Consider the following 288,358-nt stretch of genomic DNA (forward strand, 5'->3'; position numbering starts at 1 on the left):
AACAAGATGCATAGGGTAATACTTTCGATGAAATTCCAACTTCAATCTTTTATAGTCCCAGAATCTCATATCATCACATAGCCTATACCATATCAATGTGTCTCCCTTCAAAGATAAAGGGAAGACCTTCTTCTTAGCAACATCATCGGGTATACCTGCAAGCTTAAATAATCCACAAACTTCATCCACATATATTAAGTGCTCATCAGGATGCTTTGTTCCATCTCCTGTAAAAGGGTTAGCTAGCAGTTTTTCCATCATACCCGAAGGAAATTCAAAAGGAGTTTCATTTTCAATAGGTTCAGTAGGTTGAGGAGCAACTCTTTGCTCTACTGGAAGGGGTGAAGATACCCCGAACAAGCCCCTCAGAGAATTACTTTGCATAGTAACAAGTGATAGTAAATTTCAGCACACTATATAAATTTTTCCTTACCAAATTCCACCTACCAAAGGCGCTACACTCCGCGACAACGGCGCCAGAAAAGAGTCTTGATGACCCACAAGTATAGGGGATCTATTTTAGTCCTTTCGATAAGTAAGAGTGTCGAACCCAATGAGGAGCAGAAGGAAATGATAAGCGGTTTTCAGCAAGGTATTCTCTGCAAGTACTGAAATAAGTGCTAACAGATAGTTTTGTGATAGGATAAATTGTAAAGAGCAATGAGTAACAAAAGTAAATAAAGTGCAGCAAGGTAGCCCAATCCTTTTTGTAGCAAAGGACAAGCCGGAACAAACTCTTATAATAGGAAAAGCGCTCCCGAGGACACATGGGAATATCGTCAAGCTAGTTTTCATCATGTTCATATGATTCACAAGCATCCCAATTATGATTAACCTCTATTGCAAGCATCCGCAACTACAACAAAAGTATTAAGGTAAACCTAACCATAGCATGAAACATGTGGATCCAAATCAGCCCCTTACGAAGCAACGCATAAACTAGGGTTTAAGCTTCTGTCACTCTAGCAACCCATCATCTGCTTATTACTTCCCAGTGCCTTCCTCTAGGCCCAAATAATGGTGAAGTGTTATGTAGTCGATGTTCACATAACACCACTAGAGGCTAGACAACATACATCTTATCAAAATATCAAACGAATACCAAATTCACATGACTACTAATAGCAAGACTTCTCCCTTGTCCTCAGGAGCAAACGTAATTACTCACAAAGCATATTCATGTTCATAATCAGAGGGGTAACAATATGCATATAGGATCTGAACATATGATCTTCCTCCAAATAAACCAACTAGCATCAACTACAAGGAGTAATCAACACTACTAGCACCAATCCCGGACTTTGAGACAATAATTGGATACAAGAGATGAACTGGGGTTTGGAGATGAGATGGTGTTGGTGAAGATGTTGATGGATATTGCCCTCTCCCGATGAGAGGAGCGTTGGTGATGACGATGGTGATGATTTACCCCTCCCGGAGGGAAGTACCGCCGGCAGAACAGCTCTAACGGAGCTCTAGATTGGATCTGCCAAGGTTCCGCCTCGTGGCGGCGGAGTCTCGTCCCGAAAAGTTCCTTCCTAGTTTTTTCTCATCGAAATACTTCATATAGGAGAAGATGGATGTCGGAGAGCCACCAGGGGGCCCACGAGGTAGGGGGCGCGCCCCATGGGGGGCGCCCCCCACCCTCATGAGCAGGGTGTGGGCCCCCTGGCCTTCATCTTTGGAGAGGATTTTTCTTTATTTATTTTAAGATGTTCCATGGAGTTTCAGGACTTTTGGAGTTGCGCAGAATAGGTCTCTAATATTTTCTCCTTTTCGAGCCCAGAATTCCAGCAGCCGGCATTCTCCCTCTTTATGTAAACCTTGTAAAATAAGAGAGAATAGCCATAAGTATTCTGACATAAAGTGAAATAACAGTCCATAATGCAATAAATATCGATATAAAAGCATGATGCAAAATGGACGTATCAGCCACCCCGCCGCCTTACTTGGTGATTCCTGATAAAGTTAGGATGCCGCGGTCCCCCACTTCACCCTAAAGCCACAGATCCAGCTTTGGCTGTCAGCTGGCAAGCACAACGGGGAAAAGCTTCTTTACGCTTCATACACTTAGTCAAAGGCTGCTGGATCGATCAACCCGGTCCACCATTCATCAAATGAACAGTCGGCTGCTCGCCAACCGGCTTCTCCGGATTGCCGCCAACCGGCCGAGTGAGTGTTTCGCTCACGCTCAACGTTTCGAGGGACTCAAGTCCTGCACACTCCTCTCAAAGAACCGAGCTCCTTGTCACAGACTGGAGCCTCGGCCGTCTGACTCGCCGGGGGGTGGGGGGGTTGAGAAAGGAAAAGCGCATGAAATCAGTCCAAAAAACGGATGGCAAAAAGCAAAAGCACTCACGACATCCACACAAGTACTTAAATAAAGGCCCACGACCCAAGTTCATTACACCCTAAAACCCCTAGTGGGTGCGTGTACCTGCTATTTAACAAAATTTACAAAGTATCTCAAGCATCTCCAGCGCAGCGTCGCGACGTCGACGACTCTCCCCTGGCGGCCTCCGGGTCCGGCGTGGCGCCAGTGTCCTCCTCAACACCCGCGTCACGGTAGACGCCCGTCTCCTCTGAGCTCCCCTCCGAATTGTGGAGGAGCAAGCCGTAGTCCTCGCCATCCACGACCCTGCCGTCTTCCGTCCGCTCCAGATGGAACTCGTCGTGGAAGGCGAACTCGGCGATGTAGCTGGCCCAGGAGGCGATCCGACCGGCTTGTGCTTGCAAGTGCTGCTCCGAACCGGCCCGCTGGCCCATCAACGCGTCCAGCTACAGGTCTGGATGCCAAGACAGCATGAACCGGAGTGCCATCTCAGCACCAGCACGAGCGGCGGAGACGCGCCACTCGCCAGCCGGTCCGGCCCCATCTCCAACCAACGCGCTAGGCGCGAGAAGCTGCTCGGTTGGACGGAGTCTGGCCATAGGGCCGCAGTCATCACGGTGCCGGCTCGGGACATCCACTCCAGCTGCGTTCCCAGGGCCTCCAGGCGGGCCTCAACAGCGGCGATGATCTCCGGGAAGGTCCAGGTCACCTGCGGATCTGTCCCGAACCCAACAACGCCGGCCAGATCGCGCTGATGGCGGACGACTTCCTCCGCCAGCCGCTGCATCTCCGGGAAGGCCCCTGCCGCAAAGGAAGAAGCAAGTTAGAATGTCACACCCTAGCTAGTTCAAGCATTAGAGTGTGCATCATGTTTAAATTTCTCTTAAATTTGAAATGGGGAAGGCAGAAACCCCAAAACCCCCCTGGAAACAACTAGGGTTTACTAAAATTATTTTCAATGAACCTGAAATGCCCTTCTAAAAAGTTCACCCTCTTTGTCTTGGGTTAAAACCTCTGGCAAAATTGGTGCACAACTTTCTAGGTCAACAGTAGGTCATTGAATTAAATCATAAGTATTTGAATTTGGGCATTTAAATGCTATAAAATAAATTAAATGCTCAAATAATTCTGGAAATAAATGTTTGCTGTTGGAAATATTCTAAACAGAGCCCACAATTATTTTCAGGATTTTTGGAAACGTTTTAGTATTTTTAATAAAGCCCAACAGTAGCAGTTAAATAGAAAAAATAGAAACAAATAAAGAAAAAAGAGAGAGGGAAGCCCACCTGGGCCTTACCTGTGCTGGCCAGCCCACCTGGCTCGGCCCAGCCGACTGGCCATGCCAGTCGTCGTCCTCCTCGCGCCAGAAGGACGCGGAGCGCGTGGCCGGCGCCCGCGGCCACACGCCGGCCACCTCCTGCTTCCGCCGACGCCTGGAGACGCCTAAGGGTGCCACGCGACCCCCACGTCCCCCTCTCATCCTCGCTCACTCTCCCCCTCGTCTCCCTCACTCTCTCCCGCGATGGCCGAGAGGTCCCTCGCCGCCGATCGCCGTAGTTGCCACCAGAGCCACTCCCTCGCCCCTCCGACGAGCCCAATCGCTCCGCCTCGTCACCCTGGACCTCTCCGTCGACCCACGCAAGCTCGGACGACCCCAAGACGACGTGGTGCCCTTCTTCCCCGTCCACGGCCGCCGGACGCCGTCGTTCGATTCGCCGGCCTCAAGTCCTCCCCGAGCTCACTGACCCCCTCTCCGACCCCGCTGTGAGCTCCTCTTCCTTTCTCCCTAGCTTCCGTGCTCGTTCGGCCTCCGTAGCCGCCATTCCCACCGCACCCGAGAGCTCCCCGCCACCGATCATGGCACCGTCGTGGCTAGAGCCACAGTGGCTCGAGGCCAAGCTCGCCGTTGTGCTCAGCGCAGCACCAGGAACCCGTAGCCACCACCATCTCCTTCTCGCGTGCACCGCAGCGTCGAATCCATCCACGCCCGATCTCCGGCGACCGCCAAGGTCGTCGCCGGCGTCGTCTCCGGCGTCCCCGTGTCCAACCACTTGCACCACTGGATGTGGCAGCTCCCCAGCTACGCGTAGCACGTCTCCGCCATCGATTTGGTCACCGGAGGACCAAATCCGAAGCCCTCCGCCGTCTCGGGCCTCGCCGGCGTCGAGTCGCAAGCGAGTTTGACCCAGTTTGACTCCTGGGTGGGCCCAGGTAGACCCCCCTGGGTCTATGACAGGTGGGGCCGGTCTGCTAACTAATTTAGGATTAGTTTAAATTAATTTTAATTTAATCAGTCACTGACATGTGGGCCCAGGCCCCACTGATAGCTAATTAGTGTTAATCTAATCCTGTTAATTAGCTGAGAGGCTGACAGAAGGGGCCCACCAGTCAGGTTTGACCAGGGCTGGCGCCTTTGACCTGCTGAGGTCAGCATGACGCAATGCTGACGCAGTAATGCATTTTCTGGATTTATTTTTATTCAGGAAATTCCAGAAAATGTTTAAAACTTCTAAAAATCATAGAAATTCAACCGTAACTCCAAATGAAATAATTTATATATGAAAAATTATCAGAAAAATTCAATCTATCCATCTGTAATGGTTTCATGCATGACAAAACAAGTTTACCTTGCTGTTTAAGCAGAATAAAGAAATGCACTATTAAGGCCATGTTTAATGAGCTAATATTTGAATCTTTGATTCAAATGAGTTCATTCCTTTCTATTATAACTTGCATTAGGCCAAGACACATTCATATTGCCATGTCATAGCATGCATCATATTGTTGCATATCGTCATGTGTTGATTGTGTTCCGATGTGTTCTTCGTGGTAGGTTCTGCCTCCGAGGATATTCACGAGTATCCAACTGAAGGGCAGTATCCCACTACCACTCCATCAGGCAAGCAACCATTGATCATTCTGATACAACCCATGTTCTCGCTTCTGCTCTTGTTTACTGCATTAAGACAACGCGATTCAAACTGCTGTGTGCTACGGTAGTTGAACCCTTATCCTCTGCATGACCTGTCATTGCCACAGTAACTAGATGAAACCCACTAGCATGTGTAGGAGTTGATTGAGCCATGTATGTGATTCCTACCTTGCTATGCCTGCTATGCTTAGACTTGTGTCAGGTCTGGTTCATCTGGGTGATGGGCCAGAGTGAAATGCTTATGCCGGTAATGTGAGGGATGTGTTGAACATGTTTTGGTAAAGGTATCGATGAGAGGCCATGTAGGAGTACATGGTGGGTTGTTTCATTGAGGCCATCCCTAAGAACTGAGATCTGTATGTGTGATTTAAGATGCAGTTACTACCATACATTGGGCCCGAAACCAATGGACCCTCTCGGCTTCTTAATCACCCTAGTACTCTGTCCAGGAGTTGCAAATAGTTTCTGGTGCTTGTAGGTTATGTGTTGGCGGTCGTGCGTAGCGCTGACCCTAGGGGTGGGCTATGTTGCGGTAGATACACCATGGCACGGTGTACCGAGTCACCCGTTTGGTGTCTCGGGAACCCTGTTCACATCGTTCGGGGCCGTATGTGGAAACCTCGGCCAGACTCCCTGCGGATGGAACCTGGATAGGCGATAAACCTGGACTAGAGACTTAAGTGTTTAGGTAGGCCGTGGCCGACACCCTCGCTGGGCTTCCGCTTGAAGGTTGCCGTGTACATGTCGTGTAAACGGCGGTAAGTGGTGAAAGCGTGTATGAAGAAGTACACCCCTGCAGGGTATAAAACTATTCGAATAGCCGCGTCCGCGGTAAAGGACTACTTGGTTGCCTATACAGTTCATAGACAAGTTAATGGGTACTAATAAAAGACTCAAGATAAGTGTGAGTACCGAGGATGGCCCTCTCATAGGATGACGAGGGAGGATCCCCGGTGGAGTATTGTGTTGGTGAGTAGTGGACTCGTGTGCGAAAACTATTTTACTGGTGGAGTTCCCTAGGATAGCTCAGCCAAGAGTCAAAGCTGGCTTGCTGCATTAACCCCACCACCCTCTTGAGAATAAGCATGTATAGTAGGTTCTAATGTAAGACTTGCTGAGTACCTTTGTACTCAGTTTGCTTAATTACTGTTTTCAGACGACAACACCGCCCCCTCCGATGGGTTCTACGTAGACCTTGACGTCGACGAGTGACTAGCCACCCAGGTGGTGATCCTGGCCATGGAGGGGCCTATGTAGATAGACAGGCTTCGAGAAGCCTTCTTTCTTTCTAGAGTCTGTACTCAGACTAGTTGCTTCCGCATGTGCTTGTACGATTGTATGACTTGAGTGTCGGGTCATGTGACCCCTATCTGTATGAACTTGTTATGTATGGCTCTCGGGAGCCTTTAAATAAAGTACTTGAGTTGTAGAGTTTTGTTGTGATGCCATGTTGTATGTACTCATATCGGGCATATTGTGTGTATGATTGAAATGCCTGGTATGAGTGGGATCTGACAATCTAGTTGTTTATCCTTGGCATCCTTTCTTATGGGGAAATGTAGTCTAGTGTTCCTCGAGCCATAGTAGTCCGCTACAGCCCGGTTCACCGGAGTCCTGTTAGCCCAGCACTACTGCTCAGGACACTTGACTGGCCGGCATGTGTTTCACTTCGTTCCTATGTCTGTCCCTTCGGCGAAATGTCACGCGGTGATATCCGGAGTCCTGCCTAGCCTGCTACAGCCCGGGTTCCCCGGAGTCCTGTTAGCCCAGTGCTACAGCCCGGAATCACTCGCTGATGACCGACATGCTCGATGTGATTCATGTATGCCTGTCTCCATAGGTCTGTGCCGCTTTGGGTTCACGACTAGCCATGTCGGCCCGGGTTCTCTGTCATATAGATGCTAGCGACACTATCATATACGTGAGCCAAAAGGCGCAAACGGTCCCGGGCCATGGTAAGGCGACACCCGTGGGATATCGTGCGTGAGGCCGCAAAGTGATATGATGTGTTACCGGCTAGATCGATGTGACTTGGAATCGGGGTCCTGACAGCGTTGGTATCAGAGCCGGACTGCCTGTAGGTTCATTGAGCCAAACTGGTCGATGTCGAGTCTAGAAATGCTTTAGTTATATGTAGGGGAATTGATTGTGGGAGGGAACGTAGGGCTCTTTTACTCCTTTACCCTATGCCTCTGATCTGAGTCATTCTCTTCTCATTCAGCGTGGGTTAAGGACTAGGCTCTCTCCTTCTATCAGGTTCACGTGTTACTAATCCGTAGTAGCTTATAGGATTGTTGTTACAAGTCCTAGTTCAGTTTCTACTGTTCTTAGTATGTTGCTAATTGGATCGGAACCTTGATATGATGTTGTTGAGTGGTATTGCGAACTGTTGTGGATGTCTCAAATCTTTTTCTGAGCATTTACAACTGTTATGCTGTCCAATTTTTTTCCTAGAAATTCTGATGTCTTTGCATTGTGGTTGTGCTTTCAGATGGCCAACCGTGTTCAAAACCAAGTGGTTCGCCTGACCCGGTGCCTCGACGTGCCCGGTCATACTGTTATGTTAGTCCGGGTAATGATCGAGACGGGCTACCATTGGTATCCTGAATACACCGTCGAAGAGCAGTTCCGCGACTTTAATCAAAGGCAATATCTCTGCACCGTCAGGATATTTCCTTCTTATCCTAGATCTACCGAGCCCCTTCACTGTTCCTATGGACTTGGGGTTACTGTTGAGATGGCTGTGCAGGATGCTGCCTATTCCACGATGACCATCTTGCGAGTCCGGACTGGCCTGCTTCGGAACACCGACTTCCGTTACATGCCAGCTTCACTTTCGGGAGCGCAAGGGTATCTTCAGGCTATCTATGCTGACTCCACTCAGGAGGACTCATTAACTCGTACCACTGCCGAGATGCTCGAAGATAAGGACCGAGAGAATCGGGCCTTGAGGCTGGAGCTTTTCAATACCCGTGCTGATCATTGGGCCACATTGACTCGGTTTGCACCTGCGGTGCAAGCTGGATGTATGGATACAAGGGATCTGTATCCTGTGAGATCAGCTCTGCCAGACATGGAGGATTGGCGTGATGTGGGAGGCATCACCCCACCCCGTGGTCCCCGCAGGCCACCGTTTGTTGGTCCAAGACCTCATCCTAGCCCCTATGGTCCACAGGCTCCTCAGGACCGTCTGTTCCCGAATGGTCACGTTGAACTTCCAAGCTATGGAGGTGACTTCTATGAGGACTACTACGGAGCTGTCTGAGTTAGTAGTAGTGCCACTAGTATTGTAGTAGTTGTATCTCCACTGTCCTACGTGACTTGTGGAATATGACTTTGTGTGTAATCAATTCTGGAGGTGTAGACAAATAATGTATAGGAGCTTGGAATGCCTCTGATGGGATGTAACGTCTTTCATCATAGTTGTACTGTAGCCTGGGCTTGTACTAAACTATGTATGATGTGTATGATCGTTGGTATATATATGGAAGTTTTATATTACCATGACATACGGATGAACATCTCTGCATTCCGTGTTGTCCATTACATACTGCACTTCCTTGCTAAGTTTGAGCCATCATTGTCTAAACTGTTGTCTTGTTTTCTCCTAGGATGGTCAACACCCGCAACAACCCTGCTGCCTTGGAGCAGGGGGAAGCCAGTGCAGCTAGGGGTGAAAATCTGCCTCACCCGCCTTCTCTGGCCGAAGTGATGCTGGAGGCGGAAAGAAATAAGCGTGAGACTAACCGCCTGCTGGAGCGGATTGAGCAGAACACTGCACGCCACCCGCGAAATGACCTGGCATCAATCAATGACTTTATCAAGCTGTACCCACCAAAGTTTAACCATTCCGTCGAGCCCCTCGACGCGGATGACTGGCTTCGCAGCATCACTCACAAGCTACATTCTGCCAACGTAGCCGAAGCCGACAAGGTTACCTATGCTGCCTATCATCTCGAAGGCCCTGCTAGCCTTTAGTGGGAAAACTTCGAAGCTATGCGCCCGGTCGGCCAAGTTACTACTTGGGCTGAGTTCAGTGAGGCTTTCCATGAGCATCACATTCCGGAAGGTCTCATGGATCGCAAGAGGGAGGAGTTCTGCAACTTCACCCAAGGAAGACTGACTGTGGATGCTTATAGTCGCGAATTTGGAAATCTGGCACGCTATGCTCCCGAAGAGGTATCTACTAACGCTAAGAAGCAAGCAAGGTTCCGCAAGGGACTTAGCCCTGAGCTTCGCCGCGATCTTCGTCTGCACGAGTGCACCTCCTTTCAGAAGTTGGTCAATAAAGCTATCAGTGCTGAGACAGGCCAGACTGATTATGACGCTTCACGGAAGCACTCCCGTGACTTTGGCTCTTCATCCGGCTCTGGAGCTCAAAAACGCCGGGTGTGGATCCCAAGCACGGCACTGCCACCCAGGTTCATCCCGAGGCCATCCTTTGAGGCGCCTCGTCCCAACCAGCATTTTGCACCGCCCAAGCCCTATGGTGGCCCCGCTGCTAATGCTGCTCCACGCCCCAATGTGGTGACATGCTTTAAGTGTGGAGAGCCGGGTCACTATAGCCGAGAGTGTCCCCAGAACAACAACCCCAATCAAACTGGAAAGTCCGTTGGCCGTGGTAAGCCCGTGGGAAAAACATTCTACGCCAAGCCGGTCACCACTGCCCATGGCCATGTCAACTATGTTTCAGCCGAGGAGGCTCATGAGGATCCCAACGTCGTCCTTGGTACGCTCCTTGTTAACTGCCATCCGGCATCTGTTCTTTTCGATACTGGAGCATCTCATTCATTCATATCCGAGAACTATGCTCAATTGCATAACACGACATTCTGTGACATGCCCACTTCCATGGTAATTCAAACTCCGGGTTCCAAATGGCAAACTTCTAGAGTAAGCCATGGGAACGAAATTCTTGTCGATAGACTTGTCTTCCTTGCATCCTTAATAGCTCTCAAGTCCTCGAACATAAACATCATCTTGGGTATGGACTGGATGTCAGCTCATTATGCTAAGATTGACTGTGCCACTAGAACCGTTCAACTTACTCACCCATCGGGCAAGACAGTCAATGTCTTAACTCGAGTGGCCAAGCGCCAGCTTTACTCCCTAAATGCCAACCCCCTTCCAGACCTTGAGGACGTTCCGATAGTCCGAGACTTTCTGGATGTCTTCCCAGAAGAACTGTCAGGTGTTCCACCTGACAGGGATGTCGAGTTTGTGATAGACCTTGTTCCAGGAACCGTTCCAATTTCTAGAAGACCCTACAAGATGGCACCCTTAGAACTAGCCGAGCTTAAGAACCAACTCGATGAGTCCTTGAAAAAGGGCTTCATCCGTCCTAGTTCCTCTCCTTGGGCTTGCCCCGTCCTCTTCGTTAAGAAGAAGGATGGAACGGATCAAATGGTTGTGGATTACCGCCCTGTCAACCTGGTCACCATCAAGAACAAATACCCGCTTCCCAGGATTAAAGATCTGTATGATCAGCTCGCTAGATCCTCAGTCTTTCCCAAGATGGATTTGAGGTTGGGCTACCATCAAATCAAAATCAGAAACGGGGACATTCCCAAAACGGCCTTTGTTACTCGTTATGGCCAATACGAGTACACCGTGATGTCCTTCGGTTTAACGAATGCCCCAGCCACCTTCTCCCGGTTAATGAACTCGGTTTTCATGGAGTACTTGGATAAATTCGTCGTAGTATACCTCGATGACATACTCATCTACTAAAAGAATGAAGAGGAACATGCCGAACATCTAAGGATGGTATTGATGAAACTTTGAGAGCATCGTCTTTACGCCAAATTCTCCAAGTGTGAATTTTGGTTGCCAGAAGTGATCTATCTAGGCCATGTAATCTCTGTTAAGGGTATTGCTGTCAATCCCGAGCGAGTTCAAGACGTCCTCGATTGGACTCCACCTGAGACGGTTAAGCAAGTTCGGAGCCTCCTTGGCTTAGCGAGCTATTGCCGCCGCTTCGTCGGGAATTTCTCCAAGGTTGCTAAACCTCTAACTGAACTCCTCAAGAAAGATAAAAAGTTTGAGTGGACTCCACAGTGCGAGTTTAGTTTTCAGGAACTGAAAAGACGCCTGACATCTGCTCCCGTACTGGTACCACCAGATTTCTCCAAGGACTTTATTATCTATTGCGACGCCTCGCGACAGGGACTAGGTTGCATACTCATGCAAGATCGCCAGGTAATTGCCTATGCTTCACGGCAATTACACCCACATGAGGAAAATTATCCCACACATGATCTAGAGCTTGCAGCTGTAGTCCATGCACTTAAAACTTGGCGACATTACCTTCTCGGTAATCTTTGCGAGATCTTCACTGATCACCAAAGTTTGAAATATGTCTTCACCCAACCAGATTTGAATCTCAGGCAAAGACGTTGGGTTGAGTTGATCTCGGATTACGACCTAGGAATAACTTACACCCCGGGCAAAGCCAATGTCATGGTTGATGCACTAAGCCGTAAATCCTATTGTAACAACCTGATGTTACAACAGAGTCAACCATTCCTCCATGAGGAATTTCGTAAGCTCAATCTTCACATTGTTCCTCGAGGATTCCTATCCAACCTGGTGGTGAAACCTACCCTTACGGATCAGATCATCAAGGCACAGAAGGTAGATCCGGGAATCTCCCATATTAAGAGAAACATTAAGAAAGGAGTCGCGAATTGTTTCTCCATTGATGATCAAGGTGTCGTATACTTTGGGAATCGCCTAGTGGTTCCAAAGGCACGAAACCTGAGGTGGCTGATCCTTAAGGAAGCTCATGAATCCCCTCTCACCATTCATCCCGGTAGTACTAAAATGTATCAAGACCTACGCTAGAGGTTTTGGTGGACTAGGATGAAGAGAGAAATCGCTCAATACATTGCTAATTGCGACGTTTGTCGTCGTGTTAAAGCAGAGCATCAACGGCCTGCTGGCCCTTCAACCTTTGGCCATTCCCAAGTGGAAATGGGATAAAATCAGTATGGATTTCATCACTGGGTTTCCCAGGACCAAGAGAGGGAATAATGCCATCTTCGTCGTGATCGACCGTCTTTCCAAAGTAGCCCATTTCCTACCTGTTCGTGAGAGTATCACCGCTAGCCAGCTAGCTGATTTATACATCTCCCGAATAGTGTCACTTCATGGTGTTCCATTGGAAATTAACTCAGACCGTGGAAGTCTCTTCACCTCTCGATTTTGGGAGAGTTTCCAAAATGCTATGAGAACTCGTCTCTTATTTAGCACCGCCTTCCATCCTCAATCAAGTGGTCAAGTAGAACGAGTCAATCAAATTCTGGAAGATATGCTCCGAGCTTCTGTCATCTCGTTCGGAATGAGTTGGGAGAAATGCCTTCCATTCGCGGAGTTTGTTTATAACAATCGTTATCAAGCCAGCTTAGGCAAGGCTCCTTTCGAAGTTCTCTATGGATGAAAATGTCGAACACCTCTTAACTGGTCAGAAACCGGGGAAAGACAACTCTTTGGCCCGGATATGATTCAGGAAGCAGAAGAGCAGGTTTGCGTTATTCGTGAGAAATTGAAAACAGCCCAATCTCGTCAAAAGAGTCAATATGATCGTAAACATATGCCTATGACTTATGAAGTCGACGAGAAGGCTTACCTTCGGGTTACTCCGTTAGAGGGAACCCATCGTTTCGGTATCAAGGGCAAATTGGCCCCTCGTTACATTGGACCTTTTCGCATTCTTGCCAAACGAGGGGAAGTTGCCTACCAATTGGAACTACCTCCGCATCTTTCCAGAGTTCACGATGTCTTCCATGTTTCACAACTCAGGTGTTGCTTCACGGATCCTCTCCGTGGAGTGGACCATGAAACGCTTGATCTACAAGATGACCTCTCCTGTCGGGAATATCCCATTCGTATCCTTGATCAAGCCGAGCGTACCACTTGACGTCAGAATATCAAGTTTCTCAAGGTTCAATGGTCACACCATTCCGAGAAAGAAGCCACTTGGGAAAGGGAGGATCGTCTTCGACTTGAGTACCCCACCTTCTTCCCGGAGGATCCTAAATCTCGGGACGAGATTCTTTTGAGTGGGGGTGAGTTGTCACACCCTAGCTAGTTCAAGCATTAGAGTGTGCATCATGTTTAAATTTCTCTTAAATTTGAAATGGGGAAGGCAGAAACCCCAACACCCCCTGGAAACAACTAGGGTTTACTAAAATTATTTTCAATGAACCTGAAATGCCCTTCTAAAAAGTTCACCCTCTTTGTCTTGGGTTAAAACCTCTGGCAAAATTGGTGCACAACTTTCTAGGTCAACAGAAGGTCATTGAATTAAATCATAAGTATTTGAATTTGGGCATTTAAATGCTATAAAATAAATTAAATGCTCAAATAATTCTGGAAATAAATGTTTGCTATTGGAAATATTCTAAACAGAGCCCACAATTATTTTCAGGATTTTTGGAAACGTTTTAGTATTTTTAATATAGCCCAACAGTAGCAGTTAAATAGAAAAAACATAAACAAATAAAGAAAAAAGAGAGAGGGAAGCCCACCTGGGCCTTACCTGTGCTGGCCAGCCCACCTGGCTCGGCCCAGCCGACTGGCCCTGCCAGTCGTCGTCCTCCTTGCGCCAGAAGGACGCGGAGCGCGTGGCCGGCGCCCGCGGCCACACGCCGGCCACCTCCTGCTTCCGCCGACGCCTGGAGACGCCTAGGGGTGCCACGCGACCCCCACGTGCCCCTCTCATCCTCGCTCACTCTCCCCCTCGTCTCCCTCACTCTCTCCCGCGATGGCCGAGCGCGTCCCTCGCCGCTGATCGCCGTAGTTGCCACCAGAGCCACTCCCTCGCCCCTCCGACGAGCCCAATCGCTCCGCCTCGTCACCCTGGACCTCTCCGTCGACCCACGCAAGCTCGGACGACCCCAAGACGACGTGGTGCCCTTCTTCCCCGTCCACGGCCGCCGGACGCCGTCGTTCGATTCGCCGGCCTCAAGTCCTCCCCGAGCTTGCTGACCCCCTCTCCGACCCCGCTGTGAGCTCCTCTTCCTTTTTTCTCCCTAGCTTCCGTGCTCGTTCGGCCTCCGTAGCCGCCATTCCCACCGCACCCGAGAGCTCCCCGCCGCCGATCATGGCGCCGTCGTGGCTAGAGCCATAGTGGCTCAAGGCCAAGCTCACCGTTGTGCTCAGCGCAGCACCAGGAACCCGTAGCCACCACTAGCTCCTTCTCCCGTGCACCGCAGCGTCGAATCCATCCACGCCCGAACTCCGGCGACCACCAAGGTCGTCGCCGGCATCGTCTCCGGCGTCCCCGTGTCCAACCACTTGCACCACTAGATGCGGCAGCTCCCCAGCTACGCGTAGCACGTCTCCGCCGTCGATTTGGTCACCGGAGGACCAAATCCGAAGCCCTTCGCCGTCTTGGGCCTCGCCGGCGTCGAGTCGCCGGCGAGTTTGACCCAGTTTGACACCTGGGTGGGCCCAGGTAGACCCCCCCCTGAGTCTATGACAGGTGGGGCCGGTCTGCTAACTAATTTAGGATTAGTTTTAATTAATTTTAATTTAATCAGTCACTGACATGTGGGCCCAGGCCCCACTGATAGCTAATTAGTGTTAATCTAATCCTGTTAATTAGCTGAGAGGCTGACAGAAGCGGCCCACCAGTCAGGTTTGACCTGGGCTGGCGCCTTTGACCTGCTGAGGTCAGCATGACGCAATGCTGACGCAGTAATGCATTTTCTGGATTTATTTTTATTCAGGAAATTCCAGAAAATGTTTAAAACTTCTAAAAATCATACAAATTCAACCGTAACTCCAAATGAAATAATTTATATATAAAAATTATCAGAAAAATTCAATCTATCCATCTGTAATGGTTTCATGCATCACAAAACAAGTTTACCTTGCTGTTTAAGCAGAATAAGGAAATGCACTATTAAGGCCATGTTTAATGAGCTAATATTTGAATCTTTCATTCAAATGAGTTCATTCCTTTCTATTATAACTTGCATTAGGCCAAGACACATTCATATTGCCATGTCATAGCATGCATCATATTGTTGCATGTCGTCATGTGTTGATTGTTTTCCGATGTGTTCTTCGTGGTAGGTTCTGCCTCCGAGGATATTCACGAGTATCCAACTGAAGGGCAGTATCCCACTACCACTCCATCAGCCAAGCAACCATTGATCATTCCGATACAACCCATGTTCTCGCTTCTGCTCTTGTTTACTGCATTAAGACAACGCGATTCAAACTGCTGTGTGCTACGGTAGTTGAACCCTTATCCTCTGCATTACCTGTCATTGCCACAGTAACTAGATGAAACCCACTAGCATGTGTAGGAGTTGATTGAGCCATGTATGTGATTCCTACCTTGCTATGCCTGCTATGCTTAGACTTGTGTCAGGTCTGGTTCATCTGGGTGATGGGCCAGAGTGAAATGCTTATGCCGGTAATGTGAGGGATGTGTTGAACATGTTTTGGTAAAGGTATCGATGAGAGGCCATGCAGGAGTACATGGTGGGTTGTTTCATTGAGGCCGTCCCTAAGAACTGAGATATGTATGTGTGATTTAAGATGCAGTTACTACCGTACATTGGGCCTGAAACCAATGGACCCTCTCGGCTTCTTAATCACCCTAGTACTCTGTCCAGGAGTTGCAAATAGTTTCTGGTGCTTGTAGGTTATGTGTTGGCGGTCGTGCGTAGCGCTGACCCTAGGGGTGGGCTATGTTGCGGTAGATACACCGTGGCACGGTGTACCGAGTCACCCGTTTGGTGTCTCGGGAACCTTGTTCACATCGTTCGGGGCCGTATGTGGAAACCTCGGCCGGACTCCCTGCGGATGGAACCTGGATAGGCGATAAACCTGGACTAGAGACTTAAGTGTTTAGGTAGGCCATGGCCGACACCCTCGCTGGGCTTCCGCTTGAAGGTTGCCGAGTACATGTCGTGTAAACGGCGGTAAGTGGTGAAAGCGTGTATGAAGAAGTACACCCCTGCAGGGTATAAAACTATTCGAATAGCTGCGTCCGCGGTAAAGGACTACTTGGTTGCCTATACAGTTCATAGACAAGTTAATGGGTACTAATAAAAGACTCAAGATAAGTGTGAGTACCGAGGATGGCCCTCTCGTAGGATGACGAGGGAGGATCCCCGGTGGAGTATTGTGTTGGTGAGTAGTGGACTCGTGTGCGAAAACTATTTTACTGGTGGAGTTCCCTAGGATAGCTCAGCCAAGAGTCAAAGCTGGCTTGCTGCATTAACCCCACCACCCTCTTGAGAATAAGCATGTACAGTAGGTTCTGATGTAAGACTTGCTGAGTACCTTTGTACTCAGTTTGCTTAATTACTGTTTTCAGTGACAACACCGCCCCCTCCGATGGGTTCTACGTAGACCTTGACGTCGACGAGTGACTAGCCACCCAGGTGGTGATCCTGGCCATGGAGGGGCCTATGTAGATAGACAGGCTTCGAGAAGCCTTCTTTCTTTCTAGAGTCTGTACTCAGACTAGTTGCTTCCGCATGTGCTTGTACGATTGTATGACTTGAGTGTCGGGTCATGTGACCCCTATCTGTATGAACTTGTTATGTATGGCTCTCAGGAGCCTTTAAATAAAGTACTTGAGTTGTAGAGTTTTGTTGTGATGCCATGTTGTATGTACTCATATCGGGCATATTGTGTGTATGATTGAAATGCCTGGTATGAGTGGGATCCGACAATCTAGTTGTTTATCCTTGGCAGCCTTTCTTATGGGGAAATGTAGTCTAGTGTTCCTCGAGCCATAGTAGTCCGCTACAGCCCGGTTCACCGGAGTCCTATTAGCCCAGCACTACTGCTCAGGACACTTGACTGGGCGGCATGTGTTTCACTTCGTTCCTATGTCTGTCCCTTCGGGGAAATGTCACACGGTGATATCCGGAGTCCTGCCTAGCCTGCTACAGCCCGGGTTCCCCGGAGTCCTGTTAGCCCAGTGCTACAGCCCGGAATCACTCGCTGATGACCGACATGCTCGATGTGATTCATGTATGCCTGTCTCCATAGGTCTGTGCCGCTTTGGGTTCACGACTAGCCATGTCGGCCCGGGTTCTCTGTCATATAGATGCTAGCGACACTATCATATACGTGAGCCAAAAGGCGCAAACGGTCCCGGGCCATGGTAAGGCGACACCCGTGGGATACCGTGCGTGAGGCCGCAAAGTGATATGATGTGTTACCGGCTAGATCGATGTGACTTGGAATCGGGGTCCTGACATAGAAGAAGAACAACAAGGAAGAAAGGCTGGATCCCGACCTGGCGGACAACAAGAAAAAGCACTTACTGGAGAAGGACTCTTCCAGGTGCTGCGCTTCAAGCAACGTACCACGCTGCTCCCGTTCAATGGCGCGATCGCGCTCCTTGAGCGCCTTCTCCAGATCGGCCGCCATGGCAAGGGCCGCCTTCAGCTCGGCGTCCTTGTCCTTGGCCGCCTTCTCGGCCACCTCGTGGCGGTGGGCCTCGTCCTGACGGGCCCCTCAACCATGGTGACCTGCCCCCGCAGGCGGTCCACCTCGGCCTGGAGCCGGCCCTTGTCGTCGGCCAGCTGGCCGTGCTGCTGGTCCGCCTCCACCAGGGCCCGCTGCGCCTCTGCCGCCTTGGTGGCCTCCGCCTTGAGGAGCTCCACCTCGGCCTCGAGGCTGCTCTTCTGACCTGCCAGCTGCTCATGTAGCCGGCTGGCCTCGTCGAGAGATCGCTGAGCCACTTCCGCCTCCGCCCTCGCCTGCGCTGCCTCGACGCCAAGACGACCGGTGTTGGCAACGAGCCAGTCGTAGTGATGACCGGCCCGGAGCAGAAGAGCCCACCAGGACAGCACCTCGGTTGCGAAAAAGAAGGACTCAGCAGAAGAAAAAGCAAAACTTAAGATTTGGCCCAACTGTTACACAGTTGGCCCGAATCTCAGGGGCTACACCCAGTGGGTGCGCTAGCGCCCCCCACTAGAAAAGAGCAAGAGAATACCTGCGGCAACGCGGAGCTCCTCCTCCTTGGTGGGAAGCCGCTCCTTGAGCTCCCGGTGCTTGCCCAGGAGACGATTGAAGGCGGCAACCCGAAAAGCGTCGAGATGCTGAAGAAAGTAGAAGTCAGAACAAGGCCATCACTCTAAAGATTCGACCCAACTACTCGGTAGTTGGCTCAAACCTCGGGGGGCTACACCCACTGGGTGCGCTGGAGCGCCCCCTCAAAGAAGAAATTACAAGAAAACTTACCAGAACGGCGCGCTCCAGGTCGCCCGTCTGCTCCACCTCGGCCTGGGCGAAGGCCTCGAGCCGTTCCATCCGGCCTCGCAGGCGGCGACTGACGGCGTCCAGCGCCTCCTCCTCCTGGGTTTGGGGCCCAAAGAAAACAGCGCCCCCGCTCCGTGCCGGCTGCGGCACGGCAGCTCGGCGCCCTCCCTGCCGGGGCACCAAGGCGTACTCCCCGCTGGCCGCTCGCGACGTGGCCAGCACCTCCTCCGACGCCCCTCCCAGTGCCGACGACGACCCGGACGCTGGGACGCCCTGCGTCGCCATCTCCAACTCGGACGCCGGAACGCCCTGCGTCGCCGGCTCCGGCCCAGCTACCGGGGTGGCCTCCGGCACCGCCGCCCACAGCATCTCCTCCAGAATGGCGCCGCCTCCTCCACCATCAGCCCCCGCTCGCCCGACCACGTCGGCCCGTGGCGGGGAGTCGTCCGCCACCTCCACGACCGCCCGGTCAGGGATCGCCACCGCAGCCCGGCCTCCACGACCGCCCGGTCGGGGATCGCCACCGCAGCCCGGCCTCCACGGCCGCGCTCCCTCACCTGTGATGGCTCAAAGACCGTCGCCGCCACCACCGTGCCCTCCGGCATCTCGTGCCAGGCCGGCTCCGCGCCGCCTCGCGCCCATGTCGCCGCCGCCTCGGCCCGGTTCCTGTCCCGCCAGGCCACGGCTTTAGCATCGTTCGGATCCAGGCCGAGGTCCGAGTCGGCCTGTTCCTCCACCTCGGCCTGGTCGGCAAGGTCGGACCGGCTCCTGCGGAACTCGGCCCCTTTGGCGGCCGCGGCTTCCGCCGCCACCCTCGCCAGCGCGATTGGTGACCTAAAGAAGAAGATGGAATAAGCAAAAAAGAAATAAGGCTAGCTCAAGAAAAGAAAAGCCGAGCGCAAACAAGAGATAAGGCTTACCCCACCAAGACCGGGACCGGGGTTGGCCTCCCGTGCCCGCCACCGCGCTTCCTCTTGGCCGGCCTCCCGGCCCCAGCCGAGTCCGCCATGCGCTTCGGGGCCTGGGGTCACGGCGCGACGCTGTCTTTCCCATGCGGGCGGCTCGATGCCTCCCCATGCGAAGACCCGGCTCCGCCCGCGTCGTCGCCTCCCCCGCCCGATGCCGCTACACCAACAACTGGCGTCAGCATCGACCATTCCGAGCCGCGATTAGCAATTCAAGGCACATGAAGAAAAACATGAGACTTACCCACACGACGCCCAGCGTCGGCGTCTGACTCGGCCTCCTCCTCCCCACCTCGAGCCGCGGGCTCCTCTGGCACCACCGGCGCCACCTGCGACGAGGCACATGCATAAGGATGCCGAATAGCGTTCAGAAGTACGACCCGCGTCACGTCAGGATGGACGAGAAGGTGGACGGCGGCAAAGTAAGAAGACCAGACACTCACCTGTTGCGCCGGGTTCGACCGGCTGTACGGTGCCTTGCCGAAGTCCCAGTCCTCCCCAAGGTTGGCCTTGGAGATGTCGTTCACGCCGCACGCGATCTGCGCCGCGGACAGCCGCGTCGACCCCATGCGGTTGGGGTCTTGAAGGCCGACCATCTCGCCAATAAGGCAGGAGCGCCGCTGCAGCGGAAGGACCCATCACTTGATGAACGCGGCGAGGAGGTCTGTGCCGGTGAGCCCCTTCCGCGTCCTCATCACCGTCACCCACTCGCAGAGATTGATGATCTCCTGCGACGGGCGCCGGGGCGAGTAGCCCCAGTTCGTATTCGCCCGCGGCGGCGTGATGGCGAAGGCCGGAAGGTTGATGCGATCCGCGCCAAGGTTACGGACGTAGAAGAAGGAGTTATGCCACTTCTTGGCAGAATCCTCCAGCGGGATCTTGGGGAAGTCCGCCCCCGACCGCTTCGAGATGACGGCGGCGCCGCAGTCGACGAACTCCCCGGCCGACGGGCCCTGCTGCTTCAAGGAGAAGAAGCGCGCCCTGAGGTCGATCGTAGGCTCGACCCCCAGGTACCCCTCGCAGAGGGTGACGAAGCAGGAGAGCTGGACGATGGCGCCAGTGCCGAGATGATGCGGCTGGAGCCCAAAGAACTCCAAGAACGTACGGAAGAAGGTGCTCACCGGCAGCCCAAATCCATGCTCGAAGTGCGTGAGGAATACCACGTGCTCCTGCCACTCGGGCTGAGGCCTCTGCTGTCTCCCGCGACAGGCGCCGCGTCGCCCGGAGTCGGGTGATGTCCTCGGCGGTGACGTTCGAGCCCATCCAGGAGCCCAATGGCAGTGGCATGATCAGAAGAAGAAGAAGAAGAAGAAGAAGAAGAAGAAGAAGGAAGAAGGACGGCGAAGGAGTTCTGCTTGGAGCAGCGGGGGCCGCAGTGTGTCGGTTGCAAAGAGCAGAGCGAGAGCAAGGGGACGGGAGGGCGCGAGCGAGAATAATGTCTGCCGCCCCTCTGCCCCCCAATTTATAACCCTCGGTTTAAACGTGGGGAAGTGGGGAAGTGGGATCGTCTGCACACACCCGTTCCACTACCCCGCAATAAGTGCGCACGTACACGCGCAGTAACTGCCTGAGGAAGAGCAATCGGCCTCCCGACGCCGCAATAAATCCACGCGCTTGGGCCAAGGACGCGGGCGGTGGGCCCCAGCCCATCGCCCGGTCCCGTCACACGCGTGGCCTGTCAGGCCCCTCCAACTTCCGGGCACCATGTGGCGCCCGCGCGAAGCCCAAGGGATTGCCCAAGATTCAGCGGACTCCTCGGTCCCCGCCACGGCCGGGATGCCAGGATCCGGTTTCCAAGAAAACCAGCACGCGGTGGGTGTTGCCGGACCCGGCGCTCACAGAATCCACCTTGCTTAAAGGGAAACTGTGAAGGCCCACACATCCGAAGACGGCGGGCCTTCACAGCTTCGGGGACTACTGTCGGGGGAATGGACCATGGGCAGGCAACGGAACCCGAATCCTCTTCAAAAACAACAGGGTTGGCATTGCCCCTCAATACCGGCACGCGCTTGGCCGGGTCGCTCGACCCGGCCAAGCCCCGCAAGCCGGCCAGACAAGCCGACCCGGCAAGACACGTCGACTCGGCCCCAACAATTAGCGCAAGACAGCCAAACCCGGCACGGCCAAAGCCTCCTCAACAAGCCAGCGCCACCCGTGGCGTGCTACGCAATCCAGCCATGGGTCAGCTCCCGTCCCATCCAGGCCATATGATGGGGACAAGACTTCAATCAATGATGACCGAGGCAACCGTACCCCGCCCATACCTCTGGTCAGCGGGTACGTAGCAACAGTGCCCCTCACCTACCCGCTGACCAGGGCCGGCGTGGCTACGGTGCCCCCGCCTTCACCGCTGACAACAGAAAGCGGCGACTTAACGGAGAGCACTGTACACGACTCGACTCGGCCACGCCCTGACGATCGACAAGACGGCGCACAGTCCCCCTAGGCATGCGGGGCCCACACCTAGGGGAACCCAGCAAACCACAAGCCCTCAGCGGGACCCAGCCCGGACCCCCGGACACCGACAATACGGACCCACCGACTTGTAACATTACCATTTTACCCCTGGGGGGTTGGCCTATAAAACCCCCCAGGAGCCCTCATGCACGAGAGGGAGAGACAGACATGCACACACTCCTAGTTAGCAACACCCAAGGAGAGGGAACTACCTAAGCCCTGGTCAGCTTCCCTCCTCCTCCATACAGCTCCAGGAGCAACATTGTACTATCAATCATACAACAACACTCGGCAGGACTAGGGGTATTATCTCTTCGGAGAGCCCCGACCCTGGGTATGTCTGGCGTCCCACGCCCGCTCATGCCAACCTCGCCTCTGGAGTCCACCAGCGCCCTCGAGCCTCCTCCTCTCTTTAGCCATCCCTTGGTATCTGCTGTGCGCCCACCACAACACTAAGCAGAAGCCATTTCAACAAATAAGAAGCACAAGCTAGACACCGTATGCAACATGCAAGACAATATCACACTACCAAGCTAGAGAAAGCACCTGGGATGCCAGTTTCACCGGAAAACCGCCATCAATCCCTGCCTTATTTTTCCTTCCTATTTCTTAATTGCATTGCCTTGTCAAGTCAAACCCACAAGAAAAATGAATAAAAATTCGCTTTTTAGAACTCATTAATGAAGGATGCTGACGAGCACTACTTTAATGTAAGGCGACCACATGATAGGACGGTTGAATGTGTATGAAAAAAGGACATCATTGCATATTCACAACTATGATGTGTAAACTAAGCAGAAGGCATTTCAACAAATTAGAAGCAATGAAAGCTAGACACCATATGAAAGATGCAACGAATATCACTCTACCAAGTTAAAACGGTCTCGTCATAAGTGCCATTTCAACAAATTAGAAGTGGTACAAGCTAGAAAAGAGTGCGAGATGTAACCTATATCACACTGCCAAGTAAAACGTGTCTTATGATAAGTGATTGTTTCAGGTTACACAATAGTAGTACTTTGATGTAAGAACATGGTGTGGTAGACAGATATTGTATGTTCTAGAAACAGGAACACATGTCTTATTCACAAGTATAATATGTAAAGTAAGCAGATTGAATTCAACAAAATTAGAAGCAATATAAGATAGACATCATACATAACATGCAACCACATGTAACAGTGCCAAGTTAGAGGGAGCAGGTGTGATGGTGCACTAGGGGAGACGTGCTTATCATCAACACAGCTACGTTCAGTGTCTATGTATGTGTTGTCTTGCAAATCTTATTGGGGGTGGCGGAGTAGAATCTGTAGAGGCCCTCTATTTGGAAGGAGCACCTTTATCCACTACCTTGCTAATTTCCTTCCGCTTTATTGCTTTTGAATTGTCAAGTAAAACTGACAAGAAAAAGCAATAAGATTCACTCTTCAGAACTCATTCATGCATGATACTGAGAATCACTAATTTGATCTAAGGCAAACACATGATATCAGGATGGAATATGTACGAAAAATAGGACGGCATGGCATATTCACAACTGTTTGTGTAAACTACGCAGAAGCCATTTCAACAAATAAGAAGCAATGCAAGCTAGACACCACATGAAGGATGCAATCAATATGACTCTGCCAAATTAAAAGCGTCCCATCTTAAATGGCGTTTCAACAAATTAGAAGAAGCGCATGCTATAAATCATATGAAAGATGCAACTAATATCACACTGCATATACTAAAGGTGTCTTGTTATATTGATTGATGCGGGATACAAAAAACAATAGTTTTATGTAAGGACATGCTTAATAGACAGATGTACTATGTACTAAAAATAGGAAGGCATGTCACATTAACAGGTATAATGTATAAACTAAGCAGAATAGCACATGCAATTTAACCAGATTGGAAGAATTACAATCTAGACACCATATGCAACATGCAACCACATATCACGCTGCCAAGTTAGAGCAAGCACCTGCGATGCTGGTGTAGGGGAAATGCGATCATCAACTACAGACCTACGTTCACTATCTTTATCTTGCCTTTCTGTTTTTTGAGAATCATGTGGGGAGGCTGATGCTGCATTCTTTAAAAGAGCGTATTTTGTCACAGCAACCCACTGGGGTGACTGTCTCATCATAAGTGATTGATGAGGGATACACAAGAACATTAGTTCGATGTAAGAACATGGTTAATAGATAGATGTACTAGTATGTACCAAAAAGAGGAAGGCATGTCATATTCAAAGGTATAATGTGTAAGCTAAGCAAATGCAATTTAACCAAATTGGAAGCAATACAAGCTAGACATCCGACTGGAGTGGTGAGCATGATCATCGAGGACCTGAGAGCCTGGTGGGAGGCGGGCTGCTTCGCCACCATCATGGCTTTCTAGTTGGCTTCCAGGTGATACATGTCTGTGTTGGGCTTGTCACTGGCTCGGCCAGTGCCCTGACTAGCTATTTTTCTTCTGGTGCTCCCGGGATGGTGGTTCATGTAAAAAATATATTTCCTTATCTTAATAAAGACCGACTTCGGCCTTTCGAATACAAGCTAGACACCATATGCAACATACAACCACATATGACACCGCAAAATTAAAGCAAGCACCTGGGATGGTGGTTCATGGCGAGAGAGGTCATCAACTCCAGAGCTACGTTTACCATCTCCATCTGCTGAGACTGCACCCTTTATAAGGTTGAAACGTGTCTTGCCTAAGCCCGAAGAAATCTGGAGCTACTTCTCTCTCTTATTTTGTGCTTCTATCAACCGGTTGGTAGAGTCTGAAATACCGATGCACAAAAAACAATAGTGAGAGTATGGGTGAAGAGTGTGCAGAATTAGTGCACTGTAAAAGTAGCAGATAGCAGGTGGCTGAAAAATAAATGATAGGAGACATATGATAGCTCTACAACATTGCATGGCAAACAAAATTAGATTCTACTCCGTATGATTTCGTAATATATGAGCATAGGGATGGCTAGGAAATGCAGGTACTCCTCCAGCACACCACCACATGTGGTCCTATCAAAATAACAGTTGACTGAAAATAAATAGGTCAGTCGATTTTTTTTATGAACCGTCTGATGTATAAGGAACGGGTAGATGGCCTTCGTCTACCTCCCGCCAGTCACTGTTGACAATATTTCTTGAACCGTTAGCGACCACCGACCCAGACCCCTGCCTCCGCCGCCCTGCCCTCCCCTCGACCTCACACCAGCGCCATACTTGGCAGCGCCCCTGACCATCCCTTTAATCTCGGCCGACCTCCAGATCGGGCGCCAACAACTCCTAGGCCCCACACACCCTAAGATAAACACGGAGGCACTTCTTCCCCGGCGTAATAGGCGGACTAGCGCTTGTTGCGCTGGGGAATGCTTCCTTTAATTGGGAATCAACGGACCAGGAATTGAAATCCAGGGGGCCAACGGACCTCTAGATAAGGTGAAATAGTATATCAGGACAAACCTTGTGCATCGCGAGTTACTAGGAATATCTAGTATCAGGAAGAAGCTGTCAACTAGTGTCTTCTGTGGGGTGAATACCGTGCAAGCAGACACATAAGATTTGCATGAATAAGGGAAGAGGAGTACCATTTCCGGTTGCCAGTAATGTGTCCTCCATATGTCGCAGCGATTTTCTTGTTTTTACCGGGGGAATCGATGCTCTGGAGGAGGGTGGAGCCTTGGACAAACCCATGGCCAAATTGTTGATTGTGTTGCGGTGGCCGTCTGTCGGTGGAGGGGAAGAAGATTCGAGGCGGCGAATGACAGCGTAGCGGGAACAACTCCGGTGCGGTGGACATTGGCAAAGTTGGAGCGGTAGTGGTGAGGCGCAGGACAGCGTGGTTAAACTGCCTCAGGTACGGACAGCTCAGCATCGACTTCCACTACTAGACGTGGAGGGTATTGTGGTTGCGGTGGACGATGGCGTCAGGGTATCGGCTCCGGCGTGATAGAGGAGGGCGGCGGTTGATGGGTGGGATGGGGTGGCGGACGGAGGACGCCATGGTTTCGCGGCTGGTGGACAGGTAGTTTTGGCGCCCACGGAGTACGAATGGGGAATCGGACGAGGGGAGCTAAGGGAGAACCATGTTTCAGTCTGGGACGCGCTTGTTTTTGTTTTTTTGAACAGATGGGACGTGCTTGTTTGAAATTTGGGGAAAGTACAAACTTTGCCCCCTCTTAAATTTCGGACCTACTGCGGGTCGGGGGTAGGATGGTAATCCCAGGTGTCCCAAATAGTGGGTGGAAGTGATTTTGGCCGCGCGCATGTGTGCTTAGGCGGCCATTGTGTATGAATGTTTTTCGGAGGCGGTTGTGTGGCGTCTAGATGAAGCTACAAACCTACCCCGGTTTAGACCTTTGGACGTCGGGCCGGTAGGTTTCACGGGTTGGAGTTAGAAAAGTAATTTCCTTCTACCAAACATTGGTCTCACATGGTTTCGGGCGAGTAGAGGCTCTTTTGGCACTTCGTTCAAAATTTTAAAACATAAGCATTCATGTTTAGAGTACTCTTGAACTTTGAGGATTGACCTAAATATACAATGTTAAATTTGACCATGTATGTTTGAAAACCTCATTAAATTATGCGCTTCTTTTTGAAATTTTGACACTTGAAAATCCTATAACTACGATTATTTTGGAATGGAGGAGGTAAATTTGAATCTATTTTGTACTTCATGTTGAATTCAAATTTTTTAAACCACCATAAGTTGAATTCAAATGTATGCTAGTTCGTAGCTAGCTATTTATAATGTTCATTGTGTAACTTTTGTATGTATAATGTGCTTTACACACACAACATGAACTATACTCACGTTTATATTAAATTGCTAAAGCGATGCATTGTCTGGAGTTCAAAATACTAACTATGTGGATCAATTATGTCGAATAATAACATAGACATGCTCAAATTCGATAGAATATAGATGTCTGATGGGTCAATGACCGTTCCTTACGCGAATTGCAAATATCATGGTCCCATCCTAATATTTGGATACAATTATATTTTTAATCAATGTGTACATCAGTCTTTTACATGTAGTTTAACTCTCCATTGGTGGTCTCTCACACATTCTCACACACTCTCTCCTGAGGTGTCTTTCTCACACACATGCTCTTGAAATAACCCTACCTCCCTCTCGTAACCATTTACGACTGTGTTCACTAACCTTTATCAGAAGCACTCTTCCTCTCACAAGCATACACACGCACAATTCCCATTGACCCCTTCTATATACATAGACCTGCCTACGTGTCTCCCGCACGCACATTATCTTTAGGTCTGTCTCTCACGCATTGTCCTCGCCTCTCTTCCTAATTGACGAGTATGATTCTAGCAGAGCATTCTGTAAGATGCCCCTTAAAGTTAGGTTGGATGAATAGTAATATCAGAGATAAGGGGTTACCTTAGTCCGAGGACCTAGCTAGGGTTACAAATCCTAGCCGGCTTTGTCAGTGGACACAGAGTCCTTCACGACTCTACTATCTTTGTCTTGTACGAATATTCCTCCATGGGTCTCCCTAAATGTGTCACGGGCCGACCAATGTGGCGCAGGACGGAACAAAACCAAGGGCCTCACCTCGGCCCACCGGACCTCATGCAGTGACACACCCTCTGCCCCTAGGTCTCGTTATCTTCTCACACCCACACATACCAATACAGACACCACACAAAACAAATCTCCTCATGCCTCTATCCCCTCGCCCCTTGCATATACACACTCATGGTCATCTCTCTCTATGACATCATATTCGTCTCTCTCTAGACCTCTCTCATTTCTTGTGCTATCTCTCCCACGCACCCCCCCCCCCCCCGTCGGCCCCTCTATCCATGCCTCTCTCGAATACGTAATACGCACACATACCTCTCTAGGCCCTGCCAAATACATCAACTACACATTCACACATGTTACATCACATACCCCATTGATCTAAAAATCCCTCTCTTCACGTTTATTTCGCATACGGCATTCCTTTTGAATAAAACCACACAAAGTGTGGCCAAAAAACTTATTTTAGAATTTCTAAGTATATACAACATTACAAAGTTATATGGAGGAGTATGAATGTTAATTTGTAGTGCATGGTGCCCACAATGATATTTATTCCGCACTGTGAATTTTTATATTTTTATACTATATATAAAGTTAGTCATAATAAAGAGAAATGAAGAGCATCTCTCTCTCCATCGCAAACACCCCCTCTACGCCCCTTTCACGTACGCACACAAACTATCTCCAAGTCCTCTAAAAGTACGCCCCCATCACATTCACGCATGTTTCATCTTTATCTTACGATATATACAGTGACGATCATTGTATTTGAAGCGAAAGAACGATACGTACATTGGACTACAGAATCCACTCATTACGGTCACCATTTATGTTTTGTGGTTATTATAGAGTCATGGGCTCACCGTACAGCTCTGTATTTGCTCAAGACACGACTAGTTGACTAGTTAAACGCTCCACGTGGCACCTCTAGTGTTGCATCACATTATCTCACTACCATTGGGCCCACCTGTCGGCGTGTATCTACTCTATTCTTATAAAATCAGAGTTGGTGATGGTGTGCCTGCCATCCTGCAATGTAGGCCGTCCGATTTATATCTGACGGATAGGAAGGAAACTATGGCAATTTTGCAAAAAGGTACCCACACCCCTCTCCACATTTGCAAATAAGGCCTTCCCCCGTTCATCCTTTTCTCTCACAAGATAAATAACTCATACAAATGCATCTTGATGTTACGTGCAACACACGGGCAACTTGCTAGTAAGAATGAAAACAAACGATAAAAGAATATTGGACGGTGGATCGAAGTCATGACCACGGGCACAGCGGACAAGGTGGCCTTGTATTGGCATGCTGAGCTGTCTATTTTAACACATAGGAGTTGGTGTGGTGATTATACATGCATGCACACAAACTGCATGCATGCAACACTCACACGAACACGCGCAGCCACGCACGCACGCAACACTCACATGTACACACACAACCACGCACGCACACAACACTCACATGTACACACACAACCACGCACGCACGCAACACTCACATGCACACAAGCATGCATGCACACACCACACGACCAACACACACTCGCATGCTCAAGTGCTCAACCTACACATGCATGCGCACACATCTGGCCCTGACAGACACATACACAACCAGGTGGTTCCCGCGCACGGGTTGGAGTCTTGTCGCGCATGCGTAAATTTGTGTTTATCTGACCTTTTTCCTATGCGAACTGACAGGTGGGACCCACAAGGAACGTGGTCAATTTAACTAGTCAACATAGTGCCACGCAGACTATTTGGCCGGCCAACAGAGTGCAATCCGATGCTGAACGGTGAGCAAGTGACCGTATAATCACCGCAAAATGTATATAGCGATCGTAATGAGCATATTCTGAAGTCCGGTGACCGTAAGACACTTTTCGCTTGAAATACACTGACCGCCCGTGTATTTATATCTTCTCTCGCTCTCTCTGTGGAGCTGAGTAGGCCAACGTGCCAGTGCCTAAATTGGCACACGCCACCCCATTATTGTTGTACTGGTTTCATAAGAGCGAACAAGCATTCACGTCTACTATACAAAACTATAGATATGAGTTACAAATGCTATGAAGATGAATACAAATATTTGAATCCACTTTATGCCCAATTTCTCTCTGTAGGCCCTCCAAAAGTACATCTCTACACGTTCTCGCATGTTACATCTAACAACTATGCAATTCAACACTACTTCTACACTCTTACACAATACATCATATGTGTTTTTAGTTTTACTAGATCTCATATTGTTACTTAATTATTCAGTTTACATGCATTAAAATTGCCTTTGAAATGTATGGGTAGTATCATCTACTGCGCGGGGAAAATCCCGCCTTTTCTTGTTTAATCGGGTTTGTATCGATGGATCGTGCGAAACAGCAGAACTATAGTAGTACTACAGTACAAGTAACAGTTCACTAGGCCGCCGTGTCGTGTACTCCTCCGTCGTAAGAGTGGAGCGCTCTCTTTCATAAATGTTCTAGTCCCTTTGGCCGACATGTGGGACATCAAATAACCGGGTCCACGTGCCATACCGAAATAACAGTGCAGAGCAGTAGGGGTGAAGCACCCTAGTCATGGCGTCGGCGTAGTAATGAGTAATGAGGCGTCAAATCACAAAGATGCACCTTTCCCGCGGTTAAGTTGGAGGGACGAAGTAATAATGCTAAAAAAAGAAGTTGGAGGGACGAAGCAACCATCATTTCACTCTTTGCTGAATCCGCTTCTCCCTCATCTTCTTCAAGTTAACCATGTGTTTCTTCTGTCATTGTTCTGCCTCATGTGGGACGCAGATCGGCTTGGTAAAGCATTGGCACGTGGGACAGCATGTTAGCAAACCGCCAAGCCAACTTCCACTAAAAATAAGAAACCTCCCCCGCCATTCGCGCGGCAAAATCACCTCCTTTTTAGGCCCCTCCCAATGCTCCACCTTGTACAGGTGCTAAGCCTGCCATGTAGGCGAAAAATCTGATGTGGCAAGACAATTAAGAGGAGAGAGATGGGTTTGGTGACCCCAGGAAGAAGCAATGCCAAACGCGCAAACCTAGGCCAAACATTTAAATGAAGCAAGCTCACTAATGCGTGAAAGTGTTTAGTAGCTAAATCATTAAATGATGGGAGCTTAGCAACAACAACTTAAGCACCAATGCATTGGGGACTATAGTTGCTAAACTATTTAATGTGCTTAGCACCTCATCTAAGCAACTATCCATTGGAAGAGGTCTTACTAATCTTGATACTATAATTTTTTAGATCAATATAATTGAGATTTGTATAGATAGCACACAGGAGCAAAACCAAGTGGTACGGTCAAGGGCATCCACAATGTGTAGCCAAATGTGAAAATAGCTTTTGGCATGAATGAGAACCATTGTGGACGGTGTTGCCAAAGCCAAAAAGATGGAACCGAAGCTCCCTAATTGATTGATTGAAGGAATAGAAAAATGCAACCTCTCTCCTCTTTCTCCCGTGCTTGGACGCTTGTACATTATAGAGCACATAGTCTACTCCCCTGTCCCTTCTATCACAAATCACAAAGCGGTGAGGTGTCAAATCACAAAGCACGGACGAAGCAACCATCATTTCACTCTTCGCTGACTCCGCTTCTCCATCGTCTTCTTCGAGAAACCACCTTACCGCACTAAGTTGGATGGGCGACGCTATTGTGTAGTACTAGTACATTTACGCGTCCTTTGGTTCAACGGACTTCCTGGATGCAAATAAGGCGGTTGTCTCAGCTTGTAGGCGGCACTTGAGAATGAATTACCATGGTCTCCCTCAATGGTGTTCTCCATCGAACGCACTTCGCCAAACCACAACGTTCGAGATATCGTCGACGTTCCGCAATGGGGAAGGAAGTCAAATAGTTACTACCTCCAATTTTTGTACACAAGTCCAGTATATCAAAATTACAATTTGCAGAAGGACACTAACACTAATCGAGGCAAAATTGATGGGGTTTGCATCGTACTAGCAACCAAGGACATTAATATAACCTTGCATGCATGCGGAAGTGAGAAGGTTGGTTTGCATGGTGCTGCATTAATGAAGTGATGAGGAGTGAGATGGTTAGCTCTTTGGGCGTTGGTGAAACAAATACACATTAATTGACACGTCAAACGAGGATTTGTATCGATCAATCTCGCGAAGGAAAACCCCGCCTTTCTTTTTTTAACACAAGTAGTACTCCTACGTACATACTTGTATCCTGTTTGGGTCTAGGCCTTGCATTGCCATACTTTGCCACACATTTTGCCAAGCTTGCCTAAAGTTTTCAAAATGAAAAGGGGGTACACTTGTGCACGGCTGTCGCGGTCGCACCGCACCCTCACACAGTCGCTGGTGCACGCCGCCAACCCAACCAAGGGAACGCACCCTCACTAACACGTGTTACCGCATGTGATCAAACCAAACTCAGCCATCCTACCGCTGACACATAATTTTCATTCATACAGTATGTTTATCCAACTGCATGTTGGGGAAGATCCATACGGCCAATTGGGCAGGTCTATTGGGGAAGAAGAAGAGGTGAGGAAGAAGGGTTAGGAGACGTAGGGTATTCATCCAACCGCCTGAAACGATCGACTGACCCAAATGATGAAAGTCAGGCGGCTTGCATAAATATATGTTTTTACACAACAAAAGATCCCTAAAAACGACAACATAAAGAGAAACTATCACTGCTCGCGTAACGAGACGGCCTCGTCGTCTTTGGCTGCCGGCGCGAACCAACCGTAGCTGCCGACGTGTGTCTCCACACTGTGGTTTTCCTCGGCCTCCAACTACTCATTCACGCGGTTCTGCACGGACGAGAGCACCGCCCGGTTCACGTCCAGGACGTTCGGTTCCACCTATAGGAGGGACTTGATGGCAGCGGCATCCGCATGCTCTGCGTCAAGTTGAGCATCCGCCGCCCGGTTCAAGCCCAGGACGTCCGGTTCCATGTGCAGGAGGGCCTCGATGGCAGCGGCATCCGCGCGCTCCATGTTGAGTTGAGCCTCCGCCGCCCGGTTCAAGTCCAGGACGTCCGGTTCCGCCTGCAGGAAGGCCTCGATGGCAGCGGCATCCGAGCGCTCCATGTCAAATTGCGCCACCACTGCCCGGTTCACATCCACGACATCCGGTTCCGCCTGCAGGAGGGCCTCGATGGCAGCAGCATGCGCGCGCTCCACATTGAGTTGAGCCTCCGCCTCCCAGTCCTCCTTTAGTATCGCCAGGTTAACCGTTTGTCTGCCTACACCGTGGGGGACCCGGGCGCCGGCATGAAGTCGACGTCCATCGTCTTATACGCATCGGGGGCCTTCTATGCCACGACCTACGCCATGAACATTGGATCGGCTTCCTCCTCCTCGGAGCTTGGCTCTAGAGAACTCAGGGATTGGCCCGCCACAAAGCGAGCTTGGGAATGGAGGTGTGTGCCGCCGACCGCTGCTGTGATTTCTGTGCGGCGCTCCGGCATTAGCATCTTGTAGTACGTGATCTTGTGGCGTACCATGGCTTTCCAACAAACCAGGGGACGATTGATGCGGGCTAGGGGATCGAAAGGTGGGGGAATGGGCTGGAGAGGAGGTATGGTTTTGGGGCAGTGGCTAGCGTAGGCCGAGCAGCGAAGGTCCTCATGTGAATAGTGGTTCCGGTGATGACCGGTCAATCGGTTTTGACTATACATCGCTCTTGTTGCGTTCGCATTGCACCCCGGCACGCTGGACCCTCCACGTCGCTCGCCGAATGGAACATGCTTCGTCTTGCGTTTTTGCTCGCTTGGGGGACCGCGGTTGAGAGCAAACCGACGTCCCTCCCCCTCCCCCACCCGCGTCATTTATACTACTACTCCCTTTGTTTTATGCAGAGTAAATAAAAACAGAGAGAGTATAGTACAGATGAGGATCCCCTAACGTGGTCGAACCTGCCATTGAGTAACTGACATGCGGGGCCTAGCAAGCATGGGGCCCGCCAGTATAGTACTATGAGCACTGCATACTCTATTGCAGATGTTGTCAGTACTCCACTAGTACTATTGGACAATAAAAAATTACTATTGTACTGGCTATACGTGGTGAAATTCTAGTAGGAAGAGCATGCGCGAGAACAAACACATTCATGTGTTTGAAATCAAATTGGAAACAATTTCTGTTTGAATACAAATCTAGGAGTATGTATGAATCTAACCCTATTGATTGGGCGTTGTTGAATGTTGATACTTTTTCTGTAAGTTTGATCAAAGTAGAGATACCTTGACTACACATAAAACTTATATGTAAACTAGAAAGGATCGGAGGGGGTATATTGTATGTTCAAAAGCGAAACAAACATTGAATAACCTTTATATATGATTTGATGATGCTATGATCACCGGTTCAAAATTTTGAATCCGCCTTAGGTATCACACATGCACCCACTCCTTCTCTCTTGGTTTCATCTCGGGGTCCGGGGATCTATTGAAAAAGGAATAGGGTGGGTACAGTACGTTTGTCTCGCTTATGAACATATAATATACTCCCTTCGATCCCCACAGACCCCCCCCCCCTCGCGTGGGTCGTTTCTATCATAGAAATAGACCAAACCTTTGTCTCCTTGCACGACACACAATTGATCTCTCAACATCAATTGATCTCGTCAAGATGTGTCGAGGCATGAACCGAATGGGATGTCAAAACTAAGACAGGAAGTGACACGTAGTGGAGGTAAAGTGAAACTTAAACGAACCGTTTGTCTGTATGCATGTCAAACAAATTACAACATTGGAAGTACAAGCATGGTCTAGGCCCACATGTCAATGATACTTGGCGGGATGTTCAAATGAGGCATGCGGGAGGATGGACTCGACCAGAGGGCCGCATGATCGATGGAGAAGAGGGTTGGAGAGGAATGAGAAATAAGCAACGCCACATGATTATACTTGAACGGCTCAAATAAACAACAAGTTGTCTCGTTTTCCCTTCAGTCTTGGTCACGGAGTAAGATACTCCCTCCGTTTTTATTCACTATTCATATTAGGTTTGACTGAAGTCAAACTTCATAAGATTTGACCAAATTTATAGAAAAATATGAACATTTACAATAGCAAATCTATATGATGTGAAAGTATATTCAATAATGAATCTAATGGTATTGATTTGTTATTGTATATGTTATTATTTTTGTCTATAAACTTTGTCAAAGTTTACAAAGTTTGACTTTGAGCAAAGCTAAAATGCGGAGTAAATAAAAGCAGAGGGAGTACGCATGGACTAGTATAGTTACTACTGCCGGAACATGGTAAGTTGGACCCCTAAATGCGGGCACGGATCGGGCACACCTCAATTATTCCTTCAAACAGTCGGACACCTACATTAGCACACCATCCGGCTACTTAATCAAGTGTTACGCTTCACTAGTTGAAAAGGAAAAGGGTGGTACCGTACCCAAAACCACCACACTTGGGGCTAGGGTAACAACTTGGTACTGTACCACATTTGAACCAAGGCACAAAAACCAACTGTTCTGCGCCTAATGCGCAACGCGGAGCACTGACGCTCGAATTTGGCCGACGACTAGTCCAATGGAGGAGCTGGCCCACTACCTCCTCACTACCGACAACTGTTCATGTGGTTCGTGGGGGCCAGCAACGTGGCGCAACTCATGCGCTGCTTGTGGACACGGCGACCGCGGTGAGCGACACGCTCATCATCACTAGACACGGTTGGCTTTAGTGTGCCGAGGGTGGCGTTAGCGCTGTGGCACGACCAGTGGATCAACACCCGGCTCATCGAGAATGCACGGGGAGCCTGTAACACCCTCGATGCGACTATATCTCCCACGTGTCGAGGCACGACTTAGAGGCATAATCGCATTGAAGGCATATGTCGCAAGTTAGGCAATCTTCACAACATCCCATGTAATATAGATAATAAAAGGGGAGAGAACATAGTTGGCTTACACTCGCCACGTCAATCAAGTACATAAATAACATTACATCATCCAAACACTCATGGCCCGACTACGGCGCCAAAATAAAAGATAACCCAACATGCGACACGGTCCCGATCACCCCCAACTGGGCACCACTACTGATCGTCAGGAAAGGAAACATAGTAACGTTGAGAGTCTTAGTCGAACTCCCACTTGAGCTCAAACGTGTCTCCTGGAGCGGAATCATCAGGCCCTGCATCTGGTGTAATAGTAATCTGTGAGCCACAGGGACTCAGCAATCTCGCACCCTCGCGATCAAGACTATTTAAGCTTATAGGTAAGGCAGGGTAAATATAAGTGGAGCTGCAGCAAGCGACTAGCAAGTAAGGTGGCTAACTTATTCGCAAAAGAGAGCGAGAAGAGGAGGCAAAGCGCGAGCGAGAAACTAGAGAGCAGCCTACGCAAACATTACTCCAACACCGTGTCCACTTCCCGGTCTCCGCCGAGAAGAGGCCGTCACGGTAACACACTCAGTTGATTCATTTTAATTAAGTTAAGGTTCAAGTTATCTACAACCGGAAATTAACAAATTTCCCATCTGCCCATAACTGCGGGCACGGCTTTCGAAAGTTCAAAACCCTGCAGGGGAGTCCCAACTTAGCCCATGACAAGCTCTCACGGTCAACGAAGGAATAGACCTCCTCCCAAGACGTTCTGATCAGACTCGGTATCTCGGTTATTCAAGACACTTCGACAGGTTAAAACAAGACCAGCAACACCGCCTGAATGTGCCAACAAATCCCGATAGGAGCTGCACATATCTCTTTCTCAGGGCACACTCAGATTGTCCTAGGTACGGGTAGGCCAGCCCAGAGTTGCCCCTGGTGGCCACCGGTAGCTGACAGGTGGACCAACACTCAGAGGAGCACTGGCCCGGGGGGGTTAAAATAAGATGACCCTCAGGCTCCGCAAACCCAAGGGAAAAAGAGGCTAGGTGGCAAATGGTAAAACCAAGGTTGGGCATTGCTGGAAAAGCTTTAATCAAGGCGAACTATCAAGGGGTTCCCATTATAACGCAACCGCGTAAGGAACGCAAAAATCCGGGAACATAACACCGATATGACGGAAACTAGGGCGGCAAGAGTGGAACAAAACACTAGGCGAGAGGCCGAGCCTTCCACCCTTTACCAAGTATATAGATGCATTAAGATAACAAGATAATATAATGGTATCCCAACAAGTAAAATAAATGTTCCAACAAGGAACGGCCTCCAATCTTCACCTGCAACTAGCAACGCTATAAGAGGGGCTGAGCAAAGCGGTAACATAGCCAATCAACGGTTTGCTAGGACAATGGTGGGTTAGAGGTTTGACATGGCAATTTGGGAGGCTTGAAAGCAAGTGGTAGGCATCGTAGCATTGGCATAGCAAAAGAGCGAGCAGTCTAGCATAGCAAAGATAGTAGTGATTTCGAGGGTATGATCATCTTGCCTGCACAGTTGTCAGAGTTGACTGGATCCTCGAAAGCAAACTCAACGGGCTCCTCGTTAGCGAACTCGTCTCTCGGATCTACCCAAACAAGACAAACAAGCAACAAGGACACAATCAACCACGTGCAAGGAACAAACAAAATGATGCAAAGATGATATGCTATGCGGGATGAGATGCGGGATGCATATGCAAGATGTGACAGGAAATGCAAGAACCTGGCCTCAACTTGGAAATCCAAGTGTGCCACTGGAAAGACGATATAAAGAATGCCGGAATCGGAGTTACGGTTTGGAAATGGCAAGCGATTCAAATATGACACCGGTCTGCGATTTACAGCAAGTAGCCAACTAAATGCAATGAAATGAACATGCTGCAGCACCCAAACATGACAAAAATACATGGCAGGGATGCATTCAAGATGCTTAACAAAAGTCTAGCACTGAGCTACGGCCAAATCATCCATTAACAGGTTCAAACAAGCATGGCAAAAATGCATATGGCAAACAGATCTCAGACTTAGTGAAATTAACACTTGTCTGGAATTTCAGATCAGGTAGCCCTCTTCGGAGCAACAAAACTACATGTTACAGGATCTGAACATGTCAAAGTAAAGCATTTCATGGTGCTACTCAAAGAGCTTAACAAAAGTCCCTTAGTGACCTTGAGCCAAAAGGGATCAGAAAATACAATTGCAAGCATGTGAACATAGCAAAAACATAATCAGATCACAGACTTAGTGAAAACTAGAGCATGCTGAAAACAGATATCAAGTAGGCATGTTTACGAGGTCGATGCACTCAATACGGAGCAAGTCATAATAAACTAAGCATACACCCATCAAGAAGGCACAAAATGCAAGCTAGACATGGCAAGAACAATAGCATAGCATGCACGGATCAACTACAACATCATCGGCAAAATTGCACACAAGTTGACAATCTGCCCAGATTCACAAAGTAGCAAAAGTAGAGCTCGATTGACTCGAGCTAGGGTGATCCATAATTGCAAACAAAGGCATGGATGGATAGAGCACTACAAGATTAACAAAACATCCTTACCGATCATCCTCAAAAGAGGCACGGATCACTAGGAAACAACATGAACATATGGCCATATGAGATAAATAGACCAAGGACTTAGTGGAAATGCTAAGTCCCTGAAAACAGAATTAACAAGTGCACCACTTTGCAAGCTTGTGCTAGTCACCACACACATCACAAAAATACATGGGTTGCACCTCTGGAAAGATGACAAAACCCTTAACAAAACATATGTAGAACTCATGGGCATAGCATGCACACATTAATCATGGCAAAAATGACAAAAAGCTAAATGGAGCAGCAGATCTGACAATTATCTCAAGTAGCCCTCTTCTAACAGCATTTCGGGCATCAAGATGAACTCAAATGAAAATGATGCAATCGAATGAAATGATGTACTCTCTGAGATGAACATTTTGATATACTATATGCATGAATCGGAGCTACGGATGCAAAGTTACGAGGCTATGAACAGGAGCATATGGACTAGAAAATTCCGGGGACTTAGAAGAAAAAAAGAACCACCAGATCTAGGGTTTCGGTGGCACGCAATCCGAGGTCGACCGGATCCCTCGCAGGAGTCGTTGGTCGGGGCGGTGGCCGGAGCGGGAGGAAGAGGCGGCCGAGGGGAGGAAGAGACCGGGGCGGCGGAGAGGAGGCGAGGCCGAGGCGAGGGGCGGCGGAGCCGCGGCGGCCGGCGACGAGGCGAGGTGGCGGCGCACAGTGGCGGCGGAGCGGCGCCGGGCGGCGGCGGCTCGCGGCGAAGGCGGCAGGGCCGGCGAACGGGGCGAGGAGGCAGGCGGCTTCGGGCGGCGGCGCGGGGGAGATGAGCCGCGGGGGCCGGCTCCGGGCTCCCCGGGCCGCGCGGCGGTGGGCGGCGGTACAGGGACACGTGGCGTGACGGTAGAGGCTGGGAGCGGCGGCGGGATTTGTCCGGCGTCGCCCGAACGTGTCCGGCGGCGCGGAGGGAAAAATTAGGGTTTCGGGGGAGAGGAAGATCCGGATTCGAAGGGGTTCTTTAAATAGGCATAGAGGGAGTTAGGAGAGTCCAAATGAGGTGCGGTTTTCGGCCACGCGATCGTGATCGAACGATCTAGATGATGGAGAAGGCTTAGGTGGATTTTGGGCCAAATTGGAGTTGTGTTGGGCTGCAACACACATGAGGCCTTTTCGGTCCCTCGGTTAACCGTTGGAGTATCAAACGAAGTCCAAATGATACGAAACTTGACAGGCGGTCTACCGGTAGTAAACCAAGGCCGCTTGGCAAGTCTCGGTCCAATCCGGAGATGTTTAATCCCCACACACGAAAGAAAGGTACAAAAGACCACCGGAGGAGAACGAAGCACCGGAATGCAAAACGGACAATGGGGAAAATGCTCGAATGCATGAGACGAACACGTATGCAAATGCAATGCACATGATGACATGATATGAGATGCATGACAACGATCACAACACACGGAGGCAAAGACCCGAACCCAAGAAAATAAAATAACTTAGCGCCGGAAATGGCAAGAGTTGGAGTACAAATTGGGAAAGTTACATCCGGGGTGTTACAACACTCCACCACTACGAAAGGATCTCGTCCCGAGATCTAGGACTGAAAGAATGCCGGGTACTCAGAACGGAGGTGATCCTCGCGTTCCCAGGTAGCTTCACGGTCGGAATGGTGTGACCACTTGACTTTGAGAAATTTTATTGACCTGTTGCGAGTCCTGCGTTCAGTCTCTTCAAGAATAGCAACTGGGTGCTCATGATAAGAGAGATCTTCTTGGAGCTCAATATCCTCGAAGTTGACAGTGCGGTCAGGAGTCTTGAAGCACTTTCGAAGCTGAGAGACATGGAACACGTCATGAACATTTGCAAAGTTTGAAGGAAGCTCGAGTTGATAGGCGAGGTCGCCTCTCTTGCTGACAATCTTGAAAGGTCCCACGTATCTGGGGGCAAGCTTCCCTTTGATACCGAAACGATGAGTACCTTTCATAGGAGAGACACGGAGGTAAACATGATCTCCGATCTCGAAAGCCAAATCACAGTGCTTACTATCATAGTAGCTCTTCTGACGGGATTGGGCTGCTTTGAGGTTATCACGAATGACTTTGCACATTTCCTCTGCCTCTGTGATTAAGTCATTTCCAAGAAGCTGACGTTCACCGGTTTCAGACTAGTTGAGAGGGGTACGGCACTTCCTGCCATACAGAATTTCAAATGGGGCCTTGCCCGAACTTGCTTGAAAACTGTTGTTGTAGGAGAATTCAGCATAAGGAAGACAATCCTCCCACTTCATGCCGAAGGAGATCACACAAGCCCTGAGCATATCTTCAAGAATCTGGTTGACACGCTCGACTTGACCGCTAGTTTGAGGATGGAAAGCTGTGCTGAAGCGGATGTTGGTGCCCATGGCCTTCTGAAAAGAATCCCAAAACTTGGAGGCAAAGATGCTGCAACGGTCTGAAGAGATCACTTGTGGAATACCGTGCAGAGAGACAATACGAGAGGTATAGAGTTCCGCCAATTGAGCTGCGGTGATCGACTCTTTGATAGGCAGAAAGTGAGCCACGTTGGTGAGTTTGTCGATGACAACGAATATAGCATCATTGCCACGCTTGGACTTTGGAAACCCAGTCACGAAGTCCATCTCAATGTGGTCAAACTTCCATTCTGGAATGGCAAGAGGTTGGAGGAGACCAGCTGGCCTTTGGTGTTCTGCCTTCACTCTTTTGCAGACATCACATTCATTCACGAATTGAGCAATCTCGCGCTTCATTCGAGTCCACCAATAAGCTTGCTTAAGGTCCTGATACATCTTCGTGCTCCCAGGATGGATGGAGAGGAGAGAATTGTGAGCTTCGTTCAAGATCACTTTACAGAGGTCACCTTTGGGTACAACAATATGATCCTCGAAGAAGAGAGTATCCTTGTCATCAAGGCGGTAGCACTTGTACTTGGGTAGACTCTTGGGAATCCCAATCTTCACCTTTTTCACCATAGTATCAAGAAGCTGGGCTTGGCGAATCTGGTCTTCCAAGGTAGGAGAGACTTGAAGGTTGGCGAGGAAACCTTGAGGAACAACTTGCAGATTAAGTTTGCGGAAAGCTTCACAAAGCTCAGGTTGATAAGGCTTAAGAATCAGACTGTTGCAGTAAGCCTTTCTGCTCAATGCGTCAGCAATCACATTGGCCTTGCCTGGAGTGTACTCAATACTCGGATTATACTCTTGAATCATTTCGACCCATCGAGTTTTCCTGAGGTTGAGATTAGGCTGAGTGAAGATGTACTTGAGACTCTTGTGATCAGTGAAAATGTCCACTTTTCTTCCCAATAGAAGATGTCTCCAAGTCAAAAGAGCATGCACAACTGCCGCCAACTCGAGATCATGAGTGGGGTAGTTCTTCTCATTAGGCTTTAACTGGCGAGATGTATAAGCAACAACTTTCTTCTCTTGCATCAATACTGCGCCAAGACCTTGGAGAGAGGCATCACAAAAGACCTCGTACGGCTTGGATTCATCAGGCGGAGTCAGAACTGGACCAGTGATCAATTTCTCTTAGTGTTGAAAGCAATGTCACACTCCGGAGACCAAACGTACTTGACGTGCTTCTGGAGAAGATTTGAGAGAGGCTTCGCGATCTTAGAAAAGTTTTCAACGAATCTTCGGCGGTAGCTTGCGAGACCGAGGAAACTACGGAGTTGCTTCACGTTCTGAGGAGGTTCCTAATTCACAATTGCAGACACCTTCGCAGGATTCACGGCAATACCTTTGGCAGAGATGATATGACCAAGATAAAGAACCTCATCGAGCCAAAATTCACACTTGGAGAACTTGGCGTAGAACTGATGTTCCCTGAGCTTATCAAGAACCAAACGCAAGTGCTTGGCATGATCTTCCTTGTTCTTGGAGAAAACCAGAATGTTGTCAAGATAGACCAAAACAAAGTCATTGGTGTAGGCGTTGAAGATGAAGTTCATCATGCGAGAGAACGTCGGAGGAGCGTTGACGAGGCCAAAAGACATGACAGTGTATTCATATGAACCAAAACTTGTCCTGAAAGCCGTCTTGGGAATATCTTGCTCACGGATTCGAATCTGATGATAACCCATACGGAGATCAAGCTTGGAGAATACTTGGGCACCTTTGAGTTGTTCGAACAGCTCATTGATGTTGGGAAGTGGGTATTTATTCTTTATGGTCTTCTTGTTCAATGGACGGTAATCAACACAAAGTCGGTCCGCTCCATCCTTCTTCTTTACAAAAAGAACACCACAACCCCATGGAGAAGAACTAGGCCGGATGAGACCCATTTTCTCTTGAATATCGAGTTGCTTCTTCAGCTCCTTCAACTCTTCAGGTCCGAGCTTGTAAGGACGTTTGCACACAGGTTCCGTGCCAGGCTCAAGATCAATAACGAATTCAACTGGCCGGTGCGGAGGCATTCCTGGAAGCTCTTCTGGAAAGACGTCTTGATATTCGCAAACGACTGGAATTTGCGAGATGGCATCCAGTTCACCCTTCTCATTGAGAGAAAACAGACGGATGGTATTATCCCGAGCGGCAAAGACAATTACATCCTCAGACGAATGAGTCAATTGAATCTGCCTGGCTGCACAATCAAGCTGAGCCTTGTGCTTAGAAAGCCAATCCATTCCGAGAATAAGATCAATATCCGAGTCACCAAGAACCGTTGGAGAAGCCAGAAACTTGTAGTCACCCAAAGTGATAGTAACATCCGGAACGATGGAGTTAGCATGCATGCACTTACCGGGAGAGACAACTGCTAAAGGACTAGGCAAAACTTGCGAAACCAATTCATGCCTAGATGTAAACGGTCTCGAGATGAAACAATGTGATGCACCAGTGTCAAAAAGAACTTTAGCTGGAATATCATTAACAGGAAGGTTACCCATGATCACATCTGACGAGTCCTCTGCCTGGGCTGCATTCATCAAATTGAGCTTGGCATGCTTGGGGTTATGCTTGACCACAGCTGTACTTGCCGATCTCACAGGAGGAGGAGGAGGAAGACGCCTCTGGTTGAAACACTTGTTGGCATAGTGACCCTTCTGTTGGCACTTGTTGCACATGACCTCTGAAAGCGGACGGTGATACGGAGCACTCGATCTTGGAGCTTGAGACGAAGTCTTGTTCTGAAAGCCAGGGTTGGGTGGGTGGGAAGATCCACTACCACCTTTGCTCTTCTGCTGATACGGTTGACGGAACGGAGGAGGAGGAAGCCAATACTTCTGCTGCTTGGCCACTTGAGTAGAGGAAGAAGGAGTAGCATCTCTGACTCGCTTCTTGGAAGCATCACACCTCAACTGAGCAGCCTCTTGCTTCAATGCCATGTTGTAGAAGTCATCGTACCTCAAGGGCTCAAAGAGAACAAGAGCTAGCTGAATTTCTTCTCTAAGACCACCCCTGAACTGGTATATCATGCTCTTCTCATCAGGTACGTCCTGCTTGGCAAAGCGAGCGAGAATCTGAAACAACTTGTTGTAGTCATAGACAGACAAAGAGCCTTGCTTCAGGTTGCGGAATTCCTCACGCTTGCTTTCAACCACGCTCTGAGGAATATGATGAGCTCGGAAATCTCGACGGAAATCATCCCAAGTGATAACACGTCCACCCCTAGAATCCTTGTAGTGCTGGAACCATTCTGCAGCTTGATCTTTGAGTTGGAAGGAAATGAACTTGACAAAGTCCTCAGGCCTGACGTTACTGCACTCGAAATGCTTGCACAGATCCACTAGCCAATCGTCAGCATCGGTTGCCTCAACACAATTGCTGAAAGTGTTTGTCCCATTAGCAAGGAACTGGTTGAGTGAAGCAAAGTGATTCTGATTGCTGCCTTGGTTCCCTTGGTTGCCTTGATTGCGCTTTTGAAGAATTTGCATGATTAACTGTGTGTTTGCATTGGTTGCAGCCATCACAGCTTGCCATGCCTCTGGAGGAGGTGGAGGTGGTGGCGGATCAGGATTCGGAGTCGTGCGCGTTGGAGGAGCCATCCTGAAGAGGTTGACCACCATTAGCACATTGATAGACAAATATTGGAGCTGAATCCAACAGAATGAAAATTGCAACATATAGTCTTCACATCCGAACAAAATGAACGAATGCATTCCTCCTGAAATGGTCACATATCCATAAATTCAGAAGCCACGTAGAATTAAGGTACAGAAATAAATCAACAAGGTACGGATCAAGAACGAATAATCGGTAAGAAATCCCCATCTCAAACCAATATCCGTGGAAGAAGAACTAGAGCTACTAGAATTCCCACCTATGAAACTCCCGAACCTTTCCGGTTATGCAATCACGTGTTGGGGATACAGGGGAAGCATAATATCTCACCCAAACTAGCAAATCCTACATCCAGCTGTATCCATCCTTCAACACATAACCAGGAAACCTTCGGAAACCATCTACCTCAACCTTCGAAAAGCATCCGTTATACAAGTTATGGCGATACTCCCAAACTCCCACCCCAGTACTGGGTGGCGTCGATGTTATCTCACCAACGAACTGCATAAAAGAGATTTTCGATGTCGGCGTACTAAACTCAGGTATTCCAGAACTGCAACGATAAAATTATGACGACAACACCTCAGAGCTCAACTCCCCGGGACACTTCCACAAAACCCCTGACAGGAGGCACCAAGACAATGTTCTCATCATAAAACCATCGGAACGATTCCAAGATACCCGCGTGATCCTAAAAAATTTTTTAGTGAAATTTGAGAAGAGAAGAGTCAAAACTCTACGTCAGGATGCCTTACCAGAGCGATGAGGAGACTGGGAAGTAAAAAGAATTCCTAAACTCTCCGATATATAATTCCTAAATGACTCAAAACATTTTTCTAGACACAACTCGGCCGCTAAAAACGATCAAGCAATGGGGCTCCTAAGGTCGGGGAAGGCTCTGATACCAACTTGTAACACCCTCGATGCGACTATATCTCCCACGTGTCGAGGCACGACTTAGAGGCATAATCGCATTGAAGGCATATGTCGCAAGTTAGGCAATCTTCACAACATCCTATGTAATATAGATAATAAAAGGGGAGAGAACATAGTTGGCTTACACTCTCCACGTCAATCAAGTACGTAAATAACATTACATCAGCCAAACACTCATGGCCCGACTACGGCGCCAAAATAAAAGATAACCCAACATGCGACACGGTCCCGATCACCCCCAACTGGGCACCACTACTGATCGTCAGCAAAGGAAACATAGTAACGTTGAGAGTCTTCGTCAAACTCCCACTTGAGCTCAAACGCGTCTCCTGGAGCGGAATCATCAGGCCCTGCATCTGGTGTAATAGTAATCTGTGAGCCACAGGGACTCACCAATCTCGCACCCTCGCGATCAAGACTATTTAAGCTTATAGGTAAGGCAGGGTAAATATAAGTGGAGCTGCAGCAAGCAACTAGCAAATAAGGTGGCTAACTTATTCGCAAAAGAGAGCGAGAAGAGGAGGCAAAGCGCGAGCGAGAAACTAGAGGGCAGCATGCGCAAACATTACTCCAACACCGTGTCCACTTCCCGGTCTCCGCTGAGAAGAGGCCTTCACGGTAACACACTCAGTTGATTCATTTTAATTAAGTTAAGGTTCAAGTTATCTACAACCGGACATTAACAAATTCTCATCTGCCCATAACCGCGGGCACGGCTTTCGAAAGTTCAAAACCCTGCAGGGGAGTCCCAACTTAGCCCATGACAAGCTCTCATGGTCAACGAAGGAATAGACCTCCTCCCAAGACGTTCCGATCAGACTCGGTATCTCGGTTATTCAAGACACTTCGACAGGTTAAAACAAGACCAGCAACACCGCCCGAATGTGCCAACAAATCCCGTTAGGAGCTGCACATATCTCTTTCTCAGGGCACACTTAGATTGTCCTAGGTACGGGTAGGCTAGCCCAGAGTTGCCCCTGGTGGCCACCGGTAGCTGACAGGTGGACCAACACTCAGAGGAGCACTGGCCCGGGGGGTTAAAATAAGATGACCCTCGGGCTCCGGAAACCCAAGGGAAAAAGAGGCTAGGTGGCAAATGGTAAAACCAAGGTTGGGCATTGCTGGAAAAGCTTTAATCAAGGCGAACTATCAAGGGGTTCCCATTATAACCCAACCGCGTAAGGAACGCAAAAATCCGGGAACATAACACCGATATGACGGAAACTAGGGCGGCAAGAGTGGAACAAAACACTAGGCGAGAGGCCGAGCCTTCCACCCTTTACCAAGTATATAGATGCGTTAAGATAACAAGATAATATAATGGTATCCCAACAAGTAAAATAAATGTTTCAACAAGGAACGGCCTCCAATCTTCACCTGCAACTAGCAACGCTATAAGAGGGGCTGAGCAAAGCGGTAACATAGCCAATCAACGGTTTGCTAGGACAATGGTGGGTTAGAGGTTTGACATGGCAATTTGGGAGGCTTGAAAGCAAGTGGTAGGCATCGTAGCATTGGCATAGCAAAAGAGCGAGCAGTCTAGCATAGCAAAGATAGTAGTGATTTCGAGGGTATGATCATCTTGCCTGCACAGTTGTCAGAGTTGACTGGATCCTCGAAAGCAAACTCAACGGGCTCCTCGTTAGCGAACTCGTCTCTCGGATCTACCCAAACAATACAAACAAGCAACAAGGACACAATCAACCACGTGCAAGGAACAAACAAAACGATGCAAAGATGATATGCTATGCGGGATGCGATGCGGGATGCATATGCAAGATGTGACAGGAAATGCAAGAACCTGGCCTCAACATGGAAATCCAAGTGTGCCACTGGAAAGATGAGATGAAATCTCTTGAAAACGATATAAAGAACGCCGGAATCGGAGTTACGGTTTGGAAATGGCAAGCGATTCAAATATGACACCGGTCAACGATTTACAGCAAGTAGCCAACTAAATGCAACGAAATGAACATGTTGAAGCACCCAAACATGACAACAAAATACATGGCAGGGATGCATTCAAGATGCTTAACAAAAGTCTAGCACTGAGCTACGGCCAAATCATCCATTAACAGGTTCAAACAAGCATGGCAAAAATGCATATGGCAAACAGATCTCAGACTTAGTGAAATTAACACTTGTCTGGAATTTCAGATCAGGTAGCCCTCTTCGGAGCAACAAAACTACATGTTACAGGACCTGAACATGTCAAAGTAAAACATAGCATGGAGCTACTCAAAGAGCTTAACAAAAGTCCCTTAGTGACCTTGAGCCAAAAGGGATCAGAAAATACAATTGCAAGCATGTGAACATAGCAAAAACATAATCAGATCACAGACTTAGTGAAAACTAGAGCATGCTGAAAACAGATATCAAGTAGGCATGTTTACGAGGTCGATGCACTCAATACGGAGCAAGTCATAATAAACTAAGCATACACCCATCAAGAAGGCACAAAATGCAAGCTAGACATGGCAAGAACAATAGCATAGCATGCACGGATCAACTACAACATCATCGGCAAAATTGCACACAAGTTGACAATCTGCCCAGATTCACAAAGTAGCAAAAGTAAAGCTCGATTGACTCAAGCTAGGGTGATCCATAATTGCAAACAAAGGCATGGATGGATAGAGCACTACAAGATTAACAAAACATCCTTACCGATCATCCTCAAAAGAGGCACGGATCACTAGGAAACAACATGAACATATGGCCATATGAGATAAATAGACCAAGGACTTAGTGGAAATGCTAAGTCCCTGAAAACAGAATTAACAAGTGCACCACTTTGCAAGCTTGTGCTAGTCACCACACACATCACAAAAATACATGGGTTGCACCTCTGGAAAGATGACAAAACCCTTAACAAAACATATGTAGAACTCATGGGCATAGCATGCACACATTAATCATGGCAAAAATGACAAAAAGCTAAATGGAGCAGCAGATCTGACAATTATCTCAAGTAGCCCTCTTCTAACAGCATTTCGGGCATCAAGATGAACTCAAATGAAAATGATGCAATCGAATGAAATGATGTACTCTCTGAGATGAACATTTTGATATACTATATGCATGAATCGGAGCTACGGATGCAAAGTTACGAGGCTATGAACAGGAGCATATGGACTAGAAAATTCCGGGGACTTAGAAGAAAAAAAGAACCACCAGATCTAGGGTTTCGGTGGCACGCAATCCGAGGTCGACCGGATCCCTCGCAGGAGTCGTTGGTCGGGGCGGTGGCCGGAGCGGGAGGAAGAGGCGGCCGAGGGGAGGAAGAGACCGGGGCGGCGGAGAGGAGGCGAGGCCGAGGCGAGGGGCGGCGGAGCCGCGGCGGCCGGCGACGAGGCGAGGTGGCGGCGCACAGTGGCGGCGGAGCGGCGCCGGGCGGCGGCGGCTCGCGGCGAAGGCGGCAGGGCCGGCGAACGGGGCGAGGAGGCAGGCGGCTTCGGGCGGCGGCGCGGGGGAGATGAGCCGCGGGGGCCGGCTCCGGGCTCCCCGGGCCGCGCGGCGGTGGGCGGCGGTACAGGGACACGTGGCGTGACGGTAGAGGCTGGGAGCGGCGGCGGGATTTGTCCGGCGTCGCCCGAACGTGTCCGGCGGCGCGGAGGGAAAAATTAGGGTTTCGGGGGAGAGGAAGATCCGGATTCGAAGGGGTTCTTTAAATAGGCATAGAGGGAGTTAGGAGAGTCCAAATGAGGTGCGGTTTTCGGCCACGCGATCGTGATCGAACGATCTAGATGATGGAGAAGGCTTAGGTGGATTTTGGGCCAAATTGGAGTTGTGTTGGGCTGCAACACACATGAGGCCTTTTCGGTCCCTCGGTTAACCGTTGGAGTATCAAACGAAGTCCAAATGATACGAAACTTGACAGGCGGTCTACCGGTAGTAAACCAAGGCCGCTTGGCAAGTCTCGGTCCAATCCGGAGATGTTTAATCCCCACACACGAAAGAAAGGTACAAAAGACCACCGGAGGAGAACGAAGCACCGGAATGCAAAACGGACAATGGGGAAAATGCTCGAATGCATGAGACGAACACGTATGCAAATGCAATGCACATGATGACATGATATGAGATGCATGACAACGATCACAACACACGGAGGCAAAGACCCGAACCCAAGAAAATAAAATAACTTAGCGCCGGAAATGGCAAGAGTTGGAGTACAAATTGGGAAAGTTACATCCGGGGTGTTACAGAGCTGAAGTGTGCGCGCGCCGCGACGCGTCCGCGGAGAGTTGTAGCTCGGCCAACTGCATCCCCAGGACCTAAGACCATGCCGGGTCATCTTGCTTTTTCAATGAAAAGTGGGGATCGCATGTGAGCAAAGGGCATCTCCAACATTGCCACGACCACATGTGACTACCCTGGCACACCAAAAACATTCGTCCATCTCGCCATCATGTGGTGCGTTCCCAGCCAGCGCCAGCTGCACACATTCATGCCGCCCGTCCATATGTCGTCATTAAGAGGCTCGGTGCCTGAGGAACCAACTCCGACGACTAAATGATGCACCCGAACGCTTGGCCTCACGGGAATGCGCTACTTAAAGCGGCAATGCCCAGCTAAACTCCACACTATAGCACATCATCCTGCTACCTGGCACCACATCCGCCATGATCGTGAGAGCGAACGCTCTACAGGAGAGCCTGTCTTCGGGGATGAAGCTCAAGGTCGCCTCCTGTCGGTGTCAAAAGCGGCGGATCTCGGGTAGGGGGGTCCCGAACTGTGCGTCTAGGCCGAATGGTAACAGGAGGCAAGGGACACGAAGTTTTACCCAGGTTCGGGCCCTCTTGATGGAGGTAAAACCCTACGTCCTGCTCGATTAATATTGAAGATATGGGTGTTACAAGAGTAGATCTACCACGAGATCAGAGAGGCTAAACCCTAGAAGCTAGCCTATGGTATGATTATATGTTGTGATTGTTTTTCTACGGACTAAAACCCTCCGGTTTATATAGACACCGGAGAGGGTTAGGGTTACACAAGGTCGGTTACAAAGGAGGAGATATCCATATACGTATTGCCTAGCTTGCCTTCCACGCCTAGTAGAGTCCTGTCTGGACACGAGACAAGTCTTCAATCTTGTATCTTCATAGTCTAACAGTCCGGCCAATGGAGATAGTCCGGTTGTCCGGATACCCCCTAATCCAGGACTCCCTCAGTAGCCCCTGAACCAGGCTTCAATGATGATGAGTCCGGCGCAGTTGTCTTCGGCATTGCAAGGCGGGTTCCTTCTCCGAATACATCACAGAAGAATTTGAATACGAGGATAGTGTCCGACCCTGCAAAATAAGTTCCATACTTCGCCATAGAGAATAATGCTTTCGCAAATCTAATCCGCTAGCTTGCTTTGGCAACATGACGTTACATCATGGCCCGGTGATTATTCGAACCGTTTCTTTTAACCAGCCCCGCACATAATGCGAGGCAGTTTTTCGACACGTCTTGCCAAAGCGGAGATCGTGTTCCCCTGATTACGGGATTCCCATTAATGCGGTTTGTGGGTAACCCAAACGTGTCTAGGACTCCTAGATTATAGATAAGTCCAAAACGGCTATGGAGAGGACGCTTCATATTCACCCTCTTTATAAGGGGACAAGGTTTTCGCTCTTTCCCTCTCGTGCTCAACCAAACCCTTCCCCCGCCTCGACTTCTAACACCCAAAGCCCAGGTTAGGTGCTCCGGATCTTCAATCATGTCTGGATCCAGCCTTCAAGGCTGATGGATGCCCTCCTCCGTGACGGAAGAGGACATTAAGAAGTTGAGGGAGGCCAGATACCTGACCGCTGAGGTTTCGCATGGGCTGCCTGCCCGAGGGCAGGTCGTCCCTACTCCCGAACCCAACGAGGATGTTGTGTTCGTCTCCCACTTCCTCTGAGGTCTAGGCCTCACTCTGGATCCCTTCGTCAGGGGCTTGATGTTCTATTACGTGCTAGATTTCCACGACCTAGCTCCAGACTCCTTTCTCCACATCACGACATTTATTGTCGTGTGTGAGGCCTTCCTCCGGGTGAACCCTCACTTCGGCCTGTGGCTCAAGACCTTTGAAGTACAACCGAAGGTGATCGAGGGGCAGCATGCAGTGTGCGGAGGTGCATCAATAGGCAAGATGGCAGGAGCTCCATGGCCGAAAGGTTCCTTTCCAGAGGTATCCGAATTATGGAAACGGGAGTGGTTCTACGTCACGGCTCCCAGAAGTGCCAAGTGGGCGGCTGCCCCCGCTTTCCGCCCGGGCCCCCCACCACAACTGATGTCATGGATTAGCAGGGGCCTGCGCTGGGGTCCAGCCAAGGACGTGCCTATACTGCAAAGCCGCATCAGAGATCTCTTCGGGGGAGATTTTAATTTGGTTATGGTAATAGAAGTTATGTTGGTTCGTCAAGTCCAGCCTTGCAAACGCCGGCCCCTGCGCTTGTGGGAGTTCAACCCAGAGGGACCACGTGCCATTCAAAGTTTCCTCGGCCTGACGCACAAGGAGATGTACAGGTCATTCTTCGGACCGCAAGTGGAGTGTCCGGATATCACCGAGGACGTGGGCCTGAGCAGTAATCGTGTCGCCGAACAAGTAAGAAATCCTCTAGCCGAACACACTGTCTTTTATTCGAAGTTATTTTTGAGAGTTCGCTTTTTGACCAGGACTGGCTAACGAAGGCGAAGATGATTCGGTGTTTGGCCCCCCTCCCTGAGGGTTTGGAAAATCCGGTATTGGAGAAGATGCTCGAGGTCGCACCTTGCCCGGAACCCTTGAAGGAAGATACCGAGGGGGATAATACGGGCGAACGCGGGCCCCCATCGCTACCCGCTCCGACCGAGGGAATGAGTGTTTCCACGAAGGAGGACGACCGAGGGAGGAAAAGGACTGCTTCCGAGGATCCGGAAGCCGAAGCCTCCAAACGGGAGAAGAAGTCTCCCACATAGGGTCCTGCCTCGGGGGGTGCTTTTGCCGCACAAAGTCCGCGAGGGGATCTGCCCTCCAACGAGTCGTAAGTGATCCAAAATATTTTAATAGTAAGAGTATGCTATCTTTTTCCTCTGAGAAAACAACCACCGCATATATCTTGCAGTTCAGGCCTCAGCCCCTCACAAATGAGTTCGTCTTCGGGGGATCTTCTTCCGGAGATGATGGAGAGCGAAACGCCTCCGCCGGACTCCTCCGCTCCAGAAGCGGGCGACCCTGAAGTGTCGTCGCGGAGGGCCTCTCCGGATCCGCTGAGGCCAGAAGATAGTCCCGTAGACACCAGAAGTCCCCAGTGTTCGGCTGCGGAAGAGAGCATACGAAAGAGTCCGGCACCGTCTAGTGTGCGGTCGGACGTTCTGAGGGAGTTGGTGGGGCGAGCGGCCATCTCAGAAGAGCACCGTACGCTGATGGGTACGGTGATGGAGAGAATGTCGTCCGCTGAAAGCGGATTACATGAAGCCTTTATGAGTATATTGACAGGCTTTGAGGTATGTGAGATAATATGTGATAGTACTGCACATGTTATAGTAGCCCCTGAGACTCTGGTTGTCGTCGAGAACGGCGGCGAACAGAGGATCAAATTCCCAGGCAATAACCAATCTGCTTGTATGTGCAGGTGGTGGGAGCTCCGGTGGCTAGCCGGACTAGGGAGTTTGCCCAATTAAAACGGCAACTGGATGCGGGAGACGCCGACATCGAGCTTGTTAAGAAGAGGCTTGACGAGGCACAGGGTAAGTGTTATTATCCGGTGAACGCCACATAATAAGAGCAGCATAATGCCAATATCTTTAATATGTTGTGACTGCAGATGGGGCTGCCACCGTGGAAGCCTTGCGGGCGGAACTTGCCCGAGCCAAGGAACAAGCGAGGAGTAGTAATGCGGCTGCTTTGAAGGCGGCCGAAGAGTTGAAAGCCGAGAAGGCCGCACATTGCGAGAGCCAAGAGAAGATGGCCAAGATGGCCGTAGAATTGAAAGACACTGCCGACCGTTGCCGGGTCCTTGAGAAAGAGAACCAAGCGAAGGCAACCGACCTTGAGAAGGTCGCGGCGACAGACAAAGACACCCGTTCTGCTATGAGAGCGAAGAAGGAGGAGCTGCAGGAAGCCAGGGATATTGCGGCTGAAAAACCCTTCATGTTACGAAGGAAGTTCGGAGATCCACGGTATGCCCCTCTGGATCGGCTGTGGAGCTCGGCAGATGCGTATATGGATTTGGCGGCGAGCGCTGCCGATGCGGCCAAGTATTTCCACGGTCAGACAGATCGTGAAGTGGACAAGCTATTCTGGACGCAATTTCACGTTCCAGAGCGTCCGTTGTCATTGACTGACCAGCTAGCCGAATGGGCCGAACTGAATAGGTTGTCCAGACTCGCCATGAGGTCTGTTGTGGATCAATTATGGCCGGAAGGGCCTAAGCCGAACAGCTATTTCAGCTTAGTGCAGCAGCTCCTTGGTGCGGTGCCGCGCATTAATGCAATGAAGAGGTCGGCGTGCATAGAAGGCTCGCGGATGGCCCTTGCCCGTGTTAAAGCATACTGGGCGGAGATGGACGCTACCACTGTTGCGGCGCAGGGTTCGGCCATAGGCCGTGTGGCTGCCGAACACTATTTCGAGGAAGTTGTCGAGGGTGCTTGTTTGATAGAGGCCCAGTGCTCGAAAAATATTATGTTTGAGTGATATGTATTCTCATTGTAAACATAATGCTTTTATGAAGTTTTTATAGGGCCATGTTTATACTTTTGCCTGAAAGTAGTATGATGCCTCCTGTGCGGCAGTTTATGTATACATGTGTATAACCTGAAAGATTGCAGCCGTCGGCTTCAACCCCCACGCATATAATGCGAAGGTGCTCGCAAAAAACGCGTGTTCACACTTAACCCAACGTCTTGGTCCTGATAAGGAGGTGGTAGCGCAGCGAGCGAGGCAACCGGGCTATAATGCTTTAACACTTTCACTTAGCCATAGGAGTTTGACAGTGGGGCTACTAGATAGCCCCTGGTGGCTCCGCACTCTCCCGATCGCGGGGTGCGCATATGCCTGGCCGGAACATGGCCCTTCGTTAAGGCGGAGGAATTCTAACATTCCGATAGGTCATCAAGTGGTTGACCAGTCTCACGCTATATCATGACAGTCAGTTTTCGGCTTTCTCTACTGAGGCGCTCATCCGGATGAACCAGGGCATAATCGCAGTAGTTCTCCTGGTGCTACCTTAGCCGGCAAAGCGGAACGTAAGGCACCAAAACACAGGAGCCGGGCAAACCCAACATTTGACCAAAGACAATGATTCGGAGCTGATGCATATAAGGCCGAACTCGCGACGCCGAACACTCCCTAAGGTATTCGGTCTTTATGGTATAAACCGTGCCGAAATAGTGCCGCTTGTAAGAAGCCCCTTGTGTCCAGGTACGTGCGTTATTCTGACGTGGCCACATGCCAAGACGTCAGCATCCTTCTCAATTGTGCTGAGAATTCGGTGGATATGTATCAACAAGAGACAGTAAAAAAGGTTTACGCAGGGTCTTAATCTAAAAAGAATCCTTGGAGCGAGTCCCTGCTGCACGTCTGCGCCTGTGTCTCCGTTGTGCCATATCCTGGACGGGTGTAGCACGATGATTATCTGTAAAAGAGAGGAGCTTAGGTAAAAAAGTTATCGTGCAAAAAGATAGTTTTTTAAATAAACCATGTATAATTCAAGGTGAGTAAGAATTGCCACTTGTCTGCGCCCGTTGAGCCCCTTGTATTGTAATAGGGGACCTGCCAATTAGTTGGTGAGGCCGTTTTTAGTGTGCGACTGTTAAGGCAGCCGCACGCTCTTCGGCGCACAGAAATCGCTTAATATTTCCATTTACTGTAATGGTGCCACGTGGACCGGGCATCTTGAGTGTGAGGGAAGCGTAGTGTGGTATTGCATTAAAGCGAGCGAAAGCTTCACGTCCGAGTAGTGCTTGATAGCCACTTTGGAACGGAGAGATGTGGAAGGTTATATGTTCGCTACGGAAGTTATCGGGGGAGCTGAATATAACGTTTAGTAGCAGGGAGCCTGTGCAACGAGCCCCTGGGTCTGGCGTTACTCCTTTAAAGGTAATATTTCTATGGCGAATTTTTGTTGGGTCTATCCCCATTTCGCGGATTGTATCCTGGTATATCAGGTTTAGACTACTGCCACCGTCCATCAGGACTCGTGCGAGGCGGTATCCGTCAATTATTGGGTCTAATACCAGGGCAGCCCATCCTGCACGCCAGATACTTGCTGAGTAATCATGATGGTCGAAAGTGATCGGTTGAGACGACCAGTGGCAGGACTCCGCGGTGATAGGCCTTTGGGCGTATTTTTCTGGGAGTACCGTTTTGTTTATTCCATTGATCACGTGTAGCACGTTTACTGTTTTGACTTCCGGTGGAAATTTCTTTTGTTCCCCCGCATCTCCCTTGAGAGGCTCATTCTCATCTTCGCTTGGTGTATCGTCCCCCTTGTGTACGGCGTTGAGCTTGCCGGACTGCTTGAAGACCCAACATTCTCTGTGGTATGATTGGCTGGTTTGCTAGGGGTGCTATGGACCTGACATATTTGGTCCAGAATTTTATTCAGGCTGGACAGTTCGTCTCTGGCGCCTTTAGAGGGCGGCTTCTGACCTGGCCGAGAGCTTTTGAATCCGGCGTTTCCTGTCGTGCTCTTCGTGTTGTCTCCTTTGTTCCGCCGTTTGTTATTGCTGTTGCGCCATGATTTCCTGTTTCCATCTCTAACTTCGGATGTACTGGGGTCGCTGGTGCTGCATCTGGCTAGCCAGCTGTCCTCACCCGCGCAAAAGCGGGTCATGAGGCTTGTTAATGCTGCCATCGTTCTTGACTTTTCTTGGCCGAGGTGTCTGGCGAGCCATTCGTCACGGACGCTATGTTTGAAAGCTGCCAATGCTTCGGCGTCCGGACAGTCGACAATTTGGTTCTTTTTAGTAAGAAACGTGTTCCAAAGTTTTCGGGCTGACTCTCTGGGCTGTTGAGTTATATGGCTTAAATCATCCGCGTCCGGAGGCCGGACATAAGTTCCTTGGAAGTTTGCCCGAAAAGCGTCTTCAAGCTCTTCCCAACTTCTAATGGAGTTTTCGGGGAGGCCTTTAAGCCAGTGGCGGAATGCCCCTTTGAGCTTGAGGGGTAAGTACTTGATGGCGTGGAGATCATCTCCTCGAGCCATATGGATATGGAGGATATAGCCCTCGATCCAGACCCCAGGGTCTGTTGTTCCGTCGTATGCCTCTATGTTCACGGTTTTGAATCCCTCTGGAAATTCATGGTCCATCACCTCATTGGTGAAACATAGGGGGTGTGCTGCACCCCTGTATCTGGGTGTCCCGCGTTGTTCGGATGTTTGTTGTGTTACATTGTAAGCTGGGGCGCGCTTGCGTGGTCCATAGATGGACCTGGTTGCGCTGTCCTTTTGGTGCGAGCCCTCGCATGGGTCGCGTATTGACTTGTGAGTGGCGTTGTTTGCCGCTTGATGTTGGCCGTGAGGTCGTCTATCCGGCCAGGTGGCCGTTTTGATTTTTGGTTGTGAGGGGTCTGAGGCCTCCTCATCGAATTCAGGTAGCAATTTCCGCTTTGGGTAGCTCTTTGTGGGGCGATTGTCGCCGTACTTCGCTGCTGTGTTGGGTACTTTACTCCATCTGATTTGGAGTGTGTCCTGTGCAGCCTTGAGCCATTGCTTCTGCTTTTTTAGGCTCCTCGCGGTGGCAACAAGCCTTTGACGGGCATTCTGCTGCACCGGGTGCCTGTCTGGCGTTATGTCGTCCGGACTATTATCTTTGACATAATTGGTTTGTTCGGTTTGATTTTCCGTATTGCCATGGTCCGGCAGTGACTCGCCCTGCTCCAATGCTGGGTCTGTGTGGTCGTTATTTCTGGCGAGGCGGGATTTGGGGCGGCGCTTGCGCCGCCGCTTTGACTGCTTCTCGAGGGAACAAGCCTTCGGTGCGTCCTTCCGTTCCTCGTCGTCGTTTTCTTTTGGTGTGTCCACCATGTATACGTCATATGATGAAGTGGACGTCCAGCGCCCTGTGGGCGGTGGTTCATCTTCGCCTCCCGCATCGTTGTCCATACCGTCGATGTCTGTGGAGTCGAAGTCGAGCATGTCGGTTAAATCCTCGACAGTGGCTACAAAGTGGGTGGTGGGTGGGCGCCGAATTTCTTCATCGTCCGCATCCCAATCCTGTTGGCCATAATCCGACCAGGGCTCTCCTGACAAAGAGAGAGAGATCTTAGTGAATTCAGGATGTCGCCGAAGGGCGAGTGCTGAAAGATATCCGCGGCAGAGAATTCCATGATCGGTGCCCAATCGGATTCGATTGGCGGGGGCGCGGATGATTCTGGGTCCGGAAGAGAGTCCAGCACCTTGGAGTCATGGGCCGTGCGGAGGATTATGCTGATGTTTGGCTCGATCGCCATCGAGACTGCAGCCCTTGAGGCGGTGTCTAGCCACCCGTCCTCGATTGGCGCAGTTGGCTCCGAGGTGAGGGTCGGAGCTGGTGTGGGCGCGGCCTCTGGAGTACCGTCCGGTGGCAGAGCTAGATCATGCCCATCGAGACAGTGCGGCGCGCCCGGCTGTGGCTCGAATCCGTCGAAGATCAAGTCTCCGCGGATGTCGGCTGTGTATTTCAAACTTGCAAATCTGACCTGATGGCCAAGGGCGTAGCCTTTAATCTGCTCCAGATGGCCAAGCGAATTAGCCTGCAGTGCAAAGCCGCCAAATACGAAGATCTGTCTGGGGAGAAAAGTCTCACCCTGGACCGCATCGCTACCGATGATAGTAGGATCCATAAAGCCTAACGGCGAGGACACAGAGGAACTCTCAATGAAAGCACCAATGTCGGTGTCAAAACTGGCGGATCTCGGGTAGGGGGTCCCGAACTGTGCGTCTAGGCCGGATGGTAACAGGAGGCAAGGGACACGAAGTTTTACCTAGGTTCGGGCCCTCTTGATGGAGGTAAAACCCTATGTCCTGCTCGATTAATATTGAAGATATGGGTGTTACAAGAGTAGATCTACCACGAGATCAGAGAGGCTAAACCCTAGAAGCTAGCCTATGGTATGATTGTATGTTGTGATTGTTTTTCTATGGACTAAAACCCTCCGGTTTATATAGACACCGGAGAGGGTTAGGGTTACACAAGGTCGGTTACAAAGGAGGAGATATCCATATACGTATTGCCTAGCTTGCCTTCCATGCCAAGTAGAGTCCCATCCGGACATGAGACGAAGTCTTCAATCTTGTATCTTCATAGTCTAACAGTCCGGCCAATGGAGATAGTCCGGCTGTCTGGAGACCCCCTAATCCAGGACTCCCTCACCGCCCTCAGTCAAGTCGCCGCTCGCGACGCAATAGCGGCGTAGCCGGATGCGGAAGCGACCGCACAAGCGGTGGCCACGCTGGCGGCCGACGACGGAGCACCGTCAGCCACGCGTCCTGCTGGCCACCATCCAACGTTCGCTGACGCATGTGGCAGGTGAAGCGACGGACCATCCACATCCATCATCATCAACCACACATCCACCGGCACCGCCGAGGTCAGGGACTCCTCCGAGGATGAGTAGGGCATGAGAGGCGGCAGGGCATGGTGTGCCAACTGGCCAGTCCATCTCTCGTGTTCTACTCTTCCTCGCCAGAGACCACACCTTCACTTCACGGGTCTTGAACCCCACCCCCGTACATGGAGATCGTAGATGGAGGACGTCGGTCGCCGCCGTAGAATAGGTTTAGGGTCGGGTTTCTTTTATTTTTCTGTCCTATAGAAGTTCGAAATGTAATGAAAATCTGCCGTGTTTGCATTAATCTCGTCCAGTGTATATGAACTTTCACAATAATAGTAAGATATATTGTAGGAGTATGAAAATACTACCTCCGTCCCAAAATTCTTGTCTTATATTCATCTAGATATGGATGTATCTAATACTAAAATGTGACTTGATACATTCGTATTTAGACAAATCTAAGACAAGAATTTTCGGACGAAGGGAGCATATGGAATGATGATTCGTTTTTGTGTGTATAAACTTAGAATGTTTGACCCGAGACAAAGCTAACATGCGAAGTAAATAAACACATAGGGTCTACATACACAATTTATCTTAGGCACTCCAATAGTGCGTCCACTTTACATTCACGCATTTCACATATTTCTACATCTATGGGAACCTACGAAAGGGTTAACGTAAATTGCCTCACTCCCCCCCTAATTTTCATGGTGGTGGGACCCTCCTCCCCCCAATCTACAATCAACAACTCACACGTTTCATATTACCTTAATTACGTAACTGGGATTACATAGGTGTAGCATTACTCGTCCTAAAAAAACCAACTAAGCCAACCTCCTAGCATATCGCGTGGGAAAAGACCCGGTCGCACCGTTTTTGTCGGGATTAAGGATTACTAGTAGTAGTATCGATGGATCGCGCGAAGCACCAAGTTTTCTTTAGGGGGCGAAGCACCAAGTTTAAAAGGGAAAAAGGCAATACACTCACAACACGCATGTCGCGGTCGCATTGCACCCCACACATGGTCGGTCCTACACACGTCTCATGCAAACGGAACGCGCTTCGGCTTCCCTCGTCACTGACACGTGGGGCTGCACTTGGAGAAAATAACTGAGGGAATCCTGGATTAGGGGGTATCCGGACAGCCGGACTGTTGGACTATGAAGATAAAAGATTGAACACTTCGTCCCGTGTCCGGATGGGACTCCTTGGCATGGAAGGCACGCTTGGCAGTACGAATATGTAGATTTCCTTCCTTGTAACCGACTCTGTGTAACCCTAGCCCCCTCCGGTGTCTACATAAACCGGAGGGTTTAGTCCGTAGGACGAACAACAACAATCATACCATAGTCTAGCTGCTAGGGTTTAGCCTCTTCGATCTCGTGGTAGATCAACTCTTGTACTACTCATATTATCAAGAACAATCAAGCAGGGCGTAGGGTATTACCTCCATCAAGAGGGCCCGAACCTTGGTAAAACATCGTGTCCCCTGCCTCCTGTTACCATCTGCCTAGACGCACAGTTCGGGACCCCCTACCCGAGATCCGCCGGTTTTGACACCGATATTGGTGCTTTCATTGAGATTTCCTTTGTGTCGTCAGCGTTAGGCTGGATGGCTCCTTCAATCATCGATAGCGATGCAGTCCAGGGTGAGACTTTTCTCCCCGGACAGATCTTTGTATTCGGCGGCTCCGCCCTGCGGGCCAACTCGCTTGGCCATCTGGAGCAGATCGAGAGCTACGCCCCTGGCCACCAGGTCAGGTTTGGAAGCATAAACCACACGACCGACATCCACGGAGACTTGATCTTCGACAGATTCGAGCCCTTGCCAAGTGCGCCGCACGGTCACGATGAGCATGATTTAGCTCTACCATCGGACAGTGTTTGGGAGATCGCACCGGCGACCGCTCCGACCCTCAATTCAGAGCCAGTTGCGCCATCCAAGTATGGGTGGATAGACCCCGCCATGGAGGCCGCACTCTCAGCGGCGATACAGCCAAATACTAACTTCACCTCTAATGAGAGCCGTGTCGCCGAACTACCGGATCCTTCCCCGGCCATGGACTCCGAACCGCATGCGCCTGTGCCTATTGAATCCGACTGGGCGCCGATCATGGAGTTCACCTCCGCGGATATCTTTCAGCACTCGCCCTTCGGCGACATACTGAATTCATCAAAGTCTCTCTCCTTGTCGGGAGAGTCTTGGCTGAACTATGTCCGGCAGGATTGGGATGCGGATGATGAAGAAATTCGCCGCCCACCCACCACCCACTTAGTAGCCACTATTGACGATTTGACCGACATGCTCGACTTCGACTCCGAAGACATCGATGGTATGGACGACGATGCAGGAGACGAACAGGAGCCACTGCCCACAGGGCACTGGACGCCCACTTCATCATATGATGTATACATGGTGGACACGCCCAAAGAAAACGACGACGAGGAACGGAAGGACGCAACGAAGGATCGATCCCACGAGAAGCAGTCAAAGCGGCGGCGTAAGCGCCGCTCCAAATCCCGCCTCGGCAGAAACATCGATCATACAGACCCAACGATAGAGCAGGGTGAGCCAGCGGACGACGAACACGGTATTGAACCACCGTCCAACTACGGCAACACGGAGAATCAAACCGAACAACCCGACTCCGGCGAAGAAAACAGTCCGGATGACATCACACCGGACAGGCACCCGGAGCAACAGAATACCCATCAAAGGCTTGTCGCCACCGCGAGGAGTCTGAAAAAGTAGAAGCAAAGGCTCAGGGCTGCACAAGACACACTCAGAATTAGATGGAGTAAAGTACTCAACACTGTAGCAAAGTACGGCGGTAGTCGCCACACAAAGAGCTACCCAAAGCGAAAGTTGCTACCTGAATTCGATGAGGACGCCTTAGATCCCCCACAATCAAAAAACAAAACAGCCATCCGGTCGGATAGACGACCTCGTGGCCAACATAGAGCGGCAAACGATGCCGCACACAAGCCAGTACGCGATCCACATGAGGGCTCGCATCAAAAGGACGACGCAACTAGATCCATCTACGGGCCAAGCAAGCGCGCTCCAGCACACAATGCAACGCAACAAAAATTCGAACACCACGGTACACCCAAATACAGGGGTGCCGCATACCCCCTATGTTTCACCGATGAGGTGCTGGACCATGAATTTCCAAAGGGATTCAAACCCGTAAACATAGAGGCGCACGACGGAACGACAGACCCTGGGGTCTGGATTGAGGACTACATCCTCCATATCCACATGGCTCGAGGAGATGATCTCCACGCCATCAAGTACGTACCCCTCAAGCTCAAAGGGCCAGCTCGGCACTGGCTTAAAAGCCTCCCCGAAAACTCCATTGGAAGCTGGGAAGAGCTCGAAGACGCTTTTCGGGCAAATTTTCAAGGGACCTATGTCCGACCACCAGATGCAGACGATTTAAGTCATATAACTCAACAGCCCGGAGAGTCAGCCCAAAAGCTTTGGAACAAATTTCTCACTAAAAAGAACCAAATAGTCGACTGTCTGAATGCCGAAGCCTTAGCAGCTTTCAAGCACAGCATTCGAGACAAATGGCTTGCCAGACACCTCGGCCAAGAAAAGCCGAGAACAATGGCAGCATTAACAAGCCTCATGACCCGCTTTTGCGCGGGCGAGGACAGCTGGTTAGCCCGATGCAGCACCAGCAACCCAAGTACATCTGAAGTCAGGGGCGGAAACGGGAAACCACGACGCAGCAAAAACAAGCGCCGGAATAAAGAAGACAGCCTGAAGAGCACAACGGTAAACGCCGGATTCAGAAGCTCTCGACCAGGTCAGCAAAAGCTGCCCTCCAAAGGCAACAGAGACGAACTGTCCAGCCTAAACAAGATTCTGGACAAAATATGCCAGATCCACAGCACCCCCGATAAACCTGCAAATCATACCCATAGAGAATGTTGGGTCTTCAAGCAGTCCGGCAAGCTCAACACCGAACACAAGGGGCAGGATACACCAAGCGAAGACGAGGACGAGCCTCGCAAGCAAAGCACTGGGGAACAAAAGAAATTCCTGCCAGAAATCAAAACAGTAAACGTATTACACGTGAAGAAGGGGAGAAACAAAGCGGCACTCCTAGAGACACATGCCCCAGGGCCCTATCACCGTGGAGTTCTGCCACTGGTCATCCCAACCGATCACCTTTGACCATCGGGATTACTCGGCAAGTATCCAGCATGCAGGATGGGCTGCCTTGGTGTTAGACCCGATAATTGACGGATACCACTACACACGAGTCCTGATGGACGGCGGCAGTAGTTTAAACCTGATATATCAGGACACAGTCCGCAAAATGGGGATAGACCCAACAAAAATCAGCCATAGCAATACTACCTTTAAAGGAGTAACGCCAGGCCCAGAAGCCCATTGCACGGGCTCCCTGCTACTAGAGGTTATATTCGGCTTTCCCGATAACTTCTGCAGCGAAAATTTAACCTTCCACATCGCTCCGTTCCAAAGTGGCTATCAAGCACTACTCGGAAGCGAAGCTTTCGCTCGCTTTAACGCAATACCGCATTACGCTTCTCTCATGCTTAAGATGCCCGGTCCACGTGGCATCATTATAGTAAATGGAAATATTGAGCGCTCCTTGCGCGCGAAAGACCGTGCGGCCGCCTTGGCAGCCGCACAGTAGACGGCCTCACCAACTAGAGCATCTGACAGGTTGTTAAGACCACGGACACGGTTAGACGAGTCCGGTGCGGCTATATATAATTGATATAGGTTTGATGGCTATACCCCTATAACAATACAAGGGGCTCAACGCGTGTAAACAAGTGGCAATTAGGCTCAACCTTACTTATCTTGAACTATACATGGTTTATTTAGTATAACCTACCTTTTTGCATGATAACTTTTCAACTAAGTTCCTCTCTTTTACAGATGACCATCGTGCTACACCCGTCCAGGATACAGCACAACGGAGACACAGGCGCAGACATGCAGCAGGGACCCGTTCCAAGGATTCTTTTTAGATTAAGACCCTGCGTAAACCTTTTTTACTGTCTCTTGTTGATACACATCCCCCGGATTCTCAGTACAACTGAGAAGGATGCTGACGTATTGGCATGTGGCCACGTCAGAATATTGCACATACCTGGACACTAGGGGCTTATTACAAAGGGCACTGTTTAGGCCCGGTTTACATCATAAAGACCGAATACCTTAGGGAGTGTTCGGCGTCGCGAGTTTGGCCTTATATGCATCAGCTCCGAATCATGTCTTTGGTCCAATGTTGGGTTTGCCCGGCTCCTGTGTTTTGCTACCTTACGTTCCGCTCTATCAGCTAAGGCGGCACCAGGAGAACTACTGTGATTGTGCCCTGGTTCATCTGGACGAGCACCTCAGTAGAGAAAGCCAAAAACTGACTGTCATGATATAGCGTGAGACTGGTCAACCACTCGATGACCTAGCGGAATCTTCGGGATTCCTCCGCCTTAACGAAGGGCCGTTTCCCGGCCAGGCATGTATGCGCCCTGAATTCGGATGAGCGCGGAGCCACCAGGGGCTATATAGTAGCCCCACTGTCAAACTCCTCTGGCTAAGTGAAAGTGTTAAAGCATTATAGTCCGATTGCCTAGTTCGCTGCACTATCACCTCCTTAATGGACCAAGACGTTGGATCAAGTGTGAACATGCGTCTTCTGTGAACACCCCCGCATTATATGCGTGGGGGCTAAAGCCGATGACTGCCATCTTTCAGGTTATATATATACATATACATAAATGGCCGCACAGGAGGCATCATAGTACTTTCGGGCAAAAGTATAAATACATCCTTCATAAACTCAATAAAACATTGTTCTTACAATGGGAATACATGTCACTTAAACATAATATTCTTCGAGCCTGAGCCTCTATCAAACGAGCGCCTTCAAGAACTTCTTCAAAGTAGAGCTCGGCAGCCACTCGGCCTATGGCCGAACCCTGTGCCGCAATAGTGGTGGCATCCATCTCTGCCCAGTATGTTTTGACACGGGCAAGGGCCATCCACGAGCCTTCTATGCACGCCGACCACTTTACAGCATCGATGCGTGGCACATCACCAAGGAATTGTTGCACTAAGCTAAAGTAGCTATTCGGCCTTGGCCCTCCTGGCCACAGATGATCCACAACAGACCTGATGGCAAGTCCGGATAATCTATGGAGCTCGGCCCAACCGGTCAATCGCTCATTCAGCAACATCAGACGGACTGGAGCGTGAAACTGTGACCAGAACAGCCTCTCCACTTCAGGACCTTTCTGATCCTTGAAGTACTCGGCCGCATCAGCAGCACTCGCAGCCAAATCCATGTACTCGTCCGTAGGACTCCATAGCCGGTCTAGAGGAGCATATTTCGGATCTCCGAACTTAGTCCGCAACAAGAAGGGCTTCCCAGAAACGATATCCGCAGCTTGATTCAGCTCCTCCTTCGTTGCTCTAATTTTGGAGCGGGCTTCCTTGGCAGCCACCCGGGGCTTCTCCAGGCCTGTCGCCTTCGCCCGGTTTTCTTCTTCAAGAAGCTGGTAACGGTCAGCAGCATCTTTTAACTCCACGGCCATCTTGGCAATCTTTTCTTTGCTCTCGCAATGTGCGGCCTGTTCGGCCCTTAACTCTTCGGCCTCCTTAACATTATTACTCCTTGCTTGTTCCTGGGCTCGGGCAAGCTCCGCCCAAAGGGTCTCCACGGTGGCAGCTCCATCTGCAGTCACAACATATTAAAGATACTGGCATCATGCTGCTCTTACTATGTGACATTCACCAGAAAAATCACCTACCATGTGCCTCGTCAAGCCGCTTGTTAACAAGCACGATGTCGGCATCTGCCGCATCTAGTTGCCGCTTTAGTTCGGCAAATCCATCAGTCCGGCTAGCCACCGGAGCTTAAACCACCTGCACATAAAGGCGGTCTGGTTATTACCTGGGACTATGATCCTCTGTTTGCCGCCGTTTTCGACGACAAACAGAGTCTTAGGGGCTACTATACAATGCACATCTAAAAATGTGCGGTACTGTCAAAAATGTACATCATTTCGTGTACCTCAAAACCCGCCAGTAGACTCATAAAGGCTTCATGCAACCTACTTTCAGCGGACGAAATCCTTTCAATCACCATACCCATCAATGTGCGGTGCTCTTCTGAGATAGCCGCTTGCTCTAGCAGATCCCTCAGTACGTCCGACCGCACACCAGACGATGCTGGACTCTTTTGATTGCTCTCTTCAAGAGCCGGATACTGAGGACTTCGGGTGGCCATAGGATTACCTTCTGGCCTTGCCGGATCAAGAGAAACCCTCCGCGACGACACCTCGGGGTCGCCCACCTCATGAGGCGGTATGGCAGGGGGAGGCGTTTCGCTCTCCATCATCTCTGGAAGAAGATCCCCTAAAGACGAGCTCTGCTGAGAAGGGCTAAGATCCGAACTGCAAGATAAATGCCTCGGTTATTTTCCTCAGAGGTAAAGCGAGATATTTTCATTTAACCTTTTACTTACAGCTCGGTGGAGGGCTGATCCCCTTGAGGGCATAGTATAGCCAGGGTATCCCCCAAGGCAGGACCCTCCGGCGGAGATTTCTTCCCCGTTAGGAGACCGTTGTCTCCGGGTCCTTAGAGGCGGTTCTCTTCCATCCCTGGGGAGAGGAAGTTTCTGTTCCTCCCCCCGGCTAACCTCCTTCGTGGAGGCGCTAGCCTCCTTGTTCCCCCCTTTATCTTCTCCTGAGGGTGCTTGATAAGGCGCGATCTCCAGCATCCGGGTTAGCACAGGATTTGGTGAGGTCTCAAGGAGGGGGGCTGAACACCTGATCAACTTTGCCTTCGCTATCCAATCCTGGGTCAAAGAGTGGCTTTTTTAGGGCAATGTTGCGATAAATAAACGGGCAGTGTGTTCGGATGCGGGGCTACTTACTTGGGTATCCGGGCGATTGCAGCTCAGACCTGCATCCTCAGTGATGTCCGGACACATTATTTGTGGTCCGAAGAACAATTTGTACATCTCTTCGTGCATCATGCCGAGGAAATGTTGAATATCTCGTGGTCCTTCCGGGTTGAATTCCCACATGCGAAGGGGCCGGCATTTGCAAGGCTGGACTTGACGAACTAGCATGACTTGCACTACCATAACCAGACTGAAATCTCTCTCAAAGAGATCTCGGATACGGCTTTGCAGTATTGGCACATCCTTGGCTGGACCCCAGCTCAGCCCCCTGCTAATCCATGACATCAGTTGTGGTGGGGGCCTGAGCGAAAGGTGGGGGCAGCTACCCACTTGGCACTTCGGGGAGCTGTGATGTAGAACCACTCCCGCTGCCACAATCCGGACACCTCTGGGAAGTAACCCCCAGGCCATGGAGCGTCAACAATTTTGCTTATTGAAGCGCCTCCACACGCTGTGTGCTGCCCCTCGATCATCTTCGGCTTCACATCGAAGGTCTTGAGCCACAGGCCGAAGTGAGGGGTAATGCGGAGGAAGGCCTCACATACGACAATAAATGTCGAGATGTGAAGAAGGGAATCCGGGGCCAGATAGTGAAAATCTAGCCCGTAATAGAACATAAGACCTCTAACAAAGGGATCCAGAGCGAGGCCTAGTCCTCGGAGGAAGTGGGAGACGAACACGACGCTCTCGTTGGGTTCGGGAGTAGGGACGACTTGCCCTCGGGCAGGCAGCCGATGCGAAATTTCGGCGATCAGATATCTGGCCTCTCTCAACTTCTTAATGTCCTCCTCCGTGACGGAGGAAGGCATCCACCGACCTTGAAGGTTGGATCCGGACATAGTTGAAGGTCCGAAGTGCCTAAACCTAAGCTTTGGGTGTTGGAACTTGAGGCGGGAGGCGGATTCGATTAAGATCGAGAGGAAAAGGCCTTGTCCCCTTTATAAAGAGGGTGAATATCAAGTGTCCTCCTCGTAGCCGTTTGGGACTTGCCTAAGATATAGGAGTCCTACCAATAGGCACGGTTGGGTTACCCACGTCCGTATTGATGAGAATCCCGTAATAAAGGGGACACGATCTCTGCTTCGACAAGAAGTGCCAAGGAAACCGCCTCGCGAAACACGCTGAGATTGGTTATGAAAAATGATTCGAGTAAAGACTTGGCTGTGGTGTGATGTCACACTACTAAATGAGTCGGCGGATTAAATTTGTGAAAATATTATTCTCCCTACGGTTGTATGTGGAACTTGTTTTGCAAACCGGACACGATCCTCATGTTCAAAATCTTCTATGAAGTATTCGGAGGAGGAACCCGCCTTGCAATGCCGAAGACAATCTGCGCGCCGGACTCATCGTCATTGAAGCCTGGTTGAGGGGCTACTGAGGGAGTCCTGGATTAGGGGGTATCCGGACAGCCGGACTATATCCTTTGGCCGGACTGTTGGACTATGAAGATACAAGATTGAAGACTTTGTCCCGTGTTCGGATGGGACTCTCCTTGGCGTGGAAGGCACGCTTGGCAGTACGGATATGTAGATTTCCTTCCTTGTAACCGACTATGTGTAACCCTAGCCCCCTCCGGTGTCTATATAAACCGGAGGGTTTAGTCCGTAGGACGAACAACAACAATCATACCATAGGCTAGCTTCTAGGGTTTAGCCTCTTCGATCTCGTGGTAGATCAACTCTTGTACTACTCATATTATCAAGAAAAATCAAGCAGGACGTAGGGTATTACCTCCATCAAGAGGGCCCGAACCTGGGTAAAACATCGTGTCCCCTGCCTCCTGTTACCATCCGCCTAGACGCACAGTTCGGGACCCCCTACCCGAGATCCGCCGGTTTTGACACCGACAAGGACCATGCGCCAAACTCCTCCCGCCCACCATGCAAAAATCCCCCCAAATCCCAAATTCAACCACCCTTCGGCCAACTAGCCTATAATATTCCCCAAACCCCCCGGATTCGCTCCGCCAAAGCCGCCCTCCCCGCCGCGCCGATACGTCGGTGCCGCAGTTCATCGAGGGGGCGCACGGTGATCCTCTCGCTCCCACACTACTCTCTCGTATATTGCCGTCCTCGAGCCGCACCGCTACCGCTGGCGACGTTCTTGTGGAGACGCACGGCGGTCAGCTTCTCCCACGGTACGCGCATTCTAAACTGAGGCCCCGTGCATGTCGGTATAGCGTTGAATATTAGCTAATAGACGCCGTTAATCTCACTGTTTGCCGAAGTAGTTTACATCAATATGCTCTGCTTAAGAAGCTTTCTTGCCCTGTTCTACACTCAATCTGCTTAGCTGAGATGGCATGCCAAGCCCGATTATGCTAAAATATCCTTCCATATATTTATTGTGACATAGATTGCCATGGTCCAGTAGCCAATCTGTTAGGTGAAATAGCTCTACACCGTTTTATACTCGATCTTTGTTGCTGAGATGGCCTTCGATGGCTGTGTGCTCGGCCTCATTGACTGCTGAAACAGCCTCCTATAATTTAGCACTCAAATATGTTTGTTGAATTAGCATTACATATATTTCGTTACTTAGATCTGATTGTCCAAATATCTTGCCATAGCTTTAGACATCGACCTAGATTTTTTTCTAGACTTCATAAAAAACCGTATATGTTTTTCCTGTGGCCAGTGCTTGTTATCCCTTACAACATCCCTCCAAATGTTTGCACCAAAGAATCAAACCAAATGATGGCCTTGCTCATCCCAGGTCCAAAAAGTCTTGGAAAGGATTTTGATTTATTCATGGAGCCTCTTGTGGAGGAACTTCAATAGCTATGGAGGGGTGTTCTCACTCGAGACCTATATAGCAGCCCAGGAGCTGATTTCTTTCTATGTGCTATTATAATTTGGTGCATCCATGCTTATCCGGCTTTGGGCACTATGTCAAGGTGAACGACACATGGTTACAATGCATGTGTTCGTTGTGACAGGAATCCGCTCTCATACGCGATACTTAGCAAGATCTGTTACATTGGACACCGTCATTTCCTTGCCAAGGACAAGCCGCGTCCTACAAAATACTAAAGATATGTGTTCAATGCAAAGCATGAAAACCGTGATGCGCCAAAGAGGCTCACCACTGATGAGTTGCAAGTGGAATTAGAGAAGGCCAGGCATATTACACCACGAAACCATCCTGATAATGGTAGAGGGAAAAGGAAGTGTGGCAAGGCAGAAGAGAGATTATTGTTTACCCGCAGGTCCACTTTGTGGGACTTCGAGTATTGGAAAGATTTGGATCTGCGGCATAATCTTGATGTGATGGACATCGAGAAAAATACATGTGACAACATTATCGGCAGACTTCTTAATATTGAAGGCAAGATGAAAGATACCTTAAAATCTAGGATTGATTTGACACACCTGGGTATCAAAAAGGATTTGCAGGTGCAAGATGAAGGTAAACCACGGGATATGGCACCATCTGTGTACGTCTTGGACAAGGTAAAAATAAAGAATTCCACGAGGTCCTGTCACGTCTGAGATTCCCACATGGATTTGATTCCAACCCTGAAAGGAGAGTTAGTGCGGATGGAAGCAAGGTACAAGGGTTGAAAACTCATGACTACCACGTCCCACTTCAAAGGGTTTTACCTATTATCCTTAGAGGATTGGTCCGCCCTAACTTATACATAGCAGTTGCAGAGTTGGGACAATTCTTCAAGGAACTCTACAGTAGAAATATCAGGATAGATGCTTTGGAGCGTCTTAGAGACAAGATACCAACTATCCTATGCGACCATGAGAAGATATATCATCCAGCCTTCTTTGATGTGATGGTGCATTTGGTTGTTCATCTACCTGATGAGGCACTACTTAGAGGTCCAGTACAGTATGGATGGATGTACCCTATTGAAAGGCGGCTAGGCACTTTCAAGGGCTATGTTAGGAATAGAGCTACACCTGAGGGTTCCATTACAGAGGCCTACATTGTTGCAGAAGCGTTGACATTCTGCTCAAAATACATTGAAATAGTTGATCAGCTTAGCAAAGAGGTGGGTGAATACAATCCCGGGCTCAATGTTTTTGATTGTTTTGTTCGAGTTACAGGGAAGAGTCGACAAGATGACAAACCTGAAGATTTGGACAAAATGGTTTGGTATGTGTAGAATAACTGTCCTGAGATACTACCTTATATCAAGTAAGTGCTAAGTACTGCAGCTTATACATCATAATCTAGTAAACTTGCAGCACATTCTTATATATTTAGATGTTTGACACGATCACTATGTTGTGCAGCATCTACAAAAAGGAGTTACTACCGCAAAATCCAAGAAACATTGACAAACTGGTTATGGCAGGATTTGCGAAATGGTTCAAGAGCCATGTAAGCTTTTGAATTGCACTGTCAGTTTTTTTAATATACTGAGTACATAAGATGATCAGCTTGTCTATTTTCTAACCATAGGTTAAGAAGATGCGGGATGATGGGCAGGCAGTTGATGATGCCCTTTACGCACTAGCAATGGGTCCTGATACTTAGGTAAGACATTATGAATCTTGCGTTGTTGGAGATGTGCGCTACAACACCCTTGCACACGATGAAGGCAGGAAGGCACAAAATAGTGCCATCATGAGCACCGATAAGTACGGCGAAGTGATAACTGAAATTTATGCTAACATAACAAACATTGTTCAGTTGCGGTATATCTCCAGTTTCGAGGTTCATCGGTGTGTGGTTCTGTTGTGCTGTCGTTGGTATAACCTGTTTTCCAGGATCGCAGAACCCAGAGCTGATGATTATTTCAAATTCATCAATGTCAAGGCGGCGTACCAGACCAACAAGCCTTTTATTTTGGCAAATCAAGCAACACAGATATTTTTCTTGGAAGACACATTTGCACGTAGCGATGACTAGAGAGTATTGCAAAGGTTTGAGCAGAGGAATTCGTTTAATGAAGTTGCACAACAAGATGATGCTTACACTGCTCCTGATGTACAAAATTCCACAGATGTTCCTAGTATCTTTGAGAACCATCACATCAATGACGTTGGCGAAAAGATTGCCTGTCAGGTTGTGGACATACAAGACTTGATCAATAAGAAGCCAACGTTCGAGGACATTAAGGATGAAGAAGAAGGTGACACTTCGAGGAATTACGATTCAGACTGATACACATGGCGAAGATGTTGACGCTGCTGCTGCAGATGATGATTAGATTGCTTTTGTCATATTTGCCTGTCAGAAGATGTTTTTTATCTACTATGTGAAATTCTGTTTGCTATGACAACTGAAACCTGATGAACTTGTTGTTTAGTATTTTGATGTGAGAACATCACTTGTTATGTATGTTGATTTGTGTTTGGTGATTGTATGACGACTAAAACATGATGACATTGTTGTTTAGTTGTACTCATATTTGGCTATGAAACTTGAATTTGATGACATAGTTTGATGTTGGACTGCAACTTGCTCGACGTCTTCGAATGGGAACAAAGCTGACCCGACAGGGCCTCTGCTAATTTATTTATTTATTAGCAAAAGTGCCTCTGCTATTTATATATTTATGAGAAAAAGGGGATACCCCCTGATTTCCGCTAATAGAAATCATTAGATGTTCACAACACTATGCCTAGCCTGCTAAAGAGGTTTCATTCATTACTAGTTTCAGCAAATTGCTCATGTCATAGCCACTGAATACATCATGAGTGCTACATACACTTCAAATAAAGAGACAATGATCCTACAAAGCACATCGACTTTGCCCATTATCTTCACAATCTCTTTCATCTCCTCATTGCTGTCAAGGCCGTTCAACAGTTGTTGCTTGGCCATGATCAGAGGAACTGCATCTTTAACCTTCTACTCTGCATCTTCCTCTTCCGTCGTTCCTTCGGCTACTTGTCCAACACCCCAACCTGCTGGTATTGGGATTCCTCACCTAACCAAATAATCATCGTAGTTGCATTCCCCCACATCAGCAACTTCCCAGAAATACAAATCACACGAATCTTCCCTTTTCTGCATGAATCAAATTGGAAGATCATCAACCAAACTATTAAAAAAATCAGCAACTGAAAGCGGCAGAACAACGCTTAAACATATTATTACCCCATGATTCGGGCATTCATAGAAGACTTGGCCAGGGTTGAGGATTGTGGTTGAGACATGATGGATTACTCTGCGTGATTTGTAGCAGTGGCACCACACCAACGGCAGCGGGTTGCGATGAGCAACTGGCTGAGGTGAGTGTGCCAGTGGGGGTGTGAAGAGACCCACAGGCAATGGTACGGGTGGTGACTTGGCGCATATCTGGTTGTTGCCTGCTGAAGAGTAGGTGGATGAGCAGCCGACAAACATTGTTGCTGCGGCCAGAGCTTTTGATGCTAGGCAAAGTAAGTAGAGAAGAGGAGAATCGAACGTTGGATATGTCAGTTTCATTACTTACAGAGTAGCATAGCACCATATAATCATAGTCTAGGTTTGGATTGAAACCAGCTACAGGAGCGTGTCTCTCTTTTTCTAAAACTCAACAACGTCTCTTTACTGGTACACTAGCTTGTTCTGTACGCCTTCTCAAGTCTTTGATTTTCTTTCTTTTTTTGCGAGGAAGGAAGGAGGACAAAATTGAGAGTTCCTGGGATTCGAACCCAAGACTTCTCGGTTGAAAACCAAGGGTGCTAATCACTTATGTGGCGAACGTTCCCTGGTAGGAGGACGGCAGACAAACGCATTTTCCTCGCAGTTTCAGTTGCGACGCAAGATCAAACAGTCATAGTTTCGGGGATGTTATCAGGCGAACGAGCCCAGTTTTTCTTTTCTTCCTATATATAAAAAGTATGCTACTTGGTGTCGGCTTAGTCAACAAACGATTGTGCCAACCTTGATCGTTGGATTGACATTCAACGTCTGTCATGTTTCTTCAGTCTCTTCTTCCTCCAGCCGCCAAAGCCAAACTAGCATCGGCAGGACCGCCTGCTCCTGCCTCCCACGGCTGGCTGTGATGCCGCACATGCATCGTGGCCACATCGCACCCTAAAACTCTGTGCATATTCCCCGGCTCCTGTTCATTCCCGTCCGAGGCCTCACCATCGTCCTCCGCCTTGGTTCGCTCGCCACATCGCTGCCCTCCGGTGTTGTTCATAGCCCACAAGTATAGGGGATCTCAATAGTTTTTGAGGGTAGAGTATTCGACCCAAATATATTGATTCGACACAAGGGGAGCCAAAGAATATTCTCAAGTATTAGCAGTTGAATTGTCAATTCAACCACATCTGAAAGACTTAATATCTGCAGCAAAGTATTTAGTAGTAAAGTAGTATGGAAGTAGCGGTAACGGTGGAAAAAGTAATAGTAGTAGTTTTGTAGCAATCGTAATAGTGGCAACGGAAAATTAACTTAGCAAAGATCAATATGAAACGAGCTCGTAGGCAATGGATCAATGATGGATAATTATGTCGGAAGGCAATCATCATGCAACAGTTATATCATAGGGTGACACAGAACTAGCTCCAATTCATCAATATAATGTAGGCATGTACTCCGAATATAGTCATACGTGCTTATGGAAAAGAACTTGCATGACATCTTTTGTCCTACACTCCCGTGGCAGCGGGGTCCTATTCGAAACTAAGGGATATTAAGGCCTCCTTTTAATAGAGTACTGGACCAAAGCATTAGCACTTAGTGAATACATGAAATCCTCAAACTACGGTCATCACCGGGAAGTGTCCCGACTATTGTCACACCAGGGTTGCCGGATCATAACACATAGTAGGTGACTATAACTTGCAATATAGGATCAAGAACACAAATATATTCATGAAAACATTATAGGTTCAGATCTGAAATCATGGCACTCGGGCCCTAGTGACAAGCATTAGGCATAGCAAAGTCATAGCAACATCAATCTTAGAATATAGTGGATACTAGGGACCAAACCCTAACAAAACTAACTCGATTACATGGTAAATCTCTTCCAACCCATCACAGTCCAGCAAGCCTACGATGGGATTACTCGCACACGGTGGTAAGCATCATGAAATTGGTGATGGAGGATGATTGATGATGACGATGGCGATGGATTCCCCTCTCCGGAGCCCAAAACGGACTCCAGATCTGCCCTCTGGAGGAAGAACGGGGCTTGGCGGCGGCTCTGTATCATAAAACGCGATGAATCCTTCTCTCTGATTTTTTTTCTCCCCGAACATGAATATATGGAGTTGGAGTTGAGGTCAGTGGAGGTCCAGGGGCCCACAAGGACGGAGGGCACGCCCCCACCCTTGTGGCCAGGGCGTGGGCCCCCTTCTGTTGATTCTTTCGCCAATATTTTTTATTAATTCCAAAAATGATCTCCATGAATTTTCAGGTCATTCTGAGAACTTTTAGTTCTGCACAATAATAACACCATGGCAATTCTGCTGAAAACAGCGTCAGTCCAGGTTAGTTCCATTCAAATCATGCAAGTTAGAGTCCCAAAACAAGGGCAAAAGTGTAGGGGATCGTAGCAGAAATTTAAAATTTTCTATGCATCACCAAGATCAATCTATGGAGTAATCTAGCAACGAGGGGAAGGAGAGTGCATCTACATACCCTTGTAGATCGCTAAGCGGAAGCGTTGCAAGAACGCGGATGAAGGAGTCGTACTCGCAGCGATTCAGATTGCGGTTGATTCCGATCTAGCGCCGAACGGACGGCGCCTCCGCGTTCAACACACGTACAGCCCGGGGACGTCTCCTCCTTCTTGATCCAGCAAGGGGAGAGGAGAAGTTGAGGGAGAACTCCAGCAGCACAACGGCATGATGGCAATGGAGCTCGTGGTTCTCCAACAGGGCTTCGCCAAGCACTATGGAGGAGGAGGAGGTGTAGGAGGAGGGAGGGCTGCGCCAGGGAAGAGGTGCGGCTGCCCTCCCACCCCTCCACTATATATAGGGTCAAGGGGAGAGGGGGAGGCGCCCTAGGGTTTCCCCTAGGGGCGGCGGCCAGGCAGATTGGATCTCCCTAGGGAAAATCCTAGGGAGACTTGCCCCCCAAGCCAAGCAGGTGGAGGCTTGCCTCCCAAGCTAGGTGGAGGCGCCCCACCTCCCCAAGTAACGTGGGAAAGGGTGTGGGGGGCGCACCACCCCTTAGTGGGCTGGTTTGCCCCTTCCCCTTTGGCCCATGAGGCCCTCCAACACTTGCCAGGGCTCTCGAAACACCTTTCGGTCATACTGGCCATAGCCTGGTACCCCCGGAACACTTCCGGACTCCAATACCCTTCGTCCAATATATCGATCTTCACCGCCGGACCATTCCGGAACTCCTCGTGACATCCGGAATCTCATCCGGGACTCCGAACTACCTTCTGTAACCACATATACTATTTCCCATAACAACTCTAGCGTCACCGAACCTTAAGTGTGTAGACCCTACGGGCTCGGGAGTCATGCAGACATGGTCGAGACAACTCTCCGGTCAATAACCAACAGCGGGATCTGGATACCCATGTTGGCTCCCACATGCTCCATGATGATCTCGTCGGATGAACCACGATGTCAAGGATTCAATCAATCCCGTATACAATTTCCTTTGTCCAGCGGTATTGTACTTGCCCGAGATTCGATCGTCGGTATCCGATACCTTGTTCAATCTCGTTACCGGCAAGTCTCTTTACTCATTCCGTAACACATCATCCCGTGATCAACTCCTTGGTCACATTGTGCACATTATGATGATGTCCTACCGAGTGGGCCCAGAGATACCTCTCCGTCACACGGAGTGACAAATCCCAGTCTCGATTCGTGCCAACCCAACAGACACTTTCGGAGATACCTGTAGTGAACCTTTATAGCCACCCAGTTACGTTGTGACGTTTGGCACACCCAAAGCACTCCTACGGTATCCGGGAGTTGCACAATCTCATGGTCTAAGGAAATGATACTTGACATTAGAAAAGCTTTAGCATACGAACTACATGATCCTTGTGCTAGGCTTAGGATTGGGTCTTGTCCATCACATCATTCTCCTAATGATGTGATCCCGTTATCAACGACATCCAATGTCCATGGTCAGGAAACCGTAACCATCTATTGATCAACGAACTAGTCAACTAGAGGCTTACTAGGGACATGGTGTTGTCTATGTATCCACACATGTATTTGAGTTTCCTATCAATACAATTCTAGCATGGATAATAAACGATTATCATGAACAATGAAATATAATAATAATAACTTAATTTATTATTGCCTCTAGGGCATATTTCCAACAGTCTCCCACTTGCACTAGAGTCAATAATCTAGTTCACATCGCCATGTGATTAACACTCACAGGTCACATCGCCATGTGACCAACATCCAAAGAGTTTACTAGACTCAATAATCTAGTTCACATCACTATGTGATTAACACTCAATGAGTTCTGGGTTTGATCATGTTATGCTTGTGAGAGAGGTTGTAGTCAACGGGTCTTGCCATATTCAGATCCCTATGTATTTTGCAAAACTTTACATCGTAGATGCTGCTAACACATTCCACTTGGAGCTATTCCAAATTATTGCTCCATTATACGTATCCGGTATCTCTACTCAGAGCTATCCGGATAGGTGTTAAGCTTGCATCGACGTAACTCTTTATGTCGAACTCTTTATCACCTCCATAACCGAGAAACATTTCCTTATTCCTCTAAGGATAATTTTGACCGTTATCTGGTGATCTACTCCTAGATCACCTTTGTACCCTCTTGCCAGACATGTGGCAAGGCACACATCTGGTGCGGTACTCAGCATGGCATACCGTATAGAGCCTATGACAAAAGCATAGGGGACGACCTTCGTCCTTCCTCTTTCTTCTGCCGTGGTCAATCTTTGAGTCTTACTCAACTTCACACCTTACAACTCAGGTAAGAACCCCTTCTTTGACTGATCTATCTTGAACTCCTTCAGAAACATGTCAAGGTGTGCGTTCTTTGAAAGTATCATCAGGCATTTTGATCTATCTCTATAGATCTTGATGCCCAATATGAAAGCAGCTTTATCCAGGTCTTCCTTTGAAAATCACTCTTCAAACAACCGTTTATGCTTTCCAGAAATTCTACATTATTTTGGATCAACAATATGTCATCCACATATACTTATCAGAAATGTTGTAGTGCTCCCACTCACTTTCTTGTAAATACAAGTTTCTAACAAACATTGTATAAACCTAAAAACTTTGATCACTCCATCAAAACATATATTCCGATTCCGAGATGCTTGCTCTAGTCCATAGAAGGATTGCTGGAGCCAACATACCTTTTAGCATCCTTAGGATCGACAAAACCTTTTATTGTATCACATACAACTTTTTCTTACGAAAACTGGTAAGAAAACTTGCTTTGACATCCATCTGTTAGATTTCATAATCGAAAAATACAGCTAATGCTAACATGATTCCGACAGACTTAAGCATCGCTACGGGTGAGAAATTCTCATCGTAGTCAACTCCTTGAACTTGTGAAAAAACTCTTTCCCACAAGTCGAGCTTCATATACGGTAACATTACCGCCCACGTCCGTCTTCTTCTTAAAGATCCACTTATCTCAATGGCTTGCTGATCATCGGGCAAGTCCACCAAAGTCCATACTCTATTCTGATACATGGATCCTATCTCGGATTTCATGGCTTCTAACCATTTGTCGGAATACGGGCCCACCATCGCTTCTCCATAGCTCGTAGGTTCATTGTTGTCCAACAACATGATATCTAAGACATGATTACTGTACCACTCAGGAGTAGTACATATCCTTGTCGACCTACGAGGTTTGATAGCAACTTGATCCGAAGCTTCATGATCACTATCATTAACTTCCTATTCAACAGACATAGGCGCCACAGAAAACATCTTTCTATGTTGCATCACTTTCTGGTTGAAATGAAGGTTCGACAACCTCATCAAGTTCTATCTTCCTCCCACTCAATTCTTTCGAAAGAAACTCCTTCTCGAGAAAGGACCCGTTCTTAGCGACAAACAATTTGCCCTCGGATCTGAGATAGAAGGTATACCCAACTGTCACCTTTGGGTATCCTATGAAGATGTGTTTGTCCGCTTTGGGTTCGAGCTTCTCCGGCTGAAGCCTTAAGCATCGCAGCCCCAAACATTAGGAAACGACAACTTTGGTTTCTTGCCAAACCAATGTTCACACGGCGTCGTCTCAACGGACTTATATGGTGTCCTATCTAAAGTGAATGCAGCTGTCTCTTATGCATAACCTCAAAATAATAGCGGTAGATCGGTAAGAGACATCGATCGCACCATATCTCATAAGGTTCGATTACGACGTCCGGACACACCATTACCATGTGGTGTTCCAGGTGGCTTCAACTGTGAAACAATTCCACAATGTCTTAAGTGTTTACCAAATTCATAACTCAGAAATTCTCATTGATCAGATCGTAGGAATTTGATCTTCTTGTTATGATGATTCTTAACTTCACTCTGAAATCGCTTGAACTTTTCAAATGTTTCAGACTTGTGCTTCATTAAGTAAATATACCTATATCTACTCAAATCGTCAGTGAAGATGAGAAAATAGCGATATCCACCGCACACTTCAATTCTCATTGGATCACACGCATCAGCATGCATGATTTCCAACAAGTCACTTGCCTTTTTCATTGTACCTGAAAACGGGGTGTTAGTCATCGTGCCCATGAGGCATGGCTCGCATGTGTCAAGCGATTCAAAATCAAGTGACTCCAAACATCCATCGACATGGAGTTTCTTCATGGATCTTACGCCAATATGACCTAAGCGGCAGTGCCACGAGAAAGTGGTACTATCATTATTAACTCTACATCTTTTGGCGTGAACATGTGTATTACCACGACCGAGATTCAATGAACCATTCACATAGGGTGCATGACCATGAAATTTATCATTCATGTAAACAAAATAACTATTATTCTCTAACTTAAATGAATGACCATATTACAATGAACATGGTCTAATCATATTCATGCTCAACGTAGACACCTGATAACATTTATCTAGGTTCAATACTAATCCCGAAGGCAGATGGAGCGTGCGATGGTGATCTCATCAGCTTTGGAAATACTTCCAACACACATCGTCACCTCGCCCTTAGGCAGTCTCCGTTTAGTCCGTAGCTTTTGCTTCAAGTCACCTACAATAGTAACTGAACCGGTATCCAATACCCAAGTGCTACCAGGAGTACTAGTGAGGTACACATTAATAACACATATATACTTTGAAGTTGCCAGCCTTCTTATCTACCATGCATTTGGGGTAATTCCGCTACCAGTGACCGTTCCCCTTACAATAGAAGCACTTAGTCTCGGGTTTGGGTTCAACCTTGGGTTCCTTTACTGGAGCGGCAACTGGTTTGCCATCCATGAAGTTTCCCTTCTAGCCCTTGCCCTTCTTAAAACCAGTGGTCTTGTTAAACCATCAACACTTGATGCTCCTTCTTGATTTCTACCTTTTGCAGTCTTAAGCACCGCGAACAGCTCCGGGATCAACTCCATCCCTTGCATGTCATAGTTCATCACAAAGATCTAGTAGCTTAGTGATAGTGTCTAGAGAACTCTATCAATCACTATCTTATCTGGAAGTTTAACTCCCACTTGATTTAAGTGATTGTAGCACCCAGACATTCTGAGCACATGCTCACTAGCTGAGCTATTCTCCTCCATCTTGTTGGCAAAAGAACTTGTCAGAGGTCTCACACCTCTCAACACGGGCATGAGCCTGAAATCCCAATTTCAGCTCTTGGAACATCTCATATGTTCTATGGCGTTCAAAATGTCATTGGAATCCCGATTCTAAGCCGTAAAGTATGGTGCACTAAACTATCAAGTAGTCATCAGGACGTGTCTGTCAGGTGTTCACAACATCCACAGACGACATTGTAGGGGTTTGCACATCGAGCGGTGCATCAAAGACGTAAGCCTTCTGTGTAGCAGTGAGGACACTCCTCGGACTATGGACCTAGTCCGCATCATTGCTTGCAATATCTTTCAACTTAATATTTCTCTAGGAACGTATTGAAACAGGGAGCTACAACGTGAGCTATTTATCTACAACATATTTGCAAAGACAATTTAGACTATGTTCATGATAATTGAGTTCATCTAATCAAATTATTTAATGAACTCCCACCTAGATAGACATCCCTCTAGTCATCTAAGTGAAACATGATCCAGATCAACTAGGCCGTGTCCGATCATCACGTGAGACGGACTAGTCATCAACGGTGAACATCTCATGTTGATCGTATCTTCTATACGACTCATGTTCGACCTTTCGGTCTTCTATGTTCCGAGGCCATGTCTGTACATGCTAGGCTCGTAAAGTCAACCTAAATGTTTCGCATGTGTCCCGAGGCCATGTCTGTACATGCTAGGCTCGTCAACACCCGTTGTATTCGAACGTTAGAATCTATCACACCCGATCATCACGTGGTGCTTCGAAACAACGAACCTTCGCAACGGTGCACAGTTAGGGGGAACACTTTTCTTAAAATTTTAGTGAGGGATCATCTTATTTAAGCTACCATCGTTCTAAGCAAATAAGATGTAAAACATGATGAACATCACATGCAATCAAATAGTGACATGATATGGCCAATATCATTTTGCTCCTTTTGATCTCCATCTTTGGGGCTCCATGATCATCGTTGTCACCGGCATGACACCATGATCTCCATCATCATGATCTCCATCATCGTGTCTTCTTGAAGTTGTCTCGTCATCTATTACTTCTACTACTATGGCTAACGCTTTAGCAATAAAGTAAAGTAATTACATGACATTTATGTTGACACGCAGGTCATAAATAAATTAAGACAACTCCTATGGCTCCTGCCGGTTGTCATACTCATCGACATGCAAGTCGTGATTCCTATTACAAGAACATGATCAATCTCATGCATCACATATATCATTCATCACATCCTTTTGGCCATATCACATCACAAGGCATATGCTGCAAAAACAAGTTAGACGTCCTCTAATTGTTGTTGCAAGTTTTTACGTGGCTGCTATAGGTTTCTAGCAAGAACGTTTCTTACCTACGCGAAACCACAACGTGATATGCCAATTTCTATTTACCCTTCATAAGGACCCTTTTCATCGAATCTGATCCGACTAAAGTGGGAGAGACAGACACCCGCTAGCCACCTTATGCAACTAGTGCATGTCAGTCGGTGGAACCAGTCTCACGTAAGCATACGTGTAAGGTCGGTCCGGGCCGCTTCATCCCACGATGCCGCCGAATCAACATAAGACTAGTAACGGCAAGTAAATTCACAAAATCGACGCCCACAAATGCTTTGTGTTCTACTCGTGCATAGAAACTACGCATAGACCTGGCTCTGATACCACTATAGGGGATCGTAGCAGAAATTTAAAATTTTCTACGCATCACCAAGATCAATCTATGGAGTAATCTAGCAACGAGGAGAAGGAGAGTGCATCTACATACCCTTGTAGATCGCTAAGCGAAAGCGTTGCAAGAACGCGGATGAAGGAGTCGTACTCGCAGCGATTCAGATTGCGGTTGATTCCGATCTAGCGCCGAACGGACGGCGCCTCCGCGTTCAACACACGTACAGCCCGGGGACGTCTCCTCCTTCTTGATCCAGCAACGGGAGAGGAGAAGTTGAGGGAGAACTCCAGCAGCACGACGGCATGGTGGCAATGGAGCTCGTGGTTCTCCAGCAGGGCTTCGCCAAGCACTATGGAGGAGGAGGAGGTGTAGGAGGAGGGAGGGCTGCGCCAGGGAAGAGGTGCGGCTGCCCTCCCACCCCTCCACTATATATAGGGTCAAGGGGAGAGGGGGAGGCGCCCTAGGGTTTCCCCTAGGGGCGACGGCCAGGCAGATTGGATCTCCCTAGGGAAAATCCTAGGGAGACTTGCCCCACAAGCCAAGCAGGTTGAGGCTTGCCTCCCAAGCCAGGTGGAGGCACCCCACCACCCCAAGTAACGTGGGAAAGGGTGTGGGGGGCGCAGCACCCCTTAGTGGGCTGGTTTGCCCCTTCCCCTTTGGCCCATGAGGCCCTCCAACACTTGCCGGGGCTCCCGAAACACCTTTCGGTCATGCTGGCCATAGCCTGGTACCCTCGGCACACTTCCGGACTCCAATACCCTTCGTCCAATATATCGATCTTCACCGCCGGACCATTTCGGAACTCCTCGTGACATCCGGAATCTCATCCGGGACTCCGAACTACCTTCGGTAACCACATATAATATTTCCCATAACAACTGTAGCGTCACCGAACCTTAAGTGTGTAGACCCTACGGGCTCGGGAGTCATGCAGACATGGCCGAGACAACTCTCCGGTCAATAACCAACAGCGGGATCTGGATACCCATGTTGGCTCCCACATGCTTCACGATGATCTCATCGGATGAACCACGATGTCAAGGATTCAATCAATCCCGTATACAATTTCCTTTGTCCAGCGGTATTGTACTTGCCCGAGATTCGATCGTCGGTATCCGATACCTTTTTCAATCTCGTTACCGGCAAGTCTCTTTACTCGTTCCGTAACACATCATCCCGTGATCAACTCCTTGGTCACATTGTGCACATTATGATGATGTCCTACCGAGTGGGCCCAGAGATACCTCTCCGTCACACGCAGTGACAAATCCCAGTCTCGATTCGTGCCAACCCAACAGACACTTTCGGAGATACCTGTAGTGAACCTTTATAGCCACCTAGTTATGTTGTGATGTTTGGCACACCCAAAGCACTCCTACGGTATCCGGGAGTTGCACAATCTCATGGTCTAAGGAAATGATACTTGACATTAGAAAAGCTTTAGCATACGAACTACACGATCTTTGTGCTAGGCTTAGGATTGGGTCTTGTCCATCACATCATTCTCCTAATGATGTGATCCCGTTATCAACGACATCCAATGTCCATGGTCAGGAAACCGTAACCATCTATTGATCAACGAACTAGTCAACTAGAGGCTTACTAGGGACATGGTGTTGTCTATGTATCCACACATGTATCTGAGTTTCCTATCAATACAATTCTAGCATGGATAATAAACGATTATCATGAACAATGAAATATAATAATAATAACTTAATTTATTATTGCCTCTAGGGCATATTTCCAACAAAAAGAGTTTGGAAAAGTAGATACGATGGAGACGTATCAACTCCCCCAAGCTAAACCCGTTGCTTGTCCTCAAGCAATTCAGTTGACAAACTGAAAGTGATAAAGAAAAAGTTTTACAAACTCTGTTTGATCTTGTTGTTGCAAATATGTAAAGCCAGCATTCAAGTTTTCAGCAAAGATTATGAACTAACCATATTCACAATAACATTTAGATGTCACATTTACTCACATCAATGGCATAATCAACTAGCGAGCAATAATAATGAATCTTGGATGACAACACTTTTTCAAAACAATCATGATATGATATAACAAGATGGTATCTCACCAGCCCTTTCCGAGACAGAAAAACATAAATGCAGATCACCCCTGAAGATCAAGGACTGACTAGACATTGTAATTCATGGTAAAAGAGGACTAGTCATAGTCATACTCAATATAAAGTAATAACAATGCATACAAATGGCAGTGGTGCTCTCTAACTAGTGCTTTTTATAAGAGGATGATGACTTAGCAATAAAAGTAAATAGATAGGCCCTTCGCAGAGGGATGCAGGGATTTGCAGAGGTGCCAGAGCTCGAGTTTTGAAATAGAGATAAATAATATTTTGAGCGGTATGCTTTCATTGTCAACATAACAACTAAGAGATCTCGGTATCTTCCATGCTACATGCATTATAGGTGGTTCCCAAACAGAATGGTAAAGTTTATACTCCCCCACCACCAACAAGCACATTCCACGGCTGGTCCGAAACAACGGGTACCGTCCAATTACCAACAATCATGGGGAGTTTTGTTTGCAATTATTTTGATTTGATTTGAGCACGGGACTAGGCATCCCGATTACCAGACATTTTCTTGTGAATGATGAGCGGAGTCCACTCATCGTGAGAATAACCCACCTAGCATGGAAGATATTGACAACCCTAGTAGGTACATGAGTGATTCGAGCATACAAAACAGATTATCATTTGAAAGTTTAGAGTTTGGCACATGCAAATTTACTTGGAACGACATGTAAATACCGCATATGGGAAGGCACTGTTTGGGATATCGCTTATTGTTATCGTCTCGGTCGGCTGGAGATTAGTGATTAATCGGAGAACCGGATGATTAATCGATTTTATCCGTGTACTACTAATCGGTCAGTTTTTCATAAGTCATAGGTTTCAAGGACTGATAAAATAAAAATAGAAAAAATCTTCACTTAAACAGTATGCCTTTAAATAGCACAATACTACTGAACACTACATCAATATGTAACAGTACACACATGCCCTTTTTGCATGTTTCAAAACTCAAACAGTGCATATATAATATATATTACATAAGAGATGAGAGATAACACTTATAGTTGAAAATAGTACAGTACAGCAGTGCATATAATACATAGTAGTCTAGCTGCTTTGCAAGCAAATAAGGTGATAACAAGGTCCAGGAATGTTCAAACAAGGTTAAACAAGGTCATAAGAAGGTCCAGAAAACACAAATAACATAGTTCTTGCTACTTTGCTAGCACACAGCCAAACACCAATCAGCACATAGTCCTTTGCTCTCTGAATCTCTCACAACTCACAACCAAAAGTCCAAAATAATGTTCTAGGCTGCTAGCAAACACCAGACATTGCCATTGGCATAGGATTCAAGGTTGCATATGGTCTTCCTCACCATTGTCATCGGCCTCTTCTATCCCAACCACATCATCATCAGACTCAAACTCTATCTCATCCTCATTGATAGGCACAGTGTCAGATTCATCATCAGAAACGAACTCTTCCACTTCATGTAGTTCTCTCACCCTTAGACTTCTACGAGGCTCCATTGCACTGTCATCTTTGGTTGCCCCCATCTCATCATCAATGTAAGCATCTTCACATATCCAATCTTGGGTTGTGGAAGCATCTTCACCAAGGAGGACATCAGAAGATGATGAGTACTTCTTTCTCTTGTCTATCATTCTTCCATTGAATTGAACATAAACTAGATCATCCCTACGACGCACATCTCGTTTATTTCTCCTATTTGCATCAACCTACAAATTGCAAAGTGAAGCTTACTGATGACCCAGCAGTATAGGGGATCTATCGTAGTCCTTTTGATAAGTAAGAGTGTCGAACCCAACGAGGAGCAGAAGGAAATGATAAGCAGTTTTCAGTAAGGTATTCTCTGTAAGCACTGAAATTATCGGTAACGGATAGTTTTGTGATAAGGTAATTCGTAACGGGTAACAAGTAACAAATGTAAATAAGGTGCAGAAAGATGTCCCAATCCTTTTTGTAGCAAAGGACAAGCCTGGACAAACTCTTATATAAAGGAAAGCGCTCCCGAGGACACACGGGAATTATCATGAAGCAAGTTTTCATCACGCTCATATGATTCGCGTTCGGTACTTCGACAATTTTTTGATATGTGGGTGGACCGGTGCTTGGGTACTGCCCTTACTTGTACAAGCATCCCACTTATGATTAACCCCTCTTGCGAGCATCCGCAACTACAAAAGAAGTATTAAGGTAAACCTAACCATAGCATGAAACATATGGATCCAAATCAGCCCCTTACGAAGTAACACATAAACTAGGGTTTAACCTTCTGTCACTCTAGCAACCCATCATCTACTTATTCCCAATGCCTTCCCCTAGGCCCAAACAATGGTGAAGTGTCATGTAGTCAACGTTCACATGACACCACTAGAGGAGAGAGAACATACATCTCATCAAAATATCGAACGAATACCAAATTCACATGACTACTTATAGCAACACTTCTCCCATGTCCTCAGGAACAAACATAACTACTCACAAATCATATTCATGTTCATCATAAGAGGGGTACTAATATGCATAAAGGATCTGAACATATGATCTTCCACCATGTAAACCAACTAGCATCAACTACAAGGAGTAATCAACACTACTAGCAACCCACAGGTACCAATATGAGGTTTTGAGACAAAGATTGGATACAAGAGATGAACTAGGGTTTGAGATGAGATGGTGTTGGTGAAGATGTTGATGGAGATTGACCCCCTCCCGATGAGAGGATCGATGGTGATGACGATGGTGATGATTTCCCCCTCCCGGAGGGATGCTTCCCCGGCAGAACAGCTCCGCCGGAGCCCTAGATTGGTTCCGCCTCGTTGCGGTGGAGTTTCGTCCTGAGAGCTTACTTATGATTTTTTCCAGGGCAAAAGACTTCATATAGCCAAAGATGGGCACCGGAGGCCTGCTAGGGGGGCCACGAGACAGGGGGCGCGCCCAGGGGGTAGGGCGCGCCCGCACCCTCGTGGATGGTGGGTGGCCCCCCTTTGGTGCTTCCTTCGCTCAATATTCTTTATATATTCTAAAAATGACTCCCGTGGAGTTCAGGACTTTTGGAGTTGTGCAGAATAGGTCTCTAATATTTGCTCCTTTTCTAGCCCAGAATTCTAGTTGCCAACATTCTCCCTCTTCGTATAAACCTTGTAAAATAAGAGAGAATAGGCATAAGTATTGTGACATAATGTGTAATAATATCCCATAATGCAATAAATATCGATATAAAAGCATGATGCAAAATGGACGTATCAACTCCCCCAAGCTTTGACCTCGCTTGTCCTCAAGCGGAAGCCGATATCGAAAAACATGTCCACATGTTTAGAGATAGAGGTGTCGATAAAATAAAATATGGACATGAGGGCATCATGATCATTCTTATAACACCAACATAGATATATATTTTCATATGATTTCTTATGCTAAAGTAACAATTCATTCACAATTTCAAGTATGAATCAGAAACTTCATTGAAAACTAACAAACTATAACCTCAGTGATTGAAGCAATTGCAATTTATCATAACGTCGGAAAGAGTCAATATAAGAGCTTTTCAGCAAGTTCACATACATAACTATCATTTAGTCTATCACAATTTCTAACACTCACGCAATATTTATGGGTATGAAGTTTTAATCGGACACAGAGAAAGATAGGGGCTTATAGTTTTGCCTCCCAACCTTTTACCTCAAGGGTAATGTCAACAATAATAGTTCATGAAAACTCACATCCAATTATATAGGAAAAAGCAAACCTATGAAACTTCATTCGTGTGGTTGCAATCACGGGCGGTCATTCATATTAGGATCTGGTCCCTCCTCTTTCCTTCTTTGCATTTTCGTTTTATTAAGGCTTGGATGGTTATTTCCTCTTATAGTGGTTCTAGGACCACACTGCCCTGCGAGAGACAGTAGTACCAGGCACTAGGCTGGCAGCCTGGCACGATGGCATACGGGGGCCCATCATGCCTGAAACCCCAAGTTCGTTTCTCGCATGTGCTTTTTCCTACTGGCACCATCTCGCTTAGAAGGCCGTGTACGTGTCTGCTCATTTCGGACACAGGCGATGCTATGGGATCGGGAGTAAGTCGCTAATTCCAAAGAGAATATGTGAATGACGAAGTAATAGGGAAAGAAAACAAAGAAAGCGGCGTGGTAGCGATTTAAGTCAGCCTTCTACATGAATTAGCGGCTTGTCAGACAAGGACGAAGAGGATAGGCAGCAGCTTCCTTCAGGCGTGCGTCCATGTCGGACAACCACGCGGCGTGCGGACATTGGTGCGATTTCCACCTCACCCTGCACATGGGTCGCTCCACGCTCGACGTCCGGGTCGTCGCTACTAACCTCAGTGGCACGGACTTCGCTGTCGAGCTTCGTCTGAGAGACACCACCATGGCCACGAGAAAGACTCCATCGAGCTGTGCGTCGCCGGCGGCTTCGCTGGTGTCGCCGGCAGTGCCGAGCGAGGCGATGCACTCGTACAAGGAGTGATCGATGCTGTGGAAAGCTAGCACGTCCTTCACGTTAGGCTCCATGAACGGCGAATGAGCATATACGTGTGTCCATGGTGAGCCGCTCATGGTTTTCTCCAACACAATCATTAGCGCTGGCCATGCCACCTCAGTATGCTCGTGAGAGATGATGAAGAGTAGCTACCACATCGCGTAGATAGAGAGAAGAAAAGAGTAGAGGAGATACTGAATTACTGGGTTAGAGCCCGCAGAGCTACCAGCATCGCAGTAGCTGCTTCAACGGACCACGACAAGGATAGTGGCATCCGGCAAGGTCCATCTTGTCGGCAGCACGACTCCGTTGTAGGCGTTGAGCTTGGAGACCTTATGGGTGCGCGCGGTGAAGCCTGGGAAGTGGGAACACGTCCAACTCTGGATGGTCTCGACCACGGCTCTTCTCTGGACATGGTAATAGTACCACCGTCTTCATCGCTCCCAGCGCCTCCTGCGAGACTGCGACCGCGAGTCCTCGCATGCTCCCAACTTAGCTCAGGGCGACACCACAGCCTCGTCTAACTCGTCCGGTTGCTGCGACCACCCTGGGCGTGGACGCCAGCCTCTTCATGGACAGGCCGCCCAGGTGAGCTCGCTCGCCGAGTCCACTATCACCGTGGCCTCGCCGCCGCTGATGCCCACGGTGGCCACGTAGTTGAGCGTCCGGAGCCGGGCTTCGGAGGTGACGGGGACCTGCGCCAGCTTGGACGCTGCCGCCGCGTCCGACGACCTGATCAGCCTGTAGCTGCCGACGAGACCCTGGTGGCGTCGGAGGCCACGCCGTGGGCGTCCTCCACCCTGCTCTTGCCGCCTGAGCCGAAGCTGGCGTGGTGCTGCAGCTCCAGAACCGTGGCACCGCTCTCAACCCCTGACGATCAATGGCATCAGAATTCGTATCACATTATATGCCGGCTAATTAATGTTTCCAATGTACTATATGCATGCTACTGTATACCCGTTCTTTCCTTTTGGTTTTTTGTAATCAGCGTGTGCAATGGCAGCAAAGCCTTCTGCATATGACCTCACCCACGCAAGTCCTCGCCTCCAAAATCAAGAGATATGAACCGGATGGATGCCGGAGGCTCCTCAGCGATTAGCGACTCTCGGCCGTTGGATCTCTCCCTTGATGCGTTTTCGTCCGTTGGATCGATAGGTGGAGGAATCTGCGCCGTCGGATCGAAAAAACTGCTGCTGGTAAAGATCTCGTGCCACCGCGCGTAATTCTCATGCCCCGCCGAGGGCATTTTCGTAATTTCACTATGTTGTATAAAAGTGCAACACCCATAGGGTTTCTCCCCAATCGGCTTCGTCCCCTCTTCCTGTTCACTCGAGGGAGCCGCCGCCGCCCCCTCCCATTCCAAACTCCTCTCTTCCCCGCCTCCCCTCGCCCTGCCGGCCATCCTCCCCGTCCTCCGCCGCCACCGACCAGCCGCAACCGCCGCGCTACCATCCCCTCCCTGTTCCTCTCCCGTGGCAAGTCCTCCGAGAAGCAGCCCAAGGGCAGCCGCCTGCCGCTCGGTGGCCAGACGCCGAGAAGCGCCGCTGCTTTGGCTCCGCCGTCTCCTTCGCCCTGCCTGCCGGATCCACGCCGTCGTCCTCGCGTGCACATGGCAGGTGCTCCGCCTCTTACTCTCGTTCGGCCAGATCCACGGTGCACGGCCTCTCGCGCTCGCTCGCGACCCTGAGCCGTGGCAACGGTTTCAGGCTGGGCATCGGCTTCGTCGCCGGCGCGGCTCCGGTGGATTCAGGCGGCTCCTCTCTCGCCCCCACGCGCGGCTCCGCTTCCCGCTGGCCATGAGGTGCAGCCTTGCATCGTCCTCTTCTCCTTTTCCTTCTCAGGCAAATTTTGTTTTGGTTCACTGCTCAATTTCTTTGGTTAATCTTCGTGCACTGACCACTTGGTGTTGTTGATGGCGCAGATTGTGGCGAGGTTGAGCGTATGGAGCAGAGGGACCAGGGCCGGCCGATGGCTTGTTTCCTCTATACGTACTTGATGGTTAGCCCATGTAGCAGATCGACTGATTCTGAGAAAGGAAAAAAATGGTAACAGATCGACTAATTCTTGGCTTGCTGCATGCGCGTGATCTTCTCTGGTTTCTCTTCCCCAATTGGCAACGAACCAGCCATGCCAAGGTCAACGGCGCCTTGTCCACACCGTCTAATTGCGATTTCCGGCTGTTGGGTGTGATTAGTGCAGGAAGGTAATGGGATTTTCTCGATTCCATGAACCTCCTCGTGAACTCAAATCCCATCTGTTTGTAGTCTTGTTAGATGTTTCGCTTCGTGAAGTTAATCCTCATTACGTATCTCTTTCTTACACTTCAGTTTCTTGTATTGATTGGGCCGGATTAGGAAAGGGAAACTAAATTTTCTGCTCATGACTTGTAAGCTGCAGCAAAAGCTTGCAATTTCTAATTTCCTAGCCAACCAGGAGCATTTGTTTCATGCCTTTCCTAAACTTTTTTTATTTAACTAGCTGTGTTCTTAATTTTTATCATCTTGTATCATATATTTGTGTGCTAATTATCAAGATTGCTATTAATTTGGCAATATTGTATTTGGAAAGTATTCATCTGACTATGAGAAGAAAAAAACATGCATATGAGTTGATTGAGCCTGAGAGAGGAGTTGTTGACATTTATTCAGAGCACATACAAGTAGTATTTCTACTGCTTAGGAATTTTATGGAATTAGTTTTAGTATTTATTGAAGAGCAATTTAGTGAAGGATTATAGGATGTTAAAATTTCACCTAATGAAAAAAAATATAAGTTTCAGACTGACAAGATGATAAGGCAACATAAATTTTAGTGTGATTTATTGGAAGAACTTTGAGTGGTTGGATGATTCAATTTGGTTAGTTGGTTATGCAGTTTATAAGTCACCCATGGGTGTGTTTATTGCAAAACTTGCACAATCATTCTATGGCGCCAACCACCAATACCATGCTCCTCCAGAGTTAAGCCACTTCGTGATGCGTAATTATTATTTTTGATGTTGCTGATACCCTTTCCCGTGGACACCTCTGCCAGATCCGTTGCTGCTACAGAACCCAACTCCTGAGCACGTCGGAGTTGAGCAAGAAGACAGGAGGAGGTGTCGAGGAGGAAGAGGCCCCTCTTCCTTTTTGGTCCACGCCGCTACGAAAGTGATATTAGGGTATTGAAACTTGCTTTATGGAGTAGTACCATCACGATACCTTGCCTTTTTCCTATTCTGTTCGAGTACTTAGTACTTACCCTGTTTCTTTGACAAAGGCATTTGATAGATATGATTAGGCACATATTGAGTGTGCCATTTCAGAAATATTGAGCATACAGTTTCTGTTCCAACTTAAGCATACAATCTGCTCTTTCTTCTTAAGATATAGAGGAGGGCAATGATATATTGTCTGTTTGATATTTGCATGTAGTTATTATTTCATAAAAGGCCTAAGTTTGACCTTCTGTTATATCAGGAAATCTTGGTTCTAAATTTCATTCCAGAGATTTGCTTAATATTTCATTTAGATTGGTTGTTTTAGGAAATGAAAAAAAATGCATTCTATGTTTGTTCGTTCTATCTTTCCCTGTTTTTGTCATCTTCAGTATTTAATGTTTGTTCATACGTGTATTTTTATCTCCACAACCTTCCACTGGCCTGACTAGGGTGTGCCAAGGTGCACATTTAGTTATCAGAAGATGGTTCTGTTTTTATTGGGGCTGCATTTGTAATGGTTCATTATTTCTAAAGGGGTACACTGTTTGTGGGTATTGCACTGAGCTGGAAGAGGATGCTGGCCAGCGCCCCACCTCTCTTTCGACATAATAAACTGATGTAAAAACTTATCTTGGGAACATTCATAAATATGGCCATTCAAATTCCTCAGAGCGACTTTGTTCTAACCATACATAGCAGAACTTAGTTGCCTTCCCAGACTTCTGCAGAAATTTAAGTGCAATGTATCATCAAGGATCATTGAATCTAGTTATTTGATTTCTTTGTATAACAAGAGCTTGAGTTGTCGCCCTATCTGTTGTGGCGGTATCATGGTTTGCTTGACTCAATTTTGACAAGCAGTTCAAAATTAAGTATGGTCGCTTGAAGCATTATTTGTGATACTAACTGCAATCAAGTTTCACATTTTGTTCTACTCAACTCGGCCTTTTCCAGATATCTTAGCTTTGGCTTTATGTGGGCACACTACTGTTACTCTTTTTATATGGCAATACAAAGGAGATTGAAGTATTCGTAACACATGTGTTTTCTGTCGTGCAGTGAACTTGTTATACTCTTTCTGGTTCAATGGAACTTACCTACGCACATTAGGTATGCCTTTTTTGGTACCTTCATCTCAACTTCATTGTTTCTATCTATGTGCTCTTTTCACATTTTCTTACAGATTATATGAAGAAATCGTTCATTGCTAATTAATACTATATGCGATGATGTTTTGAAATTTACCTATACCAAATGTGGTGTTTTGGACAATGTGATATAATTCATAGTTCTTACTCTGGGCTCAGTGAAACATGTTGTTATTTTAATAAATTGAACTTTCTTCACTTCAAGGCAAACAACATATGTTGCATTTCTACCAAAGTGTAATTCTTTGTTTTACTTGCAGATTGTTGCAGCTGTTGTTTTTAGATGTGACATGATTCTACTTCTTGGTACTGTAGGGGTTTTACTTTAGCTGGTGAGTGTTTGTGAGCGAGATGGCTGTCGCTTCCGCATGGATCCACCTCCTAGCCGTTGACCACTTCATTGGAAGGTTAGCAAGGCATTATTTGTTCAGGTGTATGCGGTTGTGAGCTAGATGTTCATGTTTGTGGTTTGTTTGGCTTGTGATGTAGGCACGTGTAACCTTGATGGGCAAATATGGTGAAGACTTGAAGTTGATATACTAATGTGGTATATGAAGCTATGATCAAGGGCGTCACACAGGTTTGGAATCTTCATTCACATCTGCACCTCACTTGTTACCTGTGTTCTTGCTTCAGTCTTTTTTTGTAATCATATTCCTATATACTGGGCATCATTCTGTATTGCCAGTGCTTTCTATTAATCACCATTTTAAGAATCATTCCTATATACTGGTTCTTGCTTCAGTCTGAGATTGAAGTTTCTTGATTTTATCCTATTAGATTCCAAACCTGACTTTGGGCGATTGCTTGAGGGAGTTTCCACTTCTCTTTTTGTGTGTGATTCTTGCTATAATGGCCGAATTGGTCCTGTTGTGTGCATACTGCTGAAGCACCTATTGACTTTAAATCATCTGAAGAATGGGACAGAAGTGATGATAATAAGATAATAGTATTTCTTAAGCCTATATTTAGTTTTCCCTTCCTTTTACACTAAAATGTGTACTAACATTTCTTGAGAACAGAACTAGGGCAGTGCACATATATGATTTATTTATTCTTCTTTCATATTGGAGAGTGGTAGTACCTTGCTGATTACACTAATTTTGTCCTATTAGAGGGTTCTGTATATTCTCTAGCTACTTAATGATTTCTTTCTTGGCTGTGATTTATTTGGTATTTGAGGTGCTAACAAATAGGAGTTGTGACAGAAAAATGTCGTTTTATTTGCTCTCATGTGACAAGCATGCCCAGAGTCTTGCGAGTTATACCCGTGTTGAGATATGCTATGGTTTATTATGTCTTTATTTCATGTTTATTTCAGGCTTGTTTTGTGGCCTCAAATCCAATGTATCCTTGATTCTGTAATTATTGAATAAATGTCTGCATTCTGCGTTCAGTTCTGTAACATAGAAGTGTTGGCGTGCTTCTTTTCATCTCCAGCCAACTGGTCCATCATTTCTCTGGTTTAATAAAAAGGAAAATATTGTTCTTTTTGTAGCTCAGTGGCACTTATTGCCTTATGAAGGCTGATTCTTAAATTGCCTAATTAACAAGCAACACTTAAATGTAGATGGTTATCCTTTGCCACTCTTTAGTAATATATCGGATTTTCCCATATCCTGTTCATGACAAAGATGTGTATGTGTGTGGACATGTGTGTGTGTGTCTGTGTGTGTGTGCGTGCACGCGCGTGTGTGCGTGTGCTATTGTATTAGGATTTAAAGTTTGGGTCTCCTCTGATTTAGTTACTTCCTCCTCCTATTCTAATGCTGATGCTTTGCTTTTGTGATTGCAGATCGGCTTGCAATGTTGAGCAGATCACCATGTTAAAAGATGAGCATTTAGAGAAGTGTGTGCTCGCCAAGGATCCAATGGGTTTCTGAAGAGTTGGCTGCACATCGTTGGTGTCTGATGCACTATCAGGTATACATGAGGTCCGCTCTTGGTTTTACCTTGGTCTTGTAGTTAGCAAATCAATTTTTTTTGGAATGTTCGACTTTAATTACATTTAGATAGTCTTTCACCCATCCATATCTTTGAGATTTGAGACCAGGGTGCACGCCACAAATATGTCAACCATGATGTCAGGAGCCCCTTAATTTCCTCTTCCTTTTGGGTGTGAGCATCGTTGATTGCTAATAGCAAAGAAATTAAAAAAGAAGAAGAATATAAAAGTAACTTCATTTTTTACATGGCTTGATTTAAATTTTTGTGTACATGTTCTTTGATGAGATAGTCTCCTATGTCTGTCAGGTCCAGTACTAGATTTTTTTTGACTCAGAACCAACAACCCCAATTTAAATGAAATATAGATACACACAATATTTGTAAGCTACTACGGGAATTTAGAGGTGGTCATAGATATCTTGGTCAACCCAAATAGATAAAGAACACACATGAATCCAGGCTTGTGCTCTGTTTTGTATTTCTCATGTACGAGCAGAGTCTGTGTGTATATGTTGTAAGCTAGAACAATTTATACACACCAGAACCTATCTGTGTATGAGCAGAGTCAGTGTGTATATGTTGTAAGCTAGAACGGGTTGTATCCACCAAAACCTCTATATGTGTGCCTGTACTCCTGTCATGCATGGATTTTTTATCAGACAAGATTATTTTTTTCAAATGTATAATCCTATTTTTCTCAGATATATATTTCTTCTTGTTCATTCTTTTCGGCTTAAAGCACGGATAATCAGAATATACCTGTAGTGTTTGTACTATATGCATACACTTTAGCTCAAAATAATAATGCACTTCCTATTACTTGCTCTGTTTTGTTAAAATGTACGTACATCAGTTGGTTAATTGGCCAGGAAATTTTGCTCTGGTGATTGCAAAATTATAGTGGCTAGCTGGGACACCTAATTCCGCCTTTGCAATTATAAGCTATTAAGCTGGTGTATTTTCTGTTAGAACTACCGGATATTCATGTAACTTGGTTTCTTTTGTGGTACATGTACCTTAGTTTAAATATTGATTAACTGATACACACTACTTATGGTGGTCTTCTAATCAAATCACAGCTACAGAGATTTCCTTGGCGAAGATCTCGGGACACTCGGGTAATTTATTATTTTCCATATGATCACGATGTAGAGGCTAGGAGAACTATCTCCTTTTCATTATATGCATAAGTAGTGCAGATTATTCTGTAGGGAATTATTTCCTGTTTTATCGCATGTTGCTACTCTGTGTTAGGTGATCATTATAGCCATATAATGCCACTAGATGTAGTGCCAGATATCTCCTTTATTGCTTCAGTTTTAATTAATTAGGAAACTGGAGCAGGGTATTAAGTTGGATCCCCCCTCGTTTCTTTGAGACCTTCTGATCATGTGCTTATTTTAGTGGCTCTGTCCTTGGATGGTCATTTCTGATGAGTGATAACCAGGGCAGTTTCACTTCCAGAAACAAGAGAAGAGGGTCTCACCGAGCCTCCTCAGAGCTCAGCGACTTTCGGCCGTCGGATGCGTTCGCTTGATGGAGTTTGGGTCGTCGGATCAAGCCATCGGACGTACTCTGCCGTCGGATCTGGAGTAGCACTATAGGAATGAATAGTTACTGCCTCCTCGCGCTGTCGCTTACTCTGTCTGTTCGACCGGGACTAGCTGACGTGTGGGGCCCCTCGTGGGTGGGCTGCGTTTGTCAGTGACCGTGGCCGCGGGTGTGGCATGTTCGTCCCGTCGCGCGCACCGACGGGTAAATATCCCGCGCCACTGCACGTAATATCTTGCCCCCACCGAGGGTATTTCGGTCTTTTCGCGTCCAGGCCTCGTGCGTGCTGGGCGGTGGTTGGCCCGTGCGGCTATGGAGTGGGGGAGGGCAGCGGCTTGCCTCTTCGTGCTCCCATTCGCCCCCTTCTCTCTGGGTCTCCTCTCCTCTCGCCGCCGATGCTCGTGTCAGAGGCTATTCTTGCTAGGGCGATGATGATTAACTGTGGCTGAAATAAGTGTGCCTTTGAGCAATCGAGGCACCTGTTGGTATCAAGTTGGATCCTCCCTCTCGTCCCTAAAATCATTTTTGGTCATCTGATACTTATGGTTCTGTCCTTGGATGGTCATTCTTGTTGAGTGATAACCAGGGCAGCTCCACTATGTAAACAGATTGATCTGGTGGTAAGAGATGACGAGGGTAGGTTATATGATCGAGGAAAGGCGAATCTGAGCCCACTATGCAATTAACCCTAAACCCTTTTTCATTTGTATTTAAAGGTGTTGCTTATTTATGCTCCAGTGTTTATAGCCGTTTTAAGTAAAGTTTTCTTCTCTCTCATACCTTTATTGCATATAAGTTGTTCTTGATCCTTTATTGTTTCTTGTTGGTCTTTGATTTAATCTGGTTAAGAGTAAGTTGCACTTTGTTATACTAGAAAGACTCACTCCCAACAAGTTATCGGTTGAATGACTTGTTTTAATTCGCTGTGATACTATTACTTCTATTTTTTTGCAAGTTACCAGTTGTAGCTATTTGTTCATGCTACAGAAAATAATACTATAGGATTTTTTAAGATTTTTCTTGAGATAATGCTGGATTGTTCATGTAAAGAGTGACCGAGGTAGCATGTCCCATTTTGTATCCATAAACATTTTTTTGACTGCTGTGATTAGGTTGCTGGGTTAATCCGAGCCATTGAGCAGACATTTCCTTTCGTTTTCTTTAGTTTGTTCTGAAGCTTTCCCCAATTCTGTAAGTCACCAGTGCATTTGTTTGGATCCTGCAGTTTGAACACTCTTCCAACTATAGAGTTTAAAATATGTTACCTACATAAAGAGGAGTTAAATAAGGATGAACTTACACAGCTTATCCTTATTTTAGCCATAAGAGTATTTTGTCTATAGAGCTGATACCCTGAAACTCTGTTTTTATTACTGTATTATATTATGAAGGTTCAAGTATTTGGGTTCTAGCTCCTGCTTGGATATGGTAGATGCTTATTCATTTTCCTATTAGTCTAGCAGGATTACATCATTGATGTCACTTCCCAACCAATATTAAGCTGGCAGTTGTTTATTTTCTCTTTTGCCTAACACATCAAAATCTAGAGCAACACTTTTTGTTGATTGATATTTCCAACAGATACTGATTACTTCTCTTTATTTTATTGTATTGTTAGCCAATTAAAAAGGTTTTGTTGTAGGTGTATTTTTTTGTATGGTATGTATTATGCGAGTTATTTCTAATGCATCTTGATATTATCTTAGAATCATCTGACTAGAGTCTTGGTCCTTCGAGCTTAGTTAAGTAAAGCATCTTTTATATCAGATATCAAATTATCTATACTTGTACTAAGATATTATGTATCTAACCAGATTTTCATTTCTTTAATGGAGTTTTTAGCACTCAGATTTATTTGAAATAGCTGCTCCTATATTTTTGTCAGTGCTTACTGTACTTAGTTTAAATGTTTCTTCTTGGTAGGATCAGTTCTAAATAGTGGATGTAAGCATGCCTTTTCAAGCTTAAGCATTTGATTTTTGGCGATATGGTGTTCTCTCCTTACAGATGACCTTTTGCTTTCTTATTTTTAAAAATAGACAAGTTGGATGCAATTGCCGCCACTCATGTTGCTACAGGAGTGCGCGCAGGGGGGAGTGGCGGGTCAAGGTGCGCTCATCGGCGCCGCTGCTGACCGGCAGATCCAGGCGCACCCTCGGTGCACGCAGGGGGGTGATCTACGACGACCTCCTGGGCACGACACCGCTAGAGACGGTGAGAAACACGCACTCCGTCCACCATTGGTCACCGGCAGTAGCAGGACGAACCGTCGCCGTAGCCGCCAGGCTGAACCATAAGACGCCTCAACAGCGACTGACGAAGTCGTCGAGGTGAGGCGAGAACCCCCTTCCGACGCCTTGCATCGTCCTCTTCTCCTTTTCGTTTTGAGACATCCTCCACCTAATCCCCTCCCCTCTTAGGCGACGGCCTGGAGGTGAACTCCAGCGACAGCGTGAACTTGGCCGGCGACCGCAAGGACCCATCCACGGGGTCCCTTCCTCTCTGAAAACGGCCTAATTGCTGATATCTTGCCTCCCCTCTCCTTCTCCCTCCTAATTTTCAAACAATTTCGGTATGGTATTACTGTTAGGTAACCCTACAAACTTTGTTGGAACCTAAAAAATAGGTACTCCTGATTAGAGTGGTTCTGCCTGAAACAACTTCCAATGAATTGTTGAATTAGCCAATGTCATAATTAGTAAATCTGTGCCGTTATATTCTGTAATGAGATCACATTATGCCCATGTTTAGATGACACTGACCCAAGTTTACTTTCTGATTCCCTTAATTTCTCTACCTAATTCTTGTGGCGGCATGCTTTCATCAGTTTCAATGCGATGAAGATGACAGATCCAACATGGTATCCTTTACGGATGAACAGGAGTTAAGAGGCATGTGTGTAAGTGTTGCATATACTGTTCGAAGATCTTCCGTGTCATTCCAATATGTACCATGCCATGCTACAGAACGATCAAACATATATTCTGTATTGGTTTATTCCTTCGGTGATTAATTTCAGGCCACACAAAGAAGGCCCACTGGTTTTTTGGACAGGATAAGTGCACTTCAGGCCACTCAGGGTCGGGCTTTCAGCAGAGACACCAGAGGAGATACCTTTGTGCGAGACTGCTCTCGGTTGAAAATATCCAAAGGTTGGTGCCTCAAGCTAAACTTATGACCTGTGATTCTTTCCCTTTGATCCATTTGCTCCATGCAACCCCTTCTCTGGACAAGCGATAGTTATAGTCGTCATGGACTCCGATGAGATTCTCGACGAAGCGATACCCGAGTGGTTGGAATTGGCAATCATATGCTTCCAGCGGTATCACTCGCCATGATGAGCTCCACCATTGGTTCTAACTTTGTGTACTTATCAAGACTGCCATCTAACTGTCACCAGCCTTTGTATAAACGCCTTGCTTTTAGTATTTTGTGATGTTCGGCTGTCCTGTAATGTGCTACTTAGTTTTCGGTCCCTTGCTATGTAACCAACTTACACTAATTATTAATAATGGTAATTCAACTTGTGGGATGCATTCATTTCTATATAAATGACTTGCTGTAATCCTGATCTATCAAGAATTTTGATGGTTTTTATTGAACCATATCTTACTTTGTACTGCACTTATATGATTTGTATTGGTTTACATACTCCCCTGATAAATACCAGGCGCTGGATTATTGGATCACTACTTTAGACATATTTTTGTAATGACAAAATGTGTCATGTTTGTCATACTTTTGGTATATATGTTGTCTTGCCGTTTGGCAATGCCCTGAATTTTATGTAAATTTACTGTATTGGTCTAATCCATTCTGAGCAATTGCTTTAGTTCCCTATGTTAACAAACGCACTGAAATTGATTTTGTCTTAGTCTCATGCCGATGTTTATCATCATTGTGTCTTGCTCCTATCACAACTGAACGTTTCTTCTTCACTATTTTGTTATGTTGTATGAATGCATATACTAAAACTGAATTCATATTAACTTAGCATTACCTGCCTAACCAAATGTTGGGACTGGCACCCTGGCGCCAAGGCGCGATCCCGATCTAGTATCTTTGATGAGAAGGAGTGTGTGCGAATTTACAGCGAGATTGTCTTGTCGATCCGGGCGACGAGAGCATCCAAAGGAACAACAGTAGCACTTTTGTCATTTATTTGACAAAACGGTAGGGGTATCTGCTAAATGTTCAGCGAGGACCGGACAGGGCACACTTGGCCGCCTCTGATTAACTCTGCACTAAATTTGCACATTATGTGTAAGTTTTAGGATTAAAAAGTTCACTTTTTAAGTTATAAGACTAAACCATCACATTTAGGCCAAGTTTTAAGACCTCAGATGCTTTTATCTCATTTTTTTCAAGGATGCGCAAATTACGTACCTTAGCTTTATAGAAGGAGAAAAATAAGACATACAACAACGTCTACCACTCGTTGCGAACAACGAAGGCGACCAACTCCACACCCGGCTCGAACAAGGACAACCCAACACAACAACACAGCTACGACACAAAAGACCTACCCAACACCGAGCCCCTCGCCGCGTCTCGGCCGACATGAAGAACTTCGAAGAACAGCAACTCTAGCTTCCTTGGATTAGCCAGCGACGACCGTACATGGCGCCGAAGGAGAAAGATCCGGGCAGCAGAGAACACCGGAGGAGCACATCAAGGGACCTCGAGTCTCCCAGCACAATGCTCCCAACAGAGTAACAACCTCAAAAACGTTGCCATCATGCCGATCCTAGGAATCAAGGCTTTCGCCCCGGAGACAGCTGCCGATACAAGGTCACGAGGAAGATGGTGTTGCACTCGGCGAAGCCTCCAGGAAGGTGAATGGCACCCGCAGGTGCCATCAACGCAGGTCCGGCCACAACCTAACAGGATTTTCATCCGTAGCGCTACACACCTCCACGTCTCCAAGATCCCGACCAATCCCGATCAGATGCCTCGCACCGCCGTCCCCGCAACCACTTGCCATCGAAGGCCCCCTCACTGCAGAGGGAACACGCCTAAAGCCATCACCTTCAACATCGACTAGGAGCCGCAGAAACCACCGAGCGGTGCAAGGCCAGTTCCGCCATGGTGGCCTTCACCCGTGGCACACTAGTAGAAAAAGGGTCAATCGTGAAGCACATTAGTGCCGGTTTGTATTTGAGCCGGCACTAATGTATACATTAGTGCCGGTTCCAACGGCTAGCCGGGCCGCTTTCATTAGTACCGGTTCGTGGCGAACCTTTAGCACCAGTTCGTGCCACGAACCGGTACTAATGAGAGTGGTGGCAGGATGTTGTCAGACAGGCGCCCCTCCATCCCCTTTAGTACCGGTTCTTGGCACGAACCGGTACTAAAGGTCGTCCTACATAAACCCTTCGTCCACCCGAGCTCGCTCTGTTCTTCCCCGTTCCCCTCTCCTCTCTGTTCTTCCCCTCTTCCTCTCGAGCTCATCACACATTTTGCCCAAAATTTGTCAAGATTTGAAGGCCCTCATCCATTCAAATGATCACAAAGGTTAGCAACTTTGTCCTTCATCTCTCATTGCTAGATTAGCTCTTGCATTGGTTTATATAGTGATTAATTTGTGAGTTTAGTAATTTGGGAGGATATATATATATATGTGCTAGTATTTGATTTATATGCAATTTGAGGTCAAAAATAACACTTAGTTTGCATATGTAGGTGTGGTTTACTTAGTGCCTTCTAAATCTTCATCGTAGCCACCGTCGATCGCCCGCACCGTCCCGTCGCCGGCACCACCTTGTGGTGAGCCTCTTGTTCATGAAATTTTATATAAAAATTGATGTTTGTGATTTGGATATATAGTTACTCGTATAATTATCTTACCCGTACGTTGTTTGTTATACATATAGTGCCATGGTTTTGATATCCGTCCCCGTCGGCCCTAGTCCTTGTTATGATTCGGATGTGGTATGTATATTCTCTTTTAAAACTAGTTGCATTTCGTGTTTATGACAAATTATGCCCATCAAGTTGACATAGAAATTTTTTCTAGGAGGTATCTGAACCTGAAATTCCAACCGACCCTATTGCCGAGAGGTTAAATTTAGTTGAAAGAGAAAACGAGTACTTGAAAGAAAAATTGAAAAGAATTGAGGGGGAGAAGATGGAATTGGAGTTGCATGTTGCCGATGTCGTCGATGATCACAAGATCAAGATGGAGAAAATGCGCTTGAAGATTAGAAAGATTAGAAAATATGCCATCGATAGTGAGGCTTGGTATCATTATGCTGTTGGATCCATTGTTACCTTAGTTGCGATCTTGATCGTATTTGTTGTTGCATTTAAATGCTTTAGCTAGAGAGTTATTTGTTTGTTGCATTTAAGTGTTGTATGAACTTTATGTATGAACTTGTATTAATTTGGTCTATTCGGTGTTGTGTAATGAAGATGAGCCGGCAATGGATGTACGATGACCGATGCTCTCCCCAGTTCGTTGAGGGCGTGCGTACTTTTCTGCTTGCGGCTGAGGCAAACAAGCGGGCGGATGGTTTTATGCCTTGTCCATGTGCTCGCTGTAAGAATGGTCACAATTACTCTACGTCAAGAACCATTCACGTCCACCTGTTTAAGACCGGTTTCATGCCCCATTATAATGTTTGGACCAAGCACGGAGAAAGAGGGGTTATGATGGAAGACAATGAAGAAGAAGAGGACGACGACAGCTATCCTGGCCATGGGTTCCCTGAATACGATGATACAACAATGGGGGAAGAAGTTGAGCCGGTAATGCGGGAAGAAGCTGAGCCGGCAATGCGGGAAGAAGCTGAAGAAGAGGCATTAGATGAGCCCGTTGATGATCTAGGTCGGGCCATTGCCGATGCAAAGAGAAACTGCGCAAGTGATTTGGAGAAGAAGAAGTTGCAGCGCATGTTAGAGGATCACAAAAAATTGTTGTACCCGAATTGCGTAGGTGACAAGAAAAAGCTGGGCACCACACTGGAATTGCTGCAATGGAAGGCAGAGAATGGTGTATCTGACAAGGGATTTGGAAAGTTGCTGGTAATGATAAAGGATATGCTTCCAGAGGACAATGAATTGCCCGAGAGTACGTACGAAGCAAAGAAGGTTGTCTGCCCTCTAGGGTTAGAGGTGTAGAAGATACATGCATGCCCTAATGATTGCATCCTCTACCGCGGTGAGTACGAGGATTTGAACGCTTGCCCGGTATGTGGTGCATTGCGCTATAAGATCTGCCGCGATGACCCTGGTGATGTCGAGGGCCGGCGCCCCAGGAAGAAGATTCCTGCCAAGGTGATGTGGTATGCTCCTATAATACCACGGTTGAAACGTTTGTTCCAAAACAAAGAGCATGCCAAGGCGATGCGATGGCACAGAGAAGACCGTAAGAAAGACGGAAAGTTGAGAGTACCCGCTGACGGGTCGCAGTGGAGAAAAATCGAAAGAAAGAAGGGGAGGGAGTTTGCAGATGACGCAAGGAGCGTATGGTTTGGTCTAAGCGCAGATGGCATTAATCCTTTTGGGGAGCAGAGCAGCAACCATAGCACCTGGCCTGTGACTCTATGTTTGTATAACCTTCCTCCTTGGTTGTGCATGAAGCGGAAGTTCATTATGATGCCAGTGCTCATCCAAGGCCCTAAGCAACCCGGCAACGACATTGATGTGTACCTAAGGCCATTAGTTGAAGAACTCTTACAACTGTGGAATGGAACAGGTGTACGTGCATGGGATGAGCACATGGGGGAAGAATTTGACCTAAAGGCGTTGTTGTTCGTGACCATCAATGATTGGCCTGCTCTCAGTAACCTTTCAGGACAGACAAACAAGGGATACCGCGCATGCACGCACTGTTTGGACGATACCGACAGTATATATTTGGCTAATTGTAAGAAGAATGTGTACCTGGGACATCGTCGATTTCTTCCGAGCAGGCATCCCGTAAGAAAGAAAGGCAAGCATTTCAAAGGTGAGGTAGATCACCGGACGAAGCCTCGCCACCGTACTGGTGCTGATGTACATGATATGGCCAAGGATTTGAAGGTGGTCTTTGGAAAGGGTCCTGGTGGACAACCTGTTCCGAATGACGCTGACGGACGCGCACCCATGTGGAAGAAGAAATCTATATTTTGGGACCTGCCCTATTGGAAAGACCTCGAGGTCCGCTCCGCAATCGACGTGATGCACGTGACGAAGAATCTTTGTGTGACCCTGCTTGGCTTCTTGGGCGTGTATGGGAAGACAAAAGATACACCTGAGGCACGGGAGGACCAGCAACGTATGCACGGAAAAGACGGCATACATCAGGGTCATGCAAGCTACGCTCTTACCAAAGAAGAGAAGGAAATCTTCTTTGAATGCCTGCTCAGTATTAAGGTACTGTCTGGCTTCTCGTCGAATATAAAGGGAATAATAAACATGGTAGAGAAAAAGTTTCAGAACCTAAAGTCTCATGACTGCCACGTGATTATGATGCAACTGCTTCCGGTTGCATTGAGGGGGCTTCTACCGGAAAACGTTCGATTAGCCATTGTGAAGCTATGTGCATTTCTCAATGCAATCTCTCAGAAGGTAATCGATCCAGAAATCATACCAAGGTTACAGAATGATTTGGTGCAATGTCTTGTCAGTTTCGAGTTGGTGTTCCCACCATCCTTCTTCAACATCATGACGCACGTCCTAGTTCACCTATGCGAAGAGATTAACGTTTTGGGTCCTGTATTTCTACACAATATGTTCCCCTTTGAGAGGTTCATGGGAGTCTTAAAGAAATATGTTCATAACCGTGCTAGGCCAGAAGGAAGCATCTCCAAGGGCCGTCAAAATGAGGAGGTCATTGAGTTTTTTATTGACTTTATTCCTGACCTTAAGCCGATTGGTGTTCCTGAATCGCGGCATAAGGGCAGACTGGATGGAAAATGCACGCTAGGAGGGGAACAAATAATATGTATGGACGGACATTCTCTCACTGAAGCACACTACACAGTTCTACAGAATTCCGCCTTGGTGGCTCCGTATATGGATGAACACAAGAATTTGCTACGCTCCAAACACCCGGAGCGGTCTGATGACTGGATTACACGTGAACAAACCAGGAGTTTCGCCAGCTGGTTGCAAGCACGTACCATGCATGACACCTCTATTGAAGATGACCTGTACTTGTTGTCCCAGTTACCATCTTCGAATATAATGACTTTCAAAGGGTACGAGATAAATGGTAATACATTTTATACGATCGCCCAAGATAAGAAGAGCACCAACCAAAACAGTGGTGTCCGCTTTGATGCAGAAACCAAGACGGGAAAGGAAACATATTATGGTTATATACAGGACATATGGGAAGTTGACTATCGACGTGGTTTGAAGGTCCCTTTGTTTCGGTGCAAATGGGTCAATATGACACGAGGCGGGGTAACGGAAGACCCGCAGTACGGAATGACAATAGTGGATCTCAACAATCTTGCGTATGCAGACGAACCATTCGTCCTAGCCAATGATGTGGCACAGGTTTTCTATGTGAAGGACATGTCTACCAAGCCAAGAAAAAGAAAAGATAAGGAAGCGAATGCATCGTACGATGAGTCAAAGCGGCACATAGTTCTTTCTGGGAAGAGAAACATCGTGGGAGTGGATGACAAGATAGACAAGTCAGAAGATTATGAAAAGTTTGATGAAATTGCTCCATTCACAATGAATATTGACCCGAGCATCCCGTTAAATGATGAAGATTTTCCATGGCTACGATGCAAAGGGACACACGCGAAGAAAAAGTTTCACATCCAAAGATCTGGGATGTGATCGGCTTAGCTATCATCACTTTCTTCTGTGTTTCACACCCAGGAGGGAATCTCTGTAATAGTTAGGGTAGCTAGTTATGTGTTTTGGCATTTGAAACGCGAAGAAATTTTATGTGCAAGCATATTCTTTCATGCATTTATTGATTTTTTCAGCTAAATGACCCTGAAATTGAAAAGCATTTCAAATGAACTCAGAAAAGGATGAAAGTTGGCATGGTATCATAATTTCACCCACATAGCATGTGCAAAAAAGTAGAGAGGGTTACCGCAAAAACTGGATACACTTCGTGTACAAAATGGACAATCTGTTTCGAAGTATCAGGGTTTCGGACGAAAACTCAACCGTTACAAAGGCATTTCATTTTTAAATAACTTAAGCATTACCAAATTGAATATAATGATAAAACACACTAATATTAAACATAATAAAAAAGAATCACTGGAAAATGTATTTTTAAAGTTAAGTTATTCACAAACTAGTGATTCACACAAATTTCAAATAATTCAAAATTTAAACTATTCAAATTTAAAAACTACCGACACTAACTGAAAGTTTCTAAAAACTATCAAAAATATTCACAAAGAAACTCTAAATACAGCAAAAAACAAATAAAAATAAATAAAACAAAATAAATAAAGCAGAAAAGAAAAAACTAAATGAAAAAAGCCCACCTACCGGGCCACAACGGTCTGCATACGACTAGAAACCCAACCTGTTGTTGGGCCAGGATGCAGGCCCGCAAGCCCAATAGGCCCCACAGGGCAGAGTAGCAGAGGTAGGCCCAGAAGGCCTGCATTAGAGAGGAGCTCGAGACAGCAGCGGCGGCGGGGCTTATAAGCAGGTGTGAGCGCCCTTCGGCTAGCGAGGTGGGACTAAACTTCTGCGCCCCTCGCCTGGCAGCGCACCCCCCTTTAGTACCGGTTCCTGGCTCCAACCGGTACTAAAGGCCCCCCTTTAGTACCGGTTGGAGCCAGGAACGGGTACTAAAGGGGGGTGCTCCCCCCCCGCTTGGCCTGGCCAAAACAGGCCTTTAGTACCGGTTGGTGGCTCCAACCGGTACTAAAGGTGTCCCCTATATAAGAAGCACTTCGAAAATTTTCAGTTTCTCATCTCCCACTTCTCTCTGCCGCCGCCCCGTCCCGCACCGTCGCCGCCCCCGTCGCGCCGTCCCCGTCGACTCCGCGACGCCCCCGTCCTCGTCGCGTCGTCCCCGTCGACTCCGCGGCACCCCCGTCGCCGTCCCGGTCGCCGATCCCCTCGCTTCGCCGTCGCCGTCGCCTTTGGATCGACCTCGCCCTCGCCATCGCCCTCGCCTCGACCTTGCCCCCGCGCGCTGTGAGCCCCTCCCCCGGCCCCTCTCCTCGTCTCCAATCGATCGTAGCGCACACCGACGCCGGCGCCGGCGCCGACCGTGCGCACACACACGCGCGTGCGCACACACACACTACATGCACACACACACGCGCGCGCACACACACACTACATGCACACACACACACTACACACACACTAGACGCGCACACACACACAATTTTTCTGTTTTTAGCTTTTAGTTTTTTCTGTTTTTCTGTTTTTCATACAAAGTTTTAGATGAATTAATTAATTAGATTAGATTAATGTCAAATAGTATGTAGAAATGTTAGTTATAATATATATAATGTCAAATGTTATAGAAATGTTAGTTATATAGAAATGTTAGAAATTTTGGAAATATTAGTTTTAGCTAGCTAGATGAATTAGATTAATTTCAAATTGTTAGACGATGATCGATGTTTTTTTAGTTTCTTATATTTTTAGTTATAAAATTTAGAATTTGCATATATGAAATCATCACAATCCATCATTTAAAAAATGTTACTTTACTTTTGCGGCATATAGTATTTTGTTGTCGACGATGCCCGGCCCGCATCCTCGCCGTCGACACGTCCGCGACGACGTCCTGCTTCAGAGGACCCATGTCCGGGACTGGGCTCCGCCGGGCTGGCACTGGGAGGTGCTACCTTCAGGGGCGCGACGCTTGGTGAGGAACCCGGCCCCGGGTCCCGTCGTCGACCCTCATCTCCTTTGGTGGCATTCACGTGGGCCACTTTCAGTGCGGAGGGAGCCGGCCCCGCCGGAGGTGGTACGTCGCCGTGTCAGGGAGGAGGACGAGCACGTCCATCGCTACATGGCTGCTATGGACGTCAGGTTCTCCAATACCTGGCAGGTTCTTTGGGGAGATCACCTGAGCTATGATCCAGTGATGGTTCCTTCTCTTTGGGTGTCCACCGCCCGCACCTCAGGAACCGCGAGTGGCCTAGATTACTCTGTACTATTCGATCTTTATTAGCTTGCTAGCTAGCTAGCTAGTGATGTATTCAATATTATATCTATTATTCGAGATGATGTATTCGAGATTATATCTATTATTCAAGACGATGTATTCGAGATTATATCTATTATTCGAGATTATACTAAATTGTTTTATATTTCTTTTGGCATAGTTAAATAAAAGCTATGGCGGACAATACCGACAGAGATAGAGAACAGACCATGCTCGATATCATACACGGGCCAGATGATGATCAGAATGAAGAAGATTTTGACGGCTCCGAATTTCTAAACAACACCGGAGAGGGTGATATGATATTCGATCGCGACGACCGAGAAGATGAAGTCATGAACTACGACGAAGAACATGTTGATCCTGAAACAACAAACACCGGCGAGGTATATATATTTATATAAGCAGGAATCTGGTGATCATCGCATGTTTTAAATGAGTTGAAGATATATTAACGAATCGATCTTTCTTCTTTCAGCCATCCGGATCGAGCAAAAGGACGAAACGAGGCCCGAACAAAAAGTTGAAGGAGGGCGTAAAGTACAATATCGAGGCAATCAGACCTAATGGCGAACCATTAGCGCCTAAGGAGATTGCGGACAAGTTCGTTCGTCAGTGCAGAGTTATTGTGAAGGACCAACTTCCCATCTCCCTTCAAGAATGGAGAAAGCCAGCAAATCCACGTCCAGATGTTACTTTTGTCGACGAGAAGCAAAAAAATCTGCTTTGGGATACTCTCATGGAACATTTCACCTTACCAGATAATTTCACAGAAGCAGACGTGCGGAAAGTCAAGGACGCTGCTTTTAGGAAGATGGCGGTTGCATTCAAGAACCACAAGAGAATGACGTGGGAGAAGTACGTCAAGGGAGGAAGGAAGACTCCAGTATTCAAGGGGATACTAGAGAATCAAAGTGCTCATTGGGACGATTTCGTGAAATTCAAGGATTCAGAATTAGCTAAGGAACGGTCGAGAATAAACAAGGCCAATGCCGAAAAAAAGGATAAGTTCCATAAGCTGGGGCCAGGTGGCTACGCGGTGGCAATGCCTAAGTGGGATAAGTCTGAGAAAGAGATGGAGGATGCAGGTGTCACTCCGGTTAGTAAGAGCTGGCCCCCCAGGTGTAGGACTTGGTTCTATGCGCATGGGGGGGAGTTGGACCCGAAGACAGGCAATGTTTCGACGAAGGCATGTCTGAACGGAGCCGATGATGCGCTACTTGTTGCAATAGAAGAGGCTCGATCGGGGTGTTCCAGCCTAACAGAGAGAACGATGAGCTTACGCGTGCCCTGGGAAATCCTGAACACCCGGGAAGAATACGAGGCAAGGGCGCTATTCCGTGGTATGAGGGGTTTTCGGACTGGAACGCCGACTACAGAACCCGTGCGAGAAAGAAGATTGCGGAGGAGAAGAAGAGGAAGATGGAGGAGGAGCAAAGGAAGCTCGACTATGAATGCCTTCAAGGCCTAGAAGCAAATCAAGCGGAATTGGCAGCTAAATTCCAGTGGCAGCAGGAGCAGATCGACTCACTTAGCCAGCAAAGGGGGTCTCAGCAGCTGCAGCAGCTAGCGGATGATCCAGCATTGGATACCACCGCCCCATCCATGCCGAGAAGCAGCGTGGGTTCCGCCTCGGGCGACGCAGTAGTGCTGGATAGATACCCCGTGGATGACATCACGGAGAACACTAACTGCGAGCTACACTTCAAAATGAAGAACATATCCATGAAGGTGGCGGACGCCGTTGCTTTTTCAAATTCCCCCGAGGCAACCTTCCATTGCAACCTGATTCCAGCGGGCTATACTCGTGTCTTGGTTGATGAGGTGGTGGACCAATATTTGGGGCTAGAGCTTGACATTCCCGGAGGTGATGAGGAGCACACACTCGGAGATGCCAAACATCGTATCATCCTATGGAGAAAGGATTGCATCATTTTTTGAAGGCCACCGACACCGCGTCACCCGACTCCTCGTCGAAGTCCGCCACCGAGTCAGCAGACTCCCGCTCCTCCAAGTCCACCAACGCGTGAGGCCACTCCTCCTCCAAGTCCGGCAAAGTGTCAAGCCACTCCTCCTCCAAGTCCGGCACAGCTTCAGGCCACTCCTCCTCGTCCAACTCAGCCCCGTCAGCCGTCTCCGCCGCCTCAGCAATCGCAGAAGAGACAGCCCGCAGCTATGGTGCGTAGCGGTACCAGTCGAGGTCATAGTACAGGAAGTACAGGCGGAGGCAAGCAATATAAATATGGTCCAAACCTCACTACTCCTCTTCCTGTGAGGGCTTACAACAGGACCGAGGAGCAAACCAATGCCATAGTGCGGGCAGAAGTCGACGCCCATTTTGGACCGAAACCGCCACCGCCGCCAAGGGAGAAAGTGCCTGTGGAAGTAGTTGACCACTTCATTCGTATGGCTCAACCACCAGCTCCTAAGCCTGTTGACACAGACTATGAGCGCCACATCAGGAAGTTACATCGACAACGTCTACAGAAGGAGGCGATCTCGAGCTCGAGCAAACAACAAGCAGCTGTTGAAAAATGCGGGAAAACCGTTGCCCAGCTGGGAGAACAGGCGGCGCAATCGACCCCCCCCCCCGCTTGTTGTGCCGACAACACGTGACAGTACGCGCGCCCAATATTATTGTGGCCAAACAGTTTACGTTCCCGAGGTGGGCGATGTGGTAATAACCCAGGAGCATATAATGCAGGCTGAAGAACTCAAGATCACTGTTGGACAACTCCTCGAGATCGAGGACATGCCTGTGATTACAGAGGAGGAAATAAAACGGAAATATGTCTGGGGCCAACCTTTGGTCAAGCCAGAAGATGTCAAGAAGCTCCCAACGAGAATGTATGAATTGCATCAATGGTACATGGACATTACCAAGAGATCCAATCGAGAGTCCCTCATGGTGTATGTCAAGAAGGATCATTACTATCATGAGAAAGCTTTGGCCGTTGAGTATTCTGAACTGTTTCAGTTATACAATCAAGACGCACTCGACAAATCTATCGTCAGTTGCTATTGTCTGTAAGTGATTTCTTTCTGTAATTAATTTAAGTCTCAAGCTAGCTGTAGTGATCCTTTTGATCAATCATTACCTGTAATTATCCTCACTATATTCTTTTCTGTGGTATTATGCAGGATGAAGATGTATGAAATGAGAAAAGGTGGACGCTATGGCATTGGGTTCATTGACCCAAACACCGTTAATCAATACACATGGAAAATGAACAAGTATTATGAAAAGCGCGTAGAGGACAGCATGCTAGAGTTCTTGAAGGGCCTCAAATACAATGAAGATATACTACTTCCTTACAACTTCGAGTGAGTCACACTTTCTTGTACTACAAATTCTCTGTTTTTGCCTACTAGCTAGCTACATGTTTTTGCTTACATAGGCCCGCTTAATTAAGACATGCAAACGTGTGTGCATGCAGATTTCACTGGATCTTGTGTATCATTAAAGTTGACGTCGGAACAGTTGAAATACTGGACTCGCTACTCAAAGCAAATAGTGACTACAACATCTTGTATGGGATAGTCAACAGGTAATTTCAATCATTATTAACTATATATCTCGGCCTATTTAGTTCGTCATTTCATGATATGAACTATTTAATAACCCCTTTATTCATTTTCTTTGTCGGCGGGCAGGGCTTGGGCAAGGTTCATCAGTGTCACGGAAGGCGAATGGAAACCACAGCTGAAATGGTTTCGATCCAAGGTAAGTAATTAAGTAGTACTAGCTAGCTAGCTAGCTGCCATCTCTTTAATTATCATGCTTGATTAATTATTATCTGATCAAATTAAATTCCATTCTCGTAATAAAGGCCCTGAAGCAGGCGCAGGGGACTAATCTGTGTGCATACTGCGTTTGCGAGAACATTCGCATGATGGCGTCCGAAAGGAGCAGATCTCAAAGACAGGAATGGGTACGCTTGTCAGAACACTATTCACAATTTTTACACCATTATCGATATCTAGTCACACAACTAATACACATGCATATTGATCTCCTTCTTAACAGTTCAAAGAGGTGCGGGACAAGCTCCTAGAAACGGAGCGCGTAGAAGCACTTCAAGAGGAAATAGCGGGATTTTTGCTCGACCAGGTCATAAATCCGAAGGGAGAATACTATTACCCGCTACCGCCCCCATCGAACATGTCATGAACCACTTCCAATTGTCATCGTGCTCCGAAGGCACCAATTAGGCTAATGCCACTGGCTCCGAAGGCAACATGCATATGTAGGAGAAATTGTATAGAGCTATACATGTGTGTATGTGTAAATTAATATGGTGGTTTGTGAGACATTGATGATATATATATATATATGATTGGTTCTACTAGAAATTCTATATATATATATATATATATATATATATATGCATAACATGTACAATGTGTAGTACCGTAAAATACCAGCAAACGAAAAAGAATTAAAATGGAAAACACAAAATTAAATGAAAAAGAAATCATAAAACCAAAAATCCCCCAAACATTTTAGTACCGGTTGGTGTTACCAACCGGTACTAAAGGGCTCCCGGCCCCCGGAGCTGGCTCGTGCCACGTGGTTGCCCTTTAGCACCGGTTCGTGCTGAACCGGTACTAAAGGGGGGGGGCTTTAGTGCCGAAATGTTAGTGCCGGTTCCGAAACCGGCACTAAAGGGCCTTACGAACCGGGGCTAATGGCCCGTTTTCTACTAGTGGCAGGGGACTGCCACCGGAATGGATCCGCCCCAGACCTCCGACCACACTCCGACACCCACACCGCCGAGGCATCGCCGCACGCCTCACACGGCAGCAGCCGAACGCTCGCTGCCCTCCAAGACCCTTCCTGGCAAGGCCTCGTAGCGCCGCCACCGCCATGGCTGCGCTCGCACCGCTGCCACCACCAATGCCGGTGCACCACCTACACCCTCCATCCTGCTGTGCTCCGCGCAAGTATCCAGAGACAACCTCCGCACTCCCTGCCGTGAGCACCCCAAGGACGCCGGCCAGCGCAGAAGACGCACCAGATCCGGGCCGAAACCCCGGAACCGCGCTCCGGGCGCCGCCAGCCAGCACCACCGACCCGCCTGGAGCGAGTCACCGCGGCGCCACCAGCGCCTGCACCGCCAACTCCCGGAGGATACGACCGCAGCCCGTCGGCCCGCGCCAGGCCATGCATCCCCCGAGCAGCAACACGTCCGGGCGCCGCCGGCCGTGGGCGCCAGATCCGGCCGGACCACGCCAAGCCGCGCCACCCCAAGGCAGCGCCCCGCTCCATCCAGCACCGCCGGGACGCCGCCGAGCCGCCTGACACCAAGAGAAAGAGCGTCTCGCTCCACCTGCGTGCCTCGAGGGTAAGGGGACCCCGCCGCCGCTGACGCGCGCACGGGCTTTGCCCGGCGGTGTCCGTTGGCGGCGGCGAGGGAGGGGTGGGGGGTGGCGGCGGCGGTGATTAGGGTTCCGTCCGGGCCGCTCACGGGAGCGGCACGGGGGACGGGGACGGCTAACTGAGCGCTCGTCGGTGAAGCCAAGCTGCAATTGGTCGGGAACCGGCTAGCTGAGTGCTGGTCTGATTTATCTCATATTTTATTAACACAGGGCGACCGCGCATCCTAGCATACAAACTGCACTAACACGGCGACAACCGTCGCCATCGGCAGAGCTTTTTTTTAACTGTGCAGAGCTATTATTGGCTCTACACCTGTTGCATCGCCACGTCTCTCCGCTGACGTCTGGACATGGATCATGCTGCGTATCTCCTCGCCTTTCAGCGATCATTAGCATGCACTGCCAACGGATGGAATCATTAAGGTCCTGTTTGGTTTCAAATAAGTCACCAACTTATAAGTCGAAAAATGCAAAAAGTGACTTATTTTGCCAAACGGACCCAACTTATAAGCCCCCCCAACTTATAAGTCATAAGTTGCTCCACCCCAACTTAAAATTTATAAGTCAGCCCCTTTTGCATGGGTCCCATCACTTTTACATAAAAAAAACAAGGTAGAAAGATGTGCTCAGATGACTTATAAGTCAGGTGGTAACCAAACAGAAGTCACTGATTTTAAGTCACCTGACTTATAAGTCAGGTGACTTAGTGGAACCAAACAGGCCGTAACATGCATTAACTTGCAATTCATGCCTGACATCAACTTGCGCTTGCATGTGTCAAGGCCACAACTGCACTCAATTCGAGGAGGATCGTAGCCGAGGTGGTCGTTGCCGCCGTCGGCGACGGTGGCGGTAGATGTAAGATGGCGTTCCATTGTCGTTTTACCACGCAGCATTGTTCATGAAGCAGCCGATCCAGTACACTGGATGATGCCGGCCACAGGCACGAGTCAAAGTCATAACCGATGTGCGAGCAATCAGTGACAATAGTATGCAGCGGGACTGCACCTGCTTCAACTTTCCAGTCCGCAGCAGTTTCCAGTCCGTGAGCATTGGTCTGGTCACAAAACATTAGAGAGAGAGAGGGGGGATTTGTTTGTGAGTGAGAGAGTAGTATAGTTTCACCACATCGCTTAGATTGCACAGGAACCTACATTTTGCATTGCCGGAATGATGAATACTCGCAGGGAGCACCCTCTTGTGTGTAACGGGAACCTTTCTACATGGTGGACATTACAAAGTGACTAACATATTTGAAAAAAATACAGACTATAAATGATAAGATGACATATTTGGCAAATAGATAGATAGATAGATAGATAGATAGATAGAGAGAGAGGATTGTTGGCGAGTGGAAGAGCGGTACAAAGTATCACCATATAGTTAGATTACATGTGAAGCTACATTTTAGATCGTTAAAACCATCCATACTAGCATATGGGCACCCTATTTTTTGTCTACAAGAAGCCTCATATAGGGTGGACGCTGCGTCCACCGACACCCTTCTACGCCCTGCAAGGTTTTCCAGGTGTTGATATTTGTTTTGTAATTACATGACATCTTCTAATTGCTTCCATAACCATGCATCTTCTTATAGAGTAATGTGGACCATGCAGGTTGCACTAGCATAGAGCGCAGCATTAGCTGGCGCGACGCAGGCCGACAGACAGGAGGCCCACACTGCATGCGGCTCGGAACGGTTCCAGGATCCAAAGGCTTGAACCTTTTCATAGTTTTTTTTCTTGGGAGTTTTAGTGTTGTGGGTGGCATCTCGTTTAATCCATGGGCGCATTGTTGCGCGCCAGCATGTTAGCAAATTCAAGTGTTTGCCCGCCTGGGATTAATTTATCTGTAGGCCGAGGTCTAGGCCGAATCATCACAATAGACGATGTGAAGAAGAATGGAAAGAAATACAAAAAAAGAAAGCGGTGCAAACTAGCTCGTCAACCATGCCCGCGTTCTCTGTACACAGAGCTACGCACATGTAAGTGTAAGACAGAGAACCACAGGAATGATTGAACTCACATGTATTGATCAATCAAGTGTGTACACATATACATGCCAATGCACACGCAGGTGCGATCACCACTCCAACTAATGCCGCAACAAGCTCCACTACACTAGTACATGCAATGAGACTAGGTGGGGTAGTTAGAGATACGTGAGAGATAATCACGTAGGTGCAGCCGGCTGAATAGGAGTGCTCCAACAGTAAGCTCGGGTGTCAACACATAGCGCCGCTCCTCACTAGTAACGCTTCCCATGCCGTGCATGGCGTTTTGTCGACCAGAAAACACGTCGAGTAATACTCTACGAACACGATCCTGATGAATGCCCTCTGGTCGTACCTCCATGGGCGCGTACGGAGTACGGGGTGATGCATGTTTCATTTAACGTGCATACGGCCGAACAGGTGAGCCCGTGTAGAATTCACGTGATGCTTCAAGTCAAAAGTTGCAAACGCGCTGCTCGCGCCCATGCCCCTTGGGCCTCCCACTGCAGGCGCCTCCCTGCTCGCAACAGACTAGATTTTCGAGCTCCTCACCATGCCATTTCTAGACATGAAGCACGGAGAGTCAAAGCACCACACCCTTCTCTTTCACCACACACACGCATGCGCCCTTGCGAAGCAGACATGACCGCCATCACGCCACAGACCACAAATGATGGCAAGGAATCCATGAATCAGTAAGGCATGACTAAAGTGGCAAAATTGATAAATTTGACCTTATTGTGAAAGTATTTCACAAACTAAACTGTTTTTAAAACTATTTTACACCACTAGACTTTTTGTGCAGCGCCCGACAGCAAGGCGCTACACTTTACTGTGCAACTCCTAATAGCTAGGCGCTGCACAGTGTAGTGCAGCGCCTAACTGTTAGGAGTTGCACAGGTGTGGCACCTGAGGGTTAGGCGTTGCACAGTAGAATACAACGCCTTATTGATAGGCGCTGCACATTAGAGGTCAGCTGGGTCAAATATTTTTCAAAGACAGTTTAGTTTATGAAATAGTTTTGCCCTGAGGTCAAATTTGTGCCTTTTGCCGACTAAAGTCCTTCGCCTAGGCGAGCTTCTAGAGCAGGTGCCTCTCCGTCGATTGACTCCCCCTTATCCTCACCCGCACGTATCCTCGATCCGAAATTTCCGGATCCCTCCCTCGTCGCGCCCGCAAGGCGACTGTCTCCCCTCCTCCTTCCTCGTCACCGCCACGGGGCGCGGCCAGGCAAAGCTCGTCCGGCCCGGCGGCGGCGGGGCCTTGGCGTCCTCGCGAGTGTGTGGGGGCTACACAGGCAGGCCTCTTCATGGTCAGGCGCGGTGTTGGTGTTGGGCGTGGCGGCGCTCGGGTCTGGCGGATAAGCCTTGCGGCGGTGGCGGCAGCGGCGGACAGGGGGATTGCGCGTGACGGACGGCACGACGACGGAGCGTGCCTTGGCGCGACGGCCAGCTCTGGTCGATTGGCAACACAGGCAGCGGTAGCAAGGTCCGGTGGCTGCTGTTGTGCCTCCCGGCGGTGGTGGCTATCGGCAACGGGAGAGACTAGGTGTAATTGATATCTACTTGATATTAATATATTCCCCTTTTCAAAGAAAGGTGCCTCTCCGTCTTGATGGCTTGAAGAGCCTTCCCCGGTCTAGTGCCGTGTGGAGGGAGTATAGCTATGCCTTGCTGCAAGGAAGGAGTTCCGTCAACAGTTCATGGCAAACCATGAACCTCAGGTGTCAACACAGCTGGTGAACTCTTGACATGAAGAACTCCAACGAGTATACATTGGTGAGACTAGACTTGGTGATTCTTTTCTATTGGAGCGAGGTGTATTTCTGCATCTTAGCGTGTTCTTTGGGAATGGCTGAGCTGCTGGGGAAGAATAGTGGCATCGTTAGGACTCATTAAGAAAATGAACATGGGGGGAGAGAGAGAGAGAGACGGATGCCCGACCTCACCTGCGAGCCGTTCCCGGGAACTCATGGTTGCTGCTGCGAGGTGACAGAGAGCTACCGGAACTTGGTGTAGGAACATATGACATGTTGTTGGCAGCCAGGGGGTGTTGGGGAACGTAGCATAAATTCAAAAGTTTCCTACGTGTCACCAAGATCTATCTATGGAGTCATCTAGCAACGAGGGAGGAGTGGATCTACATACCCTTGTAGATCACGCGCGGAAGCGTTCAAGAGAACGGGGTTGATGGAGTCGTACTCGTCGTGATCCAAATCACCGATGATCCTAGCGCCGAACGGACGGCACCTCCGCGTTCAACACACGTACGGAGCAGCGACGTCTCCTCCTTCTTGATCCAGCAAGGGGGGAGGAGAGGTTGATTGAGATCCAGCAGCACGACGGCGTGGTGGTGGAAGTAGCGGGATTCCAACAGGGCTTCGCCAAGCGCTGCGGGAGGAGGGAGATGTGTCATGGGAGGGAGAGGGAGGCGCCAGGGCTTAGGTGTTGCTGCCCTCCCTTTCCCCCACTATATATAGGGCCAAGGGAGAGGGGGGGGGGCGCAGCCTTTGGCCCTTCCTCCAAGGAAGGGTGCGGCCAGGGAGGAGTCCCTCCTCCCCAAGGCACCTAGGAGGTGCCTTCCCCCTTTAGGACTCTTTCTTTCCCTCATCTCTTGGCGCATGGGCCTCTTGGGGCTGGTGCCCTTGGCCCATATAGGCCAAGGCGCACCCCCTACAGCCCATGTGCCCCCCGGGGCAGGTGGACCCCCTTGGTGGACCCCCGGGACCCTCCCGGTGGTCCCGGTACATTACCGATAAAACCCGAAACTTTTCCGGTGACCAAAATAGGACTTCCCATATATAAATCTTTACCTCCGGACCATTCCGGAACTCCTCGTGACGTCCGGGATCTCATCCGGGACTCCGAACAACTTTCGGGTTATCGCATACTAATATCTCTATAACCCTAGCGTCACCGAACCTTAAGTGTGTAGACCCTATGGGTTCGGGAGACATGCAGACATGACCGAGATGACTCTTCGATCAATAACCAACAGCGGGATCTGGATACCCATGTTGGCTCCCACATGTTCCACGATGATCTCATCGGATGAACCATGATATCAAGGACTTAATCAATCCCGTATACAATTCCCTTTGTCTAGCGGTATGATACTTGCCCGAGATTCGATCGTCGGTATCCCGATACCTTGTTCAATCTCGTTACCAGCAAGTATCTTTACTCGTTTCGTAACACATCATCCCGTGATCAACTCTTTGATCACATTGTACACATTATGATGATGTCCTACCGAGTGGGCCCAGAGATACCTCTCCGTTTACACGGAGTGACAAACCCCAGTCTCGATTCGTGCCAACCCAACAGACACTTTCGGAGATACCTGTAGTGTACCTTTATAGCCACCCAGTTACGTTGTGACGTTTGGCACACCCAAAGCACTCCTACGGTATCCGGGAGTTGCACAATCTCATGGTCTAAGGAAATGATACTTGACATTAGAAAAGCTTTAGCATACGAACTACATGATCTTGTGCTAGGCTTAGGATTGGGTCTTTGTCCATCACATCATTCTCCTAATGATGTGATCCCGTTATCAATGACATCCAATGTCCATGGTCAGGAAACCGTAACCATCTATTGATCAACGAGCTAGTCAACTAGAGGCTTACTAGGGACATGGTGTTGTCTATGTATCCACACATGTATCTGAGTTTCCTATCAATACAATTCTAGCATGGATAATAAACGATTATCATGAACAAGGAAATATAATAATAACTAATTTATTATTGCCTCTAGGGCATATTTCCAACAGTCTCCCACTTGCACTAGAGTCAATAATCCAGTTCACATCGATATGTGATTAACACTCAAGGTCACATCCCCATGTGACTAACACCCAAAGAGTTTACTAGAGTCAATAATCTAGTTCACATTACCATGTGATTAACACTCGATGAGTTCTGGGTTTGAACATGTTATACTTGTGAGAGATGTTATAGTCAACGGGTCTGAATCTTTCAGATCCGTATGTACTTCGCAAATCTCTATGCCATCTTGTAGATGCAGCTACTACGCTATATTTGGAGCCATTTCAAATAACTGTTCTACTTGGAGCTATTCTAAATTGTTGCTCCATTATACATATCCGGTATCTCTACTCAGAGCTATCCGGATAGGTGTTAAGCTTGCATCAACGTAACTCTTTACGTCAAACTCTTTATCACCTCCATAACCGAGAAACATATCCTTATTCCTCTAAGGATAATTTAGACCACTATCTGGTGATCTACTCCTAGATTACCTTTGTACCCTCTTGCCAGATATGTGGCAAGGCACATTTCAGGTGCGGTACATAGCATGGCATACCGTATAGAGCCTATGACAAAAGCATAGGGGACGACCTTCGTCCTTCCTCTTTCTTCTGCCGTGGTCGAGCTTTAAGTCTTAACTTCATACCTTACAACTCAGGCAAGAACTCCTTCTTTGACTGGTCCATCTTGAACACCTTCAAGATCATGTCAAGGTATGTGCTCATTTGAAAGTACCATTAAGCGTTTTGATCTATCCTTATAGATCTTGATGCTCAATGTTCAAGTAGCTTAATCCAGGCTTTCCATTGAAAAACACTTTCCAAATAACCCTATATGCTTTCCAGAAATTCTACGTCATTTCTGATCAACAATATGTCAACATATATTTATCAGAAATTCTATAGTGCTCCCACTCACTTCTTTGGAAATACAAGTTTCTCATAAACTTTGTATAAACCCAAAATCTTTGATCATCATCAAAGCATACATTCCAAATCCGAGATGCTTACTCCAGTCCCTAGAAGGATTGCTGGAGCTTTGCATACTTATTAACATCTTTCAGGATTAACAAAACCTTCCGGTTGTATCACATACAACCTTTCCTCAAAAATCGTCGAGGAAACAATGGTTTTTGGCATCCTATCTGCAAGATTTCACAAATAATGCAGTAATTGCTAATATAATTCCAACAGACTCTTAGCATCGCTACGAGTGAGAAAGTCTCATCGCAGTCAACTCCTTGAACTTGTCGGAAAACATCTTAACGACAAGTCGAGCTTTCTTAATGGTGACACCTACCATCATTGTCCGTCTTCCTTTTAAAATCCATCTGTACTCAATAGCATTACGACCATCGAGCCGTTCTGCCAAAGTCTACACTTTGTTTTCATACATGGATCCTCTCTCGGATTTTATGGCCTCGAGCCATTTATCGGAATCCGGGCCCACCATCGCTTCTCCATAGCTCGTAGGTTCATTGTTGTCTAGCAACATGACTTCCAAGACAGGATTACGTACCACTCTGAAGTAGTACACACCCTTGTCATCCTACGAGGTTTGGTAGTGACTTGATCTGAAGTTTCATGATCACTATCATAAGCTTCCACTTCAATTGGTGTAGGTGCCACAGGAACAACTCCCTGTGCTCTACCACACACTAGTTGAAGAGACGGTTCAATAACCTCATCAAGTCTCCACCATCCTCCCACTCAATTCTTTCGAGAGAAACTTTTCCTTGAGAAAGGATCCGATTCTAGAAACAATCCCTTATTGCTTTCGGATCTGAGACAGGAGGTATACCCAACTGTTTTGGGTGTCCTATGAAGATGCATTTATCCGCTTTGGGTTCGAGCTTATCAGCCTGAAACTTTTTCACATAAGCGTCGCAGCCTCAAACTTTTAAGAAATGACAGCTTAGGTTTCTCTAAACCATAGTGTCATCTCATCGGAATTACATGGTGCCCTATTTAAAGTGAATGTGGTTGTCTCTAATGCCTAACCCATAAACTATCGTGGTAATTTGATAAGAGACATCATGGTATGCATCATATCCAATAGGGTGCAGTTATGATGTTCGGACACACCATCACACTATGGTGTTCCAGGCTGTATTAGCTGTGAAACAATTTCCACAATGTCTTAATTCTGTGCCAAACTCGTAATTCAGATATTCATCTCTATGATCATATCATAGATATTTTATCCTCTTGTCACGACGATCTTTCAACTTCACCCTGAAATTACTTGAACCTTTCAATAATTCAGACTCGTGATTCATCAAGTAAATATAATCAACATCTACTCAAATCATCTGTGAAGTAAGAACATAACGATATCCACTACATGCCTCAGCACTCATTGGATTGCACACATCAAAATGTATTACTTCCAACAAGTTGCTTTCTAGTTCCATTTTACTGAAAACGAGGCTTTCAGTCATCTTGCCCATGTGGTATGATTTGCATGTCTCAAGTGATTCAAAATCAAGTGAGTCCAAACGGTCCATTTGCATGGAGTTTCTTCATGCATATACACCAATAGACATGGTTCGCATGTCTCAAACCTTTCAAAACAAGTGAGCCCAAAGATCCATCAACATGGAGCTTCTTCATGCGTTTTATACCGATATGACTTACGTGGCAGTGCCACAAGTAGGTGGTACTATCATTACTATCTTTTGGCATGAACATGTGTATCACTACGATCGAGATTCAATAAATCATTCATTTCAGGTGTAAGACCATTGAAGGTATTATTCAAATAAACAGAGTAACCATTATTCTCTTTGAATGAATAACCGTATTGCGATAGACATAATCCAATCATGTCTATGCTCAACGCAAACACCAATCTCGATGGTAGAGGGAGCGTACGATATTTGATCAACCTTGGAAATACTTCCAACACATATCGTCATCTCACCTTTAGCTAGTCTCCGTTTATTCCGTAACTTTTATTTCGAGTTACTAACACTTAGTAACCGAACCGGTATCTAATACCCTGGTGCTACTAGGAGTACTAGTAAAGTACACATTAACACAATGTATATCCAATATGCTTCTATCGACCTTGCCAGCCTTCTCATCTACCAAGTATCTAGGGTAATTCTGCTCCAGTGTCTGTTCCCTTTATTACAGAAGCACTTAGTCTCGGGTTTGGGTTCAACCTTGGGTTTCTTCATTAGAGCAGCAGCTGAATTGCCGTTTCATGAAGTATCCCTTCTTGCCCTTGCCCTTCTTGAAACTAGTGGTTTCACTAACCATCAACAATTGATGCTCCTTCTTGATTTCTACTTTTGTGGTGTCAAACATCGCGAATATCTCAAGTATCATCATATATGTCCCTGATATATTATAGTTCATCACGAAGCTCTAGTACCTTGGTGGTAATGACTTCGGAGAAACATCACTATCTCATCTGGAAGATCAACTCCCACTCGATTCAAATGATTGTTGTACTCAGACAATCTGAGCATAAGCTCAACAATTGAGCTTTTCTCCCTTAGTTTGCAGGCTAAGAAAATCGTCGGAGGTCTTATACCTCTTGACGTGGGCACGAACCTGAAATCCCAATTTCAGCCCTCGAAACATCTCATATGTTTCGCGACGTTTTAAAACGTCTTCGGTGCCTCAACTCTAAACCGTTTAACTGAACTATCACGTAGTTATCAAAATGTGTATGTCAGATGTTCGCAACATCCACAGACAACGTTCGAGGTTCAGCACACTGAGCGGTGCATTAAGGACATAAGCCTTCTATGAAGCAATGAGGACAATCCTCAGTTTATGGACCTAGTCCGCATAATTGCTACTATCAACTTTCAACTAAATTTTCTCTAGGAACATAACTAAACAGTAGAACTGAAGCGCTAGCTACGACATAATTTGCGAAGACCTTTTGACTATGTTCAGGATAATTAAGTTCATCTTGTGAACTCCCACTCAGATAGACATCCCTCTAGTCATCTAAGTGATTACATGATCCGAGTCAACTAGGCCGTGTCCGATCATCACGTGAGACGGACTAGTCACCATCGGTGAACATCTTCATGTTGATCGTATCTACCATACGACTCATGCTCGACCTTTCGGTCTCTTGTGTTCCGAGGCCATGTCTGTACATGCTAGGCTCGTCAAGTCAACCTAAGTGTTTTGCGTGTGTAAATCTGTCTTACACCCGTTGTATGTGAACGTTAGAATCTATCACACCCGATCATCACGTGGTGCTTCGAAACAACGAACTGTCGCAACGGTGCACAGTTAGGGGGAACACTTTCTTGAAATTATTATGAGGGATCATCTAATTTACTACTGTCGTTCTAAGTAAACAAGATGCAAAAACATGATAAACATCACATGCAATCAAATAATAGTGACATGATATGGCCAATATCATATAGCTCCTTTGATCTCCATCTTGGGGCTCCATGATCATCTTGTCACCGGCATGACACCATGATCTCCATCATCATGATCTCTATCATCGTGTCTTCATGAAGTTGTCTCGTCAACTATTACTTCTACTACTACAGCTAACGGTTAGTAATAAAGTAAAGTAATTACATGACGTTTATGTTGACACGCAGGTCATAAATAAATTAAGACAACTCCTATGGCTCCTGCCGGTTGTCATACTCATCGACATGCAAGTCGTGATTCCTATTACAAGAACATGATCAATCTCATACATCACATATATCATTCATCACATCCTTTTGGCCATATCACATCACATAGCATATCCTGCAAAAACAAGTTAGACGTCCTCTAATTGTTGTTTGCATGTTTTACGTGGCTGCTATGGGTTTCTAGCAAGAACGTTTCTTACCTACGCAAAACCACAACGTGATATGCCAATTGCTATTTACCCTTCATAAGGACCCTTTTCATCGAATCCGATCCGACTAAAGTGGGAGGGAGAGACACCCGCTAGCCACCTTATGCAACTAGTGCATGCCAGTCGGTGGAACCAGTCTCACGTAAGAGTACGTGTAAGGTCGGTCCGGGCCGCTTCATCCCACAATGCCACCGAATCAAGATTGGACTAGTAACGGTAAGCATATTGAACAAAATCAACGCCCACAACTACTTTGTGTTCTACTCGTGCATAGAAACTACGCATAGACCTAGCTCATGATGCCACTGTTGGGGAACGTAGCATAAATTCAAAATTTTCCTACGTGTCACCAAGATCTATCTATGGAGTCATCTAGCAACGAGGGAGGAGTGGATATACATACCCTTGTAGATCGCGCGCGGAAGCGTTCAAGAGAACGGGGTTGATGGAGCCGTACTCGTCATGATCCAAATCACCGATGATCCTAGCGCCGAACGGACGGCACCTCCGTGTTCAACACATGTACGGAGCAGCGACGTCTCCTCCTTCTTGATCCAGCAAGGGGGGAGGAGAGGTTGATGGATATCCAGCAGCACGACGGCGTGGTGGTGGAAGTAGCGGGATTCCAACAGGGCTTCGCCAAGCGCTGCGGGAGGAGGGAGATGTGTCATGGGAGGGAGAGGGAGGCGCCAGGGCTTAGGTGTTGCTGCCCTCCCTTCCCCCCACTATATATAGGGCCAAGGGAGAGGGGGGGGGCACAGCCTTTGGCCCTTCCTCCAAGGAAGGGTGCGGCCAGGGAGGAGTCCCTCCTCCCCAAGGCACCTAGGAGGTGCCTTCCCCCTTTAGGATTCTTCCTTTCCCTCATCTCTTGGCGCATGGGCCTCTTGGGGCTGGTGCCCTTGGCCCATATAGGCCAAGGCGCACCCCCTACAGCCCATGTGGCCCCCCGGGGCAGGTGGACCCCCTTGGTGGACCCCCGGGACCCTCCCGGTGGTCCCGGTACATTACCGATAAAACCCGAAACTTTTTTGGTGACCAAAATAGGACTTCCCATATATAAATCTTTACCTCCGGACCATTCCGGAACTCCTCGTGACGTCCGGGATCTCATCCGGGACTCCGAACAACTTTCGGGTTACCGCATACTAATATCTCTATAACCCTAGCGTCACCGAACCTTAAGTGTGTAGACCCTATGGGTTCGGGAGACATGCAGACATGACCGAGATGACTCTCTGGTCAATAACCAACAACGGGATCTGGATACCCATGTTGGCTCCCACATGTTCCACGATGATCTCATCGGATGAACCACGATGTCAAGGACTTAATCAATCCCGTATACAATTCCCTTTGTCTAGCGGTATGATACTTGCCCAAGATTCGATTGTCGGTATCTCGATACCTTGTTCAATCTCGTTACCGGCAAGTCTCTTTACTCGTTTCGTAACACATCATCCCGTGATCAACTCTTTGATCACATTGTGCACATTATGATGATGTCCTACCGAGTGGGCCCAGAGATACCTCTCCGTTTACACGGAGTGACAAATCCCAGTCTCGATTCATGCCAACCCAACAGACACTTTCGGAGATACCTGTAGTGTACCTTTATAGCCACCCAGTTACATTGTGACGTTTGGCACACCCAAAGCACTCCTACGGTATCCGGGAGTTGCACAATCTCATGGTCTAAGGAAATGATACTTGACATTAGAAAAGCTTTAGCATACGAACTACATGATCTTGTGCTAGGCTTAGGATTGGGTCTTTGTCCATCACATCATTCTCCTAATGATGTGATCCCGTTATCAATGACATCCAATGTCCATGGTCAGGAAACCGTAACCATCTATTGATCAACGAGCTAGTCAACTAGAGGCTTACTAGGGACATGGTGTTGTCTATGTATCCACACATGTATCTGAGTTTCCTATCAATACAATTCTAGCATGGATAATAAACGATTATCATGAACAAGGAAATATAATAATAACTAATTTATTATTGCCTCTAGGGCATATTTCCAACAGGGGGTGCCGCGTAGGATGCGGTAAACTCAAAGCCTCGGACAGGTACTTCGATTTAGTGGTAAGGGATTGCATAGTCTTCTTACTGGTTTTTCTTCCGACGCATTTTTGCTGGCCGTGACAGCACAGTTAAGTCCTACCGCCAAGGATAATGACGGTAGCCTGTGTTACCCTACCGCCAGACACTACGATGGTAGGAAAAAGGGTCAGACCCTTAATTTTTTTCGAACTAGGGTCAGATCCGGCTGAACTTTATCAAAAGGGTCAAAACACGAAAATCGGCCTCCCGTGACACAAGTCAAAAGAACCACCAGTATCATGAGTTTCGCCCCACACAACAATTTGTCCATTCGCAACACCCATGGCCGCCATCACACCACACACCACAAGCGACGGCGAGGGATCCATATCTGAGGTCCTTCACTTAAGCAAGCTTCTAGAGCAAGTTCTCCTGGTGCATGAAAAAAATGCAATTGTGTTAAGCAATTTCTCCTAGAGGCCACATCTTTACGGGTGAACGGACCCCCTTCGACTACATTAACAGATCACACGGGAACCTCCGATATGCACTGCCAGAACCACCAATCCTTTTTTGTGAATAGAGAACCACCAATCCACATACAATAGGAACCTTTTCATAAGGAACGAGAACCCTTTCCATATATAATAGATCGTGAGCATATCGATGCCCCTTTCCATGTGAGAGCAAACTGACCATTATTTTTCATTTTTGACACACATTTTTCGGGTGGGGGCAAATCTTTATGGGTGAACGAGCCCCCCCCCCTTCGACTGCATCGACAAACCACACGGGAACCTTTGTTATGCACTGCGAGAACCACCCACACACGTACAATATGAACCCTTTCTTAAGTAACCGGAACCCTTTTCATATATATAATCGACCATGAGCATGTAGATGACCCTTTCCACATGAGATCAATCAATCTTCGTTTTCAATTTTTTGTTAGAACGTCACATAAGGCATGGGGGTTGGGGGGCACATGCAGAAGCTCTGTATAATGTAGACCGTGAACACATCAACTGCTCCTACTTCTTGAACGGTTGACAAAGCAAGCATGCATTCACACATCACATGGAATTGCCGTATTTTGCATTATATGATGTGGTAGGTGGAGGGAGAGACTGATAGATATTCATCTATGTTTTTGGTGAACAAAATGCACAACGCACATGGCCTTTGGGGTGGAGGCCACATCTTTTACGGGTGAACGGGACGACTGCATCGGATCACGCGAAACCTCCGATATGCACTGCGAGAACCACCAATCCACATACAATAGAAACCCTTTATTAATGAACAAGCACCATTTCTATATATAGTATATCGTGAGCATATCGACGCCCCTTTCCATGTGAGAGCAAAACCGACCATATTTTTTCATTTTTTGACACATGGTTTTTTGGGTGGGGGCACATCTTTCTGGATGAACGAGCCCCCCCCCCCCCAAGACCGCATCGACAAACCACACGTGAACCTTTATTATGCACTGCGAGAACCACCCACACACATACAATATGAACCATTTCTTAAGGAACGTGAGTCCTTTCCATATATAGTCGACCGTGAGCATATAGACGACTCTTTCCACATGAGATCAATTGACCTTCGTCTTGAATTTTTTGATAAAACATCACAGAAGGCATTGTGGCTGGGGGGCACACGCAGAAGCTCCGTATAATTTAGGTCATGAGCACATCGACTACTCTTACTTCACGAACGGTTGAAAAAGCACACATGCATTCACACATCACATGGAACTTCCATTTTTTTGCATTATATCCGATGTGGGAGGTGGAGGGAGAGACTGATAGATACTCATCTATATTTTTGGTGAACAAAATGAACAATGCACACGGTCTTTGGGGTGGAGGCCACACTTTACAGGTGAACGGGACCCCCCTTCGACCGCATCGACAGATCACGCGGGAACCTCCGGTATGCACTACGAGAACCACCAATCCACACACAATAGGAACCCTTTCCATATATAGTATATCATGAGCATATCGACGCCCCTTTCCATGTGAGAGCAAAACCGACCACAATTTTTCATTTTATGATGCACGGTTTTCGTGTGGGGGCACATCTTTATGGATGAACGAGCGCCCCCCCCCCCCCCCCGCCCCGAAATGCCGCATTGACAAACCACGTGGGAACCTTTGTTATGCACCGCGAGAAACACCCACACACATACAATATGAACCATTTCTTAAGGAACGGGAACCTTTTCCATATATAGTCGACCGTGAGCATGTGGACGACCCATTCCTGTAAGCATATCGATGGCTCCCACTCATCGCTTAGCATCTTTATATTTGGTCCAAACGTCGCATAGTGCACACGGGGTGGCAATCCTCTTACAGTTGAACGAGAAACCGACGTCGCATTTCTATCCTTGGTTTCATGAATGGTTGACAAAGCACACATGCATTCAAAGATCACAGGGAACTCCTATTTTTTTGCATATATCCGATGTGGGTGGTGGAGGGGGAGACTATCTATATTTTAATGTGAACAAATGCACAGTGCACAAGGTCTTTGGGGGTGGAGGCCACGTCTTTACGGGTGAACGGGACCCCCCTTCGACCGCATTGGCAGATCACGCTGGAACCCCGTTATGCACTTTCAGAACCATGAGTCCACATACAACAGGAACCCTTTCTTTAAGAACGGGATCCCTTTCCATTTATAGTAGTTCGTGAGCATATCGACGCCCCTTTACATGTGAGAGCACACCGACTGTTCTTTTCGTTTTTTGCACAAGGTTTTCGGGTGGGGCGCATCTTTATGGGTGAACAAGCCCCCTCCCCCCTCCGACCGCATCAACAGACCACATGGGTAAAACCTGTGATTTGTGGTAGTACGCAAAGCATACACGGATTGAGTCGGACAAACGCTAGAGAAATTCTAACATGGTAGCGCAAGGGCTCGTCCCTTTGGATGTGTATCCCCCCGAACTCGAACTTGAGATTGTCTATAGGCCGGGCTACGAAGAAGGAAATCTCTCCGTTCACGACAATGAAATACCCAAACATGTTATCGCTAGCAGGCGTGATATCCTGCTCGGAAGGCGTAATCACACAGACTTCCGCTTGCTGCTGGCTTCAGATCGACGTAACCGGTAGCTAGGATTCACTCTCTCCTGACAAGCCGAGATTGGATAGTGTCGAGAACAACGAAAATTCTTTCCGGGCTACCGAATGCTGCAGCCAACAGGCCAGCTTCTAGAACATAGCCACTCTCGATGCCGAGGCAAACAACGAACTTCAAGTTCTTCCAACCGAAATCCTAAAAAACGACCACGTAACCTAACAGGAGGGGGCGAGCCTTTTGCGGAACTCGTCGGGGAAGGTAGGCAGCTTGGCGGTTGGGCACCATGACAGAGGGACCGCTGACGCGCGCACCAAATCGGCGCAGCCGCCCAACCGCCGAGTATGTGATGAAGCAAGTTGGGGGAGCCAAGCACCTTGTCCACGGAGGAGCTTCCGTCCATTTCAGTGTTTTCTTTCGAGGAGTGGAAAATGTCGATAGACAATGGATGGAGTGCGCAAGGCGCAGGGTGAGGGAAATGGCAACACATGGGATGGACACGAACAGACAAGCCGAGGGTGTGGCCGACCAGCAAGGACGAAAATAACGCGACAAACAAGGTGGTGTGGGGGTTTCACGCGTTCCATGAGAGCATTTCAATAAGTTGACGAATTTTTCAAAGGCGAGGGCCCCGAGATTCTAATCCAAGAAAGAGAGATCAGCGTAGTAACCTAACCTTATACTACTTCCGTCCTAATTTATTGGTCATCTTTGTATTTTATGCTATACTTTGTCTATATATATAACTAACAAAATATAAATGCATGTCACTGAAAAATATATCGTTGGATTTGTATTTGAACATAGTTTCCATTAATATTATTTCAGTGATACGCATTAGCATTTTGTTGATTTAATCGTCAAACTTTGACATCAAATACAAAAAAGGACCAATAAACCAGTACAAAGACAGTAGATACAACAAACTTCAAGGCCTCACGAGTTTTTACGGCGGCAAGTCAGTAGAAAAAATCAACCTTTTTACAGTGGCAAAAGTCAAATGCTCGCCCACGAAACAGAAAAGGCGCCTCTCGTGAGTTGTGGAATCTGTGTTTAGGTCTCCTGGACTTTTTTTATCGCCTCTCCACAGTTGCGCAGACAGAGCAGGGCGACCCGTGATCGGATTCACGCGCCGGCTGAAGAGTGAAGACCAGCGCGGCAACTCCTTCGTACACCAGGCTGACCATTGGTGTTCCACCAAAAAGCCTGATAGCGGGTGAAGATTGACGAACTTCGTCTGTTCGTGGGACGGCGGCTCACAGCAGATTTAGTATTCAGCGGATAGGTTTTACTTCCCAAATCAAAAACTGCCTGACACACAGAGAAAAAACATGGTGCCCACTGCTTTCAATCGCTCCAACGCCGACGAGGTCGACATCAGCGGTAGCAGGAATGATGGCTCCCGCAAACACGTCTTCCATCGCAGCAACGGGGACAGGGCTAATAATCAACTTGTATGTTCGCTAAAGATTGAATGGTGTTAAGTGTTAAACTAATCAAGAACCGGCATGCCCATGTCACGGCACTCCGACCAAGGCGGGTAGTAGCTCCCAGCAAGGCTTCATGTGCAAAAGAACTAGGGAAAAGACAAAGGGGCCAGGCAGAATTTAGCAAGCGCCAGATGCTTTCCATCCTCTTTGGTGGAGTGGAGGTGTGGGTGTATATATGTACGTATGGAGTGGCGAAACTTTCCAGTGTATGTGTGAACGTCTTCATTCTAGCTAGCTAGGTGCCTAAGCTAATTAACTCAATGTCACGCCTGGATCATGGCGGCACAGGAGAGCAGCTGGAGTGCAGCCTCGGGCACCGCCACGATGGAAGTGTGCCGTGGGCGCCGCTTCCTTGGAGTCCGGTGGAGGCCGTCGGGCCGGTGGATTGCCGAGATCAAGGACTCGGTGCAGTGCGTACGCATGTGGCTGGGCACTTTCGACACCGCCGAGGACGTGGCGTGCACCTACGATGAGGTGGCACGGGCGCTGCGCGGGGATAACACGCGCACCAACTTCGCCGCACGGCACGGCGCCACGGTGGCTGCCCCGGCGAGAGCCAGGCTGAGTAAGAACCTGCAGCATGTCATGGTGAATGTTAGCAGTTGCCTGGCTGTGTACGTGCATGCCCATGTCCCATCCATGCATGCCCGCTTCTCCTCCCACGTTATCCTGTACTGTGCTCTCTCTTGACAGCGCCATTGCGCACCCGTGTACATGTACATGTATAATATATACCCGTAAATAGAGGATGGCACCCAATGTGCTCTGCATTCTCCCTTTCTCATGTTCACGGCGAGGGCGGCCGCAGGTAGGTCGTCGGCGGCGTGCGGTGCCGGGGTGGGCAACCAGTTTGCGCTCGCCGCCGTGTTCCGGGACTGGCAGCAGCCTGTGCCGAGGCGGACGGAGGAGGGTCGGGCTCACAGTTGTGCACATCGTGTGGCCTGCACAGGGCCCACGAATTTTGGGGGCCCCAATTTTTTCTATAGGCCTGGTTAAGCCAGCAGGTTGAAAGACCCGGATACTGATGGCTTGAGAGAATACCAATCATTTGCACGATATACAGCCATGAGCAAAGGAGTAGGACCCCGATTTACGATACTAACCCTAAGGGCGCAGTAGCCAGATCACAGCTGCAGGCTAACGACGCAGGACCGGCGGCAAGGCCCGCAACGACAGGAGGCACGGCAACAACAATAGCAGGTGAGTAGGACAGGCACATGACTGTTTTCCGGCGACGCGCGCGCTAAATTAGCTTAACCAAATCAATCTTTAAATTAAATATTGAGGAGCACTGACTACATCCTTCATGATAGATGCTGGATCGCTCGCTGCCACTTTTATCGGATTTCGGATTCCGATAGACCCTTGAGGTTCGAACACTGGGGTGCGCGCAGAGATTTTACCTCCTACCTACCTGCACCCCTCCGCCTCGCTAAGATCTAAGCAATGGAAAGAGCAACACAAAAGACACAGGGTTTATACTGGTTCGGGCCATCGTTGTGGTGTAATACCCTACTCCAGTGTGTGGTGTGGTGGATTGCCTCTTGGGCTGACGATGATGAACAATATAAAAAAGAACAGCCTCGCGAGGGTCTGCTCTTGGCTGGGGTGATGAACTGCTGGGAGGAGTTCAGTCACCCTTTTCTCTCTCTTTCTCTCTCTACTTGCTTGCTTGCTCTCCCCTTTCTCTACCTGCTCGATCTCCTCTGTCTTCCCTCTGGGGATGGCTAGTCCTATTTATAGAGGCCCTGGTCCTCTTCCTAAATATTGAGCGGGAAGGGAGCCAACAATGGCGGGCTAATTTGAAGGGGGACAGCTAGTACTAACTATCCTGACAAAAGTAGTCTTCGCCTGCACAAAGCTCTGGTGGTGACGCCGTCTTGGGCTCCACAATGACCTCCGTCTTGCAGTCCTCCTGGTCTTGGTCTTGTTGCACCGAAATGGCAACCTTTGCCTGATGCCTCGGTACCCCGTGGCTGCGCTCGCTCCCTTTGCACCAAAGAGGAAATGAGGACGCTGCGCGGGCTGGCACCCGCCTGGCGCCTTTGGTCGTCATGGCTTGCGTCACGGGCACCTCGTGAGGTACCCCGCCCTGATCTCTCCGCCTCCTCGCGAGCCAGCCTGATGAGGTCGTGCCTGAGGAAGCTCCGCGTCGTCCGCCCCGCGAGGCTTGGCCCCTCGCGAGGGTCTTGGGTCTGTGTTGGTGAAGATGGGCCGTGCTGGGCCCCCCTTTGAGCCACGCTGCAGGCCGCAGGCAGGCAAGTCTGAGGACCCCCGTTCTCAGTACGCCGACAGTAGCCCCCGGGCCCAAGGCGCGCCCGGACTCGGCCGTGCTGGGAGGCGGAAGGGCGAGGGCGAAGCGCCGCGGGCCCTAACAGCCTGCGGCCTTGGGCGCCGCGTGGCGGTTGATTGGACGTGAGCGCCTTAGCAACCGTGCGAGTTGATAAAGGAGCGGCGTCTGCCTAGGCTTTGCTTTTTTGCTTTCTTCGGTTGTTGCTCAGATCCCCTTTCTTGCGGCTCTCCTTCCTTCCTCCAGAGTTTCCAGATCCACTCCGACCGCATGACCTAGGAAGCCATGGCGCCTCGTCAGTCCCCGGCCATAGCCAGGTACTCGCCCGCCCTGGACTCGCCGAACGTGTCGGAGGCGAGCCTTGCCCGGTTGCGCCGGATGGCGGCGGCGCGGGGCATCGATGGGGCGAAGGTGTTTAAGGCAGGCTCCGCCACCCCTGAGGATCAAGGGAGCACCTTCTATCCGTTCTTCGTAAGTGCCATTGCTGCTGGCCTGGTGCCTCCCTTCTCCGAGTTCTTCTTCTCTATCCTCCGCCATTACAAGCTACAGGCTCTGCATCTCCACCCCAACTCTGTCCTTCTCATGGCGATCTTCACCTACTACTGCGAGGCTCACGTAGGGATGCGGCCCTCAGTGGCCTTGCTGCGCCACTACTTCTACCTCCGGACTTCTCGCAGTCCTGCCTCCGCGTGCGCGAGCTTCATCGCGTACGGCGGCGCCATTGCCATCTCAAACCCCGGGAAAAGGATTGAGGGCTTCAGGAGCAAGTGGGTCTTGGTGGATGCTGGGCGCATTCACCCTCGGTTGATCTTGCCCACGAAGCAGCCCACGAGCTCCAGCGATTGGGGTCGAGCGGAGCTCGCGGACCCCCGCGCGAAGCTGGTGTTGGAGAAGATGGACGCGGATCTGAGGCCGGCCAACATGGCGGTAGCGAAGCTGACCGGCGCGTCGCTGCCGAGGGAATTCCTGGAGCACCAGCTGGCTCCGCTTCGGCTGTACTCACTCCCGATGTGGAGGCCCCATCTGAGCCCCGCGGCCTTGGCCGATGGAGATCTGGCTGCGGTCCTCCAATCTCTGGTTGGGGGCGATGTGGCGAGGTTGGAGGGTGCTCCTACACCCTTGTTCCTCCACGACGACTGGGAGCGGGTAGTGGAGTCCATGCCCGCCTTCAACGGGGATGGGCTCGTGCCCACGGAAACTCCCGAGGAACCGGTGGACGTGCCCTCCGACGACTCCAGCGAAGAGGAGGAAGGAGGGGAGTGGGAAAGAGGGCCTGACTCCGAGGAGACTGACGGAGAGTCGAGGGCTCCCCTCCCCCGGCGCAGGTCCCGCGTTCTCCGCCTCTCTCCGAGCGATGACGACGAGGATGACGATGAGCAGGACAGCGGGAGCTTGCCCCCGATCCCGAAGAAGGACAGGACCGGGCTGATCTCCCGCGGGCCTGCCCCGGCCCCGGGGCGGACCGCACCTTCCGCTTCCAAGCTTCCTGAGGTTGACCCTTCCAGCCGGCTTTCGGGCTTCAAATTTGGCCAGAGGCCGCTCGAGCTCACTAGCGACGACCTGTAAGCGTTTGATTCTTGTCTTTACTTCTTATTCTGCTTCTGAGGCTTGACGTCCGCATCTCTTGGACAGGCTGGCGCCCGCAGCAAAGAAGTCGAGGGGAGCTCCTGAGGTTCCATCCGTGGCAGCGCCTCTGTCCGCGAAGGAAGGTGACCACGACGCACGGGCTTCTCCTGCCCGGTCGTCCTCGCGAGGCCTGGCTGAGCCGGCTGGGGCGAGCTTGGCCCCCACGGCCCAAGTGACCCCCGAGGTGTCCTTGCCTGCCGCCGCCACTACAGCCGTTGCGGCGCAGTAGACTCCGCCTCAGGATGCTGTGGTCGCGCAGCCGCCTTCTCCTCCTACTCCACCGGCGGCTGTCTCTCCGACTCCTTCTGCCGTTCTGGATCGTGATGTCGCTGAGCTGGACCGACTGCGGCAGGATCTTCTTGGCGCCGACCCTCGCTTGGTGGCCGGGCGCTTGGAGCTGGCTTCCGGATGGGTTTGCTCCGACGCTTCGATTCGGGCGGCGCTGGTCCAGGCCTCGACGGCTTGCGATGAGGAGAAGCGGGCCGTCCTTGAGGTGAAGGCTTCTCGTGACGCAGCCCTGGGGGAGGTGGTCGTCGTCCGTGGTCGCTGCAAGGCGCTGGAGGACGAGCTGCAGGGCCTGCGGGACCAGCTCTCGAAAGAGGTCCGCCTTCGCCAAGAGCAGGAAGAAGGTGTGAAGGCTCGCGAGGCGGCCGTCACGGAGAGGGAGGTCAAGCTCAGGAAGCGCCGCGGCCGCCTAGGCGCGCTGGAGCAGGAGTTGAGGGCGAGGAAGGCCGAGCTGGACGACAAGGCCCTGGTTCTTGCCGAGGACCGCGTGGCCTTCACGAAGATGGAGGCGAAGGCTCGCTCCTCACTAAGGACGCTTTACGACAGCGGCCTGGAGAGCCCGCTGGCTGGCGCCAAGGACGGCCCCGCCAAGCTGCTTCCCTTCCTGGTTCGCGCTCTTGAAGATGTCTCCCTTGGCCTTGGCCCCACGACGGAGGCCAAGGCGCGTGTCCTGTCTTCTGCAGCACTGACGCGGGTGCTCACCCACATCTACCTTCGCGATCCCGACGTCGACCTCGACGGCCTACTGGAGCCAATAAGCGGCGAGCGTGCCGCTGCCGCTGCCGAGGCCGTGAAGGGTCGCGCGGAGGTTCTGCTGGGGAAGTTCCGGGCCTTCAGCACCAAGCCGAAGCAAGGCGCTGCCGACCCCGCTGCTCCATGAGGCGAAGCCACTCCGCGCTGCTCCACCACCGACAAGTGGCTCCGCTGTGACTCCTGTCCTGCTTTTAATTCCTGCAAATGTATCATGCCTCAAGGAGGCGTTTAAACTTGCGTTTGGTATCGAGATAACAGTGTGGACTGTAATATTTGCTTTTGAATTCCTTGAATTTATGCTTTTCCTTCCTACTGGCTTATGTTCTACGCCGGCAGAGCCCGGCCCCGCGCATACCTCACCCAGCATTAGCCCTGACCGGAAACCAGGACGGGACCAAAGGAGTGAGGGCTACGTGACAAGTTAGGCTCCTGAGTCGGGATGCTCAGGAGTCCCCCTTGGCGCACGAACAGCAAGTAGGGAGGTGTGATGTAGGTGGATCTACCATTCTACGTCTGCAGAGCCCGGCCCCGCGCGTACCTCACCCAGCATTAGCCCCGACCAGAAACCAGGACGGGACCAAAGGAGTGAGGGGCTACGTGACAAGTTAAGCTCCTGAGTCGCGATGCTCAGGAGTCCCCCTTGGCGCACGAACAGCAAGTAGGGAGGTGTGATGTAGGTGGATATATCGTTCTACGTCTGCAGAGCCCGGCCCCGCGCATACCTCACCCAGGATTAGCCCCGACCGGAAACCAGGACGGGACCAAAGGAGTGAGGGGCTACGTGACAAGTTAAGCTCCTGAGTCGCGATGCTCAGGAGTCCCCCTTGGCGCACGAACAACAAGTAGGGAGGTGTGATGTAGGTGGATCTATCGTTCTACGTCTGCAGAGCCCGGCCCAGAGCATACCTCACCCAGGATTAACCCCGACCGGAAATCAGGACAGGACCAAAGGAGTGAGGGGCTACGTGACCAGTTAGGCTCCTGAGTCGCGATGCTCAGGAGTCTCCCTTGACGCTTAAACGGCCTTCGTACCTTGGCTCCGCTCGGGGAGAGACGCGCGACGAACCAGGCCCGGGGGGCCTGGCTGGATGGCATGCGTCTGGGCGTGACCCAGGCGCAGCCCCCGTGCCCAGCTTCCTCGCGCGGCACTCCCGAGGGGAGGCATTGCGATGAGGCTAGACACTGAGCTCTGGGCTCCCTGAGGTTGATGCGGCCCGGGGGCCACCCTCAGTTGTTTATCACCAGCGCGGAGCATAGCGCTTCCGTATGTGTACGGGCATAGCCGCTCCTCGGCAGTGTCGTCAGTCAGCGCGGAGCATGGTGCTTCCACTGGTACGTGGGAGGGGGCTCCCCTCCGGGAGGAGCCCCCGGGGCGTGTACAGCCCCGCCCTGACACGTGGCTGGCACGGTAGGGCCTGGTGAGGTGTATCTGGGCACCCGTGAGCCAGCGCGGGACTCACGGGGCCCTACCTCTAGGCGGGTTGCGCCTGGCACTGGGCCTTATCTTGTGATATGTTCCTGCAAATTTGGTTAGATGCCGGCACTCTACGTCCTCGGGTCCCGGCCCTTGAGCTGGTCTCAGCCGTCGCTGGTATGCCAGGTCGCGATGCCGTAGACAAAGCCAGAGGGTGAGGGCTGGAGAGCCAGTAAGAGCCCTGAGTCACGATGCTCAGGTACCCCCCTTTAATGTGCAAGTGGTCGACATGGAGAAGAAGAGGTGCCGTGGACCGGCAACGAATAATCAAGCATGGTGGGTATGACGCATAACCGGAAATAACTGCAAATAAGATACACGCCGCTGGGTCTGGCCCGAGCGACTTGGGGATCATGCAGCCCGAGGGGCGCCCCCAACAAGGTAAGCTAACAATATGAAATAAAAGGGATACATGCCGCAAGGACGGACCCACGCGGCCTGGGAATAATGCAGCCCTGGGGGGGCGCTCCCAGCTGGAAGTGAAACTTGAAAGATGTCACCTGATGATGTTGAGGATGAAGGAGTGTGGGTGTAGCAGACTCGGTGGGCTGCGAAAGCCGATCCTCATGAGCCCCCAGGCCCAGGGGCCTCAGGAGGCTCCGAAGGCGCTGGTGGCTCCCTGCGGGCCATCTCCATCTCCGCCAGGGCTGCGGAACTCCTGGACTCTTGTGCCTTCATGATGCCCCTCATGAGGCGCTGGTACGTGACAGCCGCGTTCGGCAAGCCGTAAGGCATGCGAACGCAGCTGTGGGGTGGACCTCCGTAGCGCCCCACTCGCGAGGGCCAGAGGCGCCCCAGAGAGGCGACTCGGTTGAGCCCCGGTATGTCGATGCAGACGCGCAGCCCACCATCCTCGCCTGGTGGGGAGCCACTGCTGGTAGACGGCGGCCGTCTTTCATGACCCTTGACTCCTGTAGCTCCTGAATGGCCTTGCTGACGAACTCCTGAGGGTCTGGCCTTCCTTGCCTTAGTCCTTCTTGAGGGAAACGTGTTTTGAAACACGCCTCCACGTGGTGCCCAAGCGCCTCCCTCGTGACCCTAGCCAGGTCGGTGGCCCTCCAGGGGAGAGCCCCCGAGCCCTGCCTGAGGAGGGCACCAGGCACGCTTTCCTATGCGACGGAAGGAGGTTTCCCCTGGGCAGGCACGGGCCCAGAGGGGCCTGCCTCCTGAGGGGCTGGGCCGGACAATGTCTTCTTATTCTTGGGGGCGGTCTCGGGAAGCCTCCTGCTTCCGCGGTCCGGGTCTTCCAGTGACGCGGCCTGAAAGGCTCATTCCAGGGAACACACCGCGTCCTTCTCTTCATAGGGCACCGTGATGACTCCGCCACTTCCTGGCATCTTGAGGACGTTGTAGCCATGGTGAGTTACGGCCATGAACTTGGCCAGCGCCGGGTACCCAAGGATGGCATTGTACGGCAGGCGTATGTGGGCGACGTCGAAGTCGATGTGCTCGGTGCGGTAGTTGTCGCGTGCCCCGAAGGTGACAGGGAGGCGGACCTGCCCAATCGGGACCGTGGAGCCGTCGGTGATTCCGGAGAAGGGCTTGGTTGGCTGAAGCTGGCTGTAGGACACTTGGAGATTGTTGAATGTTTCCTCGGACAGGACGTCGAGCCCTGCCCCACCGTCGATGAGGGTCTTGGTGACCACCACGCTGCTGATGATTGGGGAACAAAGCATCGGGAGGACTCCGGCTGTAGCCGCACACTTGAGCTGATCTGCTGAGCTGAACGTGATGGCGCACGCTGACCACCTGAGAGGGCGCGTGGCTTCAAGCCCGGGGAGGACTGCATTCACTTCGCGGGCGAACTGCTTGAAAATGCGTTGAGAGGCTGGGTCCTGAGCCCCATCCAGGATGCAGGCGATCGCGCGTGGCTCCTGGAAGCCCCCAGCCCCCTCGTCTTGGTGGCGGTCCTCGTTCCTCCTTGGCGGCGGCGGCGGCGGAGGGAGGCCTGCATTGCCATGCAGGTGATCCTCGCGAGGCTGATCCCTCCAGTCTCCCTCGCGAGGCGGGTCTTGCCAACGATCCTCGCGAGGTTGATCGCGCCACCCTTGGCGCGGACCACGGTCTTCCCAGCGTCCTGCGTTCCTTCATCCTCCTCGACCATAGCCCCGGTCACCGCGGTCGGGGCGACGGTCGATCCTTCCTTCTCGCACGGCTCGGAGCTCTTGACATTCGTCAGTGTTGTGGGTGTGGAGGTCGTGGTACACACAGTACCGGCTGCCCTTGAAAAGTTCGGGCTGATCTCTTCCCCGCTTGGTGTCTGGTTCTGCCGCGAGCACGGCAGCCCCCTTACGCTTCATGTCCTTGGCCTTGGGCTTCTTCTCTTTTGGGTCTGCGGCAGGCAGCTCAAGGAGGGAGAGACGCCCTTCCTCAGCCCTCGCGCACTTGGTCGCCAAGTTGAACAGCTCCAAGAAAGTGCACAGGTCTTCATGCATCGCCAGCTCCTCCTTCATCTTGACATCGCGCACGCCGTCGGAGAAGGCTGAGATGATGGCCTCCTCAGTCACCTTGAGAATCTTAAGGCGTGCGTTGTTGAAGCACTAGATGTACTTCTGCAGGGTCTTCCCGGGTTGTTGCTTGATGCGGCGCATGTCGCTCACGAGGGTGGCCGGTCGCGGGTACCTTGGAAGTTGGCGATGAAGCGGGTGCGCATCTCGTCCCAGGAGGAGATCGTGCCTGGAGTCAGGTTCAGGGGCCAGGTGCGGGCCCCGTCCTTGAGCGCCATGGGAAACCAGTTCGCCATGACCTTCTCGTCTCCGTTGGCAGCTTCGATGCCAGCTCGTAGAGCTGGAGGAACTCCGCAGGGTCAGCCGTGCCGTCGTAACGAGGAGGCAGGTTCGGCTTGAACTTGCCGGGCCACGCGACACTGCGTAGCTCGGTGGTGAAGGCACGGCAGCTTGTTGTGGCCACGGGAGGCCTTGGGTGACGGAGAGCTTGGTCTTGCATGTCCCCACGCGCTGCAGCTGGGTCTTGACGTGCGGAAGCAGGGGCATGGTCGCGACGTGCTGGAGCAGGGAGCGCCCGGGCAGCTTCTTGCGGGCGAGGGACTTCTTGGCAGTTCTGCTCTTGCCGCGCTGGTACCTGACGGAGCGGGTTCCGCCCAGGGGCCACGCGCCTTGGAGCCATGGCGCCTTCTTGTGGAGGAGGCGGCCGGGGCACCGCCGGAGCTTCGTCGCCCGCGCGGGGCGGGGTGCGGTGCAGCGGAGCGGACGACGTAGGAGAGCCCCCTGCGACGCGGACGAGCTCGGCGACGCGGTCAAGCCATTCTTCGTAGACGTCGTCGACGAGACGGTAGCGCAGGAGCTCGTTTGCCGCGATGAGCGCAGCTCGAGCCTCCATGGGTGCGCGGAGCGCGCGGGACAAAGAAATAGCTGGGGTGAGCGAGGGAGTAGCGGTGCGGCCGTCTTGCCGCACGAACGGATACTGAGACAATGCTTGCTGCTCGTCCCCCGCCGGGCCGGTGGCGGCGTTGACGGCAGGTGACGGGGAATGGCGAGGACGCCCGCCGGCAGGGGCCATCTGGGCGAAGCGGGAAGCGAGAGCGGCCCGGCGCTCGGCGCGGGCCCGACGAGCGTCAGATATGGGCGCGATGGTCGGAGAGAACAGGGCGGTGGAAGACGAATTCCGGCGCACTCCTACCTGGCGCGCCAAATGTCGGTTTTCGGGTTCCGGCAGACCCTTGAGATTCGAACACTCGGGTGCGCGCAGAGATTTTACCTCCTGCCTACCTGCACCCATCCGCCTCGCTAAGATCTAAGCAATGGAAAGAGCAACACAAAAGACACAGGGTTTATACTGGTTCGGGCCATCGTTGTGGTGTAATACCCTACTCCAGTGTGTGGTGTGGTGGATTGCCTCTTGGGCTGACGATGATGAATAATATAAGAAAGAACAGCCTCGCGAGGGTCTGCTCTTGGCTGGGGTGATGAACTGCTGGGAGGAGTTCAGTCACCCTTTTCTCTCTCTTTCTCTCTCTACTTGCTTGCTTGCTCTCCCCTTTCTCTACCTGCTCGATCTCCTCTGTCTTCCCTCTGGGGTGGCTAGTCCTATTTATAGAGGCCCTGGTCCTTTTCCCAAATATTGAGCGGGAAGGGAGCCAACAATGGCGGGCTAATTTGAAGGGGGACAGCTAGTACTAGCTATCCTGACAAAAGTAGTCTTCGCCTGCACAAAGCTCTGGTGGTGACGCCGTCTTGGGCTCCACAATGACCTCCGTCTTGCAGTCCTCCTGGTCTTGGTCTTGTTGCACCGAAATGGCAACCTTTGCCTGATGCCTCGGTACCCCGTGGCTGCGCTCGCTCCCTTTGCACCAAAGAGAAAATGAGGACGCTGCGCGGGCTGGCACCCGCCTGGCGCCTTTGGTCGTCATGGCTTGCGTCACGGGCACCTCGTGAGGTACCCCGCCCTGATCTCTCCGCCTCCTCGCGAGCCAGCCTGATGAGGTCGTGCCTGAAGAAGCTCCGCGTCGTCCGCCCCGCGAGGCTTGGCCCCTCGCGAGGGTCTTGGGTCTGTGTTGGTGAAGATGGGCTGTGCTGGGCCCCCATTTGAGCCACGCCGCAGGCCGCAGGCAGGTAAGTCTAGGGACCCCCGTTCCCAATACGCCGACAACTTTACCTCTTTTTTCAATCATAGTACTACTAAATACTAATCAAGGTGCATCGTCTTCGTCAATCAATCTTGGTGTGATGGCGTTTCGCCTCCAGGCTGCTCGCCACTCTTTCAGTCCCTCTTGCCTCATCCAGGAACAATTCAACCATGCAAGTTACACGTCTGTGAACTCTGTTGTCTCAGTTCAACAAATAGTTTGCTGCTAGATCTCAAAAAAATAGTTTGTTGCTAACTATATGATGTGTATCCTTTTAATTTTTCCCATCATTTAGATAGTTTTATATTAATTGGTCTAGTCATCTTGCGTTTCAAAAGCCAAGTTACATCCTCTAAAAATCTATCTAGGGAATATGAATCTGGTTACCAGAAACATAAGAAAAGAAAAAAAGAATTAGGCTGGTCATAGTGGCGAGTAACTTATACTAGTGTCATGCATATGACACTAGTCTAAGTTACTATCTCCATAGTGCAAAGTAACATAGTAGTAGTGTCATAGATGACTTCATTTATTAACTTATAGACTCATTCTTTTTCGGAAAGCGCTATATTACAGTAAACATATTATGTTACTCTAAACATCTTTCTCCTTATTAAATATATGCCACATAAGCAAAAAATTCTTGAATTGCGCTATGTTATTACCTAAGTTACTCCCACTATGACTAGCCTTAGAGGATTTAATTCAATATCATAAAGGAGTTGTAGATAAATTGATTATAGTTTTGTTTTTCTAAGAAAGTAGGCCCCATTTTAGAGTTTGGCACAGGGCCTAGAATTTTGCCGGCCCGGCCCTGCGGAGGCGCCCCCGCCGTCGGTAACCGTCCGAGAAGCTGGAGACGATGTTTGGGCAGCAGACGTTTTGGAGTTGGACGACAGCAGGGAGACGACCGCAAAGAAGGTGTTCAAGGTGCCTCGTCTGTGATGGTGCCGTCCAAGTGGTGCACCACCGGAGTCGTTTGGCCTCGACGGTTTCTAGCAAGAATGTCCGGGCGGTTCGTTTGCATGCATGGTGTACTCCGGCTCCCTTTGCTTGCACGGCCATCTCCTAAACCCTCCATTTTCTTTGTTAACTTTTTTTGAGCTTATTTTCTTTGTTAACTTTGTATTGTAGCGCATGGGCAAAGAAAAGGAAGGACTTTTTTTTTTGAAAAACAAGAAAAGGAAGGATCTTGTTATATGCAAAGCCATAGCTGAGCAGCGGCTTTAGTTATTGCATGCATCTAGCCGCAGCTGGACGGGCGCCGGGCCAGCACCTTGACATTTAACACTGACTTTTCTTCTGCAACAAATTAAAGAACCCATCCAAGCGTCTTTGATTTGCTAGCGCGAACGGTGCCGGACGGGGTGCGCAGCTCAGAACCTTTTAGTAATTGGCCTCCACCGGCCACTGTAACTTTTTGCTTGAAACAGCTCCTGTCCTGCACAAACAAAGAGCGCATGAAGCGACAACGAGCAAGATGCACAAACAAACAAGGAAGCGGGGTAATTAGAAGGCATGACATGCTGGACGGTGCTGTCAATATAATTAGAAGCCCATATGGTTAGTAGTTGCGAAACAAAGAGCTGAACGAAGCGTCATTTACTCTGATGTCCTGTTGTGGATGCATGCCAAGGTCTCTTTCCTCTGCAAATTATAGTTAATCATTCGGCAGGTCATTACTACAGGACGGTGTGTATTGAATTCACCTAGGCTAAAATATGGCAAGTCTTACACCCCGTTCCAGCGCGGCACAGGCCCATCTTGCTACTCTCAAACGGTGCCAACAGTGCACAGCGTGGTAGACGAAAATGGCAGCTTCAACACTACCAGCCAAGCAAACCGCGCCGTGGAACTTTTAATCAATAGCCAGAATCAGCGGATGCATTTGCTAGCCCAAAAGAGCTACTAGCGGAACCTGCTGCTTGAAAAAGGGCCATCGTCACTTTGCCCCGAGTACAACTGCAAAGCCAGGCAGTAGGCTTCCTTTCCCGGCGCCTGACACCAAAAAGGTTCGGCCCAGCCTTCCTCCCTCGGCGTGGCGAAATTCAACAATGATTAAATCAGAACTTTATCCACTCAAAGGTCCGGATCTCAAAGTGAACAAAGGGTTCTGATAACAACCAACCGTGGCTTCCCCCGCGAATTATTCCGGTCGGTAGTGTTGTGTGGGATGTGACTGTAATCCAGATACTCATACCTGCATCTAAATGCTCATTTTGATTCGTAATTTTGCATTTTGGCGGATTCACACTCAGGGCGGATGAACTCGTGTCTGTTTATAAGTTTAATGCATTCAGTGGATGTTTTGGAACCTCTAACATGATGGTAATTTGGTTTAAGTATGAGTTTTGTGGGCAGTTTGTCGTTGATTTCAACGGATTTGATTTGAGGCTTTGTGTTCTTCGTCCGCAGGAGTGGTTCCGCCGCTTCTGTAGATTTGTTATTTTTATTTGAGTATAGAGGGCGGATTTGATTGCAGTAGTGAGATTGGACCGTTCATGCGTTGTTAATTCCATCGGGAAGGCGAATACACCGCTGAAATCGGGCGATTGGATCTCGTGTCCGCCCATGCTGGTTTTCGGTTCTTCAATGAGACAGCTTGGTTGATTTATCGTTTTGATGTCAGGACGCAATAGGATATCGTTCGAGGTCGCGGCCTGAGAAGGTGTAGTCACCCAAGTGATTAAATCTGAAAAGCAAATTCGATAATGCGTTTTTTTTCAGTGATTCTACTGTCTGTGTTACAGAGTTGGACTTCTGCACCTTTTGTGCTTGAACTTCCCTCGTTTTAATGCATGTTTTTGGTTGATGCTGCAATACGATCTGTTCGGTTGGTGTTGTTATAAAAAATTTGTGTATGTTTTTTTTGTTTTTCAGATTACTCATATACGTAAATGTGGAGGTGGTCCATAGATACACAAATCATCCTTTTTATATTTATTCTGTCTTCGGGGCTAGTTTTTTGGATCATCCACATTCTGTGGTAGTAATTGGACTCCTATGCTACCAGTGATTGAACTTCCCGATTTCCATATTGCAAGGTGGTGCAACATCGCGCTCTATTTTTTGTTTTTTTTTGTTTTTTTGTAATTTTAAAATTTCTAATTTGGGTTTTAGTTTGTTCCGTGGCAACTATGGGATTATTCCCAAATACGCATGCATACCTTACTTATTTTTTCTTGTAACACGTTTGCATACTTCAAACAGTGGTAGAACTTCAGTTTGTGTTTAACGTGAACTTACAAGATTTTTTCTTCTGTGTAATTTGTCTTTTCTACATGTTCATTTGATGTTTTTTCCAAACGCCGAACTTCTGTGTTTTTACAACTTCGACTTACCTTTATTTAGAACATTTTATTAGTTAACTTACGCCTTGTGCATTTTGTTTCTTCGACACTAAACATTATTATTCCTCAGGTGCTTCTTTCTTGGTTTTTTATGTCACAGCAAAAATATTCTTGAATGCAGGTTCATCTTTTTGACATTGATATTCCAGGACAGATTACATTCCAGAAATCAAAAACCCTTAGTAGATTTCTTCTGCAATTTGTTGTAACTAGTGTGTAAGTGTGGAGCTGGATCACAAGCACTATCTTCAGTAGGATCTGGACTTTTTTTTATTAATGGTTGAACTTCTAGTTTTGGAGATTTGCACTCCACATTGGAAGGCGAAGGTGCATGATGCTCTATATTTTGTTTGTTTGCTTTTCTTTGTAATTTTTAATTCTCCAGATGTTCTTTTTAGACTTTTGTCTTGTGAGAAATCATGGGATTAGCCCAAGTATGGGCCGAGACAGGAACGAGCCAGAGCAGGCGACGACGCGGCATGCCGCGTCGTCTCATGCGGAGGCGAGTCCGTCACATCCGTGACCCCACTATCTATCTTAGGGTTTTTAGGGTTTAGGGTGCGTGCGGTGGGGGTGGAAACAGAATAACCGCATTGCATCCTGTCAAATCCTAGCGCGCAGCAATGCGCTAGCGCGAGGCCGAGCAGGGGGGAGGGGGGTCTGGACCCCCCTCCCCTCCCCCTGCGAGGCCGAGACAGGAACAAGCCGGAGCAGGCGACGACGCGGCGTGCCGCGTCGTTGCATGCGGAGGTGAGTCCGTCACATCCGTGGCCCCACTATCTATCTTAGAGTTTTTAGGATTTAGGGTGCGTGCGGTGGGGGTGGAAATAGAATAACCGCATTGCGTCCTGTCAAATCCTAGCGCGCAGCAATGCGGTAGTGCGAGGCCGAGCAGGGGGGAGGAGGGGTCGGGACCCCCCTCCCCTCCCCCTGCGAGGCCAAGACAGGAACGAGCCGGAGCAGGCGACGACGCGGCGTGCCGCGTCGTCGCATGCGGAGGCGAGTCCGTCACATCCGTGACCCCACTATATATCTTAGGTTTTTTAGGGTTTAGGGTGCGTGCGGTGGGGGTGAAAACAGAATAACCGCATTGCGTCCTGTCAAATCCTAGCGTGCAATAATGCGGTAGCGCGCGGCCGAGCAGGGGGAGGGGGGTCGGGACCCCCCTCCCCTCCCCCTGCGAGGCCGAGACAGGAACGAGCCGGAGCAGGCGACGACGCAGCGTGCCGCGTCGTCGCATGCGGAGGCGAGTCCGTCACATCCGTGACCCCACTATCTATCTTAGGGTTTTTAGGGTTTAGGGTGAACTTCATCTGTTTTTGTAGTTGAACTTCTTGTTTTTGTTTCTTTATGGTTTATTTATTCTTATTCCTTTACTTCTTTTATTAGGGTACTTGAACTTCTGTTCTTTATTTTTTGAACTTCTTTTCTCTTGTTTTTTAGGGGCATATTTATGTTTGTATGTTTCTTCCTTTAGTACTGTATTTGCCATCTTTTTTTGGTTTTGAGGATATCAGTTGTGCTGTTTTGTGATCTTATCTCATTATAATAGATGCATTCAAATGGTGCATTTATTTATCTACACATGTATTTACTATTTTAGTTGTTGGGGGTAAAAGTGTAAATTCAGTGGCGCTGCAAGTCCCACGACAGATAGGCATTAAGTGACCATCTCCCTCGCGACCACCTGTCAGAAAACTCCCCCCCCTTGTCGCTTGCTCTCTCCCCCCCCTCCGTCGCTCCGCTGCCTTCCTCTCCTCCAACTCCCCCTGATTTCTCTGCTCCTGTCCCCTGCCCTCGTGCTGGAGTAACCGGCGCACGCCCCCGCTCCTATTTCTCCCCCACGCCCCGCTCTCTCTTGCCCAGCCCGCTCTCTTCTGCTCTGAAGCGAGGGCGGCAACTGCCTGCGCGGTTGCAAGGTGCACGTGGCGTCGTGGGGAGTGGAAGAACCGATGCGGATTCGTGCGTGCGGGAGTCGTCTGGAGAGGTACAAGTGCTACCCCCCTCCTAATGCTTGCTTCTTGTTTCGCCAGATCTGTCGAGGCCTGCCTGTTTCTTCTGTGTGCTCTCGCGTCCGCCTCCCTCCCCCTTCTTCTGATGGTTTCGTGGTAGATTAGGTAGGGTTCTTGTGCGTGTGGTGGTTGGATTTCAATTCCCCGTGGTCAGATTTGTTTGTGAGATGCTTGTGTGTGCTATTTGTCCCTTCATACTTGTGTGGATTTCATTTCCCCTTTGTTGATTTTAGCAGTCAGATGAATGTAAGAGAGGGTGTGGTGTGATGGATGGTTGATGCTGGATCTGATGTATTTAATTGCATTAGTGCTGTGGATTTCGAAGTCTAGATTATGGCTGTGACATTGTATTTTGTTTATGGATACATTTTTTTGTTGTGCTTGCCTAGATGTGCTACTGTTCATCCTTTGTTGGTATGTTGTAGTTGTTTCATCCTAGGGTTTGATTCAGTTTCTTTTTGTATTTTGTTGTATGATTTTGTACTTGCTAACTATATGCAATCAATCCCCTGTTTTTAGCAGGTTGTTCTAGTGTTTGGAGTTGCATTCATCAAGGCGGTTGTGTTGTCATGGCTTCAAAACCTTCTCCAGGTATCTTAATGTAATTGTATCTTGTATTTTAAATAGCATTATTCTCATATATGTCTGCCCATATCTTCACTTAGTATTCATGTTGGACTGCCATTCTTAATAGTGTGAACTTCTAGTAATGGTTATGTGTATGCTTTTTACCATTAGTTTGAGTTAGTAGAGTGTTTTCTTACTTTGTAGTTGATGATTTTGCAGGTGAAACTTTGTCACCAAGTGTTATTGGACTTCCCAGATGTTTCATTTTTGTAGTTTATATCTTTTTTTGTTATCATGTTGATGGCATTGATATTTAGTTTGCCTGTGAAATACTGTTTGTGGTCATGCTACATCTTTTTTATGTGCTACTTGCTTGGGTCACATAGTTGAACTTATGGTTTTAATTATTGTTTGATTGTAATGAAATTTGGTTGAACTTCTGTTATGCACATTTTGTTTTACTGCTTTGTTATGTATTGTTGAACTTCTGGACATTCATGATATATGTAGTAGCCCCTCTGGTGTAGATTGTTTTTATATTTAGTTTGTAGATTTTTAGTTTGTTTTTTGTGTTTACTGCTTTGTTAGGTATTGTTGAACTTCTGGGTATTGGACATTGTTGTAAAAGTAGAAGTCCCTTTGGTGTAGGATTGTGGATTAGAACTCAGCTACCTTTTTACTTGCATTTTTTGTAGTTGGTGATGAGTTGAATAGTTCTAAAAAAATGCCTGCGATCAAGATGTAGCTTCAGAGGTTAATACTGATGCTCCAATATCTGATGCGGCTAAATCACCCATTATCCCTTTGGCTGTGATTGTCGAGGTTGCTTCGAGCCTTGAGAATTTTTCAAGCCTTGAGGATCTTGCTTCTGCAGCTCTTGCTTCACCTAGTATGTGAAACCCCTTTTCTTTTCATTTTAAAGTTTTGAGCCATGTTTTTAGCTTGTTCTTGTCGTTTGTTTTTGTTTTTGTTCCTGGCTTTTTTTATTTTTTGCTTCGATTTTTTGTGTTCTTTGCAGATGTGTCCACAGAGGAGGAAGCTGTGAACACCATCAATGATGTTTTATCTGAGTTGGGTTTATCAGAAACCCCTGTTGCTGCTGAGGAGGTGGCTCCATCAGTCAAAGGTTGTGATTCTATTCTGGATCCTTTGTGCTCTCTTCAGATGTCAGAGACGCAGTCGCAGTTTGTTGATGGCACTAAACCTGTCACGCAACCCGAGAATGTGCCTCTTCAGCTTCTCCTGGAGGACCAACATAAGAGGAAGAAGCAAGAAGATTTTGACAAGAAGAGGGCGGCCCGCCTTGAGAAAGGTTCTGATGTTCCTGGATCTGTTCATGCGGCTGTGCTCACTGTTGAGGAAGACGTGTCGTGTGGTAGTGATGGCAAGGTTGTCCCTGTTAAGAAGAAAATCAAGAAGACTGTTGCGAGGAAGCTAGTAGTTGGTGAAGTTACTCCTCGAAGGAGCCCGCGTGTTTCAAGGCCTGTAGAAGTTGTTGAAGATGAAGGGTTAGGCCTTGGTGGTACGCCACGCCGTAGTCCTTGTGTGCTTGCCACTGCCGCGCCTACACCTTCTCCGCTTGGTGCTGGTGCATCTGGTAAGGGTAAGAAATGCGGCGTGAAGCGCAAGGTTCCACCTGCAAAGGTCAACAAGGGTGTGAAGACGCGTTCTCGTGTTAATCCAGAGGACAAGGATGATGCTGATTTCAATGCTGATGATGAGGACGACGTCGATGATGATGCTGCCGCTAATCAGGTATGAATGTCTCATGTTTACTGTTTTTTAGAGCATTTGTCGCTATTGCTGTAGTTTTATTCTTTTTAGCACTACCTTGGCATAGATAGCTGACCTTCTGCTCCATCTCAATATAGACGAATAAATTAGCCGACGTGCTTTGATTTTATGGTATTACTGCCTTTGTGTACATAGTTGGACTTCTGGGTATATACATGAAGAAATTAGCTCAACTTGTTTGTATACATGTTTGATTACTGCCTTAGTGTATATGGTTGAACTTCTGCTTTTTAAATTTCCAACATTTTTGAAAGCATCTTAACTAGTGTTCATACATGGTTGTACTACCTATGTAGACATAGTTGGACTTCTGAGATGTGGTGCGTATGTAGGCACTAGTGGAATTTTGGTGAAGCTTGTCTGTCTCATTGTTCTGCCTTTTTTCCTTGTCAATGTATTTTTTTTCAGTATCAGCTTGTGCTGCGGCCTGAGAGGAGGAAGAGAGGAGGCAAAGCGCCCGAAGAAGGTGGCCAAGGAGGAGGTGAGGCGAAACGTTTTAACAAGACTCGCTGCTCACTGAAAGAGGTCAAGACGTGTGCGGAAATGCTACAACTTAGGCACAAGACAAGGGTTATCAATGCTGGTTTTGGTTGTGTGTTTGACTTGAAGGTTGATTCCGACATTTCTCGTCCTTTGATGGGCAACATCTACACGAGGATTGACCCTTCAACCATGATTTTGGACATGGGTGAGGCGAACAAGGTTATACGTATTACAAGTGATGCTATTCACCATCTCTTTGGGTTCCCTCAAGGTAATCGTACCCCCCTAGGCCCTCGAATGATGGTTTCGATGATGCTGTTATGAGGTTGAAGGGCAAGCTTGGGTATGCTAGGAGTTACGACATCAAGACAAAGGATTTGCGGAATATCCTCGCTGAACTTGTGAAGTATGAGACGAAGGATGATCTTGCTTTGCATGTGTTTTACCTTATTGTTTTCATGAAGGTGGTTATCCCTAGAACGTCTACACGAGTGTCCAGGGAGGTAGCAATGGCCGAGAACCTTGTGTTTGAGGACATGGCAGACATGGACTACTGCCAGTTGGTTGTTGACGATATTCGGAGTGCTATTGTTAGGTATCAGCAAGGTACTAGCAGAGGAAAAGCTGTCACGGGCTGTGCCATCGCGCCGCTGCTTATGTATCTGGACTGCCTTATCATTGGCAAGACGCCTAATATTGACTTGAGGACCCCTCGCATCAATTTCATGGATCAGGCCAAGCTTCTTGAGCTTGCTGTGGCTGACTTGGTCACGAAGGGTGATGATGACCCAGCCAACTGGGTGTTTGGGAGAATGCATGTGAGTGTTTCTATGCATTATTATTTCCTGTGTAGTTTAACTTGAACTTCTGGTATTGTCTTGTATATTTTTTGTTCCCATGTTCCTTCATTTGTTTTTCTGACGCGTTGACTTTTGTTTTTGTATGCAATGGAAGACACAGGCTGAGGTTGTGTTCTTTAGGGTTATTGAACGTCCTGTTCTAACTATGCCTCGTTCTGCCGGCCTAGGGAGTGGAACTTCCCCAAGATTTGAATTCTCCCGGGATGTTAATACCGGTGCCCCCTGTAGATCTAGGAGGTTCTTCTGCTCGTGTGAGTGCTACAGGTGGCGTTTCTTTCGAGAATTTGTTTGAAGTTTCCAATGTTTCTCTGGTTAGGATTGACAGTCTTCCTGAAACTGTTTGTGGGGAGTTGGCTCGTGTTCCTTCAACTGCTGAGCGTCTTAGTCGCATTGATGGGATTCTTCCTCCCAGACACGGGTTTGATGCCGAGTCTTCGAAGAGGGTCTTATCTATTGAAGCTAAATTTCTTGAAGAGCTTCGTCAGAGCACTTCCCACCTCCGGACTAGCATTGGGCTGTTCAAGGAAATGCAGGATGCTCATTGCAAGCCTTTTGAAGATGAGGCAACTGTTGTTGTGAGACAAATTCAAAGGCAGGATTCTGTTCGTTCGGGTCATGAAGGAGGCCATGTGGAGCATACCAAAGAGGTTTGTTTATGTTGGCTTTTGATATTTCTTTGCAATAATGTTCAATGTTAGCTTTCAGTTATTACTGTTTGTAGTCATAGGCGCCCGTTATTGATTTCATGTGTCGTAAACCATTTTTTTTAGCACAAGTGTTCCTATGTGACCTTCTCTATTTATAGAACCTGAACTTCAACTGCTACAACACCCGAACTTCCATGACTGGCCCTTTTTTGTTTCCTTTTGTATCTTAGAGTAGTTTGATATCTGACCTGCTATGTTTACTGTGTTTGGACTTCCATTATATGTCAGTTGTGATAGCTGACCTTCACTGATTATGCAATCTGAACTTCTACTGATTAGGTATTTTGTTTTCTACATAATTTCTTTTTGTAGGCTGTTGATGATGATGCTAGGGTTGAGGAGGATGTTTTACCTGCGCATGAAGCTGCTCCTGTGCATGAGGCTGCCCCTGTGCATGAACCTGCTCCCGCTAGTGGCGTAATAGTTGATGAGGTTCATGGCAGTGAAAATAAGGTACCATTTTTTCTTGTCCATTTGTCTTGTTTGCCCCTGAGACGGACTTGCTGCCCCTGTGCATGAGGTTCAGTCAGCCCTTTGTAATGACTTTTTGTTTCTTTTTTGCAGCAACAGAATGATGATGTTAGTGTTGCTCCAGAGAAGGTTGTAGACATGTCCGTCTCAGGCACCGGCTGCTCCGACGGGGTGGTCCTGACTGAACCTTTTTCGTCCATTGGCGCTGAGGTTTCTGATGCTGAGCAGGGCAAGACAAATGGAGACATCATTTTGCAGAAAGATCATGTTGAGTCTGCTGTACAAATTGGTGGTAGTGCTGCTGCAAGCCCGGAGAAGTCTCCTACAGCAGAGCCATCAGTTGATGTTGATGCTGTACAGGCACAACCAAATGTTTTTCTTGTTTCAAATTCTCCAGTTGCTCCAGCTGCTGCTGGTGTCCTTCCCGACGACACTGCAACGTCTACTGGAGACGATGATGAAGATACCGAAAGCGATAGTTATGGACGGGAGGTTGATCATTCCAGTGCTGCCACTGGTCTAGGCAAGGATCCATGAAGAGCGGAGCATGCTTCTCTCTTCTTTCCCCATCCCCTTCCCTCTTTATTGTTTGGTTTAGTCCATGATATCCCCTGTGAACTGCCTGTGTGGTCTAAATTGAACTTCTAGTTTTGTTGTTTGTCATGTGGGTTGTAAAGAATGTTAAGTGAACCTATTTTCTATGTGGGTGGAGGTTTGTAATGCATCGGTTGTGATGTCTATGATGTTGTGGTTTTATCTTTTCTGATGTAGCAACTGAGATGTGCTTATGTTTTCAATGTTTGTGCTTGAATGTTGGTCTTAATTGAAACTGTCATGAATCTATGTGCTTTGAGTGTTGTTGTTAATTGCTATTTTCTTTTTGGTGAGCAGATAGCGACCTTGCTATCGTCCGAAAGAAGGTTGATGACTTTTATTACAGTGTAACTAGGCTTAGGAATGATCGTTCCAAGAGGTGAGTGCAGCTGCTCAATATTTACATCATCCATGTACCCCCTATGAACTGCATGTGGTTTCTTACCTAAACTTCCCAGCTCTATGTACCTGAACTTCTTGTTTTTTTTGCTTCTCTAGTGCTGAACTTCTGGCCTCTTTTGCACTGTACTGCCTGTTGTGATATAGCTGAACTTCTGTGCTAACATGTGTTATGAACTTCCTGAGTTCCTGCTGCTGAACTTGTTTTACTTTCTATTCGCTTGTTTTAGAGAAATGATTATGTTCCGAAACAAGGAGTGTGAAGCTTATGTTCAAGAAGTCACAATATCTTTTGGTCCTTGCGGAAGGCTTACATCTAATGTGGCTGAGTGTGCACTCTACTGTCTACGTGCGAAGTACCAGGGATCGGATAAACTCATCCTGCCGTATTGGGTTTGTGTAAGTCAACCATATAGTGATTTCTTTTCTGTTTTGTTCCTTACCATTTTAGTTAAAACTTGTTCATCTCATTTTTGCATTTTTTCATATGTTGGTGTTGTCTGCATTATTTTAGGACAAGATTTTCAGAGGTCAATTTGATTCGCGTGTAAGGAAGTACTTCTTGGCGAGTGGTCCAGATAGCATGGATGCACATGATTCGGTATGCAATATCTTGTTCTTTGCCTCTGTATTAGTTTTGCAGTGCGATCCACTGTGTTAATATTTGTTTTATTTTTCTTTTGTACCGTTCTGATATTAATTCTCATTTTTTAATGATTTGTGTGTTTATGATGCTTTAGGTTGTTTTCCCTACTTTTGACCCGCCTGAGATTCTTGCTTCCATGGGTGGTGTCGGTCATTGGGTGTCGATATTCCTTGACCTGAAAAATTCAAGGTTCCAGCTTCTCGATTCCTACTATGGACCAAAAGATGAATGTGTGGTACGCCTGTTTCGACGGATGACCGACAACATCAAGAGGCTTTGGAAGGATGCCAGCAACGACAGGGAGACACCCTTCAGTCCTCTTACCATAGACAATTTCCATCTGGATTGGATTGATGTCCCCCAGAAGCAAAACAAGTATGAGTTCCACCTTTTCTCTTTATCACATCTGTTTAACTATAGTTGTACTTAAGCTACGACGTGTTTAATTCGTTGGCTTTCTTTTTCTGTCCTAACACTATTTCTTTTACTTCGTTTGATGGCAGTATCGACTGCGGATTCTTCATGCTTACGAATGTTAATTCGTATCATGACAGGGTTCTTGCAAATTATTCCCATGAGAATATCGGGGATATCAGGAAGACGTGGTTGTACTCAATCGCTTCTTCTAACCTGTTTGAGACAGACTTCCAAGCTCTGTTTGGCTACTACACATGTAAGTATTTTTGGAACTTGTACTGCTTACCTGCACTGCATCTTTTATTCTACCTGAACTTCATATTTTTCTCTGAACTTGGACTTTTGCTTGAGGTCTGGCTGGGCTGCTGGTTTCGGAAGGAGAGGAGCATTTTCTTTGTACATGAACGTCATTTCTATCTTTTTTAATTTTGCTTGCGTGTTTTGTTTCAGTAATTTCTGTCCTTCCATTGCATAAATGGACATGAGCATTTTCTTTTCTAATTAAACTTCAGAGATGATGATTTCCAGTTCATCGGTTTATCTTGAACTGTGCCTCTGGTTGTGCCTTAACTTCATTTAGTTTTTTACTACAACTAATTTTTTTAGGTCAGCTTGAGTAGTAACCATGTCATCTTTATTAGTTGGACTGCACATTGTGATGTTCCTGAACTTCAGTTGTATTTTAATGGTGATGTTTTCTCTTCCTTTTTTCTTTGACAGTGGATCCGTTGGAGTTGACCGATTACCACTACTCATTCCTCGGGTCACAGGAATACCATCCTAGGGAGGAACCGATGAGTACAGCTCCGATAGAATATGATAGACCTTGGACCCTCATTCCTTCCAAGTTATGGAAGCAGGCTGGTGGTATTCGTGGTACTCCAAAAACCCCTTGCTACAGGAAGGCTGATGCAGTCGAAGCAGCCAAAGCAGAAGTGATTTCGTACGATGATGATTTTGAGAAAATTGCTTACCCGAAGAATGTTAAATGTGCTGCTGGTACTGTTGCTGGTAGAGGTGGAAAGAATGTTGTGATTACCAGGAGGAAACCGACAGTTGAGTCTGGGAACATAACTTCCTCCAAGAGAGCATCAAGATTTCATTTGAAGTGTCGTTCTCCTGTCGCTCCCCTGAAAAAAATACAGTTACCCTCATCTATCCGAGGCCCGGAAGTTGAAACAGTATGTGCTGAGTAAAGACAGTCTGGAGAAGTATTCTGAGTGAGTTTTCTTCTTCTTTAACTTTGTTGCTACCAGAGATGCTACTCTGTGTCTGAAACTTCTGTTGTTGTAGTATGTGGGCTTCTGTTCATTTCTCCCTTGCCTTGGAGTTATAGTGTCTGAACTTCTGTTTGTTGTATTGTCTGAACTGCCGTTGTTGTAGTATCTGAACTTCTGTTTTATGTCTCCTCTTGCCTTTTGAGTTATTGTCGTGGTTCCGACTCTGACAGTGATGTAGGGGGGTGAGTATGGAGAGGCTAGATCCTAGCTATTGGGAAGTTGTTACACGCGAGGTTTACGAGTTCAGGCCCTTCTCGGAGGAAGTAATAGCCCTACGTCTCGGAGCCCGGAGGCGGTCGACTGGATTATGCGTGTATGGATTACAGGGGTGCGAACCCTTCATACTGAGGAGGGGGTGGCTTATATAGAGTTCGCCGGACCCCTCCTGCCCTCAGTAATGCAGGGTTTAAGATACATTTAAGATTGGGCGTTTCTGGTAACGTCCCTAATAAAGTGCTATAATGATCATAAAGACTACTTAACAGCCGACCGTTTGCCTGCGGAGTGACTTTAGGTCTCCTGGCCGTCGAGTGGTTGGCTTCATGGTCGAGTGATAGCTTCTTGGTCGAGTGCTTTGAACCCGTCGAGTGGGATACCTTCAAGTCGATTGAAAGGTGACTTCTCCTAGGGGTGTCCTAGGGTAGGACTCTTTGGTCAGGTCCGTGTCCCTACCCTAGGTACATGTCTTCATCATTAGCCCCCGAATGGATCGAGGTTAGAGTGGGGAAAGAGTTGGAGATCTTTCTGACTGGTTCTTCGGGCTATGTGAGCGCCTCGTTTTGGGTCAATCGTCACGGATGACGTTGCCAACCTTTTTCAGTCGCCTTGATCCATTCCAGGCCTTTCGTCGAGTGAATTTCTTTGTTTGTGACATACCGAGCGCCGGCGCGATCGGGGTCTTCTGTTTTGACAAGTTGTTCTGCGGCCCGCGGATGCCGCGGGATTCGGATTTTGGGAAGCGCGCGGGACGGGAGCAGCCGCAGTAATCGGAAGCGATAAAGCGGAAGTTCCTCGATGTCCGCATCGCCTTTTTCGCCACGTACTGCACGCGCGTCTGCTGCGGGATTTGACTGGATAGCCTGGGCCTACCAGCCAGCCACTCGGGAGCGGCCCCTTATAAGTTGCCGGCTCGAGGTTTCCAAGCCGTGCGCTCTCTTCTCCTTCCTTCTTCCTCTCTCTCTTCGCCAGTCCTCCCGCTACCTCCGCTCTCACCCTAGCGCCGCGAGCCCGTGTGAGATCTCGCCGGCGACGATGGTGAAGGGCAAGACCACTGCTTTGGAGCGCGCGAAGAAGGCGGCGGCGGCGGGGAAAGGGAAGAGGTCCGCTCGGGGCGGATCCTCCTCCAGGACCGCTCTGCCCAAAGGTTGGATCCAGGGCGACTGGATGCCATCGGTGCTCCGGCAAGAGGATCTTGACGACATGGTCGAGGAGGGAGTCATTCCCCACGAAGCTGCGCGTCTCCCGGGGGGAGAGATCGAACCTCAACCCCGCGACGGTGAGTGCGTGCTCCTAGCCACCCACATCGACCGAGGGTTTTCTCTGCCGCCCCATCCTTTCTTCCGGAGTTTCCTGAATTTCTTCAGAGCGCAGCTCCACCACTTCACTCCCAATTCCATTATCTACCTTGCTGCTTTCATCTCCATGTGTGAGGCTTTCTTGGGTTGTCGACCCCATTGGGGACTCTTCAAACACATCTTTACCTGCCGTTCTCAGTCGGTCAAGAAGGCTAAGTCGAGTGACGAGAGGACGCAGGTGATCCAGCTGTGCGGGGGCCTGGCGATCCAGACGAGGGGGAAGAGTTGTTTTCCATCTATCACCTTCCCGGAGTCGGTCCGTGGCTGGCAGTCGACCTGGTTCTACTGCAAGGACGAGGCGACCCCAGGACAGTCGACTGGTCTTCCTCTTTTTTCCCTCGACCGAGCCGAGAAGCCTGCCTCTCTGAAAGTCGCGCCGGAGGAAAAGGCCCAAGTCAAGGTGCTGGCAGGTCGAGTGGTTGAGCTCGTCCGCGAGGGCGTGACTGGTATGGACCTGCTGGAGGTCTTCCTTCAAAGGCGCATCCAACCGCTCTAGGCCCGCGACCACCCGATGTGGCTGTATTCGGGTCTTGACGACACCACTCGGGTCCACCCGGAGGAGGTCACCGACGAGATGGTGGAGGGGTGGCTTTCGAGCATCACGGGGAACAAAGACAACCCCCGAGGAGCCAGGAGGGTAACCCCACTCGACAACTCGTATGAGGTGGACCAGGTATGTCTTTGTGCTCCCGACTGATATCTTGTCTTCTGCATTGGTCTTCTTTGAATAAGTCGATTGACTTTCGTCTTGCCTGTTGTTTTCCAGGCGACCACCGAGATGTACTCGACGCCCAACGGGGCACAGGGGTCGACTGAGGAAGGGGAGGCGAGCGGAGGCGAGAGCGGGGACGACCAAGGCGAGTGGGAGTCCGACGGTGAGGGAGAGGGAGGCGACGACATCTTCTCCAGCGAAGGGGAGGAGGAGGAGGTTGAACCCCCCCGCCCGGAGGGGCGATCCAAGCTCACCCACGATCCAGCGCGGGAACGTGGCAAGGCGACTGCTCCTGTTGGGCAGTCGTCGAAACGCCCTCGGACCTCTTCTCCTCCGCCGACTGGGAAGGCTCCCAAGCATCCACGAGCGACGCCATCCAAGCCGCCCAAGGCTCTGCCCAAGATGAAGATAGCTGTTCCTACCATTTCTGGGTAATAATAAGACTTGCTTTCCTTTGTCGACCGTGGACGGATCCTTGGTCGATTCACTGAACCAACTGATTGACTTTCGAGATTTGCAGCGGTGCTACTTCTGAGGTCTCCGCCAGGAACGACGACCAAGAGATGGAGGACGCTGTTACCTCCAACCCTGGTATGATTGCTGACGTCCTGCCTTTGAGTCGACTGAACCTTTATTGCTACTCTGGTCGATTGAATGTTTTCCTTGTAGCTCCTCCTCATGTTATCGACCTCCCGGATGACGACGACGACGGTCTGTTGAGAGTGAGGAGGCACAAGAGGGCGTCGGCTGACAAGACCCCCCAATCCGCTCCGGCGTCCGAGGCCGTGGCTCGGGATGGTGGTGACACCACTCGGGCTTCTGTGACCTTCGCCGTTCCTCTGGCGAGTGCGCGGCCCTCGGCGTCGACTGCGGATCCACCTTCGCTTTTTGCTGCGTACCCCATCCCTGAGGACCAAGCGGCTGCTGCAAAGGAGGCTATACGCCAGGCGGGGATCATGATGGAGCAAGTGAAGATGGCTCGGGAGGCCAGCCAAGCAGCCTATGACGCGAGTTCGGCTCTTCAGAGCAACGTCCAGGTCGGTCGACTCGACACTTGGTCTGTTATGATATGCTGTTTGAAGAGTCTCTTCTCCGAAGATCTTTTGTATCTGTATCTGTACACCCACTGGGTGTGTCTGCCAATCCTTTGGACGAGTGGGGGCACGCTAAGTGCACCCACTGGGTGTAGTCCCCGAGACTACGGTGGACTGCTGGCAGTCGACTGTAGTCTTTACATTGTGTTGCTGTAGCTGTATTTCTTCACTCGGTTTGGTCGGGCCAGGTCGAGTGGAATTGTATCCGGTCGACTGCGGGCAGTCGACTTTTTTTTGGTCGAACCAGTGGGGGCACGCTGAGTGCACCCACTGGGTGTAGTCCCCGAGACTACTGTCGAATGTTTTTGATTCGGCTGTGGTCTTAGAAACGTCATCATTTTCTCTTAGTTACTCGGAAGCAACTTATCTTGGACGTCTGTCGACTGATTTTACTTTTACAGAAATCTTGCGAACTCGTAGCTCGCTATACTGAGTTGGAGAAGCAGAAGATTCAACTGAACCTTGATCTGGAGCTGGCCAGAACAGAGCTACAGAAGGTCAGAGACGGCGCCGCAGGTAAGGCGACTTTGTCGATTGGTTAGTCTTTAGGCTTGAGTACCCTTTTGTTATTTCCGATTCAATCATCAATTCTTCGCAGAAAAACTGAACGAAGCTCTGGCGAAGAAGGATCAGGACTTGGCTGCTGCCCGTAAGGAGGCTGATGACAAGACCGCTCTGGCCGCACAGAAGCTGGCTTCGGTCGACCACTTAGAAGAAGAGAATACCAAGCTGAAGACCGCTCTGAATGAAGCCAACAGGGAGTGTTCACGTTGGAAGAAGGAGAACCCCACCCTGAGCGAGAAGCTGGAAGGCATCGCTCGCGGGAGGGACGACCTGGAGAGCTACTTGGGGAGCCTCGCCAAGAAGTTGTACCTTAAGCTTGAAGGTGCACATTCAGTTCCGACTGGTTTTTGTGTCGACTCAGTCTATGAAAATTGTCTTATCCTTGAATCGTGTATGCAGAGCTTTGCCAGAATTTTGAAGAGGAGACTAGTCGAGTGGAGCCAAGCTTGGACCCTGTTAACTCTCTTGTGAAGGACGAGGCTGCAATGAACGTGCTCCGTCTGGAGTCTCGTACTGCCAGCGTCGTTGACTATCTGGCTCGGCTGAAAGTGGCGATGTCGCGGATCGACACATCACTCTGGCCTGGGACGACGCTTCAGAACGACCTCGAGTCTCTGATGGCTCGACTTAATGAAGTCCCAGGTCGAGTGGCGGAATGGAAGAAATCTTCTGCTAGATGTGGTGCTGATGTCGCTCTGTCTCTGGTCCGCGTCCATTGCAAGGAGGCGCGAGAAGAAAAGCTGGCGGCCATCCAAGTTGCCAATACCAGGAAGCGCAGCTTTCAAGACTTCATGGAGACCTTCATCGCTGCTGCCACCCGTATTGCCGACGGGATTGACTTGGATGAGTTCGTCGCCCCTTCCAGTCCTCCTCCCGAGGAGTGAAAAACTTTGAATTTACCTCTAGATGCCGAGTGGATTTGTAACCGTTTAAACTCCGCCGAGCCGAGGGCTCGAGTGCTTTGAGGTCTGGGACCTTTTGGGCTTTTTCTGAACTTGATTTCTCGTTGGATATCTTCATGGTTTGATTCGTCGAGTGGAACTTGATCTTCACTCGGAATAATCTTGTATTTGCGACGTAGCTCCGAGGGAGAAGGTAGCGGTCGACTCGCGGATTGGGTCGAGTCTTGTACTTAGGCGAGCACTGGGCTGTAGCTAAGCCTCTGAGTGAGAGGTTTACTCTCCACTCGGTAGGATTTTTAAACACTTAGGCGAGCACTGGGCTGCAGCTAAGCCCCCGAGTGGGAGGTTTGCTCTCCACTCGGTAGGATTTTTTCAAACTTAGGCGAGTGCTGGACTGCAGCTAAGTCTCTAGGCGAGAGAACTTAGGCGAGTGCTGGACTGCAGCTAAGCCCCCGAGTGGGAGGATCGCTCTCCACTTGGTAGGATTTTTTCAAACTTAGGCGAGTGCCGGACCACAGCTAAGTCTCTAGGCGAGAGAACTTAGGCGAGTGCTGGACTGCAGCTAAGCCCCCGAGTGGGAGGATCGCTCTCCACTTGGTAGGATTTTTTCAAACTTACGCGAGTGCCGGACTGCAGCTAAGTCTCTAAGTGAGAGAACTTAGGCGGGTGCTGGACTGCAGCTAAGCCCCCGAGTGGGAGGATCGCTCTCCACTCGGTAGGATTTTTTCAAACTTAGGCGAGTGCCGGACTGCAGCTAAGTCTCTAGGCGAGAGAACTTAGACGAGTGCTGGACTGCAGCTAAGCCCCCGAGTGGGAGGATCGCTCTCCACTTGGTAGGATTTTTTCAAACTTAGGCGAGTGCCGGACTGCAGCTAAGTCTCTAAGTGAGAGAACTTAGGCGGGTGCTGGACTGCAGCTAAGCCCCCGAGTGGGAGGATCGCTCTCCACTCGGTAGGATTTTTTCAAACTTAAGCGAGTGCCGGACTGCAGCTAAGTCTCTAGGCGAGAGAACTTAGGCGAGTGCTGGACTACAGCTAAGCCCCCGAGTGGGAGGATCGCTCTCCACTTGGTAGGATTTTTTCAAACTTAGGCGAGTGCCGGACTGCAGCTAAGTCTCTAAGTGAGAGAACTTAGGCGAGTGCTGGACTGTAGCTAAGCCCCCGAGTGGGAGGATCGCTCTCCACTCGGTAGGATTTTTTCAAACTTAGGCGAGTGCCGGACTGCAGCTAAGTCTCTAGGTGAGAGAACTTAGGCGAGTGCTGGACTGCAGCTAAGCCCCCGAGTGGGAGGATCGCTCTCCACTCGGTAGGATTTTTTCAAACACTTAGGCGAGCACTGGGCTACAGCTAAGCCCCCGAGTGGGAGGTTTGCTCTCCACTCGGTAGGATTTTTTTTTTCAATACTTAGGCGAGCACTGGGCTGCAGCTAAGCCCCCGAGTGGGAGGTTTGCTCTCCACTCGGTAGGATTTTTTCAAACTTAGGCGAAACGGATTCACAGCTAAGCCCCCGAGTGGGAGGATCTCTCTCCACTCGGTAGGATTTTTTCAAAATTAGGCGAGTGCCCGACTGCAGCTAAGTCTCTAGGCGAGAGAACTTAGGCGAGTGCTGGACTGCAGCTAAGCCCCCGAGTGGGAGGATCGCTCTCCACTTGGTAGGATTTTTTCAAACTTAGGCGAGTGCCGGACTGCAGCTAAGTCTCTAAGTGAGAGAACTTAGGCGAGTGCTGGACTGCAGCTAAGCCCCCGAGTGGGAGGATCGCTCTCCACTCGGTAGGATTTTTTCAAACTTAGGCGAGTGCCGGACTACAGCTAAGTCTCTAGGTGAGAGAACTTAGGCGAGTGCTAGACTGCAGCTAAGCCCCCGAGTGGGAGGATTGCTCTCCACTCGGTAGGATTTTTTCAAACTTAGGCGAAACGGATTCGCAGCTAAGTCACCCACTGGGGGATTTCGTATGTAAACAAAAGTGACAACAATTAATGGAACACTCTTGCCTTTGATAAAAATGAACTGCAGGAATTTTTCTTATTACATCTCGTCCAAGGGAGAGCTCAAGTGTAAAAGGGGCGGAGCAGTTCCACATTCCAAGCTCGAGGCTCGTCGATCTGGCGATCAACATTGAAGAGGTGATACGCTCCATTGTGGAGGACTCTGGTGATGATGAAGGGGCCTTCCCAAGTAGGAGCAAGCTTGTGTGGTTTCTGTTGATCCACTCGGAGGACCAAATCTCCTTCTTGGAAGGCTCGACTCTTCACATGCCGGGCATGGAATCGACGCAAGTCTTGCTGATAAATGGTCGATCTGATCATGGCCATCTCCCTCTCTTCTTCTAGGAGGTCGACTGCGTCTTGCCGGGCCTGTTCTGCTTCATCTTCGGTGTAAAGCTCGACTCGGGGCGCGTTGTGAAGAAGATCACTTGGCAGAACCGCTTTGGCTCCATAAACCAGAAAGAATGGAGTTCTTCCAGTCGACCGGTTAGGGGTGGTCCTCAATCCCCATAGAACTGACGGAAGCTCGTCGACCCAAGCACCTGCCGCGTGCTTGAGATCACGCATCAGCCGAGGCTTCAGTCCTTTGAGAATCAAACCATTTGCTCTTTCAGCTTGTCCATTCGACTGAGGATGCGCGACCGACGCGTAGTCGACTCGTGTGCCTTGAGAGGCGCAAAAGGCTCTGAACTGGTCCGAATCGAAGTTTGACCCATTGTCAGTGATGATGCTATGAGGGACTCCATATCTGAATGTTAGTCCTCTGACGAAACTGATAGCAGTGCCAGCATCGAGGTTCTTGATAGGCTTGGCTTCAATCCATTTGGTGAACTTGTCGACTGCCACAAGCACATGCGTGAATCCTCTCCTGCCTGTTCTCAGTGGACCAACCATGTCCAGTCCCCAGACAGCAAATGGCCAGATGAGTGGAATGGTCTTCAGGGCTGATGCAGACTTGTGTGACATGTTGGAGTAGAACTGGCAGCCTCCACACTTGTCGACTATCTCTTTTGCCATCTCATTTGCTCTAGGCCAGTAAAATCCCGCTCGGTATGCTTTAGCCACAATGGTTCGAGAGGACGCATGGTGGCCACAGGTCCCCGAGTGGATATCATCAAGGATTATCCGACCTTCTTCTGGTGTTATGCAGTTCTGACCGATTCCAGTCGCGCTTTCTCTATACAACTACCCCTTTATGACTGTGAAGGCCTTGGATCGGCGGACGATCTGTCGAGCCTCTTCCTCATCTTCTGGGAGCTCTTTCCTTAGGATATACGCGATGTACGGTATCGTCCAGTCGGGAGTGATTGCCAAGACTTCCATGATTAGGTCGACCACAGCAGGAACTTCAACTTCAGTCGGATCTGTGGCACTTTTCAGTTGTGGGGCTTCTTTTGTGAAAGGATCCTCCTGGACTGACGGCGAGCGGATGTGCTCCAAAAACACATTGCTGGGAATGGCTTCTCTCTTGGAGCCTATCTTTGCCAGATCATCAGCTGCTTGATTTTTCAGTCGGGGGATGTGATGAAGCTCTAACCCCTCGAATTTCTTTTCTAGATTTCTCACTGCATTGCAATAACCAGTCATAGCTGGACTTTTGACGTCCCACTCCTTCATCACCTGATTAACCACCAAATCTGAGTCGCCATAGACCATGAGGCGACGGACACCGAGTGAAATGGCCATGCGCAACCCATACAAAAGTGCTTCATACTCTGCTTCATTATTGGAGGAATCGAAGTGAATCTGGAGAACATATCTGAGCTTATCTCCTCGGGGGGAGACTAGAACTACCCCAGCACCGGAACCGTTCAACATCTTAGATCCATCGAAGAACATGGTCCAGTGCTCCGAGTGAACTTGAGTTGGAAGTTGCTATTCAATCCACTTGGCGATGAAATCTGCGATTGCTTGGGACTTGATAGCCTTCTTTGCTTCAAACTTGATATCTAAGGGAAGGAGTTCAATCGCCCACTTGACCACTCGACCAGTTGCATCTCTGTTATGCAGAATCTCTGACAGTGGGGCGTTGCTGACGACTGTAATGGAGTGGTCAGGGAAGTAATGTGCAACCTTCTTCGTGGTCATGTAAATCCCATATACAAGCTTCTGGTAGTGAGGGTATCTTTGTTTTGAAGGGGTTAAAACTTCGGACAGATAATAGACTGGGCGCTGAACTCTGAAGGCCTTTCCTTCTTCTTCCCGCTCGACCGTAAGTACTGTGCTGACAACTTGTCCTATGGCTGGAATGTAAAGCAGCAGAGGCTCTTTGCTGATTGGGGTAGCAAGCACCGGCTGGGTGGAGAGCAGAGCTTTGAGATCTGCAAACGCTGCATCAGCTTCTGGAGTCCACTCGAATTTGTCAGACTTCTTCATCAGTCGGTAAAGAGGCAACGCCTTTTCACCGAGACGAGAAATGAATCGACTTAAAGCGGCCAAGCAGCCTATAAGCTTTTGGACATCGTGCACGCGTACAGGACGCTTCATCCGGAGTATGGTGCCAATTTTCTCAGGATTGGCGTCGATCCCTCGTTCGGAAACGAGAAAACCGAGTAACTTTCCACCTGGAACTCGGAATGTGCACTTTGATGGATTGAGCTTGATATCATACCTCCTGAGATTGGCAAAGGTTTCAGCAAGGTCAGTCCGCAGGTCGGAACCTTTTCGGGACTTGACCACGATATCGTCCATGTATGCTTCCACATTCCGACTGATTTGAGTAAACACTTCTGAATCATTCTCATGAACGTGGCTCCGGCGTTCTTGAGGCCGAACGGCATGGTGACATAACAGAAGCATCCGAATGGGGTGATGAAAGCTGTTTTGATTCTGTCGGGTCCATACAGACGGATCTGATGGTACCCGGAATAAGCATCTAGAAAAGACAATCTCTCGCACCCCGCAGTTGAGTCGACTATTTGGTCGATGCGAGGGAGAGGAAAATGATCTTTCGGGCAGGCCCGATTGATATGTTTGAAATCAATGCACATGCGAAGTGACTTGTCCTTCTTGGGGACCATGACGACATTGGCGAGCCACTCGGAGTGGTAAATCTCTCGGATAAACTCCGCTGCTAAGAGCCGAGCCACCTCCTCGCCAATGTCTTTCCTCTTCTGGATGGCGGACCGTCGAAGATGTTCTTTCACAGGCTTGAACTTCGGGTCGACTCGTAGACGGTGCTCAGCCAGCCCTCTGGGAACTCCAGGCATGTCAGAGGGTTTCCATGCGAAGATGTCCCAGTTCTCACGGAGGAGCTGGATGAGCGCTTCTTCCTATTTGGAGTCAAGCGTCGTTGAGATGTGAGTCGGGGCAGCATCGGGGTCGGTCGGGTGAATGTGGACTGTCTTTGTTTCACCGGACGACTGAAAAGCTGATTCTGAAGCAGGCTTCTTGGCTCGTAGCAACTCGCTTGGATCGGCAGTCTTTTGGTACTCTTGCAGCTCGACCACTGCCATCTGAGCATCTGCAATCTTTGAGCCCTTCTGAAAGCACTCTTCCGCCTTCTTCCGATTGCCCGTAATAGTGATCACACCTTTGGGGCCAGGCATCTTCAGTTTGAGATACACGTAACATGGCCGGGCCATGAAGCGTGCGTAAGCTGGCCTGCCCAAAATGGCGTGATAAGCACTTTGGAAGTCCACAACCTCGAATGTCAACTTTTCCTTGCGGTAATTATTTGAATCACCGAAAACCACATCAAGAGCGTTCTGGCCGAGTGATTGGGCTTTCTTCCTAGGAATGACTCCGTGGAAACTCATGTTACTGGTGCTGAGCCTGGACATCGGAATGCCCATTCCTTTCAATGTTTCAGCATACAGTATGTTCAGGCCACTGCCACCATCCATCAGGACTTTAGTCAGTCGAGTGCCTTCAACAATTGGGTCGACCACCAAAGCTTGCCTCCCAGGGGTGGCAATGTGCGTCGGGTGATCAGACTGGTCGAATGTGATGGCAGTCTGAGACCCCTTCAGGTAACTGGGTGTTGCCGGGGCAACCATGTTCACCTCTCGGTTAATGACTTTCAATCGACTTTTGCTTTCGACATCGGAAAAAATCATCAGGGTGGAATTGACTTGGGGGTATCCATCGTCACTGTCTTCCTTGTCCTCAACTCTGTCCGACTCTTTTTCCTTGTCCTTGGACTGCTTGCCTTGAAACTGCTGGATTAGGAGCCGGCACTGTCGAGTGGTATGTTTTGGGTAAATAAAATTACCCTCTTCATCTTTCTTGGTGTGGATGTGACACGGCAGGTCCAAAACATCGTTTCCATCCTGATCCTTGACTTTTTTGGGCTTCCAGGTGCCCTTGGGTTTTCCCTTGAAGTTTCCCTGGGCTACGGCCAGGGCCTCCCCGGGAGCGGCTGGCTCGGCCTTCCGCTTCTGTTTCCGACTGGAATTTCCTCTGGTTTCTTGGGCGACTGCCTTGTGCTTGCCACTCCGGAGTCGGTCCTCGTCTTCTACGTTAGCGTACTTGGTGGCAATCTCCATCATCCGATTCAGAGACATCTCTCCAGTTCGACCGAACTTCAGATTCAACTCTCTGTATTTAACACCTTCCTTGAAGGCACAAACTGCTTGATGGTCTGGCACATTCTCAACCGAGTGATGCAGCGTGATCCACCTCTGGATGTATTCCCTCAGAGTTTCATTCGGCTTCTACACGCAAGACCGCAACTCTGTAAGGCCTGCAGGTCGCTTGCATGTTCCTTCAAAGGTTGTGATAAACACTCAGGAGAGGTCCTCCCAAGTGTAAATGCTGCTGGGTGCCAACTGATTTAGCCACGCTCTGGCCGAGCCCTCTAACATGAGAGGCAAATGCTTCATGGCCACCTCATCATTGCCACCGCCAATCTGTACAGCCACTCGGTAATCTTCGAGCCAGGTGTCAGGCTTAGATTCACCGGTGAACTTGCTGATTCCAGTCGCCAGCTTGAAATTGGGAGGAATCACTACGGCTCTGATGGCTCGACTGAAACACTCTGGCCCTGAAGCACGTACTCTGCTGCTGGCAGGCGCATCTCTGTTGTGGCCTTCTCGATGAGCTCTGTTCCTGTCAACCAAACCTTGAACGAGGATGGATCTCGCATCAAAGCCTGGGTCTCTGGGGTCGACTGGAATCCTCTGCCCAACACTATGAGGGCGTCTGTCATCTTGCCGTCGAGGCGCATACGACCCACTCCTCGGGGGAGGGGTTGGCACTCGACGTCGATCATCACGGTCGAATCGGTGATCATACTGCTCATTCCTCCTGTACTGATCATGCCGGTCACCACGTCCCTCACGCCTCGGGGGCGATCTCGGGCTGTGAGCCGACTTGACTGTATCTGTTGCGATAGATTGACTGTGGATCCTATTCCGCGACTGAGAGACAGCAGAATTCTGGTTTCCCGCCGCCCGGAGCAATGCTCTGATCTGTAACAGGCCCCTGCCAGCCTCCGACTGGGAGGGCTGAATCGATTCTGCTATACGGGCCGCGGCGGCCAAATTCTGAACTGGGGTTCGATATACCTGCGTCGGCGGGAAGAGCTGGTGTCGACTAGACTCGGGAGCTCGCTGACGCGCTTGCTCGTCCAGTGCTCGTTGGAGATTCTCCAGTCGCGTGCGCTCGACCAAGTTGGCCAAACGCGCGTCCTCCAAGGCCCGGGCCTCGGGGGTCTCTCCGACGATAGGAGTGTGGAGCGCGTCCATGTTCCGGCGGCGAAGCTCCTCTCGCTGTAATGACGTGAGAGGTTCGGGGAGATACTCGTCGTGGGGACGCGACGGGTCGCCCCCACCCGCGCCTCCGTCAGTGCCAGGGAAACCGGGGGGACTGTGTGTTCCATCGACCGCCAGAACCTCAGCCGCTGGGTCGCTGCTGTCGCACTCGGATGCAGTCTCCACAGAGCCAGTCGACAGGTCGAACAGGCCGTAGAGGGATTCGACGGGCTCGATTGCCGCGACTTGTGGGGCTGCCGACTGGCGGGCCACGGCATGCCTCACCCACCGCTGAAGTCTTGACCGACCGGAGCGCTTGCGCTGGTGGGAGACAGGGCGGGGAGACGACGCAGGGGCCGACCGATACTGGGTCGATGGCTGCCGCAGGAGGACGCCACGAATGCATGCGCGGAAGTGCGTCGCACCGCGGACGGGGAGCGCGTCGATGTCAAGTGGTGCCTCCTGAAGCCAGGCGGAGTCATCGACGATGAAGGTGAGCGCGCCGAGACGAATCTCGCGGTCCTCCACCAAAACTCCGCAAGAAAACATGATCAAAGGGATCGAAAAAGATCGCAAATTCTCCAACTAAGCGCTAAGATTCCTGCCCCACGGTGGGCGCCAACTGTCGTGGTTCCGACTCTGACAGTGATGTAGGGGGGTGAGTATGGAGAGGCTAGACCCTAGCTATTGGGAAGTTGTTACACGCGAGGTTTACGAGTTCAGGCCCTTCTCGGAGGAAGTAATAGCCCTACGTCTCGGAGCCCGGAGGCGGTCGACTGGATTATGCGTGTATGGATTACAGGGGTGCGAACCCTTCATACTGAGGAGGGGGTGGCTTATATAGAGTTCGCCGGACCCCTCCTGCCCTCAGTAATGCAGGGTTTAAGATACATTTAAGATTGGGCGTTTCTGGTAACGTCCCTAATAAAGTGCTATAATGATCATAAAGACTACTTAACAGCCGACCGTTTGCCTGCGGAGTGACTGTAGGTCTCCTGGCCGTCGAGTGGTTGGCTTCATGGTCGAGTGATAGCTTCTTGGTCGAGTGCTTTGAACCCGTCGAGTGGGATACCTTCAAGTCGATTGAAAGGTGACTTCTCCTAGGGGTGTCCTAGGGTAGGACTCTTTGGTCAGGTCCGTGTCCCTACCCTAGGTACATGTCTTCATCAGTTATAGTGTCTGAACTTATGTTTGTTGTTGTATCTGAACTTCTATTATATTTTTTACCATCCTTTTGTATTCTGCAGGACAAGCTACTGAATGTTTACCATCCCTGGGAATGTGATTGACCTCACGGGACGTGTCCTTTATACGCTTTTCGGTGAAGGGCAGCAGATGGAAGGAGACATAATGGATTATCTCATAAATTTGTGGAAGGATAAGCCGGAGACCTCTGAGATTTTCACTAGTGCTGACAGGGTTGTACTTAGTCCCTACTTCATACAGGTTTTAGTTCTTTGCACCCCTATCTCCTTTTTTTGCCTTAGTTTTGTTGTAGTGGCATGTGGGAGGTGTTTTAATTGTGTTTTGGTGAATGCTCAGTACTGCCTGGAGTATGATTTCTACGCCGCAACAGTTCCAAAGTTTGATGCAGAAAAATCTGCTGGTCTCCTCCCAATGTTTGTTCGCAAGGAAGAAGACCTTCTTAATGCAAAGCTGGTTAGTTTTTCATAACTCTTGCTTTTTTTAATTTCATGTGCATCCTTTTGCTGAGTTTGTCAAGAAGTTTTTGTTCATGCCGGTTCTTGAGTACATATGCTTTATAGTTTGTGTTCACCCGTCCTTTCATTCTTTGCATGTTTTCTTGATTCTATTCAAGCCAATTGGCACAATGGCGCACTACATTGTGTACGTGGTGAATAGATATCATGGGAGCATTGACATCCTTGATTCACTTTCTTACGATAATATGGAAACGTCGCGAACGAGTTTCCACAGGGACTGCCAAAGTATTGTGAGTGTTTCTTAGCCTGAACCTCCTTTCACATTCTGTTGTTTGACACGAAGTTTATTATGCCTTGTGTTGACAAAATATGTTGTTGTCTCTGTTTTGGTAATACTGCTTGAACTGACTGTCATTTAGAAGTTGAACTTCTACTATTTTGTTTAGGTGGATCTTATGCAAGTGTCGCTTTTTTATGTACCGGAACTTAACTATTTTGGTTAACATGTTTTTGACTTCATCTAATTTTGTTATTTCCGGCAGATGAAGAGATTTGTTGGGTTGCTCGAGGAGGTGTACGGCAAGGCTGCATACAAGGCGAGCAAGCAGCCTAACTGGGTGACTATTGCAAAGAGGCCGACTTTCATCGATGTTCTGAAGCAGAGGAGTAATGATTGTGGTTTCTTTGCCGTGAAGTTCTGCTCTTCATATGACGGCGACAAGTTTTTTGAAGATTTTGGTGATGTGGAAGTATGTTCTGTCTTTGTTCTTGTCTCATCATCCTTTGATTATTCTTGTGTGTTTTTGCTGAGACGCTCGTGCTGTGGTTTTAGATATCCGTTACTAAACCATCATTTTCACCTTTCTTTGTTTGCAGGCTGCTGCAGATGACTGGAAGGCTGAGTTCATGCACACTCTGATTTTTAGCGAGAAGAATGAAGTCGTGCGTTCAGAGCTCCCTAAAGAGATCCAGTCCTTTGGCCCATGAATTCGAAGCATTAGTTTCATTGTAGATTTGATTTCGTACAGATTTTTAGGTTTGATAATGATTGGAACAATTCCGTAAAGATTTGATTGTAAGAATGTTTTTAGTGATTTGTGTATCTATAGGTGCAACACTATTACTTATGATATTATGGACAAATGCATTTGGTGTGAAGAATGATTTGGCTTTGTGAATTTCAATGTATTGCGTCGTTTTTTAGTATCCATGTGTTGAATGTTTTTGCCCCAACAGATGTACCTGAACTTCTGCCTCGGTTTTGGTTGAACTGTTTGATTTTTCTTGTGTTGTTTATTTTTGGGCTCCCAACATATGATCGTAGACTTGAACTTCTGCTTTGAGATGTGGCTGGCTGCTGGTTTCAGATGGAGAGGATATTTTGTGTTGTGTAATGTATTGGTAATGTTCAACCCAACCAATATGTATGCTTTTGCGTAGAATCTATATTTGTTTTTTTGTGTTTTTTCAAGTGTGAACGTATTTCATATGTAAATATGTGCAGAAATATTGTTGACGTTTCTTTATCTTTGTTGCATTGTACATAAACTTCTGCACGTATCCAAGCAGAACTTCACATTTGAACGCGTTGTCTTAGCCTTGCTAACCTTAGTTTATGCGGCGAAACTTTATTTTTTAAGCATATTCTTTTCCTACATCGATTTTACATACCAGAACTTCTTCTGTAAGCTGACATGAACTTCAAAACTGTATGATTATTTTGCTGGTTGCTCTTTCATGCAATACAACACCAGCACATCACTTCCTGCCATAACATACCAGGACTTCTGCAGTAATATTACTTGAACTTCATAGTGTATGTTTTTCAATTTATTACTGCTTGCTCTTTCATGCAATACAACACCAGCACATCACTTCCTGCCATAACATACCAGGACTTCTGCAGTAATATTACTTGAACTTCACAGTGTACATTACCAGGGGATGACATAATGTTCTGCACATTGACATGACACAAGTTTGCATTGTGTTAATTGACCTATTCTAACTGTTCATGAGCCTTGCGCTCCTCCTAGGCTTTGGTGGTAGAGGTTTTTGCTTGACATGTACCTCTTCCTCTTCATCGTCCTCTTCCTCTTCATCGTCGTCTTCCTCTTCATCGTTGCATTCCACTTCCTCTTCGTCTTCGTCTTCCTAATCTTCGACGATGTCTTCATCTTCGTCTTCCTCTTCATCTTCCACCACTTTTCTTGTTGTTGGCTCTAGGTCTTGCTTTCTGTTTCTTCTCTGGCATTTTTCTTGTCTTTTCAGCATCTGCGCGCTTCGGGCATGTTCTTGCATTATGTGGTTCATACTCATTGCATATGCTACAAAGTCTGTTGCTTGCTTTCTTTGGGTGTGGTCCCTTCTTTTGTTCCATAACTTTGGGCTGCTGTTTTTGAGATTTGGTTTGCTTGATCTCCTCAGCATTGTTTCTTTTCAATAGTGTTGGACAGGTTAGCTTGTTGTGTCCCGCAACCTGGTTGCACACACTGCATTTCCTGTGTCCAAGTGGCACTCCGTTCTCATCGTGCACAACGACTCTTCCTGCAGGTGGTGCCTTCATTTGAGCTCTCTTGTCACTTTTCTTTGCTGCAGTAATTTTCTTCCTATCCTTTGTTTTAGAATACAACGGCAATTTCATCGTCTCTTGCCGTCGCTGCTCCATTGATTGGCCATCACCCTACTTGCATTGGTTGGCTTGAGCGGCGGCGTTGAGCATTTCAGCTGCATAATAATGAAGGTCATCTTCAATTTCAGCGTCCTCTTCAGCCATCCTTTCCTCAACATCCGCTTGATTTGCTGAATGTATTGCATCAAGCTCTTCCACAAGCCTCTTGAGAACATAGTAGGCTCTATCATATTGCTGGTCACATCTCATCGCTTTCTTGTTAACCATCAAATTCAGCTGCAGCAAGATGTCTTGCTTCGATAGCCTTGAGCTGCCATCCGATGCGGTTGTGTTGTAGTCCCTTGTATCAAAGGTTGGTTGTGATCTTGCAGTCTTTGTGTACCGTTTGAGGATATAATTGTTTGGAAATTTGCCAGGCTTGATGTAGTCTAGTATGTTCATGATGTGAAGGCAGAACAGGCCTGCATTTTTGTGATGAATGCAGAATACATAGTTTGTGAGCCAGCAATGAGTTTCATAAATTTTGATATGATACTGCTAGTCTAGCTATTTAATGATCTTGTTTTTTCGCTCACCTGTGTGTGTCCAGAGCTTTCATTCACACTCGTATATTTCCTTCTCTGGGTCAGCTACAACCTGGAATTCATGCTTTGACCAGGAAAATCTTTCTTCATCATCATGGCCAGGCTTGTTGTGGTAGTACACAAGGTACTTAGTGGGCTCTGCTGTATGCTTTGCGCGAAATAGCGTGGCCTTTCTCATCCTATTCCTCATCTCAGTGTACACGGCTCTCGTGTACTTGATAGACATGTCTTCCTCGTAGCCGTAAGTTGTTTTTGTCACATGATTGGTCTGCACATGTCAAAAAGTGAGATATTAGTCGAACCAGAGTCATGGGTTTCATTTTTTAAATTCAAAGTGCACATGTTGAAGGTAAAACAGAACATGATGGGGGTGTTTTGTACTTGTCATCATACCATGCTGGTCATTGTTTGCTCATTCTCCTTCTGCATCCGAGTTTGTATGCAAGCATTGACCCGCCTAGCAAACTTGTGTAGGTTCTGGGTCCCCTTGATAAACCCTTTATTTAGCACGTGGTTCATGCTCTCGCTTCGTTGTGTGGAAGTCATTCTAGCACAGAAAATGTTCTTGTAATATGCTGAAATCCACATCTTCCTATCACTCCAGAGCTGCATCATCATCTGGTCGTTCTCCAGGTTGTAGTTGTGCACGAGTTTAGCCCAGGCATCTTCAAACTCCGTTGGCATCAGTGGCCAGTTTAATATAGCTGTGAACTCCTCTTTGAATGTTTTATACTTTTTGTACAGCAACGCGAGGTATTCCCTGTACTTCTTCATGATGTGCCAATGGCATAGCTTGTGGACGGTGTTTGGAAATGATTGTGGTATAGCTTTCGCCATCGATGGGCATTGGTCTGCATGAATTAAAAAAATGAAACTTGATTCTTTTTTTGTAGTGATGGTGAACTTATGTTGTACAAGTACTTGAACTACACATCTTGGCAGTATGGTATCTAAGAATGTCACATGTATTTTTTCTTTACAACAGTGTTGCTGAACTTCTTTGGTATCAGTGCTTGAACTTCACAGTTAGTAGTAGGACAAACTAGTAGTGTCGCAATCAAAATTTTTCTTAAAGCATTGTTGTTGAACTTCTGTGGTGGCAGTGCTTGAACTTCACGTAAATAACTATATTTTTCTGAACATGCTACATATATTTATCTTACAGATTTGTCCTTGAACTCCTATGATTCATGTATTTGAACTTCACATTCATAACTAATTTTTTTCTAAACATGTGACATATAATTTTGCTTTCTTGTACTGCTAGTTGGACTTCTGTGCTTACAGTGGTTGAACTGCATTCTTTACATTATTTTCAGACAAAACCAATGTACCCAACCAACACAGACCCATAGACTGAAAAGATGATGAAACTTGAGGAGTTTTTTTTTGAACTCACCTGTTAGAATGCAAGTTGGGTGCTTGTTGTTCATGCACCGTAGAAATGTATCGAACAGCCACTTGAATGACTTTGCATCTTCGTCTCTTATCAGGGCAACAGCAAATATCGTTGACTGCAAGTGATGGTTTGTTCCAACAAACACTCCCAGGGGCATATGAAATCTGTTGGTCTTGTAAGTTGTGTCGAATGTTACGCAATCGCCGAAGTCTTGATAGGCTCCTCGGCAGCTTGCATTGGACCAAAAAATGTTTTTAATTGACTTGTCCTTGTCCACTTGGATGTCATAGAAAAACTCATCACTTATTGCCTTCATGTCTTTGAAGAATGAAACAAGTTTCAATACATCATCCAAATCATCTTTCCTTGCATTCATGGATTTCCTGCAAATCACATGCAAACATGCATTTGTTTATTTTTTGCTAGCAAAGGGTTGTGTCGTGGTTTTGTCACGGCAGATGTCCTAGAGAAAGGACTTAGTCGTGGAGCAATCGCAACGGGTTAGCTTGAAGGGGTTAAAGCGGACACAGGGATGCAAGAGAGTTTATACTAGTTCGGCCCCTTTGATGGAGGTAAAAGCCTACGTCTAGTTGTGATGGAATTGATGGGGTTTCGATAACTAGGGAGCAAACAAGCTTTGCCTAGGTCTCGAGTTGTTGTCTGTTCTCCTTGAACCGCCACCGGGTCGTCCCCTTATATACATGGGTGACGCCCGCCGGTTTACAGAGTCCTACCACCGGCTCATATACGTGTTCGGTTTGGTCTCTACTTATCCCTAACTTACAATACAAGTTTATATACCAACGCCGGTTTACGGCTACAGGCCTTAAACCGATCATGGGCTTTAAGCCCTCATCTACCTTCATGGGCTTTAACATACTTAACTACTGATGAAGTTAATCCGGTCCAGATAGGCCGGTTTACGCCCAGTAGTAATATCCCCAACAGGTTGTGAGCTAGGATGCAATTTTACATTGCAGTATGTGGGTGTTTGAATACTTATTGGTTTAGCAGGTCTCGTCTGGTCATGCTTAGGAAGTAGCTTCCATCTTCATTTTTAGATAGCATGGACATGATTGTTGTGTGCTTGACATCATGGTACTGTAGGAGCTTTACGTACTCCAAAATAGTGGGGTCATAATTCTTGTGTGAGTGCAAAAATACCAGTATGTCATCAGTTTGCATGAGCTCGTGATTATGATTGTACTCAATGTCCACTGCACGCATGTGCCATCCTCCTGCACCTTCACCCTCATTCTTGCATTGCAGCCCGTCCTCTATGATGTTTTGTTTCGCTTCCTGTTGGCCTCTGAAACAGAAGATGTGTGTATCCCTTGGAAGGTGCAAACAAAATACTTGTGGTTGTCATTTCCACCCATCTTCCTGATTCCAAAACCAGCGTGTCTGGCGTATCTGTTATAAAATTCCCTTGCTTTCTCTACATCTTTGAATCGCATCTTTAGTCTTGGTATTAGATAATCCGGTAGATCTGGCGTCTGCAGAAAAAGAAAAAAAAAAATCCAAACAGCACCTTAAAATGCAGTTTATGAACTTATTATCCTGGAGGGAGCAGAAAATGTGCAGATAATACAAGATGCGTATATAAATATTTTTTGTTTCACTTACGTGCGTGTATGATCGCAACTCCGCCGGTGTCGGCTGCTGTCCCTCTGGGATGGGGCATGGCGGAGTAATCATAGCAGGATGCAGCAGTGGATCACGAGGAGGAAGGAGGGCTGAAGGTGACCTCTCTCTTATTTGCGTCCTTTTTGCTTGAGGTGGTTGTGGAGGTATTGCGATCCTGGTCTTGGTTTGCTCTTTTGTCTTGTGAAGCAATCCATCTACCTTATGCCCCGTAGAATTCTGACTTGTAGCAGCAGGAGGAGGATCAAACGGTGGTAGTGTGCAGATCACTCTCCTCCGTGTGTGTGTGTGTTGTTGTTGGATTTGTCCTGAGATCCGGTTTAGTTGCTTTGCTTTGGCATTGATGAGGCACACCAGGATAACCTCCAGAGTTACACGCAGGACTTGAGCTAACCCCCTCCTCCATCGGCGTGCTTGGGAGTCTGCTGGTGGATACAAAGAATCCGCGGGGGATTTCCGGCGTCACCCAATTAGGTGGAGGCGCAAACCCGTGCGGATAGGGCTGTGACGCAGCATCTTGGAAGTATCCGTGTGTTTCGGGTGTCATCCATTTTTGGTCTGGAGCAGGTTGATAATGTTGTTGGTGCGTTTGAGGTGTGACCCATTGAGGGGGTGGTGCAACGCATACAGGCTTTGGATTGTGTACTTGCTGCTGGGAACTTCTAAGCTTCTTCATGCGTCTCTCGTCTTGCTGACATAAAAGAAAAAAAATGTCTATTAGCACACAAGTTATATCTGCATATACCTTTGTAACTGAACTTAGCATTATTCACAGCCTGAACTTCTCATATAAAAGTGGTGAGAGCCATCACACTATGCACTGAGCTGAGCATCTGCCAATGCCTTTGTACCTGAACTGAGCACCCTTCACAGAATGAACATCACATCATGTTTTTTAATTCTACAATATTTGATTACTTATATGTACCTGAACTGAGCACTCTCCACAACCTGAACTTCTTGTTTTGCAAAGGGGAAATACTGTCTACAGTTAAAAAACCTGAAACCTTCATGAGTTTTTGAATGGTTGGACTGCTAGTGCATACTAACCTGACCTTCATGTCATATCACATGCATGTTCTATTTTCCTTTTATTTTTTTTGCACAGAACCAGACACATACCAACCTGAACTCTAGCACACTTACTAGTTGAACTTCACATGGCTTTGGACATGTGAATGTGAATGCAGGCAGATTTTATAGTGTTTGTAGCCTGGACTGAGGCTCACATACTACCTGAACTTCATATGCCTGTAATGTTGGGAAACGTAGTAATTTTAAAAAAATCCTACGCACACGCAAGATCATGGTGATGCATAGCAACGAGAGGGGAGAGTGTGATCTACGTACCCTTGTAGATCGCAAGCGGAAGCGTTATGACAACGCGGTTGATGTAGTCGTACGTCTTCACGGCCCGACCGATCAAGCACCGAAACTACGGCACCTCCGAGTTTTAGCACACGTTCAACTCGATGACGATCCCCGGACTCCGATCCAGCAAAGTGTCGGGGAAGAGTTCCGTCAGCACGACGGCGTGGTGATGATCTTGATGTTCTACCGTCGCAGGGCTTCGCCTAAGCACCGCTACAATATTATCGAGGATTATGGTGGAAGGGGGCACCGCACACGGCTAAGAAATCGATCACGTGGATAAACTTGTGTGTCTAGGGGTGCCCCCTGCCCCCGTATATAAAGGAGCAAGGGGAGGAGGCCGGCCGACCCTATTGGCGCACCAAGGAGGAGTCCTCCTCCTAGTAGGAGTAGGACTCCTACTAGGAGGGGGAAAGGAAGTGGGGAGGGAGAAGGAAAGGGGGGCGCCGCCCCCCCTCTCCTTGTCCAATTCGGACCAAGGGGGGAGGAGGCGCGCGGCCCACCCTGGCTGCCCTTCTCTCTCTCCACTAAGGCCCATATGGCCCATTACTTCTCCGGGGGGGGGGGGGGGGTTCCGGTAACCCTCCAGTACTCCGGTTTTCTCCGAAATCACCCGGAACACTTCCGGTGTCCGAATATAGCCGTCCAATATATCAATCTTTATGTCTCGACCATTTCGAGACTCCTCGTTATGTCCGTGATCACATCCGGGACTTCGAACTAACTTCGTTACATCAAAACTCATAAACTCATAATATAACTATCATCGAAACCTTAATCGTGCGGACCCTACGGGTTCGAGAACAATGTAGACATGACCGAGACATGTCTCCGGTCAATAACCAATAGCGGAACCTGGATGCTCATATTGGCTCCCACATATTCTACGAAGATCTTTTATCGGTCAGACCGCATAACAACATACGTTGTTCCCTTTGTCATCGGTATGTTACTTGCCCGAGATTCGATCGTCGGTATCTCAATACCTAGTTCAATATCGTTACCGGCGAGTCTCTTTACTCGTTTCGTAATACATCATCTCGCAACCAACTCATTAGTTGCAATGCTTGCAAGGCTTATGTGATGTGCATTACCGAGAGGGCCCAGAGATACCTCTCCGACAATCGGAGTGACAAATCCTAATCTTGAAATACGCCAACCCAACATTTACCTTTGGAGACACATGTAGAGCTCCTTTATAATCACCCAGTTATGTTGTGACGTTTGGTAGCACACAAAGTGTTCCTCCGGCAAACGGGAGTTGCATAATCTCATAGTCATAGGAACATGTATAAGTCATGAAGAAAGCAATAGCAACATACTAAATGATCGAGTGCTAAGCTAATGGAATGGGTCATGTCAATCACATCATTCTCCTAATAATGTGATCCCGTTAATCAAATGACAACACATGTCTATGGTTAGGAAACATAACCATCTTTGATTAACGAGCTAGTCAAGTAGAGGCATACTAGTGACGTTTAGTTTGTCTATGTAATCACACAAGTATTATGTTTCCGGATAATACAATTCTAGCATGAATAATAAACATTTATCATGATATAAGGAAATAATATAATAACATTATTATTGCCTATAGGGCATATTTACTTCAGTCTCCCACTTGCACTAGAGTCAATAATCTAGATTACACAGTAATGATTCTAACACCCATGGAGCTTTGGTGCTGATCATGTTTTGCTCGTGGAAGAGGCTTAGTCAACGGGTCTGCAACATTCAGATCCGTATGTATCTTGCAAATCTCTATGTCTCCCACCTGGACTAGATCCCGGATGGAATTGAAGCATCTTTTGATGTGTTTGGTTCTCTTGTGAAATCTGGATTCCTTTGCCAAGGCAATTGCACCAATATTGTCACAAAAGATTTTCATTGGACCCGATGCACTAGGTATGACACCTAGATCGGATATGAACTCCTTCATCCAGACTCCTTCGTTTGCTGCTTCCGAAGCAGCTATGTACTTTGCTTCACATGTAGATCCCGCCACAACACTTTGTTTAGAACCGCACCAACTGACAACTCCACCGTTTAATGTAAACACGTATCTGGTTTGCGATTTAGAATCGTCCGGATCAGTGTCAAAGCTTGCATCAACGTAACCATTTACGATGAGCTCTTTGTCACCTCCATATATGAGAAACATATCCTTAGTCCTTTTTAGGTATTTCAGGATGTTCTTGACCGCTGTCTAGTGATCCACTCCTGGATTACTTTGGTACCTCCCTGCTAGACTTATAGCAAGACACACATCAGGTCTGGTACACAGCATTGCATACATGATAGAGCCTATGGCTGAAGCATAGGGAATATATTTCATTTTCTCTCTATCTTCTGCATTGGTCGGGCATTGAGTCTTACTCAATTTCACACCTTGTAACACAGGCAAGAATCCTTTCTTTGCTTGATCCATTTTGAACTTCTTCAAAATTTTGTCAAGGTATGTGCTTTGTGAAAGTACAATTAAGCGTCTTGATCTATCTCTATAGATCTTAATGCCCAATATGTAAGCAGCTTCACTGAGGTCTTTCATTGAAAAACTCTTATTCAAGTATCCCTTTATGCTATTCAGAAATTCTATATAATTTCCAATTAGTAATATGTCATCTACATATAATATCAGAAATGCTACAGAGCTCCCACTCACTTTCTTGTAAATACAGGCTTCTCCAAAAGTCTGTACAAAACCAAATGCTTTGATCACACTATCAAAGCGTTTATTCCAACTCCGAGAAGCTTGCACCAGTCCATAAATGGATCACTGGAGCTTGCACACTTTGTTAGCTCCCTTTGGATCGACAAAACCTTCCGGTTGCATCATATACAACTCTTCTTCCAGAAATCCTTTCAGGAATGCAGTTTTGACATCCATTTGCCAAATTTCATAATTATAAAATGCGGCAATTGCTAACATGATTCGGACAGACTTAAGCATCGCTACGGGTGAGAAGGTCTCATCGTAGTCAATCCCTTGAACTTGTCGAAAACCTTTTGCGACAACTCGAGCTTTGTAGACAGTAATATTACCGTCAGCGTCAATCTTCTTCTTGAAGATCCATTTATTCTCAATTGCTTGCCTATCATTGGGCAAGTCAACCAAAGTCCATACTTTGTTCTCATACATGGATCCCATCTCAGATTTCATGGCTTCAAGCCATTTTGCGGAATTTGGGCTCACCATCGCTTCTCCATAGTTCGTAGGTTCATCATGATCTAGTAGCATGACTTCCAGAACAGGATTACCATACCACTCTGGTGCGGATCTTACTCTGGTTGATCTACGAGGTTCAGTAGTATCTTGTTCTGAAGTTTCATGATCATCATCATTAGCTTCCTCACTAATTGGTGTAGGTGTCACAGAAACTGGTTTCTGTGATGTACTACTTTCCAATAAGGGAGCAAGTACAGTTACCTCGTCAAGTTCTACTTTCCTCCCACTCACTTCTTTCGAGAGAAACTCCTTCTCTAGAAAGTTTCTGAATTTAGCAACAAAAGTCTTGCCTTTGGATCTGTGATAGAAGGTGTATCCAATAGTTTCCTTTGGATATCCTATGAAGACACATTTCTCCGATTTGGGTTCGAGCTTATCAGGTTGAAGTTTTTTCACATAAGCATCGCAACCCCAAACTTTCAGAAACGACAACTTTGGTTTCTTGCCAAACCACAGTTCATAAGGCGTCGTCTCAACGGATTTTGATGGTGCCCTATTTAACGCGAATGCGGCCGTCTCTAGAGCATATCCCCAAAACGATAGCAGTAAATCAGTAAGAGACATCATAGATCGCACCATATCTAAAAGTATGATTACGATGTTCGGACACACCATTACACTGTGGTGTTCCGGGTGGCATGAGTTGCGAAACTATTCCGCATTGCTTCAAATGTACACCAAACTCGTAACTCAAATATTCTCCTCCACGATCAGATCGTAGGAATTTTTTTTGTTACGATGATTTTCAACTTCACTCTGAAATTCTTTGAACTTTTCAAACGTTTCAGACTTATGTTTCATTAAGTAGATATACCCATATCTGCTTAAGTCATCTGTGAAGGTGAGAAAATAACGATATCCGCCATGAGCGTCAACATTCATCGGACCACATACATCTATATGTATGATTTCCAACAAATCTGTTGCTCTCTCCATAGTACTGGAGAACGGTGTTTTTGTCATCTTACCCATAAGGCACGGTTTGCAAGTACCAAGTGATTCATAATCAAGTGGTTCCAAAAGTCCATCAGTATGGAGTTTCTTCATGCATTTTACACCGATATGACCCAAACGGCAGTGCCACAAATAAGTTGCACTATCATTATCAACTCTGCATCTTTTGGCTTCAACATTATGAATATGTGTGTCACTACTATCGAGATTTAATAAGAATAGACCACTCTTTAAGGGTGCATGACCATAAAAGATATTACTCATATAAATAGAACAACCATTATTCTCTGATTTAAATGAATAATTGTCTCGCATCAAACAAGATCCAGATATAATGTTCATGCTTAACGCTGGCACCAAATAACAATTATTTAGGTCTAATACTAATCCCGAAGGTAGATGTAGAGGTAGCGTGCCGACCGCGATCACATCGACTTTGGAACCATTTCCCACGCGCATCGTCACCTTGTCCTTAGCCAGTCTTCGATTAATCTGTAGTCCCTGTTTTGAGTTGCAAATGTTAGCAACAAAACTAGTATCAAATACCCAGGTGCTACTGCGAGCATTAGTAAGGTACACATCAATAACATGTATATCACATATACCTTTGTTCACCTTGCCATCCTTCTTATCCGCCAAATACTTGGGGCAGTTCCGCTTCCAGTGACCAGTCTGCTTGCAGTAGAAGCACTCAGTTTCAGGCTTAGGTCCAGGTTTGGGTTTCTTCTCTTGAGCAGCGACTTGCTTGCTATTCTTTTTGAAGTTCCCCTTCTTCTTTCCTTTGCCCTTTTTCTTGAAACTAGTGGTCTTGTTCACCATCAACACTTGATGCTCCTTCTTGATTTCTACCTCCGCAGCTTTCAGCATTGCGAAGAGCTCGGGAATAGTCGTATTCATCCCTTGCATATTATAGTTCATCATGAAGCTCTTGTAGCTTGGTGGCACTGATTGGAGAATTCTGTCAATGACGCAATCATCTGGAAGATTAACTCCCAATTGAATCAAGTGATTATTATACCCAGACATTTTGAGTATATGCTCACTGACAGAACTATTCTCCTCCATCTTGCAGCTATAGAACTTATTGGAGACTTCATATCTCTCAATCCGGGCATTTGCTTGAAATATTAACTTCAACTCCTGGAACATCTCATATGCTCCATGACGTTCAAAACGTCGTTGAAGTCCCGATTCTAAGCCGTAAAGCATGGCACACTGAACTATCGAGTAGTCATCAGCTTTGCTCTGCCATACATTCATAACATCTGGTGTTGCTCCAGCAGCAGGCCTGGCACCCAGCGGTGCTTCCAGGACGTAATTCTTCTGTGCAGCAATGAGGATAATCCTCAAGTTACGAACCCAGTCCGTGTAATTGCTACCATCATCTTTCAACTTTGCTTTCTCAAGGAACGCATTAAAATTCAACGGAACAAAAGCACGAGCCATCTATCTACAATCAAACATAAACAAGCAAGATACTATCAGGTACTAAGTTCATGATAAATTTAGGTTCAATTAATCATATTACTAAAGAACTCCCACTTAGATAGACATCCCTCTAATCCTCTAAGTGATTACGTGATCCAAATCAACTAAACCATGTCTGATCATCACGTGAGATGGAGTAGTTTCATTGGTGAACATTACTATGTTGATCATATCTACTATATGATTCACGCTCGACCTTTCGGTCTCCGTGTTCCGAGGCCATATCTATATATGCTTGGCTCGTCAAGTATGACCTGAGTATTCCGCGTGTGCAACTGTTTTGCACCCGTTGTATTTGAACGTAGAGCCTATCACACCCGATCATCACGTGGTGTCTCAGCACGAAGAACTTTCGCAACGGTGCATACTCAGGGAGAACACTTCTTGATAATTAATGAGAGATCATCTTAAAATGCTACCGTCAAACAAAGCAAGATAAGATGCATAAAAGATAAACATCACATGCAATCAATATAAGTGATATGATATGGCCATCATCATCTTGTGCTTGTGATCTCCATCTTCGAAGCAACTTCATGATCACCATCGTCACCGGTGTGACACCTTGATCATCATCGTAGCATCGTTGTTGTCTCGCCAATCTTATGCTTCCACGACTATCGCTACCGCTTAGTGATAAAGTAAAGCATTACAACGCAATTGCATTGCATACAATAAAGTGACAACCATATGGCTCCTGCCAGTTGCCGATAACTTGGTTACAAAACATGATCATCTCATACAATAAAATCTAGCATCATGTCTTGACCATATCACATCACAACATGCCCTGCAAAAACAAGTTAGACGTCCTCTACTTTGTTGTTGCAAGTTTTACGTGGCTGCTACGAGCTTAAGTAAGAACCAATCTTACCTACGCATCAAAACCACAACGATAGTTTGTCAAGTTGGTGATATTTTAACCTTCGCAAGGACCGGGCGTAGCCACACTCGGTTCAACTAAAGTTGGAGAAACTTTCACCCGCTAGCCACCTTTGTGCAAAGCACGTCGCGAGAACCGGTCTCGCCTAAGCGTACGCGTAATGTTGGTCCGGGCCGCTTCGTCCAACAATACCGCCGAACCAAAGTATGACATGCTGGTAAGCAGTATGACTTATATCGCCCACAACTCACTTGTGTGCTACTCGTGCATATAACATCAACACATAAAACCTAGGCTCTGATACCACTGTTGGGAAACGTAGTAATTTCAAAAAAAATTCCTATGCACACGCAAGATCATGGTGATGCATAGCAACGAGAGGGGAGAGTGTGATCTACGTACCCTTGTAGATCGCAAGCGGAAGCGTTATGACAACGTGGTTGATGTAGTCGTACGTCTTCACGGCCCGACCGATCAAGCACCGAAACTAAGGCACCTCCGAGTTTTAGCACACGTTCAGCTCGATGACGATCCCCGGACTCCGATCCAACAAAGTGTCGGGGAAGAGTTCCGTCAGCACGACGGCGTGATGATGATCTTGATGTTCTACCGTCGCAGGGCTTCGCCTAAGCACCGCTATAATATTATCGAGGATTATGGTGGAAGGGGGCACCGCACACGGCTAAGAAAACGATCACGTGGATCAACTTGTGTGTCTAGGGGTGCCCCCTGCCCCCGTATATAAAGGAGCAAGGGGAGGAGTCCGGCCGGCCCTATTGGCGCGCCAAGGAGGAGTCCTCCTCCTAGTAGGAGTAGGACTCCTACTAGGAGGGGGAAAGGAAGTGGGGAGGGAGAAGGAAAGGGGGGCGCCGCCCCCCCTCTCCTAGTCCAATTCGGACCAAGGGGGAAGGAGGTGCGTGGCCCACCCTGGCTGCCCTTCTCTCTCTCCACTAAGGCCCATATGGCCCATTACTTCTCCCGGGGGGGGGGGGTTCCGGTAACCCTCCGGTACTCCGGTTTTCTCCGAAATCACCCGGAACATTTCCGGTGTCCGAATATAGTCGTCCAATATATCAATCTTTATGTCTCGACCATTTCGAGACTCCTCGTTATGTCCGTGATCACATCCGGGACTCCGAACTAACTTCGTTACATCAAAACTCATAAACTCATAATATAACTATCATCGAAACCTTAAGCGTGCGGACCCTACGGGTTCGAGAACAATGTAGACATGACCGATACATGTCTCCGGTCAATAACCAATAGCGGAACCTGGATGCTCATATTGGCTCCCACATATTCTACGAAGATCTTTTATTGGTCAGACCGCATAACAACATACGTTGTTCCCTTTGTCATCGGTATGTTACTTGCCCGAGATTTGATCGTCGGTATCTCAATACCTAGTTCAATCTCGTTACCGGCAAGTCTCTTTACTCGTTTCATAATACATCATATCGCAACCAACTCATTAGTTGCAATGCTTTCAAGGCTTATGTGATGTGCATTACCGAGAGGGCCCAGAGATACCTCTCCAACAATCGGAGTGACAAATCCTAATCTCGAAATACGCCAACCCAACATTTACCTTTGGAGACACCTGTAGAGCTCCTTTATAATCACCCAGTTATGTTGTGACGTTTGGTAGCACACAAAGTGTTCCTCCGGCAAACGGGAGTTGCATAATCTCATAGTCATAGGAACATGTATAAGTCATGAAGAAAGCAATAGCAACATACTAAACGATCGGGTGCTAAGCTAATGGAATGGGTCATGTCAATCACATCATTCTCCTAATAATGTGATCCCATTAATCAAATGACAACACATGTCTATGGTTAGGAAACATAACCATCTTTGATTAACGAGCTAGTCAAGTAGAGGCATACTAGTGGCATTTAGTTTGTCTATGTAATCACACAAGTATTATGTTTCCGGATAATACAATTCTAGCATGAATAATAAACATTTATCATGATATAAGGAAATAATATAATACCATTATTATTGCCTCTAGGGCATATTTCCTTCATGTAAGCAGGCAGGCAGATTTGACAATGCTGTTTTGTAGCCTGGACTGAGGCTCATACACTACCAGAACTTCACATGGTTGTAAGCAGGCAAGCCGATTTAAAAAAAGATTTTGTAGCCTGGACTGATGCTCACACACCACCTGAACTTCACATAGCCGTAAGCAAATAAAAAACTGAAGGAAGGAATACGTTCAACCATACCATGGCTAGAAGGTCGGCCAACCTTTTTCCAGTAGCTGATAGGCCACCTTGAGAACAATTCGTCGTGGAGGTATGAGAGGAATTCGATGGCAATCCATGTCTTGCAGAGGGCACGAAGTTCATCTGCACGAAGCAAGAAGGTCATAGAAGGCAAGATTGAAGAAGAAGGCAAAATTGGGAGGAAGTTCATGTACTGTTGCCGCTGAATTTGAGGTCGCAGCAAATGCCGCCTCTGCGGAGGAGTTGCTTCGTTGGTCGCGCCGCTCGCTGTAGCTTGCGTCGGGCCGGTCATCTGGTCTGCCAAGGCTTCGGGCGGTGGTGATGGGACGAGGATGCAGCTTCCTGAAGTACATGGTGGCTTCGCCGCGTCCAGGCGACGCGGGCTCCCTCGCGCCGGCGTCCGCCATCGCTCGCTCGCCCGCGCCGGTGGCCGACCAGGAGCTGGATACGGAGGGGAGGCGGTGGACCCGGCCGGCCAGGAGCTGGGGAAGGAGGGGAGGCGGCGGATCCGGCCGGCCAGGAGCTGGGGAAGGAGGGGAGGCGGCGGATCCGACGAAGATCGACGGCCAGGAGGGGAGGAGCGGCGAGGAGGGGGGCTGAGGCGGCTCGGGATCGAGGGGATCAGGTGGATCCTGTCGAAGCGTCTCGGATCGAGTGGGATCCTGTCGGGGTGACTCGGGTCGGGCCAGGCAGTTCAGGGAAGTTCGGGAGGGCCCTGTCGGGCCCTATATAGGGGCTGCTGTGATCCAAATAACTATTCTAATCCTGGGATTAGAATAGTGATGTCCTATATATATACCGTAAAAAGGAAAGGTGAAGATCACCGTGACTCTTGTATGAAGTATAAGACAAGAATAAAAGATAGGCTCTTCGCAGAGGGAAGCAGAGGTTGTCATGTGTTTTTAAGGTTGGATGCATGAAATCTTAATGCAAAAGAACGTCACTTTATATTGCCACTTGTGATATGGACCTTTATTATGCAGTATGTCGCTTTTATTTCTTCCACATCACAAGATCGTATAAAGCTTATTTTCTCCACACTAATAAATCATACATATTTAGCGAGCAATTTTTATTGCTTGCAACAATGACAACTTCCTTGAAGGATCTTACTCAATCCATAGGTAGATATGGTGGACTCTCATGGCAAAACTGGGTTTAAGGATATTTGGAAGCACAAGTAGTATCTCTACTTGGTGCAAGGAATTTGGCTAGCATGAGGGGGAAAGGCAAGCTCAACATGTTGGATGATCCATACAATATAATTTATTTCGGATGTAAGAAAGCATAACCCATTACGTTGTCTTCCTTGTCCAACATCAACTTTTTAGTATGTCATATTTTAATGAGTGCTCACAATCATAAAAGATGTCCAAGATAGTATATTTATATGTGAAAACCTTTCTTTCTTTATTACTTCCTATTAATTGCAACGATGACCAAAACTATGTTTGTCAACTCTCAACAACTTTTATTCATCATACTCTTTATCTGTGAAGTCATTACTCTCCATAAGATCCATATGATCTCTTTATTTCTTTTTATTCTTACTTTTAATCCCTCAAGAACATAGCAAGATAACCAAGTCCTTGACTCAAAGCTAATCTTTATTATATATAGCTCACAAACTCGATTACATAGAAGGATCATAAAGCAAAACTCAAAACTAAATCATACTAAAACTTTATTCTACTAGATCAAGATATTACCAAAAGGATCGAACTAAGAAAAATGGTAAAGATAAAAGTGTGATGGTGATACGATACCGGGGCACTCCCCCAAGCTTGGCAGTTGCCAAGGGGAGTGCCCATACCTGTGTATTTATGTCTCTTTTGGTGGTAGTGATGATGGAGTTGTTGATGATGTAGGCTTGTCATCCATCTTCCAAGGCATAGGCTCACCATCATAGAAGGATGATCGAGTCTCCGGGATCCTTGAATCTGCAACCAAACTCATCCTCTTGAATCTATATTCATACTCACCGTTTTAGTTTTGCAGGTCATAGATCTGGGCTTGGAGGTGCTCGATTTTCTCGTGAAGCTTAAAGATGGTCTCCCCAATGTCCTTGGCATCCAACTTGTGCTGGTTGGTGAACTCCGAGATCATCATGTGGTTGGCGTCGAGTCCATGTTCCACTAGCCCCTCGCACCTGAAAACTTGTTGCTCCATTGCTTCGAGTCTTGTCTCCACGCTTCCGGCCCTCCTTGGTCCCTGAACATCACGGATGTGCAGCACCCCCTCACGCAACTCAATGGTTTGAGGGTGTTGCAGCACCTCCGCAAGGTAGGGGTTGATGACTGAGGGAGTCCTGGACTAAGGGGTCCTCGGGCGTCCGACCTATTAGCCATGGGCCGGACTGATGGGCTGTGAAGATACGAAGACCGAAGACAACACCCGTGTCCAGATGGGACTCTCCTTGGCGTGGAAGGCAAGCTTGGCGACCGGATATGTAGATTCCCTTCTTTGTAACCGACCTTGTGTAACCCTAGATCCTCCCGGTGTCTATATAAACTGGAGGACTTAGTACAGATAGGACACTCATTATCATAGCCATACAAGCTAGACCGCTAGGGTTTAGCCACTACGATCTCGAGGTAGATCAACTCTTGTAATACTCATATTCATCAATATCAATCAAGCAGGACGTAGGGTATTACCTCCATAGGGAGGGCCCGAACCTGGGTAAACATCGTGTCCCTTGTCTCCTATTACCATCGACCTTAGACGCACAGTTCGGGACCCCCTACCCGAGATCCGCCAGTTTTGACATTGACATTGGTGCTTTCATTGAGAGTTCCACTGTGCCGTCGACAACAAGATTGATGTCTCGCCTTGTTCTCAAGGATAGTATCACCACCGTAGGAACCCTGGATCCAGGCCAAAACCCTCCGGCTGGGCGGCTTTACCATGACCGCCTGTTCGGTCATTAAGCCGACGATGACCTCTTGGGTCATCGATAACCCCCTTTGTATCAACTCTGAACACTCCAAGCAGATGGATCCGGCAGAGCTTTCGTCTTTAAACGAGCTCCTAGATCACATCGCCGCCCTGGGGATCGCTACAGACTACAATCGGATTGGGTTTAAACCCGATCAGAGAGAAATCAAATCTCTGCTGACCACCCACCAGATAGCGGTAGTCGAGGAGTGAGTCGATAACTCTTCCTCCATATTGAGGACAGACTATGTCCGGATCTCCTGCCTCGAAGAGCCAGACACCTACCCGCGAGGTGAAGCATCCTGCCCTCCGAACATAGAATCGGACAACGGGCCTAAGAAAATAGTGGACATCCTGGAGCCCGAACTGTTAAGTTCGGAAAACCTTCAGACTCCGGATCCAAAACTGGGGCAGGGTTCAGATTTAAATCCACCCACCCACCCGAATACAAGCGCTCTCATGAGCATAAAACAGCTGTCTCAGGAAACAGTCCATCACTTCTGGGCCAGATTCCTTCTTGTCAAAAACAAGATTAAAGATTGCCGCGACGAGGAAGCGATCTTTGTGCTCCGCAACAATTGCAGGGACGAAGGAATCCTCAACGCTATCAACTGCCGTCGCATCCTGCACTTTGCTGACTTGGCAACCATCGTACAGAAGTACAGTGCAATGGGAAGCGCCTCGAAAACTCAAGCAGATCATTGGGAATCATTGGTCCCCACTCAACCCTTCATTCAGGCAAAAAGGGCGCACCCTTGCAACACGCCCGGTTCAATAGTAAAGAAATACAAGTCCAGTATGGGGCGCGGAACCGTTCTGGAAGGATGGCTCGATGGGCCATGCAAAATACACGCAACACTGGATAACATACCAAACACATAGCCTTAGATAATGTTGGATACTCCGGCAAGTGGCCAAGAGCGGCGAGGATATCCTCACCAAGAGTAACCTAGAACAACACCCCCAGAGGACAACGACCCCAAAGTACTGAAGGTCTTCGAGACATTCGCCTCCAACAATAGGCGCAAGAGAGCACTACGCGGACTCACCGAAGTTTGTCAAATAGAAGCAATAAACCCTTGGAACAACATGGCTATAACTTTTAATGCCGACGACAAACCAAAATACAGGACAGTCCGAGCACCAGACGCCTTGGTCCTCAGTCCAATTGTGGACGGCTTTCGACTTACCAAGGTCCTTATGGACGACGGTAGCGGACTAAACCTCATCTACGAAGATACACTCCACAAAATGGAAATAGACAGGAGCCGCATTGAGCAAAGCAGCACGACCTCCTCAGTCGGGAGGCGCGGTGTGCGGGAAAAATAACACTCGACGTGGTATTCGTCACGCCGGAGAATTATCGGTCTGAAAAAATAACCTTCCAAGTGGCCCCTTTCAACAGCGGGTATCACGCCCTCCTAGGGCGAGATGCATTTATGCGCTTCCAAGCGGTACCCCATTACGGATACATGAAGCTTAAGATGCCTGGGCCCAACGGTATAATCACTCTAGCTAGTGATCCGGACATAGCACTCTGCGCCGAGAATAAAACCGCATCCTTGGCCCTCGAGGCAATATCTGAAGCCCTTCGGCCGAAGAATTAGCCGCGCTGCGCTCTACCATGGACAGGGATGATGTTGTCCTAGACAAACGACCCAAATCCACCTCTTTCAAACCAGCAGAAGAAATAGTCAAATTCCAAGTCCATCCAACGGACCCCAAAAAGACAGCATCCATCGGAGCACTATTAGAGCCAACGGTTGACGCCGCGCTACGAGAGTTCTGCGCGAAAATCGGGATATATTCGCGTGGCACCCTTCTGATATGCCAGGGATCCCACGCGAACTGGACGAGCACAGTCTCCAATATATTAAAAGGATATAAACCGGTCAAGCAAACAATGCGGCGCTTTTCTGAACCCAAACGGGAATCTATGGGGGAGGAGCTAGCCAAGTTAATTGAGGCCGGATTCATCAAAGAAATAAAACATCCGGACTAGCTGGCAAACCTAGTGATGGTACCAAAGAAGGACAAATCCTGGCGGTTGTGTGTCGATTTCAAAGACCTCAATAAGGCCTGCCCTAAGGATCCCTTGCCCCTCCCCCGCATTGATCAAATCATTGATGCTACCGCAGGGCATGGCTCATTGTGTTTCCTGGATGCATATTCCGGATACCATCAAATCAAAATGAAGGAGTCCGATCAAGCTGCAATAGCATTCATTACCCCATATGGGCCATTTTGCTTCAACACCATGCCCTTCGGGCTCAAGAACGCCAACGCCACATACCAACGCATGATTCAAACATGCCTGGAGAAGCAGATCGGCAAGACAGTTGAAGCTTACGTGGACGACGTCGTCATCAAAACCTGGCGCGTCGAAACATTAATAGACGATTTACATCTCACATTCGACAACCTTCGCGCATATGACATCAAGCTCAATCCTGAAATGTGTGTTTTCGGCGTCCCCGCTGGAAAATTGCTGGGCTTCATCGTTTCCAACAGAGGAATTGAAGCAAATCCACCCAAAATCCGAGCTCTGTCACAATTGGCTATGCCGACAGACCTTAAACAAGTCCAAAATCTCACGGGTTGCGTGGCAGCTCTAAGCCGCTTTATCTCCGGATTGGGAGAAAAGGCACCGCCACTCTATCGTCTTCTACGGCGAACCGATCACTTCGAGTGGACGGACGTGGCAACAGCCGGACTGGAGGAAATAAAAACTATTCTTGTGAGCAACCCAATCCTGGCCGCGCCAAACGTCGGTGAACCGATGATGTTATACATATCGGCAACACATCAGGTGGTGAGCGCCGTGCTCGTCGTCGAACGAGAAAAGGACGGACACAAATTCCCGCTTCAGAGGCCAGTATACTGTGTATCCACTGTCCTTACACCATGCAAATCCCGGTACCCCCATTATCAAAAGATAGCATACGCGGTCTTCATGGCATCCTGAAAGCTCCGTCACTACTTCCACGGGTGTTCGATCACGGTGGCTTCTGAAGTACCACTCAATGACATTATAAACAACTGTGATGCCACGGGCCGGATTGCCAAATGGGCCATTGAGCTCATTCCATTCGATATTACATACAGACCACGTCGAGCTATTAAATCCCAAGTACTGGCTGACTTCGTCGCCGAATGGACAGAGGTCGAACTCCCTAAAGAGTACGACACATATTCCAATTGGATTATATATTTCGATGGCTCCAAAATGCTGGCAGGGCTAGGAGCGGGCTTCATTTTAACGTCCCCTACTAGAGACGTTGTTCAGTACGTACTCCAAATACTATACATAGACTCTAATAACGTAGCCGAATATGAGGCCTTATTGCATGGTCTCCGGATGGCTGTCTCCATGGGCATACACCGCCTAGAAGTGCGCGGGGACTCAAACCTCACAATATCTCAAATAAATGGAGACTTCGATGCCAAAGATCCGAAGATGGCAGCTTATCATAACGCAGTCATAAAAATGTCAGCCCAGTTCGAGGGGCTCGAGTTCCATCATGTGGCTCGAGAAAGTAATCAAGCGACGGACGTTCTTGCTCGTATCAGTGCTAAGCACGACCCCGTCCCACCTAATATCTTTCTGGAAAGTCTTTTTAAGCCATCCGTGGTGTGGCAAGGGGAAAACGGCAACACTAGTCCGGATCCGAACATAACCCCAGATTCCGAAAACACCAACATCATCGGAGGCTCAGTCACCGAAATAACACCGTCGGCGCATCTCATCGTGGCAGTCATTGCCCCATGGACCGAACCCTTCCTGGCCTACCTTAACAGGAAGGAGCTTCCCGAGGACCCGAATGAGGCCCGCTACATTGTCCGGCGTTCGGAGGCCTACAAGGTTCATGACGGAGAGCTCTATAAGAAAAGCGCTACCGAAGTTCTTCAAAGATATATCTCCGAGGAAGAGGGACAGAAGCTCTTGGACGAGATTCACGCCGGGCTCGGCGGTCACCATGCTGCAGCTCGGGCCCTTGTTAGCAAGGCCTTCCGTACAGGGTTTTATTGGCCGACGGCCCGAGCAGATGCACAGGACCTTGTCCAACATTGTGTCGGATGCCAACTCTTCGCCAACCAAAGCCATATGCCCCCACTGCCTTACAAACAATCCCCATCACTTGGCCTTTTGTGGTCTGGGGACTCGATATGGTCGGACCCCTTAAAGGAGGAAGCCATAAGAGAAAGTACCTGCTGGTCATGGTGGATAAATTCACTAAGTGGATAGAGGCCAAACCAGTCAAAACGGCCGATGCGGGGCCGGTAATAGATTTCATATCCGGTGTGGTACACCGTTATGGTGTCCCACACAGCATAATAACCGATAATGGCTCTAATTTCACAGTCGATGAAGTGAAAACTTGGTGTGCTAATCTAAGTATTAAACTCGATTATGCCTCGGTCTATCACCCATAGACAAACGGTCAAGACGAATGGGCTAATGGTCTTATTATGAGCGGCATCAAACCTAGACTAGTGCGGTCTTTGAAAGAATCAGACAAGCACTGGGTGGAGGAACTTGACTCCGTACTCTGGGGGTTGTGGACCACGCCCAACCGCACTACTGGATATACACCTTTCTTCATGGGGTACGGTGCAGAATTAAGTGTTACCCTGCGATATTATTCATGACTCACCTCGAGTGCGCATGTACAAAGAGAGAGAAGCCGAGTTTGATCGGCAGGACAGCCTAGATGCCTTGGAGGAGGAGCGCGACGTCGCAAAAGCCCGTTCCGCATTTTATCAACAGCATGCTCGCAGATATCAAAGCAGAGAAGTGCGGGCCAAGACTTATAATGTTGGTAAACTCGTTCTATGCCTACCGGAGAAGAAAAAGGACAAACTCAAGCCCAGGTGGGAGGGTCCCTTCATCATTGACGAAGTTCTCACCGGTGGAGCGTATCACCTGCGTGATGCGTCAGACAATCACCTGGAGCCGAACCCCTGGAATGCGGCCAGACTACCACGATTTATGCCTAGCGCTGAACTTTGTGTTCGTCTCCTCCCTCCTGATATTAACGTTATTTTTTCTCTCTTTTCATTTTTTATCTCTTTCTTTCGTTTTGCTATTTAGCCTTACGGTTTCAGTAGGCTGGACTGTCCTTACCTGATGCGTACATCTCTGCATATGTACGTTCATTATACCTAGGGGCTTCTCATACAGAAGTTTGCTATTATCCTTTGAGCATCAAGCTCACCACATATGCGTTTCTCCATACATATCTTTTCTTCGCCATTATATGCATCGATATGACTTAAGTTTTGGCCAAGCTGGGTTGCCTGGCTCCTGTGCTTATGCCCTACGTTCCCGTTAGTTCGGCTAGGGCATAAGGGGAGCACCTCTGCGATTGTTACTGCCGGATCATCCGGATGTGTACCTCAGACTGGGTGAAGTCGAAAGCTAGCGTTCTTAAGGGAATATTCGGTTAGTGAATTAAAGATGCCCCCGCATTCATTCCATTATGAAACCCCAGAAGTTACTTACTCTGCGATTTTTTCAACCACAGTTCGGACATGCACATTAAACGTATGCACGCCCAGGGAAAGGAACCCTTAACGGAACTATTCTCTCTAGAAGATGTTTCTTACATAATGTAATATAACATAACTAGCCGGATACACATTGTCTGTTCAAGCAACTATGACCCCTATGCTTGGTTCACATGCATGCCCCGGTATATTCTACCGTTAGGGTATTCGGAAACACTCCGCACCTTCGGGTCCATAGGTCGAAGCGAAAAGGTCGGCCATGACAATTGTTTTTATTATCCAGCTAGAAGGAAAGTACATAGTCACTTAGGACTCAAAAACTTCCTCCTCTATACCATCCAAGAGGCGGTCTAACTTACAATCATGTTGTGAGTATCTAGCAGCCACCTCAACTTAGCCATATACTAAACTAAGGGGAATTTCTTCCCCATTTGACCCTAGCGGTCCGACCCGGGCCATGTGATTCGGATCCAGCTTGGTATACCATGTTTTTATCATGGCCTAGGCTTCTCGTGCACCCTCTCGGCAGGCTGATATCTTCCACAGTCGGATACGCCGCCACGCTCCGTTGAACAGCTCTATGAGCTTCTCCATACTCCCCGGAGGGGAGTCGGATAGCCATAAGGCCTTGGCTACACTCCACATTGCCTGCCGAGCTTGCTCGTGCAACTACGACAACTCTTGCAGTAGATCACTTGAGGATCCGGACACCTCCTCTTCAGGGCGGCCCGTCAATACACCTGCAATCACAGCTATATCAGCTATGGTTACTTCCAAACTGTTATAAGATAAATGCGGCTACATATTGAATATGCCGCTTCGTAGTTTTTTGTTCTCCTTCACGGAGCCAGCTAGCTGAGCTCGCACGTCTTTCAGTTCTTCACCTAGTTTGGTGTTCGAATCCTGGAGCTTCTTTTTCTCCTGAACAACTTTTGTTAACACACGCTCGCCCGCTGCTAGCAGTTTTTTGGCTCCGTGTTCTTCGCCTCGAGCGGCGTCCAGCTGCTCCTGCAGTTGGTCTAACGAACCAATACAACGATAAGCAACCAGATTAGCATTGTTAGTGTACAATTATGATTTCTCGATGGAGGGAAACATTACCGGGGGATGCCTTCTTGGATTTCTCCAGTTCGGCATTGGCAGCAGACAGCTGGCGCTGACACTTTTCTAGTTCCTGAGTTAACATGGTGTTCTTCTCCATAAGCACCTAGTTGTACATTGATCCTTAAATCAGTTGTTTCAACTACTTTAAGTCTTGGGGGATACTGGCATATGGTTATCATAGACAGACAAAACAAAATTACATGCACATCTTTTAAATGTTGTTTGGTGGCTCTATTAAGCCCATCTCGAGCAGCTCGGATATATGCATCGACCGAGCTGAAGGCATTAAATGACTCTTCTGAAAAGCCAGGGTCTCGTAAAACAGCCCTGCAGCGCCGATGATTCATGGAGCTCTCCACTTCCGAGTTGGTGATGGATACATCATCCGAATCCTCGGCTGCAGACAGTCCGGCGTCACCCCCGCATCAGCAACCGTCTTCACGGCGGGATTTGAATCCTGGCTGCGGGAAGTATGACCGGCCGGACCCCCGGGTATAGTCCGGCACATCTTTTTCCTGATACAGGGTAAACGGAATGGTCATAGTTGGATGTGACTGCAAAAGTGCATACTTGCAAATTCATACCTCTTTGATGAAGGCTTAGCCGTATCTTCGTTTGCCTTCCTCTTAGGAGATGCTCCCGGGGCAGCATGGCGCGCCGAACGCTTCCCCTTCTAAAGCACATGACAGTGCGGTGGGTAAGGAGGAATGAGAAAACTCTTTTGGATAAGGTGTCTTCAGATTACTTACACGTGAAGCAGGAAGGAGGCCGGGGTAATCGGCGATAATGGGTACATATGTACCGTCGTAGCTCATTTGATAGAATATTCCCTCCTCAAGCTCCACAAATATGTCCGGATCTTCCTCATATCCGGGGTCGAGATCCCGGTTGCGATTCTCCGGCTGAGGGGCAGGGTCATAGATCCCCTCGACAGCATTTCGACATTCCTCTGATGAGCAAGATAAGATGCTGCCTGTCAAGAATGACTCAAGGACAAGAATAAAATAGTGGAGCTGAGCCTTACCCAGCTGGGAGGATTATACATGGAAAACCTGTCTCAAATTTGGAGATGGGTGAACTCCTCCTTCTCCCCTTTATACAGCTCGGCCAGTATTTTGGCTAGGGCGGCAGGAGTCTTCGGGCCCTTTCGGCCATAGCGTGAGGCGTCGTCTTCTCCGTTATAATGCCACATGGGCAGCCCTCTGTATTGAAGTGGCTGGACCCCCCACGTTATCGAAATCTCCATCACCTCGGCTATTGACAACCAGGACTGGGCAAGCGTCTTAATCTTGCCCAGCAGCAGGCTGATCTCTGCACTATCCTCTTCCTCGAGGCTCCGAGGATGCTAGCTATGGCGTTTCTTCAGCAGAGCATTCGGAAACTCAGGGAGGCCCATGCGGACGGGGTTAGGTAGAGCGATGTCGTCGATGTAGAACCATTTAGAAGGCCACTCTTCGGTAACTTTCTTCGGCGTGCCGGACAGGTATCCGGTCCCGGGGATGCGCCACACTTCGTCCCCTCCCACTTCAAAAATTGACCCGCCTTGATTGCGAGGGACGAGGCAGAACAGTCTTCTCCACAAATCAAAATGGGCCTCGTAACCCAGGAATAGTTCGCATAAAGCGACATAACCCGCGATGTGCCGAACGGAGGCCAGGGTAAAATTATGCAGCTGGAGGCCGTAGTACTTGTAACACCCACAATGCGGCTATATCTCCCACGTGTCGGGGCACGACTTAGAGGCATAGCCGCATGGTAGGTCTGTCGCAAGAGGGGTAATCTTTACACATCCCATGTACTGAATAAGAAAGGGATAAAGAGTCGGCTTACAATCGCCACTTCACACAATACATAAATAATCCATACATCATCCAAGGTACAAGCAAAGGTCCGACTATGGAACCAAAATAAAGATAGACAACCCCAAATGCTAGATCCCCGATCGTCCCAACTGGGCTCCACTACTGATCATCAGGAAAGGAAACATAATAGCGACCCAAGTCTTTGTCGAATTCCCACTTGAGCTCGGTATGATCCCCTGCACTGGCATCATCGGCACCTGCGTCTGTTTGGAAGTAACTGTGAGTCACGGGGACTCAATAATCTCACACCCGCGAGATCAAGACTATTTAAGCTTAAGGGTAGGAAAGGCTATTGAGGTGGAGCCGCAGCAAAGCACTAAGCATATATGGTGGCTAACTTACGCAAAAGAGAGAGAGAAGAGAAGCAACGCATGGTCGAGAAGCTAATGTGATCAAGAAGTGATCCTGAAGCTACTTACGCTCAAGCATAACACAAGGCCGTGTTCACTTCCCGGACTCCGCCGAAAAGGGACCATCACGGCTACAGACATGGTTGATTCATTTTAATTAAGTTAAGTGTCAAGTTCTCTACAGTCGGATATTAACAAATTCCCATCTGCCCATAACTGCGGGCACGGCTTTCGAAAGTTCAAAACCCTGCAGTGGTGTCCCAACTTAGCCCATCACAAGCTATCACGGTCAACAAAGGATATTGCTTCTCCTAGGAAGACCCAATCAGTCTCGGAATCCCGGTCACAAGACATTTCGACAATGGTAAAACAAGACCAGCAAAGCCTCCCGATGTGCCGACAAATCCCGATAGGAGCCGCACGTATCTCATTCTCAGGGCACACCGGATGGGCCAGACGTCGGGTTGGCATAGACCCTGGTTGCCCAGGGGGCGCTGGACATCGCCCAGTTTGGACCAACACTCAGAGGAGCACTGGCCCGGGGGTTTAAAATAAAGATGACCCTTGAGTCCACGGAACCCAAGGCAAAAGGGCTTAGGTGAAAAATGGTAAAACCAAGGTTGGGCCTTGCTAGAGGAGTTTTATTCAAATCGAACCGTCAAGGGGTTCCCATAACACCCAACCGCGTAAGGAATGCAAAATCAAGGAACATAACACCAGTATGACAGAAACTAAGGCAGCAAGAGTGGAACAAAACACCAGGCATAAGGCCGAGCCTTCCACCCTTTACCAAGTATATAGATGCATTAAAGTAAATAGGAGATAATAATGATATCCTAAAAATATCCATGTTCCAACATGGAACAAACTTCATCTTCACCTGCAAGTAGCAACGCTATAAGAGGGGCTGAGCAAAAGAGGTAACATAGCCAAACAACGGTTTGCTAGGAAAGGTGGGTTAGAGGCTTGACATGGAAATAGGGGAGGCATGATATAACAAGTGGTAGGTAGCGCGGCATAGCAATAGAGCGAACAACTAGCAAGCAAAGATAGAAGTGATTTCGAGGGTATGGACATCTTGCCTACAAAGTTCTCAGAGTTGTCGAAAGCTTGATCCTCGTTAGCGTACTCCACCAGTTCCTCGATCACGTACTCGTCTCCCGGATCTACCCAAAGCAAGAACACAAGCAAAGGAACAACAATCAACCACGGTGCAATGCACAAGCAACATGATGCAAAACATGGCATGATATGCAAGACATGATATGCAATGCATATGCGTGCTTCGAAATAGAAAGAATGATCAAGGCATCAACTTGGTGAACCAAGTGTGCCGCTGGAAAGATGATATGATTTCAGTCGAACTCGATATAAAGATCACCGGAAACGGATGCACGGTTTGCAAATGGCAAGCAAAACAAGAATGGCACAATTCTGCGATTAACAGCACGATGCCATCTAGAATGCAACCAGAAACTAAGCTACTGCACTCCAACATAGGAACAAAGCGCATGGAAGTGATGTACTCAAGATGCTTGATAAAACATGAACACTGAGCTACGGCTAAATCACACCAGAGCAGGTTCAAACAAGCATGGCAAAAGTGCAAAAGATATCAGCTTCACAGACTTAGTGAAAATACTAACATGCGAGAAATAACATCAGGAAGCCATGTTTAGAGCAAGCAAACAACATGCTACATGAACATATCATAGCAAACCAAGGCATTGTATGAATCTACTAAATGCATAGATCAGAAGTCCCTTACTGAACATAAGCCAAAAAGGCTCAGAAGATATGATGGCACCCATGTAAACATAGCAAGTTTTATTAACAGTTTCAGACTTAGCAGAAAACAAAGCATGGCATAAACAGATTATGAAGGCAACTTTGCGAGCTCAAACCACTCACCAAAAAGCCTTGCATGACAAAAAAGCATACCAACAGCAAGATGACATGTTCATGAAGCTAACCATGGCAAGATCAAGTTCATAGCATGCATGGATCACTAGTAACAACCATGGAAAAATTGATTAACATGTAAACAATCTGCCAGGAACATTTTATAGCAAAAGTAGAGCAAGAACAAGACATGCTAGGGCACTCCATAATTGTAAACAGGGGCATGGATGGATAGAGCATAACCATATGTTCAAAACATCCTTACTGAAGCATCTCAAAATAGACATGGATATCACTATAGCATCAAGTTAACATGGCATAAAAATAACAGCAGACACAAGAATTAGCAAAATCCCAAGTCCCTGAAAACAGCAATATCACGAAGCCTAGTTTGCATGCTTGTGCTAGTCTACACATTGATCACAAAAATGCAAGACAAGAACCTCTGTAAAGATGGCATGGCATAGTCCAAAACACATGTAGAACTCATGCCCATAAGATGCACACATCAAATGTGACAAAAATGACAAATCAGCATAAACTGATAAGTAACAGCAGTAAACATTTTATAACACTCTTGAATCAATGATTAGGGCATCAAGATGAACTAAAACAAGAATGCCACAATAGAATTAAATGAAGAGCATCTCCCAATGAACATTTTGATATATCATGCACATGAAACGGAGCTACAGTCACGGATATATGAGGCAATGAACAGAGCATGAAAAAGTTACAGAGATAAGGACTTAGACGAAAATCACCTCCCGAAACGGATCTAGGGTTTCGGGCACGCGGTACGAAGTTGGACGGAATCCTCGTCGGAGTTGCGTCGGAGAGGAGGGAGAACAGCGGAGAGGGCTCGGGGAGGCCGGGATCCGGCCGGACCTCGCCGGATCCGGCGCCGGCGGAGGTGGCGCGACAACAAGGGGCAGAGGAGCAGGTGGCGACCGGAGCTTCCCGGGCGGCGGCGGGCGCAGGCACCAGGCGGCGGCGAAGCTTCCCGGGCGACGGGGCGAGCGGGGCGCGGCGGCGGCGATGGGCCGGGCGGGCCCGATCCGGGCTTGCCGGGCCGCGGCGGCGGAGGGTAAAGGAGATGCCATGTGTCAGGCGGAAATTGGCGCGGAGCGGCGGTGGTAGCTCTGTCCGTCGGGTTCGGACATGTCCGGCGACGCAGAGGGGGAGATAGCTAGGGTTTGGACCCGAATTTCGGGGGAGTGCACATATTTATAGCAAGGAGGAGGTAGGAGTGTCCAAATGAGGTGTAGTTTTCGCCCACACGATCGTGATCCGACGACGGAGGACATGGAAGAGGTTTTGGATGGGTTATTGGGCTGTTTTGGAGGGGTGTTGGGCTGCAACACACAGGAGGCCTTAGCGGTTACCCGGTAAACCAGTGGAGTATCAAACGAACTCTAAATGGCACGAAATTTGACAGGCGGTCTACCGGTGGTGTACCAAGGCCACTTGGCAAATCTCAGTCCATTTCGAGAACGTTTAACACCCGCTCACGAAAAGAGGCAAGAGGGGTGCGCCGGTGCATGTAGGAGTGTCTATTGCAAAACGGACAACGGGGAAAAAGCTTGGATGCATGAGACGAACACGTATGCAAATGAGATGCACATGATGACATGATATGACATGCATGACATGAACAAAATGCAAAACGAAGACAAAACCCAACTACGGAGGGAATCTCATAACTTAAAGCCAGAAATGGCAAGAGTCGGAGTTACAAATATGGCAAGTTACATCCGGGGTGTTACAGTACTCCAGAAGCCCTCGGAGGAATGGGTGAATTGGAAATACCACGCCCCTTAGTAGATAGGGGACGAAGCACACTCGTTCTCCCGCAGACGGATTAGGGAAATCCTCTGCATGTGCTTTGCCGTTGAAGGAGGCCAGTCCTGCTCGAATAGGGACCAGATCTGTAGGAGGGAGAAATCCCTGTGTTTGTAGCTTCACCAGTTGGCTGTGGGGCACGGAGCACCTCTTCCACTCGCCTCTCTCTAGGTTGGAAGGGGAAGAGGAGCTGGGAATGTTGGCCATGTTGGAATGGTTTTGCCTGGCAGCATCTGAGGATTTTCTCCGCATGATGCCGAAAAGATATGAGATCCAATCCCTTTAAATAGACATTCTTTCTTGCAGGGCTAGAGTGTTATTTGCAAAAATACACTGACCACCCACATTTGCCCGACACGTGGAGGATGAAGTCATAAATGCACAGAAGCCGAGGGGTGCGGCATTGAATTGAAAGCCGAACACATTGCTTGGAAGACGTTGGAGGAGGAACCCGCCTTGCAATGCCGAAGACAGTCCGCCCCCGAACACCTCGTCATTGAAGCCTGGTTCGGGGGCTACTGAGGGAGTCCTGGACTAAGGGGTCCTCGGGCGTCCGGCCTGTTAGCCATTGGCCGGACTGATGGGCTGTGAAGATATGAAGACCGAAGACTGCACCTGTGTCCAGATGGGACTCTCCTTGGCGTGGAAGGCAAGCTTGGCGACCGGATATGTAGATTCCCTTCTTTGTAACCGACCTTGTGTAACCCTAGATCCTCCTGGTGTCTATATAAACCGGAGGACTTAGTCCGAATAGGACACGCATTCTCATAGCCATACAAGCTAGACCTCTAGGGTTTAGCCACTACGATATCGAGGTAGATCAACTCTTGTAATACACATATTCATCAATATCAATCAAGCAGGACGTAGGGTATTACCTCCATAGGGAGGGCCCGAACCTGGGTAAACATCGTGTCCCTTGTCTCTTGTTACCACCAACCATAGACACACAGTTCGGGACCTGCTACCCAAGATCCGCCGGTTTTGACACCGACAATGACCCTCTTGAAAAACTTGTCCTTGGGGGCGCTTGAAGACGTCATGGTGATCTAGATCTGTCAGAAAAACAGCTCGAAACAAAAACAAGAGATATTTGTGTGGTACGGTGGTCAAAACCTTCGGGAGATTATATAATGAATTTTTACCGACCAAAAGAAGTGTCGTGCAAGAAAACAGAGCCAGGAGGGCACACGAGGTGCCCACGAGGTAGGGGGCGCGCCCTCCACCCTCGTGGACGCCTCGTGTCCTTTCCGGACTGCTTCTTATTTTCCTATTTTCTTAAATATTCCAAAACGGAGAAAAATTGCTATTAGAACTGTTTTGGAGTCGGTTTACTTACCGTACCACAGACCTCTTCCTTTTCGGAGGCTGAAACGTTCTAGAAGGTGTCCCTTATATACTCCTCTGGGGTCACGGTTTCAATTACATTAGTTTCAACATTTATAGGATTACCTGAGATATAATGTTTGATTCTTTGACCGTTCACCACCCTCGGATTTGTGCCTTCGAAGATGTTGATTTTTATGGCACCGGAACGATAGACCCCCTCGATAACGTAAGGACCTACTCATTTAGAGAGGAGTTTTCCTGCAAAAAATCTTAAACGAGAGTTGTATAACAATACATAATCACCTACATTAAACTCATGTTTTTGTATCCTTTTGTCATGCCCTCTTTTAACATTTTCTTTAAACAGTTTGACATTCTCATAGGTATGGTTCTCCACTCATCAAGTGAGCTAATGTCAAATAGTCTCTTCTCACCGGCAAGTTTGAAATCATAACTGAGCTCTTTAATGGCCCAATATGCCTTATTTCTAGTTCGAGAGGTAAGTGACATGCTTTTCCATATACCATTTTATAAGGAGACATACCCATAGGATTTTTATATGCAGTTCTATAGGCTCATAATGCATCATCAAGTTTCTTGGACCAATTCTTTCTAGATCTATTAACAATCTCTTGCAAAATTAATTTAATCTCTCTATTTCTTAGTTCTACTTGACCACTAGACTGTGGATGATATGGAGATGCAATTCTATGATTAACATCATACTTAGCAAGCATTTTACGAAAAGCACCATGAATAAAATGTGAACCACCATCAGTCATTAAGTATCTAGGGACTCCAAACCTCGGAAAAATAACTTCTTTAAGCATCTTAATAGAGGTGTTATGATCATCACTACTACTTGGAATAGCTTCTACCCACTTAGTAACGTAATCGGCAGCAACTAAAATATGTGTATACCCATTAGAGGAAGGAAACGGTCCCATATAATCAAAGCCCCAAACATCAAATGGTTCAATAACAAGTGAATAATTCATAGGCATTTCTGGACATCTACTAATATTACCAATTCTTTGACATTCATCACAAGACAAGACAAACTTACGGGCATCTTTGAAGAGAGTAGGCCAATAAAAACCAGATTGCAATACCTTATGTGAAGTTATATCTCCAACATGTTGTCCTCCATAAGCCTCAGAGTGACACTTGCGTAGGATCTATTCTTGTTCATGCTCAGGTACACAACGTCTAATAACACCATCTACTCCTTCTTTATAAAGGTGTGAGTCATCCTAGAAGTAATGTCTTAAATCATAGAAAAACATTTTCTTTTGCTGGTATGTGAAACTAGGTGGTATAAATTTAGCAACGATGTAATTATCATAATCAGCATAGCGTGGAGCAGTACGAGAAGCATTTATGATAGATAATTGTTCATCAGGAAAGCTATCATCAGTAGGTAGTGGGTCATCAAGAACATTCTCTAACCTAGACAAGTTGTCCGCAACGGGGTTCTCAGCTCATTTTCTATCAGTAATATGCAAATCAAATTCTTTTAGTAGGATAACCCATCCAATAAGTCTAGGTTTATCATCTTTCTTTTCCATAAGATATTTAATAGCAGCATGATCAGTGTGAACAGTTACTTTAGAATCAACAATATAAGGTCTGAACTTATCACAAGCCAGTACAACTGCTAAAAATTCTTTTTCAGTAGTAGCATAATTTCTCTGGGCACTGTCTAGAGTTTTACTAGCATATTGGATGACATTTAATTTCTTATCAACTCTTTGTCCTAAAACAACACCTACAACATAATCACTAGAATCACACATAATTTCAAAGGGTAAATTCCAATCAGGTGGCTGAACAATGGGTGCAGAAATCAAAGCTTTCTTAAGTATTTCAAATGCTTCTACACAATCATCATCAAAGACAAAAGGAACATCTTTTTGTAAGAGATTAGTCATAGGCCTGGAAATTTTTGAGAAGTCTTTAATGAACCTCCTATAAAAACCGACATGACGAAGGAAACTTCTTATACCTTTAATGTCCTTAGGACAAGACATCTTTTCAATAGCATCAACTTTAGATTTATCGACTTCAATACCTCTTTCAGAAATTTTATGCCCCAAGACAATGCCTTCATTAACCATAAAGTGGCAATTCTCCCAATTCAAGACAAGATTAGTTTCTTCACATCTCTGCAAAACTCGACCAAGGTTGATTAAGCAATCATCAAAAGAAGTTCCATATATGGAGAAATCATCCATGAAAACCTTAACAATATTTTCACAAAAGTCGAAGAATATAGCAGTCATACATCTTTGAAAGGTAGTAGGTGCATTACATAAACCAAAAGGCATGCGTCTATAAGCAAAGGTACTGCAAGGACAAGTAAAAGTGGTCTTTTCCGGATCCTCTTTCGACATAGGTATTTGAGAGAAACCAAATAACCATCTAGAAAGCAAAAATGTGTATGTTTAGATAATATTTCTAGCATTTGATCAATAAAAGGTAAAGGGTAATGATCCTTTTTAGTAGCTTTATTTAATTTGTGGAAATCAATTACCATTCTATAACATGTAACAATTCTTTGTGGGACCAATTCATCTTTATCATTAGGAACAACAGTAATACCTCCCTTCTTAGGGACACAATGGACAGGACTTACCCACTGACTATCAACAACGGGATAAATTATACCTGCCTCCAGAAGCTTTAGTATTTCTTTTCTTACCACGTCTTTCATCTTAGGATTTAACCATCGTTGGTGATCAACAACCGGTTTAGCATCTTTTTTCAATTTTATTTTGTGGTGGCATAGAGTGGGACTAAGGCCCTTAAGATCATCAAGAGTATACCCAATAGCAGCACGGTGCTTCTTCAGAGTTTTCAACAATTTCTCTTCTTCCTGCTCTAAAAGGTTAGCACTAATAGTAACAGGATATATCTTCTTTTCATCAAGGTAAGCATATTTGAGAGTATCAGGTAATGGTTTAAGCTCAAACACAGGATCACCCTTGGGTGGAGGAGGATCCCCTAGGATTTCGACAGGCAAGTTATGTTTCAAAATAGGTCCCTGTTTTAAGAATACTTCATCTATTTCTCTTCTTTCATTCATAAACATATCATTTCATGGTCTAGCAAATATTTTTCTAAAGAATCACAAGGAGGCACGGCAATAGAAGAAAGACCAACAATTTCATCTTTACTAGGCAATTCTTTATCATGGGGTTGTCTATGAAATTTAGCAAAATTAAAATCATGAGACATATCCCCTAAACCAACAGAAACAATATCCTTTTTGCAGTCTATCTTAGCATTAACAGTATTCAAGAAGGGTCTACCAAATATAATGAGACAAAAGTCATCTTGTGGGGAACCAAGAACAAGAAAATCAGCAAGATATTTAAGTTTCCCACACAAGACTTCAACATCTGTAACAATCCCAACCGGTGAAATAGTATCTCTATTGGCAAGCTTAATTATAACATCAATACTCTCTAACTTAGCAGGTGCAATATCATGCATAATTTCTTAATATAAAGAATGAGGTATTGCACTAGCACTAGCACCCATATCACATAAGCCATGATAGCAAAGATCTCCTATTTTAACAGAAATAACAGGCATGCCTACAATAGGTCTATGTTTATTTTTAGTATCGGGTCTAGCAATTCTAGCAGCTTCATCACAAAAGTAAATAATGCCCATCAATATTATCGGCCAAGAGATCTTTAACCATAGCAATACTAGGTTCAACTTTAATTTTCTCAAAGGGTATAGGTGTTCTAGTATTACTCTTACTAACCACAGTTGAAGCTTTAGCATGATCCTTTATTCTAGTAGGGAAAGGTGGTTTCTCAATATAAGCGGTAGGAACAATAGGATCAACATTATAGGTGATAGTCTTTTCTTCAACTTTAATAGGTTCAACTACTTTTACTTCAATGGGAGGATGATATTTAATCCACTTCTCCTTAGGGAGATCAACATGACTAGCAAATGATTCACAGAAAGAAGCTACTATCTCAGAGTCAAGTCCATATTTAGTGCTAAATTCACGAAAAGCATCGGTATCCATAAAAGATTTAACACAATCAAACTTAGATGTTATACCTGACTCCTTACCTTCGCCGAGTTCCCAATCTTCAGAGTTGCGTTTAATTCTTTCCAATAAATCCCATCTGAATTTAATAGTCTTCATCATAGAAGAACCAGTACAAGAAGTACCGAGCATGGAGCGATTATTGAGAGAAAGCCGAGCATAAAATTTTTGAATAATAATTTCTCTTGAGAGCTCATGATTGGGGCATGAATATAACATTGACTTAAGCCTCCCCCAAGCTTGGGTGATGCTTTCTCCTTCGCGAGGCCAGAAATTATATATATAATTACGATCACGATGAACCAAAAGCATAGGACAAAACTTCTGATTAAATTCCAATTTCAATCGGTTGTAGTTCCATGATCCAATATCATCAGATAGCCTAACCATGTCAATGCCTTTCCCTTCAAAGATAAAGGGAAGACCTTCTTCTTGATAACATCCTCGGGCATACCTGCAAGCTTAAATAATCCACAAACTTCATCCACATAGATTAGGTGCAAATCGGGATGCAATGTTCCATCGCCTGTAAAAGGATTAGCTAGCAGTTTCTCTATCATACTCGAAGGAATTTCAAGGTAAACATTTACAGTAGGTTCAGTAGGTTGAGGAGCAACTCTTTATTCTACTGGTCGGGGTGAAGATACCCCGAACAAACCCCTCAAAGGATTACTTTCCATAGTAACAAGTGACAGTAAATTTCAGCACACTATATAAATTTTTCCTTACCAAATTCCACCTACCAAAGGCGCTTCACTCCCCGGCAACTGCGCTAGAAAAGAGTCTTGATGACCCACAAGTATAGGGGATCTATTGTAGTCCTTTCGATAAGTAAGAGTGTCGAACCCAACGAGGAGCAGAAGGAAATGATAAGCAGTTTTTAGTAAGGTATTCTCTGTAAGCACTGAAATTATCTGTAACAGATAGTTTTGTGATAATGTAATTCGTAATGGGTAACAAGTCAAAAATGTAAATAAGGTGCAGCAAGATGTCCCAATCCTTTTTGTAGCAAAGCACAAGCCTGGACAAACTCTTATATAAAGGAAAGCGCTCCCGAGGACACATGAGAATTATCGTCAAGCTAGTTTTCATCACGCTCATATGGTTCACGTTCGGTACTTTGATAATTTGATATGTGGGTGGACCAGTGCTTGGGTACTGCCCTTACATGGACAAGCATCCCACTTATTATTAACCCCTCTTTCAAGCATCTGCAACTGCAAAAGAAGTATTAAGGTAAACCTAACCATAGCATGAAACATATGGATCCAAATCAGCCCCTTACGAAGCAATGCATAAACTAGGGTTTAAGCTTTTGTCACTCTAGCAACCCATCATCTACTTATTACTTCCCAATGCCTTCCCCTAGGCCCAAACAATGGTGAAGTGTCATGTAGTCGACGTTCACATGACACCACTAGAGGAGAGACAACATACATCTCATCAAAATATAGAATGAATACCAAATTCACATGACTACTTATAGCAAGACTTCTCCCATGTCCTCAGGAACAAACATAACTACTCACAAATCATATTCATGTTCATAATCAGAGGGGTATTAATATGCATAAAGGTCTGAACATATGATCTTCCACCAAGTAAACCAACTAGCATTAACTACAAGGAGTAATCAACACTACTAGCAACCCATAGGTACCAATCTGAGGTTTTGAGACAAAGAATGGATACAAGAGATGAACTAGGGTTTGAGATGGGATGGTGTTGGTGAAGATGTTGATGGAGATTGACCCCCTCCCGATGAGAGGATCCATGGTGATGATGATGGTGGTGATTTCCCCCTCCCGGAGGGATGCTTCCTCGGTAGAACAGCTCCGACGGAGCCCTAGATTGGTTCTGCCAAGGTTCCGCCTCGTGCTGGCGGAGTTTCGTCCCGAGAGCTTGGTTATGATTTTTTTCTAGGGCAAAAGACTTCATATAGCCAAAGATGGGCACCGGAGGCTTGTCAGGGGGCCCACAAGACAGGGGGCGCGCCCAGGGAGGTAGGGCGCGCCCCCCACCCTCGTGGATGGTGGGTGGCCCCCCTCTGGTTCTTCCTTCGCCCAATATTTTTTATATATTCTAAAAATGACTCCCGTGGAGTTTCAGGACTTTTGGAGTTGTGTAGAATAGGTCTCTAATATTTGCTCTTTTTCCAGCCCAGAATTCCAGCTGCTGGCATTCTCCCTCTTCGTGTAGACCTTGTAAAATAAGAGAGAATGGGCATGAGTATTGTGACATAATGTGTAATAACAGCCCATAATTCAATAAATATCGATATAAAAGCATGATGCAAAATGGACGTATCACTTACAGATTCACATCTTATCAAAAACATAGTAAGGATCAGATTTGAGTATTTGCAAGTTGAGAATTACTAGTTCAAAAACGCTCCAATTTCTTTCACATCCTGATGAACTTATGGTCAAGTTGAGTATCCTCAAAGCAATGTGCATCAATGTAGGAGTTTGTAGTCCATAAGTTGCCCACCACTCCCCTGCATTTATAGAAAACTGAAATTATAATGCACCAGTCCAAAACTTTCAGAAATGCAATATGGCAAAATTATCATTGAGAACAAGCTTACCGGCATTGTAATTTTCATTGGTAATGGCTTTTGTGGCTGCCACCTTTCCAAACATGCCTTCCTTCTTCTTAAACTTGGGCAAGTCTGTGTTAAGCGCTTTATTCTTCTTGTCATCATCATCATGATAAAATTGTTCAATAACTTCCATCAACCCGGACATGACTTCAACATCAGTAAAGATGCTTGTAGTAGCATAGCTATAATAAGGATTCAAGACATATGCTGCAATGTGCAATGTGGTATCTAGCCTCCCATTCATCTTGCTCTCCATGGCTGTTGTGATCAACTTGTAATCCTTCTCCAAACTTTCAACCGCAAGCATTATTGCCTTCTTTGTTTCTATTATTTGTCCATACATAGAGGCCATGGACAGTCCATCACTATCAGCCAACCGAAGTAACTTCACCAAAGGCTCAAAAACCATGCATTCAACCATAAAACATAGGCAAGCACAACATTAGTATTTAACTATTGTGGTATCATGAAAAAAGACCGAATTTGTAGTTCATCTACCCATACCTTGATGCAAAGGGAGAAATTTTTTCCAAAATGCCCTACTCATTATTGTGGCATGAGCCACCTTCCCTTTCTTTGTTCTTGTGTGCTTGCAATTTTCCCAAGTCTCACTACAACACATATCTGCTAGTTGCTTCCTCTTAGAAGCAAGACTTTGCAAGTTAAGAAATGCCGAAGCAAATCTAGTTACTCCCGGCCTAACAATGTCTCTATTTTTTGTATGATGTCTCATCAATGCCAATGTGGTATGATGTCCATAGAGGAAACATGTCATCTCCTTGGCTTTGGTTATTGCAGGAGCAAACTGCTTCAACTTCGCAATTGCTTCTACCATCAAGTTGATCATGTGAGTTGCACATGAGGTCCAAAATATCTTGGGCCTTTTAATTTTCAACACTGTCTTTGCTCCCATGTTGTTTGATGCTTTATCGGTGACTATTTGCACCACATTATCAGCCCCTACCAAACATCATCGCAAAACACAATAATCAGCATACAACCACTGAACCACATGATGAAAACTTGAAAAGCAATGAATGAGAGAAATTAAAAGGTTGAGATTAGTACCAATTTTCTCAATGCACTCATCCACATAATTGAAGATGTATAGACTTGTGTGTGCATCTGCCGATGCCTCCTTTGATCCCAGAAAAATTGTTCCCAACTTGCAATGCACGCACAAGTTCATGATGCTCCTCTTTTTCTTGTCTGTCCAAGCATCGGTTATGATAGAGCACCCGGTATCCAGCCTCTCAACTTCATGTGGCTTCAACAAATCCTTAGTCCTTTCCACCTCTTGCAACAACATCTTCTCTCTAATCATATATTGTGAAGGTTGCTTCCAGTTAGGACCATAACAACCAAGGGCCTCACAAAACTGTTTGAAATCATCATCATTTATAGCATTAAAGGGAACATTTTTCTTGTACAACCATCTAGCCAGATATTGTCCTACTCGGTAGCTTCTCTCCTTATCAACACTATCATTAATATTCCACTAAAATTTTATCATGTTCAACAGGATCGAAGGGTCGATTGGAGCAAGATATTGATCCATAGGCCCCTTCTTCGGATCACCGTTGCCAACTTCATTGAGCTCTTGTTGATCATCCTCACTGTCATTGGCCTCTATTGTCACCAAAGCTCTTACTTCTTCTTCTTGTTTTTGCTTTTCCCTCTTCCTCTTCTTTGGTGCCTCATGTGTAGCCTTACATCTAGCTTTTTGTTCTGGTGTGGCTTGCATACAACTTGTTACTGCCCCTTTGATACCAGCTATGTGTTGCTTCATCCTAGTCACCCCACCTGACATCTCCTTTCTACAAAGAATGCACTTGACTCTTTGCAGATCATCTAGATCAATCAGCACAACAAATTCCCAAGCCATGTCATGTGATTTTCTCTTAAGTTTGGAACTTGCAACCTCTGAAGTACCAGAAGCAGACATCTACAAAAATCACAAGGGCAGCATCATGTATTACAGTATTAGTATTAGACGTTTAGAAATTTAGAGTACAAATTTATTTTAGCAATCTAGATTTCTAGACAATGCCAACAACATTTATTTTAGCAAATTATCAAAGGGTAGCGACATGTATACCTTGCAGGCTGTAGCATATATTCATCTACAATCTAAATTAGCATCTACTCATCTACAAAACTAAAAAACAGTAAAAAGAAAAAAATGCCCTGCTACTTGAGAGGGAGTCCAGTCTTGCATCACACTAGAAGTGGAAGTGGCAGCAGGGAGTGGTGGCGGGATGGCAGCAGGTCCAATCTCTGGCTTGCTTGCTGCCGGAGGAGGAAGTGGCGAGGATGGTGTGCTACTGCAGGAAGTGGTGGCGGCGGCGAGATCCTCTAGTAGTCGTCCGTTTACAGGAAGTGGTGGCGTTGATGTAGCGCTCTTGGAGGGACGGTGGCGTTGATCTCTGCCGCTGCTTGTGAGTCGAGGAAGGGGTCACGGTGCTCTATTGCTGCTGGAGGACGGGCGGGAGTGGTGGTGGTGGCGAGATGCTCCGGCCGTCGGGCGTCTTACTCCTGGAGAAGCTCTATGGAAAGATGGCGAGGGAGCATGTGACTGTGTTGTTGAGGAAGAGCAGGAGAAGATCCAGAGGACGGGCAGCTCCGACGGTGCTAGCTCCGGCCGCTGGAGGCAAGCAAGGTGGCGGCGGAAGTGTGGACCGAAAATATGGAGGAAGTAGTGCGGATGGGGAGCATTGTGGCGGCGGTGTGGACTGGTCGACTGGATCCCAAACCCTATCGAGCGGCAATATTTGGTGCTTTGCGAGGGAAAGGAGGCCCATTTTGAGGTTTCTGTACACGGGGGCCCTTACCAATTAATCGGAATATTCATGATAAATCGGTTGTCAGACCGATAAATCGGCCCAGAAGATTAATGCTGAAGATCCTTATCTTAGTGGGCACACACCGAGTAGCGATTAATCGGCCGATTTCTTGAACAATTAAGGAAGGTATGGTGGACTCATATGGAACAACTTTGGGGTTTATGGAAGGGGATGCACGAGTAGTATTCCCGCTTAGTACAAGTGAAGGCTAGAAAAAGACTATGAAGCGACCAACTAGAGAGCGATAACAGTCATGAACATGCATTGAGATTAACCAACATTGAATGCAAGCATGAGTAGGATATAAATCACCATGAACATAAATATTGTAGAGGCTATGTTGATTTTCAACTACATGCGCGAACATGTGCCAAGTGAAGCCACTTGAATCATTCAAAGGAGGATAACATCCTATCATACTACATCACAATCATTTTAATTTTCATGTTGGCACGCAAGGTAAACCATTATAAACTCCTAGCTAATTAACCATGTCATGAGTAACTATAATCTCTAATTGTCATTGCAAACATATTTCATTCATAATATGCTAAATTATAAACGATGAACTAATCATATTTACAGAGCAAGATAGGTCGAGATCATACCAGCTTTTCCTCATCTCAATCATTTCATCATATATCGTCATTATTGTCTTTCACTTGCTGTAGCGACCCGACCCAAATGGATCGAAGTCTGTGTGTTTAAGTGTCATCCCTGGATCGATATGCTGACACACACGATACTCGAGGATTTATAACAGAGGTAAATCACATGTATAAAGTAACGTAAACACCATTACCTCAATCCATAGAGCGGAAGTAACAACAGAGTTGTGGAGTTCCCAACAACACCAATGACAAAGTTGAGTGCAGACATCATAACCCTAATGTATCGCTTACTCGTTGTAAGAATCCTGCAACATGGGACGTTGTAGCCATGTTGGCTAGTACATTGAATGACTGGCAATTTCACACCATAGAATAATAATGAGAATTGTCCATCTCTATATGCATATTTGGCTGGTGGAAGCTCTAAGTTTAATTTTGCATAAAGCTAATTTTTCCCTACAACAAAGGAATACATTTTATTCAACTACCAAGTTTATGCCATTATTGAGAAGGTTCTCCCAACTCAATCCCAAATTACCATGTAATAAAATTAATACCCAACAAATTCATTAAGTAAAGTGATGAGATCAATCAATAATTCAAATACTAGATACTCAAGATGTCCATAACCGGGGACACGGCTAACCATGATTACTTTATACACTCTGCAGAGATTTGCTCACTTTTCCCCACAAGACTCGACCACACCCATGATCGGATAATCGAGACATAGTGTTTCTGAAGCATTAACTCTTTACTCTGGGTAGACAGTACCATCCTACTTTCCCCTACATCTGCTAGCCTACCATTGAAAGAGGTCACAAAACTTACTCAACTATGCCAAAGCCCATAATGGCTTGTGGCTGCACACGGAAGATTCTGAGCATGAATAATATTATGATCCCTTTGAGCATGTGTGGCATTCCATAGGATGATCACACGGGTACTCCAGGATATCCTAGGACAACACTGGATTCTCCAGGTGTCGCAACCAATCCACCTAGATGTGTATTAAAGTAGCCACCTTAAGTTTGCCTTAGTTGTAAACTCTCACAACTTGCATGAATCTCACATACCAATCTCGTCTACGAGCATGGCTAAGCAATATGTAACAAACGTATAATCCCGGGGTTGATAAAAGGATAATAGGTTCCCACCTCATCAACTACTTTACCATAACCACATGTTCACAATTCTACTCATGCAATGTTTGAGGTTTGAAACTAATGCATAAAAACTGGGTAATGAAGGGATATGATCAACGTGTAACTTGCCATGTACTGTTGATGAAGACTCTTCGCAGTCAAAATTCCTGATAGTTCTACTCGTCACACTTCGTTCAATCTATCGTGAGCAAGCAATTATAACCACACATAAGCAATCACTCAAAGATCCAAAAGAAAGGCAAAGAAACATTGCAAAAACTCCAAATGAACCAAATCAAATTATTTTACAAGATCAGGTCCTAATTTCGTTGAAAAAGTGTGGTGATGGCTCAAGATGATAGATTCGTCTAGGGATTCAATTGCAAAAGGAATCAATTGAAATTGCACTACAGTTTACAAGATATAATCAAAGGAAGATTCGAATAGTTTGATAGGTTCAAAATTTGAAACTAAGGATGTTGTAGAAGAATTACTAGATTGGAAATAACGGATCAAAAGATACAAGTAATTCAACATAACATTGAATCTGCTTAGAATTTTGTGTGATAACACTTTGTGGACTAGTAGAGTAATCTGACTATGATCAAAATTATATGTTGGAAAGATGACACTAATTGTCTGAACGGAAAGATTTCTTCGATATGAATCCAACACAATTGGATTCATCGCAAACAGAGTTACGGATAAAAAGATATGATCAAAATAAGTTTGAATATGAATCTGAACAAATATTTGAAACTTGAAAGTTTCAAAAGGTTGATGGGATAGGTTCACTGGATAGGTGGAATCAAGACGAAACTATAGGCGTTGGTTTTATTTAATTTGGATGAACGAGTAAAAAGTTATGGCTATTTGAAAAATCAGGGTCAAGCTGTTTTACGGAAGAAAAATAGTTACAACTAAAAGAATTCTAGGTCTAATATATAAATACAGAGACTAATTGATAATCTAATTATTCTACTGTACATCATTCTAAAAATAATAAGCTATGGAACTATAAAAAAATATGAAGAAAAATACCTTTATAAGGTAGTGAAAAGACGACTTCACACAGAGGAGACAACTTTTAGAAATCCCACCGGAGAAGAAATATATTTTTCTTTAGTGAATTTAGTCAAACCAAAATATTGATTTAACCCGAGTCGAATGATTTTTTTTAGGCTTTATGGGTCTATATTTATATATGGAAGAGAGGCTTAGGTGTTAAAGGCTAGGCAATGTGAGACTAAGCATAGACGAAATATAGAAAAGAGAGAAAAAGCGCGCAATGGGCCAAAAGGTCGGCCGGCCACGCGCACGCACCACCGCTGGTGCGGTTTTTTTATTCGGTTAACTGAATAAAGAAAACATTTGTGAAAAAAATCTGGGAAAAGAATATGGCCGGTTGGGCCTGGCCCTTATAGGAGAGAAGAAAATAAAAATGATAGGGTGCCTGATGCCACTGTGCTGCGCACGTGGGCGACAGTTAGTTCCAAGCACACGCACAATTTTTTTCTAAAAAGAAACAAAAAAGGAAAACTGAATAACAAAAATAAAAAAATTGTACATAGGCATATTATATAAAAGATTCAGAAAAATATTTCCTTAAACATGAACATATTTTCAGCGGCAAGTAAATTCCGCAAAAATTTAAATAAAGCAAGCAGTACTGATGATTCTTTTTTATCCAATTTTCTACTGTAGGGAATCATTTTACCCTATTTTCCATATATTTTATTTTTGGAGAAAAATAATTTGAATAATAACCAAATATCTCCATATTGAAAATTGAGTTTTGGAATAACTTCAAAGGACTTTAAATTTGATTCTTTGGAAATTCCAACTCTCTTTCTTAGCATTTGAAGAAGTCATTTTATCTTCTCTCATGAAACTCATTGAGCTGCATAAAGTTTCCGAATTTGAAATAGTTCCAAATGGAATTCAAATCTTTTCAAACCCTTTTCATTTATTTAAATGGAAGAAGTCATATCATCTTCACTCCAGGGTTTTGTGATGAAATGAATTTGAATTCATGGAGATCATAAATGCAAGGTGAAAGTTTTTGGGAAAGTCATTTTATTCCCTCTCATTCAACTTTCACAAGTTTCATATTTCCACTCAATTTCAGACCACAAATCACACAAGCAATCAATATTACTTAATTAATATAAAATTCCAAAATTTAGAATTTTGGGATGTTACACTTGCGCGACCGAACGGTGTGGATATTAATAATAGTGCACGTGCATCGGACTAATCTAAAATCTGCAAACATTTATTCGAAGGAAAAGACAAGGTAATATGGGCTCTTTGTTATATCAACAATAATGCATATGAGAGCCACTCAACATTTTCAACGTGGTCTTCTCCTCTCGACCCCCAAAGAAAAGAAAAGAATTTCAAAGAAACACACTGAAATGTTTTTAGAGTTTTTGTTTTTTCTGAAGGAAGTAAAACAAGAATAAGAAAAATATTTACACAGGAAAGCTCCCAACAAGAAAAAGAAGGATGATAAATCTTTTTGGGTTTTCTATTAATACCACTACTAAGCATGCATCGAAAGTAAACTAACTACAACTATTTTTTTGGTTTTTATTAAGTTTTTTCAAACACATGAGAAGAAAGAAAGAAAAAGAAATAAACTAACATGGATAATACAATGAAAAAGTATGAACATTGACAACAGAAATGAATATGTGAACGTGAATGTAATTTCGGTGAGAAATACGTACTCCCCCAAGCTTAGGCGTTTGGCCTAAGTTGGTCTAGGGCCACGACTGGCCTTGCGGATATCCAAAGTTGTAGTCGGGGTTGTGCTGAGATGCATCGGCCACTGCCTGAAGGGTTGCAGCATAGAGGCGAGCAGCCTCCGCTGTTCTCTCATACTCATTTGCTTCCTCTCTAGTTATAAAATTCTAAAAAATTAGGACAACCTAAGCAATTTTCTTATTAATCTACTGCAAAAAGAATCAAAAGCACCCTTCTGTAAAAAATTATAATTATTTTCCTTGGCGCAAAAGTTTCTGTTTTTCAGCAAGATCAAATCAACTATCACCATAAGCTATCCCAAAGGTCTTACTTGGCACAAATACTAATTAAAACACAAAACCACATCTAACCAGAGGCTAGATGAATTATTTAATGCAAAACAGAACCTAAAAAGCAAAAAAAAATTGGGTTGCCTCCCAGCAAGCGCTATTGTTTACCGCCCTTAGCTAGGCACAAAATACGAATAGATCTAAGTATCATCATCTTTGGTATGCAATCCATAAGTGGCTCTCATAATAGATTCATAAGGCAATTTAATTTTCTTTCTTGGAAAGTGTTCCATGCCTTTCCTTAATGGAAATTGAAATCTAATGTTTCCTTCTTTTGTATCAATAACTGCACCAATCGTTCTAAGGAAAGGTCTGCCAAGAACAATAGGACATGTAGGATTGCAATCTATATCAAGAACAATGAAATCTACGGGCACATAATTCCTATTTGAAACAATAAGAACATCATTAATCCTTCCCATAGGTTTCTTAATAGTGGAATCCGCAAGATGCGAATTTAAAGAACAATCATCAAATTCACGAAAACCTAAGACATCACATAAAGTTTTTGGAATCGTGGAAACACTATCACCCAAATCACACAAAGCATGGCACTCATAATCTTTAATCTTAATCTTAATAGTAGGTTCCCACTCCTCATAAAGTTTTCTAGGGATAGAAACCTCCAATTCAAGCTTTTCTTCAAAATATTGCATCATAGAATCAATGATATGTTTAATAAAAGCTTTGTTTTGATTATAGGCATGAGGAGAATTTAACATGGATTGCAACAAGGAAATACAATCTATTAAAGAAAAATTATCATAATTAAATTCCTTGAAATCCAAAAGAGTGGGTTCACTGCTACTTAAAGTTTTGACCTCTCCAATCCCACTTTTATCAATTTTTGCATCAAGATCTAAAAACTCTGAATCATTGGGACGCCTTTTAAATAAAGTTGACTCATCTCCAATACCATATTTATTAAAATTTATATTGTAAAACAAAGATTCAATAGGAGTCACATCAAACACTTTAAGATGTTCATCATTATTCTCACGGAAACTAGAAGAACACACTTTTATAAACTAATCTTTTTTAGCATGCATCTTAGCGGTTCTTTCTTTGCACTCATCAATGGAAATTCTCATGCCTTTGAGAGACTCATCGATGTCATGATTGGGTGGAATATATCTAAGTTTCAAAGAATCAACATCAAGAGAAATTATATCCACGTTCCTAGCCAAATCATCAATCTTAAGCATTTTTTTCTTCAATCAAAGCTTTGAAATTCTTTTGCGAACTCATAAATTCTTTAACACTATTTACAAAATCAGAGGGAATAATATTATAATTTCCATAAGAATTGTTGTAGGAATTACCATAATTATTAGAGGAATTACTAGGAAATAGCCTAGGATTAAAATTACCTATATACGCGTTATTACCAAAATTGTTCCTACCAACAAAATTCACATCCAAAGATTCATTATTATTTTCAATCAAAGTAGACAAAGGCATATCATTAGGATCAATAGGAGCACTCTTGCTAGCAAATAATTTCATAAGATGATCCATCTTTCCACTCAAAACATTAATATCTTCAATCAGATGCACGTTTTTACTAGTGGAAGATCTTTCAGTATGCCATTGAGAACAATTAACCATAATATTATCTAGGAGTTTGATAGCTTCACCTAAAGCAATTTCCATAAAAGTACCTCCCGTGGCAGAATCTAAAAGATTTCTACAAGCAAAATTCAATTTGGCATAAAATTTTTGTATAATCATCCACAAATTCAAACCATGAGTAGGGCAATTTCGTATCATCAAATTCATCCTCTCCCAAGATTGTGCAACATGTTCATGATCAAGTTGCTTAAAATTCATAATATCGTTCCATGAATCAATGCTATTTTTAGGCAAAGATGAAACCAAGTTTTAGCACGATCTCGAAGCGAGAACGAAAATAGCTTCAATTTGACAATATCATTATCCACATCTTTTTTCTTTTGCATATCACACAAATCAACAAAATTATTAAGATGGGATAGGGCATCTTCATTGGGAAGGCCAGAAAATTGATCTTTCATAACAAGATTCAACAAAGCGGTGTTGATTTCACAAGATTCCGCATTAGTAGCGGGAGGAATCGGAGTACTAATAAAATCATTATTATTGGTGTTGGAGAAGTCACACAAATTCATATTCTCTTGAGTCATCATGACAAATCAAGCAATCCAACACACAAGCACACAAAAATCAAGCGAAGAAGGCAAACGGAAGAGGGGCAAAGAAAAGGCAAATCTTTTTGAAAATCGTTTAGAAGTGGGGGAGAGGAAAACGAGAGGCGAATGGCAAATAATGTAATGCAAGAGATGAGAGTTTATGATGGGTACTTGGTATGTCTTGACTTGGCGTAGATCTCCCCGACAACGGCACCAAAAATTGGCAAGTTGACGAGAGACAAATCTGGACTTGACTTGGCGTAAATGGCTATGTCAAGTAGACCGAGTCCTACCTGCATCTACTACTATTACTCCACACATCGACCGACTCCTACCTGCATGTAGAGTATTAAGTTCATAGAACAGAGTAATGCATTAAGTAAGATGACATGATGTAGCGGGATAAACTCAAGCAATATGATGAAAACCATGTCTTATTATCCTCGATGGTAACAATTCAATATGTGTCGGTTCCCCTTCTATCATTGGGATCAAGCACCACAAGATTGAACACAAAGCTAAGTACTTCTCCCATTGCAAGAAAAACCAATCTAGTTGGCCAAAGCAAATTGATAGTTCAAAGAGACTTTTAAAGATATCAAATCATGCATATAAGAATTCAGAGAAGATTCAAATAATATTCATAGATAAGCTAATCATAAATCCACAATTCATCGGATCTCGGCAAACACACCGCAAAAAGGTATTGCATCGAAAAGATCTCCAAGAACATCGAGGAGAACATGGTATTGAGAATCAAAGAGAGAGAAGAAGCCATCTAGATACTAGCTATGGACCCGTAGGTCTGAGGTAAACTACCCACGCTTCATCGGAGAGGCAATGGTGTTGATGTTGAAGCCCTCCGTGATCGAATCCCCCTTCGGCAGGATGCCGGAAAAAGCCCCTAGATGGGATCTCACAGGTACAGAAGGTTGCGGTGGTGGAAACGTGTTTTCGTGGCTCTCCTCATTGGTTTTGGAATATTTGAGAATATATAGGCGGAAGAAATAGGTCGGTGGAGTCACGAGGGGCCCACAAGGGTGGGGGCACGCCCTACCCCCTGGGCACGCCCTCCGTCCTTGTGGCCGCCTCGTGGCTTCCCTGACTTGCACCCCATGTCCTCTAGATGTCTTCTGGTCCAAGAAAAACCACCGTGAAAGTTTCATTCCGTTTGGACTCCGTTTGGTATTCCTTTTCTGCGAAACTCTAAAACAAGGAAAAAACAGAAACTGGCACTGGGCTCTCGGTTAATAGGTTAGTCAATATGAATGATTCTAGCTCTAGTGACCGTACGATGTCCATCCAACGACCGTAGTGCTTCTTCAACCTCTGGTCTTCTTGCTCCAGCCGCCCAAACCAGCGCCGGTCGTGCCGCCTCCTCCTGCCTCCCGTGGCCGGCTATAGGTTAATATGTTAGTCCCAAAAATAATATAAAATAGCATATTAATGCATATAAAACATCCAAAACAGATAATATAATAGCATAGAACAATCAAAAATTATAGATATGTTGGAGACGTATCAAGCATCCCCAAGCTTAATTCATGCTCGTCCTCGAGTAGGTAAATGATAAAAGCAGAATTTTTGATGTGGAATGCTACCTAACATATTTATCCATGTAATTTATTTATTGTGGCATGAATGTTCAGATCCGTATGATTCAAAACAAAAGTTTAATATCGACATAAAAACAATAATACTTCAAGCATACTAACAAGGCAATTATGTCTTCCCAAAATAACATGGCCAAAGAAAGCTTATCTGTACAAAATCATATACTCTGGCTATGCTCCATCTTCATCACACAAAATATTAAAATCATGCACAACCCCGATGACAAGACAATCAACTGTTTCATACTTTTGATGTTCTCAAACTTTTTCAACTTTCACACAATACATGAGCGTGAGTCATGGATATAACACTATTGATGGAATAGACGGTGGTTGTGAACAAGACAAAAAGAAGGAGATAGTCTCACATCAACTAGGCGTATCAATGGGCTATGGAGATGCCCATTAATAGATATCAATGTGAGTGAGTAGGGATTGCCATGCAACGGATGCACTAGAGCTATTAGTTAATGAAAGCTCAAAAAGAAACTAAGTGGGTGTGCCTCCAACTTGCTTGCTCGCGAAGACACGGGGCAATTTTAGGAAGGCCGTCATTGGAATATACAAGCCAAGTTCTAAAATGAAAAATTCTCACTAGTATATAAAACTGAGAATATACGAGACTCTCTATCATGAATATCATGGTGCTACTTTGAAGCACAAGTGTGGTAAAAGGATAGTAGCATTGCCCCTTCTCTCTTTTCTCTCATTTTTTTATTTGGGCCTTCTCTCATTTTTTTGGCCTCTTTTTTTATTCATCCAGAGTCTCATCCCGACTTGTGGGGGAATCATAGTCTCCATCATCCTTTCCTCACATGGGACAATGCTCTAATAATGAAGATCATCACACTTTTATTTACTTACGACTCAAGAATTACAACTCGATACTTAGAACATAATATGACTATGTGAATGCCTCCGGTGGTGTACCGGCATGTGCAATGAACCAAGAGTGACATGTATGAAAGAATTATGAATGGTGGCTTTGCCACAAATACGATGTCAACTACATGATCATGCATAGCAATATGATAATGATGGAGCGTGTCATAATAAATGGGGCGGTGGAAAGTTGCATGGCAATATATCTCGGAATGGCTATGGAAATGCCATAATAGGTAGGTATGGTGGCTGTTTTGAGGAAGGTATATGCTGGGTTTATGGTACCGGCAAAATTTGCGCGGCACAAGAGGGGCTAGCAATGGTGCAAGGGTGAGAGTGTGTATAATCCATGGACTCAACATTAGTCATAAATAACTCATATACTTATTGCAAAAATCTATTTCTTATCGAAACGAAGAACTACACGCATGCTACTAGGGGGATAGATTGGTAGGAAAAGGCCATCGCTCATCCCCGACCGCCACTCATAAGGAAGACAATCAATAAATAAATCATGCTCCGACTTCATCACATAACTGTTCACCATACGTGGATGCTACGGGAATCACAAACTTTAAAACAAGCATTTCTCAAATTCACAATTGCCCATTAGCATGAATCTAATATCACCATCTTCATATCTCAAAACGATCATAAGGAATCAAAATTCTCATAGTATTCAATGCACTTTATATGAAAGTTTTTATTATATCCCTCTTGAATGCCTATCATTTAGGACTAAATTTATAACCAAAGAAAATTACCATGATGTTTAGAGACTCTCAAAATAATATAATTGAAGCATGAGATTTCATAAATTTCTATAAAATAAAACCACCACCATGCTCTAAAAAGATATAAGTGAAGCACTAGAGCAATATTTCCTAGCTCAAAAGATATAAGTGAAGTACATCGAGTATTCTAGTAAATCACGATTCATGCATATCTCTCTCAAAAGGTGTGGACAGTAAGGATGATTGTGGCAAACTAAAAAGCACAGACTCAAATCATACAAGGCACTCCAAGCAAAACACATATCATGTGGTGAATAAAAATATAGCCTCAAGTAAAGTTACCGATAGACGAAGACGAAAGAGGGGATGCCTTCCGAGGCATCCCCAATCTTAGGCTATTGGTTATCCTTGAATATTACCTTAGGGTGCCTTGGTAATCCCCAAGCTTAGGATCTTCCCACTCCTTATTCCATAGTCCATCAAATCCTTACCCAAAACTTCACAACACAAAACTCAACAGAAAATCCCATAAGCTCCGTTAGTATAAGAACATAAATCACCACTTTTGGTACTGTTGTGAACTCATTCTTTATTTATATTGGTGTAATATCTACTTTATTCCAACTTTTCCATGGTTCATACCCCCCCCCCCGATACTAGCCATAGATTCATCAAAATAAGCAAACAACACAAAGAAAATAGAATCTGTCAAAAACAGAGCAGTCTATAGAAATCTGGATATTTTGAATACTTCTGTAACTTCAAAGATTCTGAAAAATTAGGACGACCTAAGAAATTGTTTATTTATCTTCTGCAAAAATAATCAACTCAAAAGCACGATTCTGTAAAAAATGATAATTGTTTTTTCCCTGGCGCAAAAGTTTCTGTTTTTCAGCAAGATCAAATCAACTATCACCGTAAGCTATCCCAAAGGTCTTACTTGGCACAAACACTAATTAAAACACAAAACCACATCTAACCAGAGGCTGGATGAACAATTTAATGCAAAACAGAACCTAAAAAGAAAAAAGAAAATAAAATAAAATTGGGGTGCCTCCCAACAAGCGCTATTGTTTAACGCCCTTAGCTAAGTATTATCATCTTTGGTATGCAATCCATAAGTGGCTCTCGTAATAGATTCATAAGGCAATTTAATTTTATTTCTTGGAAACTGTTCCATGCCTTTCCTTAACGGAAATTGAAATCTAATGTTTCCTTCTTTCATATCAACAATTGCACCAATCGTTCTAAGGAAAGGTCTACCAAGAATAATAGGACATGTAGGATTGCAATCTATATCAAGAACAATGAAATCTACGGGCACATAATTCCTATTAGCAACAATGAGAACATCATTAATCCTTCCCATAGGTTTCTTAATTCCTATTTGTCAATCCCTTCATGGTTATTTGCAAAAGTGAGATCTGATAGAGATAGATAAATGGTAAAGTAAATATTTTTGGTATTTTTGGTTTATAGATCGAAAAGTAAAATATTGCAAAGGAAGTAAATCGGAAACTAATATGATGGAAAATAGAAGATTATATGATGGAAAATAGACCCGGGGCCATAGGTTTCACTAGAGGCTTCTCTCAAGATAGAAAATATTACGGTGGGTGAACAAATTACTGCCAAGCAGTCGATAGAAAAGTGCAAAGTTATAACGATATCTAAGGCAATGATCATGAATATAGGCATCACGTCCGTGTCAAGTAGACCGACTCCTGCCTGCATCTACTACTATTACTCCACACATCGACCAACTCCTGCCTGCATCTAGAGTATTAAGTTCATAGAACAAAGTAACACATTAAGTAAGATGACATGATGTAGCGGGATAAACTCAAGCAATATGATGAAAACCCCATCTTGTTATCCTCGATGGCAACAATTCAATACGTGTCGGTTTCCCTTCTGTCACTAGGATTAAGCACCCCAAGATTGAAACCAAAGCTAAGTACTTCTCCCATTGCAAGAAAAACCAATCTAGTTGGCCAAACCATATCGATAGTTCGAAGAGACTTGCAAAGATATCAAATCATGCATATAAGAATTCAGAGAAGATTCAAATAATATTCATAGATAAGCTAATCATAAATCCATAATTCATCAGATATCGGCAAACACAACGCAAAAAGGTATTACATCGAATAGATCTCCAAGAACATCAAGGAGAACATGGTATTGAGAATCAAAGAGAGAGAAGAAGCCATCTAGATACTAGCTATGGACCCGTAGGTCTGAGGTAAACTGCTCACGCTTCATCGGAGAGGCGATAGTGTTGATGTAGAAGCCCTCCGTGACCGATGAGGGAGTCTTGGACTAAGGGGTCCTCGGGTGTCCGGCCTGTTGGACATGGGCCGGACTAAGGGGCTGAGAAGATACAAGACCGAAGACTCTCTCTCGTGTTCGGATGGGACTCTCCTTGGCATGAAGAGCAAGCTTGGCGGTCAAATATGAAGATTCCTTTCTCCATAACAGACCTTGTACAACCCTAGTCCCCTCCGGTGCTTATATAAACCGGAGGGCTTAGTCCGGATAGAGGAGGAGATTCTCATAATCATAGTCAGACAGGCTAGACTTTTAGGGTTTAGCCATTACGATCTCATGGTAGATGATACGTCTTCGTCTTATCTATAATTATTGATTGTTCCATGCCAATATTCTACAACTTTCATATACTTTTGGCAACTTCTATACTATTTTTGGGACTAACATATTGATCCAGTGCCCAGTGCCAGTTCCTGTTTGTTGCATGTTTTTTTGTTTTGCAGAATATCCATATCAAATGGAGTCCAAACGGGATAAAAACTGACTGAGGTTTTTTTTTGGAATATATATGATTTTTGGGAAGAAAAATCCATGCGAGACGATGCCCAAGGGGGCCACGAGGCAGGGGGGCGCCCCTAGGGGGGCAGGCGCGCCCTGGGCCCTCGTGGCCACCCCGTAAGGCGGTTGATGCCCTTCTTTCGCCACAAGAAAGCTAATATCCGGATAGAGATCGTGTTAAAATGTCAGCCCAATCAGAGTTACGGATCTCCGGGAATATAAGAAACAGTGAAATGGCAGAATCTGAGAATGCATAAATAGAGAGAGACAGAGAGACAGATCCAATCTCGAAGGGGCTCTCGCCCCTCCCACGCCATGGAGACCATGGACCATAGGGGAAACCCTTCTCCCATCTAGGGAGGAGGTCAAGGAAGAAGAATAAGAAGAAGAAGAAGAAGAAGAAGAAGAAGAAGAAGAAGAAGAAGAAGAAGGAGGAGGAGGGGGCTCTCTCCCCCTCGCTTCCGGTGGCCCCGGAGTGCCACCGGGGGCCATCATCATCACCGCAATCTTCACCAACAACTTCACCGCCATCATCACCAACTCTTCCCCCCTCTATGCAGCGGTGTAACCTCTCTTTTACCCGCTGTAATCTCTACTTAAACATGGTGCTCAACGCTATATATTATTTCCCAATGATTTATGGCTATCCTATGATGTTTGAGTAGATCCGTTTTATCCTATGGGTTATTTGATGATCGTGATTGGTTTGAGTTGCTTGTTTTATTATTGGTGCTGTCCTATGGTGCTCTCCGTGTCAAGAAAGCGTGGGGGATTCCCGCTGTAGGGTTTGCAATATGTTCATGATTTGCTTATGGTGGGTGGCGTGAGTGACAGAAGCACAGACCCGAGTAAGTAGGTTGTTTACATATGGGATAAAGAGGACTTGATACTTTAATGCTATGGTTGGGTTTTACCTTAATGACCTTTAGTTGTTGCGGATGCTTGCTAGAGTTACAATCATAAGTGCATATGATCCAAGTAGTGAAAGTATGTTAGCTTATGCCTCTCCCTCATATAAAATTGCAATAATGAATACCGGTCTAGTTATCAATTGCCTAGGGACAAATAACTTTCTCGTAACAAAAAGCTCTCTACTAAAACTAACTTAGTTGTGTCTTTATCTAAACAGCCCCTACTTTTTATTTACATGCTCTTTATTATCTTGCAAACCTATCCAACAACACCTACAAAGTACTTCTAGTTTCATACTTGTTCTAGGTAAAGTGAACATCAAGCGTGCGTAGAGTTGTATCGGTGGTCGATAGAACTTGAGGAAATATTTGTTTTGCCTTTAGCTCCTCGTTGGGTTCGACACTCTTACTTATCAAAAATTGTTGTGTTCCCCTATACTTGTGGGTTATCAAGAGTAGATCAACTCTTGTAATACTCATATTCATCAAGATCAATCAAGCAGGAAGTAGGGTATTACCTCCATAGAGAGGGCCCGAACCTGGGTAAACATTGTGTCCCCCGTGTCCTGTTACCATCGACCTTAGAAGCACAGTTCAGGACCTCCTATCCGAGATCCGCCGGTTTTGACACCGACATTGGTGCTTTCATTGAGAGTTCCACCGTGTCGTCGTTAGGAGGTTTGATGGATCCTTTAATCATCTACAACGACACTGTCCAAGGGGAAGTCTTCCTCCCCGGACAGATCTTCATGTTCGGCGGCTTCGCACTGTGGGCCAACTTGCTTGGCCATGTGGAGCAGATCGAAAGCTACGCCCCTGGCCACCAGGTCAGATTTGGAAGCTTGAACTACGTCGTGGATATCCATGGAGACTTGATCTTCGGAGAATTCGAGACCACGGCAGCCGCTCCCTGCCACCATGATGAATATGATGCGCATCTGTCATCGGTCCATACGTAGGAGATAGCACCTGTAGCTGCTCATGCCCTAGATCCGGAGCAGCTCGCGCCATTCGAAGACGGGAAGCTCAACCCCGTCGTGGAAGCCGCAGACTCAGCGGCATTGGAGCAGCATACAGACTTAACTTCAAGTGCCATCTATGTCACCGGAACCACGGACTTGTCTCCGGCTACAGGTTCCAAACCTTATGCGTCCGCGAACGTCGAGCTTGATCGGTCATCGATCGTCGAATTCAGCTCCGCGGACATCTTCCGACACTCGCCTTTGGGCAAGGCGCTAAGCTCGTTAAGAGCACTATCTTTAGCGGGGGGGGGGCTCACAACCGAATTGTATCTGGTTTGAACCGGAGGCTGATGACAGAGAATTTTGCTTCCCACCCACCGCCCACTTCATAGCCATTGTCGAAGACTTAACTGAAATGCTCGATTATGGCTCCGACGACATCGACGGTATGGACGATGATGCTGGACAGGAAGAGGCCCGGAACCCGCCATTTACCGGATGCTGGACGGCCACTTCCTCGTATGATGTATACATGGTGGATGCACCAAAAGGGAATAGCGGCGATGACAAAGAAGAAATAGTTGAGGATAAACCTCTTGAGATACAATCAAAGTGCCGACATCAGCAGTGCCGCCCAAGTCACGCCACAACAAAGACAGCAACACTGGCACAGGAGAAGATAACACTCCAGAAGGCGCCCAAGACAACGAACACCCCATTGATGCAACTGCCGAACAGGATGAACGGGAAGATAGGCAAGTTAGCCCTGGTAAACAGACCACGCATGAAGACTCGGAGGACAGTAATTATCTTCCACTCTCCAAGGATGAGGCGAGCCTCGGCATTGAGGATTTTATCGTGCCCGAGGAACCTCTTGAGCAGGAGCGCTTCAAGCGCCAGCTAATAGCCACTGCAAGGAGCCTGAAAAAGAAGCAGCAGCAGCTTCAAGCTGACCAAGACCTGCTCAACGATAAATGGACCGATGTCCTAGCAGCCGAAGAATACGGCCTTAAGCGCCAAGCCAAAAGCTACCCGAAGCGCAAATTGCTACCTCAGTTCGACGACGAGGCACCGGAGCACATACCCCCATCGCGCAATGCGGCTGACCGACCACCACGTGGTCGGGATAAAACGGCAACTCAAGTCGAACACCATCCCGCCCCGCCTCATCGCAAAGGCATAGGTACAACAGCTCATGGTCATACATATGACCTTCGGCAGGACCTGAACAATAGAGCAGGACATACCAGATCGATCTACGGATCGCGAGGACGTGCCTCGACACATGACGACGGCCATCTATTCGAACGTGACAAACCTAGTCATGCGCGGGCCGAAAGCCGCAGACGGACTCCATCAGAGCTACGTCGTGATGCGGCCCGATATAGATGCGCCGCACACCCTCTTTGCTTCACTGACGAAGTCATGGAACATGAATTCCCAGAAGGGTTCAAACCCGTAAATATAGAATCATACGATGGAACCACAGACCCCGCGGTATGGATTGAAGACTTCATTCTCCATATTCATATGGCCCATGACGATGACCTTCACGCCATTAAATACCTCCCCCTAAAACTTAAAGGGCCAGCCCGGCACTGGCTGAACAGCCTGCCCGAAAATTCCGTCGGCAGCTGGGAGGACTTGGAAGAAGCCTTCCTTGACAACTTCCAAGGTACATATGTTTGACCTCCGGACGCTGATGACTTAAGCCATATAGTTCAACAGCCCGGAGAGTCTGCTAGGAAATTCTGGACTAGGTTCTTAACTAAAATCAACCAGATAGTCGCCTGTCCGGATGCCGAAGGCCTAGCGGCCTTTAAACACAACATACGGAATGAATGGCTCACCTGCCACCTCGGCCAAGAGAATCCAAAGTCCATGGCAGCCCTCACGGCACTCATGACCCGCATTTGTGCGGGCGAGGATAGTTGGTTGGCCCGTAGCAAAAACAATGCAAGCGACGCCGGCACCCCATAAGCCAAAAATAGCAACGACAAGTCCCGACACAACAGATACAAGCGTCAAAACAACAATGACAACACCGATGATATGGCGGTCAATGCCGGTTTCAGTGGATCTAAGTCCGGTCAGCAGAAGAAGCCGTTCAAAAAGAACAATTTGGGCTCATCTAGCTTGGACCGCATACTTGATCGTCCGTGCTAGATTCACGGCACCCCAGAAAAACCACCCAATCATACCAACAGAGATTGTTGGGTTTTTAAACAGGTCGGCAAGTTAAATGCTGAAAGCAAGGAGAAGGGATCGCAAAGTGAGGACGGCGACGAGGAGTCCTGGCCATCGAACACAAGGGGGCAGAACAAGTTTCCCCCTGAGGTCAAAACGGTGAACATGATATATGCTACCCACATCCCCAAGAGGGAGCGCAAGCGCATGCTCAGGGACGTCTACGCGATAGAGCTAGTCGCCCCAAAATTTAATCCATGGTCGTCATGCTCGATCACTTTCGATCGTCGGGATCATCCGACCAGTATCCGTCAGGGCGGTTCAGCCGCACTGGTCTTGGACCCAATAATTGATGGGTTCCACTTGACGCGAGTCCTGATGGACGGTGGTAGCAGCCCCAAGTTGCTCTATCACGATACAGTGCGCAAAATGGGCATCAATTCATCACGGATCAAGCCTACAAAGACTACCCTTAAAGGAGTCATACCAGGCGTAGAGGCCTGCTGTACGGGCTCAATCACACTAGAGGTTGTCTTTGGATCTCCGAACAACTTCTGAAGCGAGGAGTTAATCTTCGATATCGTCCCCTTTCGTAGTGGCTACCATGCACTGCTCGGACGAACCGCATTTGCTCGATTCAATGCGGTGCCACACTACGCTTATCTTAAGCTCAAGATGCCCGGACCACGAGGCGTCATAATAGTTAATGGAAACACAGAACGCTCCATCCACACCGAGGAGCACACCGCTGCCTTAGCGACAGAGGTGCAGAGCGGCCTTTTCAAGCAGAACCTTAATTCGGCGGCCGATCCCCCAGATGCTGTCAAGAGAGTCCGGACCATTCTGCAGCAGGACAGCTCGGCTCGTCAAGAGCTTGACTAGCAATTCGGCCTCCGTCTCAGTCCCGACCAAGTGGCGGCAATTGTACCACGCGTACATAACTACGCACTAAAAATACCATGGGCACGGATGGAGGCATAACCAGCTTGCGATCCATAATTCGGCTCGACCGCCCCGGACACACATACTTTCACTGTTTCCTTTTTTCCCTTTTTTCAGGTTTCTTTTTCACAGGCCTTTCCTGATGGTTTGACCATCGATTCTTTTCGAAGGATAAAAACACCAAGACGACAAGAAGCATGGACGTACTGGGGAATTTTTAGGTGGTTTCTTTAACGATCCCTTTACCTGTTTTCAGGACCCACACGCAGCTCTCCCTTGGTTAAGGCATAGTACATAGCCGTCTGCTTATTGCACTACTTGTATAAATGCACTTCAATGCACCAATAAATTTATAATGGAAACAATTTGCGGCCCAAATTTTACGGCTCTAGCTTACTACCTTTTCTTCTTTTTCTTTTGTGATAACTTTATCAAATAGCACCCGTACACTCTGCTACGTTTCAATTTGCTAGGGGCTTCATAGCACCTCACAACATGGCAACAAAAGTCCGAACACTTCTACAGTATAGTTCGGCACCCCGAATTTAGCACTATATGCATTGGCTCTGAATCATGTCTTTTGTCAATAGTTGGGTTACCCGGCTCCTGTGCTTACTACCTTACGTTCCGTTGTATCGGCTAGGGTAGTAAAGGGAGAACTACTGCGATTGTGCCCCGGTTTACCCGGATGAGCACCTCAGTAGAGAAAGCCAAAAACTGACTGTCATGATGCGGCAAGAGCCGGTCAGCTCTTCGGAGGTCTCAAATCCTTAAAGATTTTTTCCGCATTACGCGAGGGATTGGTACTTACCAGATCAAGTGTTTACAGCATCCTAGTTCGGATACAAGGGGCTGCGCCTATATTTCTATTGTCAAACTCCTATCGCTAAGTGAGGGTGCTAAAGCCGCATAGTCCGATTGCCTGGTTCATTGCGCTAAACACCTCCTTCAATTACATCCCGGACACCCCCGTATTTCCTACGTGGGGGCAGAAGCCGACGACTGGCCAACTCTCAGATTTCACATAACACGGCCGCACAGGAGGAGAAATTCTTTAAATAACAAAACATTATTTTACATAACAATTTTGTTTCATCATCCAAGGCAAAGACAACATGAATGTATTCATTCGAAAATAATGTCTTGTGCACATTGCATTGCCACAATGCGAGACCACTCCAGGACATCTGCAAAATACCGCTCGGGCGTGCGGTGCTCCTTGCCCTCTGGCGGCCCCTCGGTCGTCAGCTTGATGACTTCCATCTTCGCCCACCAAACCTTGACGCGGGCGAAGGCCATGCGCGCACCTTCAATGCAGGCCGATCGCTTGACGGCGTCCAGCCGAGGACAGGCGTTCACCAGCCGCTTCACGAGCCCGAAGTAGCTGCCGGGCATAGCTTCAGCAGGCCACAACTGGATTATCAAATCCTTCATGGCCAGTTCGGCCACCCTATGCAGCTCGATCAGCTGTTTTAGCTGATCGGTGAAGGGCACTAGATGCTCTGGCGCAAGGTATTGCGACCAGAACAGCTTCTTCGTTGAGCTCCCTTCTTCGGCTCAGAAGAACTCCATAGCGTCAGACACACTGCGCGGCAGATCTGCAAACGCCCCTGCAGAACTCCGAATCCGAGTTAGTAAGAAATACTTCTTCTTCACATACTTGCTTTGCATACTAAACGCCTTACCCGCCGCGATCTTCTTGGTCTCCTGGATCTCCTGGAGGGCACCCTGGGCTTCAACCTGGGTCGCTTCCGCGCTTTGATGAGCCTTGGCGAGTTCGGTCTCCCGAGTCGAAACATCACCCTCCAAGGTCTCATACTTCTTCACAGCATCCTGGAGCTCTTGTTGGACCTCGTTCAGCCTGGCCTTAAGCTTGTTACAAGCGGCCCGCTCCTTGACAGCTTTCCCCTCGGCATTGGCCAGGGCCTTTTTAAGGGCCTCGACCTCGATCGTCACTCGTACACATGTCATGACACTACGGTCAATATGCATCATTTATTCTTTCCGAATATATAGCGAGTCATTACATACCTTGCTGGTCTTCCAGCTGCTTCCTTGCTTGGCCGAGCTCCTCCTCGGCCCGCTCCAGTCTCTGCTTTAGTCAGGAGACATCGGCAGTGTGTGAGGTCGCGGCCAGCAACGGCGCTTGCTTATTCACATCAGACACATTTAAGTTAGTTTCCTGCGAAATTTAATTGATCCTCTGTCCTACTTTTCTTTCCGAACACCGGACAGTGTCTCAGGGGCTACTTTCTATATTGGGATTTTCCATGTTATGCCGCTTACCTCAAAACCTGTCAGCTGGCCACTGCAGGCTTCGGTCAGTCCGCTTTTGACGGACCGAACCTTCTCAATCACCGTACCCATAAGGATACAGTGTTCTTCCACAATGGAAGCACCTCGTAGCGCTTCCAGCAGATTATCCAGTGCCTCTGGTTGGACAGAGGTCACCGGTGGAATAGGCACACCCCCTTCTTTCGAAGGAGGTTGCTCGCTGGATTCCGGAGCCGTATAGGTCCCTGGGCGCCGAATTGAGCAAGGCCCCGTCCCTAGTCGCAATGGGGATCTGCCCCCCCCATGTGTTCGGAAGCCGAGGTCTTGCCTCCTGGCGCCACCCCGGCGGCCTCCTGAACCTCTCCCTGTCCTGGGAAGGTTCTTTGGGACAACACCTCGTCGTCGCCCTTGGCCGCGGGAGAGTGAGCGGCCGCCGGTGACTCACTAGCCATCGCCTTTGAATCCAACGAACCTCTTGATGAGGATCGCTGGGAGATGTCGTGGGCCGGACGGCAATGGCATAAATTAATATATTATATTATGAAGCAAGAGAGGACCAACGCATGGACATACGTGGGTCTAGGTACTTACGACGCGGCCGGAGGCTTGTTTCGGGGGCTTCGCTCTGGGTTGCTGTCGACATCCCATGCGGAGTTATCCGCGAGAGGGCCTTTCCCCCGCTTGGGCGCCTCTGCCTCCAGATTTGTGGAGGCCGCCCTCTTCTTCCTCCCCCCATCAAGGGGAGAGTCGCTCTCCTCCTCCTCCTCCTCCTCGTCTTAGGCGGCGGAGGAGCGGGTCTTCTCTTCGGACGTCACGTCCGAAGCGCCCTTGTGGTGGGGGCCACTCCGAACCCCCTTGGCCTGCTTCTCCGGCGCCTTATAGGGCGCCGGTACCAGCATCTTCGCCAGGCGCAGGATGACTGGTTCCTCGGGTAGCGGAGCCGGACACCGAATCCGCTCCGCTCTCTTCGTCCATACCTGAAATAATAAAATTTTAGATATCCTCCTTGAAACAAGCAAGTAGAGGATGCGTTAAAGGCTTACCTCATTGGCGGGGTGGGTAATGTCGTGCCCGCGGTCCGAATCTATGGCTAACGGCGTCTCGTTGCCTTTGAAAAGCAACTTCTAGGCGTCTTCGTGAGTGGTTCCGAAGAGCCTTTCCAGAGTTTGGTGCTTCTTCAGATTGAATTCCCATAAAGGGCGCCTTCGGCTTTGGCATGGGAGAATCCGGCAAACTAGCATCACCTGGATTACGTCGACGAGCATAACGTTTTTATCCACCATGCTTTGAATGCGCGTTTGCAGCACTATCAGCTCGTCTGACGAAGAACAATTTGGGCCCTTCTCAATCCAGGAGGTGAGACGCCTTGGATCTCCAGAGTTGAATTCGGCAGCCGCGGCCCAGGTGGCGCTACGGGGCTTTGTGATGTAGAACCACAGTTTCTGCCACTCCTTGACGGTCTCCACGAAAGTACCTTTTGGCCAGGAGACATTGGACAGCTTGCTCACCATGGCGCCTCCGCACTCCGCGTGCTGGCCATCCACCGCCTTCGGCTTCACGTTGAAGACCTTGAGCCATAGCCTGAAGTGGGGTTGGATGCAGAGGAAGGCCTCACAAACGACAATGAATGTCGAGATGTTGAGGAAAGAGTTCGGGGCTAGATCATGGAAGTCTAGCCCATAATAGAACATCAACCCGCAGACGAAAGGGTGGAGTGGAAACCCTAGCCCACGGATGAAATGGGGGATGAATACCACCCTCTCGTTGGGCTTCGATGTAGGGACGACTTGCCCCTTGGTTGGAAGATGGTGGGTTATTTCCTTCGCCAGATACCCGACCGCCCGAAGCTCGGTAATGTCCTTCTCCTTGACGGAGGAGGCCATCCACTTGCCTTGACCTCCGGATCAGGACATGGTTGAGTGCCCGCTCGAGTGGGGAAAGATGAGAACTTGGGAGCTGGAGCTCAACAATGGAAGGGCAGAGGAAGAGAGAAGGCGTGGGTGAAGAAAGGGTGTCCTTATCTCCTTATAAAGGCAGTAAATATTAAGCGCCTCCCCACTCGCCTTAAAACTCGCCTGTTCCCATGGGCTGTGTAAACGGCATGGTTATATTACCCATGCCCGTATTGATGAGAATCCCGCAATAAGGGGACACGATCTCTGCTTTGACAAGACGTGCCAACGGAAACCGCATCTCGAAACGCGGAACGACAGACAAAAACGGTTCAATATGATGACCGGACAGACATGATGTCATCTTGCAAAAAGTTGTCAGCTGATGGGACTCGTGAAATATTATACTCTCTACAGCTATGTGTGTGATACTTGTGTTGCAGATCCGGACACGTTCGTTTCATCCAAAGACTATCTTGGAGTATTCGGAAAGGGGAACCCGCCTTGCAATGCCGAAGACAATCCGCGCGCCGGACACCTCGTCATTCAAGCCTGGTTCAGGGGCTACTAGGGGAGTCCTGGACTATGGGTTCCTCGGGCGTCCGGCTTGTTGGACATGGGCCGGACTAAGGGGCTGAGAAGATACAAGACCAAAGAATCTCTCCCGTGTCTGGATGGGACTCTCCTTGGCGTGAAGGGCAAGCTTGGCGATCAAATATGAAGATTCCTTTCTCTGTAACCGACCTTGTACAACCCTAGTCCCCTTTGATGTCTATATAAACCAGAGGGCTTAGTCCGGATAAAGGAGGAGATTCTCATAATCATAGTCAGACAGGCTATACTTTTAGGGTTTAGCCATTACGATCTTGTGGTAGATCAACCAAGCAGGAAGCAGGGTATTACCTCCATAGAGAGGTCCCGAACCTAGGTAAACATTGTGTCCCCCATCTCTTGTTACCATCGACCTTAGACGCACAGTTCGGGACCCCTACCCGAGATCCGCCGGTGTTGACACCGACAACCGAGTCCCCCTCCGGTAGGACGCCGAAAAAGGCCCCTAGATGGGATCTCACGGGTACAGAAGGTTGCGGCGGCGGAAATGTGTTTTTGTGGCTCTCCTCATTGGTTTTGGAATATTTGAGAATATATAGGTAGAACAAATAGGTCAGTGGAGTCACGAGGGGCCCACAAGGGTGGGGGTGCCCTCCGTCCTTGTGGCCTCCTCGTGGCTTCCCTGACTTGCACTCCAAGTCCTCTGGATGTCTTCTGGTCCAAGAAAAATGCAAAAGTTTCATTCCGTTTTGTATTCCTTTTCTGCGAAACTCTAAAACAAGGAAAAACAGAAACTAGCACTGGGATCTCGGTTAATAGGTTAGTCAATACGAACGATTCTAGCTCCAGTGACCGTACGATGTCCATCCAACGGCCGTAGTGCTTCTTCAACCTCTGGTCTTCTTACTCCAGCCACCCAAACCAGCGCCGGTCGTCCCGCCTACTCCTGCCTCCCGTGGTCTGCTATGCTGCCGCGGAGGCCTCACCACTCCACCCTACTCCAACCTCTAGCCAGGCCATCCCTCTACTCACCCACAACCTGTGTTATTCTGCGGTGACGGCAGCCTCACACCGCAGCCGAACCAGTGAACCCTCGTACTCCTCCCCGTGTGGGCATCCACTACTGCGTCTTCCCCGGCTCCGCGTCGTCCCCTTCCTAGGCCTCGCATTCGTCCACCGCCTTGGTGCTCTCGGTGCGGCATGGTCAATGTGGTCAAGGAACGACTTCCATCGGAAGAGTATTGTACGTGGAGAGGCTGACAGCTGGGTCCACGGCCATTGCAAGGAAGTGCCTCCTTATTACGCGCAAAATAATGATTCGTCCACCTGACAGCAGGGACCCACCGGACGGGCCACCGAATTTCGCGAAAAAACATTTCCTCCCTGCCTGGTGGGACCCACCAGCTACATCTTCGCACGCAAGGAAGTGCCTCCTTATCCTCCCTGACAGTCAGGACTCACCTGGTCGAAGCGTACGTAGCGTCGTCATTCTAGTCGCTAACGTCTACGTACATACTGGTTGATCAGTCTGTCTGCAGGCTGCAGCGATGAACCGTGGCCGAGTAAGGAAGGGCGTGTGTCGTAGTAGAGGTGCGCACGTAGCATGTCACGCGATCCCATCAATATCGTGTACACGTACGTACAACCAAGGTGCAAGAAAGTAAATACGGCTACATACGTACATACATGCCGGGTCTCGAACGCCTACTCGCGCATACGTACGGCTAGGGCTCGTGTACATGGAGAGGGCAGCGGAGAGTAGCGATGGCGTCCTGTTCATTGGGAGGCAATGGAATGCGCAGTGTTCATCGGGAGCCAACCGGCTTGGACGGAATAGTCAAAACGAGGCATGGCGTACCGCGGAACGGAGGAAACGGCCCTGTGTTCGACCGCCTACGGTCGAAACGGGATCCTGTTCACCGGGAGGGGTGTGGCATACCGCAAAATGGAGGAAACGGACTTCTCTTCGACCTCCTGTGGCCGAAACGGGGTCATGTTGATCGGGAGGGGTGTGGCGTACCGGAAAACGGAGTTAACAGACTTGTGTTGGAGCGCTACGGTCAAAACGGTGGTCCTGTTCATCGGGAGGGGTGTGGCGTACCGCAAAACGGGACTCCACGGGCTACTGTTCAGCCACCGTCTATTGCCTTGCTCCAGCCTCCACGGGCTACTGTTCATCCACCGTCGACCTCCTCCAGCCTCCACCTATGACTGTTCATCCACGGCGTCTCCCTCCTGCCTCCACCAACTACTGTTCATCCATGAGCTCCTGTTCATCCAGCCTCCACCGGCTACTGTTCAACCAGCCCTCTCCACGGGGTCCTGTTCAACCACCCATCCACGGGCTACTGTTCATCCATCCCTCCACCGGCTACTGTTCAACCAGCCCTCCATGGGGTCCTGTTCATCCAGCCCTCCCAGGGTCCTGTTCATCCAGCGGCAACAGCCTCTACTACCACAGGGTCGTGTTCATCCAACCCCCACTAGGAACTATTCATCCAATCCCCAACAACGCTCACTGTTCATCAAGAGGAAGCAGGTTCGGTCGGCTTCAGTTAGCAGCAGTAGCGAAGGAATCACTCGATCGGGTTTAGTTAACAGCCAGGGATCGATCGCTTGGGTTCAGTAAAACGTAGCCTGCAGTGCAATCGCTCGGGTTCAGTAGGCGAACGCCTCGCTCGGGTTCAATTAGAGCCCAACGCCTCGCACCCATGCACGTACGTGTACGAGAGAAACGCGCATCGCTCGGCCCTGACCACCCACCGTAACCGGGAACTCCTCGATATTTTCCTCGTCCTCGCTTCAACCATGGTTTTTTCGTCATGGGCGGCCCAAATAATGTCATGCAACTGCGTCTCCGGCCCGCCCAGGACAAAAAGCCCATTTTCTGTCATGATTTTTGTCATAGAAGTAGGAGCCCACCACATCTATGGTGATACTGGGTTTTGTCACAATTATCGTCATACAAGTGTCATAAGCATGACAGAAAAAAAAATCGTTCGGCCCAAAATGTCACGGATGTGTCTATTTTTGTAGTGAGTAGCTTGGTGATAGTGACTAGAGAACTCTGTCAATCACTATCTTATTTGGAATATTAACTCCCACTTGATTCAAGTGATTGTAGTACCCAGACATTCTAAGCACATGCTCACTGGCTGAGCTATTCTCCACCATCTTATAGGCAAATTACTTGTCAGAGGTCTCATACCTCTCGACACGGGCATTGAGGGAGTCCTGGATTAGGGGGTGTTCGGGTAGCCGGACTATACCTTCAACCGGACTCCTGGACTATGAAGATACAAGATTGAAGACTTCGTCCCGTGTCCGGATGGGACTTTCCTTGGCGTGGAAGGCAAGCTTGGCGATGCGGATATTCAAGATCTCCTACCATTGTAACTGACTCTATGTAACCCTAACCCTATCCGGTGTCTATATAAACCGTAGGGATGTAGTCCATAGGCAATCAACTCCATATACAACAATCATACCATAGGCTAGCTTCTAGGGTTTAGCCTCCTTGATCTCGTGGTAGATCTACTCTTGTACTACCCATATCATCAATATTAATCAAGCAGGAGTAGGGTATTACCTCCATCGAGAGGGCCCGAACCTGGGTAAAAACATCGTGTCCCTTGTCTCCTGTTACCATCCGGCCTTGACGCACAGTTCGGGACCCCCTACCCGAGATCCGCCGGTTTTGACACCGACATTGGTGCTTTCATTGAGAGTTCCTCTGTGTCGTCGCCTTTAGGCCCGATGGCTCCTTTGATCATCAACAACAATGCGGTCCAGGGTGAGGCTTTGCTCCCCGGACAGATCTTCGTCTTCGGCGGCTTCGCTCTGCGGGCCAATTCGCTCGGCCACCTGGAGCAGATCGAAAGCTACGCCCCTGGCCATCAAGTCAGGTTTGGAAGCTTAAACTATACGGCTGACATCCGCGGAGACTTGATCTTCGACGGGCTCAAGCCACGGCCAAGCGCGTCGCACTATCTCGAGGGGCATGATCTAGCTCTGCCCCCGGACAGTGTCCTGGAGGCCGCACACGCATCGGTTCCGACCCCTAACTCGGAGCCTATTGCGCCAATCGAGGATGAGCGGTTGGACGTCACCTCGGGGGCTGCGATCCCGAAAGCAATCGAGCCGAATGCTAGCCCCGCACTCTGCACGACCCGTAACTCCGAGGATCCGGACTCCTCCCCGGACTCCGAACCCCCCGAGCCCCTGCCAATCGAATCCGATTGGGCGCCAATAATGGAGTTCACTGCCGCAGACATCTTTCAGCATTCGCCTTTTGGCGACATCCTAAATTCTCTTAAGTCTCTCTCTTTATCAGGAGAGCCCTGGCTGGACTACGGTCAGCGAGGGTGGGATACGGACGATGAGGAAATTCAAAGCCCACCCACCACCCACTTTGTAGCCACTGTCGACGATCTAACCGACATGCTTGACTTCAGCTCTGAAGACATCGACGGCATGGACGACGATGTAGGAGACGAACAGGAACCAGCACCTGTAGGGCACTGGAAGGCCACCTTGTCATATGACATATGTATGGTGGATACTCCAAAAGATGGAGATGGCGATGGAACAGTGGGGGATGACGCCCCCAAGAAACAGCCAAAGCGCCGGCGTCAGCGGCCCCGCTCTAAATCCCGCCAAAGCAAAAACAGTGATTCCGGCACGGGAGATAATACTACCCCGGATAGCGCCGAAGAACACCCACCTCAGCAAGATTCAGCACAGGAAGATGGAGAAGCCAGCCCTCATGAGAGAGCGGCAGACCGAGAGGTCGAGGATGATAACTATACGCCTCCCTCCGAAGACGAGGCAAGCCTCGATGACGACGAATTCGTCATACCATCAGACCCCGCCAAACAAGAGCGTTTTAAACGCAGGCTTTTAGCCACGGCAAGCAGCCTCAAGAAAAAGCAGCAACAGCTTAGAGCTGCCCAAGATTTGCTAGCTGACAGATGGACTGAAGTCCTTGCGGCCGAAGAGTATAAACTCGAACGCCCCTCCAAGAGTTACCCGAAGCGCAGGCCGCTACCCCGATCAGAGGAGGAAGCACCTACATCACCAGTGCATGACATGGCAGACCGGCCACCTCGCGGCCGCGACAGAGAGGCCTCTCAGCCCTCCACCCAAGCCATGCCCCAACACCGCTCAACTAAGGCACGGGAAAATGCGCCTGACCTGCGAGACATACTGGAGGATAAGGCAAGACAAACAAGATCGATCTACGGATCGCGCAGGCGCCCTACGGCATGTGACAATGATCTTCACTCTGGATACAACAAATCCGGTCGGGCCGAACACAACAGACATAGCTCTTCCGAGCTGCGTCATGATATAGCCCAGTACAGAGGCGCCGCACACCCGCTATGCTTCACGAATGAAGTAATGGATCATAAAATCCCAGAGGGTTTCAAACCCGTAAACATCGAATCATACGATGGCACAACAGATCCGGCGGTATGGATCGAGGATTATCTCCTTCACATCCACATGGCACGCGGCGACGATCTACACGCCATCAAATACCTCCCGCTCAAACTTAAAGGACCGGCCCGGCATTGGCTTAACAGCTTGCCAGCAGACTCAATCGGTTCTTGGGAGGACCTGGAAGCCGCATTCCTCGACAACTTCCAGGGCACTTACGTGCGACCGCCGGATGCCGACGACTTAAGCCACATAATTCAGCAGCCAGAGGAATCGGCCAGACAATTCTGGACACGGTTCCTAACAAAGAAAAACCAGATAGTCGACTGTCCGGACGCAGAGGCCCTAGCAGCCTTCAAGCATAACATCCGCGACGAGTGGCTTACCCGGCACCTGGGACAGGAAAAGCCGAAATCCATGGCAGCCCTCACAACACTCATGACCCGCTTTTTCACGGGAGAAGATAGCTGGCTAGCTCGCAGTAACAACTTATCAAAGAACCCTGGTAATTCGGATACCAAGGACAAACGTGGCAGGACATGCCGGAATAAGCAAAAACGCCGCATTAACAGCGACAGCAATGAAGACATGGCAGTCAATGCCGGATTCAAAGGCTATAAATCCGGTCAACGGAAAAAGCCATTCAAAAAGAATACTCAGGGCCCGTCCAGTTTGGACCGAATACTCGATCGCTTGTGCCAGATACATGGCACCCCCGAAAGGCCAGCCAATCACACTAACAGGGATTGTCGGGTGTTCAAGCAGGCGGGCAAGTTAAGGGACGAAAACAGAGACAAGGGGCTGCACAGCGACGACGAGGAGCCCAAGCCGCCGAACAACAATGGACAGAAGGGCTTTCCCCCACAAGTGCGAACGGTGAACATGATATACGCAACCCACATTCCCAAGCGGGAGCGGAAGCGTGCGCTACGGGACGTATACGCGATAGAGCCAGTCGCCCCAAAATTCAACCCATGGTCCTCCTGCCCGATCACTTTTGATCGAAGGGACCATCCCACTAGCATCCGTCACGGCGGCTTCGCCGCATTGGTTCTCGACCCAATCATCGACGGACTTCATCTCACAAGAGTCCTCATGGGCGGCGGCAGTAGCCTGAACCTGCTTTATCAGGATACAGTGCGGAAAATGGGCATAGATCCCTCAAGGATTAAGCCCACAAGAATGACCTTTAAAGGCGTTATACCAGGTGTAGAAGCCAATTGTACAGGCTCATTAACACTTGACGTGGTCTTCAGATCCCTGGACAATTTCCGAAGCGAAGAGTTAATCTTCGATATAGTCCCGTTTCGCAGTGGCTATCACGCCTTGCTCGGACGAACCGCATTCGCAAAGTTCAATGAGGTGCCGCACTACGCATATCTCAAGCTCAAGATGCCAGGCCCTCGAGGAGTAATTACGATCAACGGAAACACCGAACGCTCCCTCCATATGGAGGAGCATACGGCGGCTCTCGCAGCGGAGGTACAAAGTAGCCTTCTCAGGCAATTCTCCAGTCCGGCCATTAAAAAGCCAGACACTGCCAAGCGCGCCCGGAGTAACCCACAGCAGGACCGCCTGGCACACTCTGAGCAAGCGTAGCAATGCGGCCCCAACCCCAGCTTTCACGACATAGCGGAACCAGTACCTCACGTACATAACTACGCCCTTGAAATACCATGGGCACAGGGGAAGGGGCACAATAACGGCACGCCCAAAATACGGCTTAAAACGTACTAGGGGCTGCCGGATTCTTTTTTTAATTTTTTCTTACTTTCAGGACTCCACACTTCGGACGACCTGTTCGGCAATTCGACTGCCGTACAAACGATGCAAGATCCAGGGAGGCAGACAAGCCATGCCGCGTTATGGAACTCCCAGGTGGTCTCTGTTACGAGCGGTATACCTGTTTTAAATACAATTCCGCGGCCTGCCCCTGGTCAGGACATACTGAATAGTCCAATATATTTTGCTTACCGCACTATTTGTATCGTTCGGCTGTGATAAATAGCCTCTCTATAAACAATGCTTAGCTTCTTGTCTATTTTTTGCATTATCTTCTTTTCACATTTATGTTTATTAAATGACATGATTGCACCCGTACACCATGGTACGGCAAACACGCCAGGGGCTTCAGTACCCCTCATAATGGTGTGAGAAGTCCGTACACTTTCACAAGTGCGGCACCCCGAACTTATAGCACTATATGCATCGGCTTCGAATCATGATTTGGGTAAATAGTTGGGTTTGCCCGGCTCCTATGTTTTGGTGCCTTACATTCTGCTCTATCGGCTAAGGTAGCACTAGGAGAACCACTGCGATTGTGCCCCGGTTCAGCTGGGTTAAGCACCTTAGTGGAGAAAGCTAAAACTGACTATCATGATGAGGCGAGAGACCGGTCGCTGTTCGAGAGATTTTTTGAGTCCCTAAAGGCTTATGCCGCCTCGAGCGAGGAGCTGGCTTTGTCCGGCCAAGGCGTGGATAGCGCCCCGAACTCGGTCTTCCGAACTAGGGGCTTCGCCGAAATTTAAAATTATAGAGTTCTATGGCTAAGTGAGAGTGTTCAAGCATTATAGTCCGATTGCCTGGTTCGTTGTGCTGAGCGCCTCCCTCGAAGGACCCAACTATGGGAAAAAGAGCGCTCAGGTTTATCCCGAACACCCCAGCACTAGTGGCATGGGGGCAGAAGCCGACGACTGGCCATGTCTCAATTTTTTGATAAACAGCCGCACAGAAAGTAATATTTTAAATTCAACAAGCATTGCTTAGCGCATATGAACAAGTTTTCAGCGCACAGGATAAACACGAGCGAGTTCATTCAAAAATTACATCCTTGGTACATTCATCCGCCACAAGGCGGGCACCCGCAAGAACATCCTTATAGTAGTTCTCGGGCTTGCGATGCTCCTTCCCCGGCGGCGGCCCGTCCCTCACAAGATTTTCGCCGTCTAGCTTACCCCAGTGCACCTTTGCACGGGCAAGGGCCCTACGGGCACCTTCGATGCAGACGGAGCGCTTGATGACCTCGAGCCTTGGACAGGCCTCCACCAGCCGCCGCACCAGCCCGAAGTAGCTCCCAGGCAGGGCCTCTCCGGGCCACAACCGAACTATGAAGCCCTTCATGGCCTGTTCGGCCGCCTTGTGGAGCTCGACCAGCTGTTTCAGCAGGTCGCTCAAGGGCACAGGGTGTCCGGCCTCAGCATACTGACACCAGAACACCTTCTCCGTCGAGCTGCCCTCTTCAGCTCGGTAGAATGCGACGGCGGCGGATACGCTGCGGGGAAGATCTGCGAATGCCCCTGGAGAGCTCCGGATTCGGGTAAGTAACAAGTAGTTTACTTTTATATTTCTACTTTGCATAAAGAATGCCTTACCCGCTGCAATCTTCTTCATCTCCTCCAACTCTTGGAGGGCCTTTTGGGCTTCGGCCTTGGCAGACTTGGCAGTCTCCAGGGACGCCGCGAGCTCGGATGCTTGCGTCTTTGACTCAAGCTCCAAACTCTCATGTTTTTTCATGAGAGCCTGAAGCTCTTGCTGCACCTCGCCGACCTGGGCCTCAAGTTTCTCTCGCTCGGTGCGCTCCGTGGCCGCTTTCTTTTCGACCTCGGACAGCGCCTGCTTGAGGGTCGCCACCTCAGTCGTGGCCCCTACAATAAGCAGTACAATCCTGTTATTTTTTGCAATCACGTCTTTTTATAGGCACCTTTTCTGTAAGGTATTTTCTTACCTTCTTTGTCCTCGAGCTACCGCTTGGCAAGGCCGAGCTCTTGCTCGGTCCGCTCGAGGCCCTGTTTCAGGGCACCCACCTCTGCAGTCAGTGCGGCGGTGGCTAGCAGCGAAGCCTGCATACGCATATTGACTCTTTGTTGTTAGACTCCTGCGAAATTTAATAGATCCTCTATTCGGCTTTTCTTTCCGAACGCCAAACAGAGCATCAGGGGCTACTGTCTATGCGGTTATATTTTTACATATTTTTTACTTACTTCGAAGCCTGTTAGGAGGCTAGCGCAAGCTTCACTCAGTCCGCTCTTGGCGGACTGAACCTTCTGGATCACCGTACTCATAATAGTATAGTGCTCCTCGTCGATGGAGGCGCCGTCAAGCACCTCAAGCAGATTGTCCGGCACCTCCGGTTGGACGGAGGCCGCCGGCTCAGAAGGCTTGCTCCTCTTGGAAGGAGTTCGCCTACCGCGGTCCGGAACTGTTGAAGATTCCGGCGCGGTGTCCGGCACAAAGCCGGACTTGGAGCCCTGGGGGGTCTTGTCCCCTTTACTCCTGGGGTCCGGGAGGTCGCCTTGCGGCTCCTCCAGGACCACCTCCTCCTGCCCCGGAGCTCATTGCGATGCCACTTCGGCGTCATCCGCAGTGCGGGGGGAGACAGCGGGCGAAACTGAGTTCACGTCCGATGAATCCAGGGAGCCGCTCGACGACTCGTTGAGTTCGGCCCGGGGCGGGCTGCATAATTATGTTCGACATTAGGGAAAGCTGTGAGACAAAGGAACGTCATGAGTTACTCTAATATCCGAATACTTACGATTTTGCTGGACGCTTGGCCCTGTCTGGCCACTCCTCTTCGTCATCTTCGGCGTCGGGGGAGTAGTTCGGCGGAGGGGTCTTCCTCTTCCTGGACCCTTCGGCCTCCCCCGTTGGGGCGGCCTTCCTTTTCTTTCCTCCCCCCGCTGGAGGGGGAGAGTTTTCTTCTTCCTCCTCGTTCTCACGGGAGGAGAGCGTCTCAGACTCGTCGGATGACGAGTCCGACACCACCACATTATGGGCACACTTTCGAGTCCCCGTGGCCTTCTTCTTCTTGGCCTTCTTCTCCGGCACCACATAAGGCGCCGGAACCAGCAGCTTCACTAGGAGAGCAGGGGCTGGGTCTTCGGGCAAGGGAGCCGGACAGTTAATCGATGCGGACTGCGCCTGCCAAGCCTGTCAAAGGTGAGGGAGTTTAGATCCCGCATAGAGTCAAACTATGAAAAAACTTAACATCCTGTAAAAGGTGAAAATAACTTACCTCGCTAGCGTGACGCTGCGAGCTGTATCGCGGTCCTCGGAAGCGGATGTGGGAGCCTCGGCGCCTTTGGTTAGCACCTTCCAGACGTCTTCATACATCGTGTCGAAGAGCCTGTTAAGGGTTTGGTGCTGCGCCGGGTCGAACTCCCATAGATTAAAGTCCCGTTGTTGACTCAGGAGGATCCGGCGGACGAGCATAACCTGGACTACATTGACGAGCTTGATCGGCTTGCTCACCAGGGACTGGATGCATGTCTGCAGTCCGGTCACCTCTTTTTCGTCGCCCCACGAGAGGCCCGTCTCTTTCCAAGACATAAGCCGCGTGGGAGGTCCGGATCGGAACTCGGGGGCTGCGATCCATTTCGGATCGTGTGGCTCGGTGATGTAAAACCACCTCGATTGCCACCCCTTCAGGGTCTCCATGAAGGAGCCCTCGAGCCATAGGACGTTGGCCATCTTGCCCGCCATGGCGCCTCCGCACTCCGCCTGGCTGGCGCGCACCACCTTGGGCTTGACGTTGAAGGTCTTGAGCCAGAGGCCGAAATGGGGGCGGATGTGGAGGAAAGCCTCGCACACGACGATAAACGCCGAGATGTTGAGGACGAAGTTCGGGGCCAGATCGTGGAAATCCAGGCCATAGTAAAACATGAGCCCCCGGACAAATGGGTGGAGTGGAAAACCCAGTCCGTGGAGGAAGTGGGGAAGGAATACTACCCTCTCATGGGGCCCTGGGGTGGGGAGAAGCTGCCCCTCCTCGGGAAGCCGGTGCGCGATGTCTTTGGACAAGTATTCGTCCTTCCTTAGCTTTTTGACATGGCCCTCCGTGACGGAGGAGACCATCCACTTGCCTCCCGCTCCGGACATCGCTGGAGAAGGTTGAGGTGGGAAGTGCGGGCTTGGGCACTGGAGCTCGAGTGCGTAGGAGATGTATAGGCAAAGGAGGAAGAAGGCGTAGGTAAAAAGGTGGATCCTTATCCCCTTATATGGGCGGATGCGGTTGTGCGTCCCCACCAGCCTAGTAAAACTCGCTTGTCTCCCAAGCGTCGTGATAAATGGCGCGGTTGGGTTACCCACGTCCGTATTGATGAGAATCCCGTAAAAGGGGTACACGATCTCTGCTTTGACAAGACGTGCCAAGGAAACCGCCTCGCGAAACGTGCTGAGGTGGAAAAGTAAAAACGATTCGAGTAAAGGACTTGGCCGTAGTGTGATGACGCACTGCAGAATACGTCGGTAGATTTGATTTGTGTCAATATTATTCTCTCTATGGCAATATGTTGAAACTTATTTTGCAGAGCCGGACACTACTCTTGGTGTTTACAATCTTCTACGAAGGACTTGGAGGAGGAACCCGGCTTGCAATGCCGAAGACAATTTGCCCGCCGGACTCGTCGTCATTGAAGCTTGGTTCAGGGGCTACTGAGGGAGTCCTGGATTAGGGTGTGTTCGGGTAGCTGGACTATACCTTCAACCGGACTCCTGGACTATGAAGATACAAGATTGAAGACTTCATCCCGTGTCCATATGGGACTTTCCTTGGCGTGGAAGGCAAGCTTGGCGATGCGTTTATTCAAGATCTCCTACCATTGTAACCGACTCTATGTAACCCTAACCCTATCCGGTGTCTATATAAACCGGAGGGTTGTAGTCCGTAGGCAATCAACTCCATATACAACAATCATACCATAGGCTAGCTTCTAGGGTTTAGCCTCCTTGATCTCGGGGTAGATATACTCTTGTACTACCCATATCATCAATATTAATCAAGCAGGAGTAGGGTATTACCTCCATCGAGAGGGCCCGAACCTGGGTAAAAACATCGCGTCCCTTGTCTCCTGTTATCATCCGGCCTTGACGCACAGTTCGGGACCCCCTACCCGAGATCCGCCGGTTTTGACACCGATAGGCATGAATCTGAAATACTAATTTTAGCTCTTGGAACATCTCATATGCTCTGTGGCGTTCAAAACGTTTTTGAAGTCCCGGTTCTAAGCCATAGAGCATGGCGCACCAAACTATCAAGTAGTCGTCATACTTAGCTTGTCAAACGTTCATAACCTTTGCTTCTGCTCCTGCAATAGGTCTGTCACCTAGCGGTACATCAAGGACATAACTCTTCTGTGCAGCAATGAGGATAATCCTCAGATCATGGACCAAGTACGCATCATTGCTCCTATCATCTTTCAACTTATTTTTCTCTAGCAACATATCAAAAAAGGGAGCTATATCACGAGCTATTGATCTACAACATAGATCTGTAAATACTATCAGGACTAAGTTCATGATAAATTATGTTCAATTAAGCAAATTACTTAAGAACTCCCACTTAAGTAAACATCCCTCAAGTCATCTAAGTGCTGCGTGATCCAAATCAAGTAACCCATGTCCGATCATCACGTGAGATGGGGTAGTCATCAATGGTGAACATCTCTATGTTGATCATATCTACTATATGATTCATGTTCAACCTTTCGGTCTCCAGTGTTCCAAGGCCATGTCTGTACATGCTAGGCTCGTCAAGTTTAACCCAAGTATTCTGCATGTGTAAAACTGTCTTACACCCATTGTATGTGAACATAGAGTCTATCACACCCGATCATCATGTGGTGTCTCGAAACGACGAACTTTCACGACAGTGCACACTCAGGGAGAAAATTTTTACCTTGAAATGGGATCATCTTATAAGGCTACCGTCATTCTAAGCAAAATGAGATGCATATAAGATAAACATCACATGCGGTCAAAATATGTGACATGAGATGGCCATCATCATCTTGTGCTTTTGATCTCCATCTCCAAAGCATCATCATGATTTCAATTGTCACCGGCTCGACACCTTGATCTCCATTGTTGCGTCGTGGTTGTCTCGCCAACTATTGCTTCTACAACTATTGCCAACTCATAGCGATAAAGTAAAGCAATTACATGGCGTTTGCATTTCATACAATAAAGGGACAACCATAAGGCTCCTGCCGGTTGCCGATAACTTACAAAACATGATCATCTTATACAATAATGTTTATCACATCATGTCTTGACCATATCACATCACAACATGCCCTGCAAAAACAAGTTAGACGTCCTCTACTTTGTTGTTGCAAGTTTTATGTGGTTGCTACGGGCTTCTAGCAAGAACCATTCTTACCTACGCATAAAACCACAACGGTGTTTCGTCAAGTTTGTTGTTTTAACCTTCTTCAAGGACCAGCCGCAGTCAAATTCGATTCAACTAAAGTAGGAGAAACAGACACCCGCCAGCCACCTTTATGCAAAAGTAGTTGCATGTATGTAGATGGAACCGGTCTCATGTGTGTGGACATGTAAGGTTGGTCCGGGCCGCTTCATCTCAAAACACCACCGAATCAAAATAAGACGTTGGTGGTAAGCGGTATGACTATCACTGCCCACAACTCTTTGTGTTCTACTCGTGCATATCATCTATGCATAGACCTGGCTCGGATGCCACTGTTGGGAATCATTGCATGGAAAACAAAAAATATACGCACACGCAATGATCTATCCATGGAGATGCATAGCAACGAGGGAGAGAGTGTGTCTACGTACCCTCGTAGACCATAAGCGGAAGCGTTTAACAACACGGTTGATGTAGTCAAACTTCTCCACGCTCCAACCGATCAAGTACTGAATCCACGACACCTCCGCGTTCTGCACACGTTCAGCTCGATGACATCCTCCGCCTTCTTGATCCAGCAAGATAGCGAGGTAGTAGATGAGTTTCGTCAGCACGATGGTATGGTGACAGTGATGGTGAAGTGATCTCTGCAGGGCTTCGCCTAAGCACTACGAAAATATGACCGAGGGAATAAACTATGGACGGGGGCACCGCACACGGCTAAGAAAATGTTCTCTCCTTGTGTGGCGCCCCCTCCCCACATATATATAGGTGGGAGGGAGGGAGAAGCAGCCAAAGCAGGCACCCAAGTAAGAAGAATCCTACTTGGGGTCCCTCCCAAGCCGTGCCCCCCTTTCCTTATTTGGAGTGTGAGGAAAGGCATGGGTGGGTGCCTCCCCCCCCTTTCCTTTCTCCCATGAGAGGAAAAGGTAGGAAGGGCTAGCCTCCACTTCGGTCAAGGAGTTGGAAAGGGGCTACCTATAGGCAGTCGGCTCTGATACCAACTTGAGATGCCCACGATTCAATCGTACACTAATCATACATGCAAATGATCAGGATCAGGGACTCACGGGAAGATATCACAAAATAACTGTAGACACAAAGTGAAATAATACAAGCTTTATAATACAAGCCAGGGTCCTCGAGGGCTCGAATACATAAGGTCAAATACACAAGAGTCAGCGGAAGCAACAATATCTGAGTACAGACATAAGTTAAACAAGTTTGCCTTAAGAAGGCTAGCACAAAAGCAACATCGATCGAAAAGGCAAGGCCTCCGGCCTGGGAGCCTCCTAACTACTCCTGGTTGTCGGCGGCCTCCACGCAATAGTAGGCACCATTGGTGTAGTAGTAGTCGTCATCGTCGAAGGTGGCGTCTAGCACCTGGGCTCCACCATCTGGGTGCAGCATCCGAAAAGAATGGAAAGGGGTGGAAAAAGGGGAGCAAAGGAACCGTGAGTACTCATCCAAAGTACTCGCAAGCAAGGATCTACACTACATATGCATCAGTATCAATGAAATGGGTAGTATATGTGGACTGAACTGCAGAATTCCAGAAGATAAAGGGAAAGCCTAGCCTATCGAAGACGAGCATCATCAAGCAGCTCCAAGCATCTTGTAGCATCAGAAGAGATAAGAGTGGCATATTATAATATTATTAAGTATGTTGTAACATGCCCAGAGATCACTTCCTCAACTTCCTGCGAGAAAACAATCCCAGAACCATCATTTCCATTACATGCCTCAGCATCAAGTCCTAGTTGTATCGATCGGGATACAATTCCGAGTGTCCGTTACCATAGGACGGGATACCGATAGATGTTTTCTTCCCTGCAGGGGTGCACAAACTTAACCAACATGCTCGATCAACTCCGGTCGGACACACCATCATGTCATGACCGGCCTCGGCCGATCAACACACTGCAGTCCTACCTAGGATCAACAAAGAGGCCAGCACGCCGGTCTACATCGTAAGCGCGCAGGGGTCTTGGGCACATCGCCCTCTGCACTCCTGCATGTTGCATACACGGCCAGTGAGCAGACCTAGCCCCCCTTATACAAGGCGAGGCATTCCAGTCCAACCCGGTGCGCGCCACTCCATCGCTGACGTCCATTGAGCTTTCATCTAATACATACGACACAGAGTGCCCATACTTATTCCCGGGTGGTGGTTAGTGTTATCAGGCCAGAGGCCCCTTGGATCAAATATCCAAATCATAGTGGATTAGGAGCACACGGTAACGAGCAAAGACTCATGATCGATGTGACCCCATCGCCCCATCTCGAGGACTTGCGGCAAGGGCTAAGAATGACCAGCCACGCCTCGCAAGTATCTCACGGGCACCTTCTAGGTCAACCCGACTCCACATCACTCACAATCAAGCTCGCGCGGGTACCCCTCAGGGCCGACCCGTCTTTAGTAACATGGTTCAGTGTTAAGTCATAGTAACGATAGTAACTGTGTGTCTAACACCAAGGGGAACCCTAAGCAATCACCCTCGATGGAATTCCACCTGATGTTATCGTCAAGGTGAACGAAGGAGGAATCACTCTCGAGGTCCACTCTTGAGGAGTTGCACGACAGTATCATTATCAGGAGTGGAGAAGGAGGAATCACCCTCGATGACCATAACCGACGAACTAACCTACAAGGTTAACATCAGCAGTGCTGATGAGGTATCACCCTCGGCACTCGATAGTAACCCAGTAGTGTCGAGCAACTAAGGGGAAAGTGATGTGCGGTGCCAGGGCCTAGTCTCCGATCGCGTTGATCAAGTCACCAAACATAAAGCAGGGGCAACTGGGACAAGGTGGGGGTCACTGATGGATCTCTAACCAGCCTATACTAAGCAATTTAGAGAAGCAGGTAAGGTATGAAAATAGGTAGCAAAAATAGGCTACGAATCATAATAGGAGCAAACAATAACAGTAGCAAAATCTAATGCAAGCATGAGAGAGAATAGAATGGGCGATATCAGAGTGATCAAGGGGGGGCTTGCCTGGAAGCTCTGCTGAAAAGGAAGAAGTGTCGTCGGTGACGTAGTCGATCACAGGGGCATCATCGGTCTCGGGGTCTACCGGAGAGAAGAGGGGGAAGAAACAGTAAATACAGTGCAAACAGAGGTATCACTAAGCATGACATGACGATATGCGGAGCTAGGGGTGTTCTAACGTAGTACTACACATTGCAGACGGAGAGGGAAAACATCCGGAGAGGTTTTCCCGGTGTTTGGCTTTTTTCGGACAGACGAAAGAGAGGGGACAATTCCATGTTCAGCAAGCTAGGGGCATGTGACAAATGAATAGACCGCATATTTGGGTTCGTTGGATTTTTCTGAGCAACTTCCATATATAAAACGTTTTCATTGGAGTAACCGATTATTTTCTATGAATTTTCTAAGTTTTAGACAATTTTTTAAAAGTCATGGAATTATTTTAAATCTCAGAAATCTCCAGAAAAGTCTGGGTGCACCTAGTGCACTGCATCCAGAGTGCACCAGAGGGGCTGACGGTGGGGCCAGTCAACTGTTGACTCAAAAGTTGACTGGTCAAAGGCTGACTGGTCAGTGGGTCAAGTGGGACCCGCATGTCATTGACTCAGGGCCAGTTAACATTTTTTTAAACAAAACTTAGCTGATTAGTTAGTGTCCTTGGGCCCATTATCATAGACTATTAGAGGGGGGTAGCACTAATCATGGTTAGTCCAAATCAAAAAAAGGGGAGGTCGAACCCAAGCACACACGCACGTACAAAACGCACGGGCGCCGCCGGCCATACCCGAGGCAATGGGCGCCGCCAGCCGACTGGAGCTTGCTACCTCTTGAGAAGTGCGTTGGATTTCCTCGAAGAGGAGAGGATGATGCCGCAAAGTAGCGTAAGTATTTCCCTCAGTTTTTGAGAACCAAGGTATCAATCCAGTAGGAGGCTACGCGCGAGTCCCTTGTACCTACAGAAAAACAATAGCTCAACACAACCAACGCGCTTAGGGGTTGTCAATCCCTTCATGGTCACTTACGAAAGTGAGATCTGAAAGAGATGATAAATAATATTTTTGGTATTTTTGGTATGGAGATGCAAAGTAAAAAGTAAAAGCAAAGTAAAAGCAAAGCAATAATAAAGTGATGGAGATTGATATGATGAGAAAGAGACCTAGGGGCCATAGGTTTCACTAGTGGCTTCCCTCAAGAGCATAAGTATTCTACGGTGGGTGAACAAATTACTGTTGAGCAATTGACAGAATTGAGCATAGTTATGAGAATATCTAGGTATGATCATGTATATAGGCATCACGTCTGAGACAAGTAGACCGACTCCTGCCTGCATCTACTACTATTACTCCACTCATCGATCGCTATCCAGCATGCATCTAGAGTATTAAGTTAAAATAGAGTAACGCCTTAAGCAAGATGACATGATGTAGAGGGATAGTTTCATGCAATATGATAAAAAAAACCCATCTTGTTATCCTCGATGGCAACAATACAATACGTGCCTTGCTGCCCCTTCTGTCAATGGGAAAGGACACAGCAAGATCGAACCCAAAGCTAAGCACTTCTCCCATGGCAAGAACAACCAGTCTAGTAGGCCAAACCAAACTGATAATTCGAAGAGGCTTGCAAAGATAACCAATCATACATAAAAGAATTCAGAGAAGATTCAAATATTATTCATAGATAGACTAGATAATAAACCCACAATTCATCGGTCTCAACAAACACACCGCAAAAAGAAGATTACATCGAATAGATCTCCACGGGAGAGGGGGAGAACATTGTATTGAGATCCAAAAAGAGAGAAGAAGCCATCTAGCTACTAACTATGGACCCGTAGGTCTGAAGTAAACTACTCACACTTCATCGAAGAGGCTTGGATGATGATGTAGAAGCCCTCCGTGATCGATGCCCCCTCCGGCGGAGCTCCGGGACAGGCCCCAAGATGGGATCTTGTGGATACAGAAAGTTGCGGCGGTGGAATTAGGTTTTGGCTCCGTATCTGATCGTTTCGGGGTACGTAGGTATATATAGGAGGAAGAAGTACGTTGGTGGAGCTTCGAGGGGCCCATGATGCAGGGGGCGCGCCCTCCACCCTCTGACCACCTCGTGGCTTTCTTGACGGAGGGTCCAAGTCTCCTGGGTCTTATCTGATGAGAAAATCGTGTTCCCGAAGGTTTCATTCCGTTTGGACTCCGTTTGATATTCTGTTTCTCCGAAACACTGAAATAGGCAAAAAACAGCAATTCTGGGCTGGGCCTCCGGTTAATAGGTTAGTCCCAAAAATAAAATAGAAGTGGAAAATAAAGCCCAATATAGTCCAAAACAGTAGGTAATATAGCATGGAGCAATCAAAAATTATAGATATGTTGGAGACGTATCAAGCATCCCCAAGCTTAATTCATGCTCGTCCTCGAGTAGGTAAATGATAAAAAGAGAATTTTTGATGCGGAGTGCTACTTGGCATAATTTCAATGTAAATCTTCTTAATTGTGGTATGAATATTCAGATTCAAAAGATTCAAGACAAAAGTTCATGTTGACATAAAAATAATAATACTTCAAGCATACTAACAAAGCAATTATGTCTTCTCAAAATAACATGGCCAAAGAAAGTTATCCCTAAAAAATCATATAGTCTGGCTATGCTCTATCTTCACCACACAAAGTATTTAAATCATGCACAACCCCGATGACAAGCCAAGCAATTGTTTCATACATTTGACATTTTCAAAACTTTTTCGATCTTCACGCAATACATGAGCGTGAGCCATGGATATAGCACTATATGTGGAATAGAATGGTGGTTGTGGAGAAGACAAAAAGAGGGGAAGATAGTCTCACATCAACTAGGCGTATCAACGAGCTATGGAGATGCCCATCAATAGATATCAATGTGAGTGAGTAGGGATTGCCATGCAACTGATGCACTAGAGCTATAAATATATGAAAGCTCAACAAAAGAAACTAAGTGGGTGTGCATCCAACTCTCTTGCTCACGAAGACCTAGGGCATGTTGAGGAAGCCCTTCATTGGGATATACAAGCCAAGTTCTATAATGAAAAATTCCCACTAGTATATGAAAGTGACAGAATGAGAGACTCTCTATCATGAAGATCATGGTGCTAGTTTGAAGCACAAGTGTGGCAAAGGATAGTAGCATTGTCCCTTCTCTCTTTTCCTCTAATTTTTTTGTTTGGGCCTTCTCTTTTTTATGGCCTCTTTTTTTCGTCTGGAGTCTCATCCCGACTTGTGGGGGAATCATAGTCTCCATCATCCTTTCCTCACTTGGGACAATGCTCTAAAAATGATGATCATCACACTTTTTATTTTTCTTACAACTCAACAATTACAACTCAATACTTAGAACAAAATATGACTCTATATGAATGCCTCTGGCTGTGTACCGGGATATGCAATGAATCAAGAGTGACATGTATGAAAGAATTATGAATGGTGGATTTGCCACAAATACATGTCAACTACATGATCATGCTAGCAATATGACAATGATGGAGCATGTCATAATGAACGGAACGGTGGAAAGTTGCATGGCAATATATCTCGAAATGGCTATGGAAATGCCATGATAGGTAGGTATGGTGGCTTTTTTGAGGAAGGTATTTGGTGGGTGTATGATACTGGCGATAAGTGTGCGGTATTAGAGAGGCTAGCAATGGTGGAAGGAAGGAAAGTGTGTATAATCCATGGACTCAACATTAGTCAAAAAGAACTCATATACTTATTGCAAAAATCTAGAAGTTATCAAAGCAAAGTATTATGCGCATGCTCCTAGGGGGATAGATTGGTAGGAAAAGACCATCGCAAGTCCCCGACCGCCACTCATAAGGAAGACAATCAATGAATAAATCATGCTCCGACTTCATCACATAACGGTTCACCATACGTGCATGCTACGGGAATCACAAACTTTAACACAAGCATTTCTCAAATTCACAACTACTCAACTAGCATGATTCTAATATCACCATCCTCATATCTCAAAACAATTATCAAGCATCAATTTTTGTTCTTAGTATTCAACGCACTCAAAAGAAAGTTTTACAAATCTTGAATACCAAGCATATTATTATTAAGCAAATTACCATGCTATTAAGACTCTCAAAATAATATAAGTGAAGCATGAGAGATCAATAGTTTCTATAAAACAAATCCACCACTGTGCTCTAAAAGATATAAGTGAAGCACTAGAGCAAAGCTATAAAACTCAAAAGATATAAGTGAAGCACTAGAGTAAAACTATGGAGTTCAAACATATAAGTGAAGCACATAGAGTATTCTATCAAATTCAAAATTATGTATGGCTCTCTCAAAATGTGTGTACAGCAAGGATGATTGTGGTAAACTAACAAGCAAAGACTCAAATCATAAAAGACGCTCCAAGCAAAACACATATCATGTGGTGAATAAAAATATAGCTCCAAGTAAAGTTACCGATAGTAGTAGATGAAAGAGGGGATGCCTTCCGGGGCATCCCCAAGCTTTGGCTTTTAGGTGTCCTTAGATTATCTTGGGGGTGACATGGGCATCCCCAAGCTTAGGCTCTTGCCACTCCTTGTTCCATAATCCATCAAATCTTTACCCAAAACTTGAAAACTTCACAACACAAAACTTAAAGTAGAAAACTCGTGAGCTCCGTTAGCGAAAGAAAACAAAATACCACTTCAAGGTACTGTAATGAACTCATTCTTTATTTATATTGGTGTTAAACCTACTGTATTCCAACTTCTCTATGGTTTATAAACTATTTTACTATCCATAGATTCATCAAAATAAGCAAACAACACACGAAAAACAGAATCTGTCAAAAACAGAACAGTCTGTAGTAATCTGTAGCTAGCGCAAGATATGGAACCCCAAAAATTCTAGAATAAATTTCTGGACGTGAGTAATTTATCTATTAATCAGCTGCAAAAAGAATTAACCAAATAGCACTCTCCAAATAAAAATTACAGCAGTTCTCGTGAGCGCTAAAGTTTCTGTTTTTTACAGCAAGTTCAACAAGACTTTCCCCAAGTCTTCCCTACGGTTCTACTTGGCACAAACACTAATTAAACACAAAAAACACAACCAAAACAGAGGCTAAATAATTTATTTATTACTAAACAGGAGCAAAAATCAAGGAATAAAAATAAAATTGGGTTGCCTCCCAACAAGCGCTATCGTTTAACGCCCCTAGCTAGGCATAACAAGCAAGAATAGATCTAGGTATTGCCATCTTTGGCATTAGGAAAGAAAAGAGCAAACTTGCTATCTATAGAACTAATACTTCTATTTTGATAAAGCGCATGGCTATTAATGGTAGAAGAAAGATTAAGTATGTTACGGAAATTTGTATCTAGACTAGCCTTTATCTCTTTAATAGATTCATTTTGGTAAGAGAGCAAAAGAGATGTAGATACAATTTTTTCATTCATGGGATGACCAAATATGGTTTTCATTTTTTCATAAGTGTCTACGGCATCCCCTTCAAGAAAACCTTCTTCAAATATAGAATCTAAGACATGCTTAAAAGAGGAAGGAAGGGCAATATAAAGACTTTTTAAGTAGATTTCAATTTGATATTGAGGCACATAACTAGCCCTTATTCTTAATAGTCTATACCAAGCATCTTTCAAAGATTCATCAAGTAAATAACGAAAAATTCCAGAATCATCTTCATCAAAATTATTAGGATTCTCATTGATAACTCTGGTTGGTTTTTCTACAGTATTTTTATTTATGAGCTTAGCGAGAACGGAAGGATTGTCCAAAGTACTAAAACTCCGGAGAGAACTCCCGACCCTTTTGGATTCAGACATAGCGGAAGAAAGGCGAGAGGAAAGAGAAGGAGGATAGAGAGAGAGGGCGAATAAAATGGCAAGGGTGAAGTGGGGGAGAGGAAAACGAGAGGCAAATGGCAAATAATGTAATGCGGGAGATGGGGATTGTGATGGGTACTTGGTATGTTGACTTTTGCGCAGACTCCCCGGCAACGGCGCCAGAAATTCTTCTTACTACCTCTTGAGCACTGTGTTGGATTTCCCCGAAGAGGAGAGGATGATGCAGCAAAGTAGTGTAAGTATTTCCCTCAGTTTTTGTGAACCAAGGTATCAATCCAGTAGGAGGCTACGAGCGAGTCCCTTGTACCTACACAAAAAAAATAGCTCAACGCAACCAACACGCCTAGGGGTTGTCAATCCCTTCATGGTCACTTACGAAAGTGAGATCTAATAGAGATGATAAATAATATTTTTGGTATTTTTGGTATAGAGATGCAAAGTAAAAAGTAAAGCCAAAGTAAAAGCAAAGCAATAATAAAGTGATGGAGATTGATATGATGAGAAAGAGACCCGGGGGCCATAGGTTTCACTAGTGGCTTCTCTCAAGAGCATAAGTATTCTACGGTGGGTGAACAAATTACTGTTGAGCAATTGACAGAATTGAGCATAGTTATGAGAATATCTAGGCATGATCATGTATATAGGCATCACGTCCGAGACAAGTAGACCGACTCCTGCCTACATCTACTACTATTACTCCACTCATCGACCGCTATCCAGCATGGATCTAGAGTATTAAGTTAAAAACAGAGTAACGCCTTAAGCAAGATGACATGATGTAGAGGGATAGTTTCATGCAATATGACAAAAACCCCATCTTGTTATCCTCGATGGAAACAATACAATACGTGCCTTGCTGCCCCTTCCGTCACTGGGAAAGGACACCGCAAGATCGAACCCAAAGCTAAGCACTTCTCCCATGGCAAGAACAACCAAACTAGTAGGGCAAACCAAACTAATAATTCAAAGAGACTTGCAAAGATAACCAATCATACATAAAAGAATTCAGAGAAGATTCAAATATTATTCATAGATAGACCGGATCATAAACCCACAATTCATCAGTCTCAACAAACACACCGCAATAAGAAGATTACATCGAATAGATCTCCATGAGAGAGGGGGAGAACATTGTATTCAGATCCAAAAAGAGAGAAGAAGCCATCTAGCTACTAACTATGGACCCGTAGGTCTAAAGTAAACTGCTCACACTTCATCGGAGAGGCTTGGATGATGATGTAGAAGCCATCCGTGATCGATGCCCCCTCCGGCGGAGCTCCGGAACAGGCTCCAAGATGGGATCTCGTGGATACAGAAAGTTGCGGCGGTGGAATTAGGTTTTTGGCTCCGTATCTGATCGTTTGGGGTACGTAGGTATATATAGGAGGAAGGAGTACGTCAGTGGAGCTTCGAGGGGCCCACGAGGCAGGGGGCACGCCCTTGGGGGGCGCGCCCTCCACCCTCGTGACCGCCTCGTGGCTTTCTTGACGGAGGGTCCAAGTCTCCTGGGTCTTATCTGATGAGAAAATCGTGTTCCCGAAGGTTTCATTCCGTTTGTACTCCGTTTGATATTTTGTTTCTCCGAAACACTGAAATAGGAAAAAAATAGCAATTCTGGGTTGGGCCTCCGGTTAATAGGTTAGTCCAAAAAATGAAATAAAAGTGGAAAATAAAGCCCAATATAGTCCAAAACACTAGGTAATATAGCATGGAGCAATCAAAAATTATAGATACATTGGAGACGTATCAGAGCTCGGCTTGCGGGGCTCACAGGGGGGCGGCCCCGGCTCGGCCAGGCGCGGCCTCCAGCGCAGCGAGGAGAGCGGCGCAGGCAGCGGCTGGAGGCGGGCGTTGTAGGGCACAGCGGGGACGAGTAGCACCAGGAGCAAGCGGGCGCGTGGGCTAGGCACGGGGCCGGCGCACGGCAAGGCGGGCGAGGGTGGACGGAGTGGGCGTACACGCGAGAGGGGGGCGCATGCGGCATAGGAAGTAGGCAGCAGCGGCAGCAGCAGGTGACCGACACGCGGGGAGCGATGGAAGCTCGCGCGGCTCATAGGGTGGGGGCATGCGTGCGGTGCATGGCCGGGGATGCGCGGTCAGCGTAGAGCGCGGCAGGGCATGGTCCAGAGGTACGATAGGGACGGTGAGCACGTGCGAGCGCGAAGCTTTGGCCATGGCGACCGAGCTCGTGGGGACGATCTTTTAGCGGTGAATCGAAGCCAAGGAGAGCGGGGTTCGGGATATCGCTCAATTACATAGGAATGTTCAATTACAAAGATCTCAAGCCAACGGAAGTCATTGGAAGAATTGTTGCTCATGAGATGTCACTCAAGGATAAGGAAGAGCTTCACAACAAGTCAAGTGGTGCTTACAAAGCCTCATGTGATGCTCCCACATCATCAAGCGAGAAACAAACCTTCAATGAAGAATTGAGCCTAATGGTAAAGAACTTCAACAAGTTCTACAAGAGTAGAAGCAAAGAAAGAAGTTCCAAGTCAAGGTCCTACAATGACAAAAAATATTCTAGTCGTGAGCGTAATTGCTACAATTGTGGAAGACCCGGACACTACTCCAATGAGTGTATGGCTTCCTACAAAAGAAGAAAAGATTCTCCCAAAAGAAGAAGTAGAAGAGAAGAATCACCACCAAGAGAAATGAGGAGTAGAGATGATCGTTATGAACGAAAACCCTCTCGGAGAAGAAAGGATTCGGAAAGGAAAGAAAAGTCATCAAGGAGCTACACAAAAAGAAGACATCAAGCTCATGTTGGTGAATGGGTATCCGACTCCGACTCCGACAATCACTCCGAAAGAAGTTATCACTTCAACTCTGAATATTCTCAAGATGAAGGTGTTGCCGGTCTAGCACTTGTGTCAACCAACTCCTACGACATATTTGACTCACCAAATGAAGGAATTGGAAGGTGCTTCATGGCCAAAGGTCCAAAGGTAACACATCCCGAGTATGTTGATTTCAATAGTGATGAAGATGATTTGCTAGGTGATGATGATTTACTTGTTGACAACTCTAGTGATGAATACTATGATGAAACATCAATTAATCATGATAATCAAGATAAAATGAATGATGATGATAAGAAGGAGATTGAGCGTCTAACTCAAGAACTAAACACTCTTAAGTTAGCTCATGAAACTATCTTGAAAAATCATCGAGAACTTTTAAAGACTCATGATAAGCTACGCTTTGAAAAGCTCAACCTTGAGCAAGAGCATGAGTTTTTAAAGGCAATCAATGATGATCTTCGCAAGAAAAGTTCTTCTTACATTGCCAAGCGTTTACTCTTGTCTACTTACATGCCACAAGTTAAATCTAGCAACAAGAGCAAGAAAGATTCTTCATCTAGTAGTAACAACAATCATGCTAAATCCAATATTGTTGCTTCTAGTAGTTCTCTTGATTCCACTAATGATTCTCTTAGCCAAGCTTATTGAAGGGAATTATAGAGAAAGATGTTTACAAGAGCCTTGCCGGGAGTAAGCAATTTGAGGAAATTGTACGCAAGAAAGGAAGACACCGGAAGAATCAAGGTGTTGGTTTTGAACGAAAGTTCAATGCCAATGGAGTTGAGTGGGAAGAAGATCAATACCCCAAGACGAAGTTTGTTCCTCAACAAGAGAAGTATGATCCTACTTCTTTCAAGGGGACACAAGCTCAAGATGATCTTTCACCACAGGACCACAAGCAAAAAAGGCAAGGACAAGCTTCAAGATGAAATTGATGCATTTGAAGAAGCACCCATAGCCTTGGTCAAGTGGGTTCCCAAGACCACATCAAGTTCTACTTCATCAAGTACAACTACAACTCCAAGGGTTCCCATCAAGATAGTGTGGATCCATAAGAAGAAGAACTAGAGAGTTCTTGAGGGTGACTCCGCCAACATACTTCACTCTTATCATTTTGGCGAGGACAAGTGCAAACAACTTCCATATCTTGCACTAGTTCAAGGAGTCACAAACCCTCTTGTTGGTAAGACAAGGGACAAGGTAACCAAATGCTTTCATGGACATCATCTTGTGTATGCATCACTCTATGTCTATGGATATCCTTGTTTGTTCCTTGTGGGACTAACCCGTGTAGGTATTGAAAGTGCAACTCACTCAAAAGGATTGCTCCAAATGATCTATATCAACATTGAGCATCTACATCTTCAACACCTACATGAAGTAATCATCGACAAAACCCAAGGTTAGTTCATCCCTCTTAGGGGGGGATATCACATCTAGGGGGAGCTTTGCTCTAACCAATTGAGCTAAAGCAACTCTAATGGTGTGAACACAACAATGCTTTATGTAAAAGTGGTAACCCCACTTGTGCTTAAACGATGAGTATGACCTACGATCAAATGTTCTCATTTGACTCCTAAGTCAATATACTCATATATAGATGACCTAGTCATCGCCAAATTGCTTGATAGATGCTAGATTGTTTGTGCATGCTTTGTCACATATTTCATTTGCCATTTTATTGTGTGAGCATGTTGGTTGCATATTTTACTCATTCGAGGACATCCATTTGTTGTTTTGATTGTTTGGATCTTTCTCTTTTGCCAAATGTATGGACAAGAATGCCTAAGAACTCCCTCTAGCTATCTATGCTTTTCTCGTCTCAAACTCTATTCATGCTACATCACAAAGTTTGATCAAGTCAGAGTCGAACCACTCTGTGTGAGGAGCACTCGGAGTTCCTGATTCGTCATAGACTTAAACCTCCAAAACCTCTTTGTGCATCTCGGTCTGACTGATTCATCCTTTTCGGTCCTACTGAGTCACTAAGTTGATCTAGGGTTTTTCAATCTCGATGCAACCGATTAGAACCTTTCGGTCACACCGAGTTGCAGTAACTGCCTGCAGTTTTGCATCTCGGTGCCACCGAGTCGTTCCACTTGGTCACACCGACAGGGTCAGGTTATATATACCGACGGGCCAAAATTTGGAAAATTTTCCGAACCTCCTCGCCCGCGCATAACCTACAATGCCTCCTCGGGTCTCCGGATCGTCCTCTCGTCGCCAGCGACCTCCCGCCGCTGGTCTCCACCGCCGTCAACAGAAATCTTCACCGCCCTTGCCGCCGTAGCAAGTTCGTCGCCGAACTAGGGTACGAAATTGATCATTGTGCTAATCCTTAACTCTGATTCTTAGCACATTGCTTTGCCATGATTCTTGCCAGGAATGAAATCATCCTGTCCAGTGAAAACATCCCGTAGATTAGTTTTGATTTCAAAATTTACGGTTAGGTCTCCGTCGAATTCATCTCGGACCGACCGAGTTGTAGAAATCGGTCTCACCGATTTTGGCTTAGGCCAAAGCACACGTGTTTTCGGTCTGACCGAAAATTGCAAATCGGTGTGACCGAGTTCAATTCTCTATGAAACCCTAGCAGTCTCGGTGCCACCAAACTGTGACTCGGTCTGACCGAGTTCACTTATTTAGGTTCCAAAAACTGCTTCCATATCACCGAGTTTACAAATCGGTAGATCCGAAATGCTTTCTGTGAAGAACTAAAACTAAGTTTTTGAGTCAATTGTTTTGCAAAACTCCTGTGCTTTGTGATTCTCATCTACTCTACCTCATCTATAATCTATTCACAGGGTCTGCTGACAGTTTACCTGCATGATGTCTGACCAAAGTGATAGCCAGAACAAGTCTGAGGAGCAAGTTCAACTGAGTGAGAGCACTAGTCCCTCTAGTTCATCTGATGATGGCAGCAGGAGCACACCAAGTAACTTGTCAAAGGCAGCCACCAAAACAAGAAAGAAGAAGACCTCAGATTCAGAGGATGAGGACTATGTGGCTGTTGAGGAAGAAGTCAGCTCCAAGAAAAAGGTTCTGAAAAAGGAGTATGGCTCAGCTGCTACAGTCAAGCCAGGGATGCATAAGAAGGCACCAGCAAAGAGAGTCCCCATGTCTAAGGCCCGAGCATCCACTGTTGAAACCTCCAAGCCATCTGAAGAGGCAGTTGGAGAAGGCAAGAAAAGGAAGGAAAAGGTCAAGAAGACCACTGCCAGAGTGCTTGGTAGATCATCAATTATGAGAGATGATGATGATGAAGAGGAAGAGGATGCTGCACCAGCACCCAAAGCTCAAAAGCTCATGGGAGATGCAATCAGATCAGGGGCTGCTCCATCTAAGCCCAAAGCTGCTCCCAAGGCAGCTGCTCCAGCTTAGAAGCCCAAGAGAAGCACTAGAAACATTTCTGGTAAGGAGAAGAACAAGGCCCCAGTACTTGAAGCTGCTGAAGAAGATGAAACTCATGTGCTAAGGAAGCCGAAACCCAAGATCCCTGACCATAATGATGCACATCCAGTTGCAGAAAACATGAAAATCAGGAAGGATGCATGATTGAGAATATGAAGAGAGTCAGATCCATATGCTACCAGGAGAAGAACTGTTGTGGACTACATGTTTCACATTAAGGAACAGTAGGACTTCTTGAGACAGTGTTGCTTGACAAGAAGCCCATTGTGTGTGACATGAAATGGGTAGACTGGGAGTACATCCAGAAGAATGAAGATCACTATCCTAGAGTGTATGACAGCTTTAAGGCATGTGGAGTTGATGAATTCGTTGCACAAAAGCTCACCAAGTGGAATGATGAGCTGATCATGCAGTTCTACTCCACTGCACACTTCTATCTAGATGGGAAGATTGTATGGATGTCTGAGGGTACTAAGTACCAATCCATAGTTGATGAGTGTGCCAAGCTTATAAATGCTCCCGAGGAACATGCGGATGACTTGGATGTTTATGCAGAGAAGAAGAAAGACCACAACACTATGGCCAACATGTACAAGGAGATCCCAGATGTTGCCTTGGATACACACAAGTTTGGATCTGTCCGCTACCTGTTGTCTGGTCTGCCTACCATAAACTGGATATTAAGGCACACGCTGCTACCCAAGTCAGGTGATCACAGGATGATCAAAGGACATGCTATAAACTTGCTGCACATATTTGATGTCCCACAGAAGTTCAAAGTCATGAGCCTGATTGTTGAGACAATCAAGAGGACTGCTGCTGATCAGAAGAGGAGTTGTGGGTATGCTCCACAAATTCAGGAGCTCATTGACTCAAAGATGGGCACCGGCACATATCTTTTGGACAAGGAGCACTTGCCCATCTATCCTGAATTTGAAGACAACACTGTGGTGATGGATGAAAATGAACCATCTTCACCTCAAGCACATGAGAAGAGAGAGAAGGCAAAGGCAGAGAAAGCTGCAAAGATGCCAAATATTGAAGGGGCATCTCAAGTGTTCTTGAAATCCAAAAAAGATCAACTTGGATATCTGATCCAATCCACCCTGAGGATTGAGAAGGGCTTGGCCACCCTGACAAAGAACCAGGAGAGTTTGGAGAGGATCGTTGAGCAGAAGTTCTATGATCTAGATGTCAAGGTAATTGAGATCCAAACTGCAGTTGAGCAGCTACAGGAGGAAGCAGAGGAGAGAAAGGGCAAGTCTACTACTTATGCTTTCAAGCGAGTGCCACAAGGTCCAAGGTCTGCTGCAGTGCATGTGTCAGATACTCGAGCTTCGGTGTCAGCACCAGCAGCCACAGCTCCAGTTCCACCTCCAGCACCCACTCCATCAGCTCCAACTACTTCGTTGGTTATGATCACGACAAATTTTGTTCAACTACAGTTCCACCTCCAACTGCAGTTCCAACTCCAGTTCCACCTCCAGCACCCACTCCATCAGCTCCAATCTAGGTGATCACGACAAATTTTGTTGAGAGGCTCTATGAAGATGCAATTGATCAATGACTGCATCAAGCAAAAGGACTGATGCAACGAAAGATTATTGGAACCATGGATACGACACAAACTCGGAATCAAGCTTACTGTTCGAGGTGAAACGATGTGACGAGGAAGATAGACGTAAGCTTAGCTCATCATTGAAAGCTGTGCTACGGGAATAGGGACCAGGTAGCATGGTTAAAAATCGGTACAACAATGATATAGCCGAGCAGGCTAGGAATGATGTGATGGAGTATGATTCCAAGAAAAAGAATTCACAAGAGGTAGTACAATGACGCAATATCCTCGATATAACACGAGGCAATTCTTGAAGGTAGATCGGAATAGGGGTTGGATAGGTGAAATGATCTATAGAAGACAAGTACTTTTCACTTGTCTGGGAAAAGGATTCAAGGAGAAAATATGATCGGAACCACAATTGTAAAGTATCAATTTACAGATACAAGATGAACTTATACCAAGGGGAAATTATTTTTACGAGCAGCTTCCATGATAAGTTCTACATCATGTCCATGGGCATGAACACAAAGTTCAAGGTCGACTCCCACTTCTCCAATGCATATCATTTCATTTACTTCTCGCTTTCGATGAAGTTGTAGTGTTGAAATGTTATCTAGCAAAACACCAGAAGAGTAGACTCGTTAAAACTCTCGGGTTTGAACAGATTTGGGAAGGCATAGGTTCAACCCATAGGGGCATCTTAGGAACCTATTCCACAAACTTCAGGAGTAAATAACTCAAGCTCGAAACTAGAGCATGGCTAGCAAAAGGCACATGATACAATTTATCAAAGGCATTATGTATCAAGGGAAGAACTCAAGAATTTGAGAATAGGCAGGAACGGTCAGATAATAATCCACCAAAGGATATGGCGGACCACAAAGAATCTGATGTGAGTATCGATGCTCAACTAGAAGAAGAAATAGTGCAAAGGCATCAGATTATAGAAATATCTGGATAATTACAAAGATTAAATACAATGGAATTATGATTTCCAAATCGAGGGGTCAGAAGCAAGGGATCTGATCAAAAGATAATTGAGTTGAATCGACATAGATCGATAATCAATCAAGGTTTGATTTGCCGAGAACCAGCTCATGTTTGAAGTGATGCCCGAGTCGAAAGGACGAATTTCATAAGGATCAACTGATGATTGTGTGCATTCACACACATGTCGAATCAAAAGGATCAGAAAGTCAACCACAACGGATTTCAATGGATATTGCTAGACATATGGAATTAACCATAATGCAAGCAGGTAGTGAAGAACAAGAGCAATAAGCTACAGAGGATTTCGAGAGGTCGAATAGTATTTTGAAGAATTTTGTGAAACACAAGAACAACTAGGGATTATCGAATCCTCGATAAGTGCGAGGAATTACTCGTAGGTGTATTCATGTGAAAAAGAGCTGCAAGGCAGTAGCTCAAAGGATTCTTAAGAAGTCGGAGAATAATTTGATGTATCTTGTAATAACAAGAGCAACTGGGAATGATTGTATGAACGGCAAGTGTATGCAGTTATCCATAGGGGTTTATCGATGGAAGTGAATTGCAAAAGCAATGAGCACAGGAGTCTCGGAAAAACAACGTGAAAGTGCAACTATCCCTGGGTGGTTTTGGTAATTCCTAACAACATATAGCTCATTGAGCTAATGCTATTCCAAGATGAAAATTTCAGGAAAGCTCAATGGTTGGCATGGCATGGATTAGAAAGTGGACCCTTCAAAATGCTAAGGATAAAAGATTGGCTCAAGCTCAAAGTACAAGACTCTACATTTTCTATTTTAGTGATCCAAGATCACATTGAGTCTATAGGAAAAGCCAATACTATTAAGATGGGATGAGGTGTTGCTTAATGAGGTGCTTGCTCAAAATGCTTAGTGATATGCTCCAAAACCCTCCACTACTTTCTCATATCCACATACGTCCCACACCAAAAGTCAAACTCGGCCCCACCGATTCTTTCTATCCGGCGCCACCGAGTTCAGTTGACATAGCCACTGCCAAAAACCCTAATCTTTTCGGTCTCACCGATAGGGAACTCGGTCTCACCGAGATGGGATTGTAATCTCTCTGTTTCCCTTCGTAACGTTTCAGTCAAACCAAGATGAGCGATCGGTCCCACCGAGATTGCAATATAAACTCTCTGTTTCCCTTTCGTAACATTTCGGTCCAACCAAGATGAGCGAATCGGTCCCACCGAGTTTGCCTGACCAACTCTCTGTTAGTCCATTACCAAAATCGGTCTCACCGAGTTTGTGTATTCGGTCTCACCGAGATTACGTTATGCCCTAACCCTAACGATATCGGTCCCACCGAGTTGCCATGTCAGTCCCACCGAGAACCCTAACGTTCACATTTTGAACTAAATCGGTCTGACCAAGTTTCATGATTCGGTCCCACCGAGTTTGGTGATTTGTGTGTAACGGTTAGATTTTTTGTGGAGGCTATAAATACCCCTCCACCCACTCTTCATTCATGGAGAGAGCCATCAGAACATGCCTACACTTCAAATACATATTTTCTGGGAGAGAACCACCTACACTTGTGTTGAGGTCAAGATATTCCATTCCGACCACATAAATCTTGATATCTAGCCTTCCCAAGTTGCTTTCCACTCAAATGTTCTTTCTACCAAATCCAATCCTATGAGAGAGAGTTGAGTGTTGGGGAGACTATCATTTGAAGCACAAGAGCAAGGAGTTCATCATCAACACACTGTCTGTTACTTCTTGGAGAGTGGTGTCTCCTAGATTGGCTAGGTCTCACTTGGGAGCCTCTGACAAGATTGTGGAGTTGAACCAAGGAGTTTTTAAGGGCAAGGACATCGGCTACTTTGTGAAGATCTACCCTAGTGAGGCAAGTCATTTGTGGGCGACGGCCATGGTGGGATAGACAAGGTTGCTTCTTCATGGACCCTTTGTGGGTGGAGCCCTCCGTGGACTCACGCAACCGTTACCCTTCGTGGGTTGAAGTCTCTATCAACGTGGATGTACGATAGCACCACCTATCAGAACCACGCCAAAAATCTCCATGTCAACATTGCGTTTGCTCCATCAAACTCCTCCCTTTACCCTCATATGCAATTGTTTTACATTCCGTTGCTATACTCTTAGAATTGCATGTGTAGGTTGATTACTTGTTTGTGCTAAGTTGCTAAAATCTGCCAAGAACTAAAATTGGGAAAAGGCTAGATTTTTATTTGATCAAGTAGCCTAATCACCCCCCCCCTCTAGACATACTTTCGATCCTACACATCGAAAAAGTATCTTCGGAATCTTCTGGTGAAGCAGGTGATAATCTGGAATGAGGGGCTCTCCGGGAGGAAGTAGTTACGAGAACCTAGAGTTAGAGTTAGTAAAATCTTTAACCCGAATAGAAGAGAGATCGGAATCCCAGAGTAAAGACGAGGAATAAAAGATCCTAATACCACCCAATTGGCGACGTGGGCCCGTAAGCCACACAGCTAGGTTAGTAAAACAATTTTGGATGACTAGTCTCCATTCGGCCAAGGAGTTGGAAAGGGGGATACCTATAGGCAGTCGGCTCAGATACCAACTTGAGACGCCCACGATTCAATCATACACGCAAATGTGTACGATCAGGATCAGGGACTCACGGGAAGATATCACAACACAACTCTAGACATAAAGTGAAATAATACAAGCTTTATATTACAAGCCAGGGGCCTCGAGGGCTCGAATACACAAAAGTCAGTGGAAGCAACAATATCTGAGTATAGACATAAGTTAAACAAGTTTGCCTTAAGAAGGCTAGCAAAAAAGCAACATCGATCGAAAAGGCAAGGCCTCCTGCCTGGGAGCCTCCTAACTACTCCCGGTCGTCGGCGGCCTTCATATAGTAGTAGGCACCTTTGGTCTAGTAGTAGTCATCGTCGTCGAAGGTGGCATCTGACTCCTGGCTCCACCATCTGGTTGCATCATCCAAAAAGAATGGAAAGGGGTGGAAAAAGGGGAGCAAAGCAACCGTGAGTACTCATCCAAAGTACTCGCAAGCAAGGATCTACACTACATATGGATTGGTATCAATGAAATGGGTAGTATCTGTGGACTGAACTGCAGAATGCCAGAAGAGAAGGGGAAAGCGTAGCCTATCAAAGACTGGCATCTTCAAGCAGCTCCAAGCATCTTGCAGTATCAGAAGAGATAAGAGTAGCATATTATAATATTAGTAAGTATGTTGTAACATGCCAAGAGATCACTTCGTCGACTTCCTGCGAGAAAACAATCCCGGAGCCATCATTTCCATTACATGCATCAACATCAAGCTCTAGTTGTATCGATCAGGATACAACTCCGAGTGTCTATTACCGTAGGAAAGGCTATCGATAGATGTTTTCTTCCCTACAGGGGTGCACAAACTTACCCAACACGCTTGATCAACTCCGGCCGGACACACCATCAGGTCATGACCGGCCTCGGCCAATCAACACACCACAGTCCTACCTAGGCTCAACAGAGAGGCCAGTACGCCGGTCTACATCCTAAGCGCATAGGGGTCTTGAGCCCATCGCCCTTTGCACTCCTCCACCTTGTGTACGTGGCCGGTGAGCAGACCTAGCCCCCTTATACAAGGCGAGGCGTCCAGTCCAACCCGGCGCGCGCCGCTCCATCGCTGACGTCCGTTGAGCTTTCGGGTGATACATACGACGCAGAGTGCCCATACTTATTCCAGCGTGCTAGTTAGTGCTATCAGGCCAGAGGCCCCTCGGATCAAATATCCAAATCGTAGTGGATTAGGAGCATATGGTAATGAGCAGAGACTCACGATCGATATGACCCCGTTGCCCCATCTCGAGGACTTGCGGCAAGGGCTAAGAATGCCCGTCCACGCCTCACAAGTATCTCGCGGGCACCTTTTAGGTCAACCCGACTCCACATCACTCGCAATTAAGATCGTGCGGGTACCCCTCACGGACGAACCGTCTTTACTAACATGGTTCAGTGTGAAGTCATAGTAACCATGTGTCTAACACCAAGGGGAACCCAGAGGAATCACCCTCTATGGAATTCCACCTGATGTTATCATCAAGGTGAACGAAGGAGGAATCACCCTCGAGGTCCACTCTTGAGGAATTGCACAACGGTGTCATTATCGGGAGTGGAGAAGGAGAAATCACCCTCGATGACCATAACCGATGAACTAACCTAAAAGGTTAACATCAGAAGTGATGATGAGGTATCACCATCGACATTCGATAGTAACCCAGTAGTGTCGAGCAACTAAGGGGAAAGTGATGTGCAGTGCAGGGGCCTGGTCTTCGATAACGTTGATCAAGTCATCGAACATAAAGCAGGGGAAACTGGGACAAGGTGGGGGTCACTGATGGATCTCTAACCAGCATATACTAAGCGGTTTAGAATAAGCAGGTAAGGTATGAAAGTAGGTAGCAAAAACAGGCTATGCATCAGAATAGGAGCAAACAATAACAGTAGCAAAATCTAATGCAAGCATGAGAGAGAATAGAATGGGCGATGTCGGAGTGATCAAGGGGGGGGCTTGCTTGGAAGCTCTGCTGAAAAGGAAGAAGCGTCGTCGGTGACGTAGTCGAACACAAGGGCATCATCGGTCTCGGGGTCTACCGGAGAGAAGAGGGGGAAGAAACAGTAAATACAATGCAAACAGAGGTATCACTAAGCATGACATGACGATATGCCGAGCTAGGGGTGTGATAACGCAGTACTACACGTTGCAGACGGAGAGGGAAAACATCCGGAGAGGTTTTCCCGGCGTTTGACTTTTTTCGGACAAACGAAACAGAGGGGACGGTTCCATGTTCAGCATTCTAGGGGCATGTGACAAATGAACGGACCGCGTATTTGAGTTCGTTGGAGTTTTCTGAGAAACTTTCATATATAAAACTTTTTCATCGAAGTTACCGATTATTTTCTATGAATTTTCTAAGTTTTAAGCAATTTTCTAAAAGTCCTGGAATTATTTTAAATCTCGAAAATCTCTAGAAAAGGCTGGGTGCACCCGATGCACTGCACCTAGAGTGCACCAGAGGGGCCGACAGTGGGGCCAGTCAACTGCTGACTCAGCAGCTGACTAGTCAAAGGATGACTGGTCAGCGGGTCCAGTGGGACCCGCATGTCATTGACTCAAGGCCAGTTAACATTTTTTTAAACAAAACTTAGTTGATTAGTTAGTAGCCTTGGGCCCACTGTCATCGACTATTAGAGGGGGGGTTAGCACTAATCATGGTTAGTCCTAATCAAAGAAAAGGGAAGGTCGGACTCAAACACACACGCACGTACATAACGTACGGGCGTCGCCGGAAATGGCCGAGGCCATGGGCGCCGCCGGCCGACTAGAGCTCGGCTTGCAAGGCTCACAAGAGAGGCGGCCCCGGCACGGCCTCCAGCTCGGCCAGGCGCGGCCTCCGGCGCGGCCAGGCGAGCAACGCAGGCAGCAGCTGGAGGTGGGCATTGTAGGGCGCAGCTGTTGGCGTCCAGGGAATGGGGGTACCCAGACTTGCCTGCCTGCGGTCCAGGGCGTGGCTCCACCAGAGGCCTGGTACGGCCCATCTTCATCAACAACCACTCAAGGCCCTCGCGAGGGGCTAAGCTTCGCAAGGCGGACGACACAAGACCTCCTTAGGGGAAGCCTCACTAGGCTGGCTCGCGAGGAGCGGCGAGATCGAGGCGAGGGGCACCTTGTGAGGTTTCCGTGATGTGAGCCATGACGACCAAGGCCAGGCGAGCGCCATCACGTGCAGAGTACTGGTTGCCTCTTTGGTGCTAAAGAGGCAAGCGCGGGCGAGGAGTCCCGAGGCATTAGGCAAAGGTTTCCATATCGATGCAACAAGACCAAGACCAGCAGGACGGCAGGACGGAGGTCATCACGGAGCCCACGACGGCGTCACCGCCAGAGTCTTTGGCAGGCGAAGACCACCTTTTGTCAGGCTAGCTTGTACTAGTTGCCCCTCTTCAAATTGGCCGTTGTGGGATCGCTTCCCGCGTAATATTTGGGGAGAGGACACGAGCCTCTATATATATGACTAGCCACCACCATAGGAGGGGAGGAGGATTCAGACCATCCACACACGCAAAAGCTCATCGAGCTCAAGGACACCTCTCCTCAGGAGGCTGTTCTTCCCTTGTACTTGTTCATCCTCGGCCTACATGGCAATCCACCAAAACACACTAGAGTAGGGTATTACACCACAACGGTGGCCCGAACCAGTATAAACCCTTGTGTCCCTTGTTCCTCGGGTTCAACAAGCTAGGCTTTGAGATTGTGGCGAGAGTGTGAGTAAGGGGGAGAGAGATCTTCGTGCGCACCCCAGAGTTTGAACCTCAAGGGTTTTGCAGGAACCCGTAATCTGACATTTGGCATGCCAGGTAGGGGTGCCCTGAAGCCTTTCTTCTGTCGATCCGCGTTCCACTGCTGCATCGCATCCATGTCTGACGCTCGCCGAGCCCATGCTGAGCGTCGCGCCGCCCTCGCTGCCTGCGTCGCTCAGACGGCGTCCGTTGGCAGACCTCCCCGCTGTTCTTCATCACCCGCTGCCAACGCCGCCACTGGCCCGGCAACGAATGAGCAGCAAGCGTCATCGCTGCACCCCTCTGTGCGGCGGGATGGCCGCACCGCCACCCCTTCGCTGACTCCGACCGGCTCATCATCCCACACTCGTTGCGTGCCCACGGACGCGCAGGCCGCGCTGCTCATGGCATGCGAGCTCCTACGTTACCGCCCGGTCGACGACCTCTACGAGGACTGGCTGGACCGCATTGCCGAGCTCGTCAACGCCGCTGGGGGCTCCCCTGCACCATCCCTCTCATTGCCTCGCCCACCTCCAGCCATGGGTGACGTAACTCACGGAGTGCTTCCGCCAGCTCCGCATCAAGACGGCGCCCTCGCGCCAAGACGCGCGGCTCACGGAGTGCCCCCGCCTCCTTCGCATCAAGACGGTGTCCTCGCCCCAAGACGTGCGGTCCCGCGGCATGATCCGCCACGCCATGTGCCTGCGCACGAAGAAGGAAGCTTCCAGGAGGTCCCTAGACCACAAGAAAACGCTCCTGCACTCCCCCCACCACCACATCAAGACCGCGCGCTGCCTGTGGTGGCGGTGCGTGGGTACCAAGACCAGGCTCCACCACTATGACGGGCTTCGGTGACCACAGCAGGCTGCCGAGCCTTTACTCCCGAGCTGCGCGTCGTCGTCTGGCCAGGCAAGTTCAAGTCGGACCTGTCTCCGCGCTACGACGACACCCCCGACCCTGCGGAGTTCTTGCATCTCTACGAGTTGAGCATCGAGGCAGCCAACAGCGATGAGAAGGTCATGGCGAACTGGTTTCCCGTGGCCCTCAAGGACGGCGCGCGCTCGTGGCTCCTAAATCTACCCGCGGGATCGATCTCCTCCTGGGGCGAGATGTGCGAGCGTTTCGTCTCCAACTTCCAGGGCACTCGCGACCGCCCCCCAGCCGCAGGCGACCTGTGGCGCATCAAGCAGCAACCAGGGGAAACCCTGCAAAAGTACATCCAACGCTTCAACAGCGTCCGCCTCAAGATCCCCAAGGTGACATACGAGGCCATCATCTCCGTGTTCTCGGATGGCGTCCGCGACGTCAAGATGAAGGAGGAGCTCGCCATCCACGAGGAGCTATGCTCGGCCCTGGAGATGTTCAACATGGTGAACAAGTGTGCAAGAGCTGAGGAGGGGCGCCTCTCCCTCCTCGAGCTCCCTGTTGTCGACCCAAAAGAGAAGAAAGCCAAGGCCAAGGACGTGAAGCGCAAGGGGGATGCCGTGCTCGTGGCAGAGCCAGAGATGAAGCGCTGCCGGGACCACCCCAAGTTGTCTAAGAGCAGCCGTCCATTCCGCACCTTCCACAACGTACACACCCACAACACCAACGACTGCCAAGAGCTCAGGGCCATTCGAGATGGACACTTCGGTCGGCGCCCCAAGCGCAACGACCGGGGCTACGTCCGAGGAGGAGTACGAAGTGGGGGATGCTGGGACGACCACGGCCCCCGTCAGGAGTGGCGCGACCGGCCTCACGAGAACCACTGGCAGGACCAGCCTCACGAGGGTGCCTGGAGGGACCAGCCTCGTGAGAACCGTCCTCAGGGCAATCCTGGCCTTCCTCCGCTGCCGCCGCCACCAAGGAGGAACGACGACCACCATCAGGACGAGGGGGCTAGGGGCTTCCAAGAGCCACGCGCTATCGCCTACATCTTGGAGAGTGCTCAGGCCCCAGCTTCCCAATGCATCTTCAAGCAGTTTGCTCGTGAGGTGAACGCGGCCCTTCCCAGGCTCGAGGCCACGCGCCCACTCAGGTGGTCCAAGTGTGGCATCACCTTCAGCTCAGCGGACCAGCTCAAGTGCGCGGCGACTGCCGGCATCCTTCTGATGCTTTGTTCACCCGTCATCAGCAACGTCCAAGTCACCAAGACCCTCATCCACGGCGGCGCAAGGCTCAATGTCCTGTCTGTCGAGACGTTCGACAGCCTTCAAGTGCCATACGATCAGCTTCAACCTACCAAGCCTCGCATCACCTTAGGCCAGCGTAACAACTACCGCACCGAGCTCATCGACTTCGACATCGCCCACATCCGTCTGCCGTACAATGCCATCCTTGGGTATCCAGCATTGGCCAAGTTTATGGTAGTGACCCACCACGGTTAAAATGTCATCAAGATGCCAGGGAGCGGCGGAGTCATTGTCGGTGTTCTGGGAACGGGGGTCCCCAGACTAGCCTGCCCGCGGCGTGGCTCAAAGGGGGGCTCAGCACGGCCCATCTTCACCAACACAGACCCAAGACCCTCGCGAGGGTCCAAGCCTCGTGGGGCGGACGACACGGAGCTTCTTCAGGCACGGCCTCATCAGGCTGGCTCGCGAGGAGGCGGAGAGATCAAGGCGGGGTACCTCACGAGGTGCCCGTGATGCAAGCCATGACGACCGAAGGCGCCAGGCGGGTGCCAGCCCGTGCAGCGTCCTCCTTTCCTCTTTGGTGCAAAGGGAGCAAGCGCATCCGCGGAGTACCGAGGCCTCAGGCAAAGGTTGCCATTTCGGTGCAACAAGACCAAGACCAGGAGGACTACCAGACGGAGGTCATCGTGGAGCCCAAGACGGCGTCACCACCAAAGCTTTGTGCAGGCGAAGACTACTTTTGTCAGGATAGCTGGTACTAGTTGTCCCCCTTCAAATTAGCCCGCCATTGTTGGCTCCCTTCCCGCTTGATATTTGAGAAGAGGACCAGGGCCTCTATAAATAGGACCAACCACCCACAGAACAAGGGGGACGAGAAGAGAAGGAAAGAGAGAGAGAGAGAAGGGTGACTGAACTCCTCCCAGCAGTTCATCGCCCCAGACAAGAGCAGACCCTCGCGAGGCTGTTCTTCCTTGTATTGTTCATCATCATCAGCCCAAGAGGCAATCCACCACGCCACACACTGGAGTAGGGTATTACACCACAGCAGTGGACCGAACCAGTATAAACCCTGTGTCATTCGTGTTGTTCTTTCCATTGCTTAGATCTTAGCGAGGCGGAGGGGTGCAGGTAGGTAGGAGGCGAAATCTCCGCGCGCACCCTAGTGTTCGAACCTCAAGGGTCTGCCGGAACCCGAAATCCGACATTTGGCGCGCCAGGTAGGGGTGCGCCGGAGTTTTCTCTTCCGCCACCGCCACGGCCTGCCTCGCAATGAGTAGCGCGTCGCTCGCTCCGGCCGCCAGCGCCAACACGGGGGCCAGGGGGCTCCGAGCCATGGCCCCAGCCCTGCAACAGGTACGGTGGTCGGACAAGTTCAGGCCAATGACGCCGCCGCGCTACGGCGGCATGACAGATCCGCTGGCCTTCTTGCCGGCGAGCGAGGAGGCCCCCCATGAAGCTGGAGGCGACGATAGGGTCATGGCCAACTGGCTCCCATGGCCCTCACCGGCGCTCCGCACCCATGGTTGCTCCACCTGCCGGAAACCTCCGGGGCCTCTTGGGAAGAGCCCCGCAGCCTCTTCACCGCCCATCGTGCTACACCAACACCCCCGGTCGTCGCGGCCCTCCTGGGCGGCTCGCAGGCGCCGCCTACAAGTAACCACGTCAAGTCGTTCATCCGCCGGGTCAGCGCCGCCTCCACGCGGCAGGAGGCTCTCCCGGACCGGGCGGCGTCCAAGGCCAGCCTGACCTTCAGCTCGGAGGACCACCCCTCCAACTCAGCCTGCTCGAGTGCGCTCCCCATGCTGTGCACCCCCACCATCTGCCAGGTGGCCATCACCAGAACTCTCATCAATGGCGGTGCGGGCCTCAGCGTGCTCTCGGTCGAGGCCTTCAACCTCCTTTGCATACCCCTGGAGCGGCTGCAACCCAGCCGGCCCTTCTCTGGCGTTGGGGGCGGATCATCCAGCTCCTTGGGACAAATCCGGCTCCCAGTAACCTTCAGCACCTACAACAACTTCCGCACGAAGCTGGTCGACTTCGACATCGCCCCCATCGGCCTCCCCTATAACGCCATCCTCGGCTACCCAGCGCTGGCCCAGTTCATGGCCGCGACGCACCCGGCGTACAACCTCATGAAGATGCCCGGGAGCAGCGGTGTCCTCATCGTGCACGGGGACACCGGGGACGCGCTGCGGGTACTCAAGCTCGCCTTCAAGACGGCGGCGGCGGCACAGCCCACCGGCTTGGAGACCCCCGAGCCCAAGGGGGCTGCACCCGCCAAGAAGAAATAGTTGTTCACCCAAGACAAGGCAGAAACCAAACAGATATCTGTCGATGAGGACGGGTCCACCAACGCCACTTTCACCATAGGCGCCAACCTCGAACCCGAGCAGGAGGAGGCCCTGGTCAAGTTCCTGCGCGCGAACAAGAAGGTATTCGCTTGGGAGCCTGACCAGTTGGCGGGGATCCCTAGGAGCGTAATCGAGCATCACCTCAACGTGTGCCCCAACGTGTGTCCTGTGAAGCAGAAGGCAAGGCGGCAGTCCATAGAAAAGCAGGCCTTCATCGTCCAAGAGACCCGCAAACTAGAAGCCGCTGGGGTCATTCACGAGGTCCGATACCCGGATTGGTTGGCCAACCCTGTCGTTGTGTCAAAGAAGGGAGGGAAGGAGCGCATGTGTGTTGACTTCACCAACCTCAACAAGGCATGCCCGCAAGATCCGTTCCCGCTCCCCCGCATCGACCAGATCGTCGATTCCACCGCAGAATGCGACCTGCTATGCTTCCTGGATGCCTTCTCTGGGTATCACCAGATCAAGATGGCGGTAGAAGACGTTGAAAAGACAGCCTTCCTAACCCCGTGTGGGGTGTATTGCTACACATGCATGCCATTTGGGGTGCGTAACGCAGGGGCGACCTTTCAGCGACTGATGTACATCACTTTGGGCCCGCAGCTCGGGAAGAATGTTGAGGCTTACGTCGATGACATTGTGGTGAAGTCTCGGGAGGCCAGGACCCTGATACAAGACCTAGAGGAAACCTTCACGAGCCTCAACGCAGTGAACCTGCGGCTCAACCCAGAGAAGTGGGTGTTCGGAGTCCCCTCGGGCAAGCTCTTGGGTTTCCTCGTGTCCCACCGAGGCATCGAGGCTAACCCGGAAAAGGTCAAGGCGGTCAAGGACATGAGCCCGTCGAAGACCCTCAGAGAAATGCAGAAGCTCACTGGACGCGTGACCGCGCTAGGGCGCTTCATCTCCAAGTTGGGGGAGCAAGCACTGCCCTTCTTCCAGCTAATGAAGAAAAAGGGGCCCTTTGAATGGACCGAAGAGGCCGACAAGGCTTTCCAAGATCTCAAGAGATACCTGACCAGCCCTCCGGTCATGGTGGCTCCGCGCCCTCAAGAGCCCCTGGTGCTTTACCTCGCCGCCACTCCCTACTCCGCCAGCGCAGCCCTGGTGGCGGTTAGGGAGGAGCGTCGAATCAAAACCACAGCAGCAGCCCGGGACAAGGCCAAACGGGAACAAGGAAGGTCCACAGAAACCGCCACCGCGGCTGAGGAGTATCAGCCGCCGCAGAGGAGTGCGCCGGAGGCGGAAGAGGCCCCTCTCCCAGATGGCCAACCTCCAGAGGCCTCATCGCCTCAGGAGGCGCCATGGACTCCGGAGGGCGCCACCAGCACTGACGCACCCAACCTCATTGAGCACCCGGTGTACTTTGTCAGCACGGTGTTGCGGGACGCGAGGGCACGGTACCCCATGCCTCAGAAGCTCCTCCTCGCGCTACTAGTGGCCTCGCGCAAGCTACGGCACTATTTTCAGGGTCACCCCATCAATGTCGTCTCGTCATACCCCTTGGAGAGAGTGCTCAGGAGCCCTAACTCAGCCGGAAGGGTCGCTGAGTGGAACATAGAACTGCAAGCGTTTCAGCTCGAATTCAGCACGACCAGAGTCATGAGCAGCATTAGCGGATTTCGTGGCAGAATGGACGGAGGCACCAGGCCTCAAGGCCGACGAGGATCGGTCCCTCTCCCCGGGAAGCGAGGCGCCAGAAGGCTGGGTCATGTACTTCGATGGGGCGTTCTCCAGGCATGGCGCTGGAGCTGGGGTGGTGCTTATATCGCCCACTCAGGACAAGCTCTACTACGCTGTGCAGCTATGTTTCCAGCAAGGTGAAAAGGTCTCCAATAACATAGCGGAGTATGAAGGTCTAATAGCGGGCTTGAAGGCCGCAGCTGCCCTGGGGGTGAAACGCCTCACCATCAAGGGTGATTCGCAGCTCCTTGTCAATTTCTCCAACAAAGTGTACGAGCCGAAAGATGAGCACATGGAAGCCTACCTTGCGGAGGTCCGCGGGATGGAGAAGCAGTTCTGGGGGTTGGAGTTGTAGCATGTGCCCCGTGGCACCAATCAAGAGGCTGACGACATCGCCAAACGGGCGTCCAGGCGGTTACCTCAGGAGCCTGGCGTTTTCGAGGAGCGGCTCTTCAAGCCCTCAGCCCTACCATCATTGTCAAACACGGCTCAGCCATGGGAGGAGCTCCCCCATCTACCTGCCTCAGGAGCTCCGGCCTGTGGCCCGGCCTCAGGAGCACGCCTGCTCCTGACGATGGAACCTCAGGAGAGATGCTGGATCACGGAGCTCCGGAGTTACTTAACACAAGGGACCCTGCCGGAGAAGGAGGAGGAAGCGGAGCGAGTGGCACGCCAGGCCACGGCATACTGCATCAAGGATGGAGAGCTCTACCGGAAGCGACCTGTGTCCCTGTGCTGCATCTCCAGGGAGCAAGGGAAGTAACTGCTGGAAGATATACACGGCGAAGACTATGGACATCATTCATCATCACGGACCCTCATCGGCAAGGCATTCCGCAGTGGGTTTTATTGGCCCACCGCACTCAACCACGCCGTCGAACTAGTGAAAGCTTGTGAGGCCTGCCAGTTCCACGCCAAGAAGATCCATCAGCCAGCAGGAGGCCTGCAGACTATACCCCTTTCGTGGCTGTTCGCAGTCTGGGGGCTGGACATCTTGGGCCCGTTTCCTCGGGCGCCTAGGGGCTACCGCTACCTCTACGTCGTCGTGGACAAGTTCACCAAGTGGGCTGAAGTAGAGGTTGTCCGCACCATTCCCGCGGGTTCCGCGGTCAAGTTCATCAAGGGCATCGTGAGCCGGTTCGGGGTGCCGAACCGCATCATCACGGACAACGGTTCGCAGTTCACCAGTAACCTCTTCAAAACATATTGTGCTAACCTTGGAACACAGATATGCTACGCTTCGGTGGCGCACCCCCGAAGCAACGGCCAGGCCGAGCAAGCCAACGCAGAGGTCCTGAGGGGTCTCAAGACCAGGACATTCAAGAAGAAGCTGGAGGCCTGCGGTAGAGGTTGGTACGACGAGCTTCAGTCCGTGTTGTGGTCCATCCGCACAACCGCGACCAAGCCAACTGGAGAGACCCCGTTCTTCCTGGTCTACAGAGCCGAAGCGGTCCTCCCTCACGAGGTCAGACGTTGCTCCGCGTGGGTCCTGGCATTCGACGAGGCGCAGCAGGACGCCATGCGGGGGATGGACCTCGTGCTGGGGGAGGAACGTCGCCGAGAAGCCGGGCTGCGAGCGGCGAGGTACCAACAGGCACTGCGGCGATATCACTGCCGCAACATCCGCCCCAGAACTCTCGAGGTAGGAGACCTCGTGCTCAGGCGGGTTCTCTCCAGGGAGGGGCTGCACAAGCTCTCCCCCATGTGGGAGGGCCCGTTCAAAGTTGTTCATGTTTCCAGGCCCGGCTCTGCACGCTTGGAGACTCAGGAGGGGGTGCCGGTCCAGAACGCATGGAACATCCGGCACCTCCGGAGGTTCTACCCCTAAAAAAGGCCCAGAGCCTGTGAAGAAGGCGAATGCCTATGAAGCTGTCGCGTTTTGGAAAAGGCCCGGAGCCTATGAAGAAGGCGAATGCCTGTGAAGCTGTCGCGTTTTGGAAAAGGCCCAGAGCCTGTGAAGAAGGCGAATGCCTATGAAGCTGTCGCATTTTGGAAAAGGCCCGGAGCCTGTGAAGAAGGCCAACGCCTGTGAAGCTCGCCGCCCGTGACTCTCTCACGTAATAATGAGTTGGGGCTGTACACGCCCCGGAGTCTCAGGAGCGCCGGCCTCAGGCCCTGGGGCTCCCTCCCACGCCCAGTGGCAGCACTTAGCTCCGCGCTAGTGAGAAGACGTCGAAGACTAGATTAGGTGCCGGACGCGGCTTTTCATTTGCTTTCCGTAGTTGGCTTGTTCCTTCTCATTCGAAGTTTTATTGAAGTTGTTGCCGTCTTTGGCTTGTGGTTCTTCGACTTTTCACTCTCCTGCCTTGATTTCTCTTATGCAAGGCCTCGCGAGGGGGGGGGCTGCCGAGCGCCCTCGTGAGTGTTCCCGTCCTAGTCGTTCAAAGGGTTCGCAACCTGGGTCCATTACAGGAGCACCCCTCCAGTCCGTGCCCCACGGGCATCGCGACACGAACACGGGGCCTGGGTCGGTCGGCCCCCACGGCTGGGGCCAGGAACTATCCACACGCGGGCACGCAGCCGGAAGGCACGATAACGGAAGCAAAACGATGACTAACAGCAATAACCCAAACACGCCCCCGCGGGGCTCCACACTACTGTCTTTTTTTTACGCAGGAAAAAAAGGAAAAGAAAGAACAGATCAGGCGCAGCTCGCCTCACACCGGCCTGCAGGGAAGACTCGAGCTGCCTCCGGGGCTCAGGCAGACTCCCTCTCGCGCTTCACCGGGGCACGACGGCGGGCGGACACGCTACCACCCCCCAAGCAGATGCGACGACGTGGAGGCTAAACGCGGCCACCGCTGGAAGAGTCGCTGCCTGAAGAAGAACCGAAGAAGCTTGGGGAACCCCGAGCGCCGCCAGTCACGCGAGCGCTGTCTTCTCCATCGTCGCCGGAGCTAGGCTCCCGGCCGCGGTCGTCGTCCTCGGGGCAGCACCCAGCGCGGCGACCATCTTCCCCAAACACCCTCATGTAGAGGGTGGCATCACCGTCAAACTTGAAGTGCAGGGTGCAACGACGGCTCAGGCCACAGGCCACGCGCGCGGGCAAACGTCTGCCAACCATGGGCCAGGGCCAGGCTCCCGGCTGCGGAGACCTCCAGTGAAGCCCATGAGGCCCGGCTGCAGCAGCCGTCGGCCTGAAGCCAGAGGCCGCCTGGAGCGCCGGCCGGGAGCTCGCCGAGGAGGAAGCGAGGAAGCGGAAGCCGGGTGCTAGTCGGCTCTGCCGACCACACGACGAACTCTGGTAGCACCTCTGCAGCGCGAAAGCGCGGCCTAGGGGGACGCACAACCAGAGCGCGCCCCCCGGCCGCAGCGATCCGCTCGCCACCGTGCTGGAAATCGTCTCCACAGCCGCAGGGAGCTGCCGTGGTGGCCACAGGATGTTTGCGAGGGCGCCCTCGACCGCGCTTGGGCTGGGGAGAGGCAGGCTCAACCTGGCGAGCCTTCCCCTTCTCTGCAGCCGAGAACCTCCTCGACGGGGCCATGAAGAAGAAGGAGAAGCAAGGGGGGATGAGCTGGAAGGGCGCATGCCGTTCCGTACTTATAGCCGGCGAAGGCCAACCGCCGACCTCCACGATCGCAGGTAATCATGACCCGCTTTGCATGCAGGGACTTGTCCAATCCGTGCAGTTACCGAGGCGCCATGGGGAAGTGGAGACGCCCACGTCCAATCAACCGCCACGCGGCGCCCAAGGCCGCAGGCTGTTAGGGCCCGCGGCGCTTCGCTCTTGCCCTTCCGCCTCCCTGCACGGCCAAGTCCGGGCGCGCCTTGGGCCCGGGGGCTACTGTCGGCGTTCTAGGAACGGGGGTCCCCAGACTTGCCTGCCTGCGGCCTGCGGCGTGGCTCAAAGGGGGGCTCAGCACGGCCCATCTTCACCAACACAGACCCAAGACCCTCGCGAGGGGCCAAGCCTCGCGGGGCGGACGACGCGGAGCTTCCTCAGGCATGGCCTCATCAGGCTGGCTCGCGAGGAGGCGGAGAGATCAAGGCGGGGTACCTCACGAGGTGCCCGTGACGCAAGCCATGACGACCGAAGGCGCCAGGCGGGTGCCAGCCCGCGCAGCGTCCTCCTTTCCTGTTTGGTGCAAAGGGAGCAAGCGCAGCCGCAGAGTACCGAGGCCTCAGGCAAAGGTTGCCATTTTGGTGCAACAAGACCAAGACCAGGAGGACTACCAGACGAAGGTCATCGTGGAGCTCAAGACGGCGTCACCACCAGAGCTTTGTGCAGGCGAAGACTACTTTTGTCAAGATAGCTGGTACTAGTTGTCCCCCTTCAAATTAGCCCGCCATTGTTGGCTCCCTTCCCGCTCGATATTTGGGAAGAGGACCAGGGCCTCTATAAATAGGACCAACCACCCACAGAACAAGGGGGACGAGGAGAGAAGGAAAGAGAGAGAGAGAGAGAGAGAGAGAGAGAGAGAGAAGGGTTACTGAACTCCTCCCAGCAGTTCATCGCCCCAGCCAAGAGCAGACCCTCAAGAGGCTGTTCTTCCTTGTATTGTTCATCATCATCAGCCCAAGAGGCAATCCACCACGCCACACACTAGAGTAGGGTATTACACCACAATGGTGGCCCGAACCAGTATAAACCCTGTGTCATTCGTGTTGTTCTTTCCATTGCTTAGATCTTAGCGAGGCGGAGGGGTGCAGGTAGGTAGAACGCGAAATCTCCACGCGCACCCCAGTGTTCGAACCTCAAGGGTCTGCCGGAACCCGAAATCCGACAGTCATCACGGTCCCCTACGAAGAAAGAGATGTGGTGTGCTCCCTTGAGCGTGCCTTCCAAGCTGCTGCGATCGAAGACCCCGACAACCAAGGCACCATGTACCCTCCTGAGGCCATCCCCAAGAAGAAGAAGTGGCTACTCCACCTAGGTCCTCATGAGAGCGGCGTCTCCAGCGGCACCACCTCAGGATCTGCGCCCGTAGCTGGGGTGCCTCCCTCCCTCGCATAGGAAGGCGCGCCCGACGCCCTCCTCGGGCAAGGCTCGGGGGCTCTCTTTTGGAGGGCCTTAGACCTAGCCAACATCACGAGGGAGGCGCTCGGGCACCATGTGGAGGCGTGCTTCACCACATGTTTCCCTCAGGAGGGCACTGGGCGAGGAGCGCCCGGTGCTCAGGAGTTCATCATCAAGGCGACCCAGGAGCTTCAAGAGGCAAAGGCCATACGTGGCGACCGCCACCCACTGATACGTCTCCAACGTATCTATAATTTTTTATTATTCCATGCTATTATATTATCTGTTCTGGATGTTAATGGGCTTATTTATACATTTTTATATTATTTTTGGGACTAACCTACTAACCCAAGGCCTAGTGCAAATTGCTGTTTTTTTGCCTACTTCGGTGTTTCGAAGAAAAGGAATATCAAATGGAATCCAAACGGAATAAAACCTTCGGGAGAGTTATTTTTGGAACAAACATGATCCAGGGGACTTGGAGTGGACGTCAAGCAACCTACGAGGAGGCCACGAGGCAGGGGCACGCCTACCCCCCTGGGCGCACCCTCCACCCTCGTTGGCCCCTCGTGGCTCCACCGACCTACTTCTTCCTCGTATATATGTCCACATACCCCGAAAACATCCAGGAGCACCACAAAACCCCATTTCCACCGCCGCAACCTTCTGTACCCAAGAGATCCCATCTTGGGGACTTTTCCGGAGCTCCGCCGGAGGGGCATCGATCACGAGGGCTTGTAAATCAACACCATTGCCTCTCCGATGATGTGTGAGTAGTTTACCTCAGACCTTCGGGTCCATAGTTATTAGCTAGTTGGCTTCTTCTCTCTCTTTGGATCTCAATACTATGTTCTCCTTGATCTTCTTGGAGATCTATTTGATGTAACTCTTTTGCGGTGTGTTTGTCGAGATCCGATGAATTGTGGGTTTATGATCAAGTTTATCTATGAACAATATTTGATTCTTCTTTGAAATCTTTTATGTGTGATTGGTTATATTTGCAAGTCTCTTCAAATTATTAGTTTGGTTTGGCCTACTAGGTTGATCTTTCTTGCAATGGGAGAAATGCTTAGCTTTGGGTTTAATCTTGCGGTGTCCTTTCCCGGTGACAGCAGGGGCAGCAAGGCACGTATTGTATTGTTGCCATCGAGGATAAAAAGATGGGGTTTATATCATATTGCTTGAGTTTATCCCTCTACATCATGTCATCTTGCCTAATGCATTACTCTGTTCTTATGAACTTAATACTCTAGATGCATGCTGGATAGCGGTCGATGTGTGGAGTAATAGTAGTAGATGCAGAATCGTTTCGGTCTACTTGTCGCGGATGTGATGCCTATATACATGATCATGCCTAGATATTCTCATAATTATTCACTTTTCTATCAATTGCTCGACAATAATTTGTTCACCCACCGTAATACTTATGCTATCTTGAGAGAAGCCACTAGTGAAACCTATGGCCCGCGGGTCTATCTTTTATCATATAAGTTTCCAATATATTTTATTTTGCAATCTTTACTTTCAATCTATATCATAAAAATACCAAAAATATTTATCTTATTATTATATCTATCAGATCTCACTCTCGTAAGTGACCGTGAAGGGATTGACAACCCCTTTATCGCGTTGGTTGTGAGGTTCTTATTTGTTTTTGTAGGTACGAGGGACCTACGTGTAGTCTCCTACTGGATTGATACCTTGGTTCTCAAAAACTGAGGGAAATACTTACGCTACTTTGTTGCATCACCCTTTCCTATTCAAGGGAAAACCAACGCATTGCTCAAGAGGTAGCAAGAAGGATTTCTGGCGCCGTTGCTAGGGAGATCTACCACAAGTCAAGACATACCAAGTACCCATCACAAACTCTTATCCCTCGCATTACATTATTTGCCATTTGCCTCTCATTTTCCTCTCCCCTACTTCACCCTTGACGTTTTATTCACCATCTTTATTCCTTCCTACCTTCTTTGTGCTCGTTCTTTTTGCAATTTGTTGCCATCATGTCTGAAACCGGGAAGGTTATCGTTGATAAGGATAATAATATGGAAAACTTTGATGCTATTGATGATCCTCTTGAAAATCCTACTATTTTACACAGTAAAAAGTTTCGGATGGCGGTAACATTATTGGGAAGGGAGTTATTCAAGATTTCTTTACTTGTGACGGTGCTTTGCCCACCATGAGCGATTCTATTCTTCATAAAACTAGTAGTCTCGCGGATGATATATCTTTGCACATAGTTGAACTTGAAAGACAATTTTTACATATGCATCCTTCCATACAAAGGATTTTCCTAGAATTTTCTAATATTGAGCATTCTTCTGTTAAGCGAGCAGCGACTATCTTTTTAGCTCATGAATTCAGATTTATAATAAAAGAGGCCAATGAAATTTTTGCGCATTATAGGGTGGATGTCGGCCGTCCTCCCATAGAAGCAATCCTTTTTTATCAAGAAGACATTATGCGTTTACGATCTTTAGATCATGTTGCTTTTAATGTAAACCTTAGAAAAAATGTTCCTACCGATATTCTTGTTGACAGGATTTCTGAACTTAATGATAATTTTGCTATCCAGAATAATGGGTTAGGTTTTTCCCTTGAACAAAGGCTCGTGACTTTTTGCCAAAAGAATGCTTATAATGATGAATTGTTTGTGCAATATGAGAGACCAAAAGGAGGAACCAATACCTCCTGAGCTTGATCTTGGGGACTTTTGTCCCATTAAATTTAGCCCTTTTGATTACTTTTGCTTGCCACAAAGAAAGCTTTCTGCTGAACGTAGGGAGTATGAGATGAGTTTTCACGATTTACCCTATCATTGTCATGGTAATACATAGATCTATTCTTGCTTTTATACCTAGCTAGGGGCGTTGAACGATAGCGCTTGTTGGGAGGCAACCGAATTTTATTTTTGTTCCTTGCTTTTTGGTTATATTTAGTAATAAATAATTCATCTAGCCTCTGTTTAGATGTGGTTTTATGCTTTTAATTAGCGTTTGTGCCAAGTAGAACCTTTGGGAAGACTTGGGGGAAGTTTTAGTAATCTTGCTGTAAAAAACAGAAACTTTAGCGCTCACGATATTTGCTGTCATATTTTACTGGAGAGTACGACTAAGTTGATTATTTTTGAAGATGATTAATAGATAAATTCCTCACGTCCAGCAATTTATTTTAGAATTTTTGGGGTTCCAGATCTTGCGCTAGCTACAGATTACTACAGACTGTTCTGTTTTTGACAGATTCTGTTTTTCGCGTGTTGTTTGCTTATTTTGATGAATCTATGGCTAGTATCGGAGGTTATGAACCATATAGAAGTTGGAATACAGTAGGTTTAACACCAAAACAAATAAATAATGATTTCATTACAGTACCTTAAGTGGTGGTTTGTTTTCTTATACTAACGGAGCTCATGAGATTTTTTGTTTAAGTTTTGTGTTGCGAAGTTTTCAAGTTTTGGGTAAAGATTTGATGGGTTATGGAATAAGGAGTGGCAAGAGCCTAAGCTTGGGGATTCCCAATGCACCCCAAGGTAAAATCCAAGGACAACCAAAAGCCTAAGCTTGGGGATGCCCCGGAAGGCATCCCCTCTTTCGTCTTCTTCTATCGCTAACTTTACTTGAGGCTATATTTTTATTCACCACATGATATGTGTTTTGCTAGGAGCGTCTTGTATGATTTGAGTCTTTGCCTTTTAGTTTACCACAATCATCCATTCTGTACACACCTTTTGGGAGAGACACACATGAATTGGAATTTATTAGAATACTCTATGTGCTTCACTTATATCTTTTGAGCTAGATAATTTTGCTCTAGTGCTTCACTTATATCTTTTAGAGCACGGTGGTGGTTTTATTTTATAGAAATTATTGATCTCTCATGCTTCACTTATATCATTTTGAGAGTCCTTTAGAACAGCATGGTAATTTTCTTTGGTTATGAAACTAGACCTAATATGATAGGCATCCAAGATGGGTATAATAAAAACTATCATAGAAAGTGCATTGAATACTATGAGAAGTTGGATGCTTGATAATTGTTTTGAGATATAAAGGTGGTGATATTAGAGTGTGCTAGTTGAGTAATTGTGAATTTGAGAAATACTTGTGTTGAAGTTTGCAAGTCCTGTAGCATGCACGTATGGTAACCGTTGTGTAACAAATTTGAAACATGAGGTGTTCTTTGATTGTCTTCCTTATGAGTGGTGGTCGGGGACGAGAGATGGTATTTTCCTACCAATCTATCCCACTAGGAGCATGCGCGTAGTGCTTGGTTTTTGATGACTTGTAGAATTTGCAATAAGTATGTGAGTTCTTTATGACTAATGTTGAGTCCATGGATTATACGCACCCTCACCCTTCCATCATTGCTAGCCTCTTCGGTACCGTGCATTGACCTTTCTCACCTTGAGAGTTGGTGCAAACTTCGCCGGCGGATCCAAACCCTGTGATATGATAAGCTCTATCACACATAAACTTCCTTATATCTTCGTCAAAACAGCCACCATACCTACCTATTATGGCATTTCCATAGCCATTCCGAGATATATTGCCATGCAACTTTCCACCGTTTCATTTATGACACGCTTCATCATTGTCATATTGCTCTGCATGATCATGTAGTTGACATCGTATTTGTGGCAAAGCCACCATGCATAATTTATCATACATTTCACCCTTGATTCACTGAACT

The 288,358-nt window shown here is 47.9% G+C and overlaps 1 protein-coding gene and 1 long non-coding RNA gene across 8 annotated transcripts; one reads left to right on the plus strand and one right to left on the minus strand.

Annotated features, from left to right (window-relative positions):
• Positions 1–85,002: 85,002 nt before the first annotated feature.
• On the minus strand, positions 85,003–234,157 carry LOC147965481 (uncharacterized). The gene is made up of 7 exons (XM_087530476.1): positions 233,891–234,157; positions 211,036–211,392; positions 210,516–210,945; positions 209,972–210,407; positions 209,433–209,884; positions 209,224–209,342; positions 85,003–85,392 (listed from the first exon to the last, which is right to left on the minus strand). Exons 1-7 carry the CDS (start codon positions 234,155–234,157, stop codon positions 85,003–85,005), a joined length of 2,451 nt encoding a protein of 816 aa, XP_087386602.1.
• Positions 89,463–99,571, plus strand: LOC125515238 (uncharacterized). 7 transcript variants are annotated; one of them, XR_015608365.1, is made up of 9 exons: positions 89,466–89,975; positions 90,096–90,377; positions 91,208–91,334; positions 92,433–92,483; positions 92,837–92,928; positions 93,011–93,101; positions 94,317–94,444; positions 95,548–95,586; positions 95,873–99,032. It is a non-coding gene; the product is annotated as an uncharacterized LOC125515238 (long non-coding RNA). The 7 variants fall into 7 exon arrangements; XR_015608367.1 differs by having other exon boundaries at positions 98,059–99,032; XR_015608364.1 differs by having other exon boundaries at positions 89,463–89,975; positions 94,317–95,586.
• Positions 234,158–288,358: the final 54,201 nt, after the last annotated feature.

Source organism: Triticum urartu, chromosome 6A (assembly GCF_056163025.1).
Source record: "Triticum urartu cultivar PI428250 chromosome 6A, HENAU_Tu73, whole genome shotgun sequence".
In the NCBI taxonomy this organism is placed as follows: domain Eukaryota; kingdom Viridiplantae; phylum Streptophyta; class Magnoliopsida; order Poales; family Poaceae; genus Triticum; species Triticum urartu.

Coding starts and splice junctions, on each gene's coding strand:
- LOC147965481 (XM_087530476.1), bottom strand. CDS start 234,157: ATGGTGAGCAAGCTGTCCAATGTCTCCTGGCCAAAAGGTACTTTCGTG. Junction 211,393..233,890: donor TGCTCGTCGACGTAATCCAG/GTGATGCTAGTT, acceptor TGATTTTTGTAG/ATGTCTGCTTCTGGTACTTC. Junction 210,408..210,515: donor TGAGTGCATTGAGAAAATTG/GTACTAATCTCA, acceptor GATGTTTGGTAG/GGGCTGATAATGTGGTGCAA.